Source organism: Bufo bufo, chromosome 2 (assembly GCF_905171765.1).
Source record: "Bufo bufo chromosome 2, aBufBuf1.1, whole genome shotgun sequence".
Taxonomy (NCBI): Eukaryota; Metazoa; Chordata; class Amphibia; order Anura; family Bufonidae; genus Bufo; species Bufo bufo.
In genome coordinates this window covers 715,691,804-715,917,276 of record NC_053390.1, presented here as the reverse complement: position 1 = coordinate 715,917,276, position 225,473 = coordinate 715,691,804, and the positions used below count along the sequence as shown (strand labels likewise).

The 225,473-nt window shown below is 44.9% G+C and overlaps 1 protein-coding gene across 1 annotated transcript; it reads left to right on the top strand.

The window, feature by feature from the left end:
• The first annotated feature begins 28,970 nt into the window (after positions 1–28,970).
• Positions 28,971–224,677, top strand: PDGFRL (platelet derived growth factor receptor like). Its single transcript, XM_040418784.1, has 6 exons — positions 28,971–29,162; positions 94,347–94,638; positions 174,125–174,276; positions 198,196–198,489; positions 200,395–200,534; positions 223,360–224,677. The coding sequence occupies exons 1-6, from the start codon at positions 29,108–29,110 to the stop codon at positions 223,546–223,548; spliced, it is 1,122 nt and encodes a 373-aa protein (XP_040274718.1). The 5' UTR covers positions 28,971–29,107; the 3' UTR covers positions 223,549–224,677.
• The last annotated feature ends 796 nt before the right edge of the window (positions 224,678–225,473 follow it).

The window sequence follows — 225,473 nt, the reverse complement described above, 5'->3', positions numbered from 1 at the left end:
AAAAACATGGCTGCATTCCTCCAGAGAGGGCACCACTCTTTCTCATAGATTGTGTCTGACATTGTAGCTCAGCTCAGTTGAGTTGTAATACCGCTCAGAACCTATAGAGAGATGAAGCGCCGTTTCTAGACAGGTGTGGCCCTGTTTAACACTTTAATTTGGGACATCTTTAATATTTTATTTAGGATTGGTTTCTATATTACTTTTATTGTAGAGTTATTGCTTAGAAACTGGTTATAAGGTGAATTTCAATGCCATTTTATACATTGTAAACATTTTTGTGAGCAAATCGTAGATTCTAGCAAAGAACATGAACCTGAAGCCATTACTTGCACACAGTGCAGGCAGCCATTTTGAACAGGCCTTTAAAGTGGTTTTTCAATTCTTTTTTTAAGTGATGGGAAGCCCCTCTGTCATTCTCAGGCTGCAGCCTGTGACATATTGTTTGGCTGCAGAGCTAACATTCTGTATACCTCTGCAGCCAGTCACTGGTCTCAGCAGGAAGGTGGGTGCAGACCTGGATTAAAGTGGGTGCAGGAAGGGAAGATTCATTATTTTAATATTTTACCAGATCCACCAACACTTTGATATAATAAAATAAAAATAAAATAACCCATTTTTGACCCAAACAAACCCTATTACTTTTTATTATATAATGGAGGAATTTATTAAGACTGGCATCTTTTCTAATAGTCTTCATACCAAATAGGCTGGAGTAAAAGGCGCTAAGGTCAAAGGTCTCTTTCTACCCATCGTCCGCCAGTCCATGCACTAGAAAGGCAAAGCTAAACCCGCTATGAGCTGCTGTAGACTTGCTCATTAATGTACACCAGTTTCTGCCATAAATTATGGTAAATCTGCCGGCCCATGGGAGGCCACACCCCCTCTCATTATGCACCATAAATACTCAAAGTCACAACATGTTTATGCAAATTATGCTTGTTGAAAAAGTGACTTTTGATTCCCCGCACACTCGGCTTGATACATTTCATGAGATGTTTCCTCCCTTTCAATACAAAAAAAGTGCATGACTTGATTTCTTGTTCCTGCAAATATCCCCCTTTTTCTTGATTGCCTTGTATCCATAAGCTGCATTATTTCTACTGCAGTCCTGTAATCCTCCTTGTTGAGTGTAACCTAAAATGAGTCTGCATCGCATGGAAGGGTAGTTTATTATATAGAATGTACACCCTCCTGTGGCAACCGTTGTACTACTAGCTACATGTTATCAAAAGGTGGTCACTCATTCAGGACGGAAGTGGTTGCTAGGCAACCTGAAGTACAAATGCACTAAAAGTGAATGCTGCACGCTGATTGTGTATTCATTTTGTGTATTCAGTTACTGCAATGGATCTAGGCTTTAACCTCATGGCCCACTCTAAGGGATTTTTGATAAGCATTGTAAGTAGTAGATACTGATTAAGAGCTGAGAACCCATGCCCTTAAAGGGGTTTTCCGGGAATACTATAGTGCTTAATAGATATGCTCATGTGGTTGCTTACCTCATATACATCTTCTCCATGTTTTTTTTTTTCAATTTGGACTCTTCTGACCTGTTTTCACCATGAAGACCAATCACTCTGTTTTGTTTCCATCCTGTATGTAGCACTTCCTGTATCCAACCAAACCCATGATGCACTTCTTTCTCTGCCACAGCTCCAACACCCAACTAGTTTATAGCTCCTCCCACCGAGCTAGTTACATAGACATTCCCCTATCACTGCTCCTAACACCCAGCTAGTTTATAGCTCCTCCCACCCAGCTAGTTATATAGAAACTCCCCTATCACTGCGCCTTTATGGACATACCATCACAGGAAACAGGAAAGAGCTGCATCGACATGGTCATGTGACCACCGCCCAGAACGGAGCATTAAAAGTAAAAAGAAATTCATTATAAAATTACAGCTACCTTCATAAGTGACTACTTTAAAGGCTGTCAATGCAAACCGGAAACCCCTTTAAGTATTCAGTGGTCAAAGACTACCTGATGGCAATGGATGTTTTACTTTAAGGTGGATTTACATGGGGCGACTAGAAGCCGATTATTGTGAAGGAAGCGTTCCTTCCCGACAGTCGGCTGCTCGCTCAGTGGAGGTGAAGGGCTGCATTTACATGCAGCGATCACCTCTACAGGATGAGGATGAGGGATCACTATTGCAATTGCTCATCCTCATACAGCTACAATGTTTCTGGGTAGCAGATCACTGTTTAGACAGCACGATCTGCTGCCCAGAAATGATCATTTACTTGCCTGCACTAACAACAGATTCACCCGATGAATGAACGTTTCGCTTGTTCATCCGGTGATTGACTGCATCTTTAGACAGGCAGATCGCTGGGTACGTGCGTTCACAGGAATGTTCGTTCCCGATAATCTGCCCGAAGATTGCCCTGTGTAAATCCACCTTTAGTGTTTCCTATTGTTGGTTCATACTGTCCTAGTGCATTGTGTTAATTTAGATTTTTTTCATTATCTTGTACAGTAGATATCGTTATTTACAAAGTATTTGCAAACTACCAGTAAAGTAGTAAAATAATAGCACAATAAAATAAACACTGTATTGGCAAATACCGTTTATGCAGGTATGAAGAGTTTGCTGATAACTATCTAGTCCTATATCTATATACATACAGTATGTCTATCCATTTATTCATAGTCTAACACTGTTACAGTAATGGCCCTATAATCATTACATTTACCATAACTAAATATATTTTGTATTTTATACACTTTGCTAAATCTGTAAGAGCTATGCTTTTCTACTATAATAAAACCAGGGTTTATCTTTTTGTATAAATTTGTATATTTGTTCTATTTCTTATATTGAAAGTGTTATTTTTTTCTTTTGTTGATATATGGAGTATTTGCAATTTAAAGTATAGAGTACAGTCTTGGTATTACTTAAGAAATAAATACATTAAATATACAATCAGTTTTTACAGATCTTTTTGCAAGTGGTATATTCTCAAAGTATTTTACCTGAAATTTAAAAAATAAACTAATCACCCTTACATTTCAAGGGGTTTTCTCCTCATGATAAATTCCTCCTGATAGGTCATCAGTATCTGATCCTGGGGGTCCAACATCCGGGACCCCCACAGATCAGCTGTTTGAGAAGGCACTGGAATAGTGCCTCAGCGTTCTCTCAGCTCACCAAGTAGAGCGCAGTACTTTGTTTAGAGGCTGTGCTTGGTATCACAGCTCTGCCCTATTCACCTCAATAGGGCTGAGCTGCACCTAGGCCACGTGATTGATGAACTTGATGTTACATGGCTTAGGCAAAGCCTCGAGAAGGTCGTAGTCTTCTCAAACATCTGATAGGCGGCGGTCCAGGGTGTTAGACCCCACCGATCAGACACTGATGTCCTATCCAGAGGAATTTATCATGAAGGGAATATTTGAACTCAATTTTCCTTCAGTCTGCGTTGTAGCACTTTGCGCCAAATTTATCAAACAGTGCACGTTGCTTGTTAAATTTGGCTCATCTAGAAACCTAAGACTTTTGTCTAGAAATGCTACTTGGCTTTGTAACTTTTTTTCGTAACTTTATATAAAAGTCCTAGTCATACATCTAAAGTGAAACTCATTAACATAACTAAGTACACTCATTTTCTCACCCACTTTCCAAAAAGTTGAACATTTCTTTTTGCAATAATTTGCAAGAATTCTGGATACAGAGCTTGATAAATCCCCCCTTCCCCCCCCAAAAAAAAAAACCTTGAAAACCTCTATATCTGGCGTTGGATCCGCCGAAGTTATGAGGAAGCGCCGGCCTCTACATATCTTCGTCGTATCCAGCGCCAGTCTAAATGTAAGACAGCTTCTTAGCTTTCTTACATTCAGACCAGGAGTATTTGACCGAGATATTTATCTCACCCAGCATGGGTATATGTAAAAAGACACCCCAAAACACATTGCCCAACTTCTCCTGAGTACGGTGATACCAGATGTGTGACACTTTTTTGCAGCCTAGGTGGGCAAAGGGGCCCACATTCCAAAGAGCACCTTTCGGATTTCACCGGCCATTTTTTTTACAGATTTTGATTTCAAACCACTTCTCACGCATTCGGGCCCCTAAAATGCCAGGGCAGTATAACTACCCCACAAGTGACCCCATTTTGGAATGAAGACACCCCAAGGTATTTCGTGATGGGCATAGTGAGTTAATGGAAGTTTTTATTTTTTGTCACAAGTTAGTGGAATATGAGATTTTGTAAGAAAAAAATAAAAATAAAAAAATCATCATTTTCCGCTAACTTGTGACAAAAAATAAAAAATTCTAGGAACTCGCCATGCCCCTCACGGAATACCTTGGGGTGTCTTCTTTCCAAAATGGGGTCACTTGTGGGGTAGTTATACTGCCCTGGCATTCTAGGGGCCCTAATGTGTGGTAAGTAGGTAAATGACCTGTGAAATTTTAAAGGTGCTCTTTGGAATGTGGGCCCCTTTGCCCACCTAGGCTGCAAAAAAGTGTCACACATGTGGTATCGCCGTATTCAGGAGAAGTTGGGCGATGTGTTTTGGGGTGTCTTTTTACATATACTCATGCTGGGTGAGAGAAATATCTCGGCAAAAGACAACTTTTCCTATTTTTTTTTATACAAAGTTGGCATTTGACCAAGATATTTAAACATGTGGTTAAACATGTGTTTTTTACGGATCCACGGATACATGGATCGGATCCGCAAAACACATACGGACATCTGAATGGAGCCTTATAGGGGGGTGATCAATGACAGGGGGGTGATCACCCCATATAGACTCCCTGATCACCCCCCTGTCATTGATCACCCCCCTGTCATCTGAATGAGGCCTTACAGGGGGGTGATCAATGACAGGGGGGTGATCAATGACAGGGGGGTGATCAGGGAGTCTATATGGGGTGATCACCCCCTTGTCATTGATCACCCCCCTGTAAGGCTCCATTCAGATGTCCGTATGTGTTTTGCGGATCCGATCCATGTATCCGTGGATCCGTAAAAAAACATACAGACATCTGAATGCAGCCTGACAGGGGGGTGATCAATGACAGCGGGGTGATCAGGGAGTCTATATGGGGTGATCACCCCCCTGTAAGGCTCCATTCAGACGTCCATATGTGTTTTGCGGATCCGATCCATGTATCCGTGGATCCGTAAAAAACATACGGACATCTGAATGCAGCCTTACAGGGGGGTGATCAATGACAGGGGGGTGATCAATGACAGGGGGGTGATCAGGGAGTCTATATAGGGTGATCACCCCCTGTCATTGATCACCCCCCTGTAAGGCTCCATTCAGACGTCCGTATGTGTTTTGCGGATCCGATCCATGTATCAGTGGATCCGTAAAAATCATACAGACGTCTGAATGGAGCCTTACAGGGGGGTGATCAATGACAGGGGGGTGATCAGGGAGTCTATATGGGGTGACCAGGGGTTAATAAGGGGTTAATAAGTGACGGGGGGGGGGTGTAGTGTAGTGGTGTTTGGTGCTACATATTACTGAGCTACCTGTGTCCTCTGGTGGTCGATCCAAACAAAAGGGACCACCAGAGGACCAGGTAGCAGGTATATTAGACGCTGTTATCAAAACAGCGTCTAATATACCTGTTAGGGGTTAAACAAATCGCATCTCCAGCCTGCCAGCGAACGATCGCCGCTGGCAGGCTGGAGATCCACTCGCTTACCTTCCGATCCTGTGAACGCGCGCGCCATCTCGCGAGATGACGCATATATGCGTGACTGTGCGCAGGGCTGCCGCCTCCGGAACGCGATCCTGCGTTAGGCGGTCCGGAGGCGGTTAAACATGTGACAATAATGTGATGTGAACACAGCCTTAATCTGGGAAAGCTGAAATGTTCCTGAATAACTAATATTTTTGGATAGAGAGTGGTCTGGAGGTGAATCCCTGCACGAATACATAGATTTGACATTGGTAGTTTAGAAAACCTGGCTAAAAGAGCTGTAATGTCAGCCATATTGGTTTCAGGATCTGAGGAACAAATTTATCTAAGATACGTGGGGTTTTATATTGATGAATATTTTATATATGGTGAATGGTATAACAGGAAAAAAAGCAGTATGCCAGTATGCCAGATTGGTCACTTCACCTAAAATAATAAAGTCGTACATACCCATAGATCACCTTGCAAAAATTGAGTCCTTAAACAGCCGTAGAAGGAAATACAAAAAGTTAATGGGTGTCAGATTATTGTGAAGCAAAGAAATTTTGTATAATGTGGTATCACTTTAATCGTACTGACCCGCATAATAAAGCTAGTGTGTCCTTTTTCACACACAGTGAACCCTGTAAAAAGAAATCCCATAAAGCCTTGGTACAAGTGCACTTTTCCCCCCAATTTTACAACATAAAAATATAACTAATTTGTTCACACCGGGTTTTCTCCGCTGTGTATAGGGTTTCCACCCCAGAATGTAGTATAATAAAAATCACAGCAGTGAGAGATTTTCTTTGATTGCAATTTATTTTTTGCAGGTTATATGCGACATTCATGTGTGAACGCGTTTTCGGGCTATATTAGCCTTCATCAGACACTATGGAACAGAGAGTAATAGTGTCATATATATATACATACATATACAAGGCATATACATAAACCTATGTAGTAAACCATGGGCGACAATAAATCATAAAACGACATAAAAGGTGAAAAAAGAAGAAAAAAGGAACAAACAAGCAAAAATAAAGAAAAAAATGGCAAGCAGATAATTGATGAGAAATCATCCTGATGTAGAATTACAATTCAGTAGCTACATAATATTACACTGGCATATAACATAGGATTTACATGGCGATGTGATGGTTCCTAAAGAATAAAATTAAGGAAAAGCCATATCTAAACAGAGTCCTCTAATTCTAGTATGATGCCAATTCTAATAAGTCACAGACTAAGATTAATAACCCCAGGTATGCTAATGAGAACAACATATCAAACAGATAAATAAAGGAGCCTAATCCCCACTCAGGAGGACCTACCATTGCCGCTGGAGATGGAAGGAGAATGTGGAGGACACACAAGTGTAGATCAGGTGCTGTCAGCACCAGTGGTTTGAGGTGTGTGCCCATAGCAGTGCGATCCACTGCTTTAAATGAGTGCCAGGGAGCGCGCCAAGCGAGGGGGGCGGACCTGGGAGATGGAGCACGTGTGACGCCGTGCGTTCCATTGGCCGGAAGTGAATTGGCAAATGGAACGCATCGGGTCACATGACTGCGTTCCAACGACCGGAAGTGAATCGGTCTGTTGGATGCAGTCATCTGAAACAACACTGGGGACTTTAGGAAGAAACAAAAGGATAAGGGATTGTATAGTATAGCATAATAGAAGGGAAAAGAAGATATGAACATGGCAATATGTGATTGTATGTGAAGGGATAATATTAATGGATGAGTGTACATGGCCAAATGTGTTAGTATATAAACTGGTAATATAGTGCAGTGTATATTTAGAGCTAAAGTGATGTAATAACAGTGTGAAGCTAGATGAAATGGTGTGAATGGTATATGTGAACGGCACTGATGTGTAGTGATGTTGTATTGGTGTAAACTAATAGAAAATATAGATCAAGGATACAGTAGACGGCACGTGGTCCAAGAGGTGGGGATCAGGAAGCCTGTCAGAAAAAAGGAGAACTAGGATTTAATATGATAATTGGACACACATACATAACCGCATTATAATAAACATTGGATCTCATATTCTTTGTTCATTCCTTTTGGATGGAGCGTCTGCAGTGTGTGAATCCAATAAGCCTCTATGAATTTGAGGTTTCTGATCCTATTACCCCCTCTGCGAGGTGGAGGTACCTGTTCTATAATCTGGTATTTTAATTGGGATATAGAATGTTTGTGTTTATCGAAGTGCGCCGGGACTGGTAGCAGTAGATTTTTCCTCCGTATCGTTGATTTGTGTTGACAAATCCTGCCTCTCGCTTTTTGGGTAGTTTCTCCTACATAAGCCATTCCGCAAGGGCATTTTATGAGGTAAATGACAAAGTCAGTGTCACAGGTAAAGAAGCCATTTATATTAAACGCTTTGCCAGTTTGGGGGTGTGTAAATTGGGAGCCTTTCTGTATGTTAGAACACTGGGAACATGTGAGGCATGGGAATGTGCCTTTCCTCTGGGTCTGTAAAAAGACCTGTCTAGGTAAGTGTGTCTCAGAGCCCAGGTCTGCCCTCACCAAGTTGTCTCGTAGATTGCGGGGACGACGATTGCATGAAAGTACTGGATTGTGAAATTCCTCTATTTTCGGATACACCTTCTTGAGAATTGGCCAGTGGTTGCGGATGATATGTAAAACTTTGTTGGAGCTAGGATGAAAGGTGTGGACAAATGGGATTCTTTTATTATTATTTCTAGGACTCCTATTTCTGATGTTAGTCTTGAGGGTATGTTCTGGGTAACCCCTGGTCCTAAACCTCTGTTTCATCTCATCCTCCCTTTCTATTAGTATGAGGGGATCATCTACTATGGTCTGTATTCTTTTAAATTGTGAACATGGTAAAGATTTTTTTGTCATGGGTGGATGGAAACTGGAAAAATGAAGTAAGCTGTTACGGTCAGTCGGTTTGCGATATAGATCAGTTTTGAGTTTGCCCTGAGAATTTATGGTGACGACTGTGTCCAGATAGGCTATTGATGAGTTGCTATGGTGGATAGTGAACTGGAGCTCTGGCCAAATGGAGTTTAAATTAGGGGTGCACCGAAATGAAAATTCTGGTCCGAAACCGAAACCGAAAATTCAGGATGCCCTTGACCGAAAACCGAAACCGAAACCGAAACTGCCTTTTTGCCCAAATACTTTTAAAATACTTTTTTTTTAATGATTTTATTAATAATTCTTTTTCATGAATGAAATTCATCTGTGGGTGGCGCTGTTATGGAGAGGGGGATCTGTGGGTGGCGCTGTTATGGAGAGGGGGATCTGTGGGTGGCTCTGTTATGGAGAGGGGGATCTGTGGGTGGCGCTGTTATGGAGAGGGGGATCTGTGGGTGGCGCCGTTATGGAGAGGGGGATCTGTGGGTGGCGCCGTTATGGAGAGGGGGATCTGTGGGTGGCGCCGTTATGGAGAGGGGGATCTGTGGGTGGCGCCGTTATGGAGAGGGGGATCTGTGGGTGGCGCCGTTATGGAGAGGGGGATCTGTGGGTGGCGCTGTTATGGAGAGGGGGATCTGTGGGTGGCGCTGTTATGGAGAGGGGGATCTGTGGGTGGCGCTGTTATGGAGAGGGGGATCTGTGGGTGGCGCTGTTATGGAGAGGGGGATCTGTGGGTGGCGCTGTTATGGAGAGGGGGATCTGTGGGTGGCGCTGTTATGGAGAGGGGGATCTGTGGGTGGCGCTGTTATGGAGAGGGGGATCTGTGGGTGGCGCTGTTATGGAGAGGGGGATCTGTGCACTGTTATGGGCATAACAGTGCACAGATCCCTTTCCCCATAACAGTGCACAGATCCCTTTCCCCATAACAGTGCACAGATCCCCCCTCCCCATAGCAGTGCACAGATCCCCCCTCCCCATAGCAGTGCACAGATCCCCCCCTCCCCATAGCAGTGCACAGATCCCCCCTCCCCATAGCAGTTCCATAGACCGATCCCCCCTACCCATAACAGCCCCGGCCCTGCTGCTCACAGCATCTTTATTTTACCTTACAATCGTGAGGCTCCAGTAACTAACAACTCTGCAGGCAGAGCGGAGGGCGGCGTAACGTCACTTACTCATGTGACGCACCTGCTCCGCCCACTTTATGAATGAAGGAGGCGGAGCAGGCGCGTCACGTGAGTAAGTGACGTTACGCCGGCCTCCGCTCTGCCTGCAGAGTTGTTAGTTACTGGAGCCTCACGATTGTAAGGTAAAATAAAGATGCAGTGACAAAGTAAACCGCCCGCCCGCAGATGGTGGGTGACAAATCCCACACCCCATATTTTCGGCCGATATGTAACAATATCGGCCGAAGTGGATTAGGTGCATTTTCGGCCGATATTTTCGGCTGCCGAAATTTCGGTGCACCCCTAGTTTAAATGATTGTGGAATGTGAGGAGTGATTCTTCTGTTCCAGTCCAGATGCAGAAAATGTCGTCTATGTATCTTTTCCATAGCCTACAATGTGTTATAAAGAGATCTGACGGGTATATATAGGTGGTCTCGAAATGTGCCATAAAACAATTTGCATAAGGAGGGGCCACGTTTGACCCCATAGCGGTACCCTGTACCTGTAAGTAAAATGTGTCCTGGAACATAAAAAAGTTGTGATGAAGTACTAGCTTGAGGAGGTCAAGGCATAATGAGATGATGTCTTTGTGTAAATTGGTATTGGTCAACATAGTCGTTACTGCATCAATGCCCTTTTCGTGTTTAATAGAGGTATACAAACTAGTGACATCCCAGGTAACCAGAAATGTGTTAGATGGTAATGGATCCAGTTGTCTGATTAATTTAAGAAATTATGTAGTATCTAAGAGGAAAGATCTGGTACGTTTAACATGAGGGGTAAGGACCTTTTCAAGAAAAATAGACAGAGGAGATAGTATGGATTCTGTGGATGCAACTATTGGTCGGCCAGGAGGATTATGGAGATTTTTATGGATTTTAGGTAGTACATAGAAAACTGGTGTGATGGGGTAGGCTTTGGTTAGAAAGTTGACAGTTGAAGTATCAATGGTGCCCTTTGTATGATGATATCTTAGGGTATTGTTGATTAGGGTGGCTATAGATGCCGTGGGGTTGTGGTCTAATTTTCTATAGACTGTTGTATCATTAAGTTGACGGTGTATTTCTGCCACGTATTGAATTTTGTCCATCACGACAAGTGCTCCCCCTTATCTGCAGGTTTCAGAATCAACTTTTTTGCCCGTTTTAGTGCCTCTAGGGATACTCTTTCTGTATTGGTCAAATTATTCATGTATTTATATTGGCCCTCTCTGACCCCTTTGATAAAAGTATCGAGAACTTGACTTTTTCAGAAATATTCGCCTTCGAGCACATTTCGAAGACGAAGATAGGGAAGCACATCCTACTCCTGATAAGGAAGGATCACTTATATCATCCCGGGACCTAGGCTTACGTACCAAAAGTACATACATGCCCCCACGAAACCAACCAGCCGTGGAAACCTTTATCAAATTAGTACAAAGAGACACCGATATTCATGAAGCTTTATTTTTCAGTTCATTTTACCTTTCTGATGTCTGTATTCAGCCCTTAGCCAGCCTATTTCAGCATCTTCCTAAGATGGCCTCTACTGCACTTCCTGTGGTGATGTTTGCCCTGTCCTTGAGGCCATCCTGTATTGCCCTCACTTCCCATAACCCCTTGCTCGCCTCACATGAACTAGTAGGACCAATCAGAATGAAGATAACTTCCCCACTACCCCAGAGCAGTGTGTATCCTCTCACATACAGCTAACGAGAGACAGACAAGACCAATCAGAATGCAGATAACTTCCCCCACTCCCCCACAGCAGTGTGTATCCTCTCACATACAGCTAACCAGAGACAGACAAAACCAATCAGAGTGCAGATAACTTCCCCCACTACCCCACAGCAGCGTGTATCCTCTCATATACAGCTAACCAGAGACAGACAAGACCAATCAGAGTGCAGATAACTTCCCCTACTACCCCAGAGCAGTGTGTATCCTCTCACATACAGCTAACCAGAGACAAGCCCTGCAATTACATGAAATTAGTAAGTATTTGTTTTAGCCTCTTAATAGTCACATTAAAAGTTTTGGGGTATATATAGTGTATTAAATAACTTTTATTATTTTATTTTATTTTTACATTATTTTGTGGAATCTTTTTACGGCGTTCACTGTGTGGTAAAAATAACACCATTTTATTATGTGGGTCACTACAATGATGATAATGTCACATTTCTACATTTCTATATATTTTTTACTATCTTTTTTCCCTGTCAGCTCTGCAGCTGCTCCCTCATTCTCCTCCACACTAACAGGGAGGGGGGCAGCTGCTTTAACTGCTCATATATCTGGTTTGGTACCAGTATTGTTTGAAAGCTGGCATTTCAAGATTCCAGACAATACCGGAATGAAAGCAATATGTTCAGTACAGGGGAAGATATCACTGATAGAAATTGGGATGCAGTGAATGCAGCTGAAAGTGAAAGTAAAAGCAGGTTTTACCCGCAATTATTCCTGACTTGATTTTTAACAGTGATTTCTCCTTTGTATGTATGAAAGCCTGAAATGTCAGTTTTCAAACAAGACCAGTGGCATGTTTCTAGCTGCTACCATGCAGGAGATAGCAGCATCTAAAGCAGCCCTCCCCTCTCCACAGGGCTGTGCTCCAGAGGAGACGGCTGCACATGACAACGCTGTGAGAAGAGCCTGCAGAATATCAGGTAAAACTGAAAAAGATTAAATTATAAAGCACAAAAGCACTTATACAGCAGGGTGTACTATACCATTAGGGTATAAAAAATGAAACGGCAGTTACACACTAATAATTTCTTTCTAGCTTTCTGATGCATCATATGGAATATTAAATGAATTAATTAGAAAGGACAAATTGTCCCACAAAAATGCAAACCCCCATACGACTATGTGAATAAAGAAAAAAAAATGAAAAAGAAAAAAATCGAAAAATGACTGCGGTGGGAAACCTGGATGAACGTCCATCCATCTAATGTATAGAAGGCTTGAGCCTTTAATAACTTCTTCTGCCATATGGCTGTATTTGAATTGAATAATTATACACAAATATACAGAGGAACACCTTTTGATATATGTGAGCTCTTGGGCAACAAAATCAAAGTCGGACCCTTAACTTTTCTATCTTAGACTTGGTAAGAGAATGTTTGACCAGATGGCCATTGGCCTCCCAAGCATATTGAGCTACGACGCCTGCCCAGGTCTACTTAGTGCTGACCCCATGATATATACATTGGATATTAATGAAGCTACTCTGACCATAGCTAGTGTCAAGAAAAGTCAGTATCTGTCACTGGATTTAGTGGTTTATATTTAATACTTAACTTGCATAGGGAAGAGTGAGCCATTAGCCATAAACAAAACAAACTGGAGGTCACAAATATTGTTTTAAAGAGGTCTTCTGGCATCATTTATTGATAGACCATCAATCAGTTGAGCAGGGGTCTGACTTAGCACCCCTGTTGATTGTATGAGCGCTGCACCTATCTGTACCTTTTATCTATGAACCTCTAGCAGCAATAAGAGAAGAATGGCACAACACAGAGTCAAAGAACAGGTCATCCAGAATTGTCATTCCATGTGAAATACAAATATTTACCTAAAGAGACATATCAAGGATGGAGACAGGTCCTCTTGGGTTGGCCATTTTCTGGTTACTGCTGATGAATGTGTTTGTGATATGATTTTAAGGCACTTACTAATATAGTCTTTGATATTCTGGACCATTTTCTATATTTCATTACATTTGCCCCTTTTGTGTTGGCAACACGGAGGTCTGGTACATAAAATGGCTGCTGATTGAGGGTCATGTGACCAGGCAAATCACTCAGTTCAGACACAATGGGGGAGATTTATCAAGACAGTCGCTTTCTTCGCTAGTCTTAATATCCTCTGCACCGCTGGAGGATGCACCACATTTATGAAAAGGCTCAGACCTCATCAAAAATTAGGCATATCCTCCGGCTGTCTGTTCATCTAAACATAAATCTACGACAGTTCAGAGCTGCCATATTCCTGGCTTCATTTGCACCAGAAAACTGGCATAAATTAAACTAATATTGTCTCGACTGTTGGCCACACCCTTTTCCTACCCTTGTCATGCCCCCTTTTGGAAACGTGGCGGTGTAAAAAAAAGGGCAGTGTAAAAAGAAGCACTTGCAACTTTTTGTTTTTAAACACCCAGCTTGCAACTTTTTAAAGCCACTTTTCTGGTGCAAGGGAGATGATAAATCTCCCCCAGTGTGTTTAAATGAAGGAGGCTGAATGATGTATCTGGTCACATGACCCCCCACCCATCAGCGGCCATCTTATGGACAGGACCTCTGTGCAGAAAGCACAGAAGATTTGCTTAATGAGGGGACATAGCTTATAAAATATATAGCACGTCTCTATTAGTAAGTGCCATATAGTCATCTTACATACACTTTGGTCATCAGTTGCCAGAAAGTGGCCAACCTCTTTAATTTCTAACTCTATAGCACCATTGTGTCCTTTGTGCAGCAGTGTAGCTTTATGGGGGGCAGAGGCCCCTCTGGTACATAAGAAGAAACCAGTATAACTAATGGCAGATGCTAGATCAGTCCGTCTTCATGGGTGCTCGTCAATGGTTGACCCATTTCCACCCAAGGATCCATTTGCCAATATAGCACAATTTTAGATAGTACACAATGTGATTTTCAAATATGCTTATTAATTAATTTCAATTCAGCCATAGGCATCGGAGTAGCAACGTTTCGGGCCCTTCTAGTGGTGGGCCCTTTCTCAAGCAAGTCTTATGTGCTTGTCTATACATGTCAGTCGAGCCCCGCAGACAAACGTGTCAGACTTTCTTGAGAAAGGCTCCCCACTAGAATTGCCTGAAACGTTGCTACTCTGACACCTACGGCTGAACTGAAATTAATTAATATATTCACGTTGGTGTGCTGTCAATAATTGTGCTATAATGGCATATGCTACGTAGGTCGGACCCCTGTTACAGATTTGGCATGGGAGCCCGGGAGCTTTATGATACAACTTCATCCTCTAGAATTTATTGGCTGCTTCTCCTAAATTTCAGATGAACTAGAAAATGGTTCCCTATCCTCTGTGTGGTCAAAAAGATTTACCATAAACTAAAGGGGGCTTCTCCAGTGGCTGCTAATTTTCTTAAATGACAAAAAGTACAATGAATTAATAACATCTTCAAGACGATCGGCCTTAGGCTCCTAAATAGTTCAAATAAAAGTTGTCAAATCAAATCACTTCATTTATTGTCAGTCCTGCTCCTTGCAGTCAGAATCGATGGTGAAGTCAGACTGGTTGCTATGTGTGACACTTTTTGTCAGAACTATTTTCGCCCTTGTTGCACGTAGCAACTAATTCATTGATCTTTTATCGTTTCTAGTGCAGTTCACAGAATTACTGCTGAACTCTGTTTGCTATGGGTAACAAGTATACGGGAGAAGCGTGATTAGGGTACGTCCATATCTATGGCATGCCTTATCTGGAACAAATGCCGGCTGGCAGCCAGACAAAAACCGCTGCATGAAATGTTTTGTGTCAAACCGAACTCTGGCGTTTATGCTGGAAAGCAGTCGCATCACCGCCGGACGGTTATAGTCAAAGGGGATCTGGCGGTGAACTGAAACAGCCTGCCACAGATGTAAACGAACCCTTACACTTTTTCCTTCTACCAGGTCTTGTATGCTTTGATTATAATGGGACCTCACACTGCCATCAATGGTTTCATGTGGCTGATTTACTTCGTGGCGATGTCAAGCTTTACATATGTATAATGCATGCGTTATTTCTCATCTGCTACCTATACATTGACCCATCTTTATACACGATGGACCTTACGGATCCCACTTGTTTTATAGAATATTTGGCCTTGTTGCAGCATCCGACCAGTCTAGGTTCTGTGTTTTCTGGATGGCACTGGAAGATGAACGACTGGTTGAAATAGATGAATGAAATTCTTTCATTTCTTATTTTCTTATGTACAGGATTATGTGCAGTGTTAGCATGCCGTTATAATGGTGTCTGTCAAAATATAAGCTACTCTAATGTATTTTTACTCGTTGTAATATATGTTTTATAATAATGGATTCTCTTCCTGTATTTTTTATTGTATGGTATATAAAATAAAAGAAAAAAAATCTGTTTTGTCTGGAAAGCATCTTTCAAATAGCAGACTGGGCCGATATGCAAGTCTTTGTCAGGCTACAGCTTCATTACTAGTTACAGACACCTTTCCAATCGACCATTCCAACATCTAAAGCAGGGGTGCACAACGTTTCCTGGTTGGGGGCCACATTGCCAGACTGAACCAATGACGAGGGCCGAAATTAAAATTTAAAGGTGCATTAACAACTGAAATATTGTACTTATGGCATATTGAACACACATTATATACCATTAATGTCTAGTTACACTTCCAGGACTCCCATCTAATGGGAGTAATACATGAAAAATACATATGAGCAGCCACAAGACATAGGCATACATGTCTGTTACCAAATGGTTGGGGGCCGCACAGAATAGTATCAAGGGCCGCATGTGGCCCCCGGGCCGCAGGTTGTGCACCCCTGATCTAAAGTCATAGATGCACATACAGTAGCTATAGATAGTGAAGAAGGGAATTGTGGAGACATTACATACCATATGTATCTCTGGGGCTGTTTGTGAGGGACTATTTTCTAAGCAGGGAAGAAAGAGGTGAACAAGTAAACTCAGTAAACAGGCCAGTTGGTATCAATTAATAAGTCTCTGTTTAATAAAGTGCAGGATAGGAGTAGTAGTACATCCAACAATAACCATTCACAGTTCTAAGTTCTAAACCACAGTGCAATCCTTTCCCACAAGCAGTGCATGGACAGCAGCAATGATGGAAGTTGTAGTACTCCTTCTCTTTCTCTTTAGTACTCTGTCACTCTGAAGTCTTTCGACAGAACCATAGGCAGGTAATGAAGTACTTGTTAACTGTTTTTGCAATTCCCAAGCTGCAGGATGCATATATAAGATATGGTATGCCAAACTTTTTCCAAGTATGAAAGGGTACATTAGCAATGTTCCCTCTAACAGCAGCAAAGTCTCTCAGCCATAAATTTGCATAGTACATTGCTGACTGACTCCAATGCACTGCATGTAGATTCTGGACATTCTGTTTCCTTCTGTCTAGAGCACTTGATGATGATGATAAAGTAGCTTCCCTGGCTGTAAAAGTCTCAAAGAGGAAAGTAGAACAGACTCCCACTGACTAATCAGGCGACGGACCTAGGTCCATCTCCTGCCAACCTAACAGGATAAGCCAATATTTTAATCTTTAATTGTCCATACAATGCTATAAGGTACACAAATATACCAAATCATAACATTTACCTTTGCACTATAACATTACATCAGTTAATCCTTTGAAGTGACCCTGTTCTGGGGTACTGCAGAGGCAGGTGCTTGATTGTCTCATGTGAGCAAATGCTCACCCACAGAAAGGGAAGAAAGTCCTCGAGAAAAGTAAGTTTAAAAAAGTTTTAAACTCATAGGATAACCCTCCCCATTCTGCTGGACCTGTATTAGGAAGGTGACTTACCTACTTCCCGATCCTGGCTCCCTGCTCCTTCTCCTCCAGGCCTGTGATGCTCCGATGGACTCCAGCAATGTCAACAGCTGGTTTGACATTGCTGCAGCCTGGTTGCTGGCCGCAGAGGTGTCCTTGATCCCCTTGCGTCACATGACCATTTGTCATGACACAATGGGAACCGGACACCGCCGTGGCCAGTGATTGGCTCGGCAATGTCAAACCAGATGTCGACATTGCTGGAGCCCAGTGGAGCATCACAGGCCTGGAGGAGAAGGAGCCAGGAGCTGGTGCCTGGATGCAAGTAAGTCCTCTTCACTTTGCAAGTCCGGCAGAATGGGGGGTCTGCCAAAACACCACATTCTTGAACATTCCCTTTATAGAAGCAGTTTGGCAAATTTTTTCGTGGAAACATAATGCAAACTCCCCAGCAATATTCCACAAGTGTACGTTGTTTCATCCCATTATGATTGCATCCATACATTTGGGACTCTTTCAATATGGGGAGCTGTGTCATGTGAATCCAGCATGACCATCAGTCCATAGCTTGCTCTCTTGTGTAGTCAAGTGGTCCATCTCTCCTGTGTTGCTAACTGACTGTAAATCACAGGATTACATCATCATTTATCAAATCTCTCCTGGCATCTCTCAGAAACCTCATCTCCCAACCAAGCTTCACCATCATTGTTCCTTCCATTAAATTAGTGCTGATGAAGATATCATTATAACTTGTATTGCGCCAACAGATTATCTGATCCATATTTGTCCAATCAAAATAGTTGGTGTGTATATCAAAAGACCTGTCTGTGTATAAGTGTAATATAGCACCTGGGTATGTACACTGGTCCCTCAAATTACAATATTATCTGGCTCCATGATGACCATTGTAAGTTGAAACTATTGTAACTTGAGCCCATAACTCTATGGAAAACAAAAATGGATTCCAAAGCCCCAAAAAGTCACCGCAGAATAAGAAAAAGTGATTCAGGAAAAAAAAAAAAGATAACCAAGACATATGAAGCAAGTCCTTACATAAAACAGACAGAAATAGATGCTGGAAGCTGGAAATGACTTTCTATGGTGAGGGCAGGGGCTTCTTCAGGGTCCTGAATAGAATAAACACGTACCAGAAAAATCGAATGGAGTCCCAGCTCAACTGGTGTCCAAAGGAGCAGCTCATCCTCCATGCATTGATGAAAACACCACTGCTCCCTGCAGTGTATATATATATTAAATAAAAAATCACAAATAGTAGAGAGAGTACCGGTATATTGAACAATAAAATCACATCTGGCATTTGATATAGGTAATCCTAGTTAACCCCTTTCAAAATTGATTCCATGTTAGGTTAACATTCTCGCATTCTTGAAAGACCATGAAAATATGTAGTATGGGTAAAGCTGATATAACTGGGTCCTGCCAAGAAAAAATAACTGAGGTGCAACACTAGTTACATAGAAAAAGCATATCCACAAGCAAACCTTGTGGTTATCATTGTGCACTCAGGTCATATCCTCAGAAATGTCAGATGGTGTTGCCTGGTGCTAGACCTCTTGGCCATATTGAGGTTGGGCTCATCGTTATGGCATAACCTATTAATACAAGGCCCTGTGAAATAATTTTCCCATCCATTGCCAGACCTTACCGATGCGCAGCCATTCTTGGCATCGGATGAGGAAGAGGAGGTGGCAACGGCCGCCACCCAGGGGTCTGACGGTTCCCGCTGTTGCTGCCTACTCTGAGATCTCTAATGTCAGTGATGGTGAAGGTGACGATGATGACATGTCGATGGACATCATGTGGGTGCCCACAAGAGAGGAAGAGGAGGGGAGTTCAGAGGGAGAGACGGATCAGCAGATAGGGAGGAGAAGGAGGCAGAACTCGCAGTGCACAGGAGGCAAAGAGCAGACTGCAAATGTATCTGGAGTGAGCCATCCACCATGCACGGTCACATCTGCCGCTCCCAGGACGCCGGCACATGGCTCCGCAGTGCAGCCTGTGCTGTTAACGCATAAGTCGCGGTAAGCCCAACACTCACCTAGGGACGACCACCTTTAGATGGCACCTGGCCTCCCATCACCGAGCTCAATGGGAGAAACACCGTCAGAACCCACAAAGCCACACTCCCGGTGCTCCACGTCTTGCCTTTTCTACTTCTTCTCCTCTCAATTGTCCTCCACTCCACCCTCCAGTCTTTGCGTTCATCTGGCAAAAGGCAGGCTTCCGTGGCCCAAATATTCTAACGTAAAAAAGTTGATGATGCCAGATAACCCTCTTGCCAAACGGCTGACCGCCAGCTTGTCGGAACTGCTAGCCTGCCAATACTGCCATATAATTTGGTGGAATCGGAGGCCTTTAGAAAATTTGTGCCCATTGGCACACCGCAAGGAAATATTTCTCCCAGAAGGGCATCCCAGAGCTATATGGCAAGTGAATGTATCTCTGGCACACAGTGTTGGTGCCAAGATACATCTGACCACAGACACGTGGTCTAGCAAACACGGGCAGGGAAGGTACATAACTTTTACTGCCCACTGGGTGAACCTACTGACGGCTGTCAAGCATGCAACCCATGGCACCCGTGTGGATTTGGTGTTACCGCCACGGATTGCATGCAGGCCTGCCTCTTCTTCGCCTCCTCCTACTCCATCCTCCGTCTCCTCCTCGGCTGACTCTTCCTTTTCCACTGCTAGCACCTCTTTCACTGCACCCCCCCAGCTCCCCAGAACCTATTCAACATGCCAGGTGAGACGTTGCCATGCTGTTGTGCCTGGAAGCCAAGAGCCACACCGGTCCTGCACTCCTTTCAGCTCTGTGCTCACAGGCCGATCAGTGGCTAACCCTGCTCAATTTGACAGTTGGCAAAGTGGTGTGCAACAACGGTGCCAATCTGCTGAGCGCGCTGAAACAGGGCAAAATGACACACGTGTTGTGCATAGCACACGTCCTGAACTTAGTCGTGCAGCGACTTGTTGCCAAATAATACAGGGTCCAGGACATCTTGCGGCAGGCCAGGAAAATCTCTGGCCATTTTAGAAGATCTTACACGGCCATGGCTCGACTTGCTGACGTTCAGCGGCGACACCACCTGCCCGTCAGACATCTGATTTATGACTGCCCGACGCACTGGAACTCCACCTTGTATATGCTTGATAGGCTGCTCCAGCAGAAATGTGCCGTTAACGACTACCTGTACGAACTCTGCGGCAGGACAGGTTCTGGGGAGCTTGTTTTTTTCCCCCAGCGCCAGTGTCTGCTCATGCGCGACGCATGCAGACTTCTGCGGCCATTTGATGAGATCACCAAACTGGTCAGTCGCAGCCCAGGCGCCATCAGTGACACCTTCTTTCTGGATCGTGCATTGCGTCATGTCATTGATCAAGCCGTTGAGGAGCAGGAGCAGGAAGATGAGGAAGTCGCAATGCTGAATGAATTCCCAGGGGGGCTACTCCATCTGAGACAAGTCAGCAGGAGTCTGAAGACGAGTCAGAGGAAGATGGTGCCTGGGGGGATGAGGAGGAGCAAGAAGAGCAGGCTTTAAACTTTTCTGGGATCCCTGGTGTTGTCCGTGGATGGGGGGAGGAGACCAAGGACAACATTCTCCTGGGCGATGAGCAGGAGCCAGGGCGCTCCGCCGCTTCCAATTTAGTGCAAATGGGGGCCTTCATTCTCCAATGTTTGAAGAGGGACCCCAGTATAAAAAGCATAAAGGGCAAGGACCAGTACTGCGTGGCAACATACTTAGACCCCCGGTACAAACACAAAATGGCGGACATGTTGCCAGCATTACAGAGGGCTGTCAGAATGCAGCATTTCCAGGCCTTGCTTCTAGAGATGCTGCATTCTGCTGTCGCAGATCCCACAGGGAAACAGTTGCGGGTACGAATCCTACAGCGCATGCAAAAAGAAGGCGGTTTGAAGATGTGTTGGTCACTTCGGATATGAGATAATTCTTACAACCAACCCATTGACAGCCACCCTCCGGATCCATCCTCAGGGAATGCCTAGACCGACAGGTATCCGACTACATCGGGTTAACAGCCGATGTGGATGCTCTGAGAAGCGAGGAACCCCTTGACTACTGAGTGTGCAGTGGCCTGCAGTAAAATTGATATCCATTGACCGCCTTATATACCTCCAGCCACATATCACTTGAGGTTTTCTGTCCAGTGAATGAATAATTTTTGGGGTCTGTAATCTAACTGGCCAACAGTAAAATTGTTATACGGTGACCCCTAATGTACCTCCAGCCACATTATCAATTGTTTTTTTCTGTACTGTGAATGAATAATTTTTGGGGGCCTGTAGTTCACTGGCCTGCAGTAAAATTGATATCCATTGACAGTCTAACATAGCTCCAGCCACATAATCACTTGATCTTTTCTGTACGGTGAATGCATAATCTTTGGGGCCTATACTCCACTGGCCTGCATTAAAATTGATATCCTTCGACCGTCTAATATACCTCCAGCCACATAATCACTTGATCTTTTCTGTATAGTGAATGCATAATTTTTGGGGCCTGTAATCTAACTGGCCAACAGTAAAATTGTTATACGGTGACTGCCTAATGTACCTCCAGCTACATTATCAATTGCTCTTTTCTGTACGGTGAATGAATTTTTTGGGGGGCCTGTAGTCCACTGGCCTGCAGTAAAATTGATATCCATTGACCGTCTAATATAGCTCCAGCCACATAATCACTTGATCTTTTCTGTACGGTGAATTCATAATGTTTGGGGCCTGTACTCCACTGGCCTGCATCAAAATTGATATCCAATGACCGTCTAATATAACTCCAGCCACATAATCACTTGATGTTTTCTGTCCGGTGAATGAATAACTTTTGGGGTCTGTAGTCCACTGGCCTGCAGTAAAATTGATATACATCGACCGTCTAATATACCTTCAGCCACATAATCATTTGATCTTTTCTGTATGGTCAATGCATAATTTTTGGGGCCTGTAATCTTACTGGCCAACAGTAAAATTGTTATATGGTGACCGCCTAATGTACCTCCAGACACATTATTAATTGTTCTTTTCTGTACGGTGAATGAATAATTTTTGGGGCCTGTAGTCCCAAAAAGTTGCTAAATCTTATTACATTTTTTATTTTATTTTTAATTTTAGCCTTTTATTTCCTAAATCTTAAAACTGACACAAAAATGTATTATTGCAATGGGTTCCCTATTTTGTGATGATCGTTTTGAAATATAACATGTATAGGTTTGATTGAACGGGGCAACTATGCTGACGGTTTCCATTGTTGACTGCATTTTTTTTTATTTTTTTTTTTATTTATTTTTTTTAACTTAGATTTTTTTATTTTTTTGGCACATAATATGTCCCGCAGGAGGTCATTAAAAGACCTCTTTAGGACACTGACTTTTTTTCCCACTATTTCCACTGTAACTGGGGCATCCACAGGAGCCCCAGCTACAGGGGAAAACAGCCCCCAGTGGGGGCATTACAAACAGTCAGAGCTGATCACGGTCTCCTTAGACCCTGCAGCTCTGCACCTGCCCCTGACACCCCCGTTGGTCATGTGACCTCCAGGACTAACAGAGGAAGCAGTTCCAGAGGAAGCCGCTGCATTTAGAAGTGGCGCTGGATCTGACGAAGTTAGGCCTCTTTCACACGAACGTGTGCTGCCTGTGCTGTGAACTGCAAATTGCGGTCCGCAATGCACGGGCACAGACCGTGGAGTAGCCGCATGCGGATCGCGACCCCATTCACTTTAATGGGGTCCGCAATCCGTCCGTCCTGCAAATAGGACAAGTTCTATCTTTTTGTGGAACGGAAGCACAGAACGGAACCCCACGTAGGCACTCCGTGGTGCTTCCGTTCTGTGGTTCCGTTCTGTTCCGCACCACATCTCCGGATTTGAGGAATGCACATGGACGGTGTCCCGTGTATTGCGGACCCGACGTATGCGGGCCCGCAAAACGGCTGCGGGCAACACACGGCGACTCTTCAGAACTTCGCCGATCCACCGCCAGCAATGGGGCTTTATTAAGACTGGCGTCTAAAACGCCAGTCTTAATAAATATGCCCCAAAGTTTGAGGTTTAATATACAGGCAGAAACCAGACCATTTCTGAAGCAGTTTAAAAAAGTTTATTTATTTATTTTTATCAGTTAAAAAAACTGCTACAAGTCATATACATTTACATAGTAACATAGTAGCATAGTATATAAGGCCGAAAAAAGACATTTGTCCTTCCAGTTCGGCCTGTTATCCTGCAAGTTGATCCAGAGGAAGGCAAAAAAAAAAACCTGTGAGGTAGAAGCCAATTTTCCCCACTTTAGGGGAATAAAAAATTCCTTCCCGACTCCAATCAGGCAATCAGAATAACTCCCTGGATCAACGACCCATCTCTAGTAGCTATAGCCTGTAATATTATTACGCTCCAGAAATACATCCAGGCCCCTCTTGAATTCCTTTATTGTACTCACCATCACCACCTCCTCAGGCAAAGAGTTCCATAGTCTCACTGCTCTTACCGTAAAGAATCCTTTTCTATGTTTGTGTACAAACCTTCTTTCCTCCAGACGCAGAGGATGTCCCCTCGTCACAGTCCTGGGGATAAATAGATGATGGGATAGATCTCTGTACTGACCCCTGATATATTTATACATATTAATTAGATCTCCTCTCAGTCATCTTTTTTCTAAAGTGAATAACCCTAGATTTGATAATCTTTCAGGGTACTGTAGTTGCCCCAATTCCAGTTATTACTTTAGTTGCCCTCCTCTGGACCTTCTCCAGCTCTGCTATGTCTGCCTTGTTTACAGGAGCCCAGAACTGTACACAGTACTCCATGTGTGGTCTAACTAGCGATTTGTAAAGTGGTAGGACTATGTTCTTATCACGGGCATCTATGCCCCTTCTGATGCAATTTATTATCTTATTGGCCTCGGCAGCAGCTGCCTGACACTGTTTTTTGCAGCTTAGTTTGCTATTTATTAAAATTCCTAGATCCTTTTCTATGTCAGTGTTACCGAGTGTTTTATCATTTAGTATGTACGGGTGACTTGCATTATTCCTTCCCATGTGCATAACCTTACATTTGTCAGTGTTAAACCTCATCTGCCACTTATCTGCCCAAGCCTGCAATCTATCCAGATCCCTCTGTAGTAGTATACTGTCCTCTTCAGTGTAAATTACTTTACACAGTTTAGTGTCATCAGCGAAAATTTATACTTTACTATGCAAGCCTTCTACAAGATCATTAATAAATATATTGAAGAGAATAGGGCCCAATACTGACCCCTGAGGTACCCCACTAGTGACAGTGACCCAATCTGAGTGTGTACCGTTAATAACCACCCTCTGTTTTCTATCATTGAGACAGTTACTTACCCACATACAGACGTTTTCTCCCAGTCCGAGCATTCTCATTTTATATACTAACCTTTTATGTGGTACAGTGTCAAATGCTTTGGAGAAGTCCAGATATACGACATCCATTGATTCGCTGCTGTCAAGTCTAGAACTTATCTCCTCATAGAAACTGAATAAATTAGTTTGGCATGACCGATCCCTCACGAAGCCATGCTGATATGGCGTTATTTGCTTATTTCCATTGAGATGCTCTAAGATAGCATCTCTCAGAAAACCTTCAAACAGTTTACCCACAACAAATGTTAAACTTACCGGCCTATAGTTTCCAGGGTCTGTTTTTGGACCCTTTTTGAATATTGGCACCACATTTGCTATGCGCCAATCCTGTGGGACATTCCCTGTCAGTATAGAGCCTGCAAATATCAGAAATAAGGGTCCGGCTATGACATTACTTAATTACCTTAGGATACGGGGGTGTATGCCATCCGGTCATGGCGATTTGTCTATTTTAATCTTTTTAAGTTGCTGATGTACTTCTTCCTGGGTCAGACAGGACACTTTTAATGGGGAATTTATTTGTACATTCTGCATGTCATCTGCATTGAATACATTGGAGAAAAAAATATTTAACAGCTTTGCTTTCCCCTCGTCGCTCTCTGCGACTCCCCCCTCATTACTCTTTAAAGGGCCGACACCTTCAGATTTATACTTTTTAACATTTATATAATTGAAGAACATTTTAGGGTTAGTTTTACTCTCTTTGGCAATTAATCTCTCGGTCTCTAGTTTGGCCGCTTTTATTTGTTTTTTACATGTTCTATTTTTTTCCTTATAGTTTTTCAGTGCTTCCGTGCTACCCTCCTGTTTTAGTGATTTATATGCTTTCTTTTTGTCATTTATTGTTTTCTTTACAGTTCCATTTATCTACATTGGTTTCTTTTTGTTCCTTAACCTTTTCTTCCCATACGGTATGTACCTCCCACAATGAGATTTTAGGATGTTTTTAAAGATATCCCATTTTGTGGCTGTATTTTTATTTTTGAGGACTTTGTCCCAGTTAGTTAGGCCTATGGCCTCTGTTAGTTGGCTAAATTTAGCTTTTTTTGAAGTTTGGTATTTTTGTTCCTCTCTGTAGAAACACTCTTTTGAATGATAATTGGAAGGTTATTACCTTATGGTCACTATTTCCCAGGTGTCCACCAACCTGCACGTCTGTTGTTCTGTCAGGCCTATTGGTTAATACTAAGTCCAGTATGGCCGACCCTCTAGTCGGGTCCTGAACCAGTTGGGAGAGGTAATTGTCTTTGGTTATTGCCAAGAACCTGTTTCCCTTATGAGATATGCAAGTTTCAGTTTCCCAGTCTATATCTGGGTAGTTGAAGTCCCCCATAATAACCACCTCATTATGATTTGCCGCCTTGTCTATCTCGTTTAGTAGTAGATTTTCTGTGGACTCTGGTATATTAGGTGGTTTATAGTAAACTCCTATTAGTAATTTATTATTGTTTTTAGCTCCATGTATCTCTACCCACAGTGACTCCACATGTTCATGTCCCTCACTTATATATTCCCGGAGTGTGGGCTTTAGACAGGACTTTACATAAAGGCAAACCCCTCCCCCTCTCTGGTTTTGGCGATCATTTCTAAACAGACTGTAGCCTTGTACATTAACTGCCCAGTCATAGCTATCATCCAGCCATGTCTCAGTTATTCCCACTATGTCATAGTCCTCCTCACACATCACTAATTCCAGCTCCCCAGTTTTATTAGTCAGGCTTCTGGCATTAGTATACATACATTTGAGAGGTTTATGTATATTTTTTACCTTACACCTTTCCTTCTGAACTGTTCTAGTCCCTCCTTCCATTCCTCCCCCAGTCCCACTACCTTGCCCCCGGTCTCTATCTGCCCTATCTTCCCCTCCTATAATGTAATTTCCCTCCCCAGTCCCTAGTTTAAACACTCCTCCAACCTTCTAGCCATTTTTCTCCCCAACACAGCTGCCCCTTCCCCATTGAGGTGCAGCCCGTCCCTACGATAGAGCCTGTAGCCAATAGAGAAGTCGGCCCAGTTCTCCAGGAACCCAAACCCCTCCTTCCTACACTAGTTCTTGAGCCACTTGTTAATCTCCCTAATCTCCCACTGCCTTTCTTGTGTGGCTCGTGGTACAGGCAGTATTTCGGAAAATACTACCTTTGAGGTCCTTGCCCTAAGCTTTTGACCTAAATCCCTGAAATCATTTTTAAGGACTCTCCACCTACCTCTAACTTTGTCATTGGTTCCAATATGGACCATGACCGCTGGATCTTCTCCAGCCCCTCCCAGTAATCTGTCAACCCGATCCCCGATGTGTCGAACTGTAGCGCCAGGAAGACAGCACACTGTTCGGTGATCACGGTCTTTGTGACAGATTTCCCTATCTGTTCCCCTAATAATGGAGTCTCCCACTACCAGCACCTGTCTGGCCTGCCCTGCTCTACTGGTTCCCTGCTTACTGGAGCTGACATTCCCCTGACTGGCAGAGGAAGTGTCCAGCTGCAGCAGTGCCATCCCTGGACTGACATCCCCCTCATCTGCCAAACGTGCAAACATGTTGGGGTGTTTCAGATCAGGGCTAGCCTCCCTGGCACTCTTCCCTCTACCCCGCTTTCTAACTGTTACCCAGCTAGCTACCTCACTTTCCTCAGCCTCCCCTCTGTCACCCTCCCCCTCATCTACCCCAAAGAGTGCTTGCTCGGTGAGAAGCAAACTCTTTTGCAAATTGTCAATGCCTCTCAGTGTTGCAACTTTCCCGTTTAGAGACTCGATTTGCGATTCCAAACGGGTAATTTGCTCACGTCTTGAACAAAGATATACACCCTCGAACGGCTGTTCCAGGACTGCATACATCATGCCAGATGTGCACTGGACTGAGTTGTCAATTGTGCAACACATACTAAATGGGGATTACAACAGTAAAAAAGTAAAACAGTAAATAAGCCCACTTAGTAGAGCAAGCCTCAGGAAGAGAAAGCTCTAGAGAGTCTAGTGGTTAAAATTTATAGCACCTGGTTGCCCAGGCCACTCCCCTTAATCAAGCAGAGAAAAAAAAATGGGTTTAAATGGCAACACCCAGCAGAGGAAAAAAAAAGGTTTTAAATGGCAGTACTAAAATGCAAAAACTTAACTTTCAAGGATCTCTGCTTCAAACCACACTCAGCCACCTGCAATCACTCCCACAAAATCACACTCAGCACTAGAACCCCTTTTTTTAACTCCACTTAATAAGAAGCCCACTTAGTAGAGCAAGCCTCAGTATATTAACATGTTTAATTAATATACCCCCTCCAACAACCCCCCACATAGAAAATGTATTAATGGACATTTACTTTCAAGATCAAAAAGAGGGTCATTTAAGGCGCAAAGAGAAACAGAAGCACTTGAGTCAAGAACAGGAACACTAAGGCTACTTTCACACTTGCGGCAGAGGATTCCGGCAGGCAGTTCCGTTGCCGGAACTGGCTGCCGGATCCGTCAAAACGTACGCAAACTGATGGCATTTCTCAGACGGATTTGTGATCCGTCTGACAAATGCATTGAAATGCCGGATCCGTCCCTCCGGTGTCATCTGGTAAAACAGATCCGGCATTTATTTTTTTCACATTTTTTGCGTTCTGAGCATGCGCAGACCGCAAAAACTGATCAATTTAGCCGGAAAACTCGGGCCGGATCCGGCATTAATGCATTTCAATGGGAAAAAATGCTGGATCCGGCATTCCGGCAAGAGTTCCGGAGATTTGGTCCTGAAAAGTCAAAAAGACTGAACTGAAGACATCCTGATTAGAGATGAGCGAACTTCTGTTTTAAGTTCGGCGTCTAAAGTTCGGCTTCCGGTTAGCGGAGGATCCCGATATGGATTCCGAATTCCGTTGTGGTCCGTGGTAGCGGAATCAATCATGGCCATTATTGATTCCGCTACCACGGACCACAACGGAATTCGGAATCCATATCGGGATCGTCCGCTAACCGGTAGCCGAACTTTAGACGCCGAACTTAAAACAGAAGTTTTCTCATCTCTAATCCTGATGCATCCTGAACGGATTGCTCTCCATTCAGAATGCATTAGGATAAAACTGATCAGTTCTTTTCCGGTATTGAGCCCCTAGGACGGAACTCTATGCCGGAAAAGAAAAACGCTAGTGTGAAAATACCCTTAGGAGGCATGCAAATATGCTGTAAGTGAATATACCATACAATACACACAAAACATATTCCTCAGCCAAGGTATGTTCTGCACATTTAGCTACATTCTGTCTGGTAACCAGCAGAGAGCAGGCAAGTTTTACAAAGTTTTGATTTTTTTTTTTTCCAGTATTTCTTGAAACTTGATCCTTCAGAAGGTTCTCTTCATGCTTTGGAAAATACAAATCAGCAGTCCACATTCCTAGCAGCCTTTTTTACATCATCCTTTTACTGACAGCAAGCTGGGACTTTGCTCTTTATACATACCGTCTTGGGGTTAAGACTCCTTTGGGGGACCCCAGGTTACTTTGGAAAATGAAGTTCTGGGCAATTTTTACCCTGATTCTTGTCCATGAAGTTCTACAAAATGGTGAGTTATTTTACTGGCTCTCATAGTGTCAGGTCCCGAAGCACCTTGTAGCCAAGCTGTGCAGTCCTGAGGAGCTCCCAACCCCTGGGACTGAAGGAACTGCTTTCAGATATTAGAAAGCAAAGATATACATGTATGAAATGACTGGTGTTACTTATTTTCTGGAATCTCAGCTGCTGACTTGTCTATGTGTATACGGGATACTGATCACATATGGACAGATTTTTTTAATATTTGCTGTGACATAGCCATATGAAGTGCATGTTCTTGATATTCAGAAACCGTTTGATGTATTTAATTTTTTTTCTGAGATGTTAAATACTGGATCTTTTCGGACAGGAAAAAACCATATCAGTCCACCTGTCACTCGGTGTGTGCGCTTTTCTATCAGGTTATTTACCGCCTTGTATTAGGGGATATTACCTGCACCAGGCTACTACACCACTTCTACATCAGAAAAAACAGAGGCAGGAAATATCATTAGATCTGCTCATGTGGAGATTTAATTTCATATATATTTTTTTGCGCTGTGTTATTCCTATTGAGGTCCATGGAGACAAACTGAGATGAAAATGGCATACACGTTATACCGTTTAAAAAGCCATTTACTACAATTTAACATCTGTCCACTGCATTAAAATACCGCAAGGGCCAAATGCACAATGGTATGTCTAGGGGGATGATTACTATAATACAATGACCTCTGTGAGTCTTATGCTATATAATTACTTATTGTTATGAACTATTAAAAAAACACTGGTTGAAATTAAAGGGTTTTTCCGAAATCAGAAAGGATTTCGCTAAGATGAAAAAATTTCATGAAAGGCCCCTCACTCACCTGATAAAAACCCTGTCGCACCAGCGCTACTGACCCTGATGGTCTTTTTTACTGTACTGCAGGGAGGCTGTGCCCATCTGCCCACATGACCGCTGCAGCCAATTGCTTGCCTCATTGGTCTCATACTGTACACAAGTGAGGCCTCTGACTGTCTGCAGCAGTTTCGAGGGTAGACAGGCTGCAGCACAATACAAAAAGACCGGTGGGGAGGATAGGACAATGGCAAAACCAATTGTTCTCATTACAGCCATTGCAAGGTTTTATTATGGCTGTCACTCAGCTTTCCCATGCTCCTGAATGACAAAACTTTACAGTCAATACAATGATATATTTCCTGTTTCATCACATATCTGTCAATTTGTTAAGTCTCTTGAAGAACTGGGTGACAACTCTTGTGGGGGTTCTAATGTTCCCATTAGCTGTCACCTACCTTTCGTGTGCACAGATATAACGGTCTTTAAGGGCCTATTTACCATTTGCCCAGAAACGGTGAGTTAATGTTCTGCATTAAAGATCATTTCCTCCAATGAATGAGCGTTTTGTACTTCATCGTAGGATCTGCGACATCTTTCCATGAGCCTATTATGGCAAACAAGTAAAGTTCATTTCTGATAATCAGCCAACATTTGCCCCGTGTAAACCCTTTATTACTTTGCAAATTATTACACTATAATTACATTGCGGTCAGATATTTATTATCCGTAATTTGGACAACCCCCTTCACTTTGCAGGTCCTCTTGTCAGCCTGTTTGGTAGGTAGGCTCCTTTGATCAGCTTTTAGCCCTGAAGTGGCACAGCATGATATCAATAGTGCATGATGTCCATTATGTCCATCTGGCATCGTGGGGCAGAGTTTAGCTCTCACATTGAAGACCACTGCTTGACAGCAGGACACTCTAAAATCAAGGTCATGGTCCACCACATCCTCTGTATAAACACATACACCCCTGCAGGATCCTGTGAATTATGCCTGGGTTAGTATTTATACAGGCTCGAGATATGGTTTAATTTTCCTGGTCTTGATGTTAGCACAGTGCTACCCATGAGCTTGATTTTCTTTTTTTCAAAAATCTTTAGAGGTAGACAAGTGGACAAAATTGTTAGTACCCTTCCATTAAAAAAAGTAAAAACCACAATGATCACTGAAATAACTTGAAACTGACAAAAGTAATAATAGATTTTAAAAAATGCTGAAAACAAGCTAATAAAAGTCACACATTGTTTTTGAATTGTGGCTCAAAAAGATCATAAAAAATAAAAAAATAAACTAATGAAACTGGCCTGGACAAAAATGATGGCACCTCTAGAAAAGATTGAAAAGAATTTGACAATAGGGAAATGTTAGCATCACAGGTGTATTCAGACTTGTAATCATTCTGCCTTTTTCAAGTGCTGTGTGCTGCCATGGTGTGTACCTCACTGAACATGGACCAAAGAAAGAGTTCTCTCAGGAAATTATAAAGAAAATTATAGACAAACATGTTAAAGGCTATAAAACCATCCCCAAAATAACTTGATGTTCCAGTTACTACAGTTGCCCATATTATTTAGACATTTATGGTCTATGATACTATAGACAAGTTCCCTGGATGTGGCTGCAAGTGGAAAATTGATGACAAATTGAAGAGACAGATAATAATAATGGTAACCAAAGAGCCCAGAGCAACTTCCAAAGAGATTAGAAGTGAACTCCAAGGTCAAGGTACATCAGTGTCAGATTGCACCATCTGTCTCTCTCTGCACCTTAAGTGAACCTAAAGAAAGACAACCGAGAAGAAAACCAGTGTTGAAAGCAAATAATAAAAAGTGAGATTGGAATTTGCAAAAATGCATATTGACAAGCCACAAAGCTTCTGGGAGAATGTCCTTTGGACAGAAATGTGCTGCCCAGTGTCAAAAAGCTTGGTCTCAGTCGCAGGTCATGGGTCCTCCAACAGGATAATGACCCAAAACACACAGCTAAAAACATCCAAGAATGGTTAAGAGCAAAGCACTGGAATATTTTGAAGTGGCCTTCTATGAGCCCTGATGTAAATCCTATTGAACATCTGTTGAAGGAGCTGAAACATGTAGTCTGGAGAATGCACCCTTCAAACCAAGACAGCTGGAGCAGTACGCTCATGAAGAGTGGAGGCCAGAATACCTGTTGGCAGGGGCAGAAGTCTCACTGAAAGTTACACAAAACAGGTGATTGCCTCAAAAGGTTGTGCAACAAAATATTAAGTTAAGGGTACCGTCAGTTTTATCCAGGCCAGTTTAATTGGTTTGTTTTATAAATTATTCTGTTGAACCAGAATTGAAAAGCAATGTCTGATTTTCATTAACTGATTTTTAGAACATTTTTATTTCAGTGACCATTGTGTTTTTTTTCCCTTTAACGTAGGGGTACTAACAACTTTGTCCACTTTGTTCACAGTTCAGTTAGAATATAAGATTCTTGCCTTATAAATATTCACTAATCCATTAATCTTTGACGTTATGAATATTCACTGGTCCAGTAATTTGTGCGAGATAGACTTGTACACGTCTACATCTTTGTTTTCATTAGATGCTATGTGTCTATGAGCATGAGCGTGTGCAGTGATTTGCTACAACTTACTCCTGGATTGTAATTTTATTGTTGTTGGACTTCAAAAAAGTTGAACTCAGTTTTATCCCTTGTGCTGGACCAGTTCTTCTTCATAGCTGAGTCGGAGGCCAGTCACAAGATTTTAAATATATGTGAGTGGTGGTGAGCTGGATTTTCTTTCTATTTCTAAAATTCTAACTGCCTAGTTTGCAGGAACTGCTGTGTGCCAAAACCAAGCAGCACCAAAACACTGCAGTTTTTATACCATGTATAGTGGTTGTGTCTGCTTATTACATAACAAGTGAGTGAATGGAAACGGTGCTGCAGTAACCAGGCGCGGCCACTATACAGTATATGGCGGTGTGCTGTTCTGGTGCCTAATTCCGGCGCACACCAACTGTTGCAAACATGTAATTGGTGAGGTGCCAGAATCTGGTATTGATTACCTATCTATATTGTTAAAAGGTGGATATTTAAATGAAGCTTAGTCATTTGAGACAGGCTTGTTAACAGAAAAATATTGCAGAAAAAGCTCCAGGCTGACCACTACTTAGTAAGGCCACTTTCACACTTGCGTTTTTGCTGGATCTGGCAGTGTTCAGCAAAAACGTTTCCGTTACTGATAATGCAACCATCTGCATCCGTTATGAACGGATCCGGTTGTATTATCTTTACCATAGCCAAGATGGATCCATCATGAACACCATTGAAAGTCATTGGGGGACGGATCCGTTTTCTATAGTGTCGTTTTGCTCTGCATCCCATAACGGAAAGAAAACTGAAGCTTGCTACGGTTTGCTCCCTGGTATAGGAATGTAACCAAACAGAACGGAATGCTTTTTGGTGCATTCCATTTTGTTCAGTTACGTTTTGTCCAGTAAGAAGCGTTTTTCTCTGGTATTAAGATCCTATGATCCTATGAAAGAGAAACGCTAGTGGGAAAGTATCCTAAGGCGTTCTTAAATTTGAGTCTTTGTTCAAGATTGAATTGTAATATTTCTCTCTCACTGCCATACTAACTAGATTTTTGTGAATTTGTTTTATACACCAATAGTTTATGGATCTGCAGTGAGATACAAATAATTATAGAGTAACAGCTTTATTAGGTTTTATTAATGTGTAGAAAGCGTGCCGAATATGGCACCACCCGATATGTGCTCAAAAAATGATATATGGGCGCACGGCAGGGCTCTAGAGTCAAACAGCAAAATATGGATTTTGCTGACCTGAATTGGCAGACATTGATTTTAGGTGCTATGTCGCACTTAAAAAATTCCTGAGGTCCCCAGAAATAAAAAATAAAAAAAAAGTGACCCCATTTTGGAAAGTGCACCCCATACGAACATTTTAAGTGGTGGGAAGGGTACTTTTCAGCAAACAGGTGTCTCACAGAACACAGAAACACTTGTTAAAGGATTTCAAAGCACACATCTGTGAAAATTAAAAATTACTAGCAGACCCCAATTCTTCACTTTCACAAGGGGTTAAAGGAGAATATGCACCCCAGTATGTATTCCCCATTTTTTCCTGATTCAGGAAACACCCCATATGTGCTTGTAGTCTGCTGTATGGGCGTACAGCAGGGAAACAGCAAAATATGGATTTTACTGGCAGGACTGAATTGGCAGACATGGATTTTAGGTGCCATGTCGCATTAAAAAAATTCCTGAGGTCCCCAGAAATTAAAAACCCCAAGAAGTGACCCCACTTTGGAAAGAGCACCACCGTACGAACATTTTAAGTGGTGGAAAGGGTACTTTTGACCTAATAGGTGTTTCACAGAAATGAATATGTAGTGGTTGGTGAAAAGTGGATCTGTAAGCTATATGGACTAAATCAGAGATATACGGTGGTAAAACTACAGGGTACATCAAGGATGAAATTAAATTAATACTCCATGGATGAGTGGTAGATTTTAAAACACTCCTGCCACAGGCCAGGTTTTTCAGGGCAGGTTTCGCAGTGGTAAATGGTGTCTTTCCTTATCTCCCTTCTAGAACACACCCTGCATCTTTTTTGGGTCCTTCCCTTCCTTGCTGTCTGAGGGACTTGACCTGTAAAATGTTGCCCTGGTACAAAACGGGCACCATGACTCCTTGAAGTACTGGGACCCTCCCCGGGCTGGCTTTGAAAAATTAGGGCCTTGATAACGACCTCTTGTAACTGAAGGAAAGTTCCTGTGTGGCCTGCAGATTGAAATAGCACGTACGCATTGCACATTTCCATTCCATCTGTACAATGTGTACGGCCAGCTTTTTGTACTACACTTTCGTTTTTCTGTGTAGGGCTTCAAAAGTTGATCTGAAAGATCCACCCCTCTCATGTGCCTGTTGTAGTCCAGGATACAAACTGGTTTGGGGACAGTGGTAGGTGTACCTCATACAGGAGCAGGGGAGCTGGTGTTAGTGTAAATGGTGGCCAGTACAAAGACGTCCCTCCTGTCCTTGTACTTAACCACCAGCATGTTCTCATGGAGGAGAGCCCTACTTTCACCCATTCTCAGTGGTTGCCCTTCCAAGGATCTAGGGAGGACCCTCTGATTTTTGCGCACTGTGCCGCAAGCCATAGTACCTCTGGCAGTTATAGACATGAATAGCGGTATGCTGGTATAATAGTTATCCACATAGAGGAGGTAACCCTTATCCAGCAGTGGGTGCAGTAAGTCCCACACTATCTTCCCACTAACTCCTAGAACGGGGGGGCATTCTGGGGGCTCTATCCGGGAATCTTTTCCTTCGTAAATGCAGAACTTGTGGGTGTACCCGGAGCTACTCTCACAAAGTTTGTAAATCTTAATGCCATACCTTGCCCGTTTGCTAGGCAGGTACTGGCGGAATCTAATCCTCCCTTTGAAAAGTAGAAGGGACTCATCTACACAGACATTTTTATCAGGGCTGTACACCTCAGCAAACTTGGTGGTAAAGTGGTCAATGACCGGCCTAACCTTGAACAGACGGTCAAATGTTGGGTCGTTTTGAGGTGGGCATTGTGCATTGACGTTGTAGTGTAGGAATTTCCGAATTGACTCAAATCACTTCCGGGTCATGGTGTTACTGTAAATTGGAGGCTGGTAGAAAATGTCCGAACTCCAATATTGTCTAACGTTTTTTTTTTTTACAACGCCCATATGCAGCACGAGTCCCCAAAACGTTATCATCTCTGCTGCACTTACTGGGGTCCAACCTAGGGGTCTAGTGTATGCCGATGTAGGGTTCTGAGCAATGAATTGTTGGGCATATAAATTGGTTTGGGCCACCATTAAATTAACAAAATCTTCAGAGAAGAAGATTTTGAAAAAATCTAGTTCATTGAAGCCCGCATAGTCTATCTGTATTCCGGAACTGCCCTCAAAATCCGGAATTTGGGGCTGATAATCGTCAGGGGGTGGGGTCCATATATACTAACTCTGGGGGCCTGTCTCAGCTCTTGTTCTGGGGCACCTTCTAGAGGGTCCCTCATCAGCGGATAATGATGATTAGGGTATAGTCAAGTGTCATCCTCCTCTCCCTCACCCATCGGAGGCAAGCATGGCATATGCCTTTTCAGCTGAGTATACTCGTCGGGACGGACAAGTATATTTTATTGGGGTGTGACATGTGGAAACCTTTATTTAGTGTGAGGGGTGTGTATGTTGTGTTTTCACACGTGAAGGGGCTTGTTATAAATTTGAAATACAGATAAAAGGAGAGAAAAAAAAGTAAAAATAAAAAAAAGGTGCAGGACGCACGCACACAAATATTATGTGCGTGCAAAAATCTTCACTAACACTACCTAACTAAAATCGATTTCTATATATATGTACCATATTTTTCGCCCTATAAGACACCCCTAGTTTTTAGATTAGGACAATAAGAAAAAAATATTTTTCATTAGACCTCAGGTCATACCAGCAATCAGACCCCCAATGTTAATCAGACCTCAGATCACAGCTCCATCAGATCCCCAATGTTAATAAGACCCCAATAAGACCTCAGATCAGACCCACAATCAGACCTCAGCTCACACCCAAAAGTGAATGACCCCCAATCAGACCTCAGCTATGAGCCCCAATATAAATAAGACTCTATTCAGACCTCAGATCAGACCCCCAGTCTCAAATCAGCCCCCATGCCTCATTTGATCAGGCCCCAGTCTCATATTAGCCCCCATGCCTCTTGGCTAGCCCTAGTCTCATATCAGCCCCCATTGCCTCTTTATCAGCCCTCATTGCCTCTTTATCAGCCCCATTGCCTCTTTATCTGCCCATTGCCTCTTTATCAGCCCAATTGCCTGTTTATCAGCCCCCATTGCCTCTTTATCAGCCCCCGTTGCCTCTTTATCAGCCCCATTGCCTCTTTATCAGCCCAATTGCCTCTTTATCAGCCCAATTGCCTGTTTATCAGCCCCCATTGCCTCTTTATCAGCCCCCATTGCCTCTTTATCAGCCCCATTGCCTCTTTATCAGCCCCATTGCCTCTTTATCAGCCCCATTGCCTCTTTATCAGCCCCAATTGCCTTTTTATAAGCCCCCATTACCTCTTTATCAGCCCCATTGCCTCTTTATAAGCCCCGATTGCCTCTTTATAAGCCCCATTGCCTAACTAACTAACTACACGAAATAATAAATCTGCACAGTAAACTGAGCAGACCATAGCGCTGTAGCGCTGCCATTGCCTGGAGAGTTGTTCCAGCCAATCGCAGTGCTGGCAGGGGACGCCAAACACTGCAGTCCCCTGCCTGACCTCAGAGGAGACAGGCGCATGACCCCATCCCCCCCCCCCTTCCCCCCTGACCCGACCCGCAGCTTCCTTCTGCTTCCAGCGCTGCAATGTGCTGGTCTTCATTGACTGGCCAATCGTAGCACTTGGAGCTGCAGGGGGCGGGAATACATCATGCTGCCCTTACCCGGCATGGATGCCTGCCGGTAAGGGCAGCCATGGTGCCCCTATTCCCCCACGATTCACTCCCAGCACCTGGCGGACCTTGCGCCAGGCCTTGCGCTGGTCCTTAAGTCCAATTGTTGCTTCGGTATCTGGCTGAAACTTGGGTGAAGGAAGAGAATCCATTCTCCAGGAACACGTCATTCATATAGAGTATAGAAGCTGCCAGAGAAAAAGCAACTGTGCCAGGAGTCTAACCCTGTGAGAAAGCAGGAAAGATTTCTACAGACTGTTTAGGACCAGTGTGTATTCAGGGACAGTAAAGATAACACTGACTTTCCTGCATGTGGAACGGGTTTAGCTTCCGTCGCCTACTACATTTTTAAGAGACTTGCATGCCTGTGGTTAATTTGGAAAAATTGCAAAGTGTTTGCAGTGAGACTCAGGGACTACTACTGCCACCATTTCCAATGTCTATACACAGCCAGGGGGAAAAGTAAGCTTTTTGTTATACCTCTGAACCATGCCTATTGCTATCTGTACTACAACTGTCATCATCCTCAGTAAAGAGAATGCTCTTTCTTACCACTAAACTGGGCCTGGTCTTTCCCTCTATCTTTTTGCCAGCCCTGCACCCGCCCCCCTAAATGCACCCTGCCAACCATACACCCTCAAGGGCACCCCAACTACCACCAGGTGAGAGTCCACAAAAGGCTCAGGGTGTGCAGTCTCCATTCACTGCTGCTCAGCCTTTAAGAAGGACCAGAGTGAGGACACACACTGTGAATCACTGCTACTCCACCACCACCACCACCACTCCCATTCTCCTCCCAGCACTCCCCCTGTGGGCCACTGCACAGCCACCTTCTAGCCATTTGTAAATCAGGTGCCTTTTGATGAGGCAGAAGGGCCTTTGGCCCCCCTTATGTACCGGGACCTAAAGGGATTTGGTTATCAAACTTTAACCTCAACCGTTTTTTCCCTATGGCTGCCCTGATTTGCTACCTAAACCACTCTTGCCTGTAAAGGTAATGTATGCAGATATATTACAGAACTGCTGAGAATGACATTTCCAAAATACTGTACAGGGTTTCAGTGGCAAAGTGGAGCATCACTGTAAAGCAGTTGTCCATAGAGGACTAACCCCTTTCAAAATCTCAAAAGAAGGGGAAGCTTATGCTATCTTTACAAGAGGTATTACATGGCACCCCTTCAGAGTGTTTTTTGAATCCTATTTCTCTTGGTGCATAGTTTAGTATTTTTCGTTTTTTCCATGGTTAGACTTTTGATGTATTAATAACTTACATATTATAAGCTTACTTTCAGACTTTAAGGATTTGGCTTTAGATGGATCATGAAACAAAAGAAATGTTAAAAAATGATGCTGTTACTTTTTGAGCGCTTGTTGCCGCAATACATTGGAACAATAACACGTGCACTTTTTCCCTCCTGCATCTGCCTTATAGAGGCAGATATATCTCCACCTAGTCATCATATGATTGATTATATTTTATATAACTAATCAATACATTGGAACATTCTCCAGGACATGAAAATCTATCTTTCTGACCATTATGATGTTTTCAACATATAGCTTTATGAAACCCAGCCTTAAAGGGAACCTGTCACCGGTATTTTGTGTATAGAGCTGAGGACATGGGTTGCTAGATGGCCGCTATCACATCCGCCCTACCCAGTCCCCATAGCTCTGTGTGCTTTTATTGTGTGAAAAAAAAGATTTGATACATATGCAAATTACCCTGAGATGAGCCCTGTACGTGACTCATTTCAGGGACAGGACTCATCTCAGGGTAATTTGCATATGTATAAAATCGTTTTTTTTACACAATAAAGCACACAGAGCTATGGGGACTGGGTATTACGGATGTGGTAGCGGCCATCTAGCAACTCATGTCCTCAGCTCTATACCCAAAATCCCGGTGACAAGTTCCCTTTAAGGCCTCTTTCACACTACCGTTTATTTTTTTTCTGTTTTACGGGCCGTTTTTTTTGCGTTCCGTATACGGTCCGTATACGGAACCATTCATTTCAATGGTTCCGCAAAAAAAACTGAATGTACTCCGTATGCATTCCGTTTCCGTATTTCCGTTTTTCCGTTCCGTTGAAAGATAGAACATGTCCTATTATTGCCCGCAATGCATCCGTATTTCTTCCGTATCCGTTCCGTTTTTGCGGAACCATCTATTGAAAATGTTATGCCCAGCCCAATTTTTCTATGTAATTACTGTATACTGTATATGCCATACGGAAAAACGGAACGGAAACGGAAACACAACAGAAACCAAAAATCTGAACAACGGATCCGTGAAAAACGAACCGCAAAACACTGAAATAGCCATACGGTAGTGTGAAAGAGGCCTAACAATGTGGTTTTCATTGCACTCTATGCATTTGTATCAGACCGGGTGGGAGGCGTGAGGGGAGAGAGAATGGTGGTAGTATGAGGATGGTGGTATTACTCATGGTGGCGGCTGTCCTGCTCCAGCTCCTCTTTTGGGCCGTGTACCTGAAGGTCATATTTCCTTGGGACACACCGTGGTTGGGGTGTGCTGCCTGTTGGAATGTGCGGTGCTCTTGATGTTGATAGTGAGGTGCAAGTCAGGAAACAGTCTTTACTAATGATTCATAAAATAGATGCACAGTCATTGTTACAAACATGGCTGAGGCTGAATTAAATAGTTAACTCCAGGAGCTCCCTGAGAGATGCACTTTCAAATAAACTGTTCTATACTTCCCAATTCAGCCAAGGGGTGCAGCACAAGTTCAATTATCCGTCTGCATTTCTTACAGAAGCCAAGATACGAACAGTGCCTAGAAACCTTTACAATATGCCGTGCCTGAATGAGTGCTGCAATTCTGGGTATTGTAGTGTCCCACTGGGCAAAGGTGGACACTACACAAGGGTCAATTGGTGTGCGCGTTACTCCTACTCACAAGGAACAGAAATGTTATATTTAAGTGTGCATTCAATGTATTTTCTAATGTGTTTTTATATGCAATGTTCCCCTGTATGATGCAATAGCAGGCCTAGTTGGGTGTAGTTAGACATCCCATACACTAGAGGGAGATAGGGAGCCCCTAGTATAAAGGTCCAGGCCCAGACAGGGAGAGGGAGTTCAGAGTCAGGAGTCTGCAGAGACAAGTTAGAAGGCACCAGCCAGTGATATGCTGAGGGCCTCCTCGTGACATGCAGCTAGACAGCCCAGGCTTCTAGTTGTTACCAGGGGGCTAGTAGAGGGATCCTAGCCTACCTGCGGATCAAGTGAGCCTCAGTTAGCTCAGAAGATTACCCCAGTAGTAGGAATGGACCTCCTGGGAGAAACCTGCAGCTTCCCAACCAAGCAAGGATAATACAAGTCAGATAAGTAACCTGATGGGCAGAGGATCTATAAAGTAAAGAGCAAGGGTCAATACTGGAGAGAGAATTTATATACCAAGGATTAAAGCCAGCATTTAGGCATCCGGGCCTTGGGATCCAGCCAGCTAGAATAGCTGAAGGGGATAGAGCAGCATTGCACTGCAAAGCATTAACCGTTGTGTCCTCCAAGTATCTTGCATGATTACTACCTGCCACCATCTAAAGTCTACCTGCTTGTGAAGTATTGTTCAAGGGACTGCATTATCATCACTATCAACTGTAACTGTATGTACAAAGTTGGACTGTGTTCACCAAGTAAAGAAACGTTTGGTTTATCCACTGAGTACTCAGTTATTCCTCCTATAAATCGGTGTGCCACCGTAATTGGCACTGGCGTCACGAATCCAAAAGGGACCTTGCCCCAGGCACTTAAAATACCTGTAACATCCAGGGCACTGGTCCCCACATACCGAGTGTGCCCCAGAGGAACTGTGTCTACCTCTCTTTCACTGCCGCATGCCTGCCCAGGGTTCTCCAAATACAGTGAGCAACCCTCGATTGCCCATAACCGTGATCTCACTTCGCTATACCCTGCAGGTCTGGCGTGCTGCATAAATTGGCGTCACGAACAGGATAACGGACATTCCTGCGCCATTGCGGATATAAAACTGTGTGCTAAAAATTGCCTTAAAGTGACCAAGCCCTATTACTTTATTAAAAATTGCTGGGCCAAAGAACTGTCATAATTAGCGGTGTGAAGATAGTGTTTTCTGGACTGTGCGCTGCTTGTTTAAGCCACCGCTTGCTGTCAGTGAATAGACAGCGTTTTGCTAAAGATGGCCGCTGAGCTTGCTTGAATTTACTGCTGCGTCATCTTCATCCTAAAATTGGCGGTAAAAGTTGACGCCTTTTTGCTGAAAAGAGCGGGAAAAGGCTATCTGTCGGCGCCACCGCCCTGTCTGGACATTTGCATGTCTGCAGAAATGGACTCCGCCTCCCCCATACTGGAGTACCTGGGGGGCGGCCTCCCAGTGCAATGGGAGGATCTGTCTGAACTTATTGGCGCCACCCTGTCGCTCTCCAGAGAAGGATCGAGCATGTTGCAGAGTGAAGACTGCTCTGCTGGGATGTCTGCGCCTGATTTGTTAAAAATGGACGATGTTGGTGTAGAGCCAGAGGACGCTCCACCGGCCTACTCTCCGGGACCGGAGAAGCCCGCCTGCCCGCCACTGAGGACGCAACCGGAGAACTATTATGGCTCCTGGAGGGACTTCTTTCAGCCCTCGTTCAAGTGGTCAGCGTTGATGGCAGAGATCCGGGAGGCCGCCATAAAGAAAAATACCAAGACGAAGATATTCTACGAGGAACTGGCAAAGACCGTTCACGAGCGCCACACTGACACCCAACCCCGCCTGGAAAGGAGAAAGGGGTTGGTTGTGGCTTTTGACAAGAACCGTGGCTACGGTTTCATACAGGACTATACCACCGGCAGAGACTTATACGTGAACCGGAGATCCGTCAAGCGGAGTTACCTCTCCGAGTATATGCATAACCTCCGCGAGGGAGAGGAAGTGGAATTCACCCCTGCCGAGGGCCTGCGAGGTCCATATGCTACTGCCGTGACCCGTCCCAAGAAAGAATCGGAGGACTGGGAGGCAGATGAGGACTACTCTGGCTGCGAGCGCAAACCAGCGCGCTCTCCAGAACCGGCCCATCACGCATTTCAAGAGCGGGGCTCTTTCATTGGCCCTAACGTATTTTGGCAGCCAACCGTATTGGAGAAATGGGTGAGTCCCTATCCATCCCCCGAGCTGCCTCGCCGGGAGAAAACGATCCAAGAAATGGAGAATCTGAAAGGACTCTGCGTTACCCTGGAAAATATCCGGAAGGGTAAGAGACCTGATGCGGCACCGGAGCCTGCAGCGGCTGCGCAGGATGCACCATCTACTGTACCAGTGCCGGCGGCGACAGCGGAGGACAGCGATCCTGAGACCGAGAGCCTCGACGACCAGATCGTCCGTCTGGAGGAGAAGTTGCGGGAGTTACGCAAGAAGAGAGCCCACCGGATCGCTTGCGGCGGCGGTACCTAGGCAAGCACAACCTGCGATTGTTATCCCTGCACCGGTGCGGTCAGCAACTGTCATCACCCCTAGGCCTATGGGGCCAATACCTATTAGGGGTCCCTTCATGCTGCAGCTGCCCCCTAATACCGTGTTGTGGGTACATCCGCCTGTGGAGGATTATTACCGGCCTCATTTGCCAGCAGAGCCAGGTGATTATGATATGCCCCTGTGAATTAGCCTGCTAGGCCCTTGATTTATTTTCTTTGCCAAGGGATTACTTCTGAAAATTTAACCCTTCCAGGACAGGAGTCCTTTGTTTTGGTCCTTTGTTACTGTTGCCAGTTACCCACGGCTCAGTGGTGGTGGTCACCCACTGAAATAAAAATGTCAGCAAAACCATCTTGTTTACAGGACCTCCTGCCTGCTTCTACAATCTCACACCAAGTTGTGCCTATTTTTGTTGCACCTTTAACCCTTTAACCCCCTTTTCAGGTTGATTAAGGGTATTACAGCACTTGTTTTTATATATGTGCCAATGGAATAATGTGGGCTATTCTTTATGTGCTGTCATTTTATTGTGCAACTGAATTCTAAAGAAACGTGCCCAGTGATAGACTCAAAAGTACCTGAGCCTCTGAGATATTGCTCTTTTAAAGAAATGTGCCCAGAGATGGACTCCACTGTAAGCGAGCCTCTGTGATTTCCTACCTTGCCTGGCTGGTGAAAGACACTCACTCAAAATAAGAAAGGAACCTGGGTACGGACTCATATTTGTTCCTTGAGCCTCCAAGAACTTTTAAATTGTTTAAATTTTTCTGCTGTTCTATTAAGGACATTTTGCACTTATGGACTATACTGGTAATAATGCTACGCTGCACCAGGTCAGCGCCCCTGTTCCCTCACACTATCCTGAGAGAAGAGAACGACGCCCCTTTTCACCATTACTTGTTCCTAAGCCAGTGGAACTGCCTGATTTATACATATAATGTATTTCTGCAAATGTAGATGTATTTTTCCTGCTTTGCATTATTTTCTCTTTTTTCAGGTGCAGTATCCAGCTGGGCAGGGCCCCTCCATGTTGCGCCGAGGACGGGCAACGTTATAGCGTGGTGGTATGTAGTGTCCCACTGGGCAAAGGTGGACACTACACAAGGGTCAATTGGTGTGCGCGTTACTCCTACTCACAAGGAACAGAAATGTTATATTTAAGTGTGCATTCAATGTATTTTCTAATGTGTTTTTATATGCAATGTTCCCCTGTATGATGCAATAGCAGGTCTAGTTGGGTGTAGTTAGACATCCCATACACTAGAGGGAGATAGGGAGCCCCTAGTATAAAGGTCCAGGCCCAGACAGGGAGAGGGAGTTCAGAGTCAGGAGTCTGCAGAGACAAGTTAGAAGGCACCAGCCAGTGATATGCTGAGGGCCTCCTCCTGACATGCAGCTAGACAGCCCAGGCTTCTAGTTGTTACCAGGGGGCTAGTAGAGGGATCCTAGCCTACCTGCGGATCAAGTGAGCCTCAGTTAGCTCAGAAGATTACCCCAGTAGTAGGAATGGACATCCTGGGAGAAACCTGCAGCTTCCCAACCAAGCAAGGATAATACAAGTCAGATAAGTAACCTGATGGGCAGAGGATCTATAAAGTAAAGAGCAAGGGTCAATACTGGAGAGAGAATTTATATACCAAGGATTAAAGCCAGCATTTAGGCATCCGGGCCTTGGGATCCAGCCAGCTAGAATAGCTGAAGGGGATAGAGCAGCATTGCACTGCAAAGCATTAACCGTTGTGTCCTCCAAGTATCTTGCATGATTACTACCTGCCACCATCTAAAGTCTACCTGCTTGTGAAGTATTGTTCAAGGGACTGCATTATCATCAATATCAACTGTAACTGTATGTACAAAGTTGGACTGTGTTCACCAAGTAAAGAAACGTTTGGTTTATCCACTGAGTACTCAGTTATTCCTCCTATAAATCGGTGTGCCACCGTAATTGGCACTGGCGTCACGAATCCAAAAGGGACCTTCCCCCAGGCACTTAAAATACCTGTAACATCCAGGGCACCTCACACAACATCAGGCCTGGTCCCCACATACCGAGTGTGCCCCAGAGGAACTGTGTCTACCTCTCTTTCACTGCCGCATGCCTGCCCAGGGTTCTCCAAATACAGTGAGCAACCCTCGATTGCCCATAACCGTGATCTCACTTCGCTATACCCTGCAGGTCTGGCGTGCTGCAGTATAACTAGAGCCTATGACTTTTAGAGACCTGGGCAAGTGCTGTGAAGTCTATAGTCTTGTGCGTTACCTTCACAGATTCCTATGCACAACCCTCTTGTTATGGCTGCTCAACCTCCTTAGGGATGCTGAACTGCAATCCTTCTCTGGGATGCTTCCTGGTCTCTTCCCTGGGTCTCTCTATGTTCATATATGCAATCCATCAGTGGTGCTCGTGCTTGCACACTATAGGCAAAAGTGTCAGCCCCTCTGGTGGCCAGGACCATGGGAGCGCACATAGGCTAGTGCTTTATCCTATAGTGTGCAAGCACGACCACCACTGATGGACTGCAGGGTGGTAGTAACCATGGAAATGAGCAGTGTATAATGTGATGGAAAAATGAACCCAGCCAGCAAAGGAAGCAATATGGATAATAACAGTATATTAGTAAGTGGCTTGTATTAACTTTCTCTACATGATAAATCTGACTTACTGAATTGAGGCAACCCCTTTAAGACCACGTTCCCTTGATCATGGGGGTCCCAGCAGTCAGACCCCCACCAATCAGACACTTATCACCTGTCGTGTCATAGCTGTTTCACCTTTTCACATTCCCTATCCTTAAAGGTTTTCTTTAGGTTTTATTTTTCTTTAAAATTAAAAACAAATTAAAAATCTGGCCCAAAATATGTGTCAAACTAAAATAGAAATGCTCGCCTGTTACAGGGCCTGTGTCCACTTTTCTAGTTATCCTCTATCCACAGGATCGGGGATAACTAAGTGATCCATGGGGGTCTGAACGCTGGAGCCGCCTCTGATCCCGTTTCTTGACTGAGTGGCAGGTCGAGCATAGACCCTGCCTCTCCATCCATTCTCTATGGGGTCGCCGGAGATGGCGGAGTACAGCACTGGGTATTTCCAGTGGTTCCAAAGAGAATGAATGGAGCAGCAGGGCATATGTGCAGACTGTCACACCATAAAAAGGGGGAACAGGAACCCGTTACTGGAATCAGTGTGGGGGGGGGGGGGTTGCAGAATCGGACCCTACTATTCATATAGTTATACCCTATGGTGTGGAGAGGATAACTTGAAAACCTGCACAACCCCCTTAAATCCTCCACCACTCCTCCATCAGTATCTCTTTACATGGCAGCAGTGATGCCTATACACCCTGTACAGAATTATTAGGCAAATGAGTATTTTGACCACATCATCCACTTTATGCATGTTGTCTTACTCCAAGCTGTATAGGCTCGAAAGCCTACTACCAATTAAGCATATTAGGTGATGTGCATCTCTGTAATGAGAAGGGGTGTGGACTAATGACATCAACACCCTATATCAGGTGTGCATAATTATTAGGCAACTTCCTTTCCTTTGGCAAAATGGGTCAAAAGAAGGACTTGACAGGCTCAGAAAAGTCAGAAATAGTGAGATATCTTGCAGAGGGATGCAGCACTCTTAAAATTGCAAAGCTTCTGAAGCGTGATCATCGAACAATCAAGCATTTCATTCAAAATAGTCAACAGGGTCGCAAGAAGCGTGTGGAAAAACCAAGGCGCAAAATAACTGCCCATGAACTGAGAAAAGTCAAGCGTGCAGCTGCCAAGATGCCACTTGCCACCAGTTTGGCCATATTTCAGAGCTGCAACATCACTGGAGTGCCCAAAAGCACAAGGTGTGCAATACTCAGAGACATGGCCAAGGTAAGAAAGGCTGAAAGACGTCCACCACTGAACAAGACACACAAGCTGAAACGTCAAGACTGGGCCAAGAAATATCTCAAGACTGATTTTTCTAAGGTTTTATGGACTGATAAAATGAGAGTGAGTCTTGATGGGCCAGATGGATGGGCCCGTGGCTGGATTGGTAAAGGGCAGAGAGCTCCAGTCCGACTCAGACGCCAGCAAGGTGGAGGTGGAGTACTGGTTTGGGCTGGTATCATCAAAGATGAGCTTGTGGGGCCTTTTCGGGTTGAGGATGGAGTCAAGCTCAACTCCCAGTCCTACTGACAGTTTCTGGAAGACACCTTCTTCAAGCAGTGGTACAGGAAGAAGTCTGCATCCTTCAAGAAAAACATGATTTTCATGCAGGACAATGCTCCATCACACGCGTCCAAGTACTCCACAGCGTGGCTGGCAAGAAAGGGTATAAAAGAAGAAAATCTAATGACATGGCCTCCTTGTTCACCTGATCTGAACCCCATTGAGAACCTGTGGTCCATCATCAAATGTGAGATTTACAAGGAGGGAAAACAGTACACCTCTCTGAACAGTGTCTGGGAGGCTGTGGTTGCTGCTGCACGCAATGTTGATGGTGAACAGATCAAAACACTGACAGAATCCATGGATGGCAGGCTTTTGAGTGTCCTTGCAAAGAAAGGTGGCTATATTGGTCACTGATTTGTTTTTGTTTTCTTTCTGAATGTCAGAAATGTATATTTGTGAATGTTGAGATGTTATATTGGTTTCACTGGTAAAAATAAATAATTGAAATGGGTATATATTTGTTTTTTGTTAAGTTGCCTAATAATTATGCACAGTAATAGTCACCTGCACACACAGATATCCCCCTAAAATAGCTAAAACTAAAAACTACTTCCAAAAATATTCAGCTTTGATATTAATGATTTTTTTGGGTTCATTGAGAACATGGTTGTTGTTCAATAATACAATTAATCCTCAAAAATACAACTTGCCTAATAATTCTGCACTCCCTGTACATATGGAATATCATCACTGCCGCCATGTAAACCATACGTGTCAATACTGGAGAATATGACGCACTGTGCAGAATTTTTCTGGCATAAGTCCAAGCCCCTTTGCAGGTCACAACCTTTAACAAAGCCCAAGCAAAGGTGCTAGAGGAGCAAAATGAGCAAAGGGCACAAAACGGAGGGTCATAACTGAAACAGAGGCATTAGGGTCACCTGAGGCAGGGTAATAGTGGGGATCCTGGAGCAGGGGTAACTGGAGAAGAGGCAATATTAGTGGTGCATTTAGAGTGGGGGCATCTGGAGCTGGGGCACTTATGGGGGTGCACCTAAAGCAGAGGCATTAGAGTTACCTGAGGCAGGGTAATAGTGGGGTAATAGTGTGGATCCTGTAGCAGCTGCAGGGGTATTAGGGGGGCAACTGGAGAAGATTCAATATTAGGGGTGCTTTTAGAGTGGGGGCATTGGGGGGCATCTGGAGCTGGGACACTTAGGGGGGTGCACCTAAAGCAGAGGCATTGGGGGGACCTACAGCAGAGTCCCCCCAATGCCACTCTGAACTATGCAGAGAGCAACACACATGTCTGCTATAAACAAATACCCTATTTTCACTACTGTCACACACCTGAGAAATCAGCTCAGCACCGCAGAGGAGTCCTTCTCTATAGCAGCCACAGTTTCCTGACAGCAGGGAGGGCAGGAGGAGGCAGACACCTTCTCTCCTCCTTCACTGCCAGCAGTCCCAGAAGCTTAGAAGATACTGCGGGGCCTCCTGCACAATGTACACCAGTAGAAGGCTGCATCACTGTGTGATACTGCCACCTAGTGGTTGAGATAATTATCTCTCCTGAGAAAGGAAAAGTAATTACTCCAGGAGATTGGGGCCTACCGAGGAATCCCCCGCCTCCCCAGTGGGCCAGTCCAAGCCTGGCTGGAGGGCCCCACGTGGTCTGAATTTATGCACCATGGAAAACACTACCATGTGTCTTGTGAAACTTCCCTCTGCAGCACACTTTCTTTAAATTGGGCTCCTGGGCACATTGCTGAATATATACGTTGCAATGTTACCCAAGGTGTGGCTCCTATATAAAGTCTATAATTGCACAGGAAGCTATTATAATGAAAACTATAGCCCTGCTAGGCTGGTCTTGATATCCCCTGCACTGCCGTAGCTGGTGTAGATTTCAGTCATTATTTACACCAGAAAAAAAGCGTACACGATGATAAAAGTGCCAGGGCCGATAGTCCCGTTCTTGTCATGAACCTGGCAAGGACAACATAAAAAGCCAATTGTGACTAAATTGAGAAAGAAGAAAGAAGAACCTATGGTTTTGACTAGTCTCAAGTACTGAAGCCACAATAATGTTATATATTTGTATATTTTTATATATAGAGCAGTGAAATGGGGCAGACTGGCAGTGGATTTTCTTTATCTCTCTCTGTGCTCTTTTTTAATTTTCTTATTTTCAAAAGTTTACAGGTCAAGAAAGTGAAAAGCATCTGGTAAAGAATAATACACAAGCTTGAATACTTAAAGTGGGTTGTCTGAGTTACAGATATTGATGAACTATCCTTAGGTTAGGTCATGATAACAGATTGGTGGGAGCTGATTGGTGGAGGTGTTGGATCTAACCTAACCTAAGGATAGGTCATCAATATCTATAACACAGACAACCCCTTTAACAATGTGATCAATAACAGATGATGAATATAGATCTTGGCATGCATCAGACAACTGCTTCAAACTGATGCTCTTTCTACAAGATGTATAAATGAATGGTGATTGATGACCATTCTTTTTAGTCCGATCGGGGCAAGACACTTTGGGGGAAATTTATTAATAATTCTATGCCAGTTTTCTAACATCAAAAAGTCGCAATTTTTTCACAAGCCTTGTTTTGCACACAAAGTTTGTGATTTGTTTTCTCCATTTGATGCTACACTTGCCACTTATCAAAAAAGTGGGCAGGATGTGGACAGGAGTTAATGAGACCTACATTATGTGGTCTGATATATAAGATACACTAAATGGACAAAATTATTGGGACATCTACAAATTATACCTACTGTAGCTTTTATAACATACCATTCTAAATCCATAGGCATTAATATAAAATTGGTCCCTCCTTTGCAACTACAACATTTTCCACTCTTCTGAGATGGCTTTCTGGAATGTGTCTGTGGGAATTTTTGCCATTCGTCCTGAAAAGCATTTATGAGGGCGAAGAGAGGGCCTAACTTGCAATCTCCATTCTACTTTATTCCAAAGGTTTTGGATGAGGTTGAGATCAGGGATCTGTGTGGGCCAGTCATGTTCTTCCACACCATACTTATCCATCCATGTCTTTATGGACTATGCTTTGTGCACTCAGGCACATTCATGCTGGACCAGAAAAGGGCCTTCTTAAAACTGTTCCCACACAGTTGGAAGCATACAATTGTCCACAATGTTTTGGCATGCTGAAGCATTAAGATTTCCCTGGAATAAAGGGGTGTATGCCAACCCCAGAAAATCAGCCTCACAGCTTTATCTTACACCAGCGGACTTTATACTAAGATGGCGTATATAACACTAGAACACTAGTCTTAGGAAATTTCCCCCTGCCTTTATATATCACACACTTAGATAAGACAAAAGAAATGATGTATATTTTAGCTGCTCTGTATCTTGAAAACTGAGGAATATTATTCTTGACCCCAAACATCAGATGCATTCTATAATTCTTGGCCAGTTGATCAGTCCACTTGGCCAGTGCTGAGTAAGACTAGTGGAAATATGATTGGCTTGGGAGTGAACAAAGTCTTTTCTGTGTCTCAGCCAGAAACAGGTCTAAAGATAGCTGAAGGCTGATGAAGGAGGACATAAGGGAAAAGAATCATGTATGTGATAATGAGGCTGCAAAGACTGTGAGGAAAAGGCAACTACTCTTCTAGACCACTGTGTCTGGTACTGTAATAAGGGAGCTGTGGCTGACATTGCAGTGATGTCAACGCAGCTAGCTCAGTAATTTGGCACCCTGGCTTTTATGGTGGCACTGTGACATTTAAAAACATTTCTGCCTGCCATTCTTTCTAATCTTAAGAAGTGGGGTGATATGGAGGTTAACTGCTTCACTGCGTTTAATGTACTCCATTGATCTGCAGTCCCTAGAGCTTTTAATTTAATTTTAATAGATCCCCTTTGGGACATAGTGAAATATACGATTTCCACCACGAATGTCACAGCAATTTTCCCCCATTTTTTGTGAACTTTAGGGTATAAATTAGACCTTGATGACAAAAGTATGTGAGAACATGACTTTGGTACTTAATAATGCATTAATATATCTGTTGTTCAAGATTCTGGATTAAAAAAGCTGGGTGACAACCATTATGTTAGCTGTAGTCTTAGGCGTTGCGTCTGTGCCGCACTATTCCAATGTACCACAGACTTTTATGGGCAATTGTAAGCAAAAGTGGTTTCCATTTTGACAATTTCAGGATCCCACAGCCCCAATAGCCGACTGTGTTGTTCAATAGAACGTAAAAGAAAATGTATAAAATTGCACAGTATAATGTTTATGGTAGTTATATGCAACTGTCTAGACTAAGTCATTGCAATTAATGTAAACACTGAATGCAGTGCAAATTTAGTCTCGCCTACTAAGAGATGGAACCAAGAAATGGCTGAAATAGTCACTATTTTCAACTGAGTTTGCATAAGTCAATAGTATATGCGAATATAAGAAACTTTGTAATATATCTTATTAAAGAAAAATACTAATTTCTCCTCTTATCAGCTCTTTCCAGATTTCTAAACTTATGTTTACTATGAATTTGGTATTACATCTTGTAACACAGAGACAGATTATCAGATTACTGAAGGATGGCATTACAAACTCCTATAGAAGTTATGGACAGGGGAGGGGAAAGAAAGAGTGAGCAGCAGAGTGGGAAGTATAAGCGTTATATCTCAACCCAAGTGCTTGATTCACATCTACAGTGTTCAGTACTTCTCTATACTTGTCCTATATGCTGCTTTTGAATGAGAGACAGAAAGAGAGATGAGAGTAGAATCTTCTTTTTTCTCCCTGTGCACTCTATGGGGAGACATGATGAGCAGTATGTCTCCACCCACTGGATCAGGGATATCTGAGATTTAGAGATGAAGGCTGCAGAGGAGAAAGCTGATAAAAAAAATTGCCAGGTACAAGTCATATAATGGCTAGACATAGTGTTATTCCTTATCTACACACATGAGTTTATTCTATAATTTAGCTATAATAGTCTGCCTACATTTAATGCGCTGCCTGTGCTGTTCATAGTACGCCCAAGCCATAGGTTTTCCACCACTTCCCTAGAGGATGGTAACAAAAATACCTTACAAAATAAAAGAGCACAGATGAGTAACATTTACAGTCACTGCAGTGTGAGATGTGAGAGGCGGCTACTTATTGACTGAAGTAATAAACACAAGTTTTGCTCAACAACATGGACAAGGTGTTTTTATTCCAGTATGTGAAGCTGAGTCTATTTTCTGTGTTGACTTTAGACATCAGCCAATGGCCCGGACGTCCAGGCTAGAAAAGAATACCAGGCTAGTAATGTTATGACACAATCTCATACCTTATTGTATGTGTGATAATATAGATGATACTCCATAATATCACAACAGCAAAGCCCCTTTTATATGTAGATATACATGTAGCTTTCGTTGGAGTCAATGGAGCACTTCACACTGATTTTTATAGCTGCTTCATTGCTTTTATAGCAACTGTGCAAATAAAGACTGAGAATCAAGGTTTTTCAGGTCACAAGTGAGGGAACATCATGTGAATCAACTATGGATTTGTTTATTAGTCAAAGGGGCTCTATGGCATCATTTACATAAGGTTAAAATAGCGAGTACATGTAGTACTTATGCAGTGTCCAATATATACTAGGTAAAAATTCACTCCCCAAGTGCTGATCGGAGGCAATTTTCAGCAATAAATGGACTGTGTGTTTACCACTCATCTGTACAGGCTTTATAGGTGAGATAGATGTATAGTAGTGATCCACTGCTGTCTGTGAATGCATTTCATGTATCACTTACACGAGACTATCTGTATAGAAGAGACAAAAAACATGGTAACAAATGCATGGAAAAACTTTTTTCTGTATCTAATCAGGGCTGGGCTGGGATTACAAAGCAGTTTTGGCATGCAAACCCCACCAGCCCACATATGATATCACTTAAAAATAGTGGTGCTCAATGAATGCTGAGGCAAATTTTTTATGTCATGCCCCTATGTAAACCATCAATGCATAAATGTAAATAAAAGCACATGATAAAAATAATCACATGGTTAGGGACATACGTTACCCTCCCCAACAGCAACATCTAAAAATACCTCCTCAGCATTCTCAATGCCACCATGCAGCACAAAATACCTCCCAGCACCATTGCACTTTAACTCCCCCCCCCCCCCATTGGCAGCAGCATTGTCCCCAGTTAATCCCCTCCTGATGCTGCGATGTTTTCAATTTTACCTTTTTTTTTTTTTTTTACTCCCTGCCTTCCTAGAGCCATAACATTTTTTTCCATTCATATAGCCATATAAGGGCTTGTTTTTTTGTGGGATAAGTTGAACTTTCTATTGACACTAATTGCTTTTGCATGCAATGTACAGTAGTAGAAAGGTGGGGAAAAAAATCTAAATGGGGTGGAAAACACAATTCCGCCATAGTTTTATGGGTTTTGTTTTTATGGCATTCCCTATGCAGTATCAATTACATTATTTTCTTTCTGCGGGTCAGTACAAATACAGCAATACCAACCTTTTTTTTATAGTTCTTGTTGTGTTTTAATACTTTAAAAAATAAAAACTTTGAAAAATATTTTTTGTCTTTGAATCATCTCCAGAGCTGTGTGAAGGGTCATTTTTTTGTGGGGTTATCTTTATCTTTCAATTATACCATTTTGGGAAGTGCTGTGACTCTTTGATCATTTTTTATTCAATTTTTTGGGCGGTGAAGTGACCAAAAATCAGTGAATCAGCCTTTTTTTTTTTCATTATGGCATTAACCATACAGGAAAAACACTGTTATATTTTATTAGTTCAAGCGTTTTAGGACACACGGACACTAATTACCGTATTTTTCACTTTATTAGATGCACTTTTTTCCCCCTAAAAAAATGATATCTTATAAATTGAATACAAATGAGCACCTTTAAGTGCTCATTAGTATGCAGGAGGTGTGGGGAGTGGCAAGTGTACAGATGCTAGCGATTGCTGTACTCATCGCTCCCTGGTCTTCTTCCGGGCACTGTGTTGCACTGTCCTGACTGTGTACAGCAGCAGCACATGGTGCACGTAGGCGTGCACTATGAACTAATGTGCGTCGTCCGGTCACAGTGCAGTGCGAGGCCCGAAAGAAAACCAGGGAGTGGTGAGTGCAGGAAGAGAAAGTGGTCTGGAGCAGGAGAGGTGAGTTGATTTATTTTACATCTGATCCGAGGTCGAATGAGGAATGGGGGTCTGATCGGAAGTATGAAAGTTTTGGCTTCTGATTTAGGGCTGTAATACAGGTCTAATAAAGATGTGGGGTGGGGGGGGGGTCTGATCTGGAGTGTCCGATAAAGATTAGGGGTCTGATCTGAGGTCTAAAAGTTTGGGGGGTCTGATTTGGGGGTCTGATCTGAGGTGCGATAAAATTTCTGGATCTGATTGGGGGGTCTGATAAAGATTGGGGGTCTGATTGGGAAATCTTATCTGAGGTCTGATGAAAAATATTTTTTTCTGATTTCACTCCTCCAAAACCTAGGCGCATCTAATAAAGCGAAAAATATGGTATCTTTATTATATTTTTATTATTTATTTATTTTATTTGTAAAATGGGGAAAAGGGGTGGTTTGAATTTTATACCTTTTTTTTTTTCCTTTCCTTTTTTAAATTTTTTTTTTTAGCCCCACTATGGGACTTTACTATGCTATTGTCTCATTGCTTCTCCCATAGACAGCAAGATTTATGGGAGCATCCCTACGTTCCTATCAATGCCTACCATAGGCAGGCCTTGATAGAAACATAGCTATGAGAGGCCTCATAGCCTTCAGAAAACCCAAGTCTGCCATAGCAACCAAACGGTTTCTGTGATCTTATAGCGGGAGACCTGTTTCGTTCGCCCAGGAGTGCAGCACTCCCATGAGCCATATTTAAAGATCCGACATCTGCAATACATGTAAGGCAGATGTCGGGAAGGGGTTACATTTTTCTCCTGTTTTCGAGAGTGACAGTATAGCAACAGTGAAGCTGGTTGTGCCTAGAATTTATGGGCTTCAGACAGAATCTAACCCCACCCTCTAATTATTCTAAGAACTAATAATGTCCACTAAAACAACCCTTACTCTAAACCCAACACACAGAAAAAAACACACAGAACATGTATAAGAAAGTCTCACAGGTCCCAAAAACAGAACACTTAAGTAAATGCTACTTTTTACTTATTTAGTGCTGTTACTGTACTGTTAGTTGATTAAGGACCTATTCACAGGTCCCTGAGCTCCCCTAACCTTGGAACTGCAGTTCCTATCCTCTCAGAGAGTCAATGGTGGTTAATGAGCGGTGATAATGATGTCATCACAAGTCCTTGAGCTGTCATATACTGGGTTTGCATCATGAGTGCAGTTCATGTTTATTCATATCAGACGGGCCCCTGACAGACCGGCTCACCAGAAATCTGCCCAGTAGGGCAGATATCAGTCTGAGCCTGTATGTAATGCTTTATAAGGATATGTCAGCTATTAATAGGTGTTTATATTGCCACTTGTCAAAACATGTGAAGACCACCTTCTGAAACGTACAGTACTGAGACACCTACATATTACACCTACAGGAGCTATTATGATATCCCTTTCTAAATCCACAGACAATAATTTGGAGTTAGTCCTCACTTTGCAGCTAAAACAGCTTCCACTCTTCTGGGAAGGCTTTCTACAAGAGTTTGGAGTGTGTCTGCGGGCATTTTTAGGGTCCATTCACACGTCCGTAGTGCATTGCAGATCCACAATACACTCGGCAGGCACCTCCATAGAAATGCTTATTCTTGTCCGCAATTGCAGACAAGAATAGGACATGCTCTATTTTCTTGCGGAGCTGCGGACCGGAAGATCAGGGGCATGCTCCGGAAATGCGTATGCGGAGAGCACATAGTGTGCTCTCCGCATCGCCTCTGGACCCATAGAGAATGAATGGGTCCGCACCCGTTCCGGATAATTGCGGAACGGATGCGGACCCATTCTACGGACGTGTGAATAGACCCTTACCCATTCATCTAGAAGAGCATTTGTGAGGTCATACATGGGTGTTGGATGAAAAGGCCCAGCTTGCAATTTCTGTTTTAGTTGATTCCAAAGGTGTTCAGTGGGGTTGAGGTCAGGACTGTGTGCAAGCCAGTCAAGTTCTTCCACACCAACTCACCCAACCAAGCGTTTATGGAGCTTGCTTTGTGCACTGAGACACAGTCCTCATGAAGCAGAAAAGGAACCTCTGAAAAACAAGCTAATAGCATTGTCCCTCTCCCACCAAACTTTACAGTTGGCACAGTGCAGGCAGGTAACATTGTCCTGGCATTCGCCAAACCCAGACTTGTTTATCAGACTGAGAAACATGATTCATCACTCCACAGAACACATTTCTACTGCTCCAGAGTCCAGTGGCATGCTATAGATCACTCCATCAGATGTTTGGCATTGTTCTTGGTGATGTAAGCCTTGCATGCTGCTGCTCAGCCATGGAAACCCACACCATGAAGCTCCCAGCACACTGTTTTCATGCTGATGTTAATCCCAGAGAAGGTTTGAAGCTCAGCCCCCACAGGGCTCATGTGGCCATGAGATGTAGGCGTCACGTCTCCAGTTCCCTGACCAGCCATATTTACCACCATCTATTCCAGGATATGAATCAGTGGAATGACATTATTCATCCCGTATTCCTGACGACTGACAAATAAAGTGGCCTCCTCAAAGGGCACGAGCAAACGGCAGGTGTCACGCAGGAGCTGCCACTGGCTAACATCGAAGTTACACAGGGGAGTACCCCTGTCCGCTTGTATCATCAAGAAATCGTTTATGGCCTTTCTCTGTTCGTACAGTCAGTCCAACATATGGAGGATGGTATTCCAATGAGTGGATATCAGCCTATGTTGGGGGACGCCGTTCTGCCGCTTTAGCTCAAGGAGGGTGTGCTTGGCGGTGTACGAGTGGCTAAAGTGCATGCAAAGTTTCCTGGCCATTTTTAGGATGTCTTGCAGATGGGTGGAAGACTTCAGGAACGGCTTGACAACCAGATTGAACACGTGTGCCATGCAGGGCGCATGGCTCAGCCCTCCTTGACGCAGCGCCGACACCATGTTCTTCCCGTTGTCGGTCACCATGGTTCCGATTTTGAGTTGTCGTGGAGAAAGCCAAGATTCGATTTCTTGATGAAGGACGCGGAGCAGTTCTTTCCCTGTGTGACTCTGTTCGCCCAGGCAAATTAGGTGCAGAACAGCATGACACCGCCATGCCCTGCACATGTGGTATGCTGGTGGGGCCTTGTGAATTGTCCCTGCAGTGGAGGTTGAGGACACGGTGGAGGATGAGGAGGCAGAGGCGGACATTGCCGCAGGACCAACGGCGTGAGAACGTGGAGATGGAAGCGGCGTCACCTGGCCAGGTTGCTGGTTTGGCTGGACAGGAACCACATTTACCCAGTGGGCCGTAAACAACATATATTGTCCTTGACCATATTTACAGCTCCACACGTTAGCGCTGCTGTGCACTTTGGCAGACACTGACAGGCTCAAGGACTGGCCCACCGTCTGTTCTACATGTGTGTGCAGGGCTGCTACTGCCTTTTTGGCAAAGAAGTGACGGCTTGGGACTCTCCACCTCGGCTCACCACAAGCCATCCGTTTTCTGAAAGGTGTGGAGTCCACCACTTGGAAAGGGAGGGACTGCAGCAACAGCAACTTGGACAGGAGGACGTTCAGCTTCTGCGCCGTTGGATTAGTGTCACATACTGTTGTCTCTTGGCAATCGCTTTGGTAGTGGTGGAGGTCAAGGTTATTACAAGGAAATATTTCTACATCTTATTTTCCATTATGCGGTGCAGTTATATTCGAAAGCATTTTTTGGCTTGTATTAGTGGGGAAAAAAAGGGCTTATTAGCCGTTGTGTGGTGAATTGAGAAAATTCACCACACTTTTTGTCGTGTATTAGTGGCAAAAGAAAAATATATTTGCCGTTCAGCGGTGCAGTTATATGTTCTAAAGCCTTTTGTGGCGTGTATTAGTGGCAAAAGAAAAATATATTTGCCATTCAGTGGTGCAGTTATATGTTCTAAAACCCTTTTTTGTGTGTATTAGTGGGGGGAAAAATGGCTTATTAGCCGTTGTGTGGTGAATTGAGAAAATTACAGACTTTTTGGGGGTGTTTTAATTTCCTTTTTATTTATTTATTTGATCTAACAGTATGTCAGACATAGAAGTGCCAGGCCAGGCCAGGGGAGTGGCAGAGGCCTAAATGTTTCTGGCACAGGCAGAGGTCGCAGCAGTGTAAGGGGCCATGGCAGCAGGGGTCATTTCGAGAGGCCTGAGCTCCCAGTGTCAGCTAGCGGTCGTGTCTTGACCAGCAACCCAGCGGTTCTTGAATGGTTGACTAGACCTTCGACTTCGTCACAAGTGACATCAGACACCCCCAGCCAAGAGTCAGTGGGTTCGTCAGACACAACCCTTAGTTGGCATGGCCCAGGAGCAGGCCCTGTGCCCTCACCTGTCCTCAACCTGTCCTTTTCTGTTCCCTCAGCCAGAGAAGTATTGTATGCTGTGGGCTCAGCTCCACTATACAGTGAGGACGAGCTACTAAATGTCAGCAGCTACTGCCCAGCCAAGATGTGGAGGAGACATCCGCCGCTTTCTCCACTAGGCGGGCAAGTAGTGATGAGGAGAGTAGTGTGGGAGCTGGTGCTGGGAGCGGTCAGGCTCCTGACCCAGAGACTGTTGAGGAGGACATCAGTGACATGCAGACAGTACTCGATGATGATGATGTAGCTGATAGAACTTGGGAGCCGGGTGATGAAGGGGCTTTATTATCATCGGGAGAAGAGGATGGCAGCTTGCCTATTAGGCAGCGGCAGAGCCAGCAAGTCGCTAACGTGGCCGGGTGGCAGCAGTGGGAGGTCGGTAGCCAAACGTGCCCGGGGTACACCACCCACTTTGCAGTAGCCTACCTGCCTGGGAAGTAGCGGCGCACAGGTTCATGGAGTCAGCGGCAGTAGCATAGTGTTAGGGGGTAACATCACCTACTCAGCGGTGTGGCAGTTTTTTGTTAAGCCACCGGAGGAGGTGAACTTGGCCATATGTAGAATCTGTGGGCAGAAGGTGAAGCGTGGCCAGGGTGGCAATGTTGGCACCACGGCCCTGCGTCAACATATGCAGCGTCACCATAAAGTGGCCTGGGGAAACCGAGGCTCCGATGTGGTGGTCCAGCCTGCCGCAGCAACACACTGCATCACACAGTGGCAAGCAGCCGATTTCAGACAGTCAAGGCTCCACCACCTCAGCCGAAGGCAGCTGTCTGTCCTTCCCATCATCTGCTGGTCCTGATGCTCCTGCTCCTCGCCCTCCTACTCCTCATCAGTCATTCTGTCAGAAATCGATCACCAAAGCGATTACCAAGAGACAACAGTATGCGTGCACTTATCCAACGGCGCAGAAGCTGAACGTGCTCCTGTCCAAGTTGCTGGTGCTGCAGTCCCTCCCATTCTAAGTGGTGGACTCTGCACCTTTCAGAGAACTGATGGCTTGTGCCGAGCCGAGTTGGAGAGAGAGTCCCAAGCCATCATTTCTTTGCCAAAAAGACAGTACCAGCCCTGCACACACATGAAGAACAGAAGGTGGGCCAGTCCTTAAGCCTGTTGGTGTCTGCCAAAGTGCACGGCAGCGCCGAAGTGTGGAGCTGTAACTACGGTCAGGGACAGTACATGTCCTTTATGGCCCACTGGGTGAATGTGGTTCCTGCACAGCCACACCAGCATCTTTTCCAGGTGACGCCGCTTCCGCCTCCACGTTGTCACGCCGTTCCTCATGCGACAATGTCCCCCTTTGCCTCTGTAGTGTCCCACTACGTAAAGGTGGGCACTAATAAGGGTCAATTGGGTCATGTTGTTCCCCACCTTCTGTGGGAGATTGCTTATTGTATTTTGTATTGTATGACTGCATATTTCCCTGTTATTTCCTGTGTACCAGGCCTGCTAGGGGTGTAGTTTCTCCTCCGGAGCTGTAGAGGGAGCTAGGGAACCCCCTGGTAGATATAGTTAGGCCTAGACAGGAAGTGGGAGTTAAGTCTAGCCTGCCTGAGGTCCCGAGTAAGTGAATCTCAGAGGTTAATCCAGGAGAGGAGTTTCCTCTGGAGTTATCCTGCACCCTGCAGAGTCCAGAGCAGTGCTGATCCTATTCAGCCAAGTGGAAAGCTGAGAGACAGAAGTTTACTGTCAGAAAGAGAATTTATGCCAGAGGAGGTTTCCCTACCCAAGGATAAAGCCAGCTATTAGGCATACGGCCCTTGGAGAATGCCAGACAGGATCTTCAGAAAGTACAGCCTGATCTGTGAGTTTTATTTCCTTCTGAGTCACCTTGCTAGAATTCTACCTGCCACCTATATAAAGCCTGCTTGTTGCTAATATTCTTCATATGGAACTGTTTGGAGTTTGTACATAGTTTGAACTGTTTAGTAAAGAAGAATTCTAGTTCACTGCAATCGTGTGTACCTCCATTATTCCTCCTAACAATCGGTGTGCCACCGTTACCGGCACTGGCGTCACGAACTGTAAGGGATCTTGCCACAGGCACGCTAAACCTTTAACACCCAGGGCACCTCACCTATCACCCGGCCTGGTCCATATATCTAGAGAGTGCCTCAGAGGATCTACGTGCCAGCCTCTTCATCACTGACTGTACGCCTGCCCAGGGTATACTACAAACTGTGAGTACTAAGAGCAACCCTCGCTCTGTCTACTGACCCCCGTGACCTCACACTCGCTCACCCTGAAGGACTGGCGTACTGCACCTCCTCATCCTCCACCGTGTCCTCAGCCTCCACTGCAGGGACAAGTCACAGTGCCCCTCCAGCATACCACATGTGCAGGGCATGGCGGTGTCACGCTGTTCTGCACCTCGTTTTCCTCGGCGAACAGATACACAGGGGAGGAACTGCTCCTTGTCCTTCATCAAGAAATCGAATCCTGTCTTTTTCCGCGACAACTGAAAATTGGAACCATGGTGACTGACAACGGGAAGAACATGAAGTTGGGCGCTGCGTCAAGGAGGGCTGAGCCATGCTCCCTGCATGGCACACGTGTTCAATCTGGTTGTCAAGCTGTTCCTGAAGTCTTCCACCCATCTGCAAGGCATCCTAAAAATGGCCAGGAAACTTTGCATGCACTTCAGCCACTCGTACACCGCCAAGCACACCCTCTTTGATCTACAGCGGCAGAACGGCATCTTCCAATATAGGCTGATATGCGATGTTTCCACCCTTTGGAATTCCACCCTCCATATGTTGGACCGACTGTATGAACAGAAAAAAGCCATAAACGATTTCCTAATGATCAAAGCGGACAGGAGTACTCCCCTGTGTAACTTCAATGTCAGCTAGTGGCAGGTCATGCATGACACCTGCCGTTTGCTCAGGCCCTTTGAGGAGGCCACGTTATTTGTCAGTGGTCAGGACTATGGGATGAACAATGTCAATCCACTGCTTCATGTCCTGGAAAAGATGCTGGTAAATCTGGATGGTCAGAGGACTGGAGACGTGGCGCCTACATCTCACGGCCACATGAGCCCTGTGGGGGCTGAACTGGAGAAGGAGGACATTGGAGCACAAGCATGTGTAGCGAAATGGGTGGTTTTTCTACACAGTTGACAGGAGAGGAGGAGCAGAAGCAGCCAGAGGAGCTACAGGGCGAGGCAGAGGACCCAGACACACTGTGGTAGTATGCAGTGGATATGGAGGCAGGGAGTCCCTCCGAGTCACTTGCACAAATGGCCCGATGCATGCTTACTTCCTTGCTTAGTGACAGCCGAATTGTCACCATTCAGCAGAGGGATGACTTCTGGCTCTCCACCTTGTTGGACCCTCGCTACTGGTCCAAAATGGGGGCCTTTTTTACACCCGCTGAGAGGTAGGACAAACTGAACTACTATAGAGACATCCTATGTAGTCAGTTTGCTGCTGCCTATCTGCCCCATTGTCCATCCTCTCGCAGGTCTGACATGGCTGCTGGGGGGTTGGGGGTGGCAGGAGTAGTACCAGCTCCATCAGCAGCAGCCTGAGTCTAGAGTCACTGATGAGCAGCTTTCTTCACCCGCCTAGTGAATAAACTACTCACCAGCAGCAGCATCTAGACCTGGAGCAGAACCTGAACCAGCAGGTGGTGGCATACTTGGACAGCACCCTGCCACCCCACATTGAAGATCTGCTGGACTACTGGGCAGACAAACTGGATTTGTGGCCGCAACTGGCCGAGTTTGCCCTGGAAAAGCTGTCCTGCCCGGCCAATAGTGTGGCATCAGAGCAGGTGTTTAGTGTGGGGGCCATAGTTACCCCAAGGAGAACTTGCCTGTCCACCCAAAATGTGGAGAGGCTTTGTCACGTTGAATAAGGCATGGATCTGCCAGGATTTCCACCCACCAATGCCTGAAGCATCAGATTAGTTCATCCATGCTGCTTCACCAAAACCTTGACAAAAGAGACCGGTTTCTTATGGCTACCTGCCTCAGCTACTATTCTGATGCTGCCACCCGCCTGTTGCCACACATCTGATGCCAAGTGCACCTTCTTACACCCACCATCATCAGCGTGTACTGTTAGTGCCACCCACCTCCCAACTCTGTCACCGGGTAACTATGTGGTCTCCTGATGCCCGTGCCACCTCCACACTATGTTACCTTGCCACTCTGTGGTCTCCTCATGCTGCTGCCACTTCCACACTATGTCACCTTGCCACTCTGTGGTCTCCTCATGCTGCTGCCACCTCTACACTATGTCACCTTGCCACTCTGTGGTCTCCTAATGCTGCTGCCACCTCCACACTATGTCATCTTGCCACTCTGTGGCCTTCTTAAGCTGCTGCTACCTTAACACTATGTCACCTTGTCACTCTGTGGCCTCCTCATGTTGCTGCTGCCACCTCCACACAATGTCATTGTGCCACTTTGTGGCCTCCTCATGCTGCTGCCATCTCCACACTATGTCACCTTGCCACTCTGTGGTCTCCTGATGCTGCTGCCACCTCAACACTTTGTCATTGGGCCACTATGTGGACTTCTCATGCTGTTCTCACCCTCCTCACTTCATGACCGGGCCACTATTTTGCCTTTTTGGCCTGGTTGACATCATCATTTATTTAACCCTCCTTCTGATCTGTCAGAACGAAGGAAAAATGAGACACACAACAGATCAAGTCTGTGTAGCAGCTCTAAGGCCTGTATGGTCCCATCAGAATTGGCTTATGATTTGGTAGCTAAAAGCAGGAGTGGGTACAAAACACAGAAGATATGCAAATATTCCATTCATGTGTCATCTCTGTTTTGGATCCATCTGTTTTTTTTTGGCATTAGCAATATGGATTACTGACAAAATGCTGACCGAGTGAAGGCGGATGCTCAACAGACAGGATCAGTTTTTTTGGGGGTTACTGTTCTGATGGATCAGAGGAAGGGCAAAATAATCAGTGACGTCAACACAAACTTACTGCTGACACCCTCTCCACCCTGTCAGGGAGGCTCTACTTGTATAAGCGTTTAATAGAACAGGTTCTGTAGACATCTATGTGGAATCAGCTGACGATGGTGTAAGAAGTGTGCCCTTTCACTCTATAGTAGGATCTTGGGCCTCTGTGTAAGCCGTGTACCGGAGTGGGCTCCCCAGGATATAGCGAAGTCAAGAACAAGGAAAGCAACCCTGACACCAGCTTTTGCAAAAACAGAATTTTACTAACACGTGATAACAAACACAACCACAAATGCTGAGAACATAAAATAAGTTTACATACATCCAGCCCAAAGGCTGAGACCCCTGTGTTGCACAGCATGGCACCCCCTGATGGATGCCAGCGGAACTTTCACGATAATTTTCCTACTGGCAGGCACAACTAAAACTGCCTTGCCGTACCTATTATTACCCTGAAACAAACACAAACAATTGGTTGGGTGCTTAGTACGGGCTTGCCTGCGGTGCAACACAGCAGTTCACAATTTTTCGCTCTCTATATTATTCCCCCTCCCATAACTAGTCCGGTAGCACGTGCCTGATTATTTCTCCAGAGCAAAATGCTGAACTGGATAGAGTTCGTGGGGGTATTTATCAGCTCTCGAATGTGCAATGTCCCTTTTAGTAATGGAGTCCTTGTAGTACAGTAGCAACACTTTAGGCCTGGCACAAAGCAGAGACCCAAACTATCTAACTACAGGCCTGGTTTAAGTCTCTAGGTGCCAAACTGCAGTGAGATGTGTGCACGATCTTACCAACCCAGGTCTGCTTTTTATCCACTGATAGTCAACCAGTCTCTCCAGCAAATACGAGGTCCCACGGGGTATGCAGCTTGTTCCTTAGCTCTTGCAAGCCTTCCTGGAAACAATCCTCTTTTCCCTGGACAGGATCTGGGTCTTGGACAACAATCAGCTTCACTCAGCTGCAGCTGTGGTCACAGAGGAGGTCCTCTCACTCCTGGACCCATTAGCTGTCACGGCCTATGGTGTGCGCTGTGACTCTGTTTCTACACTTGCGGTTGCCCGCGGCAACGTGTTGCGGTGGCAGTGTCTCGGCCTTCTGGGTGATTGCCGTGACATGGTTGCCACGCAACGTGTAGCTTCCTATGCTTGTGTGTGCACTTCCCCTTTAAGTGGCTTTTTTCCCTTGTCTGGTGTTGGAAGGGTTAACTCCCTTCCTAGTGTTTTGTTAACACTGGGTTTATGTGTGTGTGGGTGTGGCTGCTTGGGCTATTTAGCCTCTGCTGGATTCCTGAAGCTGGGGGGTACTCCAGCCATGGTGTGTGCTGGAGCTATGCTCCTGGTCTTTATATTCCATCTGTCCAGTGAGGGCCACCCTTGTGGTCATAGATGTTAAGATGTTTTTATGGTGTCTCACGTTTATTGCAGCTATGGGTGTCCTGGGTTCCTGTGTGGTTGTGGTGTGTGCTTTGTCCTTTTAATGTTGGTGTGGACACCAGCACTTGTGCACGGGTTCCAGTCAGTGTGTCTGTGGCAGGTAAGTGTGTTACTAGTCTCGCTTACCTGCCATCTCTATAGCTGTATGTGTTCCCCCCTCCTTGCAGCCTGGCCTCAGATAGAGACTCCTGTTCCTCCATTACTGGGATGAACAGGTCGTCTCTTCCCTGCTCCTTGGTGAGGGATTACCAGGGCGACTTAGGGTCTTTAGGTATCCTGAGTATAAGTCGTCCTACCATCGGGGTCCGCTCATATGGTGAGGAGTCAGGGAGAGGATTAGGGATGTTGTAGGAGGTGACCTGCTCCCTTATTACTCCTTTTGGCCAGGCTGATCCCCTTTACCCTCTGACACCGCACACGGTGGGGGGTTTCCCCCACTCCCCGTCGTGACATTAGCTTTTCTGCTCATACACAGCTCCTCAGCTCTCAGCTCGCTCCCAAGATGACTGCAGATCCTTCTTCCTGCTCTCTAGAACCACACCTCTCATGAAAATGGAAATATATATGCAGTCAGTCAGCTGTGCCTAGGAAACAGCAGAATCTTGTGGCCAAACAGCAAAACGTCAGTCCAAATCATGTAACTTCATTTAAATAAACACAATGTTCAGACAATGAGAGCTATTTCCCCATCTCACATGCCACCCTACTAGAGGTTGTCGTCCTCGGCAACTCTCCCCATACAGACTCATCCAGGGCATAGCGTTGTGGGGGCACACCAGCCAGGGGCGTACATAAAAATCACTGGGCCCCATAGCAGGAATCTAAATTGGGCCCCCATTCCCCTTTTATAGCCCCTCCTTTTGTTCCATGAACTATTCTTGCTGCTGCGTTTTATAATTTATGCCATCAGGACCGGATTGGGATTACAAAACAGCCCTCGCACACAAAAGAGGTATAATAGATGCAGTGTGTACAGGTATATAGTATATTCCCTAGTGTTCTGATATATGAGGTACAGGGTATAATATATAGGGAGTGCAGAATTATTAGGCAAGTTGTATTTTTGAGGATTAATTTTATTATTGAACAACAACCATGTTCTCAATGAACCCAAAAAACTAATTAATATCAAAGCTGAATATTTTTGGAAGTAGTTTTTAGTTTGTTTTTAGTTTTAGCTATTTTAGGGGGATATCTGTGTGTGCAGGTGACTATTACTGGGCATAATTATTAGGCAACTTAACAAAAAACTAATATATACCCATTTCAATTATTTATTTTTACCAGTGAAACCAATATAACATCTCAACATTCACAAATATACATTTCTGACATTCAAAAACAAAACAAAAACAAATCAGTGACCAATATAGCCACCTTTCTTTGCAAGGACACTCAAAAGCCTGCCATCCATGGATTCTGTCAGTGTTTTGATCTGTTCACCATCAACATTGCGTGCAGCAGCAACCACAGCCTCCCAGACACTGTTCAGAGAGGTGTACTGTTTTTCCTCCTTGTAAATCTCACATTTGATGATGGACCACAGGTTCTCAATGGGGTTCAGATCAGGTGAACAAGGAGGCCATGTCATTAGATTTTCTTCTTTTATACCCTTTCTTGCCAGCCACGCTGTGGAGTACTTGGACGCGTGTGATGGAGCATTGTCCTGCATGAAAATCATGTTTTTCTTGAAGGATGCAGACTTCTTCCTGTACCACTGCTTGAAGAAGGTGTCTTCCAGAAACTGGCAGTAGGACTGGGAGTTGAGCTTGACTCCATCCTCAACCCGAAAAGGCCCCACAAGCTCATCTTTGATAATACCAGCCCAAACCAGTACTCCACCTCCACCTTGCTGGCGTCTGAGTCGGACTGGAGCTCTCTGCCCTTTACCAATCCAGCCACGGGCCCATCCATCTGGCCCATCAAGACTCACTCTCATTTCATTAGTCCATAAAACCTTAGAAAAATCAGTCTTGAGATATTTCTTGGCCCAGTCTTGACGTTTCAGCTTGTGTGTCTTGTTCAGTGGTGGTCGTCTTTCAGCCTTTCTTACCTTGGCCATGTCTCTGAGTATTGCACACCTTGTGCTTTTGGGCACTCCAGTGATGTTGCAGCTCTGAAATATGGCCAAACTGGTGGCAAGTGGCATCTTGGCAGCTGCACGCTTGACTTTTCTCAGTTCATGGGCAGTTATTTTGCGCCTTGGTTTTTCCACACACTTCTTGCGACCCTGTTGACTATTTTGAATGAAACGCTTGATTGTTCGATGATCACACTTCAGAAGCTTTGCAATTTTAAGAGTGCTGCATCCCTCTGCAAGATATCTCACTATTTTTGACTTTTCTGAGCCTGTCAAGTCCTTCTTTTGACCCATTTTGCCAAAGGAAAGGAAGTTGCCTAATAATTATGCACACCTAATATAGGGTGTTGATGTCATTAGACCACACCCCTTCTCATTACAGAGATGCACATCACCTAATATGCTTAATTGGTAGTAGGCTTTCGAGCCTATACAGCTTGGAGTAAGACAACATGCATAAAGAGGATGATTTGGTCAAAATACTCATTTGCCTAATAATTCTGCACGCAGTGTATGCAGTGTGTACAGGTATATAGTATATACAGCAGTGTACTGATATGTGAGGTACGGGGTATAATATATGCAGTGTATACAGGTATACAGTATATACAGTAGTGTAATATGTGAGGTACGAGGTATAATAGATGCAGTGTGTACAGGTATATAGTAAATACAGCAGTGTATTGACACCTCGTACCTCACATATCAGTACACCACTGTAGATACTATATATCTATACACACTGCATCTATTATACCTCGTACCTCACATATCAGTACACTGCTGTATATACTATATATCTGTACACACTGCATCTATTATACCTCATACCTCACATATCAGTACACTGCTGTATATACTATATATTTGTACACACTGCATATATTATACCTCGTACCTCACATATCAGTACACTGCTGTATATACTATATATCTGTACACACTGCATCTATTATACCTTGTACCTCACATATCAGTGCACTGCGGTATATACTATATATCTGTACATATTGCATGTATAATACTGTGTAATATATGCAGTGTGTGTGTGTATATGTATGTATGTGTATATATATATATATATATATATATACACACACACACAGAGCAGTGTATTGATGTGAGACATAGAAGGTATAATACTGCAGATGCAGTGTTTACAGAAATATGTGGTCAGTTATGCATTATGGTCACTGTGTGGGAGGTACATGAGATAGTGGTCACTGTAACTGTCTGAAGTATTATACATGAGTGAGCAATGAGTAAAAACAGGGCATGGAGGGGGGGGGGGGGAAATGATGAAAAGTGGAGGACCTCCTCTTACCACTCCATTCCAGTCTGTATGGATCAATGCAGAGCTGCTTGTGAACTTCTAATACTTGCTGTTAGGGGTTGAAGGACCTGTGATGATGTCATCACAGGTCCTGGCAGATATACCTTGGAAACCTAGGAACTACTACACCATTTTTGGTGCAGTTCCTTTGCTAGATTCTGCAGGACCTGTGATGCACTGTTCTAACCTGGGAACTACACTTTACACTGTGCAGTTCCCTTACAGGACCTCTGATGACATCATCAAAGGTCCTTTAGCTTTAGAAAGATAAACAGGAGCAATTAGGGGGCGGGGCCTCTCCTCCACTTCGGGCCCCTCTTTCTCACGGGCCCCATAGCAGCTGCGTGGTCTGCCTATATGGTAGGTACGCCACTGACACCAGCATTGGGCCTCGTTGACCTACGTAGAGTGATAAGTTCAGAAGCACTAGGGACATCAGGCACATTTAATGGGAGAGGAGCTGCTGACCGCTCAACACCTTCCCTGGGTGGCAAAGTTGCAACGGCTGGTGCCTCTGTAGGTACCGGGGCAGGGGCAACCCACCATTCCTCCTCCTTCTCCTCTAAGGGAATTTCCTCTGTATTCTGAGCAGGATAAGGCATCTCCTCTGCGTACACCGGCTCATCAAAATTACAATGCCTCAACATGTTATGGTGCAAGTTTCGTGAGGCTCTACCTCATAGACTGGGATGGCAGGGTCTACCCTCCTCTTCACCATGTATAGGCCCGCCTCCCACCACCCATCCAATTTCCCAGATGGCCGCTTGGCTTTCACTCGATCACCCGGGGCATACCCATCCCTCTGCACTGGTCTTGGATTAGGGTGTACCACTTCTCCCAGGAACTCCCCCACAACCTTGTGGATCGCTCTCAGCCGGCGGCAGTGCTCTTGCACCCATGCAGTGGTATTTCTCAGTGGGGGCTCCATCGGATCGGGCATGTGGAGATCCTGAATCTCCCTTCCGGCTTTCCCAAACATGAACATATGGGGGGAGTACCCGGTGGTACTGTGTACCCTGTTGTTATAGGCCCACATCAGTTCAGGTAGGTACTCGGGTCCCTGAGCCTTTTGGCTGTCCTCCAGCTTCCACAGTCTCTGGAGCAAGTTGCGGTTGAAGCGGTTGCATGCCCCGTTTCCCTGGGGGTGATACGGGGTGGTGCGGGAACGTTCGATTCCATACAGTTTGTACAACTCATTCATTAGAGTACCATGAAAACATGCCCCCTGGTCCAAATGTACCTTCTGTGGACACCCGAAAACCTGTATAAAGTGTTTGCAGACCACTTCAGCGGCCGACTCTGTCGTCTGGTCTCTGGTCTGTACAGCCACCGCATACTTTGTGAAATGATCTGTCATGACTAAACTGTATGAGTGTCCCAAGGTAGAGTACCCAATCTGTATGTAATCAATCATAAGGAGTTCTAGGGGCGCGGAGGTCCGGATGGCCGACACTTAAGACATGCCTCGGCCACCATGTCTGGCAGATCTGGACATTATACCAGTCGTTGGAGCCACTTGAACGTTTTTTCGCTCCCGAAATGGGCTTCCCGGGCAGCCTCCGGTCCCAATGACATGGGGATGACAATCTGTCGCCGGTACTGCAACTCTAATTGCAAGTATATGGTCCGACACAGGAGGCCCTGGGTAACAGTCAGCTTATCCCACTGCCTCAACAACTTTTGGCTTTCTGTATTCTGATGGGCCCGCTCTTCTGGCCGAGGCCATATCTTGGTCCGGACCCATTATTTCACTTTCCACAGGTCCGGACACCTAGTCTGGACTCTCTCCCAATCAGTAAACATCTTTCCCAACACAATCAACATCCCGGATGCCACACCACTTGAATGTGCTATGTCCTGGAACATGGGTAATCGACCAGGGTCAAAAGTTTCGGTGTCCTCTAGCTCTTCATTGGCACTCTGAGTCTACAACCCTACAGGGACTCTGGAGAGTACATTGGCATTGCCGTTCTCCCTACCTTACTGGAACTTAATGGGTAATGGTACTTAGAAAGGCTAGCCAACCACCTCTGCTCAAGCACACCGAGCTAGGCATTCTCCAGATGTGCTAGTGGGTTGTTGTCCGTCATCACGGTCACCTCTGCGCCTGTCAGGCATTCTGCGAACCTTTTGGTCATGGCCGACACCAGTGCCAGTAGTTCCAGTTTAAAGGAGCTATAGTTGTCAGGGTTGCGCTCTGTCTCTCTCAGACCCCGGCTGCCATAGGCAATGACTCTCTCACGTCCATCCTGGACTTGGGATAACACGGCCCCAGACCATGTAGCCCTCCGTCAGTGTACAACAGGAATGGGGTGTTGAACCACTCATAAGCCAGAATCGGGGCACTGGTCAGCGCCTCTTTCACTGCTTCAAAGGCCTCTTATTGCCGGGTTCCCCATTTGATGGGATGATTCTTCGGGCCCCCTGCAGTGCCCCTTAATAACTCGTTTAGCGGGCCCACCAAATGAGCGAATTTGGGTATAAACCTCCTGTAGTAGCCCGCCAGTCCCTCGAACGCCCGCACCTTTCATAGTGTACTCGGCTGGGGCCACTTCTGGATGGCCTCAACCTTGCTGGGGGCTGGCTTTACCCCTTCCTGGGTCACCAAATGTCCCAAATACTCTATCTGCTGTCGAAACAGTTGGCACTTCTTGGGCTTGATCTTAAGCCCATGGTCTTGCAGCCATCTTAGGACCTGTCGCAGCTTTTGAAGGTGATCCTCAAAAGAGGCCCCAAACACTGCTATGTCATCTAGGTATATTAATACCGACTCAAAGTTGAGATCTTCCAGACAATGCTCCATTAACCGCTGGAATGTTCCCGGGGCATTGGAAAGGCCGAATGGCATCTGGTTGAACTTGTAGAGTCCCATAGGTACTGTAGGATGAAGGCCATCTTTGCTTTGTCCCTCTTGGCCACCAGTACCTGCCAATACCCACTGGCCAGGTTAAGAGTCGAGAAGAACTTCGCATGACTCAGGGCGGATAATGACTCCTCAATTCGCGGAAGGGGGTAGGCATCCCGGACGGTCTGGGCATTCAGCTTCCGATAATCCACGCAAAACCAGAGATTCCCATCTTTCTTCCCCACCAAGACTACTGGAGCAGCCCAAGGGCTTTGACTCTCCTGGATCACCTGGTTTTCCAACATGCTGGCCACCATGTCCTTTACTTCCTGGTACATTTTAGGCGGGATTTGCTGGTAACGTTCCCTGATTGGTGCAGCATCACCGGTGGGGATTTCGTGCTTGATAGCGGAAGCACACCCAAAGTCATCATCATATCTTGAGAACGCCTTCTGAAATTCCCATAGGGTGTCTTCCAGCGACTTCTGTTGTCCTGGAGTCATGGTCTTGCAGTCCACCCCCATCCGGGCCATAATAACTAGACCGTTCCACTCCGCTGTTGGGGACTCTCTTTGATGGACCTCTACAGCGTAGGTCCAGGCTGATCTCCTATCTGGCTGTAGCGTGAAGCCCCTTCATCGAAGCATGTCCCCTTCGGACACATAAACTTTGGCCAGCAAGGTATTCCCAGGAACGGTTAACTCGCAGTCATCAACATTGAGACAGCGTGCGGGCACACATCCATCCTTCACAAAAGGGAGGGACCGGGCTACCAGTGGGCGAGTCTGCGCTTCGATCAGGACCTCCAGTCCATTCAGTTGTCCTTCCAGCCCCCACCAGCAGCGTCAAGATTTATTCTTGTCGAAGTGGGATCTTTACCGGGGTCTTCCGCAGCACCTTCACGTGTCCAATGGGCCAACCGGACATGTTGCTCTTTAGGCCTCTTTCTTCACGGTGGCTAGGTAGACACTGTAGAATGTCATGTCGGCCGTCGTCCGGGTCATCTCTTGCAATTTGTCCTGTAAGAACTTGGTTGGATAGCCCCACTATGAACTGGTCTCTTAGTAGCCGGTCCACCTCCCAAAAGGCTCCCATGGCCTCTGGGTCTTGCCGTTGTATTTCATTTAGCGTCTCCTGTAAGGCATTGGAGTACTGCATCAGGGTCTTGCCCTCTCGCTGTGGTTGATTGAAGAAGTGGCTCCTCAACTCTTTAGCACTCCCTCTCACGGCTCTCTCCAGCAGGGAGAAAATTTTCTCTAGGGTGTCTCTCTCGGATTCGGGCCTTACCATCACTGTCCATCTGAGGTCACCCTCTAGAACCCCCAATGCAACCTCTGCCTGCAGCTCGGGTGTCAGGTTACACATTCTAACTGCACTTCGCACCCTTTCAGTCCAGTCCTGCAACATCATGTTACCGTCAAATTTTGGCAGGTGATGCAACAGCGTCCCCACGGGGATGAAACCTACTGGGACAAGCATGGCGGAGGCAAGCTGGCCTTGCACTGGCGCACCCTGAGATGGGTCCTGGATCTCCCGCCGCATTCCCATCCATAACGGTCGCTGTATCCTGCTGACTATGCCAAGTTGTAAGCCGTGTACTGGGGTGGGCTCCACAGGATACAGCGAAGTCATGAATGAGGAAAGCAACTCTGACACCAGCTTTTGCAAAATTTTACTAACACGTGATAACAAACACAACCAAAAATGCTGAGAACATAAAATAAGTTTACATACACACAGCCCAAAAGCTGAGATCCCTATGTTGCACAGCATGGCACCCCCTGATGGATGCCAGCGGAAATTTTGTGATAATTTACCTACTGGCGGGCACAACTTAAACTGCCTCGCTGTACCTATTATTACCCTGAAACAAACACAAACAATTGGTTGGGTGCTTAGTACAGGCTGGCCTGCAGTGCAACACAGCAGTTCACAATCTTACCGTGCTCTATATTATACCCCCTCCCATAACTAGTCCGGTAGCATTTGCCTGATTATTTCTCCTGAGCAAAACGCTGAACTAGATAGAGTTCGAGGGAGTATTTATCAGCTCTCAAATGTGCAATGTCCCTTTTAGTAATGGAGCCCTTGTAGTATAGTAGCAACAATTTCACAGGATCTGGGTCTTGGACAGCAATCAGCTTCACTCAGCTGCAGCTGTAATCACAGAGGAGGTCCTCTTACTCCTGGATCCATTAGCTTTTCTGCTCACACACAGCTCCTCAGCTCTCAGCTCGCTCCCAAGATGGCTGCAGATCCTTCTTCCTGCTCTCTAGAACCACACCTCTAATGAATATGGTTTTTATCATTCAGGTTTTTATTGAGATTTTCAAGAAAGTATTTCCTTAACAATGACATACATTGATGTTCAAAGTGACAAACAATCTGAGGGGGTATCTGAAAACTTGTAAAGAAGGTTACAATAGAATATGTACCAACGTGGGTGCAGTCCCATAATAAACATGAACCTTGTAAGGTATCTACAGTGAATGTAATAAGAAAGCAAGGGAAGGGGAGGACGAAAGGTGGGTAAGGGAAGGAGGGATTTGTCAGGTATGCGGATCACAAATGAGCGTTTCGAAACGCATCCGAAGTAAGAAATGTTTCCCATGGACCACAAGTTTTTACAAAGCAGGTGGAGTCTGAGGGAGTCACGCTAATGAGATCTTCCATTCTCTGGTGAAGCGCAATTTCCTCAAACCATTCCTCCAGTGTAGGGGGAGAGGGAGATTTCCAGTGTCGAGGGATGACAGTTTTTGCCGCCCGGACCATGTATTTTAGAAGTGAGGTTTTATAGGCTGGGATATTCAAATCGAATACAAACAGTAGGAGGGATTTAGGAGAGTTTGGTATAGGGATACCCGTTACCTCCTGTATTGTTTTGTGTACGAAGTTCCAAAATGGGCGCCGGATAGTACAAAGCCCCTAAATGTAGATCATCGTACCCGCCTCTGTGTGTCATCTCCAGCAGCGATCCGACACTGTTGGTAGCCATTTGTGCAGGAGTGTAGGCACCCTGTACCACCTGGAGAGGATTTTATAGCTTGTTTCTTGCGCCTTAGTGGAGATCAGCGCTTTGTGGGAGAGAAGGAAACTCCTGTTCCATTGAGAGGGAGTAAGCTGTACACCCAGGTCTTGTTCCCAAGCTTGACAAAAGGGAGGGAAATGTGGGGAGCGTTGGAGGATAAGTAATTTATAAATGGTTGAGATATCCCTGAGTACCACTGATGGGGCTATTCACATTTGTTCGAATGTGGTGAGGCGTCTAGTTAGGGTATTAGTCTTGCGTGTAGATAAATAGAAGTGCTGGAGTTGTAGGTATTCAAATGAATGTCTAGATTGGGAATAGACCCTGAGAGAACATGATGAAATCTGAGAGGGCAGATTTTGGTACCTTTAAGAAAGGGGCCAGATGAGTACCCCGGCTGGAAGCACGGATGGTCGGTGATTGGGTTCAGGGGGTCCTTAGTGTCGATTAGAGAGGTGTGACGGCTTATGGATGCTATTGTTGCAAATGTGTGGTTAGCCGTAAAGGATAACTTAGAGGTGATAGAGCGTGGTATGCCTGTAAACCAGGGGAGTACTGATAGCGAGCAGGAAGAGGAGTCTTGTGCTATATGAACCCAGAATTTGGAAGAATCAATTTGCAGCATATCCAGGAGCCTAGCGTATGCCGTAGAGTGATAATACAGTCTACAGTCTGGCAGACCACCCCCCCCCCCCCCTACAGCTCCTTGGATCGAGTCATTTTTTCCCACCTGATCCGTGGTTTACCAGGTGACCATGCAAAAAGTGTAAAGCATCGACGCAGTTGCGACCAGAATATTGATGGGATGGGGATGGTCTGCAAGAGATAGAGCAGCTTTGGTAACAAGTTTATTTTTAAAATACTGATTCTGCCAAACCAAGAGAAGTCCCGTCGGCTCCAAGACTCCAGGTCTTCTTGGAATTTTTGAAGGAGAGGGTAAAGTTCATTCTGAAGATATGTGACAGGTCGGCAGAGATCTTAATTCCCAAATATGTTATTCCCGTGAGTGGCCAGACAAATAGGAAGCAGGTTTTAAGAGAAGAGACCAGGGTGCAAGGCAGGGAGATCTTTAGATCTCAGATTTAGTCATGTTGATTTTAAAGTTTGTCTATTTGCCAAGCTGGCTATCTCATGAAGCAAAGACAGTAAGGAGATGTAAGGGTTAGTTATGTAGAGCGGAAGATCACCCGCAAAGGCCGCACATTTATGCTCAGTGTCTTTAATCTTGATCCCAGATATGTCTGGGTTGGTGCGTATGGAAGACATCAGGTGTTCCATGACCAAAACATAGAGTAAGGGAGACAGCGGGCATCCCTGTCGCGTGCCGTTGAAGATGGAGAAGGGGGAAGAGAAGGTGCCATTGATCTTGATGTGTGCTGAGGGTTGCTGATATAAACTAAGGATTTTCCCCATGAATCCCGGGCCTATTTCCAATCGTGAGAGGACAGTATAGATAGAGTGCCATGAAATGCAATCAAAGGCTTTCTTGGCATCTAAAGACAAAATCATGAGGGGGGTGTTGTTAGTTTTTGTGTAGTGAATGATTTCTAGTGTCCTCAGAGTGTTGTCGCGAGCCTCCCGCCCCGGTACAAACCCCACCTGGTCAGGATGGATAAGGGAGGACAGAAAAGCATTTAATCTATTAGCCAGTAGTTTAAAAGAGAGATAGGATGATAACTGGCACACAAGTGCGGGTCCTTGCCAGGTTAAGGGATGACTACAATATGAGCCTCGGTGGACTGCACCGGGAAGGGATGCCCCGAAGACACTGCATTGAAGACACTGAGCAGGAAGGGGGTGAGGAGAGTTGAGAAAGATTTATAAAACTTGGCTGTGAATCCGTCAGGGCTGGGGCTCTTACTCCCCTGTAGGGATTTGAGAACTTCTTGTAGTTCCACTTCGGTAAATGGAATTTCTAAACTAGCAGATTGTACGTCAGATAGCTTGGGGGTATGAGGTGCCGGATCAGGGACCTGATCTTCACAAGTTTGAGAGGAGCAGGGAAGGTAATATAGTTCAGAATAAAAAGATTGGAAGGATGAGGCAGGGTTTTTTACCACGGGAATGTAAGAGGCAGCTATTTTCCCCCTGAGAACCCTCACCAACAAGCGACCACTCTTGTTGCCGTATTCGTCAAATTTACTATGGCAGGTTTGGATCATTCGCTTATAAGACGTCTCTAAGAGGTGTCGGGCATCCATACGTGCATTCTGGAGATCACGCACGATAGATAGGGGGAGTGCTCGCTTGTGGGCAAGTTCCAAGGAGGCAACCTTTTGTAGTGCGTTTTTGAGGGTAATTGCTTTTTATTTTTTGAGACGGGAGCCGTGTTTAATGAGAACCCCGTGCAGGACGCATTTTAGGGCCTCCCATTGTGTTGGGAGAGAAGTAGGATCCGCAGCATGGTCGGACAGAAAATTGGATACCATGGTATTAAGGTCCTCGGCGCACACTGCGTATAGGAGGATAGATTCATTTAAACGCCAGGTCCACTCTCGTTTGGACAGGAAAGGGAGATTTAAGGAGCAAAACACCGGGCCATGGTCAGACCACAAGATGTTGCCTATTTGTGTGGAGTCTAGCCATGAGAGTGCAGGTTGTTGGATAAGAATATAATCAATTCTGCTATATGAGGAATGTGGGGCTGAGTAAAAGGTGTAGTCTCTGTCCACAGGATGTTGCAAACGCCACGGATCATATAATTGTAGCTGAAGCAGTGCTTTCTTAACCTTTTTAATGGCCGCGTAGGAAAGAAAGGCACGTCCTCTGGAGTTGTCAAGTGTAGGGTCGAGGGTGAGGTTGAGGTCACCGCAAATTATAACCATTCCGCGGATTAGGGCCTTATCAACTAGGTCCAAAATAAATGAAACCTGATTTTGGTTAGGAGCTTAGGCGTTGAGAAGGGTGAATTCTTGGCCGTCAATCAGGAGCGAGAGGATCACGTTTCGAGCCCCGGGATCAGCAATACAGCCTAGCACTTGGTGAGGCAGAGATTTATGGATCACTATAGCGACCCCCTTTGTTCACAACGTTGTTTGCAAAGTGGCAGGTTGTAAAGTGCCGATGTCGGATGTTGGGGTCTTACCTTCTTTGAAATATGTTTCTTGGAAACAGACAATTTTTACCTTTTGCTGGTGGAAGTGGTGGAGTACCAGGATAGTTTTTCAGGAGTGTTGAGGCCTTTCGCATTGAAAGATACTATCTTCAGTGGTGTCATACCTGCGACAGAGGGAAGGACACAGGGACAAGGGGAGGGGAAAACAGACAAAACCAAGAGAGAGAAAAAATAAAAAATAAAGGGGGGGGAGAAGTAAGAGAGAAAGAGGAGATAACTATCTAGTGGGATTAAAATGATCGATGAAGCAGTCGCTAGGGATTAACTGGTCCCCTAAACTATTGGAGGGAAGAAACAACCAGGAGAAAGCAAACCAGCTACATTCTCTGACAAAGAAGAAAGGCGTTAGTGCTATTGCCAACTTCTGAGGGCAGGGCCGAGATGTAGTGAAACAAGTTGCTCCTATGGCTGAAGATTAGTAGTCCCAAACATGAGCAGCGGTCCACTCTTTAGGTTGCAGACGTGGATAGAGATCCACGTTGGTGGCCAGCGGGTCGTCGCTGTCTCCGTCCACGAGGAGATGACACGGTTGTTCCAAGCGTTCCGGAGCTGGCGATCTGGGAGGATCGAGGGTGCCCCGGTTGGCTGGGAGCAGGTGTGAGAATAGACAGCCACGGACCCAAGTCGACTGACGGCAGGTCTAGTAGGTGAAGAACTGCAACGTGTCCCCTGGGGCCCACAAAGAGGGCAAATGGGTAGCCCCACCGATAGGGAATTCCCTGATCCCGAGGAGGTCCAATAGAGGACATAAGGCAGCTCTCTGTACCAGACAGAGTGTGGCGTGAAAGGTCCTACAACAACTGGATTGGGGACCCTTCATGAGACAGAAGAGAAGACTGCCGAGCCTTATTCAAAATTTGCTTTTTGACGACGTAAAAGTGTATTCTGCAAATGACGTCTCTTGGTTTGGAGCCATCTGGATTAGGGGGCCGTAGGGCTCTGTGAGCTCTGTCAATTTCTATATGAGAATTCGGTGGGCGACCTAAGATTTTATTGAATATTCCTACAATTGTATGCAGTAGGTCAGGTGTCGTTATTGATTCTGGGAGGCCACTATTCCTTATGTTGTTACGGCGGCTGCGATTTTCAATGTCATCAAGGTGCTGATGTAAGGTGTACAGTTGAGCCTTGTGAGACTGGACCTTAACTTGAAGGGCCGAAACCGTAGCAGACAGGGATGTGTGGTCGTGGACGACAGAATCAATTCTGGAGTCAAGCACCGTCAGCTCAGAGCGGACCTGCAAGAATTCCCGCTTGCATTCCTGCAGTATGTTGGTGGCAAAATTAGACAGGTCTGCCTTAGAGGGCAGTAAGCAGATAAGGGTGCGCAGGTCTGCCATTGTTGGTGGTCTGACGTCCTCATCAAGTAGATCTGTGGAGGCTGGGAGTTCCCCAGAATGGGGTGAGATATGTTTAGAGGCCGGCGAGGATAGTAAACCGATCACAGCTTCAGGACCATAGAGGGTCGCTCCCGGCAACTGTCCCAAGAAGATCCGGTGGACTAATGTTGTGAGGCGGCCAGAGAGGGTACAGGAGAGTAGGAAGGAGGTTGAAAAGGGTCCATTGTAGCGGGGGGGGCGTGATCTTGAGGAACATCTCTGCTGGGGGACTGTTGCTGCTGGGCTTGGCATTGTCCTAGGAAGGGGAGACAAGAATGGGTCAGAAGCTGGGCGCTTGTGTGCCCCTGGTGGTGAGTTGGGGCTCCTGGGGTTCCAGACATGGGCCCACTGGGCCAAAAGGAGTGGGCCAAGGGCCTCAGAGTGGAGTTCTGTGGGATGGTGGGGCTGCTGACCTCCGGGGTTACATCGTGAGGGATTTGTGGAGAGCCCCTGTGACTGACCTGTGAGGCTGCTGGCAGCGCCGCAGTCGAAGTGAGCATCGGAGGTTCTAGGGCATGCGTGGGAGCCAGGCTGGAGGGTGAGGGTGGAGAAAGCAGCTCCGGTGGATCCGGTCCCAACAGTTGTGCTGTTCAGTGCCTGGGGTCAAGGTTGGCAGATGGGGCACAGATGCAGAGAGGTGTCGGTGAAGCTGTGCGGCAGGGCTCCCAGGGGTGTCGGGATGCGCTTCGGTGGGCAGCGTGTTCGGCGACATCGGTGGACAGCTTGGAGGCATGTAGAGCGGTCCTTCAGAGCGGAGCCCGAGGATGAGGAATACCGGGCGAAAAGGAGAGGCAGTTTGCATTGCGATGAGGCCAGGGGAGCTGATGGACGGGCTCTACCCTTTTTTAGTGTTTTACCCATCAGGAGAGGCTGAATGGAAGGTGATTACGTCAGGGATGCAGAGGAGCTCTTACAGAGCCCGTCCTCACTCGCAGATGGCTGGCCATGTTCCCCAGTAATAGCTGTTTTTTAACACAATTCACAATGAAATAATTCGGATTGAATCTAATCTTTTCGGAAAATTCGGCAAACTGACCAAATAGAATTTTTTAGAAATTCGCTCATCTCTAGTAATAACCATCCCACCTTAACATTTTGGAAGGTTGTTATCCTCCCACCAAAAAACTACAGAGAGATATATATGTAAACAGAACATATTTATTTATTGCAGAATCAGGTATATGATAGAGCTATACAAAACCTTGTGAGGAAAATGTCAATCAAACCCCTCAACACGCCTGCGATCCTCCCTCTGGCCTGCGCACCAAAATCTCTGTTTTAAATGTGTTGTGATCCATTTGAATGTATACAGTCCTGACGAAGAGGGCAATCCAGCCCTCGAAACGCGTAGACTACCTGCAAATAAAGATTATTCTTCATTATCCACATCACGCCTAATTTACCATTCATCTTAGTCCTGGCAGCGCCTTCCATGATCCTGAACCATTTTTCTAGTTAAATATCAAGCCTGCTGTTTGCTCCAGAGCAACACACAGGACCACGGCTGCAGCCTAGGACAACCGCCCACTTGTCAGGATTTTAAATAACCAGAAAAGCGTCCTACAGTTGTTGTGACTTCTCACAACACTATTTGGTAAGCAAATTTCCTGTTTTTTAATTACCGCTGATTAATTGATACTGCATATGTGGCGCCCTATCCTCCTGTTTGCATTTTAAAAGAACTGTTCATGTGCCACCCTTTATGAGTGGCATGACAGAGAGACAGTGTGGGTAGAAATGAGTCTCCCACTGATAGACCAGGTGATGCAGCTGAATCCAAAGACTGTGAGGAGAATCTCTATTGGTGGTGCAGACAGTGAGAGAGCTGAGAGGCTTAAAAGCTGGTCCTCAGAGAGGATAATGCTGGAGACCATCCCCTGTATCAGGGAGAGATACAGAGACTGACAAGCAACTGCCCCAAACCCTTCCCTGTTATGGACTGTGCACAATAAGATTGCAGTGTCCCACTATGTGTTATACACTCACCTAAAGAATTATTAGGAATACCATACTAATACGGTGTTGGACCCCCTTTTGCCTTCAGAACTGCCTTAATTCTACGTGGCATTGATTCAACATGGTGCTGATATCATTCTTTAGAAATGTTGGCCCATATTGATAGGATAGCATCTTGCAGTTGATGGAGATTTGAGGGATGCACATCCAGGGCACGAAGCTCCTGTTCCACCACATCCCAAAGATGCTCTATTGGGTTGAGATCTGGTGACTGTGGGGGCCATTTTAGTACAGTGAACTCATTGTCATGTTCAAGAAACCAATTTGAAATGATTCGAGCTTTGTGACATGGTGCATTGTCCTGCTGGAAGTAGCCATCAGAGGTTGGATACATGTTCTCATTCTGTTTACGCCAAATTCGGACTCTACCATTTGAATGTCTCAACAGAAATCGAGACTCATCAGACCAGGCAACATTTTTCCAGTCTTCAACAGTCCAATTTTGGTGAGCTTGTGCAAATTGCAGCCTCTTTTTCCTATTGTAGTGGAGATGAGTGGTACCCGGTGGGGTCTTCTGCTTTTGTAGCCCATCCGCCTCAAGGTTGTGCGTGTTGTGGCTTCACAAATGCTTTGCTGCATACCTCGGTTGTAACGAGTGGTTATTTCAGTCAACGTTGCTCTTCTATCAGCTTGAATCAGTCGGCCCATTCTCCTCTGACCTCTAGCATCCACAAGGCATTTTTGCCCACAGGACTGCCGCATACTGGATGTTTTTCCCTTTTCACACCATTCTTTGTAAACCCTAGAAATGGTTGTGCGTGAAAATCCCAGTAACTGAGCAGATTGTGAAATACTCAGACCGGCCCGTCTGGCACCAACAACCATGCCACGCTCAAAATTGCTTAAATCACCTTTCTTTCCCATTCTGACATTCATTTTGGAGTTCAGGAGATTGTCTTGACCAGGAGCACCCCCCTAAATGCATTGAAGCAACTGCCATGTGATTGGTTGACTAGATAATTGCATTAATGAGAAATAGAACAGGTGTTCCTAATAATTCTTTAGGTGAGTGTATATGTGCACTTTAAACTTTTTCTGCTGTCATATTTAATGTATTGTATTTCTTAATATCAGGCTGGTCTTTGTCATTACATCTATTCACCGCTAGGTGGTGGTGCCGCCACATATTATATATAGCCAGGGGTTTGTTAATAAAGATAGTTCAAGTTCAGTGTGTAGAAAGGAAACCGAGAGGAGAAGGAAGTGTATGGAGGAGCATAGCAGGCTCAGTCCAAGATGTAGCTGCCTTTCTTTCCTCTGGGCCCTGATCAAGCCTGGAGACGACAGAGCATGTTGTCACAGCAGCCCAGCACACACAAGTGAGTATATGTATGAATATAGAGCAAGTCTAGTGAAGATTAGAGCTGAGTCTAGCCAAGGGACTTCAAAAGCACCAGTGACCAGGAGGAACTTAAAGATACCTGAACACAACTGGATGATTAGTGTGCAGAATTATCCTTTTTCACTAAATGCCTTCTGGGACATAGTGAACCTGAATATTTCAGGAGAGCATCCTACATCAAATAATGTAGCAGAGAGTTTACCTGCCACGAGGGAGAACGCCCTTATTGGATCGCTTAATATAAAGTAAGGAAACAATTATATTTAGTACCTGAGTGCAAATGAATGGGCTTAAAGTAGAACTATCTAAGAAGAGAACTTTTGTCCTGCCTATAAAGTAACAGCATTAGGAAAACTCCTCAACTGACAATTGCCTGTTATAAAGATCCCAGCTAAATTAACATCTGAATTATTTCCTTTGAAATATAAATTAACTGTACCAACTGTCCTGAGACCATTGATTCAGTAAAAGTTCAACTGTGTTTTACTACAACTGACTCCTCATCCTTTCTACTAACCTCAACATTTGCACCTTACGGTGCTGGCGTCACAAACACAGGGGCCCAGCCACCAAAGCACCTTAAACACCTATACCATCAAGGGCACCTCAACTTCCATCTGGCTGGTGTTCCCTGCAATAGAGAGTGCCCCGGAGGATTTAGTGCTGTCTTCCCCATCACTGCACGCCAGCCCAGTAAATGAACTACTACTCCCATCGGCCCACCGTAGCCTCACGTGTTGTCCCTGCGGTATGGTCCACTGCATGATGTACATACAGTAACTAAGGACTGAGCTTATATTGAATAGCCACTAAGCAATATTTTAGTGAGAGACTGTAATTTAAAACTTCACGTGTCGGGTGCCCAAGGCAGACCTCCGGAACGTCTTGCGAGCAGGACACAGGCAGAAACAGACCAGGGACCAACAGAATACTTTATTACACATGTAATAAAAAAATAAGACAGTACAGCAGGTTAAGCAATAGTGGTAGCACTACCACAGAACCAAGTGCACGGCAGACCAGAGGCAAAACCCAGAGGGTCGAGAGCCAGTGAGCCCCGTTCTTCGCAGAGCTCCTGGAGGTGGGGATGAACTGGGCCGAGGGCTCACTGGTCGCACCTCCAGGAAGGTCCTGATACACTTGGCCGCTACCTGCAGAGAACCATGCTGGTGCAAGCACCATCGTAAACAGACAACAGGACTGGAACCAAACCGAACACAGGACATGGATCAGAGAAGAAGACAAATGGGAACCAGCACAGAAGAAGATGCCTGGACCCCATGTGGAACGGAACCATGGCGGTCACAAGTAGAGCTGCAGACAGACTAGAGATCCTCCCTCCAGAGAACCCAGGGACCCTCTCACTAAGGCAGGACAAACACAGGAACAGAAGCAGTAAGGCACTGCAGGACAGACAAGTAACGGACTAGATCAGAAGCAGTAGGCTCTGCCAGGCTGGACAAAGGACAGGATCAGAAGCAGTTTAGCACTGCCAGGCTATCAGACGCAGTTAGAGCACTGATAGGCTAGACATGGAACAGAGTGGACCCAGACAGAGAACAGGTACAGAAGAACAAGCAAGGCATGGACAAGGATAGCAACATCAACATCATCACAGGACAGGTACAGAAGAGCAGACAAGGACATAACATCAATGCATTACCAGGTGACACCACAAACAAGTGCATAACATCAATGCATTACCAGTTGACACCACAAACAAGGGCAGATGGCAAACCCCCCTGGGTCAGCAGCAAGGGGCTACTCCCAGCAAGGCACAAGACAGACTGAACCCCTGGGTGAGCAGCAAGGTGCAACACCCAGCAAGGCAGAAGATAGACTGACCCCCTGGCCCCACAGCTCACAGACAGATATAGCTACATAAGGCACCTGACAAGCCACACATAGGAACAGACCAGGGAAAGTTAACCCCATAAGAACCAGGATACCAGAACCACAGAACACACAATCACAAGTGACAGTTCACACCAGACACAGAATGTTGCATCTATCACGCCCGAACGACAACCAGCATACACAGGGTAACTGTAGCCAGTATGAGGTTACAGGCAGCCAGCCTACACAACAAGGAGAGACAGAACTGCACTGTGATACAAACACAAATGCATCCATGCTCAGACCCTGTTCACACACAAGGCCACAGCCAGCACACATCACAGAACCAACATGCATGGGAACACCCACAGCCAGTGCACAAAATGCATGCAGCCAGCATGCATGGCACCAGAAACAGGAACCACAGATATATGAACGTGGGAGCCCCAAACACAGGCCACAGTTTACACACAAAACTGCAGTCCAGCACGCAGTCCCAAGGAACCAGCATACACAGGTGTCAGCCTGCAGCCTGTACGCGAGAGAACATGCAGCCAGCCTGCATGGCAACAGTGACAAGAACTGCACAGAGATGCAGACATGGAAAGTACATACATACACAGGCATAGTTCACACAAGACACAGCAGCCAGCACGTAGCCCCAAGCAACCAGCATGCACAGGAGGCAGCCTGCAGCCAGTATGCGAGAGGGCATGCAGCCAGTCTACACGGTTTGTCACTGTTACCTTTCTGTAGTTTTTTTTTCAGAGTAGCAAACCACGCTTTTCTGAAGTGTATACTTTTTTTTTTACATTGCAGTGCATGAGAGACAGATGGAAACATAAGACACTACCTTTCCATTCGTTAAATGCATCTGTTTTTAATCCAGATACTTCCTGCTTCCTTTGATACACTTCAAATCTTTGTTTAAAAAAAGAAAGGTTTCACAAAAACATATACGTTTTTTGTTCAAAAAACAGAAACATACTACTGTATGTCTAAACATACAGCAAACATGAGATGTGAAGAGGCCCTTAAATTGTCTGCGTAATAAGTAAAGGTATAAATGTTTGTGCACCTGTCATACCAACCTATAAGAAAAAACTCACATATAATGTGTGAAGCTACTTTCACACCTGCGTTCGGGTGTCCGCTCGTGAGCTCCGTTTGAAGGGGCTCACAAGCGGCCCCGAACGCATCCGTCCAGCCCCAATGCATTCTGAGTGGAGGCGGATCTGCTCAGAATGCATCAGTCTGGCGGCGTTCAGCCTCCGCTCCGCTCAGCAAGCGGAACGCTGCTTGCAGCGTTCGGGTGTCCGCCTGGCCGTGCGGAGGCGAGCGGATCCGTCCACACTTACAATGTAAGTCAATGGGGACGGATCCGCTTGAAGATGACACTATATGGCTCAATCTTCAAGCGGATCCGTTCCCCATTGACTTTCAATGTAAAGTCTGAACGGATCCGCTCAGACAACTTTCACACTTAGAAAATTTTCTAAGTTTTAATGCAGACGCATCCGTTCTGAACGGATACAAACGTCTGCATTATAGGAGCGGATCCGTCTGATGAAACATCAGACGGACCCGCTCCGAACGCTAGTGTGAAAGTAGCCTAACACTGGGGTCTAGTATAATATAAAACCAATAACCAATAACCCCAAAGAAAGATGGGAGACTCACATATAAAATATATGTAATTTATTAAGACATAACCAAATAACGAACAAGACATAAGGCACAGGTGTACAGGAGGGGGGAAGACCTCATGTAAGGAGGTCAGATACAACCTCTCTCCCAAACACGCAGCTGGCAGGGAAAAGAGGTCACAGCCCTAGGTATACATCAGCATGGAAATTGTGAGAACTGTAGGTTCACTCAAAGCAACATGTACTGGTATGTATGCTGTATGCACAGAAAAAGTCAATGAAATGAAAAGATACAAATAGCACAAGGCAAACTAGCCCACCCACAGACCTGGGATGGCCGTATGAGGTATGCACATAGCCATTGAGCTGTATGATACAGACAGAGGCAAGTGTGCCAAGTGCAGATGGTTTGCCTTGTGCTATTTGTATCTTTTTATTTCATTTACTTTTTCTGTGCATACAGCATACATACCAGTACATGTTACTTTGAGTGAACCTACAGTTCTCTTAATTTTCATGCTGATGTATACCTAGGGCTGTGACCTCTTTTCCCTGCCAGCTGGGTGTTTGGGAGAGAGGTTGTATCTGACCTCCTTACATGAGGTCTCCCCCCCTCCTGTACACTTGTGCCTTATGTCTTGTATATTGTTTGTTATTTGGTTATGTCTTAATAAATTACATATATTTTATATGTGAGTCTCCCATCTTTCTTTGGGGTTATTGGTTTTGTTCTTGTGTTGGCTGTGCACCTGTCATGCCTGCATGCCATCAAAGCTCCTACAGGGCATTTCCGCTTGTCTGCATCACCACATGGTGACTCCTTACGCTTGTATGTTACCAGTTTTTGCTGAAATAAAAAAACAAACCTCCATCCTGCAGTTCTGGTCAAGACGAGGAAAGATACAGTATTTGACTGTGTGTGTATCACAAGAGCACTATGGTGCACATTTATTAAGACCGGTGTTTTAGACGCTGGTCTTCATAAAGTTCAAAGCTGGGGGTGGATCGCCAAAGTTATGAAGAGGCGAAGGCTTCCTAGCTGTCTTATATTTAGACCTTTTTCTATGCCTAAAACAGACGTAGAAAATGGAAAATGAGACGGGCCTGCCGGCCAGTCCCCTTCCCCGCCCAAAACTAACCATCTAGAGACTAACTAGACTAAACATCTTATATAGGTTTAATTCAGTATAATAAATTACCCCCTATGTTTTTTAAGGCTGTGTTCATACTATGTGGTGTACGCTGGGAATGTTCCCTTCTTATACACTGAATACATGCCAAGCAGAGTGTCTTTGCTAAATGAATAAAATGTATACTCAGTTTTTCAATACAGGAGATCCCATAGAAAAAACACAGCCTGACACTGGCAGCACTGATTTGATGAGTTGCTAAAACAGAGAAAGTCAGGAGAGGTTACAGGTCCTCTTTAACTTCACTTTTACAGTAGTTTACACCAGATTTAATGCATGTTTAGGTGAATCTGGTGCATCTTTAAGTGGAATGGGGTAATGTATCAAGTGTGCTGTGCCATCAAAGTGGAGTGATTTTGCCATTGGAGTAGTCAGTTGCTCAATATTTCTTATTATTTGTGCAATTTTTAATGTGGCTTACGCCATGCCCAGTGGCGTAGGGATCGCCATAGCAACCATAGCAGTGGCTATGGGGCCCTACGCCACTGGGGGCCCGTCCGGACCGCATTCAGTTTTTTTTTTTTTTAATTAACACACACAGACACTACACACAGGCAGCCAGGCAGTGGCGTATCTACCGGGGAAGCAGCTGCTTCAGGGCCCGGCCCCCCGGCAGCGTGTGTGACAGTTTATTTTCAAGTTAGTTAAATATCGATTCTTGTCTTAATGTTCAGGGCCCCTTCACAGCAGCAGCGGCGGCTGACCAGGCCCCCTCGCTTATGTGATCTAATCCTACTGTCTCCTAAAGTCTCCTGATGTGTCTGAGATTCAAAGCCACAACCTCCAATGTATCAGTGTATCAGTGTATCAGAGGCAAAGTATTTACCCACACAGCCATAAAAGCTGCATTGCAACTGATTGAAAAAATATGAGACTTCTACTGTTATAGCTGGCTAAGTGTACATCTATACACATGACAGCTGCCCCAACACACCCAGCACTGCTATATCTCTATATGACAGCTGTCCCAGCACACTCAGCTCTGCTATATCTCTATATATGAGCAGCTGTCATGTGTATAGATGTACACTTAGCCAGCTATAACAGTAGAAGTCTCATATTTTTTCAGTCAGCAGCAAGGCAGCTCTTATTGTCTTGTGGTTAAGTGCTTTGCCTCTGATACAGAAGGTCTTGGGTTTGAATCCCAGCAGAAACTTTTCTAAAATACAAGCACTGACTCCATATATGGACATACTGGGCAGGACACAGGAAGAGGCTGCATCGCATCGCCGACATGGAGGTAAGTAGAAGTGTTTATTTATTTTTTTTAATACCCGACTGTTACTGCCATGGGGGGAGCGGGGGGCACTTCATACTGGCACATGGGGGGAGGGGGTTGGCACCTGATACTGGCACCTGGGGGGGGGGGAGAGGCACCTGATACTGGCACATGGGGGGAGAGGGGTTGGCACCTGATACTGGCACATGGGGGGGAGGGAGAGAGGCACTTGATACTGGCACTTTTTTGTGGGGGGGGGAGATGGCACTATGATACTGGGACATGGGGGGAGGAGAGAGGCACTTGATACTGGCATGTGGGGGGGTTGGCACTTGATACTGGCACATGGGTGGGTTTGACACTATGATACTGGCACGTGGGGGGGAGAGAGGCACTTGATACTGGCACTTTTTTGGGGGGGGAGATGGCACTATGATACTGGGACATGGGGGGAAGAGAGAGGCACTTGATACTGGCACATGGGGGGTTGGCACTATGATACTGGCACATGGGGGGTGGGAAGGAGAGAGGCACTTGATACTGGCACATTGGGGGGAGATGGCACTATGATACTGGGACATGTGGGGGGGGGGGGGAGAGAGGCACTTGATACTGGCACATGATGGGGGGGCATCTATGGGGACACTTACTGGCACATTATTGGGGGGCATTATGGGGGACACTAGGCCGGCAGCCTATCAGAGGCCAGACACTGAGGGGCATCTACTGGGGCACTATATATGGGGCATTTTATACTGGTACATTATGGGGGGCACTAGCAGGAAGGGGGGAGAGGAGCACTATGGGGGAATTTACTGGGGGCACTATATAGGGGTATACTGGGACATTATGGGGGCACTATGGGGGCACTATGGGGACATTAGCTCAACTGGGGGCATTAAAAGGGGGTATTTTTGCACTGTCATATTATAAGGAGAATTATTACTACTGGGGAAGGGGGGCATTATAGTGGGCTTTATTACTCCCCCATGGTATGACCCCCTAGTAGAAGCACCAGCCTCTCCCTGCTCTGCTATCCCTCTGCCCCTTCTCCAAATACTTATTATGAAATCTTTCTCATTAGGATAAAGCACAACATCAGCTCCGCTGAGCCCCCGGCCAAGTGTTGAAGTGGCGTCCGAGATCCCCAAGGGTCAAGTAACTGTAAGTTTTCATATGAAATATGTTTATGTTATACACATATAGCATCCACTGTGCCACACAATATACAGTATACCTCTACACTGTGCCAAAGGAGTGGGGTTTACACAGGAGGAGGGAGGTGCGAAGCGAGCTGGAGGGGCCCTCACAAATATTTGCTGTGGAGCCCAGTCATTTCTAGTTACGCCCCTGGCCATGCCCCGCAGTTTACACTGACTAATTGGCAGACAGATGTTTTGTGGGTGGAGCTACATTTTGTCAAAGATTTCTCACTGCAACTTTTTGCAAAAAGTCACAACAAAGTTTCGAGTCTACTCCAGTCCCCTGGTGGTGTACAGACTGAAGGAATCTTTGTAATAAATATGGTTAGACTTTAGAATGAAAAATCCATAGGTATTTTGTGTGACAAATTTAACAAATGGGGTGCAACATATTTTATAAATTTATCACAAACAATACACTGTGACAAAGACTCCAAATAATTCCCCCAAAAAATCACGTTAATACACTACCCCTTAATACTTTTGTCTTGAGATGTTACACCACTTTCTACACTACACCTTTACTGGAGTAAGATTGGGACAACTTTTGCAACTTTTTAAAAAGCCACCCTGGATATAGCTGGCTTGAATCATCTGGACAGGCTAACCACACCAGGGAGGGTGTAAAAAGCAAAATGTTATAAAGTCACAAAGCCCTATATTGTTTGTCTGACTCTTTAGGGTACAGCCACACGGTCAGGTTTCCTTGATGCAGTTTGGGAAACCAAAGCTAGGAGTGGATTAAAAAAAGAGGAGAAGTCATATCTGTCCGTCGCGCTTTCTCTCCTGTTATGATTCACTCCTGATTTTGGCTTCCAAAACTGCATCAGGAAACCTGACCATGTGGCCAGACCCTTGAAGTCAGAATTCTGGAGTACCGTATAACAGATGTCATCACTTTTCATTACATGATGACGTGGGATGACACATCTGTGTAGATGCAAATGGCGTTTAAAGTGCATGTTCACCTTATTGTACAGTTATTATATGCAGCTGACCCCTTGTCCTGGTGACTGAGCGGGCCAGTTGTAGACACCTACAGTATTACTATTGTACGTTACAGTGTGAACGGAGACTGCTCTATTTCTATATAGCGTATAGCTGATCTGTGAACTGGAACATACAAGATTATTGAAACGACTTTAAAGTAAATGTGTTTTCTATTTTCCCTTGGCATGTTCATGGCTAGACATTACATGGTGATGCTCATAACCCAGACCTGGAATGGTAAATTCTTCATTCACTGACTAATACACCCAGAAACTATTATTTCCTAAGCTTGAATTTCACGGGCGTTCTCTAACTTTACTTCCATGAGTGCCCTTCAGCACTGCTGCACGAAGAATGCTTCAACTCTTTCCTATCATCTGCCTTGCAGATTGTTCCCATTAGTTCTTCTCTCCGTGCACGTCCTCCTGTATTAATACCAGCATATGCTGCTTAGTCCAGTAAACAAGCTTATTCCCCCATAATATATTCACCTCCGGGACTTGTGAGGAGCACAGCAGACATTTCACGGCTCCAAAAACACATATAAACTTTATTATGCACCAGAAGAGAGACATTGGTGTGTTGTGGCTTCCACAGCCCTTAAATAGACTTTCCTCACAGTTTCATTGGCCTAAAGTAAACCTGTCATCCATTTCCATCTACATGAACTCCTAATAGGCTGACCTGTCATCATGCTAAAGAGTGGACTCTTCTGCCCGTGCCCGGACTCTTCTCTCTGTGCCTGGCTTGTTTTTAAAACTATGGGGCAGATTTTCTAAGGCTGAGTTCACACTTCAGTTATTTCCATCACTTTTTGTGAGCCGAAACCAATAGTGAATCCTACTCAAAGATCAGGTGTAATGATTTAATTTGCACCTGTTCTGTGTTTTTGCCCCGTGCCAGGTTTTGACTCACAATAACGAATCGAAATAACTGACCAAATACCTGAAGTGTGAACTTAGCCTAATCCTGTCTAAAATTCAGAGTGAAATTAGATGGACAGCCTAAACTTCACAAATATGGGCCAATCTTGGCACTGTATGTGTCCAAATGAAATGATTGCACTCATTTGGCACATATACTTTCACTATTGTCGGCAGCACATGCAGCGCGCCCTTGTGGGAGACGGTATAGAGGATGGGAGTGGTAGTGGCCATGACGTAGTGTAGTTGTGTCATGGTGTCTTACTTCAAGCCATTGCTCCCTGGGATCCGTTGCAGAGAAAGTTGTAGCACTGAAGAATGAGACCAAAATTTAACATAACAAAGTCCTTTTTACTAAGTGCAATGTAGAACTTGAGAATACAAATAGTAGCAGCAGGCTTTAGTGCAATTCTCTTCTGGCAGCAGCAAGGATATTATTGAGGCAGGTTTGTGGTGATTCAGCACTTCGATGGTCCTTGCCTTGTGGTGGCTTGGTGTCTTTGGCCCGTTTTCCCTCACTTTGCAGCAGGGTCTGCAGAAGCTCCATACAGCAGTTCACTTTGCTGTCTCTTATCCTTTCAAGGCTTTAATTGAGACAATTTAGTAATGGTTCCCTCCAGAGAAATCTATAACAGGAGTAGGAGCACTGCAAGCTGCATCCTCTCCACACTGTAGCTACTCATGAACTCCTCCTTTTTCACAAGGCCACTCCCATTTCCTGTTAAGCCACACCCATTTTAGGTGCTGAAACTTTTCTAAACATAGATGTACCAAATTTCTGCAAAATGAAACAGGTGCTTCATAAATATGGGGCTAATCCTGAACAGCATATTTCTCAACTGAACGTAGCCACCACTAGGGGGAGCTCTGTGCAAAGGAATTTATACAATTACCATGGAAGCTGTAATAATCTTTTTGCAATGAGCTCCCCATAGTGATACATGGACAAAGTAACAGCACAAGACCTTTGTCATATCTTCCTTGCTGGTAGTGATAGCCAGGGAACAAAAACTTCCCTGTTTACACAAAACAATGTGCTGCCAACGCAGTACCCCAGACCTAGGGGTATCTGCAAATGCTTTGTATTGTATTTTGTTATGTTTGTCAGTATCTACTAGTAAGGAGTAGTGATGAGCGGCAGGGGCAATATTCGAATTTGCAATATTTCGCAAATATTTGGGCAAATATTCGTCATATATTCACGAATTCGAGAATTCGCTATTATTTTCTTGATTGCGAAAATCGGCAATGTAATATGCGCGTATTGCGTGCGCAATACAGGTGTGGGTCACTGTTGCTACATTTTTCAATAGCTTTATATGCAGATAGAGTGCTCCAATATATTTGCGATTGCGCAAATCGGCAATTAATGATGTGCATATTTTTGCGCAATACGTGCAACTTCACATTTATCAGGTCTGAGTAGATATTACTGATTGGTGCACTAAGTATTGTTGTGACATCACAGCACTATGTCTGTAGCATATATGTATGGACAGCAGAACCTATCACCTACACTACAGTATATCACTATCTAACCTACACTGACTATCTCCCACTAACTATCTGTATTATATATATATATATATATATATATATATATAAGCTAACTATCTATCTAATGTAATTAGACAGTAGAGCACAGAGCACAGCAATGTCACTGTTCTCTCTTTCAGAACTCCATAAAACTACAGAAAATGGCTGCTGGGTAGTTTCTTATATAGTAAGGGGTAGGCAACTTTCCTATTGGTTGCTAGGTATGTTGCTAAGCTCAGACAAAGACATTGCAGCCTTCTCATTGGCCCACAAGCCAGAAGGGAGGTTACTGATGAAAAAAAAACTAGAATATTCGAGAATACGAATATATAGCACTATATTCTAAATCTTCGCAAATTCTCAAAGTGGCGATATTCGCAATTAAAATTCGCGATTCAAATATTCGCGCCCAACACTAGTAAGGAGTGGCAATAGTTGGCAAGGAACAGGGCTAACCACCTTGTTCCTCTTGGTGGGAGTGGATTGGTCCTGTTTTCTACCAGTAGCCTTAGAGAGGAGAGGAAGCACACTGCCGAGCTCCTGCTCCTGCCAAGGATTCTACAGAGAGATAGACTATATTCAGCTCAAGTAAATCCTTGATAAGTGAGACAGCAGAGTGAACAGTTAAACACCTGCATCAAAGACACTGCTGTGAGGTGAGGGAACACAGCCAAGACACCCATCACCCAAACCAGCACAAAGCCATTTACCACTAACCTTATAGTATCTACACTTGTACAAGTGTTAAATTGCAGCCATCCAACCTGCTTCCATATTACTTAATGGTCCATTGCACTTGGATTGTGCTGCAAAACTTCATTTCCAGTGCACCGATCTCCAGGGAGCAACAGCCTGAGGGAGCAGACCGTGACACAAAACTTCATCAGGGCCACTACCACTCCCATCCTCTGCACCCGCTCTTTAGGGACTCTCTGCACCAACATTCAGTTATTTTAATGTCTGCTTAAAAGATTAGATCAAAAAACACAAGTGCAAAAAAATACAGCAAAAAATGTTTTTCCTGAATTTCAATATTTTCATTAGGTTATAGCTAACATCTGGAGGTGGCACTTTATAAATAACAAAAAGAAATTCACACATGCACGTTTAAAAAAAAAGATGCAAAAGTCAGCAAAAAAAAGCTAGAAAAAACTGTGAAATCACTACTGAGCATGTGTGACCACAGATTCTGGAAAAATCAGGGGGCTCCATTACACTGACGTAACTGCAATAACTAGACACATTTTTTTTAAGATTGCAGTTGACTAAAGTGTGGTTTTGTTGTGGTTAAAAAAAACAACTTCAAAACGTATTTTACAAATGTGGTAATTGCCTATGCTTTTTTTTACAAGTAAAACAGAAATACATTGATTTAACACTTCTCCTGTAAAAAATTTTTTTATCAAAATTAACAAATGATAAAAACGTGTGCAGTTTTAATAATGAGTTTTGCTTTGCATTTTTGATTTTGAGAAATCTCATCTAAACTGCATAAAAAATATGCCGTGTAAATTGACCTGTAGTGCGGATTTAAAATCTGCAGAATGTCAATTTATGCATTTTAAAGGTTTTGCTGCATTTTTTATTGTATGTTCTGTCTTGTATGGACATACCCTTATCCGTTATGTAATCTAACAAAGTAAATTAATATTAATTTCTGAGACAATCTCTTTAATGTTTTTTCACTTTTTACTTGTAGTTTTTGGCCAACCAGCCAGCAAAGGGAAACGTCCAAAAGAGCCTGCAGAAAATAAAATTAAACCTGCAATAAAGAAGCTAAAACCCAAAATTACAAAGCTGAAGGACTCCACAGACCCTGTCTCAAAGGTGCAGTCTATTATGATGCAAGTTATGGACAAAGGTCGGTTCCAGAAGCCCCCCGCTATGCTCACCATGTCAGCGGGGCAGAGCATGGAGCTTAGATGTAAAGGAGAGAAGATAACATGGAACTACCCTGAATATCTGAACACATTCAAGAACTCTAGACTCAGGTAAACGCTTCTAATGGAATGGAAAGATATTGTACTCTTCTGAACTGAGAATGGGAATTCTTCTATTGTTGGAATTTACTCAGATTTTGTGCCAAAAATACAGAAGCACATATGAAAAATGACATATAAACATGGTAGCTCTAGTGAGCACCTGACCATAAATAACCTACAGATTTAAGGCTCTGTTCACACTGTGTTTATAACATGTCCAATGTATGCACCAAGAAAACCTCCTGACGTGGTCTGAACACAGATCCTTGACTTGTGTAGCTGTACGGAAATACAGAAACGGAATGCATACGGAGTACATTCCGTTTTTTTGCGGAACCATTGAAATGAATGGTTCCGTATACGGACCGTATACGGAACGCAAAAAACGGCCAGTAAACAGTAAAAAAAAACGGCCGTGTGCAGGAGGCCTTAGACTGGATGTATATATCTCCACCAGATTTATCACAGTCGCTCAGGCTGGATGATAAATGTGGTGCAGGGATAGACACTTTGTCTAACTGTATACAAAAAATTGATTGGCATACTTTGAGATTATTTCACCAGTATTATGGAGTAAGTTTAGGGCACAATTTGCATCTTAGGCCACATCCCTTTTTCACAAGGCCACTCCCATTTCCTGTTAAATCACACCGATTTTTAGGTGCTGAAACTTTTCTAAACATAGATGTACCAAATTTCTGCAAAGTGAAACAGGTGCTTCATAATTATGGGGCTAATCCTGAACAGCATATTTCTCAACTCAACGCAGCCACCACTAGGGGGAGCTCTGTGCAAAGGAATTTATACAATTACCATGGAAGCTGTAATAATCTTTTTGCAATGAGCTCCCCATAGTGATACATGGACAAAGTAGCAGCAAAAAGAAGATCCCAGAGCGCTCCTGCAGCTAAGCTAATTTGTTAAAATATTAAAACAATAAAAACTTTACATCAGTGCTATGTGTATCTAGGGTGTGCCACCCTCTTCCTCAGGCACAACTCCCCATAGTGATGGCTGCAAATAAGGGCACACGAATGTTGCCCCTCCATGGCTGTATTGCGGCCCGCATACGGCAGGTCCACAATACACGGGGCACCGGCCGTGTGCATTCCGCACCATGGATGCGGACCCATTCACTTGAACGGAGTGGGTTCCATTCCGTGCCTCCGCACTGCAAAAAGATAGAACTTGCTCTATATTTTTGTGGAACGGACGGATCGTGGAACCCATTCAAGTGAATGGGGTCGCGATCTGCATGCGGCAGCCCCACGGCCGGTGTCCGTGCATTGCGGACCGCAATTTGCAGTCCACAGCACAGGCACGGAGGGGCAATGGTCGTGTGAACAAGCCCTAACAAAGATACAAAAAGTAACAGAAACCTCATGTAATAGCAAAAGGTTTAATGTAGAAGCTTTCCATAGTGACCCCATTACTTTGGTGATTATATTTCTGAATTATGCCAGAGCTAGTATTTTTAACACGTTTCCTAAATTTCTTTTCGTTTGCTGAGTAAGCAGGTTCGCCACATGTCATTTTAAGATCTTTGCATTGCTGAAATTCCAGATTTTCACCCTTTCCCTCTGGTTCATTTTTCTTCATCTTAACAGGAATTTAATTTGCAGGTTGTTTTCTTATCGCCCATCCTAACTTTAGAATGGTATGTTAATTCTGAAGAAATATGATTATATGTTATTATAGCATTACTGACGGCAGATGCAATGTTTATCTACATTCCTGCAGACATTTTTTACAGATTGTTGCAAGACCTTATTTTAATAAGGAGCACTTTGCCCATATACACCCATAAGCCATAACATTAAAAACAGATGACAGGTGTAGTGAATACCATTGATCACCTCCTGACAATGACACCTGTCAAGAGGTGGAATATAGTAGGCAGCAAGTGAACTGTCAGTTCTTGAAGTTAATGAGGGACATTTCCTAAGGACATTACACTATTATTGTGGTGTAAAGCTCCTCTGCACTTTTCTGAAGGTTCTACTAGAAACTGTATATAAGGAGAGCTATCAGAGTCCCTAGTTGTTTGCAGACAGGGACCGGTGCTTAGTAGAAGAGACAGACTGCAGAGACCGGTGTTTAGTAGGAGAGCCTCTGCCAGACTGCATGAGTGACCAGAGGAGGCTGAGATGGGGATGCTGAGCCTCAGACCCCAAGTTACCAGCCCATTGACCAGGGAAACCTTGGGTCCTTGAATTTATGTTGATGTTAGTTTGAAGTGTATCCCCTACCTACCTAGAAGAAAACTGTCAATCCTCAGCTGTTGGGTGGGAAGAGAGGGAGCTCATTAATAAACTGGACTCTTCTCTCGCAGCCAGGGGCATAACTATAAGAGTAATCTCAATTGATCTCAATCTTAGCAATCTCAATTAAGACCAAGTACCTAGGCCAGAGGAGCCCACAGGGCCCCTGTTGCCAGTGGTGCACCACCAATTATGTATCGCTGTCCTCAGGATGGCGATACAGGTAGATGCTGTGGCGGGGCAGTGGAGCAATGTCTCCCTGCCCCACCTTTCCTTCTGATGTTTCTATGTTTCTATGTTTCTTCAGCCTAGTGACTGTAGCCTATCAGAGCCGGCACAAGCAGTCCGATGACATAATAATCATTTCGGCATCATACAGCTCAAGAAATAGGTCGGAAGAGGCCTGCACTGCATGGAGGTAAGTATTTGACTTTATTGTTTTTAATTTGGCACCATGCTGTTAGGCCACCATGGGTGGGGGAGGAACACTATTAGGGCATCTACTGGAGGCACTAAATAGGGGCATTTTGTACTGGCACACATAAGAGGGTATGTTCTTGTACTGGCTGTGGGGATTCGCTCTGGTAGTTAGGACTAGCGGATGCAGTATAGAGGCAAAGTACATAGTTCTTGAATCAAACAGCAGTGTTTATTCACACATTGGTGTATAACAAAATGCTGATAAGGTGTATCACAAAACGCAGGTGGTTGGTGTTTGTTCACACACAAGGAAAGTCCATAATAAAAGTCACCTTTTCTCCTGGGTGTTAATTCACACCCTGTTAGCCGTTCAGCCTCATAAAGTCCATAGGCGACCTGCTCGCTTTTAGAGGGGCCTGGGTCCTCCAGCCCGGCTCAAACCTCAAATCCCAGCACAGCCCTCATTTCACAGCACACAGACTCCTGAGCACTTTCAGAGGGAGGTAAATCCACACACCTGGCAGTGCTGGCTGGTTTTTATGCCTGGAAAAACCTGGCCTAGACCATGGGGAGTAGTCACCCACCCAGAACTTTGACTACTCCCAGTAAGAGCCGCCCCAGATCAGCTATTTCAGACATTCTAAATCTTTAGGTGTTAATTAGCAATAGCTGCTACTGACACATAAAATACTGGCTCTTACTTCACAGAGGCCAGGAACCTCGGTGACACATACCTTCCATCCACGATGATTGCAGGTACCTTCTTACATGGCACACATTATGGAGGCAGTATGGGGACATTGTCTTTACTGGGGGCACTTTTTTGTACTGGCATACATTTTAAGGGAGCATTTCTTGCACTGACATGCATTATAATGGGTATTTTTTGCACTGACATGCATTATAAGGGAACATTTTTTGCACTGGCACACATTATAAGGGGATATTTTTTGTGCACACTATAAAAGGGTATTTTTGTACTGGCGCACATTATTAGGGGATATTTTTTGCACTGGCACACATTATAAGGAGAGTGCAATTAAAGTGAGCGCTGGCGTCCACATGATTGTGCTTATACACAACACGATGAAGGGCTACATATAGCCCAAAACGTTGCCTGAATTTACTATATACCATTATGTCCGGCTGAATAAAAATCACTGACTATTTCACCTTCAATTTTGGAGTGCTGTCTAATTTTATACACACATTATAAGGAGAATTATTATTACTTGGGGACTATGGAGAACATGATTATTAGTATGGGCACAATGGGGGCTTTATTACTATTGGGGGCACTGTTAACACTATGCACTCTGGCAGATTATTACTATTGGTCAGACTTTGGGGAGCACTGTTACTGTGATGGTCACCTTGGCACAGTATCAGCTTAGCACAATTATTTTTGGGGGCCACTATGCTTACACTATTACTGGGCGCAGATATTTGTTAGGACACTGTGTGCCAATAATTATTGAATGTGGCACTATCTGTGAGGTACTAGTATTTTCAGGTGGACTGTTTCTGCAGTATAATATTGGGGAGCACAGCGGGCATAGTATTAGGGGTGGCAGGATGGAGTGTTGAGAAGGTGAGGAGGATGATGGAAAAGTAGGATACTACAATGTCTGTTTGTCAAACACTGCAGAGACAACAGATGGCTGAAATAAGTCATCATGGTGGTCTGGTCTGAATTGAGAAGATGAGGAAAGAGAATGTCTACATCAGAGGAGACACCACAGAGGTATGTGGCACTGTATTACTGAATTACTCAGTATGTTGTGTAGCGCTGTATGTAATGTTTTCTAATTATGTATTTAATAGGGCTGGAGAGAAGGGGTTAGGTTGTGAATTTAGCATGGGGAGGGGTGCCGTTTCAATTTTTGCCTCAGGCAGCAGAGAAGCTAGGTGTTCCCTGATCCTTGCCACAAATCACTGAGGGAAGGGGGCCCAAGCTGAACTCTTGCACAAGGGCCCATGAGCCTTTAGCTACGCCCCTGTTGCCAGCATGTGACTCTGCTCCAGCATGTGCTGCCTGCATTAAACAGTAAGTTCTCGGCATCAACTTTACATTAGCAGATAAGTAACAGACCACTGTCACTATTGTATGCTGTCCTCAGTGACGGTAGCATAAAGATGGTGACAGGTTCCCTTTAAGGATAAGTGCTTCAGACTGAAAATATAGCAGAGAAATTTCTTAGAGTCCTGCTATCTTGTTTCCAAGAGAATTTTAAATGATTAGAAACAATCATTATAAAAGCACTCAGTAGAAAAGACAGTTTTTAGTGGAATGCATTTTTATGTTGCCAAAAACTGTGTAAAACCTGTGAAGTCGAAGCAATAAATCTGGAAAGGATTTATTCGATTAAAATAATGTTCTCTTGGGATAATCTACCTACTTATCCAGCTTTTCGGTGGTATGAGCAGAAAGCTTGTGATGTTGTTTTAGAGCAGCAAGCCATCTGTATCACTTCAGACTTTAAAATTTAGTGGTTCAGTGGCTTTGAGTGAGTAGCAGAAACTTTCACTAGTGAAACATGATGTCTCATGGATAATGAGGCTGGAAAGAGACTCCAAGAAGTCTTTAACATGGAACATGATCTTGGAAACACACTACATAAATACAGCAGTGTATACTGTCTGGGTGGTATTGTATCATATGAAAAGAATGAGTATAGTATAAGGAAAACATCGGGGGGAGATCTATCATCTCCCTGCGCCACTTCTCTTGCATAAAAACGTAGCACGCACCGTTTTTCAGATTTCTTAGGTGACAGTTGTCACAACTTTTGTGGTATTCTTATGCTGCCCTCGCCACTTTCGGGGAGGGTGGGGACTGGGGAGGGACAGGGTCAGTTGACCCTACGCATTCATCTTCATTTACGCCAGAGGATGCAGCTAATTTATGACAAAGTGTAAGACGCATAATAAATTAGGTGCATCTTCTGGCAGCGCACAAGTTTTCAAAGACCAGAGTAAAACGCCCCCCAGAACGTATCCTTCGTGAACGTAGCCTTTGTAGATTTCCTAATTGCTCATCTATTTTTCAGTATAGAACTTTAGGAAATGCATATTATTCCCCACAAATTTGTTTTTGCTACCATTGTGATATTTTGAAATGTACCTATTTTCAGTAAGAAATCGTTTTGTTCCCATAAAGTCATAAAGAAAATGAATCAAAATTGATGCTGGTTGCTCATTGGAGACCTTAAAGTGGTAGCATTCTTGATGGGTTTTCATTGTAGTTTTACCAAGTTTCTCTGCTGTCTGTGCTATTGGGACAGCATGGATAGCAAGGCACACTACCACAGGTGGGACTGTCCAAAGCACACTGAATTCTCTGTATCAAGTAATTGGCACTGGTGGACCCCTGAGGAGAGCTATTGCCAGCACTGCACATCAAATTAGGCCTTATAAAACAATCTCTCATAGCTCTAGATAAGTTGGGGGCCATTAAGAAGAACCTTCAAGACTTTTTTCATAAGCTCTCTGGGCTAGGTGTCTTCCTCAAAAAACAGATAAAGAAAGTCCTGGAGTGGCAGGAATTCCATAAGAAGCTTACTATTAAGAAGAAAGTGTATTGGAACAACTTTTTCACAGTGGTTTGGGGCATCCTGAGTAATCACAAAATGGTAAATTATGTGAAACTGGAACAATGGACTGCAGGATGTCCCTCAAAATCCATATATATACTTGATGCTTTCCTTGATAAATTCAAGAAGAACTTGGGAACCTATTCAAAGAAGCAAAGCAAGTGTTTGCACCAGGGTATACTGGACTTTGAACTCTGCTGCCAAGGATAGTATAATGAAAACATAATGGGAGACTACATTCCGGGACTGATTCGCGACAGAGATTTACTATATATTCACAAATCTTGAAAAACTATAAATTTTCTCACTCTTTTGTGGTTAGGCCTTGTGTATCCTGCAAGGTTTTTTGAACTACTTACAGCCTGTGCTTGTACAATGGCTGAGTGGGAGCTGAGTCACCCTATCCTGAAATTTCTACAAGAGACTGGGAAAGAGAGTGTCAAGCCCATGATGGCCCTGCCTTTACTAAACACTGTACAGGGGTGAGATTTATCAAAACCGGTGTAAAGGAAAATTGGGTCAGTTGCCCATAGCAGCCAATCAGATTCCACCTTTCAATTTAAAAAGGAGCTGTGAAAAATGAAAGGTGAAATATGGTTGCTATACTCAACTAAGAGTTTTTCTTCACACCAGCTTTGATAAATATCCCCCGAGTTACCCTGTTAGCCCAACAAAGACTTTAGATGTTAGGCTGTACACCTAACAGAGACTAGAACTACCAAGATGTTTATGTACCTATGAGGGATTGTAACCACCAAGCTACATGCTAAAAACTAACCTTCTTCCAAATATGTGTAAATTTTGATCAGTACGTTGATAATCTTGTGCAGGAGCAGACTACCACTCAGCAGGGGGTCAGTATCGTCACCAGGAGAGGGGAAGGACATCAGAGCGAAAGGGGGAGGAACTGGTATCAACTGCAGCACTTTGGGCACTTTGAAAGGAAGAAAACACCCACCTTGGCAATTAGTGCCTTAGTTGGATATACATCAAAGTGCTTTTTATGGGGAACAAAAACAAACAGGGAAGGAAAGGTATAGTTTTACAGATTTTCTACAGTTAGGTCCATATATATTTGGACACTGACACAAATTTATTTGTTTTACCTGTTTACTAAAACATATTCAAGTTATAGTTATATAATGGAAGTGGACATAAATTCCAGACTTTTAGCTTTCATTTGAGGGTATCCACATTTAAATTGGATGAAGGGTTTAGGCGTTTCAGCTCCTTTACATGTGGCACCCTGTTTTTAAAGGGACCAGAAGTAATTGGACAATTGACTCAAAGGCTGTTTCATGGGCAGGTGTGGGCAATTCCTTCATTCTTTCATTCTCAATTAAGCACATAAAAGGCATGGAGTTGATTTGAGGTGTGGTGCTTGCATTTTGAAGATTTTGCTGAGAAGTAAACGTGCGGTCAAAGGAGCTCTCCATACAGGTGAAACAAGTCATCCTTCATCTGTGAAAACAGAAAAAACCCATCCGAGAAATTGCTACACTATTAGGAGTGGCAAAATCTACAGTTTGGTACATCCTGAGAGAGAAAGAAAGAAAGCACTGGTAACCTCAACAATGCAAAAAGACCTGGACGCCCATGGAAGACAACAGTGATGGATGATCGCAGAATAATTACCATGGTGAAGAGAAACCCCTTCACAACAGCCAACCAAGTGAACAACACTCTCCAGGATATAGGCGTATCAATATCCAAATCTACCATAAAGAGAAGACTGCATGAAAGTAAATACAGGGGGTTCACTGCACAGTGCAAGCCACTTATAAGCCTCAAGAATAAGAAGGCTAGATTGGACTTTGCTAAAAACCTCTTAAAAAAACAGCACACTTCTGGAAGAACATTCTTTGGACAGATAAAACCAAGATCAACCTTAACCTCTGGAAAGAAAAAAGTATGGCGAAGGCAAGGTACAGCTCATGATCCAAAGCATACATTATCTGTAAAACACGGCGGAGGCAGTGTGATGGCTTGGGCATGCATGGCTGCCAGCGGCACTGGGTCCCTAGTGTTTAATGATGATGTGACACAGGACAGAAGCAGCCGGATGAATTCCGGGGTTTTCAGAGACATTCTGTGTGCTCAAATCCAGCCAAATGCAGCCAAACTGATTGGTCGGCATTTCATAATACAGATGGACAATGACCCAAAATGACACCAAAATGCATTCCGTTCCGTTTGGTTGCACTCCCATCGAGGACAGAATAACGCTGCAAGCAGCGTTTTTCTGTCCGCAATGTGGTGCAGAGCAAAGCGGATCCGTCCTGACACACAATGTATGTCAATGGGGACGGATCCGTTTTCACTGACACAATAGAAAACGGATCTGTCCCCCATTGACTTTCAATGGTGTTCATGACGGATCCGTCATACTCTAGCGATAGAAGACATAATACAACTAGATCCGTTTATGACGGATGCATGCGGTTTTATTATGGTAACGGAAGCGTTTTTGTAGATCCATGACGGATCCGCAAAAAAGGCTAATGTGAAAGTAGCCTAAGCTATGAATACTACAATCATAGCGCTAAAGGAGCAGGTTCCATTCTTCTCTTATAGAAATGAATGGGAGTTGCGGAAACAGCATAGCACATCAAGTTTGGCTGTTTCTACAATCCTGGGCACCTCTTCACTCAACCACTACCCAGGTGTGGTGGCCAGTGGCAGACGTGACGGGGTTGCAGGACCCCCAAATAAAAGTTACTGAATTGAATAAATCTAATGTTTCTGCTCTTAGTATATCCAGAGCAGGTTACCTGAAAGTAAAGATATTCCTTCTACCCACAGATGACAAACTAGAGAAACACTAGAGAACATTCATAAGTGATGAGAAAATGTTGGCATGCGGTCAGGGTAAGCTAGATGTGTGCCTGCTAAAAAGGAGACAATAAATCTGCCCAAAGCAGATCACACAGCTCTATGTGAACTGGTAACCTTTAGATGCAGACATTTATGACAGAGTCACATTGACAAGATGGCTCAGAAAGCTCTTAGAGAGGACACTCCAAGGTGCTACTTGCTCTTTAGTTGACCTCTGCATTGCAATGTTCAGTGAGACTAGAAGACAAATGTCACATCCAGGGAGCTGATGTCATTCGATATTTCATTATCTTTTCCAAGCACAAGCCAGAAGATCTGTAACCACAGGCTTGAAGCAAAGCAAGAGTATGCAATACATTTACATTATATTACTGGAATGAATGCATTAGTAACTGGTCATATATCACCTGTAAACTTGAAGGTGCATCGGCAAACCATTTTGTAGGGGGCTCCTATACCTTCTTGTGGACCTGGACCCTAACTGACCCCTTATCGCAGAGGTAGGGCTGGCCACTACTATACTTACCTGTCCATGTCAGCAATACAGGCTCCACACAGACGGGTCTGATCATTCCATCCCAACTACCAGCTTCGAAAGGGGAGAAATGATAGGCCACAGGCTATGTGCCATATTCCTCTACCTCTGGGATGACTGTCATAGTCAGGAGTGGAACGTTAAGTTATGGCATCATGAGGTTATTATGGGGGACTTCAACTACCCAGATATAGACTGGGAAACTGAAACTTGTATATCTCATAAAGGAAACAGGTTCTTTGCAATAACCAAAGACAATTACCTCTCCCAACTGGTTCAGGACCCGACTAGAGGGACGGCCAAACTGGACTTAGTGTTAACCAATAGGCCTGACAGAACAATAGACGTGCAGGTTGGGGGACACCTGGAAAATAGTGACCATAAAGTAATAACCTTCCAATTATCATTCAAAAGAGCGTTTCTACAGGGAGGAACAAAAATAGCAAACTTCAAAAAAGCAAAATTTAGCCAACTAAGAGAGGCCATAGGCCTAACTAACTGGGACAAAGTCCTCAAAAATAAAAATACAGCCACAAAATGGGATATCTTTAAAAGCATCCTAAAATCTCATTGTGAGAGGTACATACCGTATGGTAATGAAAGGTTAAGGAACAAAAAGAAACCAATAAATAGAACTGTAAAGAAAGCAATAAATGACAAAAAGAAAGCATTTAAATCACTAAAACAGGAGGGTAGCACGGAAGCACTGAAAAACTATAAGGAAAAAAATAGAACATGTAAAAAACAAATAAAAGCGGCCAAACTAGAGACCGAGAGATTAATTGCCAAAGGGAGCAAATCAAACCCTAAAATGTTCTTCAATTATATAAATATTAAAAAGTATAAATCTAAAGGTGTCGGCCCTTTAAAGAGTGATGAGGCGGGAGTCGCAGAGAGCGACGAGGAGAAAGCAAAGCTGTTAATTTTTTTTTCCTCCAATGTATTCACTGTGGAAAATAAACTGTCAGATGAAATGCTGAATGTAAAAATAAATTCCCCATTAAAAGTGTCCTGTCTGACCCAGGAAGAAGTACAACAGCGACTTAAAAAGATTAAAATTGACAAATCGCCAGGACCGGATGGCATACACCCCCATATCCTAAGGGAATTAAGTAATGTCATAGCCAGACCCTTATTTATGATATTTGCAGACTCTATACTGACAGGGAATCTCCCACAGGATTGGCGCATAGCAAATATGGGGCCAATATTCAAAAAGGGTTCAAAAACAGAGCCTGGAAACTATAGGCCGGTAAGTTTAACATCTGTTGTGGGTAAACTGTTTGAAGGTTTTCTAAGAGATGCTATCTTAGAGCATCTCAAGGGAAATAAGCAAATAACGCCATATCAGCATGGCTTCGTGAGGGATCGGTCATGCCAAACTAATTTAATCAGTTTCTATGAGGAGGTAAGTTCTAGGCTTGACAGCGGCGAATCAATGGATGTCGTATATCTGGACTTCTCCAAAGCATTTGACACTGTACCTCATAAAAGGTTAGCATATAAAATGAGAATGCTCGGACTGGGAGAAAACATCTGTATGTGGGTAAGTAACTGGCTCAGTGATAGAAAACAGAGGGTGGTTATTAACGGTACACACTCAGATTGGGTCACTGTCACTAGTGGGGTACCTCAGGGGTCAGTATTGGGCCCTATTCTCTTCAATATATTTATTAATGATTTTGGAGAAGGCTTGCATAGTAAACTATCAATTTTCACAGATGACACTAAACTGTGTAAAGTAATTAACACTGAAGAGGACAGTATACTACTACAGAGGGATCTGGATAGATTGCAGGCTTGGGCAAATAAGTGGCAGATGAGGTTTAACACTGACAAATGTAAGGTTATGCACATGGGAAGGAATAATGCAAGTCACCCGTACATACTAAATGGTAAAACACTCGGTAACACTGTCATGGAAAAGGATCTAGGAATTTTAATAAACAGCAAACTAAGCTGCAAAAACCAGTGTCAGGCAGCTGCTGCCGAGGCCAATAAGATAATGGGTTGCAACAAAAGGGGCATAGATGCTCGTGATAATAACATAGTCCTACCACTTTACAAATCGCTACTCAGACCACAAGGCAGACATAGCAGATTGGAGAGGGTCCAGAGGAGGGCAACTAAAGTAATAACTGGAATGGGGCAACTACAGTACCCTGAAAGATTATCAAAATTAGGGTTATTCACTTTAGAAAAAAGACAACTGAGGGGAGATCTAATTACTATGTATAAATATATCAGGGGTCAGTACAGAGATCTATCCCATCATCTATTTATCCCCAGTACTGTGACTGTGACGAGGGGACATCCTCTGCGTCTGGAGGAAAGAAGGTTTGCACACAAACATAGAAAAGGATTCTTTACGGTAAGAGCAGTGAGAATATGGAACTCTCTGCCTGAGGAGGTGCTGATGGTGAGTACAATAAAAGAATTCAAGAGGGGCCTGGATGTATTTCTGGAGTGTAATAATATTACAGGATATAGCTACTAGAGAAGGGTCGTTGATCCAGGGAGTTATTCTGATTGCCTGATTGGAGTCGGGAAGGAATTTTTTATTCCCCTAAAGTGGGGAAAATTGGCTTCTACCTCACTTTTTTTTTTTTTTGCCTTTCTCTGGATCAACTTGCAGGATGACAGGCCGAACTGGATGGACAAATGTCTTTTTTCGGCCTTATTTACTATGTTACTATGAGGCCGACTGCCCCCAAAAAACTATTCAGTAGCTTAGCTTACTGGTCCTACATGTCACTGATGTCCTATAAGCCAGGTCATGATCAACATAGGGTGCTAATGACTACTATAGGGCTGTACGTGTAATAATAGTGCTCTATGTATCACTTCGGGCTGTATATATAGTTCTGGTCCTCCTTATTTTAATATAGGGCTCTGCATAAACTAATGTCAGGGTAAAATTTTCTCTGGGGGCCCACTGTACAGCTACATGCAGATACCACTTTCTCACACAGCAGGTAGCAGCAAGACGCTCCAGAAGACTGATTATGGGGTCCCTGCAGTGACTTCAAGAAGATGGTTGCCTGGGGAAAGAGAATACTTGCTGGCATGCCTCTGTACGTAGATGTCATCTCTGCCACTCGATGCATCTACAATAATCTACCCAGCTTTTATATGAACAGCTTGGATGAGATGCTGTATGCTTTCCATTTATATATAGTGCAGTCAGGCTATATGGCACTTGTGCAAGGGCTGGGAGACTTTGGGCCCACCCTTCCTAAGGGCCCACGGGGGGGTTCACCTGGTCCCCTGTGGGCTAGTTCGAGCCTGACTGTTTACTATGCAATGTTTACTATATCAAAATAATTTGTGCCCATCCACTACAGCAAGGTGACCACTTTTAACCTGTTTCAGACGTAGGGCGTACCGGTAAGCCTTGATTTCCCGATCCTTAAGGACACAGGGCGTACCGGTACGTCCTATGTATTTCTGATCACCGCTTGGCTAAATGCCGGGGGGGTCCTGTGACCCCCCCCCCCCGTGTAGGTGATTGCAGCAAACTGCAGGTCAATTCAACGTTTGCTGCGTTTCCGGGTTATTCGGGTCTCTGGGGACCTGATAACCCGGAACAGGATGGTGATCGGTGGTGTGATAATAGGATCACTCTCATTGGTCAGCTGGGCGGGCGGGTCATTTAAATTATAGCAGCTCCTCTCCTCGGCTCCTGGACATAAAAGGAGGAGGAGAGGAGCGCTGAATGTCGGATTCAGAGCTGCACGATCTCCAGCCAGCACCCCAGCACCCAATCTCTGCCCCAGCACCACCCAGGTATTTAGGGAAAGGCTAGGGTCAGATTAGGTTAGGCAGGGATATTCAGGGAAAGTTAGTGGAAGAAAAAAAAAAAAACAGTTTCTGATTGCATCACCCTAAATTGGGTGTCTGGGGTCCACAGCACAGCTGTGTGACCCTAGACCCCCCAGGGGTGCTGCAGCTTGCCCCCTGCTTCCCCCTCCCCCCCCCCACAACTTTTATGGGGCGCAAGCATTTTTTTTTTTTTGTGTGTACGCTGACTGTGGCCGACACTCTTAGCGTCCGGCCACTCTTAGCGCATCGCACACCCCACCGCTGATCAACTTCGGACGGTTGATCAGCGATTTTGAATTATAATTTTTTATTTTTTTCACATTTCTTGCCCTTTTTTTAGTTAATCTTTTTTTTTTTCTCTGTTAGATTTAGGCTAAGTTCGCAAACACCCGTGCCCCCACACACACGCACACTGAATAAAGATTTACACGCACGCACACACACACGCAGACACACACTCCCCTATGGCCCGCCGGATGTTCTCGGCCAAGGAGGCATACGCCCAGCTTGCCTCCGACTCCGAGAGTCCCAGTGAGGACGAGGATGACCCCTTTTCTTTTTGTCATCCGCGTCCTCCTCATCATCTAGTGATGATGATGAGCCCCCAAGGCGGCGGAGCAAGGGGACCGCCATGCTAGGGACCCTGTGGCCCACCCTAGTACGAGCAGCTCTGGGGCTCGTACTAGTTTTCCGGCCCACCAGTTAAATCCATCGGAGCCCCCTGCTGGTGAACTTGTCTGGTATATCCAAGAGCGTTTTGAGCCCGTGATTCCTGAGTTTGTAGGCCAATCAGGAATCCAGATTTCCACAGTGGGCTTCACTGAATATGACTATTTTAGTCTTTTTTTCAGTGACCACTTTGTAAATCTAATGGTGGAGCAAACAAACCTGTACGCCCAACAGTTTGTTGCTCAACACCCTGGCTCCTTTTTGGCTAGGCCCGGTGGCTGGACTCCGGTCAGTGCAGCCGAGATGAGGACATTTTGGGGCCTCGTGCTGCATATGGGCCTAGTCAAGAAACCTAGTGTCAGGCATTACTGGAGTGGGGACGCCCTCTACCGGGCCCCACTTTACAGTACGGCCATGACATGCTCCCGGTTTGAGGCCATCCGGAAATGCCTGCATTATTCAGATAATGCAGCATGTCCCCCCCAAGGTGATCCTGCCTATGACCGCCTGAACAAAATCAGGCCGGTCATCGATCACTTAAATTTGTACAGGCCTATGTACCTGGAAGGGAGGTCGTGGTTGATGAGTCTCTCATTGCGTTCAAGAGGAGGCTCCTTTTCCGCTAGTATGTTCCCTCTAAGCGGGCGAGGTATGGCGTGAAGCTGTACAAACTTTGTGAGAGTACCTCAGGGTACACTTACAAGTTTCATGTGTACGTGTCACAGCCAGACAGCTGAGAAGCGCTCACAGGAGCTTCTCAGATCCTCCTCCTTGAATTTCTTTGTTTTGGTTTAGTTTCTCATCTCGTTAGTCTATCTCAGCTGTCATGCAGTCAGACTGATCGCTACCCTTTAAGTTCCTCCCCATAATGCAGTAGTGTGCGGCTGATACAACTTCCTGGAGTGTGTGTGCATGCAGTTCCCAGTTCCCAGTCCTCAGTCCTCAGTCGTCAGTCGTCTGCAGATAAGTGCTGTTTATGTATTTATGTTTTTGTCTTTTCTGGATCCAGGTGACCCTGACTCCCTCCGTGTCAGTGTAGGGAGCCGGTGGTCGTGTCCCTTCACTATTGTAGGGTCTTCAGGTAATAGATATGTAGTGTACGGGGACTGTAATGCCCGTCACTACAAAAGTGTCACTTGGTGTGCTGTCGTCCCCCCTTATTTATGGGGAAGTTGGTATATGTCATCTTTATAAATTGTCATGTAATGTAATGCTATGTATTTCCCTGTTACTGTGAAACTTGCATGTACAGGCCTGCTAGGGGTGTCATTCCAGCTCTTAGTCACTAGAGGGAGCTAGGGAGCCCTAGTTTATATAAGGCCCAGTCAGGGAAAGGAAGGTCAGTCTAGTCTAAAGTCAGTCTACAGCAGTTGGAGTTTAGACTATGTCTGAGTCAAGTCCAGGCCTGAAGCCTGCGGACCAGGAGAGGGTATTGCAGTCCCTGTAACCGGGTTCCAGATCCAAGGAGAAGGTTCCCCTCCTGAATTCATTATGCAGAAGCAGGAACACCTCAAGTCAGAAGAGTCTAGTTTGGAGTCAGAAGTTTCTAGAGTGTGCTGAAGTTTCTAGAGGCTGAGGAAGCTGAGAGAGAGACAGGGGCAAGCTCAGAAAAGCAAGAGGTACTCAAGATAACAGAGGAGGTACTTTATAAAGAGAGAACCTAGGATATACGCCAGAGTTAAGGTATTGGGCCTTGGAGAAGATTTTCTATGTTCCAGGATCAGTCAGGAATAGAGTGCAAGCTCCTGTACTGCAAGTCCTGTGTTTCACACTCTGAAGTCACCTTGCTTAATCTGTATTGCCTGCATCGACCGTATTGAAAAATCAACTGTATGCAAAGGAACTGTGCTTCCGTTAATGTCTCTATATGGAAACTACTAAAGTTGGAGTTTTGTTTTAACATCACGTGGTTCCTCAGTTATTCCTGCTATCAGCAAACGGCGTGCCACCGTTTAATTGGCACTGGCGTCACGAACATTTTCCTACCATCACCTGCCTATGCAGAGAGTCAGCCGTCTCAGGTTAGTGTCTATTGCACTACTACACCCAGGAACACATTTCTACACACAACTTGAGTACGCTGCACCTCTCTTTTGGCGTCACGAACAGGATACGCACGCTTTCTAGTGCAAGAAGCGTGAACTTTGTGCCTTATACAGTTGCCCTGTGACCAAAGTGACAAATTGTCTGTTTATTTAAAGTGGACTGAAAAACATACCCAAAGTGTGCCTAAAACCTCCAAAAAGCGCTGTGCAGTGTTGCGCTATCAAGAGGAAGAAAATCGCCGCATTGGAGTGTGGTTTTGTGGACTTTTTACAATCCTGCTTGCTGTCAGTGAATAGTCAGCGTTTTGCTAAAGATGGCCGCTGAGCTTGCTGAATTTACTGCTGCGTCATCTTCGTCCCGAAAAGGCGGGAAAAATTGGCGCCTTTCTGAGGAAATAGCGGGAAGGAGTTCAAGGTCAGGCGCCACTGCTTATCTGGACATTTGCATGTCTGCCAGCATGGACACCACCTTCCATATACTAGAATACCTGGGGGGCGGCCTCCCAGTGCAATGGGAGGAGCTGGCTGATTTAATTGACGCAACCCTATCGCTCTCCGGAGAAGGATCGAGCATGTTGGAAAGTGAACAGAGCGTTGCTGCAACGTCCGCACCTGAGATTTCAAAAATGAGTGCGATTGGTGTAGAGCCAGAGGAGGCTCCACCGGCCTACTCTCCGGGACCGGAGAAAGCCGCCTGCCCGCCACGGGAGAAAGAACCGGAGCCCTGCTATGGCTCCTGGAGAGACTTCTTTCAACCCTCTTTCAAGTGGTCGTCGCTTATGGCAGAGATCCGGGAGGCCGCTATAAAGCGGAATACAAAGACCAAGATCTACTATGAAGAGTTGACCAAGACAATCCATGAAAGACACACCAACACCCAACCCCGCCTGGAAAGGAGAAAGGGAGTGGTGGTGTCCTTTGACAAAACCCGTGGCTACGGGTTCATACAAGATTACCTGACTGGCAGAGACTTATATGTTAATAGAAGGTCTGTCAAGAGAGACTACCTCCCTTCCTATCAGCACAGCCTCCGCGAGGGAGAGGAAGTGGAGTTCACCCCTGCCGAGAGCCTGAGAGGCCCTTATGCCACTGCCGTGACCCGTCCCAAGCGAGAACCTGAGGACTGGGAGGCAGAAGAAGAAGACTACTCTGGCTGCGAGCGGGAACCGGAACGCTCTCCAGAGCCGGCCCATCACGCCTTCCAGGAGCGGAGCTCCTTCATTGGGCCTAACGTCTTCTGGCAGCCAACCGTGTTGGAAAAATGGGTGAGCCCTTACCCTTCCCCCGAGCTGCCTCGTCGGGAGAAGACCATGCAAGAGATGGAAAATCTAAAGGGACTTCGAAATACCTTTGAGAACATCCGGAGGGGTCGGAGACCCGATGCATCACCAGAACCTGCAGAGGCCGAGTCCGCGCCATCGGTGACTGTACCTGCGCCGGCGGCGCCAGCAGATGACCGCGACTCTGACACGGAGAGCATCGGTGAGCAGATTGTCCGGATGGAGGAGAAGTTGCGGGAGCTGCGCAAGATCGCGACCGCCAGGATCCAGACGCCGCCAAAGGAGGACGAGGTAAGGGTGCCTGTCACCACCCGTAGACTACCTTCTGCTGCCACCGCTCCGCCAGTGCCCCAAAGAAGACCCCCTGTTGTTGTGAATTGCTGCACAGAGCCCACCGGACCGCTTGCGGCGGCGGTATCCACTCCACTTCATCCCACAATTATCATGCCGGGACCGGTACGGTCCACCCAAAGGTTTACCCCTAGGCCCATGGGGCCAATACCTATTAGGGGTCCCTTCACGTTGCAGCTTCCCCCTAACACTGTTATGTGGGCACATCCTCCTGTAGAGGACTACTACAGGCCGTACTTGCCAGCAGAGCCGGGTAATGATGACATACCCCTGTGAATCAGCCTGCTAGGCCTTTGATTTATTTCACCAATGAAAAATGCTGTTAACCCTTCCAGGACAGGAGTCCTATGTTCCCTGGTCGTTTGTTGCTGCTGCCAGTTTATCCACGGCTCAGTGGTGGGTGTTGACCACTGAAGTATTAAAGTCAACAAAGCCAAGTTTGTTTCCAGGACCTCCTGCCTGCTTTTGCTATCCCACGCCAAGTTGTGCCTGTTCCTGAGTTGCACCTTTTACCCTTAACCCCCTTTTCAGGTTGATCAGGGGTATTACAGCACTTGTCTTTGCTGTTATTTTATTGTGCAACTTGATACTAAGGAACCGTGCCCGGAGACAGACTCAAAAGAACCTGAGCCTCTGAGATTTTTGCTCTTTTAAAAGGAAATGTGCCCAGAGATGGACTCCACCGCACGAGAGCCTCTGTGATTTAATAGGAAAATAACCTGGGTACGGACTCATGTTTGTTCTTTGAGCCTCCAAGAACTTTTATACTGTTTTATCTATTTTGCTGTTCTATGATGGACTTATTCATTGTCATAGACTATCCTGGTTATAATGTTACGCTGTGCCAGGTCAGCGCCCCAGTTCCATTCACTATACTGAGGAGAAGAGAACGACGCCCCTTGTCACCACCCTTCACCTTTGCCAATTGGACCTGATATGAATGTAAATGCAGATGGATTACATGTATGTATGCCTGCATGTCTCTTTTTTCTGTTTCAGGTAGAGATTCCAGTTGGGCGAGCCCTGATGGAGTACGAGGTCGTACTCAGCTTAAAGCAGTGGGGTATGTAGTGTACGGGGACTGTAATGCCCGTCACTACAAAAGTGTCACTTGGTGTGCTGTCGTCCCCCCTTATTTATGGGGAAGTTGGTATATGTCATCTTTCTAAATTGTCATGTAATGTAATGCTATGTATTTCCCTGTTACTGTGAAACTTGCATGTACAGGCCTGCTAGGGGTGTCATTCCAGCTCTTAGTCACTAGAGGGAGCTAGGGAGCCCTAGTTTATATAAGGCCCAGTCAGGGAAAGGAAGGTCAGTCTAGTCTAAAGTCAGTCTACAGCAGTTGGAGTTTAGACTATGTCTGAGTCAAGTCCAGGCCTGAAGCCTGCGGACCAGGAGAGGGTATTGCAGTCCCTGTAACCGGGTTCCAGATCCAAGGAGAAGGTTCCCCTCCTGAATTCATTATGCAGAAGCAGGAACACCTCAAGTCAGAAGAGTCTAGTTTGGAGTCAGAAGTTTCTAGAGTGTGCTGAAGTTTCTAGAGGCTGAGGAAGCTGAGAGAGAGACAGGGGCAAGCTCAGAAAAGCAAGAGGTACTCAAGATAACAGAGGAGGTATTTTATAAAGAGAGAACCTAGGATATACGCCAGAGCAGGGCCGGGCCGACACAGAGGCTGGGGAGGCTCCAGCCTCAGGGCGCAGCCTGGGGTGGGCGGAAAAACCAACCTTCTTTTTTTTTTTTTTTTTTTTCACTTACTTGCTGCCGGGCGCCCTCCCCTCCCCTCCCCTCCCGGACCCCGGCAGCGTGCCCTGTCTATCCCTGCAGAGCTAAACATATGGGGATCCCTCAGCTCCGCGCCCCCCCTCCCAGTATACCAGACATAGGGGCTCTGCGCTCTGCAGCTCAGTGTAGATGCGAGATCCTTCTAAGCTACAGGACCTTTGATGATGTCATGACCATGTGACCGGTCATGTGGGTGGGAGGAGCCAGGCTTTGGACTGGTAGCGCCTTTATGATCCTCATCTGCTCCTGACTTTGGCTTGAACTGTTGAACATATGAGGTTAGCACCCTAGCACTTACAATTCCGGGTACTTAGGGGTTAATGCAGGGATGATGTGTATGGCCTCATTCACACATTGCAGATTTAGTCAAATCTGCAAACAAGATGTACAGCGAGCTTGTAGCAGAGCTGTGTGTGTCTGCCTACCCAGAGCAGCTGTGTGTGGGGTGCATGTAGCAGAGCTGAGGGTGCTTCATGTGTATAATGCAGCAAAGATAGGTGTATAGTGTGAATCCAGAACAGTAGTGTGTGTGGTGTATGTAGCAGAGCTGTGTGTGTCTGCCTACCCAGAGCAGCTGTGTGTGGGGTGCATGTAGCAGAGCTGAGGGTGCTTCATGTGTATAATGCAGCAAAGATAGGTGTATAGTGTGAATCCAGAACAGTAGTGTGTGTGGTGTATGTAGCAGAGCTGTGTGTGTCTGCCTACCCAGAGCAGCTGTGTGTGGGGTGCATGTAGCAGAGCTGAGGGTGCTTCATGTGTATAATGCAGCAATGATAGGTGTATAGTGTGAATCCAGGACAGTAGTGTGTGTGGTGTATGTAGCAGAGCTGTGTGTGTCTGCCTACCCAGAGCAGCTGTGTGTGGGGTGCATGTAGCAGAGCTGAGGGTGCTTCATGTGTATAATGCAGCAAAGATAGGTGTATAGTGTGAATCCAGCACAGTAGTGTGTGTGGTGTATGTAGCAGAGCTGTATGAGACAGAGGAATGTATAATGTGCACAGCGGAGCTGTGTATGTAAAATGTGCAACACAGTGATATATAATGTGCCACCCAGAGCTGTGTATGTAAAATGTGCAAAAACCCTGATGCTCTCAAAAAGAGCAAGCAATATAAAACATTGTAGTTTGATACCTTTTACCCCTGATTTCTTTAGGTGTTAGAGCAATCAAATGGAGGGGGAGAAATGTGACATGGGTGAGGATGGGGTTACATGATGGGCCGGAGACAATGTCTGTAGTCTGTCTGTGCCATGGACGGGGAAAAATATGACATGGAGGGCTGATGGCTGACATGGGGGTCTGATCTGAGGCATTGGGGCTGTGCCTGTGAGCTGGGGTCTGATGGCTGGTCTGACCTAAGGTGGAATGAAAAATATTGTTTCCTATTATCCTCCTTTAAAACCTAGGTGCGTCTTATGGGACGACCCTACATTTTGGCGCACCCCCCCCCCCCCCTTCCCCCAGGTGAGCTGAAGGGGGAGGGGGGGAGGGATGCGCCAAAATGTAGGTTCGCTTGTGTTGGTAAAAAAACCTTGCACCGGCCCTGGGCTCAGGCAAGGAGGGGGGGGGGGGGCGCACTTGGGCAGCTCAGCCTCTGTTGGTGGTGGACCTTGTCCCAGCCCTGCGCCAGAGTTAAGGTATTGGGCCTTGGAGAAGATTTTCTATGTTCCAGGATCAGTCAGGAATAGAGTGCAAGCTCCTGTACTGCAAGTCCTGTGTTTCACACTCTGAAGTCACCTTGCTTAATCTGTATTGCCTGCATCGACCGTATTGAAAAATCAACTGTATGCAAAGGAACTGTGCTTCCGTTAATGTCTCTATATGGAAACTACTAAAGTTGGAGTTTTGTTTTAACATCACGTGGTTCCTCAGTTATTCCTGCTATCAGCAAACGGCGTGCCACCGTTTAATTGGCACTGGCGTCACGAACATTTTCCTACCATCACCTGCCTATGCAGAGAGTCAGCCGTCTCATGTTAGTGTCTATTGCACTACTACACCCAGGAACACATTTCTACACACAACTTGAGTACGCTGCACCTCGCCGAGGAACGTGGATATGCGGCCATCCACCTTTGGGGTGTTCGCATAGGCTGAGCAGTGAGGGAGAGCGGCAGGTCTATTGCAGGGGTCTCCCTTTGTTCCTTAGTTGTGGATCCAGAGAGACATTGTTTATATGGTTTTGTCTTGTTTCCTGTACACCATCCGTGACATTATCAGCCGCCAAAACCGTCTCAAGCATGGATCCGGTTTCACTTTTGGCTGAACGCCTCCAGGGTCTATCATTGGAGGTAGCTGATCTCCGTAGGATTTTTTCTCAGTTTCAAGTGACCGGTTCAGCTTGCGTTCATGGAGTTTGTGCTGAGCCCAAGGTCTCGCTCCCGGATACGTTCTCTGGGGGAAGTGAGAATTTTGTGCGTTTTAAAGAGGCTTGCAAACTCCATTTTCGCCTTCTTCCCCATTCTTCTGGTGATGAAGAACGGAGGGTGGGGATCATTGTATCGCTGCTCAGGGGTAACGCTCAGTCTTGGGCCTTTTCGCTACCGGAGGGGGCACGGCCCCTCCGCCCAGTGGATGAATTCTTTTTAGCCCTGGGTCAGATATATGATGATCCGGATCGTATTGCTCTGGCTGAGTCTAGACTACGTCTGTTATGCCAGGGTAAACAATCCGCAGAGATATACTGCTCAGAATTTCGGAGATGGGCAGATGATACTGGTTGGAATGATGCTGCACTCCGAAGTCAATTTTGCCATGGTCTTTCAGAGGGATTGAAAGATGCATTTTCCTTTCATGAGAGGCCTATCTCCTTGGACTCTGCTATGTCTCAGGCCGTTCGTATTGACAGGCGTCTTAGAGAGAGACGAGAGATCTCTCCTTCCTGTCCTACTCAGTCTCGGAACAGTGCAGCGGTCTCATTCTGTGCGCAGGAGTCTCAGTCGCTGTCAGCCCCTTCTGAGCAGGAGCCCATGCAGCTGGGGTTGATTGCCTCTGACAATAGAAGATTCAGCCCGCATGGGAGGGTTTGTTTTTGTTGTGGAGGTATAAATCATTTGGCAAATGTTTGTCCCTCAAGGAGATTCAGGCAGTTTTCTGGGAGTAATAAAGAGACAAAAAGGAAAAAATCTCTTAAAAATGTTCCGTCTGTTACTATTGGCAGGGTTGAGGCGGAAATTGAAGGTTTTCCGTTTGCTTGTAGTTCCCGTTTTGTCCTGCCTGCTAGGGTGGCGCTAGAGAGCAAGAGCATTTTTTGTGAGATTTTTGTGGATAGTGGAGCAGCTGTCAACCTCATTGATAATCAATTTGCAATAACTCATGGTTTCCAGGTATGCACTTTGGGAAGGGATATTCCTGTTTTTGCTATTGATTCAGCTCCACTTTCTCAGAAATCATTAAAGGGCATAGTTCACAATATCCGTTTAATTGTGAGTGATGCTCATGTTGAGGATGTGTCATGTTTCGTCCTTAGCGGTTTGCCTACTCCTCTAGTGTTGGGGCTACCCTGGCTCACTAAACATAACCCCACCATTGATTGGCAAGCGAGGCAAATAAATGGTTGGAGTGACTTTTGCAGAGAGAATTGCCTCATAACATCTGTTTCTGAGGTTTCTACTAAGACTGTACCACCTTTCCTCTCTGAATTTTTGGATGTCTTCTCTGAGAGTGGAGTTCAGGGTTTGCCTCCGCACAGGGAGTATGATTGCCCTATTAATCTCATCCCAGGCGCCAAGCTGCCTAAATCTCGTTTATACAATCTCTCCCAACCTGAGAGGGTCGCTATGCGGGCTTATATCTCTGAGAGTTTGAGAAAAGGACACATACGACCCTCGAAGTCACCTGTTGCCGCTGGTTTTTTCTTTGTTAAGAAAAAAGATGGTTCTTTAAGACCTTGTCTGGATTTCAGGGAGCTGAACAGTATCACTATTCGTGATCCTTATCCGCTTCCTCTGATCCCGGACCTGTTTAACCAGGTTGTTGGGGCTAAAGTCTTTTCCAAATTAGACCTAAGAGGGGCATACAACCTGGTTAGGGTCAGAGAAGGAGACGAATGGAAGACGGCTTTCAATACCCCTGAGGGCCATTTTGAGAATTTGGTTATGCCTTTTGGTTTGATGAATGCCCCAGCCGTTTTTCAGCATTTCGTCAACAGCATTTTTTATCATTTAATGGGAAAATTTGTATTAGTGTATTTGGATGACATTTTGATTTTTTCTCCTGATTTCAAGACTCATAAGGAACACTTACGTCAGGTCTTGCTCATTCTGCGGGAGAATAAATTATATGCGAAACTGGAAAAATGTGTGTTTGCGGTTCCAGAAATCCAATTTCTGGGGTTTCTTGTCTCCGCTTCTGGTTTTCGCATGGACCCCGAGAAGGTCCGCGCTGTGCTTGAGTGGGAGCTTCCTGAGAACCAGAAGGCGCTGATGCGTTTTTTGGGCTTTGCCAATTATTACAGGAAATTTATTTTGAATTATTCCTCTGTTGTTAAACCACTCACTGATATGACCAGAAAGGGGGTAGATTTTTCTTCCTGGTCGGTAGAGGCGCGTAAGGCCTTTTCTAATATCAAGGAGAGTTTTGCTTCCGCTCCCATCCTAGTACAACCTGATATTTCGTTACCCTTCATAGTTGAGGTTGATGCTTCTGAGGTAGGGGTGGGTGCGGTCTTGTCTCAGGGTTCCTCTCCTGCCAAATGGCAACCGTGTGCCTTTTTCTCAAAGAAACTCTCCTCCGCAGAGAGAAATTATGATGTGGGAGATAGGGAATTGTTGGCCATCAAGTTGGCTTTTGAGGAATGGCGCCATTGGCTAGAGGGAGCCAGACACCTTATTACCGTGTTTACTGACCATAAAAATCTGGCCTATTTGGAGTCAGCCAAGCGTCTGAACCCGAGACAGGCCAGATGGTCTTTGTTCTTTTCAAGGTTTAATTTTGTTGTTACGTTCCGCCCTGGGGTTAAGAATGTGAAGGCAGATGCCCTGTCACGTTGTTTTCCAGGAGGTGGGAATTTTGAAGACCCGGGTCCCATTTTGGCTGAAGGTGTGGTGGTCTCTGCTCTTTTTCCTGAATTTGAGGCAGAGGTGCAGGCAGCCCAGTCAGAAGCTCCTGATCTTTGTCCTCCTGGGAGGTTGTTTGTGCCTCTCGCTTTGAGACACAAGATTTTTAAAGAACACCACGACACGGTCCTTGCTGGGCACCCGGGGGCAAGAGCCACACTGGATCTCATCGCTCGGAGATTCTGGTGGCCTGCGCTTCTTAAGTCGGTTGAGGGTTTTGTGGCAGCTTGCGAGACTTGCGCTCGTGCCAAGGTCCCTCATTCACGGCCATCAGGTCCTCTCCTTCCTTTGCCCAGCCCATTCCTTCCCGTCCTTGGACACATCTGTCCATGGACTTCATAACGGACTTGCCTCGTTCCTCGGGGAAGTCTGTGATTCTGGTGGTGGTGGACCGTTTTAGCAAAATGGTGCATTTTATCCGTTTCCCTGGTTTGCCCAATGCTAAGACGCTGGCGCAGGCATTTATTGACCACATTGTCAAATTGCATGGGATTCCTTCAGTCTCTGATAGGGGCACGCAGTTTGTTTCCAGATTCTGGAAGGCTTTCTGTTCTCGCTTGGGGGTTCGGTTGTCATTCTCTTCTGCTTTCCATCCGCAGTCGAATGGCCAGACAGAGCGCGTCAATCAGAATCTGGAGACATATCTGCGCTGTTTTGTGGCGGAGAATCAGGAGGATTGGTGTTCTTTTTTGTCCCTTGCTAAGTTTGCTTTAAATAACCGTCGTCAGGAGTCCTCTGATAAGTCACCATTTTTTGGTGCATATGGGTTACATCCGCAGTTTGGGACTTTCTCGGGAGAGGGCTCTTCTGGTTTGCCTGATGAGGACAGATTCTCCTCGTCTTTGTCATCTATTTGGCAAAAGATTCAGGATAATCTAAAGAGCATAAGTGAGAGATATAAGCGTGTGGCGGATAAGAGACGTGTGCCTGGTCCGGACCTGAATGTTGGTGATCTGGTGTGGTTGTCTACTAAGAATATCAAATTGAAGGTTCCCTCCTGGAAGTTGGGTCCTAGGTTTATTGGGCCTTACAAGATCCTGTCTGTCATCAATCCTGTTGCCTACCGTCTTGATCTTCCTCAGACTTGGAAGATCCATAATGTTTTTCATAAGTCCTTATTGAAACCTTATGTTCAACCTATTGTACCCTCGCCTTTGCCTCCTCCTCCGATTATGGTTGATGGAAATCTTGAATTTCAGGTCTCTAGGATTGTGGATTCTCGTCTTGTCCGCGGTTCCCTCCAGTACCTCGTTCATTGGGAGGGTTATGGTCCTGAGGAGAGGATGTGGGTCCCAGTGACGGACATTAAGGCCTCTCGTCTCATCAGGGCTTTCCATAGGTCCCATCCTGAGAAGGTGGGCCCTGAGTGTCCGGAGTCCACTCCTAGAGGGAGGGGTACTGTCACAGCCAGACAGCTGAGAAGCGCTCACAGGAGCTTCTCAGATCCTCCTCCTTGAATTTCTTTGTTTTGGTTTAGTTTCTCATCTCGTTAGTCTATCTCAGCTGTCATGCAGTCAGACTGATCGCTACCCTTTAAGTTCCTCCCCATAATGAAGTAGTGTGCGGCTGATACAACTTCCTGGAGTGTGTGTGCATGCAGTTCCCAGTTCCCAGTTCCCAGTTCCCAGTTCCCAGTCCTCAGTCCTCAGTCGTTAGTCGTCTGCAGATAAGTGCTGTTTATGTATTTATGTTTTTGTCTTTTCTGGATCCAGGTGACCCTGACTCCCTCCGTGTCAGTGTAGGGAGCCGGTGGTCGTGTCCCTTCACTATTGTAGGGTCTTCAGGTAATAGATAGCCGAGGAACGTGGATATGCGGCCATCCACCTTTGGGGTGTTCGCATAGGCTGAGCAGTGAGGGAGAGCGGCAGGTCTATTGCAGGGGTCTCCCTTTGTTCCTTAGTTGTGGATCCAGAGAGACATTGTTTATATGGTTTTGTCTTGTTTCCTGTACACCATCCGTGACAGTACGAGGGGCGAGATTCCCGTATTCAACCCCCAGAATGTCCGCCCACTCTGGGTGTTAGCGGGAAACCCTACACCCACTGCTAGATAAGGGTTACCACCTGTACGTGGATAACTTTTATACTAGTATGCCCTTGTTCCAGTCCCTCGCCGCACCTCCTTGCCCAACGCGGCCTCCCTACCTACCCCCTCCTTGTACCTATCCCCAGGGGTGAGACCCGTGGCCTTACCACTGGAAACCTGTTACTTGTCAGATATAAGGGCAAGAGGGATGTCCTTGTACTGTCCACAATTCATGGTAATGGCATCACCCCTGTCCCTGTGCGAGGTACCGCGGCAACGGTCCACAAGCCCGATTGTATCGTCGACTACAATCAGTATATGGGAGGAGTTGATCTCTATGATCAAGTCCTCAAGCCATATAACGCCAATGCGCAAAACCCGGGCATGGTACAAAAAAGTTGAGGTCTACTTGGTACAGGTTGCCTTGTACAACTCTTTTGTGCTGTCCCGCAGCGCTGGCAACACAGGGACATTCCTTCAGTTCTATGAGGCAGTCCTCAAGGCCCTGATCTTTTCTGACTGGGAAAGAGCAGGCCGGAGTACCTCGGGAACTGTAGGCGCCCGGATCGTCCCTGGCCAACACTTTCCAGGTGTGGTCCCCCAAAAAAAAAGTGCAGACTGTGTCACAGGAGGAGGGTGACGGAAGGACACCACTACTCAGTGTGACATGTGCCCCTATCATCCGAGCCTCTGCATTATTGGTTGCTTCAGGGAGTACCACACTTCCATGGAGTACTAAATTTATATCCCAATTTAGCCACTGACAATCGGATAAAAAACTGGTTCTCAGACTTGAGACGCTAAAACTTTCAAAAAATTCAAAAATATTATTTAGTAAAACTTAAATAAGTAGACATATTAGGTATCGCCGCGTCCATAATAATCTGCTCTATAAAAATACCCCCCCTAACCCCTCAGATGAACACAGTAAAAAAAAAAAAACTTATAGCAAGCTATCAAAAAGTCATATGCCCCCCAAAATAGTGCCAATAAAACCGTCCTCTCATCCCACAAAAAATGAGCCCCTACCTAAGATAATCAGCTAAAAACAAAAAAAAAGGACTCTTAGACTATGTAGATACTAAAATGTTTTTTTTTTGTTTATAAAAAGATAATATAGTGTAAAACATAAATACATTTTAAAAAAAGTAGACATATTAGGTGTCGCAGCATCCGTAAGAATCTGCTCTATAAAAATACCCCCCTAACCCCTCAGATGAACACGGTAAAAAAAAAAACGGTGCCAAAAAATAGCTTTTTTGGCAAATTTTCCATTTTAATCTGTTTTTTTCCAATAACAAAGTAAGCGTTAACAGCCAAACAAAGCTTAATATTTACTACCCTCATACTGCAGTATACAGAAACACCCCATATGTGGTCGTAAACTGCTGTATGACCAAGCGGCAGGGCGCAGAAGGAAACAAACGCCGTATGGTTTCTGGAAGGTAGATTTTGATGGCCTTTTTTTTGGCACCATGTCCCATTTGAAGCCCCCCTGATGGACCCCTAGAGTAAAAACTCCATAAAAGCGATCCCATCTACACCCCTCAAGGTATCCAAAATTGATTTTACAAACGTCGTTAACCCTTTAGGTGTTCCACAAGACTTATTGGTATATGAAGATGAAATTTCAGAATTTCTATTTCTGGTAACCTTGCCTCAAAAAAATGTTATATAGATAAGCCAAAAATCATATGTACCCTAAAAATAGTCCCAACAAAACTGCCACCTTATCCCGTAGTTTCCAAAATGGGGTAAATTTTATGGAGTTTCTATTCCTAGGGGTGCATCAGGGGGGCTTCAAATGAGACATGGTGTGAATAAACCAGTCCAGCAAAATCTGCCTTCCAAAAACCACACAACGCACCTTTCCCTCTACGCCCTACTATGTGCCCGTACAGTAGTTTACGGCCACATATGGGGTGTTTCTGCAAACTACAGAATCGGGGCAATAAATATAGCATTTTGTTTGGCTGTTAACCCTTGCTTTGTTACTGGAAAAAATGGATTAAAATGAAATTTGAGAATTTCAATTTTTGGGCAAATTTTCCATCTCCATTTACCAATAAATCTTGTGCAACACCTAAAGGGTTAACAAAGTTTGTAAAATCAGTTTTGAATACCTTGAGGGGTGTAGTTTCTTAGATGGGGTCACTTTTATGGAGTTTCTACTCTAGGGGTGCATCAGGGGGGGCTTCAAATGGGACATGGTGTAAATAAACCAGTCCAGCAAAATCTGCCTTCCAAAAACCAAACGGAGCACCTTTCCCTCTACGCCCTACTGTGTGCCCGTACAGTAGTTTACGGCCACATATGGGGTGTTTCTGCAAACTACAAAATCGGGGCAATAAATATAGCATTTTGTTTGGCTGTTAACCCTTGCTTTGTTACTGGAAAAAATGGATTAAAAAGGAAAATTTGCTAAATTCTGAAACTTTATCTCCATATGCCATTAACTCTTGTGGAACACCTAAAGGGTTAACTAAGTTTGTAAAATCAGTTTTGAATACCTTGAGGGGTATAGTTTCTAGTATGGGGTCATTTTTTTTGGTGGTTTCTATTATGTAAGCCTCACAAAGTGACTTTAGACCTGAACTGGTCCTTAAAAAATGGGTTTTTGAAAATTGATTTGCTTATAAATTTCTAACCCTTGTAACGTCCCCAAAAACTAAAATGTCATTCCCAAAATGATCCAAACATGAAGTAGACATATGGGGAATGTAAAGTAATAACTATTTTTGGAGGTATTACTATGTATTATAGAAGTAGAGAAATTGAAACTTGGAAATTTGCAATTTTTTCAAAATTTCTGGTAAATTTGGTATTTTTTTATAAATAAAAATGATTTTTTTTTTTACTTCATTTTACCACTGTCATGAAGTACAATATGTGACGAAAGAATTATCTCGGAATGGCCTGGATAAGTCAAAGCGTTTTAAAGTTATCACCACTTAAAGTGACACTGGTCAGATTTGCAAAAAATGGCCTGGTCCTTAAGGTGAAATAAGGCTGTGTCCTTAAGGAGTTAAGATGGGACCCTAATCTATGATTACTCCTCTCCTTGTGCCAACCGGCCCAAACAAGGGCAGGAAAAGCAAGCTCCAGCTAAGGATGAAGCAGGGTTAACACACATGCTTTGAGACACATTATCTAAACTAAATGCATTAAGCAATTTTTTTTCAATGGCTTTTGTTTCAAGATAACGCGATGAGTTAAGAAATTTGAGTTAGGAGTGTGTGTGTTACCCCTGCTACATCTGTATATACTGCACAAATTAAAAACAGCCTTTGGATGGATGTTTAGGAGTGCCATGCTCACCTCACAACCAGTCCACACATCCACACAATGCATATCCACAACCCACCATTACAATCAACGACCTGCCACACTTTCAATGTACAAGTACACGGAGGCACAATTTGCATCTAGAATCCACCAATCCAACAAAGCGCAATGCCCAGATCTCTGATGAATTTATGTTTTTTTTTTACTAATCAGAAGAAATGTATATAAAAAAGTTACCCTTGACTTCACCCAGTTCTATGGTAGAAAAAGTGGAAGTGGTACTTCAAAAGTATGGAGCTCATGCTTATTTCTCAATGTATTTATACAAGACAACTAGTATAATACACAGATAAACCACCTGCTTCACTCCTATTACAACGTTGGCTGCCTGCAGTCACCACTAGTGGGAGCTTAGTGCAAAGGAATTTATACAGTTACCATAGACTGGAATAGTCTATAATGGAAGTTGTAAGAATCTCATTGCCCTGAGCTCCACCTAGTGGCAGCTACATGAAAATGCAGGCCCAGATTTACTAATCGTAAAGATGGCGTAAGCTAGAGACTTCCACCAAATTTATCACAGGGGCTCAGGCAGGATGAAAAATATGGTGCAGGGATAGAGACTTTTCTATGACTCTATAGCAACTATTGGTTGGCTTATTTTAAGACAGATTTTTTAAGTTTTGATGCAAAATGGCACATCCTAGGCTGCGTCCCTGTCACGAGGGTGTCAAGAACCACGCCAGTAGTTTACGGCCACATATGGGGTGTTTCTGCAAACTACAAAATCGGGGCAATAAATATAGCATTTTGTTTGGCTGTTAACCCTTGCTTTGTTACTGGAAAAAATGGATTAAAAAGGAAAATTTGCTAAATTCTGAAACTTTATCTCCATATGCCATTAACTCTTGTGGAACACCTAAAGGGTTAACTAAGTTTGTAAAATCAGTTTTGAATACCTTGAGGGGTATAGTTTCTAGTATGGGGTCATTTTTGGTGGTTTCTATTATGTAAGCCTCACAAAGTGACTTTAGACCTGAACTGGTCCTTAAAAAATGGGTTTTTGAAAATTGATTTGCTTATAAATTTCTAACCCTTGTAACGTCCCCAAAAACTAAAATGTCATTCCCAAAATGATCCAAACATGAAGTAGACATATGGGGAATGTAAAGTAATAACTATTTTTGGAGGTATTACTATGTATTATAGAAGTAGAGAAATTGAAACTTAGAAATTTGCAATTTTTTCAAAATTTCTGGTAAATTTGGTATTTTTTTATAAATAAAAATGATTTTTTTTTTTACTTCATTTTACCACTGTCATGAAGTACAATATGTGACGAAAGAATTATCTCGGAATGGCCTGGATAAGTCAAAGCGTTTTAAAGTTATCACCACTTAAAGTGACACTGGTCAGATTTGCAAAAAATGGCCTGGTCCTTAAGGTGAAATAAGGCTGTGTCCTTAAGGAGTTAAGATGGGACCCTAATCTATGATTACTCCTCTCCTTGTGCCAACCGGCCCAAACAAGGGCAGGAAAAGCAAGCTCCAGCTAAGGATGAAGCAGGGTTAACACACATGCTTTGAGACACATTATCTAAACTAAATGCATTAAGCAATTTTTTTTCAATGGCTTTTGTTTCAAGATAACGCGATGAGTTAAGAAATTTGAGTTAGGAGTGTGTGTGTTACCCCTGCTACATCTGTATATACTGCACAAATTGAAAACAGCCTTTGGATGGATGGTTAGGAGTGCCATGCTCACCTCACAACCAGTCCACACATCCACACAATGCATATCCACAACCCACCATTACAATCAACGACCTGCCACACTTTCAATGTACAAGTACACGGAGGCACAATTTGCATCTAGAATCCACCAATCCAACAAAGCGCAATGCCCAGATCTCTGATGAATTTATGTTTTTTTTTTACTAATCAGAAGAAATGTATATAAAAAAGTTACCCTTGACTTCACCCAGTTCTATGGTAGAAAAAGTGGAAGTGGTACTTCAAAAGTATGGAGCTCATGCTTATTTCTCAATGTATTTATACCAGACAACTAGTATAATACACAGATAAACCACCTGCTTCCCTCCTATTACAACGTTGGCTGCCTGCAGTCACCACTAGTGGGAGCTTAGTGCAAAGGAATTTATACAGTTGCCATAGACTGGATTAGTCTATAATGGAAGTTGTAAGAATCTCATTGCCCTGAGCTCCACCTAGTGGCAGCTACATGAAAATGCAGGCCCAGATTTACTAATCGTAAAGATGGCGTAAGCTAGAGACTTCCACCAAATTTATCACAGGGGCTCAGGCAGGATGAAAAATATGGTGCAGGGATAGAGACTTTTCTATGACTCTATAGCAACTATTGGTTGGCTTATTTTAAGACAGATTTTTTAAGTTTTGATGCAAAATGGCACATCCTAGGCTGCGTCCCTGTCACGAGGGTGTCAAGAACCACGCCTGACTCCGTTATACCCGGGGTCAGGAAGTCGCAGCAGTTGGCTGCACGCTCTAGGTAAGATAGGGCTGTTTCCTTATGGTAGCTTTCTGGGTTTGCTTTGCAAACCCTTTTGGCTCACTCGGGATCCGTAGCTCCTTCTCCTCAGCTGTTCCTTGTCCAGCACTCCCAACCTCCTTATATTCCCCTCTCACACCTCTCTGGTTGCCAGATATAGAGCTTCCTGCCTGGACATCTATTCTGACCCTCTGGAGCTGTGTTGCTGCGTTCTCTGGTAGTTGGTCCAGAACGCTACCCTCCGGATCCCTGTTGGACTTTTGTGGTCTATTGTGGTCGCCCACCTGGGTGTATGTGTTTGTCTGTTTTGTCTGTCCTCTCCCTGGTGTTTCCCTCTTAGTGACAGTGGTGCGGACTAGCGATCCCACCGGCCCGTTCACTATCTAGGGCTCATTTTAGGGAAAGCCAGGGTTTAGGCACGTGATCGCCGCACGGGTGAGGAACCCGTCTAGGGACGTCAGGGCAGTCAGGTGCCAGCCGCAAGGTGAGTTAGGAGTCACCACCTTTCCCTCTCCCTTGGGCAGGGCTTTCCCTTTTCCCTCCCTGTGTGTGACGCCGGTCATTACATTATATCTGGCCCTTATTTTGTGTAGGTAAAAAAAAAAAAAAACTTTTTTTTTTTACCTACTTAGAATCCAGTATGTATCAAATTGCTTCTCTGTCCAAACAATTTCATGGCCTGTCTTTGGAGGTGGCAGGATTGAAGGCGTCGGTCCTCCAGCAACAGCAGCAATTACAACTGACCGCAAGCCCAGCGGTTGCTACTGGTAACCAGGTTGTTGCGGAACCCAAGGTCCCTCTCCCTGACAGATTTTCTGGGGGAAGGGACAAGTTTTTGACATTCCGTGAGGCCTGTAAATTATATTTTAAACAGCGGGTGGGAGTTGTTATTTCCCTGCTGCAGGGGGACCCGCAGTCCTGGGCATTTGTCTTTACCTACTGATTCCCAGGCTCTTCGGTCAGTGGATGAGTTTTTCAGGGCCTTGGGTCTCATATATGACGACCCTGACCGAGTCGCACTGGCTTAATCAAGATTACGGAGACTCTTACAAGGAGAGCGGCCGGTAGAGGAGTATTGCTCTGACTTCCGTAGGTGGGCTACGGATACCCAATGGAACGACCCGGCTCTCAGGAGTCAGTTCTGCTCTGGGTTATCCGAAAGGGTTAAGGATGCGCTTGCATTATATGAGACCCCCTTTTCCCTTGATGCGGTTATGTCCCTTTCTATCCGAATAGATAGACGCCTTAGGGACAGGTTGAAAAAACCGGAGCAATTGGTAACCCCTCCCAAGCAGCAGTTAGTCTGTACGGACTTAAACGAGCCTATGCAGCTAGGAGAAACTACTCGTCAGGTCCGTCCTCCTGAGGCTCGCCGTAGGCGTGGGGTTTGTTTTTTTTGTGGGGAGAGGGGCCATTTCATTAATGTCTGTCCTTCTTTCCTCAGAAACAAAAGACCGTCGGAAAACTACTAAACTACTAACTGGAGGATGTCAGCCGGGGGGTATACGTTTCCTCCATACGTACATCGCAATTTGTGTTGCCAGCGGTTATTGTTTTTGGTGATAAGACGGAGACTATTTCTTTCTTTCTAGACAGTGGAGCAAGGGTAAATTTGATAGATGCCCATTTTGCCCGCACTATGGGTTTGTCTCTCTGTACGCTACAGAGACCTATTCCCATATTCGCTATTGATTCTGCTCCTCTGTCTCAGAGAAACCTCACCCACATTGTTCATAATTTACACCTTCGGGTAGGGGACCACCATAACGAGATGCTTTCATGTTATGTTCTGGAGGGGCTTCCCACTCCGGTAGTGCTGGGTCTTCCCTGGTTGGTAGCGCACAATCCAGTGGTGGATTGGCAGGCCAGGGAGATATTGGAGTGGAGTGAGCAGAGCAGAGAAAATTGCTTAAATAGCAATTACTTAGTCGCCTCCATAACTACCCTACCTACATTTATTTTGGATTTTGAGGATGTTTTTTCTGAAAAGGGTTGTCAGAAGTTACCACCTCATCGTCCTTATGATTGCCCGGTTAACCTTATTCCCGGCGCAAAATTACCCAAGACCAGGTTATATAATCTTTCGGGTCCAGAGAGACAAGCCATGAAGGATTATATCTCCGAGAGCTTGGCTAAAGGACACATCAGACCCTCTTCTTCACCCGTGGCTGCAGGGTTTTTCTTCGTTAAAAAGAAAGATGGGGGCCTGCGTCCTTGCCTAGATTTTCGCGAATTAAATCGGATAACCATCCGAGACCCATACCCTCTTCCTCTCATTCCTGACCTGTTTAACCAGATTGCGGGTGCTAGGTGGTTCTCCAAACTTGATCTTAGGGGGGCCTACAATCTGATTCGTATTAAGGAGGGGGATGAGTGGAAGACAGCTTTTAACACCCCTGAGGGGCATTATGAAAATCTAGTTATGCCTTTCGGTCTGACCAATGCTCCTGCCGTCTTTCAAGATTTCGTTAATGACATTTTTAGTCATCTAATCGGCAGGTTTGTGGTAATATACCTAGATGATATTTTAATTTATTCGTCTGATCTGAGAACACATGAGGTGCATGTCAGACAAGTACTGCAGGTCCTACGGACGAATGAATTATATGCTAAAATTGAAAAATGTGTCTTCGCCGTTCAGGAGATACAATTCCTAGGTTATTTTTTATCTGCGTCAGGTTTCCGTATGGATCCTAGGAAGGTCCAGGCAATTTTAGATTGGGATCTTCCTGAGAACCTCAAAGCACTACAACGGTTCTTGGGCTTCGTGAATTTCTATAGGAAATTCATAAAAAATTATTCACTTATTGTAAAACCCCTTACTGACATGACTAGGAAGGGGACTGATTTTTCTAAATGGTCTGACGCCGCTTAAGTTGCTTTTTCCTCTCTAAAAGAGAGGTTTACCTCAGCACCTGTACTAGTCCAACCTGATGTCTCTCAGCCTTTTATTGTTGAAGTCGATGTGTCAGAGGTGGGAGTGGGGGCGGTGCTGTCTCAGGGTCCGTCTCCTGGCAAATGGCGTCCTTGTGCTTTCTTTTCTAAAAAACTATCTGCAGCAGAAAAGAACTACGATATTGGCAATAGGGAACTATTAGCTATTAAACTTGCGTTTGAGGAGTGGCGTCACTTTTTAGAGGGGGCAGTCCACCCCGTCACTGTGATTACGGACCACAAAAATCCTCTGTACCCCGAATCAGCTAAGCGTCTCACCCCTAGACAGGCTAGGTGGTCGCTATTTTTTACCAGGTTTAACTTTGTGATTACCTATCGGCCTGGGGCAAAGAATACCAAGGCTGATGCACTATCTCGTTGTTTCCCTGGAGGGGGTAATGTGAGTGATCCGGTACCCATTCTTCAAAGAGGAGTGGTTGTTTCTGCGGTACACTCTGTTCTGGAGGGGAAGGTGTTAGAGGCCCAGGGGGACGCCCCGGTCTCTTGCCCCTCAGAGAAATTGTTTGTACCGTTGAACCTACGTTTCGAATTATTAAAGGAACATCATAATTCGGCACTTGCTGGGCACCCGGGTAGTAAAGCAACCTTGGAGCTATTGTCTCGTCGTTTTTGGTGGCCAAGGTTGCGTCAGGATGTATTGGATTTTGTGTCTTCTTGTTCTACCTGTGCGCGCGCAAAAGTTTCACATACACGTCCTGCAGGGTCTCTATTACCACTCGTCATTCCCAATAGACCATGGACACATCTGTCAATGGATTTTATCACTGACTTACCTTTGTCTGCGGGTAAAACAGTTATTTTGGTAGTAGGGGACAGGTTTAGCAAAATGGTACACTTCATTGCGTTACCCGCACTACCTAATGCTAAGACTCTTGCTCAGGTATTTGTCAGTGAAATCGTGAAGCTTCACGGGGTCCCCTCCGATGCAGTTTCGGATCGGGGTACCCAGTTTATTTCTAAATTTTGGAAAGCTTTTTGTTCCCATTTGGGGGTACACTTGTCCTTTTCCTCAGCTTTCCATCCTCAGTCGAATGGACAGACTGAGCGTACCAACCAAAACCTGGAGACATATCTAAGATGTTTTGTGTCTGAAAACCAAGAGTTGTGGTCATCATATTTACCGTTAGCTGAGTTTGCCATAAATAATCGTCCTCAGGAATCCACTGGCAAGTCACCATTTCTTGGTGCATATGGTTTTCATCCCCAATTCTGTACATTCAAAGAGGGGGGGTCTTCTGTGGTTCCCGAAGAGGAACGGTTTTCGTCATCTCTTTCATCGGTATGGCAGAAGGTGCAAGCTAACTTGAAAAATATGGGAGGTAAATACAAATGCATGGCTGATAAGAGACGGTCGCCAGGTCCAGACCTAGGAGTGAATGACTATGTGTGGTTGTCTACTAGGAATATTAAATTGAAGGTTCCCTCTTGGAAACTGAGTCCTAGGTTTATTGGCCCTTACAAAATTGTAGCCGTCATCAACCCCGTGGCTTTTCGCCTGGAGTTACCTCAGACTTTTAAAATCCATAATGTTTTTCATAAGTCGTTACTCAAAAAATATGTTCCACCTCTAGAACCGTCACCGCTGCCACCCCCTCCTGTTGTCGTGGATGGTAATCTAGAATTTCAGATATCCAAAATGGTTAATTCTCGTCGGGTCCGCCGCTCTCTTCAATATCTGGTGCATTGGAGAGGTTACGGTCCCAAGGAAAGAATGTGGGTTCCTGCGTCCGAGGTAAACGCAGACAGGCTAGTTCGGGTTTTTCATGCCTCTTATCCTGAGAGACCTGGTCCTGAATGTCCGGAGGCCCCTCGTAGAGAGGGGGGTACTGTCACGAGGGTGTCAAGAACCACGCCTGACTCCGTTATACCCGGGGTCAGGAAGTCACAGCGGTTGGCTGCACGCTCTAGGTAAGATAGGGCTGTTTCCTTATGGTAGCTTTCTGGGTTTGCTTTGCAGACCCTTTTGGCTCACTCAGGGATCCGTAGCTCCTTCTCCTCAGCTGTTCCTTGTCCAGCACTCCCGACCTCCTTATATTCCCCTCTCACACTTCTCTGGTTGCCAGATATAGAGCTTCCTGCCTGGACATCTATTCTGACCCTCTGGAGCTGTGTTGCTGCGTTCTCTGGTAGTTGGTCCAGAACGCTACCCTCCGGATCCCTGTTGGACTTTTGTGGTCTATTGTGGTCGCCCACCTGGGTGTATGTGTTTGTCTGTTTTGTCTGTCCTCTCCCTGGTGTTTCCCTCTTAGTGACAGTGGTGCGGACTAGCGATCCCACCGGCCCGTTCACTATCTAGGGCTCATTTTAGGGAAAGCCAGGGTTTAGGCACGTGATCGCCGCACGGATGAGGAACCCGTCTAGGGACGTCAGGGCAGTCAGGTGCCAGCCGCAAGGTGAGTTAGGGGTCACCACCTTTCCCTCTCCCTTGGGCAGGGCTTTCCCTTTTCCCTCCCTGTGTGTGACGCCGGTCATTACAGTCCCTCTCCCTGCAGAGCGCCATCTTCCTCTAAGCCCCACTCCCTTTTTAAGCATATGGGGAGGAAGTGTACAAACCTGAGATGTACCAAACTGTGCAACTTTTTTAGACAGATTTCTGGCGTAGATACATAGCACCTTGAAAACCACACGGCCATTAACAATACAGACCCACTGAACAGCGTGGCTTCATTAGTTTAATGAGAGTCCACTGCGGCCCTTTTGGACGCGCAGTACTGAAACGCTACGCAGCCGTGTCACAAGCGCCACACAACCTGCCCGTGTGGCCCTACCGTAATAACACACACAACCTGTGGATAGATGTGGCGCTGTTTTTGATTTTAAAAAACGCCAGATTTTTTCTGATTCTTTACAAGCCCATTTTACCACAATGTCTTATACAGTTGCTGTCATTCCTGTTCGGTTATAACTAATACATTTTACACGTGTGTTTTTCGAATCAGTTGTAGATTCTGCAGGTCAAATAAAATGCATCAAAGCCACAAAGCTGGAATAATAAAGCAGTTGGCTTTTTACTGAAGCCAAGAGTTTCTCTATAAAGCGCAGAAGATCCACAGCTCCAGCACTATTTTTAGTTGTATCTGGCACCACACCAGGACCTGTGTGATTTACATGCACGTACATCCTCTCTACATACTACCGATTCCGTGCCATTTATATGTTACAACCTGCAGAAGTATTGAGTAGCTATTAATTACTATACAGGGAAATATTACAAGCTGTAACCTTTTCTAAGACCGAAACGTGCTGGAAATGTAGGAGTTTCTGGGCATTTTTTTATTTTTTATTTTTTTTTACAATGAGAGCCTTTTAGTGAAGTATCCCACATTATACCTATGCAGTAGGGTTGTCCCAGCATTCTGAATGCATTCAGAAGAATACATTGGAAGATCCTTCTGAGGACTCGGAGAAATGCTTTCTGTAAACTCCAATTTATCAAAGGAGCATGAGCACACACACTTTCCTTTCTGAGTCTTAACCCTTTTGACAGTGATATTTTCTTTTTTTTTCTTCCCAACATCAAGAGCTGTAACTGTATTTTTTTTATTTTTTTTTGTGGGATCCCTTGTATTTTTTAATGGCATGTTTTAAAATTATTTGTTGGGTGGAAATTTGTTTCTTGGGGTTTCATTTTTACAGCGTTTACTATGTGTTAAAATTAACATGGATATGGCAATTTATAATTTTTAGAGTGTTTGTTATGTGTTTCTATGTTTTATAAAAACGAAACACCTTTTTAAAAAAAAAAAAGCATAAATATACTGTATATAAAAATGTAGCTTTGTGTGACAAATTTTTAAACATTTCCACCTCTAAAGCTGTGTAGGGCTCATTTTTGCTGGGAAAGTTCTCTCTGATACCGGCCGTGTATGGAGCAGCATCGGCTCCTGAGCGTGCTCCGCACCCTAGTCGTACACCAGTGATGTGCTTGTAGGTCATTGTGCACAGTGGTTAAAACGTATGTAAAAACACTATGCACTTTATGAGCTTTTAGTAGTGTTTTTTTACATGTTTTTCCTTGGTGGCGTTTTTTACTGTACATTTTGTTTTACCAGAGCTTTTGAAGTCCTATAGAGAAGAAACCACCAGAGAACAATACCATACCTACGGCATGCAGCATTCTGGTGCCTCAAATGCTACAAACATGGCAAACTGTTTATATAGACAGCACTCTTCTGTGGGGGTCACTGAGGGGGTAAAACTATTGTAAGTGGGGCGCTAAAAGTCAGCACGATTGTGAGGGTGCACTTAAGGGGCATAACTACTTGTTGGGGAGCACTAAGGGGCATAACGATGGGGCACTAACATGGCATTCTTACTGTGAAGTGGACATTCTATTATGAAGGGCACAATAAGAGAGCATAACTACTTTGTGGGGGCATAACTGTGGGAGCACTAACAGCGCATTGTTACTGTGAAAGGAGCACTAAGGGAGCATAACTACTGTCCGGGGGAACTAAGAGGGCATTCCACTGAGAGGGGGCATTAAGGGGACATTCTACTGTGAACGGGGCACCAAGGGAGCATAACTATTCTGTGTGGGCCCTTAAAGAGCATAATTACTATATGAGAGCACTAAGGAGGCATTCTACTGTATAGGGGCACAAAAGGAGCATTACTAGCGTGTGTGGGCACTGGTAGGGATTGGGTGGGTATAGCTAGGCATTTGGTGGAGTTTAGAGGCATGGCTTAGTGTAAAATAAAATTTGCCACAGCGCACTACACGTACTGCTGATCTTGTCCCTCCTTGGGCTTTTCAGGAGATGGGAGGTATGCATGTGCATTTGGAAGAGATATACTTGAGAATAACTCACATACTGTATGTGGCAGTATTAAAGGAGTTGTCTGAATTTTAAAAAACTGGAAAAGACAGAGAAGGTGTTAGAACTAGAGATGAACAAATTGACTTTGGATGTTTCATCCGAAGTTGATTTGCATAAAACTTTGTTGCAATATTGTAGGGAGCGGGAGCTCCGTACAGTATTATAAGGTGTATTATTTGTGTAATAACTTTGTGAATTAAAGGGATTCTGTCACCAGGTTTCACCCCCTCCAGATAAAAATATGGTTATGTTCAGGGAGCTTTCACGATTCCTAATGTGGTCTTATAAATGTAATCTGTAGGCTCATTTTGCTAAAAAAACGCTATTACTAACCTGTCATTCAACAAAATAAGGTGCCCAAGGGGATGTAAATGGATCCAAGCTGCCGCCCGCACCCGCCGCCGTTCGTGCCCAGCTCCACCTTTCCCGACCTCAGCGCCGCCTCATAATCCTGTGTGACGCCTCCGGCTCTCCCTCCCTCCCCCCTCCTTCTGCTCTAACATCTCGCGCGTGCGCACAGGGCTCTGCCTGATGCGCCCGTGCGGACTTCTCCGTTCGGCTTCATAGAGCGAAGTGCGCATGCGCCGGCATTTTGCTCAACCTCTCGATGACCTGCACACTGGCAGAGCCCTGTGCACACGCGCGAGATGTTAGAGCAGAAGGAGGGGGGAGGGAGGGAGAGCCGGAGGCGTCACACAGGATTATGAGGCGGAGCTGGGCACGAACGGCGGCAGGTGCGGGCGGCAGCTTGGAGCCATTTACATCCCCTTGGGCACCCTATTTTGTTGAATGACAGGTTAGTAATAGCGTTTTTTTGGCAAAATGAGCCTACAGATTACATTTATAAGACCACATTAGGAATGGTTAAAGCTCCCTGAACATAACCATATTTTTATCTGGAGGGGGTGAAACCTGGTGACAGAATCCCTTTAATTATAGCTGTTGAAAACCTTGATACCAAACTCGTGTTCGGTTCCAAGACCTTTGCAACTTATGCTTTCGAATTTTGGTTATCTGAAAGTGGTGTAAATGGGGAGCAACTCTAGGCACTTACATTGGATTCATTTTGAGATTTTTTTTTGCGTGTACATCATGTGGATGAGATGCATCTGCTGTAGGTTTTTATTGACACCTGGAGGCTGGTTGAGGTCACAGTCTGTCCTTGTAGAGGGTCCTGTCATAGACTTGTGCACTAGATATTAAAGGGACATGACTTTTCCTGTTCACACATTAATGTGCCAGTACCAACCAAAAGGCCATATGCAAAGACATGCGTGTGCACAGGGTGCTCAATAGGGAATATCAGTTTTATAAATACTGTACCCTAGCCTTTCTCCTAAAAATGGGAAGAATATGTAGCTCTAAATAAACAGCCTCTTCTTACGCCATCTGCTGGTCAGGTGTCATCACAGCAACTGTATTCCTTCAGCACCTGGTAGATCTGTTTCTAATCTGTTTCCAGATTTCTTAACGTTAACCCTTTCAGGCCTGGGCCGTTTTTCATTTTGCATTTTTGTTTTTCACTCCCCATCTTCACATAGCCTTATGAGGGCTTATTTTTTTAGGGACAAGTTGTACTTTCTAATGGCGCGATTTACGGTTGCATACCATGTAGTGGGAAGTGGAAAAAAAATTCTAAATGGGGTAGAATTGGGAAAAAACACAGTTCTGATAAAGGTTTTTATATATTTTTTATTACACTGTACACTATGTGGTAAAATTGACCTGTTATCTTCATTCTCCAGGTCAGTACGGTTCCAATGATACCACACTTTAATTACACTGTAATTTTTCTTACTGAAAAAAAATAATTAAACATTTGAGGAAAAAAATATACATTTATAACCATATTCTGACCCCTATAACTTTTTTGTAGTTATGTGTACGGGGCTGTGTGAGGGCTACATTTTCACGGGACGATCTGTTCTTTTCAGTGATACCAATTTAAAGTGTGTGCAACTTTTGATCACTTTAAAAAAAAAAAAATATTGGGTAGTTGAAGTGACAAAAAATGGCAAATTGGCTATTTTTTCTTTATTTTCCGTTACGCCATTTGCCGTAAGCCCTTAATATTGTTATATTTTAATAGTATGGGCATTTTCGCACGCGGCGATGCCCATGATGTTTATTTTTTTCTTGATTATGCATATTTGTAAACTTTTTTTTTACTCTTTTTTAAACTTTTTTTTCAAGTCACCTTGGGTGACAATAACTGGCAATCATTAGCTTAACCATTGTGTTCATTGTTGTCTATATAGACATAATTGAACACTTCATTTGCACTATACCAATACAATGCTGCCATCTAGTGGCCTGTATTGGTATAGTCCTGAAATAAGCTCCGAAGCCTGCTTTAGGCTTCGGGCCATTTCATAGATATAACAGGTTCCCCGATCTCAGTCGGGGAACGCTGTTACCAGAGCGGAAGTGCGCAACTTCCGCTTCCGGACTGCGAAAATGCCGTGGTCATATTTGACCATGGCATCTGAAGGGGAAAATGTATGCGATCTGCCTTATGGCGGATCGTATACATGTGCCGCGGGTCTCTGCTATCTAAAATAGCAGAAACCCGGTGGGTATGGCGCCCGATGTGCGCGTGACTGGTCGCCTTGTTTAAAGACTGGCCCGATGACGTATATGTACGTCATCGGGCGTGCATGGGTTAATGCAGCGTACTCAAGTTGTGTTTAATAGAGTTTCTGGGTGTCGTAGTGCAATAGACACTAACCTGAGACGGCTGACTCTCTGCAAGGGCAGGTGATGGTAGAAAATGTTCGTGACGCCAGTGCCAATTAAACGGTGGCACGCCGTTTGCTGATAGCAGGAATAAATGAGGAACACCGTGATGTTAAAACAGAACTCCAACTTTAGTAGTTTTCATAGAGACATTAACGGAAGCGCAGTTCCTTTGCATACAGTCGATTTTTCAATACGGTTGATGCAGGCAATACAGATTGAGCAAGGTGACTACAGAGTGTTAAACACACAGGACTTGCAGTACAGGAGCTTGCACTCTATCTCTGACTGATCCTGGAACATAGCAAATCTTCTCCAAGGCCCAATACCTTAACTCTGGCGTATATCCTTGGTTTTAGCTTTATAAAGTACCTCCTCTGTTATCTTGAGTACCTCTTGCTTTTCTGGATTTTGCCTCTGTCTCTCTCCCTCTTTCCTCAGACTCTAGAAGCTTCTGAACAGTGGTCTTCCTGCTTCTGCATAGATATATCTTCAGGAGGAGAACCTTCTACTTGGATTCGGAACCCGGTTACAGGGACTGCAATACCCTCTCCTGGTCCGCAGGCTTCAGGCCTGGACTTGTCTCTGACATAGTCTAAGCTCCAGCTTCAGACTACAGGCTGCAGCTTTAGACAGACACTTAGACTAGACTCCCTTTTGCTTCCCTGTCTGGGCCTTATATAAACTAGGGCTCTCTAGCTCCCTCTAGTGACTAGAAGCTGGAATGACACCCCTAGCAGGCCTGTACATGCGAGTGTCACAGTAACAGGGAAATACATAACATTAGATTACATGACAATTTATAAAGATGACATATACCAACTTCCCCATAAATAAGGGGGGACGACAGCACACCAAGTGACACTTTTGTAGTGACGGGCATTACAGTCCCCGTACACTACATACCCCACTGCTTTAAGCTGAGTACGACCTCGTACTCCATCAGGGCTCGCCCAACTGGAATCTCTACCTGAAACAGAAAAAAGAGACATGCAGGCATACATATATGTAATTCATCTGCATTTACATTCATATCAGGTCCAATTGGCAAAGATGAAGGGTGGTGACAAGGGGCGTCGTTCTCTTCTCCTCAGGATAGTGAATGGAACTGGGGCGCTGACCTGGCACAGCGTAACATTATAACCAGGATAGTCCATGACAATGAATAAGTCCATAATAGAACAGCAAAATAGATAAAACAGTATAAAAGTTCTTGGAGGCTCAAAGAACAAACATGAGTCCGTACCCAGGTTATTTTCCTATAAATCACAGAGGCTCTCATGCGGTGGAGTCCATCTCTGGGCACATTTCCTTTTAAAAGAGCAAAAATCTCAGAGGCTCAGGTTCTTTTGAGTCTGTCTCCGGGCACGGTTCCTTAGTATCAAGTTGCACAATAAAATTGTAGAATATAAAACAAGTGCTATAATACCCCTGATCAACCTGAAAAGGGGGTGAAGGGTAAAAGGTGCAACTAAGGAACAGGCACAACTTGGCGTGGGGGTAGCAAAAGCAGGCAGGAGGTCCTGGAAACAAACTTGGCTTTGTTGGCTTTATTACTTCAGTGGTCAACACCCACCACTGAGCCGTGGATGAACTGGCAGTCGCCACAAACGACCAGGAACATAGGACTCCTGTCCTGGAAGGGTTAATACCCTCATTCATTGATGAAATAAATCAAAAGGCCTAGCAGGCTGTTTTACAGAGGCATATCATAATCACTTGACCCTGCTGGCAAATATGGCCTATAGTAGTCCTCTACAGGAGGATGGGCCCACATAACGGTGTTAGGGGGCAGCTGCAGAGTAAAGGGGCCCCTAATAGGTATTGGCCCCATGGGCCTAGGGGTAAACCCTTGGGTGGACCGTACCGGTCCCGGCATGATAATGGTGGGATGGATTGGAGCGGTTACCGCCGCCTCAAGCGGTCCGGTGGGCTCTGTGCAGCAATTCACAGCAACAGGGGGTCTTCTTTGGGGCACTGGCGGAGCGGTGGCAGCAGAAGGTAGTCTACGGGTGGTGACAGGCACCCTTACCTCGTCCTTCTCCGGCGGCGTCTGGATCCTGGCGGTCGCGATCTTGCGCAGCTCCCGCAACTTCTCCTCCAGCCGGACAATCTGCTCACCGATGCTCTCTGTGTCAGAGTCGCGGTCATCTGCTGGCGCCGCCGGCGCAGGTACAGTCACCGATGGCGCGGACTCGGCCTCTGCAGGTTCTGGTGATGCATCGGGTCTCCGACCCCTCCGGATGTTCTCAAAGGTATTTCGAAGTCCCTTTAGATTTTCCATCTCTTGCATGGTCTTCTCCCGATGAGGTAGCTCGGGGGAAGGGTAAGGACTCACCCATTTTTCCAACACGGTTGGCTGCCAGAAGACGTTAGGCCCAATGAAGGAGCTCCGCTCCTGGAAGGCGTGATGGGCCGGCTCTGCAGAGCGTTCCGGTTCCCGCTCGCAGCCAGAGTAGTCTTCTTCTTCTGCCTCCCAGTCCTCAGGTTCTCGCTTGGGACGGGTCACGGCAGTGGCATAAGGGCCTCTCAGGCTCTCGGCAGGGGTGAACTCCACTTCCTCTCCATCGCGGAGGCTGTGCTGATAGGAAGGGAGGTAGTCTCTCTTGACAGACCTTCTATTAACATATAAGTCTCTGCCAGTCAAGTAATCTTGTATGAACCCGTAGCCACGGGTTTTGTCAAAGGACACCACCACTCCCTTTCTCCTTTCCAGGCGGGGTTGGGTGTTGGTGTGTCTTTCATGGATTGTCTTGGTCAACTCTTCATAATAGATCTTGGTCTTTGTACTCCGCTTTATAGCGGCCTCCCGGATCTCTGCCATAAGTGAAGACCACTTGAAAGAGGGTTGAAAGAAGTCTCTCCAAGAGCCATAGCAGGGCTCCGGTTCTTTCTCCCGTGGCGGGCAGGCGGGTTTCTCCGGTCCCGGAGAGTAGGCCGGTGGAGCCTCCTCTGGCTCTACACCAATAGCACTCATTTTTGAAATCTCAGGTGCTGACGTTGCAGCAACGCTCTGTTCACTTTCCAACATGCTCGATCCTTCTCCGGAGAGCGATAGGGTCGCGTCAATTAAATCAGCCAGCTCCTCCCATTGCACTGGGAGGCCGCCCCCCGGGTATTCCAGTATATGGAAGGCGGTGTCCATGCTGGCAGACATGCAAATGTCCAGATAAGCAGTGGCGCCTGACCTTGAACTCCTTCCCGCTATTTCCTCAGAAAGGCGCCAATTTTTCCCGCCTTTTCGGGATGAAGATGACGCAACAGTTATTTCAGCAAGCTCAGCGGCCATCTTTAGCAAGAAACGCTGTCTATTCACTGACAGCAAGCAGGATGATGAAAAGTCCACAAAACCACACTCCAATGTGGCGATTTTCTTCCTCTTGATAGCGCAACACTGCACAGTGCTTTTTGAAGGTTTTAGGAACACTTTTGGTATGATTCTCAGTCCACAAAGTCCACTTTAAATAAACAGGCAATTTGTCACTTTGGTCACAGGGCAACTGTATAAGGCACAAAGTTCACGCTTCTTGCACTAGAAAGCGTGCGTATCCTGTTCGTGACGCCAAAAGAGAGGTGCAGCGTACTCAAGTTGTGTTTAATAGAGTTTCTGGGTGTCGTAGTGCAATAGACACTAACCTGAGACGGCTGACTCTCTGCAAGGGCAGGTGATGGTAGAAAATGTTCGTGACGCCAGTGCCAATTAAACGGTGGCACGCCGTTTGCTGATAGCAGGAATAAATGAGGAACACCGTGATGTTAAAACAGAACTCCAACTTTAGTAGTTTTCATAGAGACATTAACGGAAGCGCAGTTCCTTTGCATACAGTCGATTTTTCAATACGGTTGATGCAGGCAATACAGATTGAGCAAGGTGACTACAGAGTGTTAAACACACAGGACTTGCAGTACAGGAGCTTGCACTCTATCTCTGACTGATCCTGGAACATAGCAAATCTTCTCCAAGGCCCAATACCTTAACTCTGGCGTATATCCTTGGTTTTAGCTTTATAAAGTACCTCTTCTGTTATCTTGAGTACCTCTTGCTTTTCTGGATTTTGCCTCTGTCTCTCTCCCTCTTTCCTCAGACTCTAGAAGCTTCTGAATAGTGGTCTTCCTGCTTCTGCATATATATATCTTCAGGAGGGGAACCTTCTACTTGGATTCGGAACCCGGTTACAGGGACTGCAATACCCTCTCCTGGTCCGCAGGCTTCAGGCCTGGACTTGTCTCTGACATAGTCTAAGCTCCAGCTTCAGACTACAGGCTGCAGCTTTAGACAGACACTTAGACTAGACTCCCTTTTGCTTCCCTGTCTGGGCCTTATATAAACTAGGGCTCTCTAGCTCCCTCTAGTGACTAGAAGCTGGAATGACACCCCTAGCAGGCCTGTACATGCGAGTGTCACAGTAACAGGGAAATACATAACATTAGATTACATGACAATTTATAAAGATGACATATACCAACTTCCCCATAAATAAGGGGGGACGACAGCACACCAAGTGACACTTTTGTAGTGACGGGCATTACAGTCACCGTACACTACATTAAGCACTTATTTATTTATTTTTTTGAGGACCCATTTATTAAAAATAAGAATCCCTAAGGCCTCTTTCAGACGGGCGTTGCGGGAACATGCGCAATTTTTCCGCGCGAGTGCAAAACATTGTAATGCATTTTGCACTCACGTGAGAAAAATCACGCATGTTTGGTACCCAAACCCGAACTTCTTCACAGAAGTTCGGCCTTGGGATCGGTGTTCTGTAGATTATATTATTTTACCTTATAACATGGTTATAAGGGAAAATAATAGCATTCTGAATACAGAATGCATAGTAAAATAGCGCTTCGGTCATCACATGATCCATCACCATGGTAAAAGATCATGTGATGGATCATGTGATGACCGGAGTGACGTCACCACAGGTCCTGTTGCTGCACAGCTAAGATCAAGACAGAAGGAGATGCCGGGCTTCGCGTTCAAGTGGATTAAGGTGAGTTAAATTATTATTATAATTTTTTTAACCCCTCCAGCGCTATTGTACTATGCATTCTGTATTCAGAATGCTATTATTTTCCCTTATAACCATGTTATAAGGGAAAATAATAATGATCGGGTCTCCATCCCGATCTTCTCCTAGCAACTGTGCGTGAAAATCTCACCGCATCCGCACTTGCTTGCGGATGCTTGCGATTTTCACGCAACCCCATTCACTTCTTTGGGGCCTGCGTTGCGTGAAAAACGCAGAATATAGAGCATGCTGCGATTTTCATGCAACGCACAAGTGATGTGAACAGCCCCATAGAAATGAATGGGTCGGAATTCAGCGCGGGTGCAATGCGTTTAACTCACGCATCGCATCCGCGCGGAATACTCGCCCGTGTGAAAGGGGCCTTATTACCAGGAACTGTTTATGTCCTATAATCAAAGGGGTTGTGTCACTTCAGCAAATGGCATTTATCATGTAGAGAAAGTTAACACAAGGCACTGTATTGTTGTTTTCCATATTGCCTCCTTTGCTGGATTCATTCATTTATCTATCACATGTTTTACATGTTCCTAAGCTATCCCAAAAGTGTCCAACCACATGACATAACTGACCACATATAATCAATGAGCAGAACAGAATGAATTTGAATTGTTTGCATAAACAGTGATGGCTAACCTCCTGCATTCCAGCTGTGGTGAAACTACGTCTCCCAGCATTCTCTATTCATTTCTATGGAGTTCTGAGAACAGCCAAGAAAGTGTACATATAGGGAGTTGTAATTTTACCACAGCTGGAGTGCCAGAGGTTAGCCATCACAGGCATAAGACGTTTCTGTAGACTGACCAGTAGTACTAGAGCTGATATACACTACTCATCATTGAAAGTAAGGTCATGCAAATCAAGGAAGGAGTAAGTGTCACTAAGATTTTCAGATGATAAAATTTTGTGTGATGATTGTGCGATGTCTCTTGTTTGTTGATGTGCCAGTTATCGTCACTTGATGCAAACTGAGAGGGACATAAAGGGGTTATCCGAGTTATTTTTTTTGTTCTTCGTATGTTTATAACTAATCAAATGTAACAGCTTTACCATGCACTTACTTTATCTCCAGTTGCTGCTGTCTGCTCTCTCCCTGGATTCTTTAGAAAAAAACTTTAACCCCTTCAGTAGCACAGACTCAGGGCTGCAGTCTTTACTAAGTAGCTGCAGGCAGTGAGGAGACAAATGCTGGGCACAGGAGCTGACAGACTAGAGGAGTTCTGCAGAGCATTGCACAAGAACAGGTAGGGGGAAGATTCTGTGTGTATCAGCAGTGTCATTGTACAGCTGGGACTTGTAGTCCTACACATACAATATGCTGCTGAGTCTCCCAGCAGGCAGACATGTCACTCGGGAAAGCATTTTTTTTCCACTCCCTTTGCAGAGCAGGGGGAGGGGCAGAGATTGTTGTTGTTGCAGGTAAAGAAAGGGCAAGAAGAGAACCAGGGGAATGAGGAAATTGAATTTTTTTTGCCTAAAACTTGCTTAGCTTAGTTATATATTGCTGCCCATCAAATTTATAGTGCTATATATATTTTTTCATAACTCGGACAACCCCTTTAACCCTTAAACAGAGATACCTTGGTTTATCACCCCAGCAGATTGCTACATGCCTAGGCCGACATGTCAGCCCTGTAACATGTTGCGTGTCCCAGTGGTTAGGAGAACAACAATAAAATGGAGTGACAGAAAGAGGTGCAGAGAGGCGAACCTCTGCATGGACAGATCTGATTAGAAGAATGGCACGTAATGATCCATTCTGTACTAAAAGTGAATTTGGAAGTGACATCCCAAGCCTAGGGTGGCAAACAGTGTCTACACAAACTATCAGAAGATATTTGCACAACGTTGAGCTTTGAGCCAGACCTCCAGCCACAGGTGCTCCATTGACCTCATGCCACCACTCTCCAAGGGTATCTTGGTGCACCGCAAGACATCAATCACTATCACCAGGTTTGGGGATTACTAAACCACTAGCATGTTGTTACACAGGTTCCCAAGCCTGCCCATAGCAAACCCATCTGTCCCCACAGAGAATAGTAAATGAAAATCAAACTTACTGTGAGATGTATCTGGGACTCTCCACCAGCAGCACCAGACACATGTGCCAAAGAGGGTTCATCTCACTTTATTGTGTATATGTCATGAGAATGGCACCCTTGGCGCTTGGCATACAGTATATTAGGAGGAAAGTAAACAGTCATTTCTTGAATTTGATGTGTCAAGAATTGACAAACGTAAGGTTCTGAGCAACTTTGACTAGACAACTGGGTCAAAGCACCTGAAAAATGGCAGGTCCAAAGAAGGACAAGTGATGATCTGATGTTAGGGTCACGGGGGCCCAAGATTAATTGATGTGTGGGGACTGAAGACTACCCTGCCTGATCTCACCTAAGAGCTACGGTAGCACATAGCTGAAAATGTTGGCTTGCTGTATATGGGTCTGTGTAGCTGCAGACCAGTCACAGTGCTCATGCTGGCCATGTCCACCGCCCAAAGCACCTACAATGGGTATGTGAGCATCAAAATTAGACCATTGAGCAATGGATGAAGGAAGCTTTGTGTGATGAATCACATCTTCATTCGTATCACGGGGACATCTGGGTCACTTTCCCAGGCAAGAGATGACACCAGGATACAAACTGCGAAGAAGGCAAGTCAGATGAGGCAGAGAGATGCTCTAAACAATGCTCCTCTGGGAAATATTTGGCCATGGTATTAGTATGGACATTATATATTGTCACATACCATGTACACCCCTTCATGTCAATGGTATTCCTTAATGGCATTGGTCTCTTTCAGTAGGATAATGCACCCTGACACAATGTAAAAGTTGTTCAGGAATGGTTTGAAGAACATGACAAAGAGCAGGCTCGGACTGGCCCACAGGGTTGCAGATGAATCCCACGGTGGTCCCCTGAGCAAGGTGGGCCCCTAGTTGCCCACCCCCTACACAAGTGGCACATAACACAGTAGACTTACTGCACTACATACATATATTCAATGGGCAGCACCTCAACCAGCCTATGTTCATATAAAAAACTCTATAGATTATTAAAGGAACTCACCCGTTTATTATTATAGACACGATCAGAGCTGAGATGACTTCTAGGTACAGAGGAAATCTGCCAATATCCTCTTTTTCCCAGGACCTACCTTCTCAAAGTCACTGCAGGGACCCCCATATTCAATCATCTGGTAGCATCTTGCTGCTGTGTGAGCAGATAGTATTTGAATGTATCCATACAGTGGGCCCCCAAAATAAATTTTTCTGGTGGGCCCTAGGCACCCCAGTCCGACACTGACAAAGACTATATGGTGTTGATTTGGCATCTAAAGTGTTAGGTGTTAGATAACACTCAACACCTTTAGAGGTAATTTTGATGCATGAGATCTGTTTTGGCGGCACAAAGGGGACCTACACAATATTAGGCCGGTTATGGTGGATCAGTGTATTGTATGCTATATTACCTACATAAATGTAAAATGAGGGTATAGGGTTTTGTTTCCCGCCTATTTTTTAGGTCACTTTAGCTATAGGGATACAACTTTACAAGCAGTGGCATAGCTAGAAATGATTGGGCCCCACAGCAAACTTTTGCTCCCCTCCCCCAGTAATTTTTTCGCAACCCCTTACTTTCATGCCGCCACTATTCCTGTGGATAGTAAAGATCGCTCTCTCAGACCAGGCCTGGCAGCTGTTCCATCCGTTTTCTACACTGTCTATACTGTCACTGTATATAATTTTATTGTGTAATACTGTTGAGAGGGCCCTGACAAAATCTTTTAGTCCTCCTCCTGGATGGGCCCCAAAGCAGCCGCTTCCCCTGCTTCCCCTATAGCTACACCCCTGTTTGCAAGTACTGATCCAAGGGAAGGAAACAAAATCAAAAAGCATGAACCAATGTCTAAATAAATGGAAACATTTCCCCCCTAATCTGTAATGGTGATCAGATAGATTCTATTCATTTCCATAATCACTAATGTACGTATAGTTGTATTTGAAGAAATGATCGAGGCCTTTTTTGAAGACTTCTACTGTTCCTGCTGTGACTATCTCTGGAGGTCACTGATTCACAGCTCGTATGATCAGGTTCATACCAGGCTTTACTTTGCAGTCTTGTCAGATGTGCTTTGTCAGTGAACTTAACTTTGTGTTGTTCCAATGCAGCGAGCTGGACCAAAGGGGCAACACATGAGTTATGGTGGGCCGATGGGGGTGGTTTTTCATTTACTCACGGTTAGCAGAGCCTCCCTGGGCCGGCAGTGCAGTGGAGGGAAGTACAGCACTAAATCCTCAGGGGCACTGGAACTTACAGGGAACACCGGTCAGATGGAAGTTGAGGTGCCCTTGATGGTATAGGTGTTTAGGGTGCTTTGGTGGCTGGGCCCCTGTGTTCGTGACGCCAGCACCGTAAGGTGCAAATGTTGAGGGTAGTAAAAAGGATGAGGAGTCAGTTGTAGTAAAACAGTTGAACTTTTACTTAAATCAAATGTCTCAGGAACGCTGGTACAGTTTATCAGTACAATGCACTTATATGGCATAAAGGATGATTCAGAAATTAGTTTAGCTGTAATCCTTACAACAGGTCTGGCAATTGTCAGCTGAGGAGTTTTCCTTATGCTGTTACTTTACAGGCAAGACAAAAGTTATCTTCTTAGATAGTTCTACTTTAAGTCCAATCTCTAGCATAGTAACATAGTAACATAGTATAAAAGGTCGAAAAAAGACATTTGTCCATCCAGTTCAGCCTGTTATCCTGCAAGTTGATCCAGAGGAAGGCAAAAAAAAAAACTGTGAGGTAGAAGCCAATTTCCCCCTCTTAAGGGGGGAAAAATTACTTTCCGACTCCAATGAGGCAATCAGAATAACTCCCAGGATCAACGACCCCTCTCTAGTAGCTATAGCCTGTGATAATATTACACTCCAGAAATACATCCAGGCCCCTCTTGAATTCTTTTATTGTACTCACCATCACCACCTCCTCAGGCAGAGAGTTCCATAGTCTCACTGCTCTTACCGTAAAGAATCCTTTTCTATGTTTGTGTACAAACCTTCTTTCCTCCAGACGCAGAGGATGTCCCCTCGTCACAGTCCTGGGGATAAATAGATGATGGGAGAGATCTCTGTACTGTCCCCTGATGTATTTATACATAGTAATTAGATCTCCCCTCAGTCATCTTTTTTTTAAAGTGAATAACCCTAATGTTGATAATCTTTCAGGGTCCTGTAGTTGCCCCATAGCACTCAGGTACTAAATATAATGGTTTCCATATTTTTATATTGAGCAATCCAATAAGGGTGTTTCTCCCTCGTGGCAGGCAAACTCTCTGCTACATTATTTTATGCAGGATGCTCTCCTGAAATATTCAGGTTCACTAAGTCCCGGAAGCCATGTAGTGAAAAAGGTTAATTAGGCGCCTTTTAACCCCTTAAGGACTCGGCCCTATTTCACCTTCTGGACTTGGCCATTTTTTGCAAATCTGACCAGTGTCACTTTAAGTGCTGATAACTTTAAAACGCTTTGACTTATCCAGGCCATTCTGAGATTGTTTTTTTGTCACATATTGTACTTCATGACACTGGTAAAATGAAGTAAAAAAATTCATTTTTATTTATAAATATATGTTACAAGGCTTAGAAGTTTAGAAGCAAATCTTGAAATTTTTCTGAAATTTTCAAAAACCCAATTTTTAGGGACCAGTTCAGGTCTGAAGTCACTTTGCGAGGCTTACATAATAGAAACCACCCAAAAATGACCCCATTCTATAAACTACACCCCTCAAGGTATTCAAAACTGATTTTACAAACTTTGTTAACCCTTTAGGTGTTTCACAAGAATTAATGGAAAATAGAGATACAATTTCAAGATTTTACTTTTTTGGCAGATTTTCCATTTTAATAATTTTTTTCCAGTTACAAAGCAACGGTTAACAGCCAAACCAAACTCAATATTTATGGCCCTGATTCTGTAGTTTACAGAAACACCCCATATATGGTCGTAAACTGCTGTACGGACACACGGCAGGGCGCAGAAGGAAAGGAATGCCATACGGTTTTTGGAAGGCAGGTTTTGCTGGACTGGTTTTTTTGACACCATGTCCCATTTGAAGCCCCCCTGATGCACCCCTAGAGTAGAAACTGCAAAAAAGTGACCCCATTTTAGAAACTACGGGATAGGGTGGCAGTATTGTTGGTACTAGTTTAGGGTACATATGATTTTTGGTTGCTCTATATTACACTTTTTGTGAGGCAAGGTAACAAGAAATAGCTGTTTTGGCACAGTTTTTATTTTTGGTTATTTACAACATTCGTCTGACAGGTTAGATCATGTGATATTTTTATAGACCAGGTTGTCACGGACGCTGCGATACCTAATATGTATTCTTTTTTTTATTTATGTAAGTTTTACACAATGATTTTATTTTTGAAGCAAAAAAAATCATGTTTTAGTGTTTCCATAGTCTGAGAGCCATAATTTTTTCAGTTTTTGGGCGATTACCTTGGGTAGGGTACGGTTTTTGCGGGATGAGATGACGGTTTTATTGGCACTATTTTGGGGTGCGTGTGACTTTTTGATCGCTTGCTATTACACTTTTTGTGATGTAAGGTGACAAAAAATTGCTTTTTTTACACCGTTTTTACTTTTATTTTTTTACGGTATTCACCTGAGGGGTTAGGTCATGTGATATTTTTATAGAGCAAGTTATTATGGACGCTGCGATACCTAATATGTATATTTTCTTTTTATTTATGTAAGTTTTACACAATGATTTCATTTTTGAAGCAAAAAAAATCATATTTTAGTGTTCTCATAATCTGAGAGCCATAATTTTTTCAGTTTTTGGGCGATTATCTTAGGTAGGGTCTCATTTTTTGCGGGATGAGATGACGGTTTGATTGGCACTATTTTGGGGTGCATATGACTTTTTGATCACTTGCTATTACACTTTTTGTGATGTAAGGTGACAAAAAATGGTTTATTTAGCACAGTTTTTTTTGTTTTTTTTTACGGTGTTCATCTCAGGGGTTAGGTCATGTGATATTTTTATAGAGCCGGTCGATACGGACGCGGCGATACCTAATATGTATACTTTTTTTATTTATGTAAGTTTTACACAATAATATCATTTTTGAGACAAAAAGAAAATCATGTTTTAGTGTCTCCATATTCTGAAAGCCATAGTTTCTTCAGTTTTTGGGCGATTATCTTAGGTAGGGTCTCATTTTTTGCGGGATGAGGTGACGGTTTTATTGGCACTATTTTGGGGTGCATATGACTTTTTGATCGCTTTCTATTACACTTTTTGTGATGTAAGGTGACAAAAATTTTTTATTTAGCACAGTTTTTATTTTTTATTTTTTACGGTGTTCATCTCAAGGGTTAGGTCATGTGATATTTTTATAGAGCCGGTCGATACGGACACGGTGATATCTAATATGTATGCTTTTTTATTTTATTTATGTAAGTTTTACACAATAACAGCTTTTTTAAAACAAAAAAAATTATGTTTTAGTGTCTCCATATTCTGAGCCATATTTTTTTTATTTTTTGGGCGATTGTCTCAGTTAGGGTCTCATTTTTTGCGGGATGAGATGACGGTTTGATTGGCACTATTTTGGGGTGCATATGACTTTTTGATCGCTTGCTATTACACTTTTTGTGATGTAAGGTGACAAAAAATGGTTTATTTAGCACAGTTTTTTTTGTTTTTTTTTACGGTGTTCATCTCAGGGGTTAGGTCATGTGATATTTTTATAGAGCCGGTCGATACGGACGTGGCGATACCTAATATGTATACTTTTTTTATTTATGTAAGTTTTACACAATAATATAATTTTTGAGACAAAAAGAAAATCATGTTTTAGTGTCTCCATATTCTGAAAGCCATAGTTTCTTCAGTTTTTGGGCGATTATCTTAGGTAGGGTCTCATTTTTTGCGGGATGAGGTGACGGTTTTATTGGCACTATTTTGGGGTGCATATGACTTTTTGATCGCTTTCTATTACACTTTTTGTGATGTAAGGTGACAAAAAAATTTTATTTAGCACAGTTTTTATTTTTTATTTTTTACGGTGTTCATCTCAAGGGTTAGGTCATGTGATATTTTTATAGAGCCGGTCGATACGGACACGGTGATATCTAATATGTATGCTTTTTTTTTTTTATTTATGTAAGTTTTACACAATAACAGCTTTTTTAAAACAAAAAAAATGATGTTTTAGTGTCTCCATTTTCTGAGCCATATTTTTTTTATTTTTTGGGCGATTGTCTCAGTTAGGGGCTCATTTTTTGCGGGATGAGGTGACAGTTAGATTAGTACTATTTTGGTGGGCAAACGCCTTTTTGATCGCTTGCTGTTGTACTTTTTGTGATGTAAGGTGAGAAAAAAATGGTTTATTTATTACAGTTTTTATTTTTTACGGTGTTCATCTGAGAGGTTAGGTCATGTGATATGTTTATAGAGCCGGTCGATACGGACATGGCGATACCTAATATGTATACTTTTTTTTCCCCCCTATTTTTTACCAATTTTTTTTAACTTTATTTGGGGAAAATGAAGTTTTTGTTTATTTTTACTTGAAACTTTTAATTTTTGCGGGGAAAACTTTATTTTTCAACTTTTTTTTCACTTTATTTTTTGTCCCACTTTGGGACTTGAACTTTTGGGGATCTAATCCCCTTTACAATGCATTCCAATACTTCTGTATTGGAATGCATTGGCTGTATGAGTAATACTGTGTGTATTACTCATACAGCTTCCGGCCTGTGAGATCCAGGGGACTGGATCAGCCTTTTTTTTTTTTCTGTTACACCATTCACCATATGGGCTAACTTTTTAAAATATTTTAATAGTATGGGCGTTTTCGCATGCGGCTATGCCCATAATGCTATTTTTTTTGTTTCTTTTGATTTTGGGGACTGGAGGAGATTTTCATTTTTAACTTTTTTTTTATATTTTCAAAACTTTTTTTTAACTTTTTGTTAGGTCCCCCAAGTGGACCACAACTTACAATCATCAGATGTAAATTGCTCTATTAGTCTGTATAGAAATCACTATATCACAGTTCAGTGCTGCCACCTAGTGGCCTAAACTGGGATATACTAACAATGAGCCTGAAAGCCTAGTACAGGCTTATTTATAGAACATGGTGCTTTTCCCCTTCTCTCCACTGGGGTAAAGCGCGCCTGAAGAGGAATCCCACACTTCCGGTTTTTAACACTTTCAGATGTCGTGAGTGAGGGGAACTCATTGCTGTGAGGGGAGGGGGCATGTGGTGTATTCTGGGCCCATAAGAGTGAAAAACTGTTGCATTTTGGGGGGGCATAATAGGGGTTGATAACCCTTTTAACCATTAAGATACCGGAGGTTTTTAAGATTTGCATTTTCATTTTTCTTCCCTATCTTCCTTGAGCCATAACTTTTTTATTTTTCCTTTCACATATGAGGGGCTTATTTTTTGCCGTACAAGTTGTACTTTAATATGGCATACAATGTAGTGGGAAGCAGGCAAAAAATTCCAAATGTGGTGGAATTGGTAAAAATAAAATTTTGCCACTGTTTTACGGGGTTTGTTCCTACTGTGTTCCCTTTGTGGCAAAACTGACTTGTGCCCTTCATTCTCTGGGTCAGTGGAAATACAAAGGGGTGTGGCAGGGGATGAGCCAGGGCAGGTGGTGAGATGTGCCAGGGTGGGCAGTGGGCAGAGTTAGGGGGGCCCAATTCAGATTCTTGCTATGGGGCCCAATGATTTCTATGTACACCCCTGTCTCCTACTACTTCCTTATTAGCACACCCCAAGTTATATATATTATGTGGCACCAGCATCACCTAGAGGCGAATAGTGGAAATCACAATGCCAGCCTGATATTAGGAAATACAATACATTTAAAGGGTTTCTGTCATCAACAAAAATCGTTATGTAGCTGGCTGACATTAGCGATGTGCTACTGTCAGCAGAACATAACTGTATGACTTATATTTCTCTGCCTACCGCCGTTCACGCTAAATAATTACTTTTATAATATGCAAAGCGTCCTTCACTCACTGCGCCTGCGCCTAATACTAAAATGGACGGCGCAGGCGCGGGTTTTGCGGGGCACCGAGATGTGGGCCCAGAGACCGAGGATGTCAATCACCTTTACAAGGACGTGCCAAACGGTGAGAGGATGGAGCCTCTAGGTGCTGCAGCAACGCCCCACTAGCACCTAGAGGCTCATTTGAATATTATAAAAGTCATTATTTAGCGCGAACGGCGGCAGGCAGGGACATATAAGTCATACAGTTATGTTCTGCCGACATTGGCACATCGCTAATGTCAGTAAGCTACATAACGATTTTTCTGATGACAGAAACCCTTACCAAAATTTAAGGGAACCGCTTATACACACATAAGTGGGACGCTGCACCGATTCGCACTGTGCAGCTTTTCATGTACAGTTTTGATGCAGTTTTTTTTGTTTTGTTATTTGTTAAAATCACATTATGCTTCAACTGTAAAACATATCTAAAAATCACATGCCCTGAAAGTTTTTCAATAATTTTTCAATCCTTCAATGATTACAGCAACAGGCAATCAAAGCAGTGAATAAGATACTATGTGTCAGGACCAGGTTCGAATTAAAACTGCATTGAGCCTATCAACAGAACCAAGTTTTTCACCTTAGTCTAGGTTCACATCTGCAGCAAATTCTGTTTCTCTTGTTCTGGTATAGTAACAGAAAAATGGAAGCACCGGATCCAGCATATACTGGATGCAGGTCAGGCGCCTATTGAGGTCACTTCCATCATAAATGCCTTAGGATACAGACAGGCATTCAGCTTTCCTGGTGCAGTTTTAGAGGCCAAAATCAGGCGTCAAATAAAAAATTTAATAAAAAAAAAGAGCAGAAGTCCTATCTGAATGTGTGGCCAGCTGTCGAAAGCAAAAAGTTGACTGGCCATTGGCTGACTGGGAGACCACATTAATACTTGGTTGCAAGGGCGTAGCTATAGGGGGTGCAGAGGTAGCAGTCGCTACTGGGCCCAGGAGCCTGAGGGGCCCAAAGACCCTGGCATTATAGAAAGTGCATGCTGGTCAATTTACACCTCTGGCTGGAGGGAAGGGGTTAGGTCAAGAAATTGGCATGAGGGGGTGCCCTTTCAATGTTTGCCTCAGGCAGCAGGAAGGATATGTGCTCCCCTACCCCTTGCCAACAAGCACTGCGGGAAGAGGGGCCCAAGCTGAACTCTTGCACTAGGGCCCATGAGCTTTTAGCTACGCCCCTGCTTGGTTTGTAGAGTATAGAAATATGAATTAATGTTGACAGTAGAAAACCACTTCCACAATTGGTCACTAGGTGGCAGTGTTTTACAGTTTTGCCCAAATATGAGTTTACGGTATATAACTTTTAAGTGTAAATCTTATAATAAAATATTTAGTAATAAGCAGAAAATAATAACATGAGCATACAGTGTCATCAATTAGAAAACTTGCTGCAGCCACTGATCTCATGTTTTTTCTTACATGAAACTTTTAGGGCTCATGCACACGACCGTTGTTGTTTTGCGGTCCGTTTTTCACGGATCCATTGTTCTGTATCTGAGTTTTTAAAAAATCTGATTTAAGTCCTCTTCCGTTCCGTTATTGCACAAAACATATCTGTATGGTTTCCGTATTTGATCAGTTTTTTTACGGATCGTATACAGAAACAGTAATTTATTAATCACCAAACACATGAGCAATATGGGCTGGGCATAGCATTTCTACAGTATGGATCCGCAAAATACGGATGAAATACGGATGACATATGGATGTGTTCCGTGTGCGTTCCGTATTTTTTGTGGACCCATTGACTTGAATGGAGCCACGGACAGTAATTTGCAGATAATAATAGGACATGAACTACTATTTTGCGAAACGGCCAAACGGAAACGGAATGCACACGGTGTAACCTCCGCAATTTCTACAGCCCTATTGAAGTGAATGCTTCTGCATACGGGCCGTACAAAAAAACGGAACGGAAGCAGAAAGAAAATAAGTTTGTGTGCATGAGCCCTTAAAGTCACAAGACAGCTAATAAGAACACTTTGTGCAGATATGTTATTCCCCATGTGTCATCGCGTGTGATAACCGCAGCATTCATTACTATTGGAAATAATAGCGCTGCACTGATTGTTAAACCTTTGTGGTGTAACTCCATGAAAAAAGATCTGTCAGACGGATGTCGCTGCATTTTGTGACAAATTAAGCCATGTTCACACTGCCGTTACTCCTTTCCATTGGGTTTTTTTTTTCAGCGTCTGTAACTTCTGACAGCAAGAATTGAGCAACATGCAACATGGCATGCTGCCAAAATGGTGACATAACCTTAAAGGGGTTATCTGAAACTATAAACTGCCCCCTCATGTGCCGGACCCCTTACACGGAATATACTGGTACTTACCCCGCTCCCTGCGCCCCTCCTGGTACCTGCCGCTGCTGCTTCTCCCCGTGCGCGGATGTAAAGATCCGGTGTCGGGGGAGTAGCAAACGGCAGGCAGGGACAGGGACGAGCCTCCCTAGCGTCACCCGCAATGCTAGGGATGCTCCTCACACGGGGAGAAGCAGCAGCGGCGGTGCGGGGACCAGGAGCGGTGCAGAATGCAGGGTAAGTGTATTCATTCTGAGGGGCCCGGCACATGGGGGGGCAGTTTATAGTTTCGGATAACCCCTTTAACAGACTCTTTTATAAATAAATGGGATAAGTCGGATGCTGTTCAGTGCTTTTGATAAAGGGACTCTTATCCCGAAACGCGTCGAGCTTTTTACTGAAAATAAAGACTTCTACTATACCCAGGAGCCCTTAGTGTCATCCTTTGGGGACCAAAGAAGCTACTTTAACCATCTACAAGCGACCTTGGCGGGGGAGGTGCACGTATTGGTGTATTGAGCTTATCCTCTACTTCCCTCCCCGGTAAAGTAAGTCCTTTACCATTGCCATTTTATCGATCCTACATTACCATCAGTGGTAATAATAATGATGTTCATGTATGTTTTTAATTACTGATTTTAAACAATGTCTCTTTGTATTCATTATATGATCTAAATATGTCTACTCGTACTTCATGAAACACATCACACTTCAGACTCTGTGAACATTTAGGCTCTGTGGCGCCCCCTTGCTGCCTCCGGGCCACATTCCACCTACCGTAATCTTTCCCACCCACTTGCCTGTTTTAAATGACAGCCATGGGCGTAACTACCAGGTCAGCAGACATAGTAGCTGCTAAGGGGCCCAACAACTGAAAAGGTGCATTTAGTGGTGAAAGGTATGTAATATGGCAAAAAAACTGAATGTGTTCCCATTCGAAATCTTACAGCGATTTGCATTGTTATTCTATGTGCAGAGTGACATTATACCTGTACTGTGACATCACTGTGTACATAATCCCTATACTGTGACATCACTGTGTACATAATCCCTATACTGTGACATCACTGTGTACATAATCCCTATACTGTGACATCACTGTGCACATAATCCCTGTACTGTGAAATCACTGTGTACATAATCCCTATACTGTGACATCACTGTGCACATAATACCTATACTGTGACATGACTGTGCACATAATCTCTGTACTGTGACATCACTGTGTTTATTATCCCTTTACTGTGACATCACTGTGTTCATAATTCCTGTACTGTGACATCACTGTGTACATAATCCCTGTACTGTGACATCACTGTGTTCACAATCCCTGTACTGTGACATCACTGTGTTCCTTATCTCTGTACTGTGACATCACTATGTACATAATCCTTGTACTGTGACATCACTGTGTTCACAATCCCTGTACTGTGACATCACTGTGTTCCTTATCTCTGTACTGTGACATCACTGTGTTCACAATCCCTGTTCTGTGACATCACTGTGTACATAATCCCTATACTGTGACATCACTGTGTTCCTTATCTCTGTACTGTGACATCACTATGTACATAATCCCTGTACTGTGACATCACTGTGTTCCTTATCCGTGTACTGTGACATCACTGTGTTCATAATCCCTGTACTGTGACATCACTGTGTTTACAATCTCTGTACTGTGACATCACTGTGTACATAATCCCTGTACTGTGACATCACTGTGTACATAATCCCTGTACTGTGACATCACTGTGTTCACAATCTCTGTACTGTGACATCACTGTGTACATAATCCCTGTACTGTGACATCACTCATTGTGTCTCACTTACCTTTTGCGACTTTTTTAAAAGTCCACATTTCGCTTGCGCCAAATGTATCATTACCGCGCACCAATTTCATAAATTTAGCACAAGTGCGAACAGCAACTCCAATCTAAAATCTGGCCTCAAATACACTTACAATTAGAAATTCCTCCTGGAAATTTTTGAAAAGCGCCATTGTGTGGAGTGGATTCCCATCAATCAGTGATTTTTCGAGTACAACAAGATCATTGTGAAGAACCATCAAGTCCACCAGATTAACAGTCGTCTTTCTATCTATGGCTTTGAATAATTGTCTGTCAATATGTATATAGTCACGTCGGCAGATGATATCACCAAGGTTCTTTATGTTCCTCCTGAGGATATCGCAGGTAAAGTCCCATAAAGTAAACATCTGAAATAATGGAGCAGAATAGGTTGGCTGCTTTGCCAGGTGATATCAGACTGTCTAAACAGAGCACTGTGTGTACTGCGCTTTACAGGTGTGGTTCAACATGACAGATTGTTCAGGAGGAAACAGAGGAAGAATTTGGCTCCTGTGACTGCCTGTACCCCTCCGAGGCTCTTAGGTGTACCCTGACAACCATATCACATAGCACTCAACTGCATCATCATTACTCACCTCGTCCGCTAGACTCTTGAGGGTACAGTACATAGACTCCTCGTGGGAAACTGTAGGATCAGTGTGCTCACATTATAGAGGACCTCTCACCTCTCCTGACCTCTGTTTTAGGCCTCTTTCACACTGGCGTGTGCGCCCTGTTGCCGTATTGCGGCCCGTGAATGGGTCCGCATCCGTGATGCGGAATGCCCACGGAACGCCACCCGTGTATTGCGAATCCGCAAATGCGGTCCGCAATACGGAAACGGGGCGCACACGCCAGTGTGAAAGAGGCCTTAGGGTCATGCACATGACTGTATGTATTTTGCAGTCCGCAAAACAAGGATCAGCAAAATATACGGATGACGTTCATGTGGCATCCGAATTGCATCCGTTTTTTGTGGGAATCCCATTGTAAGGGCTCATGTGCACAAATTTATTTTCTTTCCCTGTCCATTCAGTTATTTTTGTGGTCCATACGCGGAACCAGTCCCTTCAATGGGTCCGCAAAAAAACGGAAATAACTCTGCGAGCATTCCGTTTCCTTATGTTTGCATGGCTGTTCCGCAAAAAAGATAGAACATGTCCTAATCTTGTCAGTTTTGCGGACAAGGATGGGCATTGTTACAATGGATCCGCAAAAAAAGGATGCAATACGGATGTCACACGGACGTCATTCATATTTTTTGTGGATCCATGTTTTGCAGACTGCAAAATACATACGGTGGTGTGCATGAGAGCTAACAATGCCTATCCTTGTAAAACGGACAAGAATAGGACATGTTCTATCTTTTTTGTGGAACGGCTATGTGCACATTCGGAAAAGGAATGCACACAGAGTAATTTCCGTTTTTTTGCACACCCATTGAAGGGAATGGTTCCGCATTTGGGCCGTAAAAAAAACTGAAAGGACATGGAAAAAAGAATACATTCGTGTGAATAAGCCCTTAGTAACCACTTGCATTCCCCGTGTAATAACAATTCTGGACCATCTTTTCTTATAACTCTAGTTTATGCCATTCCTCTATTATTCCTAGTAGACATTTGTATATGAAATGCCAGCAGTCTGCAATGAAGGTCCATCGGGGTGTTACCAGTTAGGGGGGGTGTCCCTGCACAGTCGGACATTATCCAATCTGTGCTACCGGTGGCAGACTGTGCAGGACACACTCCAACTAGTATCACTCAGCTCTGTAGGAATAACAGAGGAAAGGCACATCATAGAGTTATAAGAACAGATGCTCCAAAATTGTCAGTGGATCCGCAAAACACACACGGACGTGTGAATGGACCCTTAGAATAATTATTTAGCGCGGCTCCTCCACATGAATGACAGTAGGAAAGCATTTCTCAACAAGTCCAGCTGTGACTAATCCGTAATGTATGGCTGGTATTTCTGGAAACTGCCTGGGAGTTACCGTATATCTGGAGGGATGCAAGAGTTTTACATAAGGGATGATATAACTCAGTGTAATAGTATGTTTTCTTCATGGTGATAAAATAACAGGACCGACACCGGTCTGACATTCCAGGAGGATAACTACAACTGTACAAATAGCCGACTAGTCCAATTATTACTGAACTTCCTCTGCTTCCATGGCTAAAAAATGCCTGGAATGCCCGTGTCAAAGTGATTCGGTGAATTTATAAGAATATATTAGGAAATTAAACAGCTATTCCCTGACATAGTAGTGAAGCCTATCAGAGACTACACAGAATAGGGCCCCATTTTAGTGCTTGTTCACCCCACCCTCTCCAATCTGTGAATCTTCCAACACCATTGGGGTCATTTATCAAACTGGTGTAAAGTAGAACTGGCTTAGTTGCCCATAGCAACCAATACAATTCCACCTTTCATTTTGGACAGCTGCTTTGGAAAATAAAAGGTGGAATCTGGTTGCTATGGGCAACTAAGCCAGTTCTACTTTACACCAGTGTGATAAATGACCCCATATGTTTTTACCCCACTCACATCTCACCTTCTGATAGACAGTATGACTGTCCAGACATCTACTTATTTGACAAACAGGTTTTCTTTGATTTACACATGGGCCCTATGCACACAAATGTAATTTTTATTTCGACACCTGATCTAGATTTATTGAAGATTGGATGCGGTCCCATTGATTTCAATGGGGTAGCAAAAAATGCAGACAGCGCTCCGTGTGCTGTCTGCAACCATATTTGTGTCCCGCATAAGAAATAGAACATTTCCTATTCTTATCCGTTTTGTGGACAAGAACAGGCATCGTGTGCCTGAGGCCTAACAATCTTAGAATAGACCATCCATCAATCTGACGTACATCTGACCTTTGGAAAACCGCTGATCAAGAATGAACAGATAAAGGATACCAATGATACTTTATTCTTCACACCTTACCCTATGTACAAGTGTGGCTGGTAGTCCTACGGTTAGGCCAACAGCAGGAAACATTTTGAGAATCGCAGATCATTGATGAGGTTTGCACCACTCATTTTGGCATAAGGGTGTGAACAACCTAAGATGTGCTTCTCCACCTCCATGTGCCCAATAGTTGGATGCCCTATGGTACGTTCATGCAAATTCACAGTGGTGTTGTGTCATCAGAGGATATACTGTTTTACCACAGTCCTCTTGTCATGAACCAGCGGGTGTGAACCCACTGTGCCACGTGTCCTACCTCCTCTAAGGGCGTTGTCTAAGTGAACACCTCGATTCTTTACAATACCCCTGATGGTGGGGATAGACTTTCCCGAGGGGAACACCAGGTCGCTACCTCTTGAGGAGGATATGTACACGAGGCAGCTGGTCCAGGCGAACCAGGAGGTACCTGAGAAAGGTACCAGAAGTACAGGTGTAGTCAGGCAGGCAGAGTCGTTACCAGGAGCAACAGTGCAGGACCGAAGGATGAGGCAGAGGTGTAGTCAGACAAGCAAAAGGTCAGGGCAGGCGGCACAGGTACAGGTCAGGAAATCCGGATCGGCAACAGAAGAGTCAAGGCAAGCTGGCAGGGATCAGACGGAAAACAGAATCCAGGAACAAGTCAGGAACACAAGTGGTTATTAGGAACCTAAGCAGAGCACAAGGACCTTAACACTGCGCATAAGGGCTAGGATTGGTCAGAGAGGTCACATAACCCATAAAACCCAGGAAGTTACTTGCGCCAGCCCTTTAGGAATAATGTTGAGAGCGAATATTCGAAAAGCGAAATTTTATCGCGAATATCGGCACTTCCAGAATTAGCGAATATTTAGAATATAGTGCTATATATTTGCAGTGTACTCAAGTTAGGGTTAATAGTGTTCCTGGGTGTTGTAGTGCAATAATGACCACTAACCTGGGACAGCTGACTCTCTGCAAATACAGGTAGTGATAGGTAGTGTTCGTGACGCCAGTGCCAAGTAACAGTGGCACGCCGTTTGCTGATAGCAGGAATAACTGAGGAACCACGTGATGATAAAACAGAACTTGAACTTTACTTGATCTTTAGTAGTCATCATACATGGACATAGATGGAAGCGCAGTTCCTTTGAAGACAGTTGGTTTCGGTACATTTAATGCAGGCAATATGTAGCAAGGTGATCTCAGAGGGTTAAACACAGGACTTGCAGTACAGGCGGCTTGCACTCTATTCCTGACTGATCCTGGGACATGGAAACTATTCTCCAAGGCCCAATGCCCTAGCTCTGGCGTATATCCTTGGGTCTGTAATTATCAAGTACCTCCTTTGCTGTCTTTAGTACCTCTTGCTTTCCTAGACTTGCCTCTGCCTCTCTCAGTTTCCTCAGGCTGGTTAACCGTGGTGTTCCTGCTTCTGCAAATATGGACTCAGGAGGGGAACCTTCTACTTGGATCTGGAACCCGGTTACAGGGACTGCGATACCCTCTCCTAGTCTGCAGGCTCCAGGCCTGCTCTGCTTTCACAGGCTCATGGCCTGGACTTAACTCAGACACAGTCTAATCTCCTCATTCCTTTCCCTGACTGGGCCTTATATAACCTAGGGCTCCCTAGCTCCCTCTATTGACTCAGAGCTGGAATGACACCCCTAGCAGGCCTGCACATGCACATTTCACAGTAACAGGGAAGTACATAGCATTACATTACATTATATTTTATGAAGATGACTTATACCAACCTCCCCATAAATAAGGGGAAACGACAGCACACAAGTGACCCTTCTGTAGTGACAGGCATTACAGTCCCCGTACACTACATACCCCGCTGCTTTAAGCTGAGTACGACCTCGTACTCCATCAGGGCCCGCCCAACTGGAATTTTTCCTGAAATAGAAAAAGACACATGCAGGCATACATATATGTAATTCATCTGCATATACATTCATATCAGGTCCAATTGGCAAAGGTGAAGTGTGGTGACAAGGGGCGTCGTTCTCTTCTCTCAGGATAGTGAGTGGAACTGGGGCGCTGACCTGGCACAGCGGATGTTAAGGAACCAGGATAGTCCATGACAATGAATAAGTCCATAATAAAAGCAATATCTCAGAGGCTCGCACATAGGAAGTCCATCTCTGGGCACATAGACTTGAATAACACCTGTTAATAAATACGGTCAGCAGCACACATATAAAATGACAATACAGGACTCTGACAATACCAGGGCCATGTTATCCTGGCAAGTCCTGCTTACCCTTTAAAACGGTGCTGACATAAAAGAGCCCTTTCAACCTGTAATGGGGGTTAAAAGGGGAAAAGGTGCAACCAAAGGCACAACTGGGATTTATTAAGCAATCTTTTTCAGACGCAGGCAGGGTGTCCCGAGAACAGAAAAGGGCAGACTGGGAGCAGTGGTTCACAGTGGCAACTTGGCTTCACGAAAATGCCACCGGCCGTGGAGAACTGGCAGCAAGCTCCACCAGCCTGGCAAACGTAAGGGACAGTTCCTGCAACAAAGGTAATGTCTCTGTGAGGATATGCAAAATGGCCAAACAGGCCTACTCACAGGTGTGTGTCAAACTCCTCTGACTCCTCTTCAGAGGAATAATCACTGGGCTCCCGCAGCAATTGTTCTGGCCTAGCAGGCCATATTTGGAAGCCGTCTCCCCGTACTATTTTGATTGGAGGGGGTCTATCCAGCATAGCTTCCACTTCTGCTTCGGTTCTGGGAAAAGGGACCCACTGGACACACCCAGCGTAACCGAGTCTTTCCACCCGGTATATCCTTCTCTGCAGCAATTCCACAGCCGACGGTCCGCTTGCAGGCGGCTCCAATGGAGGTGAATTAACTCATTCAGCTTTGACCGCTGCCAATCGTCGGGCTTCAGCGCAGACCTCGGACCTCTGGCAACTGTCCTGAATCTCCCGCTTTATCTCCCGCTGTACTGCCTCAGGAGGGGGATACTGGTCCGCAGGGCTCTGCAGCACAATGGGCTCCCAGAACACGTCGGGCCCAAAAAAAATCTGGCTATGCAGGTAAGTGGAGCGGGGCGGCTTGGATCCCGGATCCTCATCTTGGGCTGGTAAGACACCCTCATCCTCATCTTCCCAGGTCTCAGGCCGTACCCCGGGGCGGATAACCGCAGTGGCATAGGGTCCCCTTTAAACCCTCCGCTGGAGTGTATTCTACTATTTCTCCCATCACGAGGTTGTGCAGGCGATCGGGCAGATAGTGGCGCTTCACCGAGCGCCTATTTACATAGAAGTCTCGGCCTGTCCCCAGCTCTTGAATGAAACCGAAACCCCGGTCCTTATCAAAGGCCACCACAATACCGCGGCGTCGCTCCAACTGTGGCTTACCCTGGAAGGGGTCTCCCTGGATGGACTTTGCCATTTCTTCAAATCGTTTCTTCCGCGTGGTAGTCTTTTTGGCCACCGCGGCCCGTAGTTCGGCCATCAGCGTCGGCCATTGCGGGTGCCGGCGGCGGATCACACGTCGATCTGGAGCTTGGTCTTTCAGGCTGATCGTCCAGGCTGGAGGGTCCCAGGTCTCCGGTGTAGGGGAGTCTGGTGGAGTGGCGCCCCCCTCTCCAATGGGCTCTGGCTCGGGCATGCTAGCGTCCGGCGTCGCCATCTTCTCACCAGCTTCTTTCAGCTCAAACACCGGCTCCTCTCTCGGGCTGGGCAGATCTCTCCTGGTCACAGGCCCGCCCCCTAGGCATAACACAATAGGGAAGGCGGCCACATTATAATCCATCAAGGTGGGTGGTGTCCCAGGGTAGCTTTCTCCTCCCTCTTGGAGGGTTTTGGCGCCAAATATCCGCGCCACTGCAGACAGTGATGGAGCAGGAAGAAGTCCAACGGCGCCGGCAGCCATCTTGGGCTCCATGATGCAGCTATTCAGTGACAGCAAGCAGGATGATAAAAAGTCCATAAAGACACACTCTGATGTGACGATTTTCTTCCTCTTGATAGCGCAACACTGCACAGCGCTTTTTGGAGGTTTTAGGGACACTTTTTGTATGTTTTTCAGTCCACAAAGTCCACTTTAAATAAACAGGCAATTTGTCACTTTGGTCACAGGGCAAACTGGATAAGGCACAAAGTTCACGCTTCTTGCACTAGAAAGCGTGCGCATCCTGTTCGTGACGCCAAAAGAGAGATGCAGTGTACTCAATTTAGGGTTAATAGTGTTCCTGGGTGTTGTAGTGCAATCGTGACCACTAACCTGGGACAGCTGACTCTCTGCAAATACAGGTAGTGATAGGTAGTGTTCGTAACGCCAGTGCCAAGTAACAGTGGCACGCCGTTTGCTGATAGCAGGAATAACTGAGGAACCACGTGATGATAAAACAGAACTTGAACTTTACTTGATCTTTAGTAGTCATCATACATGGACATAGATGGAAGCGCAGTTCCTTTGAAGACAGTTGGTTTCGGTACATTTAATGCAGGCAATATGTAGCAAGGTGATCTCAGAGGGTTAAACACAGGACTTGCAGTACAGGCGGCTTGCACTCTATTCCTGACTGATCCTGGGACATGGAAACTATTCTCCAAGGCCCAATGCCCTAGCTCCCTCTATTGACTCAGAGCTGGAATGACACCCCTAGCAGGCCTGCACATGCACATTTCACAGTAACAGGGAAGTACATAGCATTACATTACATTATATTTTATGAAGATGACTTATACCAACCTCCCCATAAATAAGGGGAAACGACAGCACACAAGTGACCCTTCTGTAGTGACGGGCATTACAGCTCCCGTACACTACATATTCGTAATGCTTTTTTTTAACACAGTACACATCAGGTGATTATCTCTCCCTTCTTCTAGCTTGTGGGCCAATGAGAAGGCTTTGTCACAGCTTAGCAACATCCCTAGCAACCAATAGAAAAGTTACCTGCCCCTTACTATACAAGTTGCACATATTGCGAAAAAATATGAGCATCATTAATTGCCGAGAAAAACAAAACAAAAACACATATACTTACCTCCTTTCCGCTTTCAGCAATGCGATGCAGGCCTCTTCCGGCCTGTGTCCCGCACTGCACGGCTTAGGCGGCCTCTGATAGGCTACAGGCACTAGGCCTGCAGTCTATGAGAGGCCTGGGGAAGGGAGACGCCTCTTTCCTGCCCCACCGCAGCATCCATCTGTATCACCATCCTAAGGACGGTGATACACCTGAATATAGAGAGATGAGCGCTTTCACAATGGAAGGGCTCATCTCCCTCTGCTACTGGTAAGAAGGGTCCCCCTCCTGCACTGGGCCTGCACTGGTATGTCCGCCCCTGGGTTTCAGTGCCGGACCCGGTTTTATGACCGGACGCAAAACGGAATGCTGGAACAGAAAACATCCTGATGCATCCTGATCGGATTTCTTTCCATTCAGAATGTATGAGGACCAAACAGAAACCTTTTTTTTTACAGTATTGAGATCCTCTGCCGGATCTCAATACCGGAAAACAACGACGCAAGTGTGAAACAGGCCTTATACAAACAGCGTTAAGACTGGGGCTGTGGCACACAGAATAATTTTTTTATTGTAAGGCATTTAATGGCAGTGGACACATTTTACTATAACTCGGACAACCCCTTTAATGCAAGTGCATGGTGTATTTTATACCTCATTCAGCATATGCAGCATAAACAATTCATGTGGAATAATGAATGTGCTGTGGATTTTAAAACTAACAGCATGTTCATTAATGCCATGTATTCCACACACCAAAAGCCACGTTTCAGCATTTGAACATATCTTTAATGGCTATGGGCAGTGCATCGTTGGTGGCATTTTTTATTACTGCATTGTGCTTATTAGTGATGAGCGATGTTTGGAAAAATTCAGTCGATTCGCCAAACTTCAACAAGAAATTCGATTTGTTACAAATTAATTCATCACAAATTGCTATAAAGCTGTTATACCCAAGCCTCTTAGTGTGAAGGCTTGGAAGTTAACCCTTTCCCAACCGCCAATCTAAATATACTGTATATTTAAAAATGGCTGCCAGATGTCTGCTGTTTTAGAGAGAAGACACCTGGCACTAACGGTTGCGGACTTCTAACCCTTAAGATGCCGTTACCCCATATCAGCAACAGCCCCTGTTTGCTCACCATCTTATATGGCAGCTAGTTTTCAGTCTCCTGTCCCTTAGGCCGGGTTCACACGAACGTGTGTGACCCGTGCCTGTGAAGCGGCCCGCAAATAGCGGGCCGCAATGCTTGTTCGCCGGCCGTAGGTCAGCCGCATCGGATCGCGGACCCATTCACTTTAATGGGTCCGCGATCCGGCCGTTCCGCGAAAAGATAGGACTTGTTCAATCTTTTAGCGGAACGGAACAACGGGACGTAACCCCAGGAGGTACTCCGTAGTGCTTCCGAGGGGTCCCGTCCCGTGCGGCCGTTCCGCGATTCCGGATTAGCGGACCCATTGAAGTGAATGGGTCCGCATCCGTGATGCGGAATTCACACGGAACTGTGGCCGTGTATTGCGGCCCGCGATTTGCGGGCCGCAATACGGCCACGGGTCACGCACGTTCGTGTGAACTTAGCCTTAGGGTAATAATCCAGCGGCTATGTTTGATCCGTTCACCATGTTCTGCCAATCTGGTTTTACCCCTATTACATTTTGAAAGCAAAATACCATTAGGTTCATAGAATGGAGGGATCCCAGAACTTATGGAGGGATCCACATGGGTTAAAATTTTATTGCACCACACAAAAACGTAGAATCTGTTTAAAATTTGTCGTGGCCGTCAGAGTAACGTAGAATAAGATTTTCGCTAACAGAATGTGTTAGCTAGGAATGATGAGTTTGTGTCCAGATGGTGGAGCGATTTGTCTGGTAAGACCGTTGTAGTTCCGACCATAAATGATTGCAATAAACAACGCAGACTAATGTTTTCGCTTAAAGAGCGTAGGGCTGATTGGCTGGCTGTACAACATTATGGGTCATATCATGTTCCCGGGCTTCCTACTTTCACTTTGTAACACGTGCAGCAGCCATTTTAGAAAAAAATCTGAATTGTTACCACGAAGCGTGAGGAAATTCGGCTTTGCGGCAAATCAAATTTTTCCTAAACTTCGGATCGAATGCCACTTTTGATACATTGATTCGCTCAACACTAATCTTTATTACAAATTTTTAACAGTTTTCAGGTTTTTACTGACGCTGCAGACTCTGCTTTCTGCTTCTCACTGAAATCCATCAAAGAGATGCTCTAACGGCTCGATCTATAGCCCTTATCTCTTCACTCCTGACAGCTCATAAACACGTCAGCTGAATTGTAAATGGCCTCCCCTCCTCCCCATAGGACGCTTGCACTCCCATCGGCTCTTAAAGGGCTGATCAGAGGCTGGAAATGACCCCCATACGCCCAGGCCCCACACACTGATTCTACTTACCTGGCTCCCCGCACCGCTCCTGGTTCCCACACCGCCACAGCTCCTTCTCCCTGTGCGCGGATGAAAACATCCAGTGTCGGAGGGGGGGCAGCCAATGGCAGGCGGTGATGGGGACAACCCTCCCTAGCAACCCCTTTAACTAACCATTGCACCGCAATCTGCTCCTGAAATATGCCTAATATAGATGTATTTCAGCATAATAAATGAATTGACCCCCATAGTCTGCAAACAAATTGTATACGCAAAATAAAAGGAGATTTTTTAATCATATATATATATATATAGTTCTCCAAAAAAGAGGCAGCACTCCAGTATATTGAAGGTGAAAAGACCTGCTTTATTGTCCCTCTGCAACGTTTCAACTGCTCATTGCAGTCTTTATCAAGCATACAACATAGTGCCAAAACATCCACATTTATACCCACAGTACATTGTGAGCCAATTAGTGATAATTATACAATCAAGTAAAAAAAATATAATATAAAATACATAATCAAACCAGTGATCAAAGAGCCTTATATGCAACTTATAAGGCCAAATTTGTAAATAGTTAAAAATCGCGTATTTCATTGTGTATTCAAATAAAGTGCTACAGTGCATAAATTTATCAAAGTGATCACCTGTGTGTAAAATCAATCATTAGTGAATAGTCAATCGGCCGCATAGACTATAGAAAAAACGACTTACACAGCAATGCAATCGGATGATGCCAACCTCAGCGTCCCATGTCTGCCATTGCGCATGTCCGGTAACCAGGATACCAGTACACACTAAGTCACACGACCCGTCACCTGACCACACGTGAACAGTGACGCAAATCGCAAGGCGTGAACAGGTAACCGGCCTACACCATTGGTGCATGTGACGCGCCAGAAACGGCACCCGCGTCACCAAGTCACAGGATCACATGACAACATCACGTGAGCGGTAACCCGGTAACCAAACGGCGTCCCAGATCTAGCGAACCACACCCACCTAAAGGTGAAAGGGCACCGCCCTATATACAGTTGCAAGAAAAAGTATGTGAACCCTTTGTGCACAAATTGGTCATAAAATGTGATCTGATCTTCATCTAAGTCACAACAATAGACAATCACAGTCTGCTTAAACTAATAACACACAAAGAATTAAATGTTACCATGTTTTTATTGAGCACACCATGTAAACATTCACAGTGCAGGTGGAAAAAGTATGTAAACCCTTGGATTTAATACCTGGTTGAACCTCCTTTGGCAGCAATAACTTCAACCAAACGTTTCCTGTAGTTGCCGATCAGACGTGCACAACGGTCAGGAGTAATTCTTGACCATTCCTCTTTGCAGAACTGTTTCAGTTCAGCAATATTCTTGGGATGTCTGGTGTGAATCGCTTTCTTGAGGTCATGCCACAGCATCTCAATTGGGTTGAGGTCAGGACTCTGACTGTGCCACTCCAGAAGGCGTATTTTCTTCTGTTTAAGCCATTCTGTTGTTGATTTACTTCTATGCTTTGGGTCGTTGTCCTGTTGCAACACCCATCTTCTGTTGAGCTTCAGCTGGTGGACAGATGGCCTTAAGTACTCCTGCAGAATGTCTTGATAAACTTGGGAATTCATTTTTCCTTCGATGATAGCAATCCGTCCAGGCCCTGACGCAGCAAAGCAGCCCCAAACAATGATATCCCCACCACCATACTTCAGAGTTGGGATGAGGTTTTGATGTTGGTGTGCTGTGCCTCTTTTTCTCCACACAAAGTGTTGTTTGTTTCTTCCAAACAACTCAACTTTGGTTTCATCTGTCCACAGAATATTTTGCCAGTACTGCTGTGGAACATCCAGGTGCTCTTGTGCAAACTATAAACATGCAGCAATATTTTTTTTGGACAGCAGTGGCTTCCTCTGTGGAATCCTCCCATAAAATCCATTCTTGTTTAGTGTTTTACGTATCGTAGATTCGCTAACAGGGATGTTAGCATATGCCAGAGACTTTTGTAAGTCTTAAGCTGACACTCTAGGATTCTTCTTCACCTCATTGAGCAGTCTGCGCTGTGCTCTTGCAGTCATCTTTACAGGACGGCCACTCCTAGGGAGAGTAGCAGCAGTATAAATCACAGAAAAAAATGCACCAAACGGATATGACACTGACTATACTGGCTAGTCATAAATGCAGATATTAAAAGCTGAGACTTTTGCCAACATATTCCTGTCAGGAAAATATCGGAGCCCATCATGCACCACGTCACGGTCACTCAGCATAGCAAGGGGTCCTACCACTACGCTAACTATAGTGTGAACAAGGTCTGAACGTGATGTAATCCATCTCACAGCTAAGCTTCCACACAACCGCCTAGCAGGACAACTAGTGCAATGTGAACAAAGCAAGACTGTAAGCCACACCCATATCAGACCATGTGATGGAAGTTACCAGGTGCAAAGGAGTGTTTAAATGCCAGGTAAAGGCACATACACTACATATAAAACAAAACAAAATCACAGAAATATCGTGGCAAATATGGGGGAACTGCTCAAACCCCTAACACTGTAGCGTGTTTTTCATTGGGGGAGCAGACCCACCGCATGTGGACCGCAGCAAACGACTATCCCCAGCAAAAAAATGCATACAATGGAGGATGTCGGCGCGGTCCACATGCACCACAAGCAGCAGTGCTGAACTTTCTCAATTTTTAGACAATTTGTCTTACCATGGACTGATGAACAGCAAGGCTTTTGGAGATACTTTTATAACCCTTTCCAGCTTTATGCAAGTTAACAATTCTTAATCGTAGGTCTTCTGAGAGCTCTTTTGTGTGAGGCATCATCCACATCAGGCAATGCTTCTTGTGAAAAGCAAACCCAGAACTGGTGTGTGTTTTTTATAGGGCAGGGCAGCTGTAACCAACACCTCCAATCTCATCTCATTGATTGGACTCCAGTTGGCTGACATCTCACTCCAATTAGCTCTTGGAGATGTCATTAGTCTAGGGGTTCACATACTTTTTCCACCTGCACTGTGAATGTTTACATGGTGTGTTCAATAAAAACATGGTAACATTTAATTATTTGGGTGTTATTAGTTTAAGCAGACTGTGATTGTCTGTTGTTGTGACTTAGATGAAGATCAGATCACATTTTATGACCAATTTGTGCAGAAATCCTGATCATTCCAAAGGGTTCACATACTTTTTCCTGCAACTGTATATATTAGCTTTATTTTGTATTTTAGTTACATTGGAGCAATTAAGATTTGTGGCACATAACCTTTAAGCTTATTGATTTCTTTAGTCTTGTACATACAGCAAAGACTATATGAGTATGAAATAAAAGTATATCATAACATCCTTGAGCCTTGAATTCATTTTGTTTAATCTTCTAATGTTGATATTCCCAGTAGCCTTCCAATATATTCATTTATCAGTCTCCTTTTTTTTATCTAGTTCTTATTTAAGTCAGTTACCATCTTTGTAATTAGACGATGGGGAGTTTCTGTTACTCATCAGGATCATTTCTTACAACCAGTGTGTCTTTCTTACCATCTCCTTGACCTTCCAGTGTTTTACTAATGCTCCTTAGGTTTCTGAAATTCTTTAAAATGACCATGACAGATGTAAACCACACTTACCTACTCTCCTGGAATGACTCCAGTCAAAAAAGGAGATCTCCAGGACTAAGAAGGGCAGACAAACCTTTCAGACGCCATATCCTGATTCTACTTACCTCTCGGCCATTTGCCACCACTCTCAATGTCCTGCCCATGGGGGCTGAGGAAGGAAGTGCTCATTAGCCCCAGTATCAGGACATAGTGTGTGGTGGCAACCAAGAGGACTGCTTGCTGAGTGGTCAGAGAGAGGTAAGTAACTGCAGGGTCTGGTCTGACTTCAGAAGACATGATATGGTCTGGTCTGCATCCGTATATATTCTTGGGTTTCAATATATAATGAAGTCTGTGCTGAGGTCAGTAGGTCTGGCCTGGGGTTAGTATTTGTCTAGAAGTCTGGCAGGAGCCTGTAGTTATCCTGGGGTCAGAATTTATTTTGGCATGTAATCTTTATTCATTTTAAAGTTTGAGTCTGGGATTAGTATTCATTTTGCGCTCCGAGTCTAATGTACTCTGTATCCGTTTTGGATGTGTCATAAAAGATTGCTTGTGAACTCAATGCTTTAGGTTGAGGGTGTTTTGTAGACATGACCAATGAATGTGGCATACTTCATGTAAAAAAAAAAAATCTTAAACATCGTGATACATTTATTCTTTAATAAATAAGCAAATTTCCTTGTAAAATAATCTCTTTGGTTGCTGTGGAATTTACATCACACTTATCTACTTTTGAGATACAGAGAAGTGAATCAGACTGAGACCACCCTAGGAACCTATGCTGACTGGTCCCACAGTTCACCAGAACCTTGGGAGGTCCAGCTATTGCATTCATAATACGAGTGCTAAAATGTGCCCAAATTATGGCTGTATGAAAGAGAACTGAGATTAGTTTTGAAATAATCTTCAAATATTGCAAGTGGCAATCCCAGTGACATTTACACACATTCATCATTTATGTGTGTCTTCAGAAGATTTGGGTTTAAAGGTTTCAAAGAAATGCAACAAGAAAATGAAAACTGGAAATTCAGGAGCCCAGAAGATAAAATGTAGTACTTCTTAAATACATCATGCATTGTTTTATTTTTTTTTCCCGTAGAAGGCTTGCGCAGAATTAGAAGAACATGGCTGCTTTCTTCCAGAAACAGGGCCACATCTGTCTTCGAGTCTGGTACTGGAGCTCAGCTACTTTGACATGCTGGAGGCTGGGCTGCAATACCACATGTAGGCTGTGGACAAGTGTGTCGCTGTATTTGGAATAAAGCAGCCATGTTTTCTAATCCTGGTAAACACCTTTAATTACAACTACTCTGTTCTGTTGGGCAGCTAGCATAACATTGCCAGATTCTGGCCCTATAGAGCACCCTATTCTCATTAAATTGGACCTGTAGCCTATCCTAATTTCTATATTAGCAACTACTTGCATTCCCGTTGTAATAACAATTCTGGAGCATCTATTCTTGAAGTTAGGCCTCATGCACACAGCCGTTGTGTGGAGGTTCTGTGCATTGGGGACGGCAATTTGCGGTCCCCAATGCACGGGCAACCTCCGTGTGGTGGCCAGGATGGATCGGACCCATTCAACTTGAATGGATCCGAGATCCTTCCGCACAGCAAAAAAAATAGAACATTTTCTATTTTTTTGTGCTGCGGGGGCACGGACAGAAACACCACGGAAGCACTCCGTAGTGCTTCCATGCCTCCGTTCTGCACCGCAGCTCCAGATTGTGGACCCATTCAAGTGAATGGATCCGCATCCGAGATGCGGGGAGCACACAGCCGGAGCCCGCATATTGCGGACCCGCTGTTTGCGGACCGCAATACGACCACGGCCGCGCAACGGCCGTGTGCATGAGGCCTTATGAATGAATTACTAGCTGGGTGTTACTAGTTGGACAGTTGTTTCTGCACAGTCTGACACTATCCAATCAGTGCTGCCAGTGACAGACTATGCAGGCCCCCCCCCCTTAAACTGGCAACACCCAGCTTAATTGAAAACACTAGCAATTAGTTTAAGAATAGATGTGCAGCGTACTAGGCCACAGGGGTGTAGTGAGTTAGTGAGAGTGGTGGTGTGCCGAATGGGTGCAGTAGTTGTAGTCACTTTTCTGTAACTCCCTGGGCCGGCGTGCAGCGGAGGGGAGGACACCACAAAATCTTCCGGGGCAGTCTCTATTGCAGGGAACACCAGCCAGATGGAAGTTGAGGTGCCCTCGATGGTAGTGGGTATGTTTAGGGTACTTTGGTGGCTGGGACCCTGTGTTCGTAAGGTGCAAATGTTGAGGGTAGTAGAAAGGATGAGGAGTCAGTTGTAGTAAAAACAGTTGAACTTTTACTGAATCAATCGTCTCAGGGCAGTTGGTACAGTTCATTTATATAGCAAAAGCAATAAGCCAGATGTTGGTTTAACTGGAATCTCTATAACAGGTTGGGCAATTGTCAGCTGAGAAGTTTTCCTTATGCTTTTACTTTATAGGCAAGACAAAAGTTCTCTTCTTAGATAGTTCTACTTTATGTCCAATCTCTAGCACTCAGGTACTGAATATAATGGTTTGCTTACTTTTTTATTGAGCAATCCAATAAGGGTGTTCTCCCTCGTGGCAGGCAAACTCTCTGCTACATTATTTGATGTAGGATGCTCTCCTGAAGTATTCAGGTTCACTATGTCCCAGATGGCGTTTAGTGAAAAAGGATAATTCTGCGCACTATTCATCCAGTTGTGTGTTCCTCCTGGTCATTGGTGCTTGTGAAGTCCCTTGGCTAGACTTAGCTCTAATCTTCACTCGACTTGCTTTATATTCATACATAGACTCACTTGTCTGTGTTGGGCTGCTGTGACTACTTGGTCGGTCCTCTCCAGGCTTGATCAGGGCCCAGAGGAAAGAAAGGCAGATATATCTTGGACTGAGCCTGCTCTGCTCCTCCATACTGCAGACAGCACACAAAAACTGCGGCTCGGATGCGGACCCGAACAACAGTCATGTGCATGAGGCCTAAGCCTGAGTTCACACTTCAGTTATTTGGTCAGTTATTTCCATCAGTTCTTGTGAGCCAAAGCCAGTAGTGGATCCTACAGAGACAAAAGGTATAAGGGAAAGATCTGCACCTGTTCTGTGTTTTTGACCCGCACCTGGTTTTGGCTCACAATCACTGATGGGAATAAGTGTGAACTTGGCCTAAGAGAAGCTCACAAAATTCTTCTGTCATTTGAAGGAAATATAGAAGTCACAATAACGTAGTCTGAGTCGGAGAAATATATGATAAGACTAAACCGTGTCTCTTGTTTCCACCCTAGCATAAAGCAGCAGGACAGATACGGGCAGCTGATCCTGGTGAACTCCTCTGCAATGGACACCGGGGAGTTCAGCTGCTGGGCCCAGCTCTGCGACAGCCTCGGCTGCAAAAAGGACGAATCCAAGACTGGCTCCACGTACGTTTTTTTCACAGGTAACGAAATAGCCAGGTCAATTTAACTAGAAGGAGTTAGTTGATTGTCAGCACTGAAAATAGATAAAATAACTCAAAATGTACAGGTTTCTGTATTTTTAAGGGCTCATGGTCACAAATCAGGGAAGATTTGATACCTCTTTTATAATAGAGATTGAAGATTTTACTGTAGCTTTTACTGTGCTAAATATGCTCTTGAAAAATATAATTTGTCATTATAGCTAGGGTATTTAACCCCTTCCTGTCAGAGCCATTTTTAAATTTTTACTCCCTGTCTTGAAAAAGCTATAACTTTCCATTCCATAGCCATATGACTGCTTTCTTCCGAAAACAGCACTACACTTGTCCATAGGTTATGTGCAGTAAAGTAGTCCCGCTCAATTGAGGTGAATGGGGCTGTGCTGCTATACCACACAACCTGTGGGCAGGAGTGGTGCTGTTTTTTTGGGAAGAAAAGCAGCTGTTTTTCTAACCTTGGGCACTTCCTTTAAAAGTAGTTTTCGAATATTGAATATTTTCCATGCCATCATTCCATTCTGTGTTCCTTTCCTTATCTTTTTATTTTCCAAAAAGTTGAACAAATCTAGAAGGAACAAAGATATTTGTGTTTTCCATTCCTGCGTCTGACTTAAAGGCTATGGACATGTTTTTATTATTATTACATTCTACTTATTTTGGGCTAAAAATCTGATGTCTCAGTCTATAGCCCTTGCTTCTGAGCTCCTGACAGTTCATAAACACACATTATAGCTCAGTACTTTTCAGTTTGATAACAATTAAGCTTGAATGAGTTTTTATGAGTTGTTAGGAGTTCAGAGATAAGGCATACAGAGTCCCCAGATCAGTTCTATGACGGGATTCACTGTGAAGGGAGAACCTGTCAGTCTTCAAATTAAAGCTATACATGGAAAACTTGAAATTTTGTAATAAAAAAATTATTTTAGCTCAAAATGTGTAGAAAATGCTTCCAAAGGTGTCCATAGCCTTTAAAGATAAAGTAGAGAAAAAAAAACCATGGATTTTCTCATACTGGGGCACCACTTTAACAATCTAGGCCTCGCGTGGTCAAAAAATCATGGTCCCTGGACTGCCTCACTCATCTCTTATATAGTGAAAAACTGAAGGAGGATATTGTGGTGATGTTACTTGATATAAAGTATAATATAAATCATAAAGATCATATTATCCCTCCAGATGCACAGCAGCATAGTATGAGGGCTCCTGTGGAAGGAACTTTTTTGTGAATGCTCATTCTTATAACTGGCCTGTGTAAATGTGCCGCTGATCGCCCTGCAATCGAGCCAACACAGCTTTCATGCAGCATCGAAAATCCTCATTTGTCAGCACCACACTGTCTTGGGTAAACAGGGATGTTCTGCCGACAAACAATGAAAATGTATCAGGAAGAACGATCATAGTGACTGTGACGGATACCACGCCTCGTGCCCGCTTGATGTCACCTATGTCGAGCTCACGAGACACTATATGGTCACGAGTTACCAAAAGCGTGACGTTACGGCCTCCCGAGGAGCAGGTAAGGTCAGCTTGGTACAGTTTACACAGACACCTCCTGTCCACGCGGGCACAGAGAGGCAACAAGCTGAGAGAGCCTTTTCACTGCTGCAGTGAAAACAGCTCTGTCTCAGCCCAGGAAATCTGCCACCAGCTTCTCGTTTGATATAAGCCCGGCCGCCCTCAGGATTATATAGGGTGAGAAACCAACCCGCAGTAGCTTATAACTAGGCCGAAACACAGACGTGGGGATTCGTGATCGAGATACAAGATAGCACAAGATTAAATGATATATTTAATTGCCTTAAGGGCACACTAGAGAATATACACAGAGAAATATATACAGTGGTCTGAGGTTACAGACATAGGTGATATAGGTACAACAGGGTTAAGCAGAACAATAAGTCAGTTTACCAGATATATGAGTCCTTTGGGTAGTGATGAGTTCTTAGCTGTATTCACGTCGGAGGCAGTGATGTTAGCCAGTTGCAGGTCCCTCTAAACACATTGCATGATGTGACCCACTTTCAGAGAAAAGACACCGCCCGCTGGCTTGCATGGGCTTATGACCTGTCGCTGGACGCTCCCCTCCCCGCCTATGGGTAGGGTCCACCCCTCCTTCTCTGGTGCTGGGAACAAATGACCCATAAAACCCCTTAGGGCTCATAGCCCCATACCAGATGGTTCCGGGCCCAATTGATCCGCCTGGGTTCGGGCTACAACTAGAGTCCAAATATGGTGCCGCTATGTGGTTTCTATGGGGAGATATGTATTATATCCCCTCCCGGGCATCCTAGCCTCAAGCCAGGACTACGTGGACATTTGGCTTTGCCCCAGGATCGCAAAAAGATCACTGAATGATGCCTGCGATGGACGGACGATTCATAATTCCTTATGAAATGTAGGTGCCAACATGTCTGGGAGGTATCATTGATCCTGGCAAGGGCTGATACCTCCTGCTGGGGGTTTTCCTGCAGGATCCGTGCTGTCTGACTGGAGGTGTGAAATGTAACCAAATGTGGCCTTCTAGGAGTTTTCTGCTATCTGGCTGCGGCTTTGAAGTAGGACCCTCCTGTGGAGCTTGATTTCCTCTGCCATCTTTTAGCAAATGGTTGGTGTGAGGACATGGCTGACAGTAAATATTAATCCATATTCCTCACAGTGACAATTATTCATCCACCTACACTAGTGATGATTGGGAATGAGTGATCCTCACTCCTGATGATTGCCCGCTCTATCAGTCTATGTAAAAGGGCCCTAACTGTGGCCTGTGAAATATTACCCCACGTGTTCACATGTCATCCCCCATTATTTATTATGTGCAACTATAAAAGTCTCATGAAGTGACTGGTGGGCACCGGAGGGCAGCTGACAGGTGAGATTAGACCCTTTTCATTAGCTTTGGTCTCAGTACTCCATGTAGAGCCCTCATGGTGGCCATGTAAATGAACCTTTATGAACTAGGTAGTGTCACCTGGCTCATGACTGGTTTACTTGTGTGACTGGAGCCTGACTAATTTCAATAACATCTAGATATAATCTCTGTGTAAATCACCTGAAGTGACAGTACCTGCAGCCGGCGTGACTGAGATTAATCTGTTATACATTTCTGTCATCAGACAGGACTATCACTGTGTGCGAGTTCGTGCTAGGTAACAATTAGAGGAACGAAGGCCCTCTCAGTGTTATAATGGAATAATATTCATCCTATCCAATAATCATACACACTAGGGTTGCCAACCAGAATTTTTCTTTTTTCTGGATAACTTATCCCAAAATCACGGACAGCCAACATATTTTTTACCAACAATTTGCAAAACCATAATTAATGATACAAATTATAAGTAATACATGTCTATAGCTAAATATACTCATGAGAACTCAGAACCAGCATTTACTGTGAGCTGTAAAATGATGATAATTACCACCAAAATTATCTGGACAAGTACCACCAGCCTCAAAAAAAAATCAACACCTGACTGTCCAGAAATTTCTGGACATTTGGCTTCCCTGGTATGTACTCTCTATGTACAACTGTATCCAATCTTCATATAACATGTAATCTAACGCCTCACCAACTATACAGTAAACATAGGAGGTCGTGAATGACGTCTCAGTTATTGCCTTCTGATAAAAATAGTACAAGGTCTGGTGTTTCCTAAGATAAGGTGGCTACAGAGCTAATCATTCTCCTCTGGTGAGGCCACGTGTCAGTATATGCCAGATCTCAAACAGTGGGTGACGGCACAATAATCATTAGTAAATCACATTATATGCAGCCAGATGCAATCACTTATTATTTAATTCACTTTGTGGCTATTAAGTCATTCGTCATCAGTAAAGTCAACTACATAAAGTATGCACTGGTGTCCAAGATAATGAATAATGTTGTCTCTGACTCTTCTAAAAGGGGTTGTCCGGGTTCAGAGCTCATACCCCTAATTTCACCCAGACAGCCCCCCTGATGTTAGCATCGGGCTCTTTTGTTTACAATAACACACTTCCGGGCGGAAGCTTCCGCCCGGCATTGTGTTCGGTGATGTCGCCGACTCTGATGGGCGTGCTTTAGCGCTTCCCTAGTCGTTTTACAGGTAGAAGTACCCATATACAGTACAGACCAAAAGTTTGGACACACCTTCTCATTCAAAGAGTTTTCTTTATTTTCATGACTATGAAGGCATCAAAACTATGAATTAACACATGTTGAATTATATACATAACAAACAAGTGTGAAACAACTGAAAATATGTCATATTCTAGGTTCTTCAAAGTAGCCACCTTTTGCTTTGATTACTGCTTTGCACACTCTTGGCATTCTCTTGATGAGCTTCAAGAGGTAGTTATCACGGTCGGCATGACTATCACATACGTGACACAGAGGGAGGGAACAAGGAAGGCCCTGCCCAAGTGAGAGGGAAGGTGGTGACCCCTGACTCACCTAGCGGCTGGCACCTGGCTGCCCTGACGTCCCTAGACGGGTTCCTCACCCGTACGCCGATCACGTGCCTAAAGCCCTGGCTTTCCCTAAGCTGAGCCCTAGATAGTGAACAGGGCGGTGGGAACACTAGTCCGCACCACTAGCTCTAAAGGAAAACACCAAGGGAAGGACAGACAATACAAACTCAACATATAATCCCAGGTGGGCGACAACAGGAGACAACAAGAAGCCCAACAGGGATCCGGAGGGTAGCACTCTGGAACGACAACCAGGATTCACAACTCCAGTGGGCCAGTATAGATGTCCAGGCAGGAAGCTCTATAACTGGCAACTAGAGAAGAGTGAGGGGAGAATATAAGGAGGTTGGGAGTGGCAGACAAGAAACAGCTGAGGAGGAGAAGCTACGGATCCCTGATTGAGACAAAAAGGATAGCAAGGCAAACACAGAAAACAATCACTAAGCAACAACGTGATCTTTAGATATAGAGCGCGCAGCCACCCGCTGCGACCTCCTGACCCCGGGTATAACGGAGTCAGACGTGGCTCTTGATACCCTCGTGACAGTAGTCCCCTGAAATGGTCTTCCAACAGTCTTGAAGGAGTTCCCAGAGATGCTTAGCACTTGTTGACCCTTTTGCCTTCACTCTGCGGTCCAGCTCACCCCAAACCATCTCGATTGGGTTCAGGTCCGGTGACTGTGGAGGCCAGGTCATCTGGCGCAGCACCCCATCACTCTCCTTCATGGTCAAATAGCCCTTACTTTCAATGTTTTCCCAATTCTTCGGCTGACTGACTGACCTTCATTTCTTAAAGTAATGATGGCCACTCATTTTTCTTTACTTAGCTGCTTTTTTCTTGCCATAATACAAATTCTAACAGTCTATTCAGTAGGACTATCAGCTGTGTATCCAACTGACTTCTCATCAACGCAACTGATGGTCCCAACCCCATTTATAAGGCAAGAAATCCCACTTATTAAACCTGACAGGGCACACCTGTGAAGTGAAAACCATTTCAGGGGACTAACTCTTGAAGCTCATCAAGAGAATGCCAAGAGTGTGCAAAGCAGTAATCAAAGTAAAAGGTGGCTACTTTGAAGAACCTAGAATATGACATATTTTCAGTTGTTTCACACTTGTTTGTTATGTATATAATTCAACATGTGTTAATTCATAGTTTTGATGCCTTCAGTGTGAATCTACAATTTTCATAGTCATGAAAATAAAGAAAACTCTTTGAATAAGAAGGTGTGTCCAAACTTTTGGTCTGTACTGTACGTCGTATAAACAGTGGCCAAACCTGCTGATTTTAGTGGGATCAGCAGACCATGTTGGGTGTGTGGAGGTCACCAGACTCTCCCCTCACAGGAGAAGTCGGGAGAAAGATCAGGCAACACTTTTCCCCCTCTCTCATGCATGTTTATGAGTCACTGGAATTAGCGGTCAGCCGAACCAGTGTTTTGCCGCCAGCTATTTTAAGTGTATGGGGACCTCGTCCTACACCCTCACTCATTGACCATCCCGAAAAGTGTTCATGAAGGCAGGAAAGAACAGTGCTATCTTGAACAAACATTATTCGAGGCTGTGTGACTGCAGAAGGAGGGCCACGTTTGAGGACTTTATTGTAGGATTGTTTTAAAGTTGGCAATCTAAGCTTTAAAACAAGAGCAAGATCGCAGCACTAGCCACAATACATCACAAGTTACACGTTTGAGGACTTTATTGTAGGATTGTTTTAAAGTTGGCAATCTAAGCTTTAAAACAAGAGCAAGATCGCAGCACTAGCCACAATACATCACAAGTTACAGCTCTTAAAAATGGGTCCCAGTGAGAGTTGCAAGCTGCAACTTTCACTCCCCACCTGATTTCTAAAGTCTGTATCTCTCAATGTAGCAGCAAGCACTTCAATGTTGGTAGTGTTTAAAAACTTCTAGCTGATACACAACCTGAAATATGAAGGGTTAAAGCAGCCCTCCCTCCCTTCATTGCTGAGATACCAGCCAGCCTGGAGGGGGTGGCAGTGGGGGAAGTGCTGACAGGCTGCAGTAGGACAGACACAAGTAAGGCTACTTTCACACTAGCGTTCAGGTGTCCGCTCGTGAGCTCCGTTTGAAGGGGCTCACGAGCGGTCCTGAACGCAGCTGGACGGCCCTGATGCATTCTCAATGGAGGCGGATCCACTGAGAATGCATCCGCCTGCCAGCGCTCAGCCTCCGCTCCGCTCAGCGAGCGGACACCTGAACGCTGCTTGCAGCGTTCGGGTGTCCGCCTGGCCGTGCGGAGGCGAGCGGATCCGTCCAGAGTTATAATGGAAGTCAATGGGGACGGATCCGCTTGAAGATGACACCATATGGCTCAATCTTCAAGCGGATCCGTTCCCCATTGACTTTCAATGTAAAGTCTGAACGGATCCGCTCAGGCTACTTTCACACTTAGAAAATTTTCTAAGTTATAATGCAGACGGATCCGTTCTGAACGGATGCGAACGTCTGCATTATCGGAGCGGATCCGTCTGATAAAACATCAGACGGATCCGCTCCGAACGCTAGTGTGAAAGTAGCCTAAGACTGCTACATAATGCCACTGTGGTCATGAAATAAAAAACGCTCTCTGGAGGTCAGTCATCAGCAAGGCTATATTCAATGCGACTGCAACAAGCCCAGGAATGTAGTAGGGTAGAGGGCAGGAGTGGTGGTGGTAGTGGCAATGATGAGGATGGTAGTACTCATGGTTGCAGTTCTCACTCTGGCACACCCTGGTTTTGGGGTTTCAACTTCCTGGTGGTGGTTCGGTGTGCCTTTGATATTGATGTTGTGGTGCAAAGCAGGGTCCTCGTGAAAATCAGTCAAGACAATGCAATACCAAGATAATGCAGGTGTTGGTGCATGCAACGACAAGGCTGGGTTTTGGACCAGATAAGTTCCATACTGGCAATTGCAATGGAAGTCTGGGGGATGCACTGGGGCCCATTTAAGATGTTAGCTAAGTGTTTGTTTTTCGTGATGCTAGTTGCCATGAAGCAACAAGGGCACAGTGCCCCTTTTCAGTGATGTAGTGAATGGTACTCAGGTGTAGGAATGCCAGAGTGGTATAGGGTAGCCTACTATGTCCCTTTGAGTGTTGTGCACGTGTCACGGTGCTCCTACCTGGATACGTTGGAACCCCAGGCGTTGCCTCCGAAGCAGTGAATAGGGGGTAGTTGATAAAGGGGATGATGAAATAAATTGAGTCCAGACCTTGTTATGAAGTTGATAACAGCTTAACTCCCAATAAACGTTTCTCCAAATGATTTGCAGGCTTTGTCTTGGTTTCCAGCAGGCTTTGGTATTAACTGAGGCAGGCAAACAATCTCAACTCACTTACATCAGTTTCTCTCTGGCTCTGCTGTACTGACAGGATGGCTATAGAACTCAGCTTCCTCCTTTATGCTGTACTTTACTTTCTGTGGTCTTTTCTGATCTGTCTCTAGCTTTGTCCAGGGGACTTTACTCCTGGCTTTAGAGGCTTCCAGCTTTTGCCTCCATATCCAGCGGAGCTGAAGGTGCTCCAGATGCCTTGGCAAGGCACGTCACCTGCTGCACACCCTCCCTTGGCAGGGGATAAAGCTCGACTTGTAACTCCCCAGAGTGGCATTACCACCTTTTGCGCCTCTCTACTATCGGTTGTGGTTAATATATGGTCATCATGTGTATTTATTGCCAGGGTCTGCAAAATGTGTATTCCCATTTCCCTGTAATGTGATATTAACATGTAATGTGCCTGGTTAACCAGCAGGTGGCAGCAGGCTTGGCAGAGCTAGTTTACCTAGAATAAAACCTTCTATCCATTCTAGCCCTCTCTAGAGAGGGAGGAGTTTAGTTAGTGAAAGTCAGTCTAACCTACCCCTTCTAGAGGTCGAGTCTAGAGGATCCCCTCTTTGGGGTAAGAAGCAGGCCCTCGTCCCTGCTGGACGCGCCCTACCAAAGCTAGTAGAGCATCATTAGCTCTGCTGGAACAAGAGAGAAAAGAGCAAAGAGCCTCAGAAGCCAGGAAGAAAGGTTCCCTGGATAAAGATAAAAGATACAGATCAAGATAAAGACAGAGTCAGACTACAGCAAGCTAAGTACAGTAGAGAGGAAAAGTTTTAATCCTGATAGCACAGCAGAGCTAAAGAGTGACAGATGTAGCAGATCCAAATGTGTTTGCCTGCCAGAATTTATGCCAAAACCTGCTGGTAACCAAGATAAAGCTGAACGATTGTTCTCTGATGCAAGTTTATTGAAGCAAAGCTGTTTTTAACTTTAATACAAGTCTGGACTCAACTCATTTCTTCATCCCCTTCAACAACTATCTTTTCTTCTGTGACGAGCGACCACTCCTGGGGTTCCCGAATATCCAGTTAGGAGCACCATGACAAGTGCACAGCCACACCTAAAGGGACATTATAGGCAACCCTTATACCACTCTGGCATTCCTACACCTGGGTTCCACCATCACCATCTACTTAGGGGGACTTAGGGGGCTGAAATGCAACTGGCGTCATGACAAAAACTCCCTTAAAACACCTTAAAGGGACCCCTAGCCCTATAACCCCCTAGGTCTTCAGCCTCCTGCAGACTCTCTTCTAACTAGGACTCCTCCCTCCCTGCAGCAAGTGGGACACGCCCACCACACCACAGAGGGAGGTGGTAGAATAGAAAAAAAAGTTCCATTCTATGTTCCTGTAGCTCTGCCATTTATGCTGCCACCTGCTGGTGAACCAGGCACATTACAATTGAACAGTTACAAAATAAGAAATATAAATACGCATTTTGCAGGACCTGGAAATTAATACATAGGATGACACGTGGTTAACCATAGGAGACAGTAGCAAGGTACAAAGGTGGTAATGCAACTCTGGGGTGTTACACAATAACAGTGGCAGAGTTTAAATTCACATATCCGCAGTAGTAGTCACAGGTTTTATCATGCCTGAACTAGCAGATCTTACATGTCTTGCAATTTCCACAGTTCCTAGAGTTCTGGAGGCTGCAAATGTGGTAAACAGGCCTAGGTGTTATCTTTTAGACTCAGTCTTCCAATATATATCTGTATTTTCTCTCTCTTTTTGGCCAATGCCCAGCTGAAGGGTGTTGTCCTGTAGCAGATGGCCAGTCTGCCTTTAAAGAATGCCTGGGTGCTTGAGCTCCAAATTCTCCCAGAAAAATGTGTTATGGAGTCAAAAATCTTTACAGAGGTTAAATCCACAGTCTTTTTAGCACATACCTCCTCTCAGTGGCTGATATGCTCCATTGTACTCTGAATTGCTTCCTCAGAGGCTGGTAGTCCCTGTCTCTCTCTTTATTCCCGTGCTGGCTGCTTCTAGCTTGCTTCCTCTCTCACTGTCTCAGTCATAACTCACTCCAATACCAAGTCTAATCCTCTCCCTATATGAAGGGTCACACAACCCCCCTATTAACTATCTCTAAGGGCCAATTAACCCTTTTTGCAATCTCCAGCGCAAATCAAGTTTATTACATGAAAGCAACATTTTTTAACCCTTATGCAGTGGGCCAGCACTGCATGCCCACCCTGCAGAACACCGCCTGCAGTACATTGCACTGGCATACTGTGCACTACATTGTCTGCCTAGTAGTGCTAGCGGTATATACAGTATCTAACATAAGTGAGTACACCCCTCGCATTTTTGTAAATATTTTATTCTATCTTTTCATTGGACAACACTAAAAATATGACACTTTGATACAATGTAGTCAGTGTACAGCTTGTATAACAGTGTAAATTTGGTGTGCCCTCAAAATAACTCAACACACAGGCATTAATGTCTAAACCGCTGGCAACAAAAGTGAGTGCACCCCTAAGTGAAAATGGCCAAATTGTGCCCAAAGTGTCAATATTTTGTGTGGCCACCATCATTTTCCAGCACAGCCTTAACTCTCTTGGGCATGGAGTTCACTAAAGCTTCACAGATTTCCACTGGAATCCTCTTCCACTCCTCCATGATGACATCATGGAGCTGGTGGATGTTAGAGACCTTGTGCTCTTCCGCCTTCTGTTTGAGGATGCCCCAAAGATGCTCAATAGGGTTTAGGTCTGTAGACATGCTTGGCCAGTCCAGCACCTTTACCCTCAGTTTCTTTAGCAAGGCAGTGGTCGTCTTGGAGGTGTGTGAGAGTCGCTATCATTTGGAATACTGCCCTGTGCCCAGTTTATGAAGGGAGGGGATCATGTTCTGCTTCCGTATGTCACAGTACATGTTGGCAATCATGGTTCCCTCAATGAAATGTAGCTGTCTGCAGCACTCATGCAGCCGCAAACCATGATACTCCTACCATCCTGCTTGACTGTAGGCAAGACACAATTGTCTTTGCACTCCTCACCTGGTTGCCACCACACACGCTTGACACCATAATAAGTTTATCTTGGTCTCATCAGACTATAGGACATTGTTCCAGTAATCCTTGTCTTCAGCAAACTGTTTTCAGGCTTTCTTGTGCATCATCTTTAGAAAAGGCTGTCTTCGGGGGCTATAGCCATGCAGACCAATTTGATGCAGTGTGCAGCGTATGGTCTGAGCACTGACAAGCTGACCTCTCCATCCCTTTACCCTCTGCAGCAATGCTGGCAGCACTCATACGTCTATGAAAAGACAACCTCTGAATATGACTCTAAGCAGCTGCACTCAACTTCTTTGGTCGACCATGGGGAGGCCTGTTCTGAATGCATCCTGTCTTGGTAAACCGCTGTATGGTCTTGGCCACCGTGCTGCAGCTCAGTTTCAGGGTGTTGGCAATCTTCTTATTGCAGCATCCCACAAGCTTATGTGGGAACTGCAAAAGCTTTTTGTTATCATCTGTAATATCATGCTGTATTGTGTTATCCTGTGATATTCCTTTTTACCAGGCTGTCAAATGCACTACCTACATCCACCACTAGATGGGGGTATCAACACAGTATAAATAGGGTAGTTCAGGCCTAGTTAGGGAGTTAAGTCAGTTGAGAGGAGAAGTGGGAAGTGAAGTAGTGAGAGTGCAAGAGAAACGGAGTGGAGATAAACACAAAGGACAACAGCCATTTATTCAGGCTTCAAGGACCTTTGGATTCAAGGTGAAGGAATTACTAGCTTCGGGCAGCCTCACCATTAAAGAGCTGGAGAAACAGAACCAGATTAAGGAACTGAATATCAGTGAGTACCTAACTTACTACCCTAGCCTGACACAATACCACCAGAACAGCCTGTTACTGGGATTAATCACATCCAACTTGTATGTGTATCAGAGGCTGTTTAACCGCCTCCGGACCGCCTAACGCAGGATCGCGTTCCGGAGGCGGCAGCCATGCGCACAGTCACGCATCTACGCGTCATCTCGCGAGACGCGAGATTTCCTGTGAACGCGCGCACACAGGCGCGCGCGTTCACAGGATCGGAAGGTAAGCGAGTGGATCTCCAGCCTGCCAGTGGCGATCGTTCGCTGGCAGGCTGGAGATGCGATTTTTTTTAACCCCTAACAGGTATATTAGACGCTGTTTTGATAACAGCGTCTAATATACCTGCTACCTGGTCCTCTGGTTGTCCCTTTTGTTTGGCTCGACCACCAGAGGACACCGGTAGCTCAGTAAAGTAGCACCAAACACTACTACACTACACTACACCCCCCCTGTCACTTATTAACCCCTTATGAACCCCCTGATCACCCCATATAGACTCCCTGATCACCCCCCTGTCATTGATCACCCCCCTGTCATTGATCACCCCCCTGTAAGGCTCCATTCAGATGTCCGTATGATTTTTACGGATCCACTGATACATGGATCGGATCCGCAAAACGCATACGGACGTCTGAATGGAGCCTTACAGGGGGGTGATCAATGACGGGGGTGATCACCCCATATAGACTCCCTGATCACCCCCCTGTCATTGATCACCCCCCTGTCATTGATCACCCCCCTGTAAGGCTGCATTCAGATGTCCGTATGTTTTTTACGGATCCACGGATACATGGATCGGATCCGCAAAACACATACAGGCGTCTGAATGGAGCCTTACAGGGGGGTGATCACCCCATATAGACTCCCTGATCACCCCCCTGTCATTGATCACCCCCTTGTAAGGCTCCATTCAGACGTCCGTATGATTTTTACGGATCCACTGATACATGGATCGGATCCGCAAAACACATACGGACATCTGAATGGAGCCTTACAGGGGGGTGATCACCCCATATAGACTCCCTGATCACCCCGCTGTCATTGATCACCCCCCTGTCATTGATCACCCCCCTGTAAGGCTGCATTCAGATGTCCGTATGATTTTTACGGATCCACTGATACATGGATCGGATCCGCAAAACACATACGGACATCTGAATGGAGCCTTACAGGGGGGTGATCACCCCATATAGACTCCCTGATCACCCCCATGTCATTGATCACCCCCCGGTCATTGATCACCCCCCTGTAAGGCTGCATTCAGATGTCCGTATGATTTTTACGGATCCACTGATACATGGATCGGATCCGCAAAACACATACGGACATCTGAATGGAGCCTTATAGGGGGTGATCAATGACAGGGGGGTGATCACCCCATATAGACTCCCTGATCACCCCCCTGTCATTGATCACCCCCCTGTCATTGATCACCCCCCTGTAAGGCTCCATTCAGACATTTTTTTGGCCCAAGTTAGCGGAATTTTTATTTTTTTTTCTTACAAAGTCTCATATTCCACTAACTTGTGTCAAAAAATAAAATCTCACATGAACTCACCATACCCCTCACGGAATCCAAATGCGTAAAAAATTTTTGACATTTATATTCCAGACTTCTTCTCACGCTTTAGGGCCCCTAGAATGCCAGGGCAGTATAAATACCCCACATGTGACCCCATTTCGGAAAGAAGACACCCCAAGGTATTCCGTGAGGGGCATATTGAGTCCATGAAAGATTGAAATTTTTGTCCCAAGTTAGCGGAAAGGGAGACTTTGTGAGAAAAAAAAATATATATCAATTTCCGCTAACTTGTGCCAAAAAAAAAATATTTCTATGAACTCGCCATGCCCCTCATTGAATACCTTGGGGTGTCTTCTTTCCAAAATGGGGTCACATGTGGGGTATTTATACTGCCCTGGCATTCTAGGGGCCCTAAAGCGTGAGAAGAAGTCTGGGATCCAAATGTCTAAAAATGCCCTCATAAAAGGAATGTGGGCCCCTTTGCGCATCTAGGCTGCAAAAAAGTGTCACACATCTGGTATCGCCGTACTCAGGAGAAGTTGGGCAATGTGTTTTGGGGTGTCGTTTTACATATACCCATGCTGGGTGAGATAAATATCTTGGTCAAATGCCAACTTTGTATAAAAAATGGGAAAAGTTGTCTTTTGCCGAGATATTTCTCTCACCCAGCATGAGTATATGTAAAAAGACACCCCAAAACACATTGCCCAACTTCTCCTAAGTACGGAGATACCACATGTGTGACACTTTTTTGCAGCCTAGGTGGGCAAAGGGGCCCACATTCCAAAGAGCACCTTTCGGATTTCACCGGCCAATTTTTACAGATTTTGATTTCAAACTCCTTACCACACATTAGGGCCCCTAGAATGCCAGGGCAGTATAACTACCCCACAAGTGACCCCATTTTGGAAAGAAGACACCCCAAGGTATTCCGTGAGGGGCATGGCGAGTTCCTAGAATTTTATATTTTTTGTCACAATTTAGTGGAATATGAGACTTTGTAAGAAAAAAAATTAAATAAAAAAATCATCATTTTCCGCTAACTTGTGACAAAAAATAAAAAGTTCTATGAACTCACTATGCCCATCAGCGAATACCTTAGGGTGTCTACTTTCCGAAATGGGGTCATTTGTGGAGTGTTTGTACTGTCTGGCCATTGTAGAACCTCAGGAAACATGACAAGTGCTCAGAAAGTCAGAGCTGCTTCAAAAAGCGGAAATTTAAATTTTTGTACTATAGTTTGTAAACGCTATAACTTTTACCCAAACCATTTTTTTTTTTTACCCAAACATTTTTTTTTAATAAAAGACATGTAGAACAATAAATTTAGAGAAAAATTTATATATGGATGTCGTTTTTTTTTGCAAAATTTTACAACTGAAAGTGAAAAATGTCATTTTTTTGCAAAAAAATCGTTAAATTTCGATTAATAACAAAAAAAGTTAAAATGTCAGCAGCAATGAAATACCACCAAATGAAAGCTCTATTAGTGAGAAGAAGAGGAGGTAAAATTCATTTGGGTGGTAAGTTGCATGACCGATTAATAAACGGTTAAAGTAGTGTAGGTCAGAAGTGTAAAAAGTGGCCTGGTCATTAAGGGTGTTTAAGCTAGGGGGGCTGAGGTGGTTAATAACTGGATGTAAACTGTTATTAAGAGCGTGGTTATAGTAAAGCTCCCAGTTGGATTTAAACCTGCCTCATTCTTCTAATTCAACACCACTATTACTCTCAACATTTTGCACCATCAAGGTGCTGGCGTCACGACAAAACCTAAACCAGGGGCCCAGCCGCATAAGCACTCAGCAACCATCCACCATCAAGGGCACCTCAATCACCACCTGGCTGGTGTCCCCTGTAACCGAGTGTGCCCCCGGAGAATCCAGTGCTGTTCTCCTCTTCACTGCACTGCTGGCCCAGGGAGGCGACTGTTAAACCGTGAGTAACCAATGAACTGTATGTATATTCCGGCCCACCGTGAACCTCACGTGTTCTACCCCTGCGGACTTGCACGTTGCATTATACTTTAGGCCCTAGGCCATCTTTATGTAGAGCAATAATTTTTTTTTTTTTCAGATCCTCGGGAAGTTCTTTGCCATGAGATGCCATGTTAAACTTGCAATGACCGGTATGAGAGAGTGGGAGAGCGATAACACCAAATGTAACAGACCTGCTCCCCATTCACATCTGAGACCTTTTAACATTTCCGAGTCACATGACACAATTTAGCCATTTTCACTTAGGGGTGTATTCACTGTGCTCACACCAAATTTACACGGTTTTAAAAGCTGTACACTGACTACTTCACATTGTATCAAAGTGTCATCTCTTCAGTGTTGTCCCATAAAAAGATGTAATAAAATATTTACAAAAATGTGAGGAGTGTACTCACTTTTGTGAGATACTGTACCTCCAATATTGCACAAAAGCTTTCTAGAGCTGCTGATGCTATCCAAGACGCTGTTCATGCATACACAATAGGGTTTAAATCTGGGAATCAGCTGGCCACTTCAAGCACCTGATATCCTCTCTTTTCAGGTATTTGTACACTAAATATCATCCACTGAAAGCAGATCTGCGTGGGCATGCTTGGAAGTGGATATTTTTGTATCTGTAAACAACCAGACATACTGTCGGAGGATATCACCACTGCATGTATGGGCTGTTAAGGTTCCCTGTTTGAACATATGGAGGGTTGTGTGTAATGATGCCCTCCAACACACACACCTTGATACCAGCAACTCCATAATAGTTCTATTTAAAGGGGTAGTCCAAGTTATTTTTAATGATGAATTATTCTCAGGATAGGTCATCAATATCATATAGACGGGGGCCCAAAACTCGGCACCCTTGCCAATCAGCTGGTTGAGGAGAAGGCGTGCAAGTAGCCTTCTCTTCATTGCTTACTTGCTCGCCATTGCAACAGCAGTGTTGAGCAGGTGTAAATACGAGAAGCCATCCCATTCACTATGGGGCGTCTCGTTCCTATTCAGTTAAGTCCTTTTACCACAGCCTGTGCTGCGCTCTGGGAAAACTGTTAACTGGTTAATGTGGTTGTCATTTATTAGAACTACCGGAATAAATTTCCCTTTAGCTGAGATCACTTGTGTTATTTTAAGAGGATTCTCCAAGACTTTAAGATAGATCATCAATGCTTCATCAGCTGGGGTCTAATCTGCAGAACCCCAGTCCATTAGCACAGTGAAGGGGCTGCAGAGCTGTAGTTCCACACGCAGCCGTTCATACAGATGAGTTATTGCACTTAGGTAAGCAATGAAGGGGACAATGCAGTCCTAATAGGCTGTTTATTGTGCTGGTCAGCAGTGGTGCTAGAGGTTGAAGTTACTCCCATTTTCTTCACTTCAGCCTCATTGTTTTAGAACACACCATATTTGATGGAGAAGTTTTCTGAGCAAACACAACTAATGTCAGAGGTCTTTGACTCCTTGCCCATGCCTACAATAAAGTGGTTGGAACAGGAAGCAGGGATTCTTTTGCTAAGTTTCAGACTCCTAAGAGTAAAGCTATTATCTCCACAATCGCCAGTTCACCAAAAATGAAAAAAGATCCTCACTGGAATAGAAATAGCATTTTTCCTATTTCCTTAATTAGGTTTAGCTATTAATCCAGTGCATTGTCTGAAGCTGACCGGCAGAGCTGAACATCATTACATTAAATATGCATAATCAGGGGAGTTTATAGAAGAGTGACCCAAGCACTGAACCTGGAACTAAGCAGGATATGCCAATGGAAACATCTGAACAGGAACTCTCCCTAAGGAATCACAGGAAGACTTTAGGCACCTCATTGCCATTTATTGTGACAGTAAATTGTAAAGAGCCATCAAGGACGAAACTTTCAAGTAAGCTTCTCTGCCTTTTGGGTAAAGGGCCCTTTACACGGGCCGAAAATTGAACAGATCGTTCATAGTAATGCTCATTAGCGATGATCTGGCAGTGTAAATGCACCGCCAATTACCCAATTGGATTGTTTGTGCAGCACAAAAATCCTTGTTTCCCGATGGCATATTTTGATGCTTAAACAAGTCTGTATGGGGAAGAGTGATGGCATTAGCGATTGCTCTTCCCCATACTCTGGAGGAGATCGCTACATGTAAATGCAGTGGTCTCCTCCGCTAGAGGTCAGAGGATTGTCTGGAATGAACCCTTCCCAACAATCTGCTTGTACATAGTCCCGTGTAGAGGGACCTTAAGATCAAGTGAACAGAGCACCATATGGAGGACCCTAGGGTCTATGCCAGGGATGTCCATCCTGCGTCTCTCCAGCTGTTCCAAACTTCCAATCCCAGCATGCCAAGACTGTCAACAACTATCAACCTACAGCAGGGCATGGTGGGAATTGTAGTTTTACTCCAGCTGGAGAGCCACAGGTCGACCATCCCTATGCCTTTGGCCATTAGTACCATATGTTAGGTGACCATAGGCTGAGATGTTTGAAAGCCCGAGGTGCAGAAGTGCCCCAGGAGTGGTGACCCTGGGGTACCTGAACTCACTGGGCAGCGATGGCACATTTGCACAAACTTCACTTTCTCACATTTTGAGCACACTCATCTCTATCTTTGCCGGCTTTACGGCCTGGTGTAAGAAGATTAATTTTAATAATTCTGGTGAAATTTCCTGGCTGTAACGGACACACATTCACTATTTATTTTTTGTTCACTATATGTTAACTTTGCACGTTTGTTTGTCAGGGTTGCAGCGCTCTTATAGGTACCCCTTCCTGGGGTCTAGTCGATGGAGGTGTGGCAATCTGGTTCCTCAGCCCCATGCAAACCCCTTGGTTCTCCCTCTGGGGAGAGACCAGACCTAGACTTCTGGCTCTTGGTCAACACCTGGGCTGGCAGCCAGAGCAAGACTGGCACTTCTTTAGCTTCGGCTGTGGGATGACCGCTAGTCCTGGTCCCTTGCAGGAGCCTTCTGGCTCGGAGGGACTGGATTGGTTTATGGGAGCCCCTTCTCTTATGGAGAGGGCCTGAGATGGACCATGACCTATTGGACGTTTATGTGTGGCAGTGGCATACTAAGGGGGGGGGGGCATGGGGGCGGTCCACCCCGGGTGCAGGCTGTCAGGGGGCTGCCACAAGCAATGAGCACTTCCATCAATACAGATGGAAGCGCTCATTGCTGGAGCGCTGGTAGCTGCGGTCCTGTCCCTCACCGCTCAGCTCCCGCACTCCTCCCCTCCTTCAGACCGGTGGCGCACAGAATGGTGAAGCAGGAAGACTTCTCCCCGCTCCACCATTCAGCCTGCAGACACAGATCGTGCTGCCAGCATATGTGGGCGGAGCCTGCAGCCCAGAAATCTGCATAAGCTACGCCCACGGTGCTGCAGAGCGATCTGTGCCTGCAGGGAAGAGAGGTATGTGAGCTTCAGGAATGGGACAAGGTGAGTAGTTAATGTGTTTGTTTGTTTGTTTGTTTTTTCTTTTACAGAGGGGACACAGAGGGCTTTATTACTATGGAGGGGGGCACAGAGGGCTTTATTACTATGGAGGGGGCACAAAGGACTTTATTACTATGGAGGGGGCACAGAGGACTTTATTACTATGGATGGGGCACAGAGGGCATTACTACTATGGAGGGGGCACAGAGGGCATTACTAATGTGAAAGGGGCACAGAGGGCATTACTACTATGGAGGGGGCACAGAGGGCATTACTAATGTTAAAGGGGCACAATGGACATTTCTACTATGGAGGGGGCACAGAGCCAGAGATCATTACTACAATGAAGGGGGCACAGAGGACATTATTATTGTGAAGGGGGCACAGTGGGCATTATTACTGTGAAGGGGGTACAATGGAGATTTCTACTATGGAGGGGGCACAGAGGGTATTACTACTACAGTGGGCATTACTACTATTAAAGAGGCACAATGGGCATTATTATTGTGAAGGGGCACAATGGGCATTATTACTATGAAGGGGGTACAGTGGGCATTATTACTGTGAAGGGGGCACAGTGGGCATTATTACTGTGAAGGAGCACAGTGGGCATTATTACTGTGAAGGGGGAACAGTGGGCATTTCTACTATGGAGGGGGCAAAGATGGCATTACAAGCACAGTGGGCATTACTACTATTAAGGGGGCACAATGGGTATTATTACTATAAAGAGGGCACAATGAGGATTATTACTATGAAGGGGACACAATGGGGATAATTACAATGAAGGGGCACAATGGGGATTATTACTGTGAAGGGGGAACAATGGGAATTATTATTGTGCAGAGGCACAAAGAGGGCATAACTACTGTGAGGGGGCACAGTGTGGGCATAACTACTGCGAGAGGGCACAATGTGGGCATAACTACTGTGAGGGGGCACAATGTGGGCATAACTACTGTGAGGGGGCACTCATCTTTACAAAACTACTGTGAAGGTTGTACAATGAGAGCAATACTACTGTAAGAGGGTACAATTTTTTTTAAAGTATTGGGGGCAGTCTAAGGCACACTTGTGCAATATTCATGCTGTCTAATCAGCACCTTGATATGCCACACCAGTGAGGTGGGATGGATTATCTCGGCAAAGGAGAAGTGCTCACTAACACAGATTTAGACAGATTTGTGACCAATATTTGAGAGTAATGGGTCTTTTGTGTATGTAGAAAATGTTTCAGATCTTTGAGTTCAGCTCATGCAAAATGGGAGCAAAACCGAAAGTGTTGCGTTTATATTTTTGTTCAGTTCAGTGTATGTAACTATGTAATGTTGCTACAATAATGCCACAATGGTGTTATAGGCTGTGTTCTGTTGTAAAGACCTCACAGCTGCCTATCTCTTCATATATAATGTGTTCTATTTGATAATGTCTCAGTTGGAATTCCAGGTCTGTGCACTATTCTAGTGATGTCAAAAAAGGCTGTATCTTCATTTATAAGTTTTTTTCTATTTTTGCGATGTCACAATAGGCAGTGTCCTCGTGTATTATTAGTTTTCTGTTGATGATGTCACAATAGTGTTTGCTTTTCTTCATAGGCTGTGTCCTGTTTTGAAGATGTCACAATAGACAGAATATTAATTTACGCAATGCTTTCTACAGAGATTATGTCACAATAGCAAATGCCTTTATTCCTAGGTTGTTTTCTATTGTGATGATTTCACAATAGTTTTGTCTTTATTGCTAGATTGTGTTCTTTTATGATGACACTGAAAGGTTGTAGGGAAGATACACACAATGTTGGAAAAGCAAATCCAGAGTCATTTTCTGTTTGCACTGTTTTGATGAAGTTAGTTATTTTGTGTAACGCTGCCTGGGTTAGGATGGAGATAGCACAGTCTGGGAGAGGTTAGTACAGCCCATGTGAGATTTTAGGAGAGAGGAGTTACTGCCTTGGTGCACTAGAGTGGTGATTGGGTGGTGTGAACGACCAGGTGGAGTTCAGGTGGTGGTCATATAAAGCCCTCAACTCCCGCCAATTATTAAATGGAGAGCACACCGTGCATACGCAGTTCACGCTCTTTCACTTTGGGGAGCCTATTCTGGAGATAGGCGAGGGTTTCAGAAGTGCCATGGATTTCAATGGCTTTTGTCACGAAATAACCGAGATAACACTGTAACGTGTTATCAGAGTGAGTTTTAGCTTGGCTACATCTGTATTAATCGCACCACAGCAGCTGATATATTACCGAGCGTCCCCCCAACATGTTTGGCCGTATCAGTATCATCATCACCGGATTGGGACACTGCAAGACACAGCACATAAAGTGCCTGTGAGCACTATATTAGGGATCTGTCCACAGCATGACCAATCGGCATTCCCTGATGACTTAGCTCTCTCCAAGTCACATGTGCACATTTGTGGGCACATGATTGCGGCACCAGGACATGATTTTTACTCCCGTTCACATGAAATTTCCTCTATCACATGCTTACTCCAGAGGCTTTTCAGGCTGAGGAGGAGACCCATACTGGGTTACTTATGTACTCATCAATATGCCCAGATATTTACAGAGCAGGATTTATGTCTATACATATATATACGCACACACACTATAATATATACATATGTGCACACACATGTTTTCATATATACACACAAACTATAATATATACATATGTGCACACACATGTTTGCATATACACACACACAAACTATAATATATACATATATACACACACACTGCTACAGCCTTATGGGTAAATCAAGTTTTTTGATATTTTATCTATTGGAGTGCTGCCCTTTTTCTACGTCTACACACACGCTAATATTTACATATGTGCACACACATGTTTGCATATATACACACACACTATAATATATACAAATGTGCACACACATGTTTGCATATACACACAAACTATAATATATACATATGTGCACACACATGTTTGCATATATATACACACATACACTATAATATATACATATGTGCACACACATGTTTGCATATATACACACACACTAATATATACATATGTGCACACACATGTTTGCATATACACACACACACACTATAATATATACATATGTGCACACACATGTTTGCATATATACACACACACTATAATATATACATATGTGCACACACACTAGACACATATATACAGACATTCACACTAGGGTTGCCACCTTTCCCAACAAAAAATGCTATCCAAGTTAAGCCACACCACAAAAAGGGTGTGGCTGTGGGGCGTGGCTTAACACAGGGTGTTAAGTCGCTGTCATACTGTGGCTCCCAATAATATTACTGCCCCCCAGTAATATTAATGCCCCCATTAGTGCCACCCAGAATTAACAATGCCCCCATTAGTGCCCCCCAGAATTAATATTGCCCCTCATTAGGGCCCCCAGTAATAGTAGTGCCCCTATTAGTGCCCCCCAATAATATTAATGCCCCCATTAGCGCCCCCAGAATTAATATTGCCCCCATTAGTGCCTCCAGTAATACTAATGCCCCCATTAGTGCCCCCCAGTAATAGTAATGCCCCCATTAGTGCACTCCAGAATTAATGCTCCCATTAGTGCCCCCGGTAAGAGGTATGGCCTCATTAGTGCCCCCAGTAAATCTAATGCCCCCATTAGTGCCCCTAATAAGAACAATGCCCCCATTAGTGCCCTCCTGTAAGAATAATGCCCCCATTAGTGTCCCACAGTAAGAATAATCCACCCATTAGTACCCTCCAGTAAGAATAATGCCTCCTATTAGTGCCCCCAGTAAGAATAATACCACCCATTAGTTCCCCCTTCTCTGCTTCTGCCAAAAAAACAACAACACTCACCTACTCCATTTGATGGTGCCACGGTGAACACTCACTGCTGACTGGATGTGCACAGCACAGGACCTGTGCTTCAGCATGATGACGTCTCACAGGTCCTGTCCTCCAGTCAGCAGTGAGGAAGTCTGTGAGGAAGGCAGCCCAGACAGAACAGCTCAGTGTCAGTGTCTGCAGATTTCCCTAATAGGGCCCCCACACTGAGCATCTTACAATCTGCAAGAAGCTTCTGCAGGAAGGTGAGGGGAAGGCAGGATCGCCATGTGCCCTGCTTGCACACTCTACAGAATGGCCATGGCTGGTGGAAGGGGCCTCTGCTCCAGATTACAGCTCTACTAGAGCAGACAGGGAAGCTTCTGTTCATTAGGAGGAAGGGTTGCAGAGGGAGAGGGAGGCAGAGCTACCAGTGAGCTCCGTACTGAATTTGTGACTTTTGCAGGCAGGGCAGACAGCTGAGGAATTGCCACAGTACATTAATTATACAATTTAACTGCTGGGACTGGATTAAAGAAGAGTGGACCCAGAGGACCACGTTTTTACCTTCTAGAGCAGGCCACTGGGAATTTGCCTGGCCTGCCAGATTGTCGGTCTGGGTTTGATACTGATCATCTTTAACCTTAGTTGTGTACTATTATGATGATTTCACAACCGTCTGTGGCTTCATAGTTAGCTGTATTCTATTGTAATAATTTCACAATAGATCTCACTAACTGGCCTTCCCCTTAATGAGGTTATGCACCTTTTAGGGTTTTGGCAAATCCACCTGTGAAGAGAAGCATACTTACCTGCTTCCCCACTCTGGCTCCTGCTCTCTCTGGCCTCAGCTGCTCCGCTTTGCTCCCAGGATGTAAACTTCCATTTTGACGCAACTGCAGCCAATCGCTGGCCACAGAGCTGATCTGCTCCCCTTGCGTCACGTGACCATTTGCTGTGGCCAGCCTTCTTCTCTGTCTTCTGATCTGTAAAATTGCGGTCTCCATTTTGAGCATTTTTTCGTAAACTAAATGTAAAAGTTTTCGACTCTTAATTTTTTGGGGGAGGAAATTCATAATGAATTTGATTCACTATCTCTAGACACAATCAATCCTAGGGGGTCAGTAGACACCTAAATATTATAATATTCCTTATCCCACTACCAGGTTTACTTAAAGGGCATCGGTCAGCAGATTTGTACCTATGAAACTGGCTGACCTGTTGCAACTACTGCACTTTGATTGACTTTAGGAAAAGTCAAGGCCAGGTGTGACCATGTTTACGTGGCCTGGCCCTGTCAAAGTGGAGACGGTGCAGCAGCTGCACAGAGAGCTGAGCCTCTAGCAGTAACGGCAACTCATTGCCCCTAGAGGCTCATCTGCATATAATAAAGTGCAGGCACATATGAACATGGGACCAGCACAGATGCCTTCAGCTGACAAGCGCACATGCAATAAGGCAGCCAGTTGGCAGTTTCATAAGTACAAATCTGCTGACAGACATTAGACTAGTTGCATTGAATAATTTTCAAATGAATTCTCTTTTTGTTGCAGATAAAGGAGAACTCTTCGTACCATCTCCAAGTTACTTTGAGATTGTCTACATGAACCCAGATAAGCCAGCTGTCATCCCATGTCGTGTGACCACTGCATCTGCTAAAGTCACCCTACACAGAGAGTTTCCAGCTGAAGAAATAAAGGCTGATGGCACAAGCATTTCCTACGATGTAAAGAAAGGTTTTATTTACCAGCACCCCAGTTACAACCAAAGTGGAGTGGTGTATTGCCGGGCAGAGGCCAGAGGAACCCCACAAATATCCATTAAATACCAGCTACTCTATGTGGAAGGTACAACGAAAGACGATGGCCACTATCTTCAACCACATTATGACTTACACTTACATGTTTTATGCTAGGCAGGCACGGGTGTCATTTTTTGTGCTGCAGTTATCCCACCTCTGCCTACTGAAGGGCTTTGCCAGGTGTGCGGCCTACTTACTAGAAGGAAAATCTGTCCAAGTTCTACAAATAACACAATGGCCATACACCTTTGTGTTAGTCATACAGTTTGTGTTCGTAGATTGTGTCCAAATTGGCCAGAAATCATGTCATGTTTATGGGGCCTTGCAGACTTTTTATTTTTATTTTTTTTATCAAGGCCTGACATTAGAGGAAATAAGGCTTGAGTTGTTTCATGAAGATAACTACTGTCCATATGTGCTGTTAGGACATAGCGACATCTTAGAAGGAAGTTCTCCACTCAGGAGAATGGCCACAAATTTCTAAGCAGGTTACACTTTTTTGGGCTTATAGGGAAAATGCAGTGTAGTGACAGACCTGTTGATGTCAGTGAGCTGTCACTCCCGGGCTGGCAGCAGGGCTGGGACAAGGTCCACCACCAACAGAGGCTGAGCTGCCCAAGTGTGCGTACAGCGCGTCAGGTCAAAGTGCGCGCTGTACGCAGCCAGTCAGACAAGCGACTGAGCAGAGACTAGAGTAGCGGAGCGGCCGAGCCAGGAGGCGGAGTGGGGAGGGAGCACATAAGTCAGTGCCAACTAGTGCTCACTACTCCCTCCGTCCTCCAGCGCGGCCGGCAGCATTGCAGGCGCGGCAGCAGCAGCGACGTGGTCAGTGGCCTGCCTGCCACCCAGAGGCTGGGGAGCTGGCCTGCGCCCTGAGGCTGGAGCCTCCCCAGCCTCTGTGTCGGCCGGCCCTGGATGGCAGTCAGTACTTTCAAGGAGATGAGTCTGATGAGACTTTCTGATGCCGCCCTCCCCCACCTCCAGATAAGGACTGGCAGGTTTCTTTTCTGTTGTGCATAGGAAACAAACCTGCCATTCATTGTCCAGAGGCGGGGGAGGGCAAGGCCAGTGAGTCTCATCAGACTCTTCTCCTTCGTAGGTCTGGCGTATCTCGTAGCTCTGGATCTGGTCTGAAATCAGCGTGTCTGTCACTACACTATGTTGCCCTCAGTGAGGGCAGCATAGCCCAAGTGACAGGATCCCTTTAATTAAGGAGTGCTACTAAAATGCTGGAAATTATGATGTGGGTGACATTTACACATTTCTCATTGCTCTGTAAAATGGGAAAGTGACATGTAGAGTGGATGCAGTCCAACGAGCCATAGTTTAGGCCAGATTTTTTAAGTAGAATAAGTTGAAATGGCACACATTTTTGCCATTGCAAGCATAGATTTCAGGTAAAAATGTGCCAGGTTTATTACGAGGTGTGTGTTTTTTTTTTTGCTTAATCTGGCACAATTCATTCCAACTGTAGTCTTAATAAATGTGGGTCATTGTGTGAAAAATATAGTCATCAAATGGTAGGGAATGTTTTTGTATATTCCTTCCCACATGTCTATATGACTTAATCTTACAAGTAGTAATGTTGTATAGCCCATTAAAGGGGTTGGCTGAAACCTAAACAATAATTGGGGAGATGGTTGGGTGAGCTGATTCCTGTGTGTGGCACATGTACATTCATATCACAGCTGCCCGCCATAAAGGGATAACCAGACCAGGTGAGTGTTTTTTCTATTCTGACACAATACCTGGCATTCCCCAATTTTTTCAGATCTTGGACAATCCTTTTAAAGTACAAGGCGGTCTATTCACTTCCGCTCAGTATGTTGGTTGTATTCTCGGTATATCTAATACAGGGCCAAGCACATAGATTCGTGTTTAATTATATGATTCTAAATTTAACTTCCTTTTAAGTCCTCATAAGTATGATATGTTTTAACGTTTCTTTCAGTTCCCAGTGGACCACCCTCTGCAACTATTACAGCCTCGGCCAACAAGGTTCGAAGTGGAAGTGACTTCAGTGTCTTCTGCACGGTCCTGGGGGAACCAAACGTAGAAGTAGAATTTACTTGGATCTACCCAGGACAACAAGTAAGTTGATAACTATACATGGGAATTTATGGATTTTTCTTTTGGTCCAACAATTCAGAATCTTAAAGGGGTTGTCTCACCTCCTTTCCTCAGCGCGGCATGCCCAGACTTGTGGTGTTCTAAGGGGGGAGTTCCTGCTAACATGGCTAGCAGCACAGGCCAGCGGCGCTGGGAAGCTGTAATTCCCTCCCGCACTGTGAGAGATCCATAGGACATACAGGGACAGGAGCTAATGCGCAGGCATGGGAGACTATGCCTGCTCACTCCCGCTATCCCGGCCACCAGAAAGGCTGGCCTTATCTCTTTTCAGATCGCAAGCGTGGCCACCGCTGATGTATTCCTGCGGTGGCCGTAACCCCTAGAGCCGAGCAGTGTATAAAGACAAGGAAAATTCTGAGAAGGAAGATCAGGCAGCATTATTGTAACATAGAGCATATTGGTAAGTTTCTTGTATTAGGTTAGTACACATCATAAATGTCACTTCATGTGATGAGGCAACCCCTTTAACCACTGGAGAGAAAACAGATGAACTGCATACAGGACACTGGAAAATATTCCACCTACTGATATGCTGCACATTTTGCTGCCTGAGACTGAAGGGTTCTCCAAGATGATGTTATAGACAGACGGGTGTCTGTAGCACATCTGGCCATTACCGGCCCTCGATCAGTGAAAATATTCTGTGAGAAAAGACAATAATCAAGTTGGATCATAGTAAGAAAATGTCAGAACATGTGCAATGTGCAGCACTCATTTCTTAGGCTAGGTCTACATCTGCACCTAGATTCCAGCACAGAATACTGGAGCCACCAGATTCGTTGTATGCCAGACACTGCCAGCACCCAACGGATCCCATTTACTGTACTGGGGTCTGTTGGGTCTTGGGTGTCTGGTATGAGTACTGGCATCTTGCCAGACAAAATGCCTCTGCAGCAGTATTTAATACGTGTGTAACGGATCCGCTTCCGTTAATGGACGCTTCCTAGCTTGCGCCGAGGACCACAAGCACCGCACTGGACACCACAAGCACCGCAGACTCCACAACCGCCGTAGATTAACTGGAGCCGCGCCGTCTTCCTTCCACCCTGAACGAACCTCCAGCATTCAGGACCGTGTGGGAAAGATCTCTCCTCCAGGGAATATGCAGAGCATAGCAATCCCCAGCGTGATACAGCAATTCCCTCCAATAACGAGACGAGGCTCCGTTTTGAAGGGTTAGCAAAACATGAACTGAACATGAACTCTTTATTGAGGGCTACCCGCCCGTATTTATGCAGGTCCCCACAATGCATCATGGTCTCCTCCTCTCTGCCCTAGAGACACCCGAAGTGCAATTCAATTATCTCCTAGGACAAAGGAAGACCACCAATACACATGTGGGAACAATAGGAGAGGAATCCCCACCCGAATACACAAAATCCTCCCTTCTGTCTGGGATATAATTATGGATTAACATAACTATCACAGACAGTAAAAATACAGTTTTTAAACATACACTGTAACTTTAAAACCATACATTCCATCTCCATAAAAATTACATATTTAAACTCTGCATACATCAAACATAAACACTTCCAAAAATCACACAAATCCCTCCAGCGGATCAAAAGTTTAGTGGAAGTCCTTTTATGACCGACCGCAAGCACAACTTCCTGCCCAAAACAGTTCCATAGATTTGGGCTGTGCGGTCGGTCAATTCCATGCAGAAAAATGACTAAGTCCCATCTTCGAACGGGACTTAGTCTCTGGAGCTGAAAGTTCAGTATGGCAGAAGGTAAGGGTCAGCGGCGTTCGTGTATCCGCGCATCCGATTCCAGCTCCACAGAATCCCCAGCATACACCGCTGACCGCGTTCGGTCCCACCAACAGTCCAGACATGCGGCACAGTTCTGTCACTGTTCCTGAAGGGCAACATGTCCCGGGGCCATAGTCGTAGGGCAGGAGGCTAGCCATAAGTCCTCTACAATGCCCAGTGGCAAATGGCAGTTTGTCACACATCTCCCCTTTGGGGGGAAGATTAACCAGGCACCTGACCTTCTGTCGGTCAGTGCCTCCGTTAGTCGATCCACCAACCCACAGTAACCAGATGCCCGAGTAGCCCACCCACAACAAACAGGTACAAGGGTGACCCACCCACAAGAAACAGTTACTGCACCTGGGTATTTTGCTGTGGTGATGAGGCAACATGCTGTGGGGACTTGAGGGAGGGCAGAGGCCGACTGCACTCTGCCCAGCTGCCAGCTCTTCTGCTGGGGTGCTGAGACCATAGTCCGGCTCAGTAGCCAGAGGAACATGGGAGTCAGCAGGGGTTAACATCGCCTCTGTTAACCCTGAGGCCACGTTAGGAGTTAACTGGGGAGGGGAATTTGTACTTACCCCCTCCACCTGTTGTCCTGGTGAGGGTAGTGGGGGATCTGGACAGGCTGTCCAGCATCCTGGTAGGTCAGGCGCAGAGACCACGGTCCCATCTCCGCCATCTGGGCGATTGGTGTCTCCCCTTGTTATGGTAAGCTGCCGCTGGGGAGAGAGGACTACACCTTCAGTTCCCTGGGGTTCACACTGCCGCTGGGGGGGAAGGACGACATCTTCGGCCCCCTGGGGTACACACTGCCGCTGGGGAGGAAGGAGGGCATCTTCAGCTCCCTGTAACACACACTGCCGCTGGGAAGGAAGTACGACACCTTCAGCTCCCTGGGGTTCACACTGCCGCTGGGGGGGAAGGACGACACCTTCGGCCCCCTGTGGTACACACTGCCGCTGGTGGGGAAGTACGTCACCTTCAGCTCCCTGGGGTTCACACTGCCGCTGGGGGGGAAGGACGACACCTTCGGCCCCCTGGGGTACACACTGCCGCTGGGGGGGGAAGGACGACACCTTCGGCCCCCTGGGGTACACACTGCCGCTGGGGGGGAAGGACGACACCTTCGGCCCCCTGGGGTTCACACTGCCACTGGGGGGGAAGGACGACACCTTCGGCCCCTTGGGGTACACACTGCCGCTGGGGGGGAAGGACGACACCTTCGGCACCCTGGGGTACACACTGCCGCTGGGGGGGAAGGACGACACCTTCGGCCCCTTGGGGTACACACTGCCGCTGGGGGGGGAAGGACGACACCTTCGGCCCCCTGGGGTTCACACTGCCACTGGGGGGGAAGGACGACACCTTCGGCCCCCTGGGGTACACACTGCCGCTGGGGGGGAAGGACGTCACCTTCGGCCCCCTGGGGTACACACTGCCGCTGGGGGGGAAGGACGACACCTTCGGCCCCCTGGGGTACACACTGCCGCTGGGGGGGAAGGACGACACCTTCGGCCCCCTGGGGTACCCACTGCCGCTGGGGGGGAAGGACGACACCTTCGGCCCCCTGTAACTCACGTTTTTGCTGGGGCGCAGGGATGGAATACTTCGCTATCTCTGCCCGATATTCTGCTTCCTGCTGCAGATACTCCGCCAGTTCTCTCCTCACTTCCGGTACAATTTCCTCTGTTAGGTGGGGCCCGTAGATAGCCAACCGCCTCTTCAGCATAGCGTCAAACCGTACGTGACTATACCAATACTCCAGCTTTGCTTGGTGTTCGCAGGATGCTGCTCCTCGCACTAGGGAAGCCATCCCACCGCTTGCCACCAATGTAACGGATCCGCTTCCGTTAATGGACGCTTCCTAGCTTGCGCCGAGGACCACAAGCACCGCACTGGACACCACAAGCACCGCAGACTCCACAACCGCCGTAGATTAATTGGAGCCGCGCCGTCTTCCTTCCACCCTGAATGAACCTCCAGCATTCAGGACCGTGTGGGAAAGATCTCTCCTCCAGGGAATATGCAGAGCATAGCAATCCCCAGCGTGATACAGCAATTCCCTCCAATAACGAGACGAGGCTCCATTTTGAAGGGTTAGCAAAACATGAACTGAACATGAACTCTTTATTGAGGGCTACCCGCCCGTATTTTTGCAGGTCCCCACAATGCATCATGGTCTCCTCCTCTCTGCCCTAGAGACACCCGAAGTGCAATTCAATTATCTCCTAGGACAAAGGGAGACCACCAATACACATGTGGGAACAATAGGAGAGGAATCCCCACCCGAATACACAAAATCCTCCCTTCTGTCTGGGATATAATTATGGATTAACATAACTATCACAGACAGTAAAAATACAGTTTTTAAACATACACTGTAACTTTAAAACCATACATTCCATCTCCATAAAAATTACATATTTAAACTCTGCATACATCAAACATAAACACTTCCAAAAATCACACAAATCCCTCCAGCGGATCAAAAGTTTAGGGAAGTCCTTTTATGACCGACCGCAAGCACAACTTCCTGCCCAAAACAGTTCCATAGATTTGGGCTGTGCGGTCGGTCAATTCCATGCAGAAAAATGACTAAGTCCCATCTTCGAACGGGACTTAGTCTCTGGAGCTGAAAGTTCAGTATGGCAGAAGGTAAGGGTCAGCGGCGTTCGTGTATCCGCGCATCCGATTCCAGCTCCACAGAATCCCCAGCATACACCGCTGACCGCGTTCGGTCCCACCAACAGTCCAGACATGCGGCACAGTTCTGTCACTGTTCCTGAAGGGCAACATGTCCCGGGGCCATAGTCGTAGGGCAGGAGGCTAGCCATAAGTCCTCTACAATGCCCAGTGGCAAATGGCAGTTTGTCACAACGTGTTTTTGCCACAGTCTTCAGCCCAGTTCCTGGTTCCCTCTAGGGGGCTGTGTTTTACAGGGCATTTCTCATGGCATTTTTTATTTGTTTGCAGACAGATGTTTTTTAAAGTCTATCTAGAAAATAAAATGCCTTACATCCAATGAATTTTGGTTTATGGCATAAAAAAAAACCACAACATACTCTGGGTATGGTTTTTTGTGTCCAATTACTTGCAGGTGCATGACTTGAAATGCCTGGGCCCCATAGCAAATTTTTGAGCAGGTCTGCCCCTGCCCAGCACATAGACCGCCAACGCAAGTCACCTTCTCTGCCCCTTCCCCCAGCCTACAGGTCACCATCTGTGAAAGATTGGGCACATATACTGTACACAGGCTTATAAATCATTAGTCCATAATGGGAAATCACCCTTCCACCCTTCCGTCTGAAATTAGCTCGAAAGTACAGACAAACATGCATTCAGAAAGCAACTAAAGAGTTTTGCCGGCTACAAATTCTGAAATCATTTCGATGATTTCTGCTGTACAGAACGTCAGTGTTTCATTTTATAACTCTCTTGTGACCACAGTAACCGCATCAGAACTGCGCTGTGTGGCGGCACCCCAACCCTCCCGTTCTAAGGCTGGCGCTACACCTAGACTTTTTGTACCACTTTTAATTGATTTTAACTAGTGAGTGAAAGCTACAAGGCCCAAGATTGCATACAAGTCAATTTACTGCTTTGGACTACAGCTGTACAGGATGAAATGTGGCTAGATCACAGACATTAGGGCGGAAGAAGTTAAATGTACTAATAAAGTAACATAATACAATGAATATATGAAGAAATTGTTCCCTACTATATTAATGTAGGGTCACAGATGGTTAGCTTTCGTAGCTCGCCACTCCCCATGTATGCTGCCACTGTACAATAGTGTGGTGTCTTTTATTGTAGCTGATCATGTACACTGTACACATAGCAATGAATAGTTGTTCTCCTATATCAGGGATGGTCAACCTGCGGCCCTCCAGCTGCTGTAAAACTACAACTCCCATGATGCCCTGCTTTAAGCTGATAGCAGTAGGCTGTCCGGCAATGCTGGGAGTTGTTGTTTTGCAACAGCTGGAGGCCCGCAGGTTGGGCATCTCTGTTCTATATGAATATTACATTATAACCAGTTGTAAAGCACCATTGTACAACGGCAGAGAGACAAGAGTTAATAGCACAATACATCCATTTAATAATCACACACACCCAAAAGATTCCTGTCAACCATGACAGTGCTTTCCACATATTGTCTTCTGGCCCACGGAGACCCGTCTTCCTGTAAAACACAGAGACAGCTATGTTCCTGCTGCACAAGGGTGGGAATGTGTGAGATCCGACTCACAATGTTGGTATTGGCAGCAGGAGTATTTTATCATGACACGGAGCAGTCACTACAAGAGCTCGAGATGACGCCTTCACAAACAAGGTGAGCCTTCACAGCATACCATATGTACAACTGCACAGGGGCCCAGTCCGTAAGAGGAGCCCATTGTCCCTCAAAAGCTTTTTCCTGCTGTCTATAAGGTTGAATGTAATGGGGTTGACATCTCCGAATTACTGGTGGATTGGTGGATGGACATATGTAGATGTACGAGCTCTAGCTGGACTGATGGAAAACAAAGGTCTATATGCTGTTCTTGCCCGGTGGCCGTTCCTCTCTGTGTCTGCTTCTGCACATACTCATATTAAAGGTCCAGGAATAACTACTTGTTAGGCCTCTTTCACACGGGCGTTGCAGGAAAAGGTGCGGGTGCGTTGCGGGAACATGCGCGATTTTTCTGCGCAAGTGCAAAACATTGTAATGCGTTTTGCACTCGCGTGAGAAAAATCACGCATGTTTGGTACCCAAACCCGAACTCGAGGCTTGGGATCGGTGTTCTGTAGATTGTATTATTTCCCCTTATAACATGGTTATAAAGGAAAATAATAGCATTCTGAATACAGAATGCATAGTACAATAGCGCTGGAGGGGTTAAAAAAAAATAAAAAAAAATTTAACTCACCTTAATCCACTTGTTCGCGCAGCCGTCATCTCTTCTATCTTCTTTTTTGGTGTGTGCAGGAAAAGGACCTGTGGTGATGTCACTCCGGTCATCACATGGTCTGTCACATGATCTTTTACCATGGTGATGGATCATGTGATGAGCGTAGTGACATCATCAAAGGTCCTATTGCTCACAGTTAAAGACAGAAGAGATGCCGGCTGCGCGAACAAGTGGATTAAGGTGAGTTACATTTTTTTTAACCCCTCCAGCCCTATTTTACTTAGCATTCTGTATTCAGAATGCTATTATTTTCCCTTATAACCATGTTATAAGGGGAAATAATAATGATCGGGTCCCCAGCCAGATCGTCACCTAGCAACCATGCGTGAAAATCGCACCGCATCCGCACTTGCTTGCGATTTTCACGCAACCCCATTCATTTCTATGGGGCCTGCGTTACGTGAAAAACGCACAAAAAGGAGCATGTTGCGATTTTCACGCAACGCACAAGTGATGCGTGAAAATCACTGCTCGTGTGCACAGCCCCATAGAAATGAATGGGTCAGGATTCAGTGCAGGTGCAATGCGTTCAACTCACGCATCGCATTCGCGCGGAATACTCGCCCGTGTGAAAGGGGCCTTATTGTTCCAATGCATATTTGAAAATTGCTTTGAGCAAAGTAAGGCTGAGTTGACACGGGCGAGTATTCCGCGCGGGTGCAATGCGGGAGGTGAACGCATTGCACCCGCACTGAATCCGGCACCATTCATTTCCATGGGGCAGTGTACATGAGCGTTTTTTTTTTTCACGCATCACTTCTGCGTTGCCATAGAAATGAATGGGGATGCGTTAATAACGGATTGCATCCGGATGCTATCCGCGCGGAAAAAACGCAAACACTGAACGCAATCGCTGTGAAAACTGACTTGTTTTAGCTCCAAAATCGCATGTTTTTAACTGAACGCACCCTTAACGCATCCTGAGCCAAAACGTCACGCCCGTGTGAACTCAGCCTAAAGCTTTTTGTACTATTTTGTGTCTACAGCTCTTATTCCAACTTGTACCCTGATCATTAGTCATATTCCATCCATGTATGTTCTCCCCGTGTTTGTGTGGTTTTCTCCGGGTACTCCGGTTTCCTCCCACACTCCAAAGATACACTGATAGGAGGGACCTTAGATTGTGAGCCCTATAGGGGACAGCCTGATACTAATGTCTGTAAAGCGCTACGGAATATAGCAGCACTATATAAATGCATAAAATAAATAAATATATCCTCCACTTGTTAATGCATATGTTTAGTAAGTTCACAAGAACGTGCTGTCGCAGGAGCAGATTACACAGGCTTTGTTTGTAGTCAACGAAGAGACGTATAGGAAATAATCTGTAAATAAATACATAAATAATAATAAGAGCTGTAGACACCAAACAGATATCATCCTTTCATCTTTAGGCTTCACATCACCGTTCAGCCTTTCCGTTCGCATGCTCCGTTTAGGAGTAGGAGAACGGAAAGGACGGAGAAGGCGCATAACTGAGCCGAACGGAGCCTACGGACCCCATAGACTATAATGGGGTCCGTTATGTTTCCGCTCAGAAGATGATTTTGAAGCGGGGACAAAAGTCCTGCATGCACAACTTTTGTCTCCGCTCCAAAATCATCGTCTGAGCGGAAAGATAACGGACCCCATTATAGTCTATGGGGTGCTTAGGCTCCGTTTGGCTCAGTTATGTGCCTTCTCCGTCCTTTCCGTTCTCCTGCTCCTAAACGGAGCAGGAGAACGGAAAGGCTGAACGGTGATGTGAACGAAGCCTTAGATGCATTGCAGCAGTAAGTAATGGGTACAAAGTTAGACATAGTCTTTAATAAACTCAAACTCACTTTGTTGTGGTTTCCACTTAGGCCTCTTTCAGACGGGAGTCACGGGTGAGGGCCGGATGCGTTCAGGATGCATTGCGGCAAACCCGCGCGAGTAGGCACGCAATTTCAGTCAGTTTTGTCTGCGATTGCGTTCCGTTGTTCAGTTTTTTCCACGCGAGTGCAATGCGTTTTGCACGCGCGTGATAAAAAACTGAATGTGGTACCCAGACCCGAACCCGGACTTCCTCATTGAAGTTCGGGTTTGGGTTAGGCTACTTTCACACTTGCGACAGAGGATTCCGGCAGGCAGTACCGTCGCTGGAACTGCCTGCCGGATCCAGCAATACGGATGCAAACTGATGGCATTTGTCAGACGGATCAGGATCCTGATCCGTATGACAAATGCATTGAAATGCCGGCACCGTCTCTACGGTGTCATCCGGAAAAACTGAACCATCATTTATTTTTTTCACATTTTTTTCGGTCTGAGCATGCGCAGACCGCAATGCCGGATCCCTTTTGCCGGAACACTCGGGGCCGGATCATTAATAAATTTCAATGGGAAAAAATTTCGGATCCGGCATTCCGGCAAGTATTCCGGAATTTTGAACAGAGATAAAACCGCAGCATCCTGTGGTATTATCTCCGTCCTGAAAAGTCAAAAAGACTGAACTGAAGACATCCTAATGCATACTGAACGGAATGCTCTCCATACAGAATGCATGGGGATAAAACTGATCAATTATTTTTCGGTATGGAGCCCCTGTGATGGAACTCAATGCCAGAAAAGAATAACGCTGGTGTGAAAGTACCCTTAGGTGTTCTGTTGATTTTATTATTTTCCCTTCTAACATGGTTATAAGGGAAAATAATAGCATTCTTTAGTACAGAATGTTAAGTAAAATGTCCCTTGAGGGTTAAAAAATAAAATAAAAAAATTACTCACCTCATCCACTTGAGAGCACAGCTGTTATCGTCTTCTTTCTTCTTCCTGCAGGACCTGCAAAAGGACCTTCGATGATGTCATCGCAGGTCCTTTTGCAGTGGATGAGGTGAGTAATTTTTTAATTATTTTTAAACCCTCAAGGGACATTTTCCTTAGCATTCTGTATTAAATAATGCTATTATTTTCCATTATAACCATGCGATAATGGAAAATAGTAAAGTGAATGGAACTCATCCCTATTTATTAGCCATCTTGCGGAGGCAATGCGATTTTCACGCAGCCAGATTCATTTCTATGGGGCCTGTGTTGCGTGAAAAACGCAGAATATAGAACGTGCTGCGATTTTCACGCAACGCACAAGTGATGAGTGAAAGACATCGCTCATGTGCACAGCCCCATTGAAGTGAATGGGTCAGGATTCAGTGCGGGTGCAATGTGTTCACGTGAAGCATTGCACCCGTACGGAAAACTCGCCCGTGTGAAAGGGGCCTTAGACTTCAGCACAAAGTACACGCCAAAATCTCTGTGGAATTTAAACAGTGGGAACCTAAACTAATAGTTAAAGGGGTTATCCAGAAACGCATAATGATAACCTATCCTCAGGTAGGTCATCATTATCACATTGGCGGGGGTCCGATTCCTGACACCCCTGAGCATTGTCTAATGGCTGTGCTTGGTATTGCAGCTGAACCCTATTCACTTCAATGGGGCTGAGCTGCAACTAGGCCATGTGACCAATGTACGGTGACGTCACATGTACTAGAAAGAGGCGGCAGTGCTCACGGAGCGCCAGCCTCTTCTAACAGCTGATCAGCAGGGATCCCAGGTGTCAGACCCCGCCGATCTGATATTCTTGACCTATCCTGATGATAAGTCACCAATATTAATTACCGGTTAACCCCTTTAATTGAAGCCTGGTAATCTGTGATCTATGACCTTTTATTTGAGGGCATTTTCCATGTTGATAAAGTCAATGTCCTCTATATAGAAAGGCAGTTTAGGACTAAAGAAAATCACAGTATGTCTAGTCCAGTCCAGTATGGGAAAATGTTTCTGCAGGATTTCTTATTTGATTGTAGTCTAAATGAGCCCCTCGAACACAGCACTAAAATATATGTAAATATATGTAGGCAATGCAGTATTTAGCTATGGACGGTGGTTGCCATCTTCTGCTCTCAAAATGTGCCTGGTCCTCCTAGTGGACAGTGACATCACTGCATAAGTGCATGGAGATCTCGTATGTCTGCTGCATTTACCTATCGTATGACCAAACAGAAAACGTAGGTTAGGTTCACATTTCTGTTTGGTAAATTCGGTAGTCTGTTCCAGCAGAGGACGGAGATGTGGACAAAGCCTTTCCATCGGAATCAAAGTTTTAACTCGATTTACCCTTTTGACTCTAATCCTGATACAATAGGTTTACTTTCTATCACTTTCTGCCCTCGTATCACATCTGGCCATGCACAGATATTTCCTCATGTCCACATGCTGATGATGTGTGGTAATGCTGGAAGAAAGTGGTAATCTCGTGCATGGATTAAAAAGTTTATGCCTAAAAAAAAATATTTTATTTAGCTTGATATTTATCTGCTAATATGCAAAAAAAAAACTAATGGCTAAAACTTTCATAAAGGTGTTTTCCTGCAATAGGAAGTAATGGTAAATCTCCATATGCCATCACTCACTGATCAAATGAGATCCAACTGCCAAGAGCTCCAATATTTTAAAAATGAAGGGGCCACAGACTAGTTAAAGGGACTGTGTAACCTCCAAAATCAGCTTTAAAACAAACATACGGCCACGTAGGGTAGGTTCCCCAAAACACATATGAAAATCCAGTCCTCTGATGCTGAGAAATGCTTCTTTTTATTTTTAGGCAAATAAGGTTTTTAGTGCACTGTGGGCGGGGCCTCTCAGTTTGGTGCACCTGGCTTCAGCTCTGACTGACCATAATAATAGAGGTGGAGTTACAGGTGGAGCAATGGTGTTCCAAAAAGGGGCCCACCCACAGTGCAGCAAAATACTTTTTACATAAAAATAAACTAAGTACACTGCTCAAAAAAATAAAGGGAACACAAAAATAACACATCCTAGATCTGAATTAATTAAATATTCTTCTGAAATACTTTGTTCTTTACATAGTTGAATGTGCTGACAACAAAATCACACAAAAATAAAAAAATGGAAATCAAATTTTTCAACCCATGGAGGTCTGGATTTGGAGTCACCCTCAAAATTAAAGTGGAAAAACACCCTACAGGCTGATCCAACTTTGATGTAATGTCCTTAAAACAAGTCAAAATGAGGCTCAGTAGTGTGTGTGTGGCCTCCACGTGCCTGTATGACCTCCCTACAACGCCTGTGCATGCTCCTGATGAGGTGGCGGACGGTCTCCTGAGGGATCTCCTCCCAGACCTGGACTAAAGCATCTACCAACTCCTGGACAGTCTGTGGTGCAACGTGACGTTAGTGGATAGAGCGAGACATGATGTCCCAGATGTGCTCAATTGGATTCAGGTCTAAGGAACGGGCGGGCCAGTCCATAGCATCAATGCCTTCGTCTTGCAGGAACTGCTGACACACTCCAGCCACATGAGGTCTAGCATTGTCTTGCATTAGGAGGAACCCAGGGCCAACCGCACCAGCATATGGTCTCACAAGGGGTCTGAGGATCTCATCTCGGTACCTAATGGCAGTCAGGCTACCTCTGGCGAGCACATGGAGGGCTGTGCGGCCCTCCAAAGAAATGCCACCCCACACCATTACTGACCTAATGCCAAACCGGTCATGCTGGAGGATGTTGCAGGCAGCAGAACGTTCTCCACGGCGTCTCAAGACTCTGTCACGTCTGTCACATGTGCTCAGTGTGAACCTGCTTTCATCTGTGAAGAGCACAGGGCACCAGTGGCGAATTTGCCAATCTTGGTGTTCTCTGGCAAATGCCAAACGTCCTGCACGGTGTTGGGCTGTAAGCACAACCCCCACCTGTGGACATCGGGCCCTCATATCACCCTTATGGAGTCTGTTTCTGATCGTTTGAGCAGACACATGCACATTTGTGGCCTGCTAGAGGTCATTTTGCAGGGCTCTGGCAGTGCTCCTCCTGTTCCTCCTGCACAAAGGCGGAGGTAGCGGTCCTGCTGCTGGGTTGTTACCCTCCTACGGCCTCCTCCACGTCTCCCGATGTACTGGCCTGTCTCCTGGTAGCGCCTCCATGCTCTGGACACTACGCTGACAGACACAGCAAACCTTCTTGCCACAGCTCGCATTGATGTGCCATCCTGGATAAGCTGCACTACCTGAGCCACTTGTGTGGGTTGTAGACTCCGTCTCATGCTACCACTAGAGTGAAAGCACCGCCAGCATTCAAAAGTGACCAAAACATCAGCCAGGAAGCATAGGAACTGAGAAGTGGTCTGTTATCACCACCTGCAGAACCACTCCTTTATTGGGGATGTCTTGCTAATTGCCTATAATTTCCACCTGTTATCTATCCCATTTGCACAACAGCATGTGAAATTGATTGTCACTCAGTGTTGCTTCCTAAGTGGACAGTTTGATTTCACAGAAGTGTGATTGACTTGGAGTTACATTGTGTTGTTTAAGTGTTCCCTTTATTTTTTTGAGCAGTGTATTTCTTTCAGAGGACTGAATTTCAGGTAGTTTTGGGTCCCCAACAATACATGGCAGTATACTTGGTTTGACACCACTTTTAGAGGTGGCAGATTCCCTTTAAGAGACACCATCACTTTGACAATTTTTCCTGCACAGAGACCACTGGCTAATTCACTTAAAGCAAGCCTCCAATTTAAAGGGGTATTCCCATCATAGACAATGGGGGCATATCGCTAGGATATGCCCCATTGTATGATAGATGCGAGTACCACATCTGGGACCCGCACCTACAATGAGAACGGATCGGGGAAATAAACGGAGGGAGCATTGCGTGCGCTCGGCCCCTGCTCCCATTCATTTCTATGGGGCCGCCGAAAATAGCCGAGCTGGCTCGACTATTTCCGTCTGCCCCATAGAAATGAATAGGAGCAGGGGCCGTGCATGCGCGGTGCGCTCCCATTCATTTCTATGGGAGCAGCGCTTGGTGGTGGACGGATCCTGGGAAATCCGGGGTCCTCCAGCCACAGCTCTCCCTGCTCTGTTCTCATTGTAGGTGCGGGTCCCAGAGGTGGGACCCGCACCTATCAGACAATGGGGGCATATCCTAGCGATATGCCACCATTGTCTGTGATGGAAATACCCCTTTAAGAAACAAAAATCACATTAACTGTGGAAGGAGCAGAACACTTACATCTTTTTAGCTGCAGATCCGTCAATTCCCGAGCTCCTCTTATGTCATCCAAGATGGCCTCACTACTGCTTAGACTACCTGATGCATTTGGTAGCCCAAGACACTTCCTGTTGCATTTGGATTGGCCAGAGCTGCTCACGTGAACAGTGCTGGCCAATGCAAGAGCAGGGCTGGACACTTGTAGGATACGTCTTGGGCCACCGATACACAGTATGCATCAGTGAAGATGTGCGGCCATCTTGGATGGTACAAGAGAAGCCAGAGAATTAGGGGATCTGTAACTAAAAGATGAAAAGGAGGACACCACTCATTCCCTAGACACTATGATTTTTCTTAAAGCACTATAAATGAAGTAAAACTGACTGTTTTAGGGGTTGTGGGGGTCCAAGAGGCCAGTCCACCAATGATCAGAATGTTATAGTATACCCTAGCAATATGCCATAATATTATAATATGGGAATACCCCTAGAAGTGATCAATGGAAGTGTTAGGATAGCTGCCAAAGAACTGCAACATAATCTGGAGCTAATTTAGATGTAAAAGACACAAATTATTTATTTAATGCATTTGATAAGTGATTGTAGCATATTTTAGGTTAGGGTGCATTCACATCATTGTTGAATATTACTTTTGGTATATGTAGTGGGCAGACGTGTCCATACCCATTCACCCAATGTATTTAAAGAGTGCCCTTTTAGCACACATTTCAGGTGCACCGGCCCAGGTTTACTGATCTTATAAATGGTGTGAAGATTTATCACAGGCAGGGGAGTAGCTATAGGGGAAGAAGCTGCTTTGGAGCCCCCCAGGAGCTGGACTAACAGATTTTATGGTCAGGGCCCCCTCAACAGTATTATTCAATGATAGAGACACTATTGGAAATAGACGAGTGGCTGCTGGGTCTCGTCTGAGATAGCGATCTTGACTAGCCACATGAGTAGGGTTGCATGAGAGGAGGGGGTTGCTAAGCAGTTACTGGGGATGGGGGGGGGAGGGGTTCAAAAATTTCTAGTTACGCCACTGATCACAGGGGCTCCGGCTGGAGGATAAATCTGGTGCAGGGATAGACATTTTTGTCTAACTCTCTAGCATCTATTGGTTGGTTTACTAATAGATTAAATTGTGGGGCAATTTTGGGTGCAAAGCACATCTTTGCCACAAAACCATCCTTCTTACCAAGCAAGTGTGAAAAAAGTGTAGAAACCTTAGTTGCACCAAATTGTGCAACTTTTTAGACACACACATTAGTATATCAGGGCTACTGTGTGGTATTGAGCCTATTTTGTACTTTACAGAGGGACCCTATGAGGGTAATTTGCCTATAGATCTTTACAACCTTTGATAGAAGCCTCTGAAATGATGTGAACTGTGGCACTGATGAGGTGGCCTACCCTCGTTTTTAGACCTGTTACTGCTGGACTAATGGCATTAAACAGTACATTACTTCTTCCCACCGTAGTGTGCCCCAAAATGTGGAAGTGCAACATTAAGGCAAATGATTATCTATCCATTTATACATGCCTGAGCTTAGATGGTGCTTGCTGGAGACACTAGGTAAGGACGGAGATGATAAGGGCTGACAGATTGTGAAGGAAGCCATGCACTGACAGGAAGCATTATTCCTGGTCCATGATGAGAAGGAAATGAGTCATTTGGAAAAAAGACAGCATTACAGCGGCTGCAGATGTTCTGTGTGTAAAAGCTGCCAGACTTTTATCATTTTCCTTTTATTACTATAGTCTGTAAGGTATACACCCAGTAGTTCATTATTCTCCTGCAATAGAATATGTACAGCAGTCTTTATATATATTTGGAAGCAGGGGTGTAGCTAAAGGCTCATAGGCCCTGGTGCAAGAGTTCAGCTTGGGCCCCCCCCCCCCTTCACTCAGCGCTCGTGCACCTAGCTTTTCTGCTGCCCAAGGCAAATATTGAAATCCCCCCCCCCCATTTCCCTCCAGTCCTACTGTTAAAGGGGTTGTCCTCTTTTTACTACTGATGACCTATCCTTAGTAGCCTTTTTCAAGCTTGAAAAAGGCTACCATGTAGTTGAAATGTTGCTGTTTTGGGACCTTTTGTACTGTCTCATGCACCACGTGTGAATAAACCTTGTTGGACTGGAGATGATGCCATTGCTTTCTTTTTGGATACTGTCATAATGATCCCTATGGATCTGGGACTTTGGATAGGCTGATGCATTCCTGAAGTTCCACACAAAGGTACTGTTGTGCTGCTCTATATTACTTAACATTTTAAAAATGCAAAGAACATGAGATGGCTGTACTTCAGCATCATTACACCATAAAACAGGAGACATTGTGGGGTGGGGTGAACATTAGAGATGTTTACCAGTGTCAGATGAAATACAGTCAGATCAGCATCTGCTATTTATTTGAACCCCCTCTGCAATGTGATTTTGGTGAATGCTATGAGTACATATATAGACACTCTTTCAGACTATTGTGTCATAAAGCAGAAAACTGTGATTGACCCCACAAATGTCCAAGTCTTAGTCAATCTGAAGACCGATATAATGCACCCACATGACTTCACATCCAAGGACTGTTGTTTTAGGCCATAAATAATGAACTGAATGCTCACTACTAACCTTCAGAGACTGGCCATAGTTCAGCTATTAGTTATATTTAGTAGAGCATTTCAGTATGGTTTGCTGAAGGTTCTCCACACTCTCGTGAGCTTTATATTCACGTCTTAGGGAAACAGCGCAGGCTGGCAGGCACAAAACCTCCCTGTGCAACCAAAGACAAACCATTGCCAATTATTATTCTGCAATCCCCATTTGTTCGAGTTGCAGAGACACTACTTGGCACGAACAGTCCACTCTGGAGAAAACAGCCTGCTAGATTGCTGTGCGGCAAGTGTGAATGTAGCCTTAGTATAACTATTGAGAATGTAGTACAGTCGTGGCCAAAAGTTTTGAAAATGACACAAATATTAGTTTTCACAAAGTTTGCTGCTAAACTGTTTTTAGATCTTTGTTTCAGTTGTTTCTGTGATGTAGTGAAATATAATACGTTTCAAAGGCTTTTATCGACAATTACATGACATTTATGCAAAGAGTCAGTATTTGCAGTGTTGGCCCTTCTTTTTCAGGACCTCTGCAATTCGACTGGGCATGCTCTCAATCAACTTCTGGGCCAATTCCTGACTGATAGCAACCCATTCTTTCATAATCACTTCTTGGAGTTTGTCAGAATTAGTGGGTTTTTGTTTGTCCACCCGCCTCTTGAGGATTGACCACAAGTTCTCAATGGGATTAAGATCTGGGGAGTTTCCAGGCCATGGACCCAAAATGTCAATGTTTTGGTCTCCGAGCCACTTAGTTATCACTTTTGCCTTATGGCACGGTGCTCCATCGTACTGGAAAATGCATTGTTCTTCACCAAACTGTTGTTGGATTGTTGGAAGAAGTTGCTGTTGGAGGGTGTTTTGGTACCATTCTTTATTCATGGCTGTGTTTTTGGGCAAGATTGTGAGTGAGCCCACTCCCTTGGATGAGAAGCAACCCCACACATGAATGGTCTCAGGATGCTTTACTGTTGGCATGACACAGGACTGATGGTAGCGCTCACCTTTTCTTCTCCGGACAAGCCTTTTTCCAGATGCCCCAAACAATCGGAAAGAGGCTTCATCGGAGAATATGACTTTGCCCCAGTCCTCAGCAGTCCATTCACCATACTTTCTGCAGAAGATCAATCTGTCCCTGATGTTTTTGGAGAGAAGTGGCTTCTTTGCTGGCCTTCTTGACACCAGGCCATCTTCCAAAAGTCTTCGCCTCACTGTGCGTGCAGATGCGCTCACACCTGCCTGCTGCCATTCCTGAGCAAGCTCTGCACTAGTGGCATTTCGATCCCGCAGTTGAATCCTCTTTAGGAGACAATCCTGGCGCTTGCTGGACTTTCTTGGATGCCCTGAAGCCTTCTTAACAAGAATTGAACCTCTTTCCTTGAAGTTCTTGATGATCCTATAAATTGTTGATTGAGGTGCAATCTTAGTAGCCACAATATCCTTGTCTCTGAAGCCATTTTTATGCAACGCAATGATGGCTGCACGCGTTTCTTTGCAGGTCACCATGGTTAACAATGGAAGAACAATGATTTCAAGCATCACCCTCCTTTTAACATGTCAAATCTGCCATTTTAACCCAATCAGCCTGACATAATGATCTCCAGCCTTGTGCTCGTCAACATTCTCACCTGAGTTACCAAGACGATTACTGAAATGATCTCAGCAGGTCCTTTAATGACAGCAATCAAATGCAGTGAAAAGGTTTTTTTGGGATTAAGTTAATTTTCATGGCAAAGAAGGACTATGCAATTCATCTGATCACTCTTCATAACATTCTGGAGTATATGCAAATTGCTATTATAAAAACTTAAGCAGCAACTTTTCCAATTTCCGATATTTATGTAATTCTCAAAACTTTTGGCCACGACTGTACATACGCAGTCTCTATGTAGCACAGACCCAATCCAGTTCAGCACAGATGGAGATATGACTGAAGTACCTCTTTCCCAAGGGGTTGAGGCCTGATAAGAGGGTCACACTGGCGCCCTCTTTTTTGTGAATGCATCAGTGCTTTATATTACATGGCTATTGTTCCAACTCAAGCCTCAATTTCTAAATAAATTATTCACTAAAAATACGATGCTTTCTAAATCATTACATGGTATTAAAGGTGTTGTGTTATGAGGCATATTCTACATTATTCAAACCAGCACCTGGATCTGAATACTTTTGTAAATGCTAGTAAAATTTAGGGGCACATTTATTAACACAGGCATTTTAGACGCCGGCCTTAATAAGCCCCTGCGCTGGATCGCCGAAGTTATGTAGAGACGCAGGTGTATTTCTGTTTAACAAATGGTCCCCTTAGTATACAGTGCTCCAGACGTTCTCTTTCCTCATTTTCTCTGTTTGACCCAGACCGCCATGACAAATTCTTTCAGCCGCATCTCGCCTCTGCAGAGTTTGTTAGACAGACGTTAGATTTCTAAATTTTTCCATCAACCTTCCCACCTTTTCAACATCAATTACCCATCCTGCTGTCACTCCTAATACTGTGCCCACTGTGCTCCCCAACACTATACTGCTGAAAAAATAGTGACCCCCAGTAGAAATAATGTCCCTATAGTGCCTCCGGCAGTTAAAATGCCTCCTAGCGTGCCCCCGAGTAATAATAATGTCTGCTAAAATGCCCTTAGTAATAAAATCCTACATTGTGCTCCTAGTAATAATGCCTCTATAGTGTCCCCAAAAATAATGTCCCTAAATATGCACTGTAATAGAAATGCCCCTACACTGCCTACAGAATTAATATTCCCTATTTTACCCCCAGTAAAAATGCCTTGATAGTGCCTCCAGGATTAATAATGCTCCTGTACAAAAAATCCTGCTATAGTTCCCCAGTATTAAAATGGCCCCAGTGCCTCTAATAATAACCCATATAGTGTCCTTGTATTAAAAAATGCACTGGTAATGCCCCTTATAGTGCCTTAGTATTAAAAGTCCCCAGTGCCACCAGTAATGATACTTATACTTTTCCCTGTATTAGAATTTCTCCCCAATAAAGCTGCCAGTTATGTCCCAAATAGTGCTCCTTCAGTAATAATGTCACCCACAGTGCCTCCCAATAGCAAGGTCCCCCACAGTGCCACTCCAATATTAATTTTACCCACAGTGCCCCTCTGATAGTAATTCCACCCACAGTGCCTCTCCAGTAGTAATGTCCCCCACAGTGCCCATGGTAATTTCCCCTACAGTAGTAATATCCTGCCCCCGGGGCCCCTCCAGTAGTAATGTCCCCCACAGTATCCCTCCATTAGTAATGTCCCCCACAGTGCCCCTCCATTAGTAATGTCCCCCATAGTGTCCCTCCATTAGTAATGTCCCCCGCAGTGTCCCTCCATTAGTATTATCCCCCATAGTGTCCCTCCATTAGTAATGTCCACCACAGTGCCCCTCCAATAGTAATTTCTCCCCCAGTACCTGCCCAGAAGTAGTGTTCCCCACAGTGGTAATGTACCTCACATTGCCCCTCCAGTAATGAATCTCACAGTGCATTCCCTCTCTCCCCAGTAATATCCCACATATTGCCCCCCAGTAATGTCACTCATAGTGCTCACCCCCCCCCCCCATGGATAATGTCCCCCAAAGTGCCCCCCTCCCCCCACAGTGCTCTCCTTCTTGCCAGTAATATCCCCTATGCGGGCACTAAAAAAAGAAGAGCCAACAACTAGTACTCACCTGTGTCCTGTTCTCTGGCAGGCCGCAACCTCTTCTTGTCGACGGTAATTGCCATTTGAAATTCTCAGTCGCATTGGCGACTATTTTGGTCGCCATCTGGAGCACTGGTAGAGCCAGTGAGCTATTCAATAAAATGTATTTGTAAAGCTCTACCTGCTGTTTGTTCTTTTCCTTATTTTTTGTCCGTCTCACTTAGCTGGTGGAACTCCACTGCCACCAGCCTTTTGTTCTGTTAGAAGCTGTGGCAGTTACAGGGAGAGAGCTGCTGCAGAAAGGACCCCCCCCCCCCCCCCCATAGCTGCCAGGCTGAAGATAACCTAGCAGAGCAATTAGAGCAATGAATGGGGAGATCTCTGGATCCATGTGAGGTACAGGGCTGGTTCTAGCTTTGTTACAAAGGTATTGCCATGTACTATATATCTGATTTTCATTTTTTTTTTTACATCAATTATGGCATAAACCCTTTAATGGTATACACGTATCGAATCAACTGGAGCCACGGAATGGTCTGTTCTTCTTGCATATTCTACCTAGAAAAGCCGAAATAGCCAGCACTAGTCTCTTCCCAGGTTACGGCCAGAGCAAATATGTATTTTCAAAGAAAAAGGATCCCAGAACACGCACACAGGATACCATTTATCAAAAGTGTTCACAGGTAGCTGTGTAATAGGAAGATGACGTTAGCCGGAGCCACAAGGAACAGGTTTTCATTTAGTAAACTCTAGGCTTGTATGCACAGTGCGCTTTAGTTTAATCTGTATTTGCTTTTGTCTTATTACCATTATTGGAAAGCTACAACACCTCTATGTATTTTTTTTATAAAGCTGTATGTACTCTTCTATTCATGCAATGCTGGTAAAGTTCAGACCCCTTTACTAGCAAGAGCAGAAATACACAGCAAAAAGTGCAATATAAGTATGTTCTATGCTATATAATCACTGAAGACTGCGCTATCTCACTATATAGATATGATTATAGTATATACACCAAACAGCAAGAACACCTGCCTAATATTGTGTAGGCCCTCCTCAAGGTACCAAAGCAGCTCTGAGCCGTCTGACCTCTGAAGGTGCCCTGTGGTCTGTAGCACCAAAACTTGAGCAGCGGTTCCCTTGAAGGAATCCATCACCGGGAAATTCACTGTTAAACCAGGCACAATGCCTTGTATGGCTAGCTTAGCTGAATGTAAAGATACTTTTCACATTGCTTCATACTGAAAAAAAAGTACTTTTAATCCATATGCACATGAAGTGTGCCGAGGGTGGACCAAGCCACCCTGTGCACCCTTGTTCTCCCTTCTCCCTCTACCAGCCACTCCCTCACCTTCTTGATTGATAGGACCAGTCATCTGCACAGTCATCTCACCTAGCCCATGTCAATCAAGATGGAAGGGGAGGGGCATATATAGAAAGCAGGAGGAGCAAGGGTGCACAGAGAGGCTTGGGCCCTCCCTGCTCATTTGCATATGGATTAAAATACATTTTCTCCAGGATGAAGAAACAGATCGCTAAGTGAATAATGACATTCAACTAAGGTAGTCCTTTAAGGCATTGTGCCTGGTTTATAAGCAAATTTCGTGGTGAAAATCAGAAAATGGCATTGTTTATATTAAGTGTTTATGTTTTCAACATAGTTTTAGTAAATTATGGTGGTTATTTTCAATTTTTATTTTTTATGACTGTATTTAAAGAAAAAATTAAAATTCTGCACTTTTCACACTGGCCACTAAGCCTAATAATAGGAAATTATTTTTCAGCAGTCATCTCATTATCCTTATTGGCAGGATTGCACTAAAAAATAAAACATCTCCAGTCTATTGCGCCTTGTTGTCCATGTGGCTGCTGTAAAGCATATCTAAATCCTGCAAGAAAATAAAACATATGGGGAAAAAAAGAATATGTATCACTATCTAGTTTTAATTAGTAAAAAAAAATATAGGTGACACATTCTGCCATGAGGGTGGTGCCTCCATGGATTGGACTTGTTATTCCAGCACATTCCGCAGATACGTCACCGCGATTCTGGAGTATTATCTGCAGTACTACAGGAGTAGTATTGCAGATAAGGAGTCCAGATCGCTATCTTTGTTTTCCTATTGCCCCTTCCCTCTATCAGTGCTCAAAGCTGTGATGAGATACATGGTCTGGACTGCTGAGTCCTCTCCATTCCAGGGTAAAGCTCTGCAGTCTGGACAATGTATTGCAGCTGGGGAATTGGGGCAATTTAAAATTAAAAAACACTGATCTGAAGTCCTTAAAGGGGTTTTACCATCACATACAATGGGGGCATATCGCTAGGATATGCCCCCCATTGTCTGATAGGTGCGGCTCCCACCTCTGGGACCTGTACCTACAACAAGAACGGAGCGGGGAAAGTAATGGAGTGAGCACTGCGCATGCTAAAGAACAAGTTCAGTAATGGGCCAATCTAGAAATAAAGTATTATGTACTTTATGTCTGTGGTATGAGGAGACTGGAGAACATTAACCTATGAACTACAATCATTTGGTCAACATTAACATACAAGTCTATGTTCACACTGCCATTAGAGGCTTCATCGACAGTGAGACCCATATGCAGAGCTATTCTTGCCATCAAAACAATAGGCATATGATGGATGGAACCCTGACAAAGCCTCATGGTACATTTGGTATATGATTTGCAATTTTACGTACCTGCTATTAATATTTCATCAATAGATAAATAATATTTTCCCTATAAAATTAATGCCTTGTCTTGTGTATATATTTTACAACAGTATGAACGGCCTGTGACCATTCAAGACTCCTGGAGACTGGTCAACCGTGGCATTGGGCATACTACCAGAATCTCAAACAGCGTAATCACTGTAGAAGACTTTGAAACAATTGACGCTGGCTACTATATTTGTAAAGCACAGAATCTCCGAGGACAGACAACACTTGCTACCAGAGTGGACAGATATTAAATGGACCCTTCATTCCAGACAAGAATGCCTTGAAGGCAAAACTTACAAGATTCCTTAAAGTCCCAAACAGATTTCACAAGAGCTTATTCTCTCCAGCAGCCCATATGTACTAAAGATGTCATACAGTCTGCCAGATGTGGAACATACTGGTCCGTGACGGTACCTCAAGCTTTTACTCTGGGGTAGAATTTCTAAACCTGGGTTCTTTATACAATAGTCAAAATGATAGAAATTTATTTGTATTCAGTCAAATACATTATGTGTAGTATTCCATTTAACCGTGTATCATATTAAAACCAAATAAATACTTATTATTTTTCATTATAACTATATTTAGCTGTGAATAGGTCACCATAGTACATACCAGTCAGAAAGAAAATCATTCACAAACTGCAGTCATGTACTGACCTGTGAACATAAAAATGGGGTGTTGTAATGTTTGAATTCAGCAAGTGTATATCATGCGTTTGGTATTACCCTTACCACAAGTTTGATATACTACTTTGAGGAATATTGGTTCTTCTTGTGGAGAACATGCTGGGGTAGGGAGTCTTGCAGTCAATATGCAAATAAGCTACCCTCTAGAGGAAAGACAACAGTCTAGTGTCTATAGGTAGATACCATGTAACGTCTAACCAATCTTCGAGCCTTGAAACAAACCAGAGATGGACTGACCATAGACCCAACAAAGAAATTTTCCAGTGGGCTGAAACCCAGGGGGCCACCCGAACCCCTCCTCAAGAACCAGCATTTCCTGAGAGCTGCATCAAAGGCATCTAATTCAACCAACCAGTACGCTACTCCAGTGTTCCTCCACTCCAGTCCCCAGGGCACACCTGCAGGTTATGATTCGAGACTGGCAGGTGGACCCTGAGGACTGTAGTTGAGGAACACTGCCCTGATGATGGACAAGAAACCTGAAGGGCATGTTTCAGAAGAGATTTGTACCTATGAAATTGGCTGAACTGTTGCATCTGCTCTTGGCAGCTGAAGGCATCTGTGTTGATCCCATGTTCATATGTGCCTGCATTGCTGAGAAAAACTAGGTTCTAAGGGCTATGTTTTCTCTCTGTGCGCCAGGCAGGTCTCCTTATCTCTGATCTTATAAACACTCATTATAGCTCAGTCCTTATGTTACCGATAAGATTGTGGCTTAGTGTATGACCTTTTAGTAATTTAGAGATAAGGGATACTCTATGACCAAGTGAAAGTAAAAAAGTAGGATTCACAGAGCTAAAAAAGAACGGTTAACCCTTTGTGACAGAAAGGCTTAATATTTTTTAATAAAGATCAAACTGAAAAAATGATATTCAGCCTAAAATGAGTAAAATGCAATCATAAAAAATTTTAAAAAATTGCCCCGGAGGGTGTACATAGCTTTTAATATACGCAAATGAGCCTCTAGGAGCAACTGGGGCATTGCCATTGCTCCTAGAGGGTCATCTCTCTCTGCAACTGCCGCACCCTCTGCACTTTGATTGACAGGACCAGGCAGTATAAACGTGATCATTCCTGGCGCTGACTAAGATCATACGAGTGTATTACTGTAGTGCAGCGGCGGCATGAAGCACACGGTGTCATAGCAGCCAATGACGCTGTGCGCTCCTGCTCTTAGCAGGATGTCAGGCCAGGATACCGCGGACCGCTCACGGCCATGGAATACGGCCTTGTGCATTCGGCCTTACTCTAAGGTCTCGTGCTGTGCTGTGTGCTTCAGTATCCAGCGCAGCTGCAGTACAAGAAAGAGGTTTGCCTCTGGTTTTCTTCTGTACTGTGATCCTTTCTGTATTGCGCCTGTGCTGGGTACTGAAGCCCCCGGCGCAGGTCCTGCTGCCTCCAGTACAGATCAAATGTTCCCTTCCATGCAACTTTTTTTTTCACATAGCGCATCTGTTATTAATGGCAGTTAAACGGGTCGACAAAAG

What these genes read in the sequence shown, in the direction of transcription:
- PDGFRL (XM_040418784.1), top strand. Translation starts at nt 29,108, where the DNA reads ATGAAGTTCTGGGCAATTTTTACCCTGATTCTTGTCCATGAAGTTCTA. An exon ending in CCATGAAGTTCTACAAAATG is followed by an intron (nt 29,163 to 94,346) that starts GTGAGTTATTTT and finishes TTTTACTTGTAG; the next exon opens with TTTTTGGCCAACCAGCCAGC. An exon ending in TTCAAGAACTCTAGACTCAG is followed by an intron (nt 94,639 to 174,124) that starts GTAAACGCTTCT and finishes TTTCCACCCTAG; the next exon opens with CATAAAGCAGCAGGACAGAT.